Below are 246,864 nucleotides of genomic sequence, written 5' to 3'. Positions count from 1 at the left end.
CAGTATCCTCTAACATAGAACATGGCATAACATAGAATCACTATACTAAGGAGAATGGCAGCTGAGAGACACTTCAACATCAATTACTTGGTGCAGACACGAGGGGAGAGTTTTCAGCTTTGTTGGGAATCACTTTGTAGTCTCCAGATATTTTATTTTTTATATTTTCGCACATTGGAGGATTTTGCATCACTCCGTACAACATTTCCCAATGTTTTAGTGAGATAAGTGCATCGCTTGGGACTGCTCTACACAGAATTATGTTAAAGCAACACCCCCACTCTAAACCTGTTCCAGTATGGAGAGAAGTCCCCCAGGTTTTATATTTGTATTTTTTAAAGTGGGATGATTGAGTGACACAAAATGTGAAAACTTCAAAGGCTTATCACTTTGAATATTCTGCACAGCTGTTGTTTAGCATTGAACGTGGAGACAGGGGAGGATTTTACTTGTGAGATGCTTGGTGTTGTATTGCTGAACTGCATTATGTGAAGTCCTGTGCCTTCAAATTGATGAAAGCAAACAGTGCTTACTTCCATGAGTAACCCCATCTGTTTCCATAAGACACTCTTAGGGAAAAGATTAAAAAAGAAAAAAAGAACAAAGAGCTGGGAAGCTGGGAAGCTTTGCTATTTTGTACTTGAAGCTCTGTCTACCCATTTAGATGTATTTCTATACGTATAAATGCACATATACTTTGTCATTAACTTACATTCGTTTACAAGGAGGCAATGTGGCCAAGCGGAAAGAGCTCTAACTGGACTTAAATATTAAAAGTATTTGATCTTTTCTCATCACTGCCAGTTTCCCCTGGCTGACCTTGAAAAAGTAGTGACCTCAGACATATGACTGCTTTGTCCGTGTATGAAATGGCGGAATGCAACGGTGGTCTTTTGGACAGTGCTCTGAGACCTTATGGAAAACACAGTAAGAAGTAATAATGTTACTAGGGTTCAGAAAGCAAGACTAGTCCTAGCACATTTGTACAAATAAACCTGCTTGTCACTGTATAAACAAATATGGCTTCAACCCTACATATGATTCTCTAGCTGAAAGCTAATCCTGGTCCAGCTCATCTACTGACCAGCCCTTCTTCAAGCTGTTGATGGTTTAGTCAGCAAGGTAGAGCTGATGCTAGGTCAATGAAAAATAGAAAAGCATTACCAAAAATCAGCACATCCAGCATTAAACTGGGAATCATCCTAACTGCTATTCCTGATTACCATTTATAAACCAGGTGATGTTGGGGTGACAAAATTGGCTTCACTTCTCAGTGCCTCAGTTTCCCCAGTTGCAGCTGTACTTAACTGCTTTTAAAGCATTTTGTGAATTTGCATGCATGTTTGAGTTGTTACAGTTTTATGTGTAGCAGGAGAAGGAGATGATCTGCAAGAAAAAGTATGGGAGGAGAAAGAACAATATACTTAAGTATCATGGGCAAAAAGGAGAACTGAGGTACAGTTGTTCAGCATCCTGGACTAAAACCACGTTGGGATTCAGGTGCTTGACTCATGGTTTAGCTCTGGCTGGAGAAGTACCCCAGGAGGTGGGACTGGTTTGTGTGCCTGCATCTCAGTGCTGAGTGGGTACAGCACCGGTTGTTGCAGGGGAAGCTGAGAGGTGCTGATCTCAGCCCTAGGCTTTCTGTTTGTAACTAGGTGCTATGGACTTCGCTTCTTAAACTGGGCACATAGACCTCATGCGCTTTTTCCTATGATCGGGAAGGGATTAAAACCCAGCTCAGACAAAAGGCTCTGTGTCTTCTAGAGGGAAGACGTGTTTTTAAGTATACCCAAATGTTGTATCTAAAACAAAGCAGTCATTCTCCATAGTTACTCTGGGGAGAGAAAGAGACCAAATAATCATTACTCCAAGCTAAGATGTAATGCTGAACTGCATCAGTAGTGGCCTTTTCCTGCTTCTGGGTGGCTTTGGGGACAAGGGATCCAAGAGATCATGTATCATCATCTGCATTATTACCTATCCCCAGGAGACATATTTGAAGGCATGGCTGGATTTTAAGGGCTGTTACTCCTAAAAATAAAGATTCATGTTGGTGTCCCCTTGATTCATGTTTATCCCGTGAGACTACCCATGACAAAAAGACCATCCTTTGTCTGTACTGCAGCTGGGACAGGTGGCCTCTTTCTGTTTGAAACACACAGCTGATGTTCCCACATGCCCTAAGGAATAAGGGCATTATGGAGATGGGCTTTAACTGAATTGTCTGTTTCTCAAAGGCTGATATCTCTTTTTTTTTTTTTTTTTTTTTTTTTTTTTTTAGCAAGAGCTGCTTTCTGCTTTCCTTTTGGAAGGCATCTTTACAAACTTGCTTAAAAACAAATCCCTCACGTGACACTGATGTAAACTTTCTCCCCACTGGTACTGGTTTGACTTCATTAACAATAACCTAAAGGGCTGCTCAAACACACTTCTGAAGTTTAGCCTTAAACCCTTTTTCACTGGAGTTTGGGATTTTTTCCTATATACTGAGACAGCCAAACCTAATTACGCTTTAATCAGTAAAATCAACACCTGCTAACAGGGTGGGCTCTTTTCAGCAAATAGTCTGTCCCTTTTCCAGAGCACTGATAAATTTCCAGGGGGCCTATTGTTTCTTTGTCCTTCTGATAAGGGGCTTTGACTGATAATCTGGTAATGGGTATGGTTATTTTATGCCTATAAGCAATAGTGGTGAATCTTCCTTTTGGCAAGAGCAACAGAACTAGGTGAGACAGGAATTATACATAAATGCTAGGAGCCAAATGTCTTGATCTTTTCTCTTTAAAATTTAGGTCAACCCTGTAAGGTATGGGTCAGGGAGATCTGGCATGTGGGATTAAAGTATTAGGTGAAATAAAGAGTAAGGCAGCCCATAGAAGTTCCTGGTCTTTGATCTTGTTTAAGCATTCCGCTGCAAAAGGGTAAGGTGGCAGGACTGTCTGCAGAGAGCAGGGACTGGATTGTACAGATCCTGGTGGACCTCAGGGTGCGCCTGTTCTTGTCAGGTCAACCCAGAGCCACCACTGTCCTTGAGAGGTGACCCATCTGCACCTTCACTGTAGATCCTCAGTGTGTGAAGAGCTCTTTGTGGGAAGGAGGGTTGCTTAGGTGCAGTTCAGGCCAGACCAGCCTCTTGTTCACGTGGTCTGGGTGGATGAATCATGGACAGGTTTCAAGCTCAAACTCAAGATTTCCCATACTACCCTCATTCTCCGTGTGACTGGTTAGAACTTGAGCAAGTGGCAGGATAGACAGAAAGCAAATGGGGCCACAGCTCTTACAGCTCCCCTTGAGGTCTGCTTCTAGCACACAGATCATCCCAAGACAGATTTCTGGTGGAAACAATGACTATGGTATTCATGGCAGGACTCTTGAAAATATCTTTCACATATAATCTGACAGCCAGTCTGATTTTCATCTGAGAACAGCTGAAACATTGTTAGAAATTTCATCATAAGAAACTCTTTACAAGTGCACTGAGCTGTGAAAAATAAAATAAAAAAACAACAGAGCCCTTTGGGCTGAAGTCTTTACATTTCTTTTCAGCTCTAAGGTGAATATTTTTGGAAAGTTTTACTTAATTCCATGTGGATGAACAGGACAGAGGAGTAAAAACCATCTGTGGTTTTCCCTGGGTGTTGCTACTCAGGTTATTTTTGCTGGATAGAAGCTGCAGGTTTGTTCAGCAGCTACATGTGTGTCTGGCTCCATCTCCCCTTCCCTGGCAGCCCCACAGAGTGCTGCTCCATAGGTTTGTGTATGTGTGTACACAGGCTGCTAAATGGCTGATGTTGGCTTTGCCTGTGGAAACTATCCCCTGTTCTCTGCACTGACACTCAGCCTCTGCTCTAGCCTAGATAGGTTGGTTATGTCCATTATTTATGTGCAAACCTATGCCTGAGCTGCAACTAATGCTGATGACTGAAGCCTGGGATTTTCTTCCAGGAGAACAGAGTCTGCCAGTCCAGTCTGATTCTGTGTCCCCAGAGCTCAGCTCAGCTCTTCCAGGTTAGCATGGCTGGCTTGATGCTGCCAGGGTATAGATGAAGATCAGGCAGGATCAAGTAGCAGATGTGCCTCCAGGTGTGCTGGAGCCTTCTTTTCACTTTGAGGGCGAGCAGTGCTTGAGTTAGCAGCTAAGGCCATGCTAGTTGGAGGTTAAAGTCATTGCTGTGGAAGGAGATGGGTCTCCTGGGTCTGAACACCACATCTGCATTGAAGAAAGTTTGATGGAGGGGAGAGGGGTCCACTGGGGAGAGGGAGCCTGGCATGGGTGGCTGTTGCCAAAAGGTTTTTGGATATGTTGGCTGACACCAGTCCCGGTCCTGCACTGAGATCCAGGAGGGTTTGATCCCTGGGCCTGTGCAAAGTCTCCTCCATTGTGGGATTACTCTCAATAGTGGACACAGCTGAATAATTGTTCTGTCACCAGTCTGGCAGGACACCACTGCTCACACTGATTTCAGCAGCAGCTACAAATACCCATCACTCCAAAAATCTCTGTGAATTGAGGCACTTTGTTCTGGGCTCCCTCCTTTGAAAATATTGCCCATCCTTCTGTCTGTGTGCGTGCACCGGAGAGACAAGATCCCCGGGTATCTAAACCAACAGCAACCGGCTTTTCCAAACCAGCCCCCCAGGGCAACCCCCGCCCCCCCCGCCCGACTCTCCCCCCTAACCGCTTGCAGTGCCGCTGCTGGACAGCTGCACGGTAATAGTCTGCAGCAAATTTGGGGGAAGCGATGGCTTTTAGGACCCTGGGACCTCCGCCAAGGCTCAGGTAGGTTTGTCTCATTCGTCAGCCTCACTCAGCCGGGGTTCATTCACTCCCAGGGATGTGTGTGTGTGAGTGTGTGTGTGTGCTGAGCGCTTTTCCTTCCCCGCTGCTGGCTGCGATCCTTCCAAGCAATGGGACTAACACTGTTCTCCGGGCAATGAGTACTGGATTGGGGCAGAAAGCACTTTCCTTTTCTCTGGAAGAAAACAAGCTGTGAGGATACTTAAGGATGTGCTGCCCAGAATTGTCTCCCACCTCCACCTTCCTCATAGGACTCATGTGCTTGACAGCTTTCAGCAACTTTGCTAAGTCTTCTGCAGACTTCTCAGGTAGGGGAGAAGCACAGATCCTTCCGTATGCTGGACGGCTGCGTATGGATGGGAGCTCTTGTTACAGTGTTCAGAAGCAGCTCAGGAAAAGTGCAAGTGAGCAGATCTGGGATAGTTATGTGGGAAGTAATTTTAATATTTTTAAAATAAGCTAATGAAAAGGATCTTCCATAAGAGGATTCTGAGTTTGTTAAAAGCCTTTCTAAATAACCCTTAGCAAAACTATTTTGGCAGAGTTAGTTTGAGTAACTTTGGGAACAAGGAAAGGAATACTGTTAACTTGTGTAAGTTTTTAGCAGATTTTGTGCTGTGTTTCTCTAGGGAGTGAGAAGAGCTAGCTTAGGACACTGGGAAGATCTAGGACATAAGTTAAAGCTGACATAGCAAAATCAAAGTATTTTGTAATGGGACAGATTCCTCTCCTCTTAACATTCATCTCCTGATTGTTGCAAAAGCCCCTTGAGCTGAAATAAAGGAGATATTATATGCACAGAATGAATTATATTCTGAACCTATGTTTACTTAAGCCAGGAGAAAAAGTGTCTCATTTCTAAATTTAAATAATTTCTGAATCTAAAAATGTTCATAGCACTTGTTTTGAGTTGTGCACAGCAGGTAGATACACAGCACTTTGGAAGTGTGGAATCCCATGTAAGTTTTGTAACTATGTACAGCTGCATCAGTCACTTTTAAATTACGTTTCTGCTTATGTTATTTGTGGATGTGCATGTGGATCAGAGAAAATATAGCAGATCTCATTTTACAGTTGAGCAAGGTTGAATAGTTTTCTCAGGAATGGCTAATGAAGGTCATTGCTTTTGGAATATCGGTTCTAATTTTGGGTCTTAGTGTGAAGATCTAGTTTGGCATATTCTTTAGGTGTCTGTTGCAAAACTCTTGTAATGGATAAGAGCTGCCAATTATAGTTTGCTGATGAAAAAGTGTCATTAACAAGAGCTGAATCTCACTGGCCTCTGGTTTCAGCACATCACAACACTGCTACTCACTTTCTGGGAGTGCATGTGTCTGAGTGCTGTGAGAGATTTGTGTTAGAAAGGAGGAGCTTGGGGTGGAGGAGGGCAGAATATATACAGTAGCTTAAAGTCTTAATGTGAATTAAAGGGGGCTGTCTTGCTTGTGATTCAGTCTTCTTTGGAGGCAGATCAGTCCTGGGGGCTGCCATTCAAGGCAGATCTGCCTCTGAATGGAATGGATGGAGTCATTTCCCTGTTTCTAGTGTGTTTTTATCTCTTTCTTGGCATTGAGCTTTCTCTGTGCTCTTCCTTGGAAGCACGTTAATACAGAAGGGGTGCATGGAGTGGGCAGAACAGGAGCTAAAGCTGCAATAGGAAAAGTACTGATCCTTCTGAAATACAGATAAAGTTTGTCCCAGCCAGGCCAAATTGCTAAGCATGAAAATGTGCAAAAGTGTCCCAGAGCAATGGTACTTTACCTTGTGTCTGCACAACGTAGCCAGACCAATGGAAGCAAATTTGACAGGCTTTGGTGATGCTGAGGGTGGGATGCAGATGCTGTCCTTTTAAAAAATAGATAAGAAGGTTGCTGATAACAAAATCATGTTTTCTGCAACATCCAACTGTACTGTCACACTTTGAGAGAAGAGGGGTGGCTTAAAACTCTGTGTATATGTTTGGCAAGGTTGTACTCAGAATCAGGGTCTGTAATCCCAACAGCACAACCTCCTGTATGTTTCCACAACTGTTGAAATCTTCTGCCAGGTCCAGGCTTTATTTCCTGATAGCAGGCTTGGCAAATGTCCCGTCTGTTGGACTGGCTGTACCTTGAAGCACAGGAAATGATTTGCTGCAGGAAGGGGCTGTACCCAGTGTGTAGCAGCTCAAATACGGTTTTGTAAGTTCAGTAGCTGGTTAGCCACAAGATGAAAGGGTACAGTAAAAGGTACAGTATTTCCCAAATCACACCTTATGCTTCCCCAATACATTTTGCAAAGGCCCCATTCATCGCCCTCCAATGCTTGAGGGCACGAGCCAGTGATGTGCCTCTGAAGGAGCAGTGGCCTAGATCTTCCTACCTGATGTTTGTTACTGTTTCCCCAATATATGAATTGTCAGCTGACATGAGGAATGGAAGGGACTAGCCTTTTAACATAATTTGACCATAACGGTTTTTCTATACTTCAGGGTGTTCTGGGTTCTCCAGCATAGCTCCAATTGAGCAAGTGAATGTCTTTGGGGAACTCTTACAGCCTTAGGATATGCCATCCCACCTAGAGGTGGTGCATCCAAAACATGAATTGTCTGCATCCCAAGTAGATGAATGGATTTGTATCAATTATTGGTGCTGAGGAATGGAAGGCTTGTTGTGATGCCCTGAGAGGTTTCTGCAGCAGATTGACTGCTGGCCGCATGCTGGAGGGAGATGACACAGCTCACTGGGGTGTAAGGGCTTTTCCAGGTTGCAAATAATAGTACAGTCCAGAGAGAGCAGCTGAAGCTCTTTGGCAAAGAATGTTTTCTTAAACTCAGTCCTGTAGACCTTGTTTAACAACAAAGCTTTCCTGGCTTCTCAGCTTGGTTCAACTCAGCACTGCCAGGGAGGTGCTGCTGTTAGCAATAGGTCACAGCCTTTTTGTGGTGGGCCAGAGAGAGTGCACAGATGAGCGCTGGAAGGAAACAGCTCAGGGATTAGGGATGGCTAGTTTTGAGCTCTAAGCAGTTCATAAGCAGCTTTGATCTCTCTCACACACCGCAGCTATGCAAAAGGGCCGGCCAAAAGACTTAATAAGACTTGCACACCCACCCATGTCCCACTGCTCCCAGTACAGTCCCCCTGGCTGGGTCTTCAAGATGTGTGTCTCTTGGCTGCAGGAAGATTTCTTCTTTACACAGGTCATGAGAGGCCATCTTGAGAGGGTAAGGAGAGGCCCAGCATGGCACTCATGGGAAAGCACAGGTAGAGCTGGTGGGGATCTCCATCATCTGGGCTCCCAGGCCTCTGACCACATGGTCTCACACTGTGGCTCCACCCCTCCTGTTTGAACAGCTCAAATGCCACAACATGAACATGATGACTGCATGTCCTGCTGGGGACTGGTACAATCTGAGATGTAAGAATTAAAATTGCTTTTAAGGGAAGTATTTGAACTATGTGAAGAGTTTTGATGTTGTTTTCTTTAATAATTCTTTAAACATTGATTTTTGCAGGAGGATGTGTGGGTAGGAAGCAGGTCCTTGGGGAGAGAGTGGAGTTATCAGGCACTTTGCAGCCACTTCTTAAGAAGGCCTGGACTTTTTCGCTGTGGCTGCTTGTAATATGGATTCTTGATCTAATCTCATTCTGTGATCAGTTCTTGTGCTCAGGACTGTTTGAAGGTTTAGGACCTACTGTTGTGATGTGTCGCATGCCCTCTTATGTTCAAGGTGACACTTGAAGACTGTGATGAGGTGTGGGTTAAGAGGCAGGTCTTTTGAATCTCTGTGCTTTAACTATAAACCCTTAATACTAATCTCAGTCACAGCAATGAACTCTCTGAAATCCCTGCTGGTTGATAAAACTTCACCTTTCTTTTAGCCCTTTTCTATTTGTGGTGGGAGTCCAAGACAAAGCAATGTCCTTGCCCTGCCAGAGGAAGCTATGCCATAGCTCCTCTGCACAGGCTCTGGGAGGCAGTGATCTATGTGCAGTGCAGAGAGCTTGCTCCTTAGAGGGACTAGGCTAATAAAAATGGGGCCAAAATTAGTCTTTGATGCTAATTTAAAATGCAGACATTGAAAGCTTAGTTGAAAGTTTACTCAACAGCTATTGCTCGTATCCTGTGTGTTGTCTCTAGCTCCAGCCACGGGATTCCCTTTTCTGAAACTAATCTGTGCAAACACATGTTGAATTCTGCTCTGCCCACTGCCAGCCAAGGTGACCATTTAATTTCCAGCTGCATACCTGCAGGGAATTAGGCTTATGTGATTATGATGCCATGCTCCAATTCTCCTCAATAACTTTCCCATTCATTAGCTAATTTCAGGCACATCAGATCTACACGATTGCCACAAGTTTCATGTTAGAGGAGACAGATCATTTCGCTAGTGCTGTGGTACAGAAAATGCTGTGCTGTGAGCTCAACCATTTGCAGACATCAGAGAATCCACTGCAGGGGCTTAAGCCAAAACCTTTGGTTTCTAGGCATGGAAATAGCTTTGATGGGATCTCATGCCTTTTCTGACAGGCGAACTCAGCTGCAGGACATAAAGCTGTAGGAATAACAGCCCCAGTAGTGCTGCTCCCCCTGGGCCTACTTTAATTTTTATGTTCTTTGCGTTATATTTGGCACAAACTCGATGTGAGCAGCACTTTGCTCAAGGGAGCTGATCCGGCAGTGAGCCAGATGAATACTGCTAGCTCCCATCCACACCCTGCAGGTGAGCCCTGGGTAGCTTTTGGGACTTCTCCCTGGATGCTCTTCCTGGCTTTGAAAGCACAAAGATATTTTTTGTTGTTTTTGTTTTCCTTTTCCCCAAGAATGGCAGGTTTCAAGTGAAAGCTGCTTTTGCCACCTCCCTGCTAATTGGCTCAGTGTGTTTGTTTGAGTTGATGAGGGCTGGAGTTGGGAGGGGAAAGGCACTTCTCCTTGATTACATTTAATCAGTCCATAATAAAGGCAATTTGTTTGACAAGTCCATTCACCAAATTATCACTAAAATCTACATGCTAACAGCTTCTGAATGGCTTTAGTCAGACTTTGATATTGGTTTTGGAGCTCTGAATGGGTCAGTGGTGTCAAGGGGGTCCACAATTTCCATGTGTTGAAAGCTGCAGGCTGTGAAAGGGGGATTTTAAAGAGAAAGGCAGATACAATTTCTTTTCCAGTGCAGTGGTGTAACCCAGTAATGAGGTTTGTGCTTTTGACCCCAGAGGCAAACAGACATGGTTTAGACTTTGTTTAAAGACTGGACCAAACCCACCTCCATATTGTCTCCTGGTGAAGGGCTCTGAGTGATGAGTTTAGATGGACCTCAGGCTGCTGCTTGAAGAGGTCCTTGCCCCAGGTGGTGTTTTCCTCCTCAGCTGGAGGTTGTATGTGCCAATCCATCCATCACAGCTGAGTGGGTTGCAGTTTAGTTCAATGATGGGGAGCCTGTACTGGGGTAGAGAAATTCTCCTTTGAAGAGGTGACAAAATCCAAAACCTCATCAAAGCCAGTTAAAAACCACTGTTAGCCTCTTCTGGTGATGTTCTGGAGATGCGCCCGCATGGTGACCTGGAGGCAATGGGTCTGGGGAGCTGGAGGCAATGGCTGGGTCTGGCAGCTGTGGCTGAGCGGTTCTCACAGGGGGAAGCTGCATTTGATTTTGTGTCATGTATGTCTGTCTGTCACTGAGGAAGCAGTCTAAAGACCTCAGAGAGCTGAGAGGTGTTGGAGGAGGAATTCAATGGGCAGGGTATCAAGTACAGGTTCTGCTGCTCTTGGGAGAGGAGGAGCAGCAGCAGCACAGAAGCTGGCACTTTTTGGTGCCTTAAAGAGTTGTTTAGTTTGTTAGTAGGGATGTAGCTTTGTGAGCATCAATATACCATGTTAAGCAAATATACAAATGTCTATGCACTCCTGCCCTGAGGCCTGCTCCAGAAAACACCATGGGTTTCCCAACAGTTGTGATAATAATGCTGTGAAGGAGGAGTCAGCGCTTGCTGATTCTTTAAATGCTCAGAGTTTACTTTTACTGATAGCTGAGGGGACCAAACTGAGCTTCAGGAAGAGAAACACATGTTTCCAGTTCTGTGTGCTCGTGGTCCTGGGCTGTGATCAGAGGTGCTGCTGTTACTGCTGTGAAAAAACAGCTGCAGGTCTGTATTTGCAGTGCCAGGGAGAGGAGGCACCGTCGGGTGGGAGGGATGGGGTTGCTGTGGGTGCCAGGATATCTTGTGAGGGGTCTGTGTGAAACCTCATGTAGACAATGACTTCAAGCTGAAGAGCCATATGTATGCATCTGGCTCGCGTCTTGTGGAAATCCACTGTTTTAGCCATCAGAGCTGTCAGTAAGAGCCAAGCGAGACCCCAGGGATCCCAATGTCTGTGGGATGATTGGTAATGTTTATATAGTACCTACTTACTGCAGTGGCTCAGAAGCTGGTCCACTGATGCAAACTTTTGTCAGTACCAGGAACACTTAATTTAATTTATATTATTAACAACAATAAAAAATCCCTTGTGGTGGTTTTAATCATTTCAAAGTATCCCAGGTTATTGGTACCCACTAGATGCACAGTCTAGTTGAGAAAAATGTCCTTACAGCATTCTTCCTATGTCTATGTGTTGTTAGGGATACAAATGCTGCAGAATTTAAGAAAGCAACTGTTTATGTCCTCAGGTAAAAATTGTTCCCTCTTTTAAGACTCCGTGAAAGCAGATTTTATATAACACAAATAGTTTGATCAATTAAAAAAAAAAAAGTGGGAATTTTAATGTATCCTCTCTCAACCAAGACACTTGATACTTAGAAGCTAAAAACATAATTTAAGGGGTCTGTGGGGGAGCAGAATAAGCTTAGTCTCTGCAGGGAGAGAAAATCTATGTATTTACACTTGGCACTTTTGTTGATCCTTTTGTTGATGCTAATTTAAACATGGCCTGATCTCCCACAGAGCTTGGTGTTCAGAACTGAAAATCGGACGATGTGTTTAGGTGGGAGTGCAGTGATTTAGGTGGCCAACACCAGGACTGTTTACATGTCTTATTTGAGATTGGCTGCTTGTGCTTGGCGTGTTTGTGCATGTATAGATTGAACTTTTTGCTTTCTGTTCCAAGATAGCAATCCCAGTCCCTGTGGGGGACCATTTGAAGCAACTACCCCTGTTTTTTTTCTGTGCTCTTGTCATTTCTTCTTATTCAGATACCCAAGACTTTCACAGATTCAATCTGTTTCTGTCCCTTGAAAGGTATGTGACTGCCTGCAGGAACAGACGTAAAGTGCTGCTCAGAGTAGTTAATAGGATTTTTGGTCATGCTGGTTTGCTGCAGTACTACAAGGTTCCTCATGTCCTTTCTAGTGCTGTGCCTCACTGATCTGGTACTGCTGTTGTCTGGGATTTTTGTGCTCTTCAAGAGACAGGCAAGGGCCAAACACTGCTCAGCTGTGAGGTGACTATGCTGATTTACCAAGAGCTTTGCAGGATGCACAGAAGTTAATCCCAACTCATCTTTTGCAGATTAAATCTGATAGAGAAGTAATAATTGTGAACATGTTTAAGAGAACTGCTTGAGTTACCTATTATTATTTCTTTCTTTATTTATTTACATGGCTGCTCCTTTTGCCTGAGGAAAAATGGTGAGTTGTGTGTCTCAGCCTGGGTTTGGGTTGATCCAAGTATGCCTGGCTCGGCTCACTAACTGGGGATATGAGCTCATTCGTAGTAATTAAAGTATGTATGTCTGCTCTTTTGGGGATGCTTAACGCTTGTCTGCCTGGAACCCAGTGCGTGTCTCTTCATGTCAGAGAGACAATGATGGTTTGGCAATTCTGAGTTGCATAGTAAAATAAATCTTGGCTGAATCTGTTCAGATATACCATGTGATCTTGAACCATGTTGGTAGATGCTGTGGCATCAGTGTTGATGGGGCTCCTTTGGATGTGAAGGCTTGCTATACAATATTGCTCTTGGGTCCATCTGGGTCCTTGCATGAAGATGGAGCAGCATGTGTGGGACCTGCAGTTTGGGCAAACTCTCCGAGTAGTCAGGTTTCAGAAATGTATTTGAATTAACAGATGGATGTAGCATACTGCTGAAGAATTTGAAGTAGATGTTGACTGAGCACTTTAGTTGTGGTGGGCAGGGAAGGTTGCATCCACCTGCTGAAAGAAGTGTCCCCTCAACAACAGAGGGAGAAAGATATAAAAAATATACTTCCTTTTTAAATCTTACATTAAGAGAAGGCCCATAGACCCAGATTATGAGCAGTTTTATCAGCCACTTACAGTCAAAGAACTTCACTATATACTTTTGTGTACCATCTTTTGACCTGGTATCCACACACTAATTGCTAGCAGAGACACTTCTCACTCCTCCAGCAGCCCATAAAAGCACCAGAATCATCGTGGTGTGAGAGAGGGCTATCTTTAGGTGAGTTATACTAATTCTTCAATAGACTAGGTACCTGATGGTGCTGCTTGCCAAAAAAAGGACCATTCAGACCACCTACTCTGAGACCCCCTATGCGATTGTGTTATTTTATTTTCATCTGCTATCAGATGCCTGTGGTTTTGCTGCTATGATATTATCAACATGTGTTGTATTAGCCTTAAGGGTTTAAAATGGGCTTTTACTCCAACAAGTAAATATAAAAACAAACACAGCAGTGGGGGGATTTTCTGATAATTTTATCTCTATGTGATTTTTGTATCACACTGGGCTGGGGTGACCTGCATCTTGTGCCTAGGACCTGTGGGCTCAGCTGTTATCCTTTATTGTTTGCTCCTCTGAATTGATATTAAAGTTGCTCTATGGCAGGTGCTATTTCTGGCATTCATTTCCCATGTTTGCTGTATTTTGCAAAGTCTTTTGGCTCATGCTTTTCCCCTTAAAGCTGTGTTGGCCCAAGAGTGCAGGCACTTGGTGCAATTAGACTGATAGGTGGTAACTTGAGCTGCTGTGGCTGGATTATGTTCCATTTTGGGAACATCTTTGGGAAATCTCTTATCTCTGTGGTCTGTGTGGGGCCTCTAAGTGCAGTGCTGCTGTGGTCCTAGTGATGCCTGTAAGTTGCTGTGGGACAAAATTCTGCACTTTGGTTTTGAAAAAGTTTAGCCTTCGTGTGGAACATTCAAAGAACAGCATTAAGGTTGCAATTCAAACATTTGGAAGTTAAGAAATGTTAAAATTAAGTACTTGAATCCAGCCCTTTGGGTTTTTATAATATGAGTTACTCTTTTTAATGAGAACATACTACTTTTTCTCCACCTCCTTGGAACTCCTTTATTGTCCAGTGCATGGGACAGCTGTCTAACATTTGTTTTCTTTATCCTTCTGGTTCATTATGGCTCTAGGGCTTTATTTAACATGTGTTATTTAAACCCTATTTGGCTTGTGAGCGTCCTACAAACAGGGATGTACTCACCCTTCTGGAAAAAGAGTCTGGAGTGTTACCTGCATTGTGCAGATGAGGATCCAAGGCACCCAATGATGATCCATTAGCATCAGGAGCTCTAATTGCCCAATATTTCAGAGATTGTTCAGTATCTACCTTTTTCTCCAGGAGAAGCCCCTTATCCATTCTCTCAAGCTGTGACAGGCAGGAAGAAATAAGTGGTACTTGATACACAATTTCTTCTCCAGCACTGTAATGTATATATGCAAATGGGCTGCATAGCTTAAAATGAGTATTACAGTTGCAAAGTCAAGTGCATGTAACTAAGCATTGTAGGTTAACCCCTGTAGGCAGTTAAGCACCACACAGCTGCTTGCTCGCCTCCCCTCTCCACCTCCAGGACAGGAGAAGAGGCAAGGAAGAGTAAAAGCAGGAAATAATAATAGAGACAAAAATAGTTTAATAACTAAAGAAGTAGAAGATAAAAGAAAGAAAACAAAATAAGCAATGCAAAGGCAATCAATCACCATGTCTCCCGGGTAGGCTGACGGTCAGTTAGATCCCAAGCAAAAGATGACCCCACTCCATTCTGTTTTATTGCCAAACATGACATTATATGACATGGAATATCTCTTTGGTTAGTTGGGGTCTTCTGCCTGTTTGTGTTTCCTCTCAACCGCTTGTGCACCCTCCAATCTATTAACTGGGGGGGACAGAGTGAGAAACAGAGGAAGCGCTAATGCTGTGCAAACACTACTCAGCAATAGCTAAAACATTGATGTGTTATCAGTACTGGTTTGGTCACAGATCCAAAGCGCAGCACTATACAAGCTGCTGTGAAGAAAATTAGCTCCATCACAGCCAGACCCAGTACACTAAGGAAAGGGCAACATTACACCTGTATTTTATATGTAATATGAGCTAGAGGTGGATACGATAGCAAGCTTTTGGTTGTCAGACATGATATCAGCCCATAAAGTGCAGTTGTAAGAAGGGTCTGGTTTTGCATAGTTTTTTTTCTTAGAGCAGTCAAGCTTTGAGGATTACTTTATTTGGAATGAGATAACAGTCATAAAATTGGATTACAAATTTGGGGTCAGCCCTTGGAATGTATTCCAAGAGATCTTTAAAAATTAGTTTTGAAACAGTCCCCCTCCAAATTTTTGTTTGTTTCTTTCTGTCCCTTGATGGGAGAAAAAGAAATGTAAATGTGTCTATTCAAAGGCATGAATACAGAGCCTCTGGTGCAAGTGATACCACTAAAAATAGAGCCTTGGGATTTGTCCAGTTTAGTTTCTCTCTAGTTTTTTATTGTGTGAGTAACCCCTTGGAAACTGAGGTTGTTGATCTGACAGTTTCCAAAGCACGTCCATCTCCTCACGTATCTTTTGTACAGGGGCTGCTTCTGTTGTGTTAACACTGTTTGCTTCCTGGTTTATGTGCTCAAGCTGAATTCCAGCTCAAAGAGGTTAAAGCTTCATAAAAGTGAGTTGAGCAGGGAACTGGCTCCACCGCTGACGATGAAACGCGCACATCTGTGACCCACGCTGTGCTCACATGTTCGTTTATTGTTAGCCTCACAATATAGGGTAGCACTGGGTTTTGTTCAGCTAAACAACTTTGATGGAATGAATTGTATATAAAAAAGAATAGATGAAGCCTGGCTGTTATTTGCCAAAATGTTCTTTGTTTTAGCTGTGTTGTGTGGGATGCAGAACTCCCAGAAGAGGATAGTCTCTCTTCTATAGCAGCCAAGGAGAGCTGATGGATTGAATAGGGAGTCAGAAATAGGAGTTCAGCGAGAAGGGGTGAAAAATTTTTCTGATTCTTCCTGCCCTTTGGATTGGTTTGTCTTTAGCTGACAGCCCCAGGCTTTCACTTTAGCTGTACTGCAAGAGTAGGGGCTTTGCTATAACAATAAATTGTACTGTAAATGTGGTTGGTGCCATTTGGCTTGGGTTTGGTTCAGAGTTAGCATGCACAGATATAGTTAGTGCATTTTAGCAAGGGTATAGTCAATGGCTGGAGTGTAAATGTCTATCATCAGCTGCAGGAAGCTGAATGCTTGGTGTTAGACAATCTATTTTTCTTGCTGGATAAATGAAAATCACTTTATCTCTCTTAAACATTGTCCAAATAATTGGAGGGCAGGGTTCAAGTTCAAACTGATAAGATTATTTTGCTTCCCTAAATTGCATGACAATGGTCCCCTTAGCAAATTAAACCATGGACTCCTTTTGCTGTAATGGGAACCAATCTCATTAGAAACAGAGCTGGATTAGTGAAGAGTCAACCTACCATACAGATATGCATTCTGACCCCAGCAGGCCTGAAGTGCCTTTTGTTCACTCCAGCCTCCTCTGCATTTTCCCATCGCTTATACATCTGTGTGGTGGAGCTGGTGGTCATTATTTCTGCTCAAGAAAAAACTGCTGGGAGGTGAAAAAGAAGTTGGTTGGCCAGCGTGATATCACAATATGAATGATAAGGTGTTTTTTAAATGTTTCCCTTGATTTAAATCATTGGAGTACAAGATAGATTAAAGATGTCTGTTGCAGGGTGTTGGAGATTAAAGGCCACTCTTCACTGATTTGACCTGTGAGACAGAAAATGATCTTTTTCTGCCCCTCAGCATTATTCTCTGCTACAGATCAGAAAATCCAAACCTATTCACACCAACCTCTCCAACGTCTGGACACAGAAAGCTCTTTTTTGTGGAAAAGAAAGACAAATCTTTTCACCTGTGACCTGTGTTGGTTCTATCTGTCTTTCTTGATGATGGTGGTTGGCTCTTGATGGATCATGTGTGGACTGTCCAAGCTGCTTTATCAAGTGGTTGGGCCCAAGAGCCTTGAGCTGGCTCTGTGCACACCAGTGCTAGCAAGAGAGCAGCATGACTGTGCCTGCCCCAGGCTCTCGGGTAGATGTTGTGGCTCGGGAGTAGTGCTGAGCTGTGGGGGTGCTGCTTCTGGAGATGTTCTTGTGCATCGCCTATTTTGGCCCTAGCTCAGTGCTGCTCTTGTACGTGCTGCTGTTGTCTGTTGTTTTCTTTCTTCCCTTTGCATCCTTACATTCTGATTTTGGGATCTACCCAATCTAGCTATCTAATCTAGCTACTTGTATTATCTGCAATTTTCCTCATTCTGAGGTCCTTCAACTCTGGGAGATTACAGGTACAGTTTTGGCTGATTCCAGCTGCTGCCATGAGGTGAGGCCACATCAAGAATGCTAAAAAAGGCGAATCCCATTGTTTCCTGGGTTAAGAGCCATTTTATGATCCTTAAGGAAATCCTTGTGCCCTTGCATCTCTCCTATATTCTACTTCTCTGACTGATCTTGGAGGTATTGCCTGGAGCTTGCTTCCTGGCTGGAATTTCATGCTTGAAGCAATCTGGCAGGGAGAGCAGACTGCAGACACTGTTTGAAAGTGGCACCAATGAAAGAATGAGCCTAGTCAGTTATTGTAATAATTTGTTGCTATTGATTAGCCTGGAGGCTAATGCTGAAGTGGTGAGGAGTCCTGACTTGGGGAGTAATTCAATATAAAGCAGTGGGACTATTCGTATGAGGGAGAGTTGGCTTCTCTTTATGCCCACCCCTGATGGATATGAAGTGGGTTTTTTAAAATAAATGTCATTAATAAGAATAAGGGTTAACCAGGGTAATTAACACTGCTAAGCTATAGTCTAGTTCTCACCAGCTAGGCTGCAAATAGGCAGCTGAAGAAACAGATCTATTTTCTGTTCTTGTTACATTTCTGGATATATTTTAAGATTTCTCAGAAAGACCAGAACAATGAAACACCCTTTAATAATAGCAATCTCTTTTTATTCGTGGTGCAGTCTGAGCAAGCATTCAGACCCTTTCCGTCTGGGATTGTTCATTTCCTTTTTTTCTCCTGAAATAAAAAGAATACTCCACCAAAAGCACAACTTCTGCAGGCACTGTGACAGAGCCAGCTGCTGTCGCTCTTATCAGACAGGCGTTGGGTGGGAAATTGTCTTCGATTTTCCCCTTCTAAGCTGCAACTCAGGGAAAAAGAAATCATAGAAGCAAAAAACCCCATTTCATATGCTGTTCGAGGGCTGTCAAAAATAGTAACTAATGCCCACCCTGAATTTCTCTTAAGTGCTTTTTCAAAGGCTTCCATCCTTTATGTGCATGGGGGAGAATGAGGCATGTGGGAAAGAAATTGCATTTCAGTAAAATGAAATATTGCCAAGCCAATTGGAGTCATAATCCTTGGATCTCCTGAAGTCTGAGGCTGTAACCCTAAGCCTGATTCAAGTGTGAGGAGAGCCTGTGATTAAAGAGACTGTCACAGACCTCCTGTGTGTCCCTGCCTACACAGGCCTGAAGCTCACTGCAAGAGCCTGGGGTCTGTGGGACTTAACCTCTGTTTCCCTGCCTGTCCCTTTTGATTACATGTTTCCTGAGTGTCTCCGTGTGTCTGTTACTGTAGCTTGATCCTTTGCTGGGTTTTTTTTGAGCCCAGATCCCATAGTTACCTGGATTGTAGTGACTTCTAAATAGTTTTGGGGCTGGGAAGTTGAAGGGTATTTGTACTACCCATTATTAGTGCTGCCTCTCTGAAGATTTCTGGTACAGAAAGGTCTCACAAAGCAGAGAGATTAGATAGTCCTGTCTATCTGCTGCTTTCAAATGAATGTCTCTGCTTGATCCTGTCTGTGACTAGTTAGATTAACTAGAAGTTACTTCTGGAAAGGATGCCTGCCTCTGCACTTGTGCAGTCCAAAACCCTGGAGTAGCTCAGGTAGCACACACGGGTTTACCCATGTCTGTGAAGCTTGCCAATAAATGCTTTTGGTGAGACACTGCTTCAGCAAGTTCCTAGTCTGTAAAACCTGTGGTGGCTGCCTGCCTATACCATTCAGCAGACCGGGAGTAAGGTACCAGCAGTGCAGCTGTGGCCGATGGGAGCATTTTCTTTGCTGGCTTGGCCTGACAGCAGCAGGCTCTGATATTACCTTGTCCAGTGACCCCATCCCTTTCTTGTGAGGCTGGTAGAAAATGAAACATTTCTGCTTTTTTCACCTCTGGGGTTGTGGTCCAGCTGTGCTCCCTCTTTTCCCCAGTGCAGTATCAGAGTTGTCTTGGTCCAAACTTTACATGTCTTAAAAAGGATCAAATCAGCCTGACCCACGCTGATCTCCAGGGAAGGCCTTATTTACTGCAGCTTTTCAGTACTTAAAGGGGACTTTCAAGAAAGACAGAGAGTGACTTTTTACCAAGGATTGTAGTGACAGGATAAGGGGCAATGGTTTTAAACTGAAAAAGGGTAGATTTAGACTAGACATAAGGAAAAAAAATGTTATGATGAGGGTGAGACGCTTGAACAAGTTGCCCAAAGAAGCTGTGGTCGCCTCATCCCTGGAAGTGTTCAAAGTGATGTTGGATGAGGCTTTGAGCAACCTGATCTAGGGAAAGATGTTGGGGGACCTGGACTAGATAGTCTTTAAAGGTCCCTTTCAACCCAAACCATTCTGTGATTCTGTCATCATAAGAGACTTCAGAACTGTCTTTAAACTCAGACCTGTCTGTGCAAAAGTCCTCTGCTGGTTGAAAACTACTTTTCTGCTGTGGGGTTAGTGAGGGATGCAGCATGCTGTTATTACCCTGAGAGAGATATTACCCTAGTATCCATGCCTGTGGATGCAGAATTACATTTTAAAGCCCCACTCAGCCTTGTCGGTGTTGGTGGATTAGTACAAAGCTGCATTTTTATGTCTGCTGGCCAAAACAGCCTAAACTAGAAAATGCTGGATGGGGAGGGAGGCTGGCTAGGTGCTTGATTTCTTGTTTCAGGGACTTTCTGGCCCATTTCCTAGCATAGTTTTCTGGAGGAAATCAGAGCTGCCTCCATCCCAGCCATATGTCATGGGCTTAATGGCAACACTGATGGATGTCGTGGGAGATCAGGGTTTACTCTGAACACTTGGCCAGGTAGTGGAGGAGCAAGAGTGAGGTCAACACCCTTTTCTGCTCTCAAAGGAGTGGCTATCAAGGGACAATAACTTTTCATTTAGGGCTTTTTCCATTGGTGACAATGAGCCTGATTTGCATTGTAGAGAAGCTGTCATGTAAATGCTGTCTGGCTCATGTGATAACAGAGCTCATCTGTGTTCCTGCCCCTGTGGGATGTGCAATGAGTGCAAGACGTTCTCTTAGACATTAGGCATGTGGAAGGCACACATCACAGAAACGTGGTGGGGAGAGATAGGGAAAAGTCCATCTGATGGTGTATTTAAACAGAGATTGAGCATGCAGGAAATTGGAGAACAGAGGCAGAAATTTACTCTACCAGGCTGTTCTCCATCTTAATCTTGCCTGGCCACGTGAGGTGGGCATCCAGCCCTCCTGATGCCCAGGCATGAACAAAGCTTGGTGTATTTTGAGTGCTCTGATGAAAACTGTTTTATTCTCAGTCTGATGGTTTGTTCATGCTAGAACTTCATTGATAAATCATTATTGGTGTTTCTAACTTTTAGGACTGGTCTGGAAACTTTAAAACCTGTAGTAGTAAGGTAAGGCTGTAGGTTAAACACCTGAGAGGTCAGGTGCTTTCTGTTTGTGGCTTGACTCTAAATTTTCTAGCTTTACTTGAAAGTTTTAATGTTTCTTCCCTCTTTTCCCCCTAGTTCTGAATTTCTAGCAGGTCTCCAACTAACACAGTATTCAAGCACACTCAATATATCTATCAGGAGTAATTCAGAGTTACATAGCAGTGGTCATTCATGACTGTAGAAGCATTTTGCTGTAGAGAATAAATACCAATAGAAATATATTGCAGATGGATAAACTGAGACACAGATTGTACCATCAGCAGTGGGATTCCGTTTTCTTTAGCTGCTTCAAAGGCACCTTCATCTTACCTAAGCTGTTTCTTTGGACTTCTAGGGGATATATCATCTGACTTGCATTACCTCTACATCTAGATATCACTGGCATCCTGTGATTATTGGTTCCTCTCCATTGACCCAAAGAAGGTCCAGACAGCTAGCTTAGACTAGATGGGGCCTGTTTAAAACCACTAAAGTGGAGAGCAGTAAAGCTGACAACCTGATTTCTAGCCCATCTCCTGTGCCTTTTTTAGTTCTTGGTATTTGCTGATATGCAGCAGATATATGATAATTCTGTAATTCCTTCTTTCTGTCTTTTTTAGGATACTTTTTGCAGGAAACTTCCTATTAGGGTGATGAGGTATGGAACTGGAATACGACCCTCTGCTAGTGTCCTTACAAGTAATGTCTGTATAGTGGATTGCTAGCTTTGCAGTTGCTCCCTTACAGTGAGGAATGGTAGGTAATACTCCTTGTACTGCTCTGATAGAGCTAAAGAAGCCCAAGGAGCAAGGAGACTGGCCTCAGTGGTTTGAGATTCGTGCATTTGTGTTTGTATTTTCTATTTTTCACTTTCCAGCCTAAGGACGTTCATTAATTGTTTTGATGTATGTGCCATCTCCTACTCTTAGAAATTCTGTGCTTGTTTTAAGAGCAGAATGACATTCATTCACTCTGAAATAACCTGGGGATTTATTTTTCTGGGCATTGTAAACCAGACTAGGTATAAATGCTGCAGTTAGGAGGTGATAGGCTAATCTCATTAGTCAGTGGGAAGAAACACTGGGGTCAGTGGGTTGGATAATGAAATCTGAAGATAAATTTTGATGTGCCAGATGGCCTGGCATAGTGGTTCCACTAATTTGGAAGGAAGGAGAGCCAACAGTAGCTTTGAAGAACAAAAACTGTAGCAAGAGGCAGCATGTGATTTCTGTAAGCTAAAAACGTTTTTTTGGTGATGTTTCAGTTGAATGCAGGCCTGTGGGTTTAATCTGGCCCTGCTGTCTTTTTTTGGCCTTTTGACCAGTTTTGGCCAGTAAGAGACAGGCTTCCAGCAAAAATTAACGAGGCACTGGTTGTATATTTCTGTGTTTCTATGATCAGTGGCTCAAAAAGAAGAAATAAACCTGACATCTCATTCTTTTGGAAGGGGCTGATAATTTAAATATCTTTGTTCTGTGGGGAAGATTGTGCTTATGGTACCCCTTTATCCACAAATATGTAAGACGTAAGAGTCAGAAATCCTGGTAGTTGTTTTTGGGGATGAGATTGTAGGCTCTTTCAGCATAATGCTTTGTTTGGGCTCAACTTTTCATTTTATGGGATCAGTTCTTTCATCCCTGCTGAAGTAGGCAAGAAATAGAGGTTTGGGGGCTAAAAAATAAAAGAAAAAAATTACATTTTTCAAGCATGACCTCTAAGATAAGAAAATCTCTGCTTGGCTTGACTTGACACAACCTGAGATACTGTCACCAGATTTTGCTTTCACAGAGGACCTGCCAGCTCCTTTCATCTCCATTCACTTTTAGTGTGCTCGACATCAGCACACACTGATGCATCAACACACACTGAGACACTTCCCATCCTGAGTGTCTCTGCAGGGTTGTGGCCCAAGAGATACCCCAGAGGTAAGTGGGAAGAAGTTGGGTATAGTCCTTCTCCTTTCTGCTTTGCTCCATGCCCAACACAAGCACTCATTCCTTACCTCTTTCATCAACCCATACCAATATCTTTCCAGGAAATAATAAGCAGGGTTTGTCAAGCTTGGCTGTATTGCCCAAAACAAAAGCCGAGGCACATTCTGGCCATCTTACCTGGCAGCACCCTGGTGCTCTTTTCTTTTAGCTAGCATCCAGTGCAGGCAAAGGCTTGTTCTGGGCTCTGGGCCATCTCAGCAGCTCTACTGATGAACGCCCAAGCTTGGAACAGTCTGATAAAAGCTCTTAGTTTTTAAAGCAGTGTCCAGATTAGGAGCCAGACTTCATTTGGCCCTGAAATAATGAAAAGCCTTACTGAAAAATGTGCTTGTAATTGGGGCACAGCCAGTCAGAACTCTCAGTCTCCTGGCAGAAGGGAAAGGAGGAACTTTTCCGTAGTAGTTTAGTATGTTTGGTATTATGGAAGGTCAATGGCCTGGATCTTCAGTGAGTGTACAATAACAAAGGTCTGATGTCAGCAATGCTGCAGTGATAATGATTTGTATACAGCCTGAGAGTAAATCAGGTTAAACATAGCTGGACCATTCTCCTAGGATCCTTTACCATCTCTATAGAGTAAAATGGGCTCTAGTTTCTTAGCTCCTATTTTGAGTCCTATTTACATTACCATGGGTCAAACCCAACACTATACATATGACTCAGTTCCAAACTAATGTCGTCCTAAGAGTGCACTGTGTGCTGGAAGTAGAATTGAATGTGGAAGATGTTAATCTGGCAAGTGTCCTCCTCCTCCTGCAAAGGGTCTAGGTTCTGCTGCTGGAAGGGGACCCAACTGCCAGGCAGTCCAGCGAGCAGAGGCAAGAAAAGTCTCAGAAGAGATGCAGCTGCAGGGGAGGCTGTTATAAATCACAGTGTCCCCAGCTGTCGGGCAGGGCAGAGGGGAGATTGATGGGGTGGGTGGGGGAGCTGAGGCAAGGAGAGTTCAAGCATCACCCTGACCCGTGAGAGGGAATAATAGCCCCAACCCTCAGCAATGTTTAATTGAAGCCTGCTGTTCCCCTGAAGGGGAAAGGTCAGGCTCCTCTTTGTCAGGCGCCCTCAAACAAAAAAACCTGTTTATACAGGACCCACCCCTGTACCTTGTGAGGTGGAGGGCAAATGGGCTTGGAGACATTCAATGCTCCTCTCTGCAGTAACGTTTGTGTCAATGAACGGTGGAAATTCAGATTGTGCTGGTAGTAAAAGCCTGGAAGTAATTGAGCAGCTTAAAACCCCACATAAACATTAACTGGAGTTAGCCTCCATAAGTGTTTTATATTGGTGGTCCAGGGATGATGCTGTTTAGCGCCTTGGTTCCCCTGCAGAAAGGATGGATTGTGTTGGAGGATGGTGGTTGTTTTGTTGCCAGCATGTGCTCAAAATTATGCCTGAAGTGGTGCATGGCTGTACATATTCCCTGCACCCTTGCAGCCTGAGCATGGTGTGGGGTGCTGCTGGCACCTGGGCACAGGAGGGTTTCCACACTTCATTGCCAGCTCTGTGCCTGGGTACCCCAGTGACCCGGCGTAAGGCTTTGCCAGTCCCAAATGTTTAGCTGGAAGTCAGATGTAAATATACTGTGTGTCTGGGGTCCCACAGTCAGGACAGTCATTTAGATATGTCTTGAATTCCCTGTGGTGGAGATCTCTGCCTGAAAAATTTACCTTCGCTACTTCCAGACATCCTCTTTCCTGAGTGCCCCCAATATGTGAACAGGGAATAGCTTCTGGCCTTCTGAACTGTTACAGTGACCTACTCCCTCTCCCAGTCTTTCAGAGGGACTCTTTGGGTCCCACGTAATGTGATGGGTATTTTTCCAAGTGTCGTATCATGCAAACACAAATGTCTCTGTCACATGTATATACATGACAGAAAAATAGGTATTGGGAATCAGATACAACTTCCATGTCCTGTCCAGCATCTGGTTTGTGAGCATATTGTGAATAAGGCTGTTTGAAATGAGGGGCCTGTATGACTTGCCCTAGCCAAAGGCTGGGCACCTCTTCAACTAACCAAAGTAAGAACTGGCAGTTCAGGAACCAATTTCTGAGTGAATTGGATGTTTCCATCAGAGGAGAGGAGGCATGAAAACAGCTTCAACCATCTGATTTTAATGTAAGATCATATGTCTGTCGGAGCCCTCCCAGCCACTTTCCAACCCGTCCCCTCCCTTTCTGCCCTTACACAGAAGAGAAGCTGAACCAAGTACCACTCAGCCAAGCATGGGCAATCTGGCATCTCTGCTCTGGTCCTGCATAGCTTTTATCTGTTTGAAAGTTACCGGCACAGAATACATTGATTAATGGCCCAGTAAATTAATTGGCAGCCTCTGTAGGTTGCTTTGCAGCTGATGGCTGCAGAGAGCTGTTGGAGTGGAAAAGCATAACAAAGTGCCAACTTACTAGGCTGTGACGGTGCCCGCTGTATGGCAGGCGTTCTCCTAACAGGAAAGGAAACAAAGGCATTTCATGAAGGAATGTTGCAGTCAGAGACTGACTCACAAGCAGGGTGGGGGAAAGGAATTTTGAAAAGCCCCAGACCAAGGGAAAAAAACCCAGATGCATAGTCCAAACACAAAGTTGGCACTCTTTAAATAATGGGGTCTTTGCCACAGGTTTGTAGCTCGACACTGAATTAGATTTGGTTTTACAGAGATTGATTATACGGTGTTTTGTGTGTTGAAGGGAGTATCAAATTCTGCCCATATCTGAGGCTGTGAAGGTCTTTCTTCTGCTCTTTCTTTCCAAGGCAACATAGATGTAACTAAAGGGAAGTACAGGCTGTATCTTTGCCAGCTGCTGCTGAGGCACCGCCTTTTCCCAGCTCTCCGGAGTCACCTTCTGATCTGTAAGCAGAGCAATGACTGGGAAATATGACCTTAAAATGCTCCCTATGTGTGCCAGACAAATAGCTGATAGTAAATATCAAAAGCAAAAAGTTTCTGTTGTCTTGTAACAAATTAAGATTTGCGTCTGTGAGGGGAGCAAAAAGGGCCATCAGGATAGAAAAATAGATAGACTATTTGATGACACATTAAATTCAAGTTATTGGATAATTTTTAAATGTCATGGAGACCATCCCCTCATCTGCGTGATGCATTTATTCAGCTCTTTTGTGTGAGCCCCTTTATTTTGTTTCTCTAGTTTTGTAAAAGAAGCTATGAAGGCTTATTTGAGTTGTCTAGAAATTACAGGAAATGAAGCAAAATGCTTTGCTTTGCCCTGGTCTGAGGTGGTTGCTTGTGTAAAAAGCCTGCTTTGCAATGATCCTCCCTTACATGGGAGACTAGAATTTAGTTCCTTCCACTTTCAGTGTTGTTACAGTTCCCTTAATGGGCAACAGGAGGGAGATGGAGCTCCAGAAGTCAGTTACTTTAAATAGTCTTTGAAACACCATGACTTAAGTAGGGTCTTAACTAAGTAGGATCTTAGCTCCTGCTCAGACTCATGGCTTCTTGTTCAATTTTGGTGAGAAGTAAGGATTTTATGCAGGACTCAAGAGCTAAATCTTGTATTGAATCTTGGTTTTAGCCCGTGTCACTTAAAGTTGCTGGCTGGTTTTCCTTTGGAATAACTAACGGAACAAAACTTTGCTGTGGGAGTCTAATCTTACCAAAAAGGAAATCTGGCTTTAAGACTTCTGCAATCAAAAATGCTGCAGCATTGTAATACAGGAACTTCCTCTACTGGTTCAAAGTTGTTAAAACAGAGTTTGATGGGTTTAGTTTTACATTAATTCAGAAGTGAGGTCTTGTTCTGCAGTCGGGATGGGGGAAAATGCGTACAGGAGTTGTGGAAGGGGCTGTAGCAGAGAGCAGATTTTCAGCTCTTGCCTGGCACTGTGGCTTTTCCCCATGACTTGGCTTGCTGTCACTCTGCCTGTCATGTGAAAAGGCTTGTGTATGGAGATGTAAGAATAGTCTGACCAAAATAAAATAGAGCAGATGGTTTGGAGGTGAGAGCTAGAGATAGCGGAGCAAGCATCTACTTTCTTGATGGGTGCTAGGGTTTCTTTAAAGAGTAGTGAAAGACCAGGAATATTTTAGCTGAAAGACCTCACTGTGATTCTCTGCACACATCTTAGGTCCAAGTTGGTTGATCAATAGGAGCCATTATAGGAAAATAACGTTAACTTTACTATTTTGTTTGGTCTGATTAGTCAGAGGCAACTGACCAGCTGCTAGACTGTTCATTTGGCTGTCTGACCCCAAATGGCTTTGACTGTAAGAGTGGTGTGTGCTTAGAGATGATGTGTGTTGGCAGCGCTGGTTGTGTGCTTGGTATTGGCAGGTCTGATAAAAGCCACCTTCTCTCCCCATAGGGAAGCAGAGGTGCACCTCAGTGCCTGACCCAGCAGATCTTTACTTAAACACAGTCATACCTCACGCCAGTTTATGTGAAGACAGACTTACAGCTCTCGTGTTTTGCCTTGTCTTTGCATAATGAGACACCAAAGTATTGCTTGTCTTGGCTAAACAACAGAAATTGGCTATGATGGATTGCATTTGTGCCTGTTTCTGATCGGCTTAAGGTGCCTATTTCAAGTGGTCAGGAAGAAAGATGAATGTTTACATTTTCTTTAAATGGCTGGCGCAGGCTCCTTGCCCCTAAGTAGTCCAGATTAGTGCATAGCCAAGAGTTCTGGCGTAGGGCCACAAGGACAGATTATTCACTGTACTTTGAAAGGGTGTTGGGTTTCTGGATCTGACCTTTTGGGTGGATAAATGGGAGGATTAGCTGCTAAGGAAGCAATTATCCACTCTCTATAATTAATATCTTCTTCTTATTCTCTGGTGTTACTTGACCTGGGACCAGAATCTGTTGGTGTTGCCAGTTTTGTGTAATTACCACCTTTAAAACAAGGGCTAGAGTCCCAGATCTTTCGAAGACAGCGCACTGGAAGTGGGGAATAAGAGCACAGGGGTGAAGTTATTGAATCAAGCTCCAGTGTCCAAAACAATGAAGATCGGGATGATTAAAGACTGTAGTTTTGTCCCTGAGGTAACTCTCTACCCTTTAATGCCACTGTGTCTTTTGACATGAAGATTAAATATGCTTGCTATTCTTCTTAAACAAAGCCTGCCCTGTCAATAAAGCAAACAGGTGCCTAATGCTTCTTCACATGGCTTTTTAAAGGTTGCTTTTCCCATCAATTCAGCTGTGTTTTCAGCTGTCACAGTTTAAAATGCCATCTTGATCAGGTGCAGCTAGAGATTGTCATTCTGCACTATCATTTCCCATTTACAAACCTATGCAGACACAGCCAGATGTTGATAGCATCTGACAGTTCTAGGAGGAGGATATATTCTTTTACTCTACTTTTAAAAGTATTCCTGGATTCCTTATTTATCTCACTGTCTATTTTGAGGTATTACTGTGTCCATTGCCATTGTAAAGGAGACTGAGACTCAAAAAGTATTTAATGATTCTCTGGAAATGTCCAATCTTGGTATGCATCTGGATATTTTTTTTTTTAAGGACTATAATTTTAAGAGCAGAGCCGTAGCTCAGCCAAATCAGATCAGATTCCCCTGTTTGAAAGCCTTTCTTGTTAAACTTTCATGCACAAAAATCGCTTTTGGGACAAAAAGCCAAAGGAGAATAAACTTTTAAAACATGTAGATATAAAGTTAAATATTAACTTCTTTTTAAACTTCTAACAGGATTAAGTGGAGCTTTTAAAATGTACTTGTAAATTAGAGGTTTATTGCAGACTCTTATTTGATGCCATTGCTGAAGTATCACCATAGGTGGGAGATACAGTTATTTTTCCCCTGAACTGTATTTTGAGATAAAGGGAAATCAGAGTTAATAAATTAAAAGATAATTAAACCTTTTATAGGATATGTATTTTAGACTATGCTATCTGAATACAAAGGATTATCAAGGGGATTGTCAGTTGAGTGAAGAGTCACTGGGGAATTTCTGCTTGGGTTTTAGGGAATGATGAGGTTTGAGCAGGTAAGGTGGGACTTTGTACAGCACATAGGTAAATGGGGAAACCACATACATACTTAGTGAGATTATGCGCTGCAACCCAGCTGTGGGATTATCTTCCTGCCTACCACACACTGAAAGCAAAAACAAACAAGAAGTGTTAAGCACTTCAGTGTTCAACAGCAGCATTTTACTCGGAGGAGACCTCCTAGGTTGTCTCCTGGGGACCACATCTAAGGAAGAGCTAAATCTATCAAATGGTCTTCTACAGAGCACTAACTTCAGTAAAACAGCACCCAATCATCTGTTTACCAGGTCTTGAGTGAATAGAAGTTTTCATTGAAAAGTCAAAAACAAAGCAGAAATTTGCTCATTGTGAACTAAGATTTTTCTCCAACTGAGCATGGGAGGCTGAATTCCCAGACAAAATATCTTCTATGTTCACTGCAGATACTAGAAAATGTCATTTTTCTTGATAGAAGAGGGTCTCAACTGCTACTAATACTGTGGAGTCATTCTCAGAGTAGTGAGTTCACCCCTGCCTCAGGAGACATCTGTGGGCTTGTTTGTCTGAGCTCAGCGGGAGTCTGATTGAATGAGCCTGACTTAACCCTGTGCAGTGCGAGAACCTGGGGACTGTTATATTACCCTTAAGGCAAATTGAACTTGGAGACAAACACTGACAGTGCAGATTCAAAAGAAGAAAAACGTGAGGAATGTGAAAGCGGAACGTCCTGTGTACTCTTGCAGTTTAGTGTGGTGCTGCCTTTTATTAAATCAAAGAGGTCACTCTGTGTTGTTGTAAAAGATGTTTGTCTTGGTTTTCAGAATACACAAGGACTAGCCTGCAGGGGAACTTCAGTTAGATATCTGTTGTCTTCAGTTAAACTTACTATTTCAATTCAAATAATAAAGTCAAACAATAGAATAACACAAGTCATCTTCAATTAATGGATCATCACTAAGTATTATAGTAGTAGTGATACTTTATAGTACTCAGCATTTCTTAGTTGCTGTGTAGGACTTGCATGTCCTGGGCCAACACTTTTTTATTTTTTATATCAGGACAACTGCAGGAGGTTCATCTACCTTGATGTGTTCAGATCAGGAGCATGATGATTTTTCTGTCTCTCAGCTGTTACTGTGTATAGGTATCTTTGTAGGTCTCCTTGTCTAGAGAAGATTTCCATTGGCAAAGCAAACTTCAGACTTTTCCAGTGATGAGAGTTGATAATCTCCCAAGGTTACCAGCAAAGTTGACATAAGCTCCCTTGGTGCCTGCCTCATTTATGCTGATGGTGACTGCCCAAACCTCAAAAGTCTGTGGTCATCTCTTTCTCTCAGCACCAGAAGGAGGACTTTTTGGTTTCTTTTAGTATTCTCAACCTTTACTTGTCTCAGAGATAGCTCTGCAGTCTTTCTCCCTCTAAACATTCAGCAGTTGCAAATCATGACATCTGCTATAACAATAATCATTAATTCTAATGAGAAATTGGAAATTGGCCAATGTGATGCCCATCTATAAGAAGTGTTGGAAGGATGATCTGGGAAATTACAGGCCTGTCATCTTGACGTTGGTGCCTGGAAAGCTGATGGAGCAGCTCATCCCAAGTGCCATCACAGAGCACATGCAGGTCGATCAGATGCTCAGGCCCAGTCAGCATGGGTTTATGAAAGGCAGGTCCTGCCTGACAAACCTGATCTCCTTCTGCGACAGGGTGACCTGCTTACTAGATGAGGGAAAGGCTGTGGATGTTGTCTACCTTGACTTTAGTAACTCCTTTGACACTGTTTCCCACAGCATTCTCCTGGCAAAACTGGCTGCTCGTGGCTTGGATGGGCTCACGCTTTGCTGGGTAAAAAACTGTCTGGATGGCCGGGCCCAAAGAGTTGTGGTGAACGGAGTTAAATCCAGTTGGCGGCCGGTCACGAGTGGTGTCCCCCAGGGCTCGGTGTTGGGGCTACTCCTGTTTAACATCTTTATCGATGATCTAGACGAGGGGATCGAGTGCACCCTCAGTCAGTTTGCAGATGACACCCAGTTGGGTGGGAGTGTTGATCTGCTCGAGGGCAGGGAGGCTCTGCAGAGAGACCTGGACAGGCTGGAGCGATGGGCTGAGCCCAAATGGGGGAGTTTCACTGAGGCCAAATGCCGGGGGCTGCCCTTGGGCCACAACAACCCCCAGCAGCGCTACAGGCTTGGGGAGGAGTGGCTGGAGAGCTGCCAGTCAGAGAGGGACCTGGGGGGATTGAGAATGAGCCAGCAGTGTGCCCAGGTGGCCAAGAAGGCCAATGGCATCCTGGCTTGTGTCAGCAATAGCGTGGCCAGCAGGGACAGGGAAGGGATCTGACCCCTGGGCTCGGCACTGGTGAGGCTGCGCCTCGATTCCTGTGTTCAGTTTTGGGCCCCTCACCCCAAAAAGGACATTGAATAACTCGAGCGTGTCCAGAGAAGGGCAACGGAGCTGGGGCAGGGTCTGGAGCACAGGTCTGCTGGGGAGCGGCTGAGGGAACTGGGGGGGTTCAGTCTGGAGAAGAGGAGGCTGAGGGGAGACCTCATGGCCCTCTACAGCTCCCTGACAGGAGGGTGCAGAGAGCTGGGGATGAGTCTTTTTAATCAAGTAATAAGCAATAAGACGAGAGGTAATGGTCTCAAGTTGTGCCAGGGCAGGGTTAGACTGGCTATTAGGAAGCATTTCTTTCCAGAAGGGGCTGTTGGGCGTTGGAATGGGCTGCCCAGGGAGGTGGTGGAGTCCCCATCCCTGGAGGGGTTGAAGAGTCGGGCTGACCCAGCGCTGAGGGATCTGGTGGAGTTGGGAACGGTCAGTGTGAGGTTAATGGTTGGTCTGGATGATCTTCAAGGTCATTTCCAACCTAGATGTTTCTGTGATTCTGAGAAATAAATAAAGTTAGAGTTAATTCATTCTGTCTTTGGTTTACCTATACATCTGTTAGGGGTACTCAAGGCACTTCTAGATTTTTCCACGGTGTCTAAAAATGTACTTTTAAAGTTAGTAAAGTAGGGATTTTCCCATAATCACCTGTCTCCAGGAGATGGAGCTCCAAGAAAAACACTAATTACTGTTGGGTTTGTAATTTAAATTATGAAGGTTAGCAACACTAATTCTATGTCCCTGACTGGGAAGACTCGTCAACAGCTCAGTTACCATTAGTGATTCTCATTATGTATTCTAGAAGCATAGTGAAAGGAAGTGAGAGGAGAAAAATACACTCATTTACCTCAGCTAGAGAGAGCCTGGGCCTGTATCCAGTTGTGAGTAATGCTGGCTGGAAACAAGACATGAGCATTTAACAAGGCGGGTAATTAACTATTAGTGTAGCTTATGAAGATATGCCACAGATTTTTGCTTGCTCAGAGCTTTTCAATCCAAAATGCAGGGTTTTACTCAGTGAATACTTCTTTGAAGTTATTGAGCTTTAGTGAAAGGTTTGTCATGTGAACACCTAAGACCTGTGTTATGGTGGAGATCTGGCTCAACAGGTTTAATAGTGCTGCTTGGCTTTGAAATCTCAGTAATTGGGTTGCACACAGGGATATGAGGCTAGGATTTGGTCTTTACTGATTAGGAAAATGTGTACCAAAGAGACCCTGTGCCTTTGGAACTTGAATAGACCACTCTCTTTTGGCTCAGACAGCTTTCAAAAGAAGGTCCTGAAAGAGGTGAAACCCCTGATCCATCGGCAGCAGAGCCCTTGCACCCCGCTGTTCCCCACACCCTGGCTGCTTCTCCTCCCTCCCTGGTTGGCCTGGACGTGATCTCCTGCAGTTTTGGGGAAAGAAGGGTTTTGCCTGGAAAGTGCTGCCCTTCCTGAGGGAATGCTGGCTGTATGCAGTATAGAGGATCCTGGGCTGAGGTTTGGTGGGGAGGAATTCAGCCTATTCAGTACTGAATTTTGCAAATGGATTAATAAGAAATTTTGCTTCCTGAGGGGGACCATGACTTCACCTCAGCCTTAACAGGCTACCAAATGGTTCAAAGCTATATAGCAAATGGCTAGTCCAAAGTGTCGATTATTATTGTGGCGGTGGAAAAACACCTCACTTTAAAACATACCGCTGAGTAACAGTCACAGTTTTTATTTTAAATAAAAATGAAAACAGGTTCTACAAGTTCTTTTTACTATGAGATTTTTTTTCCCAGTTTTTGAATCTGAAAATTCCAAATAAGATGAAAATTTCGAAAGAAAAAAAAAACAAAACGAAAACTTCTGCTCAGAAAGCCTTTTTTCTTAATTTGATAAGAAAAATTATAAGAGAAAAAATGATAGGTACATAGTTGAAGTTTTTAATTTATTTTTAATAATCTAAGACAAGTAGGGGCCTTTGGTCACAATAAGTTCTTAAGTGTTTTAGGAGTTTTTTAACAAACACTAAAATCAATAGTGAAGATTATAAAAGATGGCACTTCAGCCTGAAAAATAGCTGTAATTTGTGTAGGCAGAAATGTTCACATATACCCAGCTGGAGCCCTGAATTTGTTTTTATGAGTTTAGACCAAACATCTACCCCAATAATAGTCCATCTAGGGGATGAAATCAAATTAACACACAGCTTCATGCTGTTGGAAATGCTCAGAGCCTTTTTCTGAAGATGAGTAATACAGAAATCAGGATGTCCCTTCAGACAAAGAAAGAGACCTGCTTTTGTGAGTGCCAGTATCACTGTTTTTTACTGTTATTTTCTCACGTGTGGGAATGCTTTAGCATGGAGGTGATGCTTTGAAGTGGTGAGTTCTATCTTTGTAAGCTGTAACTCTCCCTGGATTTTATTTGCCATAGGTTTCTGGAATGCTATGCTCCCACCACTTTTAGGCTGTGCACAAAGTACAGTGATGACTGAAGAGTGTGACTGAGAGGTTCCTGCTGGGCCATAGTTTTGGTATGGGCTATATCCTCTCTCTGTCTTCTTTTTCCTTGTGATTTATAGAAGAAATCATGGATCATGACCATAGTGACAGGGTGTTTTGATAGACTGTCATACTGCCAGACTGGTCTCCTGGCACTTTCCTAAACAGTTTGTGTGCAATTTCTGGAGTTAGGCGTGGGCATATGGGGTCCAGCAGTACCAGTTTGGAGGCTGTAAGGGATTAACCATACAGCCAAGGCCAGGCCATGGTGATTTTCTCAGGGCAAGAGAAGGGGATCTGCCACTAGCTATTATTTTTGAGGGTGTACAGGAAAAATAGGTGATCAGGGCATTGGTTCTTGTCATATGACAAGATGTGTGAAGCCTAAAGAGGGTAGAAAGTCACCTGCGTCAGCTGAAGATGATCGGACTCACTGATATGGTCCATATATAGCCGAGCTGGTTGACCCCTGATATGGTATGGCCCCTGGAATATACATTTGAGATGGATGTACTGAAATCATGGTGACTACAGATCTCACCAGCTCTTGCAGGAGGTGGTGGTAGCTCCCTCTTAGGAAGATCTTCAGGCACTATCTGTCATATAGCATTACAGCAAAGGCAAATGGGATAGAAGGGCAGAAATGAAAAAGTTGTGAGATAAGCATGGTCTTGATCACGATCTAAAATTTAGGATGTTCTTGGGGCTGCCTTGAAAAGCAGCAGCTCCTCTGGTACTGCCATTGCAGAGGGTGAAGTTCTGTGGACAGCCTCGGATTTGGCCTCAAGCACAGAACCAAGGCTGCCCTTGTGCACATACACATATAAATGACCGCTAAGATGTTGTTCTTTTCAGTAGCTTAGGGCTTGGGTTAGCTTTATGTAGCCATCAGCTCTGATGTGCTTGCCCCTTCTGGAAGGAGGAAAAGTTCCTCTGGCCCTTCTCCCATGATCTAAGGGCAGCATGGGGAGGAAATGTCCCCCAAGAATGTCACCCATTCACAGAGCCAGACTGCTTAGGAAGTAACTTGGTGCCGCACAAAAGCAGTGGAGCAGGTGTCTTCAGAGAGTCAGAGGTCCTAATAGCTGCTGTTCCTAGTCCCATGGTGCAAGTGCTTGCAAGTACCAGCTTTTACTTCTGCTGTTTTAATGGTGGACAAGAGGATGGTTTGCTTTGCCCCTTCTAATTTAATGTGCTAGTGCTTGGCTCCTTGTGAATCACTGGTCCATATTGTTTATTACTGGGGAGAACTATCAAAGGCTTAGGGGTCTGAAAAAAGCAGTTGAAGTGCATTGCCTTTTTCTCCCTGATTTCCCATGACAAATTCTAGGTGAGCATGAAGGTCTCTCTCTGCTTGTCAATGTGGAGTGAAGAACTGGGTTTTCTATGCACTTAGTGTTTCTTGGCAGCCTCCTTACGTGGACCAACTGTGTCTGCAGGAAATAGATGTTTCTGCATGCAGATTTTTCCAGGATATTTCAGGGGTGATTCAATGAATCATGCAACGGTTTCATTCCTCTCCCCACCAGACCTTCTCCTTTGCTTCTCCCACCAAAGAGGCAGAGCTGCTGCTAATTGGCCTGACAAGTGAAACAGCTCCTTTCTGAGGGAACCCATACTCCCTTGCAGAGAGGAATTTGCTTTGATGTTGTCTCCCTGCCCTGTATTGTCTACACACCTTGCTTTGCGTGAGTGTGATAAATGGAAATCAAACAATCCCAGACTAAGGGAATGACTGCTAAGTCCTGCCTGTCATTCCAAAACATTTGCTGTGTTTATAATAAAGCTGTCAGGGTTGCACTGAGCCGCCAGATTCAAAGCAGCCAAAATGCTGAGTAGCCAAATGCTGCTCTCCTCCCCTTGATTAATTTTTTTGGGTAAGAACACATCAAAGCTGATGGAAGTGGGTTGAACTGAGCTTGTTATTACTAATGTCCATGTGTGACACAGTGTCAGAAGCACTGTGACCCAGCACAGCTATACTGTTGCAGTAAGAAGCCCAAGACAAAGTTTGTAATTAGGATACTCAAATGGATTATGCCCACAGTGTTATTACTTCTTAGAGCCCTCAAGCTTTCCTCAGCCATGTAAAAAGAGTGATTTCATGGTCTAATGGTTAGATGAGTAGAGCAGTATCAGTAGAGCACAGGACTGGGCTTCTGTTCCCTGGTACTTTCACTGAATTGCAATGTGACTTGGTAAGTGGTTTCATCTTTCTGTGTCTCTCTTTTTCCTCTCTTCCTCTGCCTCTATTGTCTGATTGGAGTCAGATTGTAGGACTGAATTAGACCCTTTACTTACAGGGCTAATAAATCCCTTCATTTTATTTATCTAATGCATCTGGATGGGAAAAAAGAAGTTGACTTTCCTTAATAAAAAAACAAGGGGAAGCACTTAAAAGTGCAGGTTTTCAGCTGCTCAGCTGCTACTCAAAACAACTACAGTGACTCTGTGGCTTGAGAGGGAATCTTAAACAGAAGGGGAAAGACACCATTTTTCAAAGAAATGGGCCTGTTCCAAGATCCTCAGACTCTGGGGTTGAAGTGCCCATTGACAGCTGCGTGGGATCACTGAATGGGCAGGTTAAGGGACCTTTGCTTCTTGGGTGTACTCAGAGATACTGGTTTATTGCCAAAGTGATTGCAGGAGGGATGGATCCAGATGCTACCATTTTCTAGCTTCATGTGCAAACTGTTTTCAAAGAAAGATTTGTGCCAGGATGACATGCTTAGCATCTCAAAGATCTGGGATCCACAGGGATGATTCCATCTTTCAAAAGTTGTTTAGAGTAGTCTTTAATCCCTTGTTGCTGCTGCTGACCAACTTGCACAAAAGGTATGATTACCGTGTCACTTCCTAATGTGATGCGGCACGTGGTGAGATGAAACTCCAGAATTACAGTGAAGTCCTCAGGAGATGGTATATCAGAGGCTGTGTATGCAGCAGACCCATTTTCCCTAAGGAAGTACCCCAGGCCTGCCTGTGATACAAGGGGACTCCACAACTCCACAGAGTGGTTGGCCGCTGTGAGATTCAACGTGACAGTGGGGATATGCCAACAGAGAAGGGTTGTATTGGCTTGGCAGAATTTTAGCTTCTCATGTAAGACATTTCTCTTTACCACCACAGACATAAAAATGTAAATTGGGCAGGGAGGTAAAGCACGTAGCTGTTCAGCCTGTCCCACCACTGGAAGTGGCACTGGCTGGAGAATCTCTCCCTGCTGAAGAGCTGAGCTGTATGGGGAGGGGTGCGGTGGCTCTGAATGCCAGCAGGAATAGCTATGTAATCCAAACTTTCTTGTTTCCTGAATAACCCAGCCTCTAGACACAACTGGGCTTCAGTGATGTGGGGGGAATCTTATTAGGAGGTTGCAGTGAGGAAAGAAGCCTGGCTTTTGTAAGTGGTAAATGAAGTAGTTATTAAAAAGGAAGGACAAAGCTACCAAAAGCCTTATTCATGTTACAGGTTCGGGCATGGGACAGAAGAGAAATCCACAAAAATCTGCCTTTCAGCTTTTTCTGTTGCCTGTGTTTGAATGGGAAATTGGATATCCCCAAGATCCTGGGAGACGGCACACATGAAAACAGCACCAAATTCCTTCAGGGGTATGCAAGGAGGAAGCGACATCTGTTTTGCATCCAAACATTACTTGAAGACTAGTTAAAACTGTTGTTGTGACAGGGGGGTGAAAAAACACAGAGAAAATCCTCCTTCCCTTTTGGTTGGGAATCAGTGCACCCAGGCGAGGGGAATAATAATGGAGGTCTCTGATCTTTCCTCCACTTACGAATCAATGCCAACCCCATTTTCAACAAGGCACTTAGTCACCCATGGTCGAGTCTTCAATAAATGTGAAACAACTTGCTAATGATAGACAGGGTCATTCACATTGGGCTATCTTGGCCTCTCTGTATGAGGAAAAGAACAGTATTAATCTAAGCAGGTATTTATTCAATGTTCTTCAGTTAATTATTTTTACTTAATCTGATGTATGGAATACAGTGTCTCATGTAAATTAAGGCTGGTATTTCAAAGGAAACATTAGGGTTTGGGATATTGAGATCTCTTGGATAGGGATGGACAGAAAACAAATCTGTGTGTCATGAAATGTTTTGAGGTTTTTGGCTTTGAAGATCCTTAGGCATTTTTCATAATCAGAGACACTAGTTCTTTATCCTTACTCTTTTTTCTAGAATACACTTTCTTTTTGGATACTCACTTGGGAGCTGGGAAGGCCACATTCGAGTGTCCGAAGGCCCAATCTATGGAGTCTGTTTCTCTTTGAAGCTCTTCTGTCCTGTGGTATATTCCTTTGGTGAATGAGATGTTAGCTGATCTTCACCGTGAGTACAATAGTTATGGCAGTTGCCCAAGATAGAGGATTCATGGACAAGAACCTATCCTATATAAGAAAGCTCAGGGACTTCCATATCAGTTCATTTATCTGTTCTAGGGCTGTAGCTGCTCTTGCTTTGGGAGTCGGCAAACATCCCCATCAAAGTGAAATCAGAATGAAAACAAGTTTTGAAGTGTAAAGTATTGCATTTTTCTTTGGTTCCTTACCCACAGAAATAGTTTTGTTCTTTTAAAATGTGTTTTAGGTCTTTCAGTCCCTAGCTAGGCAGGTAGGCAGGCCTGCCATATAAAATATCATCACTTTTTGCATGTGCCCTACACTGTGGCTGCTGTTGAGCCTACATGGAAGATTATGGTGAAACACAAGAACAGCTGAAGGGCTGCGTGTGAATGGCTCCCCAGTTAGATTGTGCCAGAGCCCATTTTGTGACAGTTAGGGCAGCACATGTCTCACTCTGCTTGCAAGGGGGATTTGAGCTGCTGCTGTCTGAACTGAGATACCTCTAAGCACCCGTGTGAACAAGGCTGAAAGCTGAGTTGTTTCTTTTTGTTAGGCAGAAGGATCAAGCAGGCAAGTTTGGGCTAAAGATTTTTCTGCTTTATGAGACCACACAGCCAATCTCACCTGCTCTCTGCTAGACAAAACACAGAGCCCAGAGGTAGGAATAAATGCTGGAGGAGGCCAGTGTAGGGAGGGACTGCTCTGATTCAGTCAGGGAGATTTTACCTATATGGTATGATAAGCAGGACAGCTGTGCTGGGTTTCCTCTTCTTCATACATGGAAATGAACAATCAGTGTATTAGTTGTCTGGCATTTATCCTATTTCATACCTCAGTTCTGAATACACTTCTAATTAACAGAAGATTGAAACAACCTCATGCTGTAAGTCTAATGGTGGGAGCAGGCACACATTCCCTCTTGGTCTGTGCCTAGGATGGTTTGTGGATTTGTCTGATAAAATCCTACTGACTTTTTCCCTTCTTTCTCTATCTTGGTCCAATTCCACGGTCTCTTCAGGTAGCCTTGAACTTCTCACTGTGGAAGGCAGAGAGGGAAGATGGAACAACAGAGTTATCCTGACATGTACGGGACTGTGAGTGTCATCAGTCAGATGATTTAGCATGAAATTTGCATGGAAGAAGATACTGCAGTGCAGTTATATTTGGCTACGGAAAATTTGCCAGTCTTATAATAAAGTCGTGGCATTTTTAGCTGAAGAGCAGGTTCTGGAGCCGAGCTCCTAAACTTTTTTTTTTTTTTAATAAAATTATGTGTAGTATTTGTACTAAGGAAGTGGTTAGAAGGCTTAGACCTTTGTGTGGTGGTGGTGGTTAGTTTCACTCTTGTGGAATTAAAATCCTGGTGGCCATTCTTGCACTGACACAGGGACCAGATACATTTGCACAGACCCCTCTTTGAGTAGTAGAAGCAGGAGAGTTCACCTTGCCTAGCACAGCAGAGATGGTAATTTAGTGCCCTGGATCAGCATAGACAAGGCCTTAGTCTACCAAGACATGAGTGGAATGAATGCTCAGTTTTTAAAGGTGGGTTAATATTCCTGTGTCTCTTGCCTGAGCTGAAGGTCAAATACATAAAATATTTGCCTGGATTGAGGCCTAGATGTCCTAATAGCACTAAGTCCTGACTGAGATAGTGTCCAATGTCAGGAATGACCGCAGGTATTTAATTTAGCACTTGATCAATCTTTGACTGTCCCTTTAGTCCAGTAGTTATTTATAAGGCTCTGGAAGTGAATAGTTCTGTTAAGTTTTAGATCCTTGAACTCCTCTGCTGTGGTTTTGTTCTCCCAGGGTGACTCAGGGAGCCTGATGTACTCCAGTGGCTGTTCTTGCAAAGAGCTGGGTATAAAAGTCTCTTGATTCTTCCCTTGTTAGAAGCTTGTGGTTTATGAGGTTAGAAACCTTTTAGGTTAAGCTTTCACTTTGTGATGATAAGCTGTTTTACAATCATGCAATGAATTTCTGAGGTTAATTTCAACTAAATAGGCCCTTTTCACTGTACCTACAGCAGAAGAGACCATCTTTGGGGTTTTAAAAGAAAGTCTTGCAAATGAGCAAGTCAAAGACAAACAGTGGGTAGCTGTACCAGCACAGAAAAACGGGAAGTTTATTGAAACCAAGACATGTTTTTGTTGGACTTGGGAATTGAACTAGGGATTTATTTTTTCCCTGGTGATAAGGCCTTTGCTAAGAAGGCAGTGAGTGCCTGGTGCAGCCCTCTGCAAAGAGTGGATGTGTAGTGAGAGACTGGATTTTTCTGGGTGACTCCCCTAGTTTATCTATTCCCCAAAACCTGCCTAACAGTTTTCAGTATCTAAGTGCTGGTCTTCATGTAAGTCTGTGTTCTTTGTCCTGCAGACTGTAAAATCAACTGCAGCAGAGAGCAGATTCAAAAATTATTAATGTTGGGTCTGAGGTATTGGTACTCTAATACTGGGGGCAGAATAGGGACTGTAGGAGCACCTGGTGACAGAGAGACTTTCAGAGAAAAAAATCTGGAGCATAAAGGGAGAGGACAGAATGGGAAGTGTACAACAGGAAATAAAGAAGACTTCCAGGACACCACGGAGCAGTTCAGTGACTTGGCTGGAGCCCCAGAAACCCAGTCTAGTGCTTTATCCATTAGACAGTGGCCTATTCTTGGCACATTCCTGTTTTTTAAGGTTGCGGTCATCACATTTCACTTAACATAAAAGCAATGTGTGTGATAGGGTGTGGGGTGAGCTGTGTCCCGAGTGAAACTGGGATGGTCTCTCTTGTGCTCCAGTGGTCTCTGATGATGGTGTTCAAGGGACCCTGTGCAGACCTTCACACACAAGTGGTGGAGGTTGATCTTAATTTCTCCCTCAGCCTCCAAATGTTCTTGTTCTGGGAGTGATTCAGAACTGTTCCCTGCCTCTTGGATTCGTGCCTAGATGGCTGCATGGGGACACTCCTGGAGGGTTTTTTTTCCACCCATGTTACACTCATTCAGACAGTGTGTGGCCTGTTTGCTGCAGAAGGTCTGGCTTCTGACTTCCCTCTCTGTAGCATGCTCTGAAGTTTGGTAGTAAAAGATATGAGCAAAAGAAAGCCAAATAATTAGCTATCCCAGCCTTAATTCCCTGGGCAGAAGTTCACTTTTCAGTAACTGAAACTGGCTTAATCATAATCCCCTGCAAATCCCCCTTCCTAAGAGTCTTTGTGAGACTCCCTTATTGGCGAGAGGTTCCAAAAAGATCAGAGCTGCTGTTAGAGTGAATTTTCCTAAAGCCTGTAAATGTTGTATCTGCAGTGTGATATAATACAAGGCTAGTTAATCTCTGAAGCCACAAACCCCTCACTGTGTGGGTGGGGTTATTAATGTGCAAAACAAACTAGAAAAAGAGCTCTAGTGTTGCAGGGACAAGTCTTCTCCCCTATGTTACTGATAGAAGCCTCATTTCTTGCCTCTCAAGCAAGCTGGCCATTTTCTGGGAGAAGCCTTTCTCTGAAACAGCCCCCACTGCCTTTTCTGCTTTGTTGACTGACAGTGGTGGATCTGAGGGGGTACACTGGGATCACTTGTTATTGCTGCCTCATTTGGCACTTCCTTCTGATGATCTGGGTGATGGGCTCTACTTGTCTGTGTTGTCCATGCACGGAACCCGAGCCTGACTGCTCAGACCAGCTCCTTGTGTTCCTGACTGCAGATGACCCACTAGTTAGGGCACTGAGTTAACCTGTCTGAATTGTAATTCATGGTCTGCATGTCTCGGGCATATATGAGAGTTAAAAAAGGTGGAAATCTCAGCCATGAATCCTCCTTCACCTTCATGGGGAGGGGAGTGAGATGTTAGAAAGCTAGAAGTTCCTGTCCTACAGTGGGTAGTCAGTCTGCTCATTGCTGATGGAACTTACAGCTTTTTATTTGGCAACAAATGGGTCAGTTTCCTCTATCTTCTCACATCTCTCCTTTTACCTTAGTTCTCATCTCTGCTGTTCCACCTTTCACCCCGGGAAAGGTCTGGGTGAAATACTACAGTGAGTGATACGGGAACGGCCCACTCTTCCTCTGCTGTTGCCTTATCCTTTCTCTGCCACAGGGATCAGGTGGGACACCTAGGCAAAAGGAACAGTTATTTATCATGACAACTTGGTAGGTGAGCATCTTTCTTTGAATAGATTTGCTAATTAAAGGCAGTGTGTGTGCTAATTACATTGTTCTTATTGTAACCAAGAACTCCAGGGAACTTGCTAGTATCAGCAATAAAATGAAGAGAGGATGGTTTGGGGAAATTTATGGTCTAATACAAAGTGAAACTTCCCTTGTTATCTCTATGGATTTAAAGAACAGTCTCTTTCTGATGTCTCTTTTACTTGCTTCCTTCATAAACCTTTGGACTAATTAGCTCGGATGACTTCTCTCCTGAAAAAGAATTAAAGACAAAGAGGAGATAAATGAACCCCGAATGTGTTTTTTGACAATGTTGCTGTTACTCCTTTCTTTAAATTTTTTTTTTTTTTTCAGTCCCAAACTGGATCAATCTCCTTTTCACTGTGCACTTCTAATAAAGTGCCAAGGGTCTGATATCACCTTTCTGAAGCTTCATCCATGCTTTGGAATTCCCCATGCCTTGTGACAAAGCTGTTTGGTAATTGCTTGCTTCTCCTCCTCCAGGAGCCACCCCTCACCCCAGTCTGGCACATACAGCTCTGAGGAGCAGAGACATGGTGGCTTATCCCAAGCTAGGTTCTAGATCAGTGGCAGCTGTTTAGGAATACTTGGGTGGAATTTAAAACAGCCACAGCTCTGTAAGTCTGTTATTCAGGCACTAACAAGATGTTGTTTCTTATCTTTAGGGGGATTAGCATCTGTCAAAGGTTTAAACAGCACTAAGGGAAGTAACCTGCTGTACTACTTTATGTAAAACCAATGTCTGTTGGGAATGTATGTGGCCTGGGCACACCCTGTGATCTGTGGAGGGACCCAGACAACTCGAGGCCAATCTGTATCCCAGGCTGTATCCCTACTGAAGTGCCCTTCCTTCTCCATGGATGGCAGACGGGTCCTGGGGTGATGGTACTCTTTGCATAGCTCAGTAAACTGGCAATATTAGGTGGGTAACCCTGCATGCATTTGCTATTGTCTGGTCAGGACTGCAGTGCTGGTTTTAGAGATGCTATGCAAATGCCTAAAAGGTGTCTCTCCTTAATCTGAAGTGAACATAAAGTCCTAGATTGCAAACTGGTGCATTCCTCCAACTTGCTCACAGAGGAAAAGGCAGCAATTTCTAGGCTGGAATTGTCAGTGTTGCCAAGCTGCCTCATGGCAGAGGGACCAAGTGTGGGCACCAGGATGTGTCCAGAGCCTGAACTAATCCAAACATCTCAGATGAGTAAAAAGAGAGGGACCCAAGCAACATTGGCTTTGGTATCCTTGAGGTTTTTCTGGATTACTGGCTTTTGCTATTCTAGCTAAATCTACCAGCCCTTACTCTTCTGCAAAGCATGCATTGGTAGAGATTGACAGCCCTGAAGTGAGGGAGTCCTGGCATTACCTTTAATGAGGGAATTGAGTTCAATGTACTGACGTGCAAACGGAGAGAGAACCCATGTTTCTGAATAGAATCCTCTGTGCTTCACTTGTCTTGGTGACTGGGAGAGCTGCATATTGTTATGCTTGATTTTAGGACCTGTCTAGGAAATGCCCTTCCCTGGCCTCCAGGCTGAATGGACCTTACACCAGTCTCTCCTTGTGCCTGTGGGTCATTTGCATTTGGTTAAGGGACAGCATAGTTCAGATCATGGTGCTTTTCAGAGAAAAGTGATAGTTCCACTATCAGCTGAGATTTAATACTTCCACAGCAGGCAAAGCCTGTCATATCAATTTATTGTTCTGGCCCATTCCCAGGCAGCATGCCATTCCCTGGTACAAAAGCGTCTATTGTTGCCACCGAGCCAGTTCCAATGTGTCATGCTATATGCCTCCTTCCTCAAAGAAGTGCAAGGTGCAATATGAAATACAGTTTTAAGGGTTATAGATTAAAACTAATTCTCATCAGTTCAACAGAGCAGACTGTAATAACTATGAAAGTCTTATATGCTGCCTGAAGATGAGCAGGAGATAGAATGTTGCACTGTGTATGATGGAGAAGTTTTTGTCTAGTATTACAAGCTTTAATTCTTCAAATTATTCAAAACATGTTTAATAAAACAGTCTATCTTTTGGCAAGACAAACTTTGATTAAAATTGTTTGGGGGAAAAGAAGGTAAAGGAGCAGGTCCCTGACTCAGGAGATCATGCCTGTCCTTTGGATAGCAGTTGTACTATGTGACTATGTCTGTACTAGAAAATTAAATGCTTTCAGGGGACACCAAGGGACTGGAACTTAATCACAGAATCATAAATAGATTTAGGGTACAAGAGACCATTGAAGATCTTCTAGTTCAAACCCCTATTTAAAGCAAGGTGGATCTCAAAGTTGCATTAAGATACTTGTGACCTTGTTCATTTGAGCCTGAATATATCCCAAGGATGGAGCTCCCACAGGCTCTCCAGGCAACCTGTTCCAGGACTTAACCACTCTGGGGGTGAAAAATTGTTTTGTTAAGTTTGGTTGGGTTTTCCCTTGTTGCAACTTGTGACCTTTGTTTCTTATCCTCCCTCTGTGCCCTTCTGGGAAGGATCTGGCTTTCTTTTCAATAACCAACCCCATTAGGAAGTGTAAGCCTGCAGTTAGGTCCTCCCCTTGCCAGGCTAAACAAACACTAGCCTTATATGTTACGGGCTCCACCCCCCTAATAATTTTGGTGGTCCTTCTGGTGAACTCTTTCCAGTTTCTCAAAATCTCCATTTTACTAGAATTTTCATGAGTGCTGGGTAGATAGGAGCCATCAGTCTCTTGGCTGCTGAAGTAAGGAGGATTTCAGCACATGCTTACAGTATCTCTAAATGCTTTCCTTGAGCTGAAACAAAGTTGTGACCACAACAGTTTTGAACTTGCTCAGGGTCTTGTTCAGCTGAGTTTTGAGTACCACCAAGAACAGAGATTGCACAATGTCATCTTAAAAGGATCTGGGACAGCCCACAAATTGTCCTTGGGAGGCACCTCTTTCTCATTATTAACGTTGGTAGTTCAGATTTTGATGTTAATTTAAATGCCCTAATATCAGGTGGATGCCTACCTGATACATCCTTATACAAATAGTCTGGTTTAGTTTATAACTGCTTCTGTAGGGGTGGGTGGCCAGTCAGGTGTGAACAGGACAGAACAGATATGCTCTCATCTCCTCCTGTTGTGGGAGTTTGGGTTTGAATGAGGATGTTTTATGGGTATTGTAGTGGTAAATATATTTAGTACTCAACGTAGGGAAAGGAGAGGTGGGTAAGCTTTGTATGACCCACATTAGAACTGAGTTAATTCCCATTTCTTGTATTTACTCTGGAGGACACCCATTTTCAGATGTATGGATGTTTTGCCAGCTCGCTGAAAATTTTTCAGGGGGGGATTTTGTGGAGTGTGACATGGTACTGATAAATGGGGATTTTTGTGGGTTTTTTAAAGCTCAAGTTACCTGAAAACACCAAACTGGGTTTGAGTTATAAACCTCTCCCAGCTTCTGGGTTGAATTTAGGGTAAAGAGAGAGCAAAAAGGCAGCTACACTGTTTTGAGCAGACTGGTTGGTCAAAGTTTCAGGGCATTGGTTTTGTTAGAGGAGACAGCTCTCTTTTGGTGCCATTTTAATCATATAGGTAACTGTTCTTCCTTGAACACAGAAGATGTTGAACAAGGAAGGTTTTAACTGTGTTTATATATAATAACTACCATTATATATGGTAGTTATTGGGACGAAGACCACTACTATATCATGCTGTTGCTTTTGTCCCTTTGAAGTCAGCTGCTTCACATCAGGAACTGAGGAATCTGAAATATCAATAAAGTCAAGCCCACTCTATGATAAGAGTGTGGATTTTGTTAATGCCTGGTCCACCTCTCCCTTGATTCACATCGGTTCCAGTGGAAAAAGAGTCAATATTGCTCTTTTCAGCAATGGGCATATTAGTTAAGCACTTCAAAAAGTTCCAGCCAGCAGAAGCCTTCCTTCTACCTTTGGAAGGGTTGCTGTGGATCACCTACCTCCAGCACTATTTGGGAAGACTGTGCTCTTCAATCTTCCCTTGTGGTTTTGGTTGAGAACTAGATGAGAGATTGGCTTGACCATGAGAACCTGATGACAGCCATGTGTCCTGTCTATGCATGAGCTATGTTGAGACTGCTGAGAGCTACTTGTACCCAAATGTTAATGATGATGTCCCCTTCTGTCTCATCTGAAAAACATCTTGATAACCAGGCTGGGTCAAGCGTGCATGAAGTGTAATTCCATTGCACTGTTGTTAGGTCTAGTGCCTTGACAGAAACGGATGTCGAAATTCTTCCAACCAGCCCTTCTGCCTGGGGTTGGACAGGTTGTTGAAAGACTCAAGTTACTATTGATTTGGGAAATCCTTGGGTCAATGGGCTGTATATGAGGGTGTGAGTAGCAGATCACTCTCTTTTAGCTGTTGGTCCCAGATAGATCTGCTGAGTTAAGTATCCCAAGAGCCTCCCATTTTTGCATTTTCCTGTGGGGAACAAGAAGTGCTGGGAGGATTATTTCAGTCTCATGAGATCTTAGAGTCACTAAGCTCTGAAAGCTGCTTTTTGGAACTGTTGTTTTGTTTTGGCAATTACTCCTTGCTGTCCTACTCTCTCCAGTCCTGAGGAAGGTTTCCATCCCACCTAAATGCTCTGTTTTTCTTTGGAGAATAATTCTGATTGACTCCTATGACTTTAAAAACAGTATGTAGGAGAGTTTTGGTGCTGTTTCCTACTGCTTAGCCAAGATATGAGTTCTGTTGTTTCTCAGTGCAGGGAAAGTAATGTCTACACTGAAATTGTATCCAAGAAGTTTCTCTCCTTGCTAAGGTGCAGATTGTGGAAACGCAAGCCTTGTGCCCTTGGTTTATCCTCTGGGAGGGACAGTTGTGCTCCGCAGAACCCGAGGCATTCTGCCAATTCCCCACTGTTGTTTTCATCCCCTGACATTTCTCCTGGCTTATCTCCCTCCCACCTCGAGGGTGAGAGACAGTGAAGGGAAGATGGAGTTACAGCTTCCTAGACATTTGACTGTTTCGTCTTTTGTACATCACTTTGTGGCTGACAGGACATCCTTTTTTTTCAGAAAATACCTTGCATGCTAATGTCTGTGCATTAGCTGATCGCAACATAAATGCTTGTCCATTAATCCAATGCCTTCCTGCATGTCTTTCATCTCCATGCTCTCCAGTGTTCTCTTGTTTCACTTTTCTCCTTCTTTTGTCTTCAACTCTGCTTAATACAATCCACCTCAGTACCACAGCTCCAGGCTATGGAAACAGGGACAGATACTGTAAGGAGATTGATAGACTCAGTTAATAAACATGCCACCCAGTGCCAAAGGCTATGCTCTCTGCAAAGGCCAATCTTCATGTGACTTTAAGAGACATGTTCCCTTCCACTACTTCTTTATCTGCTAATAACAGTAGCCTACTGACTTTTCTGACGTACCAGCATGTTACCTAATATACCACAGCTTATTTCCAGAGAATTCAACTATTATTATTGGTGCTATTTTACCTTCTGATAGATTGGGTAGCTTGAGAGCAACACTCAATATGATGTAGGGCTGGGATTACTCTGTCCTAACTCTTCTGAGTCTACCATGCAGATTTCTGTATCTGAGTTACTCATCCTTGGCTCCCTGTATAAGCACTGCAGAGATGTAGGCACTTTAAACATCATACAAGCACAGCTATACCAGCTTGAACTAAAGAGCCACCCATAACCACTCTGGGCAACCTGTTTGATCACCCTCAAGCTCAAGGACTTCTTAAATCAAGAGTTGTGTGTGAGTTCACTTATTCTTGATGGATTTTTCTTCCATTCATTGATGTTGTGGTGGTTTTACTCCATGTAAATGTTTGAGACCTGTGGCAGTAATTGCCACAGTTCAGCTTTGCAGAAGGTAAGGAAATGCCTCCTTTTGTTTACCTTATTTGATGCCCCTACACCAACCTTTTTTTCTTTTTTTCTTTTTTTTTTTTTTTTTTTAATTGAAGGAAACAACACTTTTAATCCCTTTACCTCCCTCCCAGGTTCTGTGTTGTACCTCTCGGTTGTCTGTCTTCCAGGTAGAAGAAGGCTAGTTGCAGCTTATCACCTTTCTCTTATCACTGCATAATTTCTGAGTGGCGAGGGAGATTGGAGGAGTATCCAGAAATGCAGACAGTCTTCTGGATATGAGTTCTTGAATGGTTATACAGTGACGCCATGGTGGTTTCTGGATTGTTTTCTATTCCTTCCTAACAATTCCTAGTATCTTTTATTCTTCCTATTTTTAGTGAATATTGACTTTTATATTTTCACAGAACTTTTACTATTCCAAAACCTCTATCGTGTTATTTTTCATTTATTTATGATGACTTTTATCTGTGACTTATCACCAAACTTCTCAGTATCAGGGTACATTTTCTGTAGCACCTCTGGCACGGCCTTTTCTTCTGGACACAGAAAGCAGTTTCTTCTGTGGAGGGTGGTGTTTTTGGTGGGAGCAGCAGCTGGTCTCCAGAGACTGTCTCATCATCTCTTCACCTGCCAGGTTATTTTCCCCTCTTTGCTGAGAGATTGCTTGTGATGATCTGGGAAGGCATTTGCTGAGATTTGGAGAAAAAAAATTTCAGAAGGAGTAATCAAACAGGCTACAGGATAATGCTATTGGTTGTGTAAAATCTGGGCACTAAGTCATTATATAAAATTCCTAACATTTTTCAAATTTCATTATCAAAAACTGTGTTCCTGTAGTGCTCTCTGTGTCTACTTCAGAGTAAATCTAATTAATACATGTAAATATGAAGACTAAACAAATCCCAAAAGGTGATCTTGTTACAGTGCTTACTCAGCAGACACAGAGTGCCAAGTGCCATCTCCACTGTCTGGAGCAGCAGTTTGCTTGAATGATAATGTTGTTTATAAAGGTCAGCGATGGTGCTTGTCCAGGAGACGTACCTGGGAAAGACGTTTCTTACTTCCCTGAACCCTGTTGCAGGACAATCCATCTAACTAATAGGTGTCTGTGCATGAACAGAGCTGAAATGATGCTGAAATGCTACCTGGGATCGTGACAAACTTTGAATAAAGGTTTTTTTCCAGGGTGTCTTAAAGAAGACTGGAGCTTGCCAGTGCATCCTGATAAGTGATTTGATATCACAGAATGGCTGAAGTTGGAAGGTACTCTTCAGATTGTCTAGTCCAACCTGTCTGCTTAGAGCAGGGTCACCTACAACAGGTTGCTCAGGGCTGTTGTATTTTGAAAATCTGTATGGTTGGAGACTCCACAGCCTCTCTGGGCATCCCGTTCCAGTGTTTGACCACCCTCACAGTATATGTTTGACCACCCTCACAGTATATGTTTGACCACCCTCACAGTATATGTTTGACCACCCTCACAGTATATGTTTAATAAATGGAATTTCCTGTATTTCAGTTTGTGTCCATTGCTTCTCGTTCATTCACTGGATACATTGAGAAGAGTCTGGCTCTGTATTCTTTAATCCCTCCCATCAGTTATTTATGCACCTTGACAAGATCCCCCTGACCCTTCTCATCTAAGCAGTCCCAGCTCTCTCAGCCTCTCCTCATATGAAGAGGTACTTCAGTCCTTTGATCTTTTGTGGCCCTTCACTGGACTCACACCAGTATGTCCATGTTTCTCATGTACTGGGGAATCCAGAACTGGAACCAACACTCCAGATGGGCCTCACCAGTGCTGAGGGGTAGGCTAACCTCTCTTGACCTGCTGATGATACTCCTACCCATGGCTGCCATTGCACAATACTGGCTCACAGTCAACTTGGTGTCCATCAGGACACCCTGGTCCTTTTCTACAAAGCTGCTTTCCAGTCTGTTGGTCCTAAACATGGTGTGTGGGGACAGCCCTCCCCATGAGCGGGACGTGGCATTTTCCCTTAGTTAAAATTAATGAGATTCCTGTTTGCTCATTTCTGCAGATTGTCAAGATCCCTCTGAATGATGGAGCAACCATCTGGTCTATCAACTGCTCCTTCCAGTTCTGTATCATCTGCAAAATATGCAGATGACACATACACAGGTTCAGAAGTCTTCCTAAGTGTAACAGAAAAGCAAAAACATTAAACTCAACAGCAGAATAACTGGGTGCAGTTCCCTGTCCTGTCTCAAACCAGGATAATGTAGGAGGGGATATTCATCAATCTATCTAAGCTGTCTGAAGATGAAAATAATAATAATATTTTTTTAAAAATCACATTTTTTGGGGAGGGGTAATATGTCTGGTTCCAGCATGGAGTTGGGATACAGCTGGGATGTATAGTCAGATCCAAATACTGGGAAATGCTCCCAGGTCTTGTAGTTTAATCACAGCCTTTAGCTGTAATGCTGTCCATATATGAGCACAATTCTCACTGAGTTTAGCAGCAGACGACCCTGAAACTCTTTTGGCTTGTGATGTGTTTTGGTATGTAATACAATAGGTGGGAGGAAAACGTGTGCTGTGGATGTAGTTGCTGTTACAGCTGTGAGGCAAAGAGCCCTTCAAAGTGTTACTCTGCGAAAGAAATCCCTTTCTCTAGCCTATTAGTCAAAACAACTGCTTTGTGTCAAAGCAGCACAAATAGCTTTTAGCCAAAAAGCTTTTCTAACTGCTGTTACGCTGGGGCCATTCTGCTCTGCCTGATTGCTGTCCCTATACAAGGGGTTAGTGTAGTATGCGGCTTAATAAATTCCACTGTCGGACTTCTATTGTCTCTTTGTTCTTCGTTGCCAAGGAAGCCAAATATTATTTCTGTCCTTGAAAGAAGCTGCAAATATGGGGAATGGCCTCAGTGAGAGGTGGGGGAGAAAAGAGATCCCATGGAAAAATACCTTTTGTGTTTTCTCTTATTGCCTTTATAGAGAAGATTGGGGTGATATGGTAGAATGGGGCTGTTCTGTCTTTTTTATGTTAGTCAGATGTCTTTATTATTACTTAAGCAGTTCCTTCTCTTTGTGTATCCTTTGTCATGTTCTGAACTGCTACTGAGTGCTCCTGATTAAAAATCAGTATCTCTTTATCTCCAGTCTTTCTGTGGACCCTGTTACCTCACATTCACTGGTCCTTATTTTTTTTTCCTGGCCTTTCCACAGGTATAGAAATAGGATCATCTTCAGCTGATATCTGGGAAACTGAGGTGCAGATGAAACTGATACCAGATGAAGTGTGCTGGGAACTCTTCCCTGGCTCTGGTGGCTGTCAGCCAGAACTGACCATTCACGATGGCACCAGGGAGGATGTAGAAGCTGTCTGTGAATGGCCTTTTGGTCCTGAGAAGCTTAACTAGTATGGTTAAACTTTTATACTAGTAAACTAAACAGCGTCAGGGGGATGTGCTAACCACTGCCACACAACTGTCCTGTTCAAGATTTTGCATGCTCATGGTCAGCGTTTGGACCTGCCCTAACAAGCAGTTTCCCAGTCATTGTCAGGGCATGTCTCTGGAGAGCACAGACTGTCCAAATAGACAACTTCACCTTGTTTTGGGGACAAAGAGAAGAATGTAGTTGTTTTACCTTGTCAGTCAAGTTAGTGGTGTTTTGTCCTTCTCCCTCAGGGCTATGGATTGATCCTGGACTTGATTTATTTATTTACATAAATGAAATTTTGTTTTATGGAGGAATCACTTTAAGGTGATTTAAGGTACTAAAGACAAAAGTTATGGTGGCAGAAAGACTTTGGGAATAGTAGAGGCTGAAGAACACCAGAGTCTCTCCAAAGACTATGCTCTATCACTAGCAATAAATGTGCTGCTGTACTATAAACCCTCATTCACCTGTGGGTCCCAGAGGATCAGGGCAATGAACTGCCACTTGCACCAACCTTCTGTACCCATGGTGAGCTCCGCCTTAGGAAACCCTTATCAGAAGAAGGTCATGAAGCCATTGCTCTATGCTATGATACACAATGAGCAGTTCAGCTCCTCTTTCTTTTGATGCTTATAATGAAAATGTTTTTGAGGTAGATAGATGGGGCTCCCTTTACAGTCAGCAAACCAGTTTCAGACATGGCTTGTCTCCTTTTCTCAGTTAGACATCTAGTTTATAATAAAATGTTTCACACCTGACAGTGCTTTCTTCTTTCTATTGACTGTATGGAGAGAGTTCAAATGGCAGCTAAACCCCATGTATATCAGGCTGTAAGGGGCACTCTTCTAAGCTGAAGTTTTCTTTCATGCTATGGCTTTGCCTAGCTAGGAAACAAAGCTACCTTCCCACCAAGGCAAAAGAGAAAAATCTGAGGACAGGGATCTAATAGGTCTAGATAATAAAGCCTAAACGAGGATAAATTAATTTAGCCAGTAATTTTTAAAGCCCCAACAAGAATACTATAAGTTCTGTGGTCGAGTGATGTGATTTTTCAGGAAAAATAAAACTACAATTTAATTAGTGAGATATTTTGAGACAGGCAAGGCTTTTCACTTGAGTACCAGGAAGGTATAGCTTGTTTAACAGGCAGAAAGGAAGCTCCTGCATTAATGCTCGATCTTCAGCCCAAGGTACAGAGACCATCCTGCTTTTACTCCCAAGTGCTATTTCCTGACCATTCCTGCAAAGTCTTTTCCAGAGGAGCATGTGGGAAGATGAGGTTAGTTAGCTTCAGGCTGGTTGGGCAGCCTGACAGCTTGAACTGGTGATGCTCAGGATGTCTGTCTCTTGTTAGTATTGTTTATATCAAACAATAAAAACCCAATTTACCTGTGAAATCCATCATTCCTGGTACCCTGACATTTATCATTGCTTTAAGTTGTCCAGTTACTGGTGAATAATAAATTCCCTCTTGGCTGAAGTCAATGGCTTAAACAGAAGATGCTGATCTGGCAATTTTGCCTGGTTATTGCGTATGTAACACACTGCATGTTCTGTTAATGCAATATTTGAGGCTTGTAGCCAAGTCATCAGTGATAGGACATATTAGAAATTAGGGGACACTCATGCAAACCTACATTTTTATCTTTTTTTTTTTTTTCTTTTTACAGTCAGTCTGAGCTCCCTTTTCTCTTGGATAAATTTTATCTCTGGGTAACACAGTCCTTTCTTCAAGCAGGTATGATTTTGAGCTCCACCATGTGGGAACATAAAGAGAGGTTGCTTACAAATGGATATACTTGCTCAAAATCTTTCTCTTTTCCCCCTTTTACTGTTTTAAGGCTGCTCACTGTTTCTTCACTTTCAAGTGACCCAGCCTCCACAATGCTTCCGGCTGATTCTTGCTGATTCTTGCTGGCAGGATAAGCTTCTGGGACCACACTTCTAATTGAGGAATGAGAAAGATAATTCTTTTTTAATGTCTACTCTACCCTGTGTCTCCTTCTGTTTTCCCTTTTTAATTTTCTTCTTTTTCCCCTACGCTGCTTCTTTCTTTCACTGTTTAGCCTTTTCTATCTTGTCTCAGTCTCTCATCATTTCCTTTCCTCTCTTGGGGTTCATAAAGCTGCCAAGGCCTGGCCAAAGAAAAGAGAAATATACATTTCACAGACAGAGGTCATGCAGAGGGCAGCATTATAGTTCTTATTGCAGGTCCTGGGGAAAAGGATGCATGTTCATTCCAGAGCTGTTGCTTTCATTACATTTGTCAAGTCTACCTTGAATAAACATAAATAAAATAAATATGAAATTTACAGCAGAAGGAAAAGGGAGATACTAAAATCCCAGTGTTGGAAACAAGCTTTTGCCTAATTTTTGAATTTTCTTGGGAGGTGAGTTCTGGGAGAATTAAACACAAGGTCTCTGGTCTGGAAGAAACCACAGTGTGGATTCTCCACGATGCCTCTGCAGAGCTCACATCACATATGTTTGTGAGCAGGAGCTGCCCTTCCCATCACAGACAGCAATTTGTCATTGTCCCCCAAAATTTCCTGCTTCTTCAGTGCAAACATTTCTAGGTGGCAAAGCAATCCAGAGTGATTTGGCCTACTTGAGTAAAAAAATTGCCTAAGCCCTACCCTTTTACACAATGTCAAATGAAGTTTGCAATACAAAGAAGTTTCTAATAAAAATGATGATTGAAACATTGAAGTGCTTGTTAAAATTAGTGAGAGAGACTACAATCTGATTGGAAGTATTTTCCTGTAGGATAACTCTTCACAGTCAAGATATTTGCACATGTAAGTCACGTATTATTTCATGCAAGGTAACAGGATTTCAGATTTGCTCTCTGGGATCACAGGAAATGTTCGACATTTTGACCTGCCAGCTGAAATCTACTTTTTTTTCAAGGATGTGTAGGTCACTCTGAGAGCCCCAGAGCTGGCTTTGGGCACTGTGTGCAAAGCACTCGCATCTCCCTGTGATGGTTTTAGCAGCAGCTCCCATGGGGTTTTGCACTTTTGCCTTCAGTCCTGTCATTTGCCCTAGTCTAAACAAAGCTGCCATCTCTCTGTCCTCATAGTCTTGTCAGAATAAGTTCTCCTGAACGGGCAGAAACCTGTTTATTTAGTATTGGTGTTTCTTAGCCCTTGTCAGATTGTCACGGCTTCGTTCTTGACTTGCTTAAAGTATTGGTCAGTGCGCATAAAGTCTTGTCTGTCACTTGTGTGGTCAAATAACTGTTTTATTTGTCCCAGTGTGATATCCTGTGTAAAAGCTTTCTTTTAACAGGATATATCCCTGTCACTCCCAGTAAAGCTGTGGACAAAGGCCAGGTTGCTTTTAGGTGGTACTTCTGCTGTAGCTCTGCAGAATTGCACAGCTATAGCAAAGCTGATTTATATTTCCCTTATTGCATGTTTCTAATACAGAAACAAACTCTTCCCTCTGTGTTTGCAATGGTGAAAGTCCGTGTTTTGGTCAGATTGGACAGTCCCGGGTTGGTGCTCTGTCTCTTACTGTCATGCTACATGGGGACACAAAGGAGCTGTCACAGACCTTACCAGAGACCTGATATACAGCAGCTGATTTAATTATTTATTTAATATTTCCTATTTCCAGAGAATACTTGGGGCTGAATTTTCTTTGGTATGTGATGGACTGGTAAACTCTGTACTTTCAAAATGCTAGAGAAAAAAACAAAAGTGCATTCACTGGGCATGAGGGTGCACCAGAAGACTGCTGTCAGGTGCCCAAGAAGGGATTTGATGGGGATGAAGAGGTGCTGTGGAGAGACTTATAGGGTGCTTCTCCCCTGGGTGTGGAGAAAGTGTGACAGTGGTGGTTTGCAGTTTGACTGCAAAAGCCGTGGAAGTGCAAATTCTATGCTATGCTATGCTGTGCTATGCTATTCTATTCTATATCATGGGTTAGATGGAGGTGCATTAAGATGTAGCTCATCATAAAATGTTCTTGGCCTCTTGAATAAGCAGCAAGATATTCAGTGAACTTAGAGCATTTCCCGAGGGAGGTGCATGGATCAGCTTCTGACTCCTTTCCCTGTTACATAAGAATATTGTGTTGGTTAATTGCTTTATTGACACCCTGGCCCTTGAGAAATGGCACAAATTTGATTTCAGCAATTTTAGTGACTAGACCAGAAGGTGCAGAAGGGCTGTCAGTCTCTTGCCATAAGACCCAGTGATGCTTGTAGGGAAGTGTGGTGGTTTGACCATGGCTAAATGCCAGGTACCCACCAAGTCGCTCTATCACTTCTCCCCCCTTCCCCCTTTTTTTTCAACAGGGCAAAAAGGGGGAAAGAAAATAAGATAGGAAAAAACCCCAATAAAAGCAGTTTTAATGTAAGCAAAGCAAAGGTCAATGCGTGGAAGCAAAAAGAAAACAGATTATTCTCTACTTCCCATTAACAGATGATTTCGGGCGTTTTCAGGAAATAGGGCTTCAGTACGGATAGTGGTTGCCTCAGAGGACCAAGGACACCCCCCCCCCCCCCCCCCCCCCCCCCCCGCCGCCCCCTTTTTCCAAGCTTTATTCTCGAGCAGGCATCATATGGTCTGGAATATCCCTTTGGTCAGTTCAGGTCAGCTGTTCTTGTTGTGTCTCCTCCCAAGATCTTGCCCACCCCATCCCACTCGGGGGGGATATGTTGGAAAGAGCCTTGGTACTGTGTAAGGACTACTCAGTAGTAGCCACAACACCGGTGTGCTGTCAACGCCCTGCCAGCTCCCAACATAAAAGCACCATGAGGGCTGCTATAGAGGAAAACCAATTCTGGCTCAGCAAGACCCAGTACAGACATGTTGAGCATCAGCATGCCCTGGGAGCAGGCTCAGTGTGGGGAGAGATCCTGTCTGAGCTCTTAAACTTCACTGCAGACAGTGCTACCTACAGCTGCAGGAAGACACCAGACTCTGGGATTGTTTTTTCTTAGCTAGGGTCTTTCCATCTGCATGTCAGATTTGTAATGATGTTGATTTCCGAGGTCAAACTTATTTTCCATAAGAATTGCTGCAGGAAGGGGTGGGATCAGAAGGACTTCACTGTGGAACTGGAAGTCAGAATGAACACCAATGAAACTTGCCTACATGAGGAAGTTTATCAGCAAAGGCACATTGGTAGTTATGTGTGTTTCCGTGTGACTATGTTTACTATGGAAAATTATATGGGTGTCATTATGGCAGCCTAATTATATCACTGTAGTTTTGCTGTTAAAAATCTCTTGTATATAAGCCACCTAGAGAAAACTGTCACTGCAGTAAAAGAAACCTGTTAGAACTTAATTTAGAAGAGCTATATGACTTCCAGTGGTGTGAGCTCTTTGTCAGTACTTAGAATGTAATAGCAAGGCCACAGTGAGCAGCACTGTGATTTACTTGTGTGATGACTGTGTTTGGGAAGGGACTTGGTTGAGAGCCAAGGAGAAAGAGCCAACTGATGCTGCTCAGGAAGTATCACCCATGTAGTTCTTACAGCTATAAAGTGATGACCTTGACACTTACTGTAGCTGTATCTCTAGAATGAAATAGTGCCTAGCTTGTCTATGGTGTGGGGAATTGACCTTTTCGGGCTGTAAAAACTATACACTAGACATCTCTCAAAATTACAGTGCTCACTCTCTGAGTACTGAACAAACCCCATAAAGCTTCCCAAGGCGACCTGGTAATTATCTTTAGGTTATGCTATAAGATATATTTTATAAATAAGATTGTGCTACGTGCTATATACTTTATATAATTGACACATAATACATACTAAGTTATACTTTTTACAATTAAATACATTAATATTTATAATGCTGTAACACTAATTATATTATGTATTAATATTTATAATGCTATAACACTATTTTCACTAAATGTTCTAAGAAATTTAGTGCTTTAAAAAATGAGCTCCACAGTTATAGTGGAATCCAGGCTTCTGCAACTTAAACTAGGTAAAATATTCTGCAAAGTTCAGGTTTGTTTTTTTGTTTTTTTGGTTTTTTTTTAACATATGTGTGTATGTCGGCATATAAATATATACATGCACACAGGTACACACACACAAAAGTTTTAATGGGAAATGTTACGAGTTGACAAATCTGGTAGCCTGAGAGGCAAGGCAGTGACAGCCCTGTGTTCCTAGGTGCAGGTAGCAGTGATGCTGAGCATCTGTTCCCAATAGAGATGTGTGTGTGTCTCAGGCTACTGAGATCAACATAGGCTGAAACACTCAGCATTCACACAAACACAAACAGCACCAGTGGCCTCATCCTGTCCCCCTCTCTGGTTGATCAGGGTGAAAGCCTGTTAGTAGAAAATATACATGCTTACATACAATGTGGATCCCCCAGTAAGTGGCCTTAGGCAGCCCATGCAGTAGCTGGCTTATGGATCCTCTCATGTCCACTCACCTCACACAGACGTGTGTATGCAGACAGGTCTCCCAGTTGACTCCCTCACCCCCAGTCTTCCTGTAACTGGCCTGGACCTCCTGCTCTCTCCTGTGGACAACTCACAAGCTGTCTGGTCTCTACAGTATCTGACCCAGACTTGTGACTGCTTTCATACCTGGCTCCTAAAGCTCTTATTCTACATGCCACCTAGTCCAGCTTGATAGTCACTAGCGACCACAGATGGACATATGTACCCACACAATATGCACACCCTCACTTGCTCTGGTTGCAGGCAGGACACACGCACAGACCCTCTGGCCTGTGGTCCAACTCTGGTTGCTGTCACTGAGATCCCCGTACACACACATGCACACAGATCAGTGGAAGAGGCTTTGATCTGAAACAGCGGGGCAGGAATAAACAGCTGGAGAGAAGGTTGCAAGTTGGTGAAGTCCTGGTGCAACTCCTTCCAGCCAAACTCTCTGTACTGTCAGATTTCCTTCAATGTTGTGGCTGCCTGCAACCATGCAGTTAGCAAAACAGGAGTTTTTTTAAAAAAAATCCTTAAATCCAGAGGAACTAGATGGTCAACATCTTGATTTAGAGGTCATGATACTGGTCCAAGGTTATAAGAGAAACACTAACAAAGTGGAGGGCCAGTAGGATAGTTTGGGGCTGGAGCACATGGCATAGGAGGGGAGGCTGGAGAAGAGAAGGCTGAGGTGGGTATCCAGATGCTTCCTTAGAGGAGGTAGGCATGCTCTAAAAATTGCAAAATAAAAAGGCGAGAGGCAACAGACACAAGTTGTGACAGGGGAAATTCTGAGCACGTACTTGAAAAAAATTTGAATCAGAACATGGTGAAGAACTGTCATGTGTGCTTCAGAGGCTGAGGAATCACTCAGCAGTCCTTGCTCAGGACTGAATAAGGTGCTGAGCAGCTTGATCTCACTTTGATATTGGACCTACTGTGAGGAGCGGTTTGGACTAGATGACCTGCGGGAGGCCCTTCCAGGCTAAATTTCCCTGATTCTAGAAAGATAAAAAAAAAAAATTTTTTTTAATTGTTAATTTGCTGTTTCAAAATGTAAAAGATCAGGAAAAAAATATCTCCATAGTCATAAAGGTTTTAAAAACCTGTAAGTTCTCAAGAAACCAGAGACTTATGGGACATTCAGAGAAAATCATCTAAGATGATGTTCAAATAGCAAATAAGAGTTTTTGGTTTGAATTTTTAGAGTGATTCTGTAAAGTTTTAGAACTAAAATACCTGCAGTTGGAGTTGCTTATTAAATTCTTCAGAGTTATTCCAACAGTCTGTGGAAGGGCTGTAGTGTTTTATTAAATTCTATAGGATTTTACAGCTAGGAAATTTAAGGGAATAATTGTCAATAATTCTCACTAGTATCTGAGTTAAATTCAAGCCTGCAGAGTTAAAAACCACCATGTTTTTATTCCTGTCACCCCTAGCCCTCACCAATCTAATTTCCACTACCTTCTCATCCTTACACAAACCCAGTAGACCTATGAAATACTGCTCAGCATTTACAAAATGTTACCTTGTTTAGCTTTGAAATGCTGGCACTCAGCTGCAGTTCTAAATTCACTTTTGTTTCAAAGCCGTTTTTCTAAGTTAACACTGCATAGATACTGTTTGGAACCGCAACTGCGGTACAGAAGATCAGATAGCGGGCAAGGAACTGTTGACTTAAAATAAAAATATTTTCCTAAGTATGCTTACAAGATGCTCACGTTTTTCCAGTGCTGTATGGTATCTGAAAGGTGAAAGGGTTGGAGAATAGCCAAAGTGAAAGCAAATCTCTCTGTGGAAGGTTTGTAATAGCAAGTTTTAATCTGCAGTATTAGTAACAAAGCAAAACAAACCCTACTTGTCCATACTAGGCTGCTCTGTGATTTCAGAGAGCTGCTCTACTACTGCAGCCACAGGATTATCAGTAATGCCTGGTATGAAATGCATTAATTGAGTTACTTGCTCTGGCTTCAAGCCTTGCCTAGGGTCACATTTCAGCCCTGTTTGCCTGTCCTTGTGGCCTGTTATTCTATTCCACTGGTTTAGCACTGTTTCTGTGAGATGTTATGAGTATTGATGTTCTGCGTATAAAGAATAAGCTGAAATTCTCCAGCCCATAGCCTAGCTGCAAAACAGGGTGGCATAGGGGTAGTCTGAGCTCCAGAAAAGTGTCTGATTAAGGTCTCTCCTTGAAGAAAGTTCTGTTTCACATTCAGAGTCGCAAAAACATCTGCAAGGAAGCTGAGGAAACTAGGAGAAAAGAATGGTAGACACTGAAAAAACAATAGAGATTTGGAAAATAAGAGATTAAAAATAAAAGAATCTCTGTCAACCACAGAATCACAGAATCAGCTAGGTTGGAAAGGATCTTGAAGATCATCTAGTCTCAACCGTTAACCTCACACTGACAGTTCCCAACTACACCAGATCCCTCAGCGCTGGGTCAACCCTAAACCCTTCTAGGGATGGGGACTCCACCACCTCCCTGGGCAGCCCATTCCAACGCCCAACAACCCCTTCTGGAAAGAAATACTTCCTGACATCTAGTTTAAACCTTCCCTGGTGCAACTTGAGGCCATTCCCTCTTGTCCTGTCGCTTGTTACTTGGTTCAAGAGACTCATCCCCAGCTCTCTGCACCCTCCTGTCAGGGAGCTGTAGAGGGCGATGAGGTCTCCCCTCAGCCTCCTCTTCTCCCCAGTTCGCTCAGCCACTCCTTGTACGACCTGTGCTCCAGACCCTTCACTAACTTCGTTGCCCTAAACCAGGAACAAAGCGATGTTTTATTCACTAACACAGTTAACTGCACTGACTTCATGTGTTTCAGATAATGGGAAAGGGCTTATTTCTATGTATAATGTTCTTTTTTCATTATGTTGATTTTTCTCTATTATATGTATGCACTTCTATAAATGTCACTACAAAAGCTCAAAATGGAATATTTTAAGAAAACATTAATATAGCTTAGATATAGGTTGATGCAGATATTAATGAAGCTCTGGCTTGAATTATGTGTTGTAGTTCAATAACCGTAAAAGTACTTTGAGTTTCCTTGTAATTTATTAGAAGCTTTGGATCATATCCAAACTGTACAAAAAGTTAGTTTTATTGTGATTATTACAAGGTAGAATTCCTCGAGCACACACCCACAGAGATGTTTCCTGGTGAAAGATGAAATTTGTCTTCTGATGAGTGGTGAGCTTGTGTGTTGGTATACGCCTTGTCATGCAACTGTGTCTAGTGGAAGCGGGAGTAGAGGGCTTACTGCTTTTAGACAACCATGGTTAAATAGGATATATGAATGAATGTTTGTATACTCTCCTATTATCCTGTATCTGGATGGGGTGGAAGCTCTTATATCATCTGTGAACCACTCCATCAGTTGCTTTGGTTTCAAAAAGACAGGCTTATAACTCTATGAGTGTAAGTAAAGGATGATGTTTAGATTCACAGTACCTGTAAAATGATGATAATCTGTGTGAAACTTAATTTTCTGTAGCCCACATGTGTTAGAACTGGCTGTTGGATGAGAACTGAGCAACAGTTCCCTGGAGAGGCAATGGTGAAAATGGTTCTTGGGAACTGATGTTGCTGGGTAGGATAGAGTTACAGTCAGCACTGAGTGATGTGTTTGGCAAGTAGTGGAGAGTAATTGTGGATAGCTGATAGGAGTCAAACTCTGGGCTTTAGAAAAATAAATTGCAAGTGCTGTTTGAAAGGAACATTTCCTTGTTGGAGGACAAAAATTATCTTTTTTCTTTTTTTTTTTTTTTTTTGGTGATACACTTCTTTTTTGTTGTTTATTCTGTAAATCCTTGCTTTGGTGATGACATTGGTCTTTTGAATCAAGGAGAAGTTTAGCACTTGACTCTTTTGAATCAAGGAGAAGTTTAGCACTTGACTCCTGTATGCTGATTTAATTTGGTGATGCCCACCAGCAAAGATTCCATGCCCTCAACACAATCCTTAAAAAGAGAAGTGCTAAACCCAAAAGACTTTGAGACTGTTTTTGTCATCCAAGATTTGATGGGCTTAATGCTTTAGATTTATTTTATGCTTCTACCATCTTTTCAAATGAAATATTTACTTTTAAAGAAAAGCTCAAATTACCACCTGCTCTAACATTGTCTTCCCTAGACAGGCTAATAAGTGAACTGCCAAAAAATTTCCTGATAAAATCATGAGAATTTATGGCACTTCCACTCCAAGATGAACCATGTCAAAATAGAGTAGATTTGAATGTAGCAGTACAGCTGGAATAATTTCATCAGGTAATTGCTTGCCTTCAGTCCTGGATCTGACAATGGTGATTTCACATCCCAGAATTTGAGGATGAAGAGAGGAGTGGCAAGTGTCTTTGGCCATCTTGAAAAACAGCCTGCCTTATCTTTGTCTGGAGTGGGCACTTGTAAGACTGTAGCTTATATCTCAGATAATGATGCAGAAGCATATACTTGGCGGGGAATGACATCATTTGATAATACCTTTGTCATCTCAGTTTCTTGGCTGTCATATTCTGTGGTCTATGAATAGCTGATTGGTGATCTGCTGTATCATTTTACTAAACTAAAATAGTTTCTTGGAGCCATTGAAAAGATTTTTTTCATGCTTGCCAGAAAAGCGTGAAAGAGCTCTGTAAGCTATTCCTTATATGCTTCTTGTCTTGGTATACAAATGCCATTGAAGTCCTCAAACACCTGCCATTGGCTACATGTTTATGCATTTCATTCAGTAAAGAGCATCCTAGTAGTTCCCTCCCTACAAAAGGTCACTGGAGACTTATTACTGAAAATTCAGCAAGGATGATGAAAGTAAATCACATTTTGGGTTACTGAACCATGAATCAATGGATTTTCAAAAGAACTACCAATGCATCTAGTGAAAATTCGGCACACTTTAAGAGGGAAAAAAAAAAAAAGCAGCAATTCTCTACATCCATTTCCTTTTGCTCTTTGGAGAACATCATGTTCTGATCATGTGCATGCCTAATTCAGTATCTTCTCTTTGACAGTGGTCAGTGCCAGATGTTTCAGACATTGTGCTTTGTTTATTGTTAGCCAGTTACCATCAAAACATTCAATCCCTTCAATGTCTTGAGCTTGAATGAACTCAAGTTATTTTGAGATTGCTGATGGAAGACGAGAGGAAGGAGTTGTTTCAACAAGTGTTCTGCACTAATTGCAGGTGTTGAAACTTTCTGTGATCCTGAATTGCTGAATTGGTAATATGAAAGATATGCTCTAGGGTGGCTGTTTTGACAGAATAATTGAATATTCAGAGGAGCCAGTAGAGTCTTGACTGCACTTTGGCTGTATTTCTCTAGCTCCCTAATAGGTCAGCCTCAGGGAAAAGTCCTAATGCACTGGAGTAACAGCATGGAAAGTAGGGTTTAATATTTTGTATTATATTCTGGTTCTGTGTATAGTTTGATTTTCCCTGATGCTCATCTTGTATGGTTGCCTTACTTCTGAAGGAGAAGAGCTGATCTGACTTCTGGACTAGGTGTGCAGAATCACACAGATCATGTGTTCTACTGACTGGGAAAGGGCATGCACTCCAGTAGTTCATTTTATTCCCAGAGTGTTTCCTTGAACAAGTGAGATAAAGGCACTAAATTAAACAGTGCTGTTGCCTGATTTCATGCAGCTCTGTCACTCTAATTCTTGGGGCTGTGTCTCAGCCTTTTTCTTATAAACGTTTCCCTAGAGACTTGGAAATTAATACGTTGACTTGAGTAAATATCTATTTGGCACACATCTTGAGGCACTACAGCAACAGAACTGCTAAATAAGAACTGCAGGCTAAAATTTAGAGAAATTGGAGAATCCAGCCCTCATAGCGGCAGCTTGAATGCTGAAGCTAAATTACTGTGTGTTGGTTATCTCTGAGAGCAATGATTATAGTGCTAGGCACCTTGAAATTTGTTTGGATGAGTATTCTTTCACACAAGTCCTGAGACAGGTATCAGTGTTGGTGTGGCAGAAGAACTATTCCCAGTAAAAGCTCTGGATGTAGGCTACTATTTTGGAGAGGAAGAGAAAGTTGTTGGGTATGGCTTTAGGGACAGAGAAGAGGCCCCGGGAGTGTTCAACTTAGTGGAGTGAATATACCCTACAGATGTGACTATGAGGATAACTTGAGTTGATGTTGAAATGATTCTGAGCAAGCCTCGCAAATTCTCTCAAACCACATGAATTGTGGTTCCCCATGTGCATTAACATGCCTTGGAAGACAGGATGATGAATGTGAGGAAAGAGTGCACCTTGCAGTAATGAAGGGTAACTGCATACCTAGCTGGTCCCTCACTATAACAAAGATGCTGAGAATCTGGAGGCAGTCCCTTTGGCTGCCAAGAATGCAAGGGTACTGGTACATATGATAAATAGTAAGAGACTGAGGGATTTGGTCTGTTCATCTAGGAAAAGTAAAGAATAAGGAGAGTCGGATCTAATTACTGTTTTATACAACCTAAAGGTATAGAGGAAATGCAACCAGTTTTTTCTCTGAAATGTACAATGAAAGAATCAGAGTGAACCAATAAAAGTCATAACAGGAAATTCCAATTGTATGTCATGAAAAAATTTTTCACTGTGGAAGTTTTTAAGCATTGGCACAGATTGCCCAGAGAGTTTGTGGAGGCCTGATCCTTGGAGTATTCAGAACTGGACAAGGCCCTGGAAAACCTGGTCTAAATTGGCCCTTCTTTGAGCAGAAGGTTGGACTAGATAACTTTCAGAGGTACCAGCCTAAATTATTCCATGATTATGGGCCACCAAGTGAATAGTCACATTTTAGCCATTTTTAAAAAACAAGTCTAAGATGTACCTCAGGTTCCCTTTTAGGAATTTGTCCAGGGATTACTTGTTTCTCTTAATGGTTTTGTCTTTTCTCTCTGAGTCTTAAGAAAAGAGTTTACCTGCAGCAATCCCACAATGCCCTGCCCCAGGGGACAGGACGGCTGCTGGCAGACTCGTGTTGGTGGCCAACAGTGGGAAGGGGACTTCCAAGCTCGTTACAGAGAGGAAGTCTCATGGTTGAATGGGACTGTGGCTGACGCTGATATGGGACATGCTATAGAGTTCCCTGCACAGATGTCTCTATATCAGCACCTCAGTGGCTTCCCCTCATGCATGAGTTTGGCAAAGTCAGGAGTTGTTTGCAGTTCCCATGGCAATCAGATTGTAATCAGCCCTTTTAACTCAGTGTAACTTTAATGAGGCTTTTTTTCCCATGCTTTATTCTTGTTTAGAACTTTATTATTGTAGATAACGTCATCCTCTAACAAACAAGGGGAGATATGGTTCTGTATACTGTTTTCCTTCTAAAAAGATTGAAATCACAGAATGGGAGAGAAAGCAAAGCTTTTGTGAACAGAACGTGCAACCAGAAGAATTAAAATGGTATATTGTGAAGGGAGATTGAAGATATGACTGGTGTGCCATGATAGAATAGGACTTCATACAACCAACTGTAACCCCAGCTTTCCCCGTAGTGACTCTGTGTCTGGGCCTTTTTGCCCATGATCATAAGTTCACAGGAAAAGTGAACAGTTCTGTTCAGTTCTGTTAAACATCAGTTCTGTAGTCTAACATCCTGCTCAAAACAGGGTCAATTAGAAAGTCAGACCAGGTTGCTCAGGGCTTTATCCAGTAAGGTCTTGAAAATTTCCAAGGATGTAGACTGCACAACATCTCTGGGTAACCTCCTTCACTGCTTGGCTGCCCTCACAGTGGAAAAGTTGCTCCATATACACGTTCTGAAACTGTGTATGATCTTGTACCTGTTATCTCTCATTCTCCTCCCATGAACCACTGTGAAGAGCCTGGCTCCATCTCCTTGATAACTTCCCTGTAGATACTCTCAGGCTTCTATTAGTTTCCCCCAAAGCTGTCTCTTGTCCAGGCTGAACAAGCCATGTTTTACAGGACAAGTACTCCAGCTCCAACCACCTTCGTGGCCCTCTGTTGAACTCACTCCAGTTTATTGAAGTCTGTCTTGTATTGGGGGAGGGCAAGAATTGAATGCAGTATCTAGATGTGGTCTAAATGATGGGTCTGGGTCAGCCTGCATTTCCTGTAAACTTGACAGATATGCCAATGTAAATAAGTGGTATGGTTGGACTAAGAGTTTGGAGCATCTGAATATTGCTTCCACTAAGGATATATAAAATGGCTGAAGGCCAAATCACCAAGCCTTCCCCACTGCTATTACGTTGTCTCTCTCCTTTGCACGTGTGTGAGACGAGTAATAAAATCCGCGTCCTTCATTGCTTGTTAGTTGTGTGTTTGTTAGACTGCGCTGCTGTAAATTATCTAAATATTAACTACATTTCACTAATGATGGTTTTTGTCCTGGTTTTTGCAGGTTACATATCACAAGTACTAAAGAATTACACTGACCATGCCTGCGATGGAGAATATGTCTCCCTGAGATGTCCTCACAGAACCACCATCAGCATTCAGTCTTCTTTTTATGGCCGAATTGTACCAAGTCATCAGATGTGTCCTTCTCGCTATCCCCACTCCTATGCAACTTTAATTAAAGAAGATGTCGCCTGTTCAGTTGGCACTTCCCTTCAGGTATTGCATGTTAAACTGGATCTGTTAATTTTGGATTTTGTCTTTCCTTGGCCAGGCAGCAGCTTTCTGTGCTGGTGCTTGCATAGACCTGTATTAAACAGTGCTACTCGGTGTGGGAGTACTGACATCTCACACAGCTTAGTAGATAATTTGTCTTTGTAGTTTAGACAGGACCGAGTTAGATTTTGCTGATAAATTTCTTAATTTCGCTGCAACTTTAGTCAGTTCAGGAATGGGGTTGAAACAGAATTACGCTGCAAGATCACATTATGTTTGACTGGGTTCAAAGATTATTTTTTTAGAAGTAGTTTTCCTTCCCAATGGTTAGCTTTTTTAAACACATTGAGAAGTTGCTGTGGTATTCTTTTTGCTTTAGAACTGATCCTATTTCCAGAGGCTTTTACTTTTGTAACTTGAAACCCAAAACTGAATCCTTGGCTTTACTTCTGACTCATTTGGCTCTTAGGCCACTTAAGCTTGTAATGTCCCAAGCATCAGTAGTTAATGAGCTCTGTCCATTTGTGTAGGGGTGTTGACTATATGTATCCTCCCAAGAGCACATGTGAGGTCAGCAAATCAAAGGCTTATTTGGAAGGTGCCAATGTTACTTAACTGTCACTAGGATCAACTAAAATTAGAAACATGAGTTGGCTGATGTTGCTGAGATGAATGGGGTCTGCTCCTGGATGATGAAGTAAGCACAAGTCTTTCCAAGTGCAGGATTTGGGACTGTGAAAACTTTTGGACAAAGATCTTGAGCACCTAGTGTGTTTATGGCTATGAATCAATAATAACTCATAATAAAAAATTATAGCAGAAATAGATTAATAAACCTACAGGGCTAGAGAATAATTTCTTTTATAATTTGGCTAAAGGCCAGAGTTTCCCACATTGCTTCTCACTTTTACATCCAGGGTTTTTAAGAGGAATTTACAGCATTTTTTTTTAAAGTTGATACAAGTGCTTTGGCTTCCAAGTGACAGTGGTAAATTCTCAAGAAATTGCACAGGGTTGGTGTCTGCCTGCAGTGTAACCCTTAAACTGTCAGATTGGCAGTTGCCCTCATAACTTCCCCTGAACAAGAAATGACTGAGTTGTTGTATGGGAGGACATGGTCCTTATCAGAGGAAGGCTTTTCCACATATGGTAATGGAAGTTCATAATACAACAGACAAGAGGCAATTGTGTTGTTTAAGGTGGGAGGACATGGGCTGAAGACTGTGGCAGAGGCTACCCTTCCCTTCTTTCTTTTATCAATTTACTGCAAAATTTACTTGAAACATTTAATTTACCAGCATGATGGATAGCTATGTGTGTAGCCTCATCCCTTGTGGGTGGACGGCCCACTTATGGCATCTGGAAGAACTTGAGAACAGGGAAGATGTACCCTTTGTCTTTCCAGGCCATGGTCTTATGTGAGGAGGGATTTAAAAGAAATCCTTACCTGCCTGGCTTGGCTCCTTATGTCCTCGAAGGGGTTACCCTTTAGCTTTGCCTCCAATTATAGCTTCCCTATTTATCAGGGTGAGAATTGTGTTCCCTGTAGGTAGTCTTGCAGCAGATCTCTTATACAGTATGTTTGTTACATGACTGAGACCAGAACACTCTTATTCACCCATTTTTCGGGATGCAGATATTCTAGGAAAGTAGCTGACGTTCTCTGTTCTGCCACAGATTCCTTGGGGGACCTGGGGCAAATTCCCGAGTCTCTGGGGGAGATGCACAGTGCCTCTTTGGTGCCTCCAAATGTGGCTTTGATACCTCAATGTGCTGTGCTTAGTCAGGGCAGGATGAGTCCAAATGCCAGAGATTAATCTTGTTGTATTTTCAGTCTTGGAGGGGTGAGGCTTTTCTGAAGGGTAAACCAGAAACTCCACATGCTGAATGGCAAGCTGCCTGCAGCTCGCTGGTAGGAAATGCATGCATGTAGGAAAATTGGAAAGCTGTAGACAAGGAAATTGCATGTATCTTTGTGGTTTTGAGGCTCAGCTATATGGCTGCTGTAGGCAGGACCAATTATGTGTGTATTCTGATTGTCAGTAATTTAAAAAGTCAGCCAAGCCAAACCCTTCAAAATTAAGTATATAAAATCAGTGTGTCTAATCAAACCCATGACCGTATAAATTTGCTGCTTCTCTGGAGAGTGAACTGGAGGGAGTGTAAGGGGCAGTTATTAGATAGTACTATTCCCTGCAAAGACTACATGTGAGTAACAGTTAATTCCCATTTAGAAAATCTCTTCCCTGTAAATGTCCAGTTCAGACATTGTTTCTATTGTTAAAAAGGGAAAAGAAAGATTTGATTACACTGAGACAATCACTACTAATCCACCCTTATGTGGTTGGTTGCCATGATCCCTTGCTTTAGTCACTTTGTTTTTGTTTGGAATGAAATGCAGACCACTTGGGACACCGTGTCCAAGACATTAAGGCAGTGACCTCAAACTACACACTTCTGTCACTCTAACACCGTAATGTCAGATTCAATGGGAGATTTCCAAACACACAAAGAATTTGGACGTTGTTCTGCCGATTAAACTCATACACCAGGGTGAAAAGAGTAGGCTTATTTTACTGTTAATTATTAAAGAATATAACCAAGTAATACAGAAAATAAGTAATAAGAAAAATACAAAATAGTACACTTAATTATTACTACATACAGTTAATTATAGAAAATAAGAACAAGCAAGGTAATGCACCTAATCATTACTACACAACTGGGAGAGGAGTGATTAAGAAAGATACATCACCACTTGCATACATTCCCAACATCCAGACCCACAGTCGCTGGGGAGCCCCGGTTGAAGCGAGGATTTGGAGAGCCTTTCCCAGCAAGTGGGAAGTCTTACACAATGTGTCTGTCCATAGGTGAGGCACCCAAAGTTGTGGCAAGAGGGTCAAGCCTTATATACCAAAAATCAGGAAGTGAAAATGACTTGCACTTTTCTTTGAGTGGAAACATCTGGTTTTATCCTCCTGCTGGAGTCTATCCAAAGCCTGGCCAGGGCTTGGGGGGGAGATCAAGGGAGTTTCTAACAAGGCCAACCACTTGGGTTCTCAGCCTTGAACAAGGCTGAACAAGGGAAGTTGGATACACATTCTCACAGCATTTCATCCTCACTACTGATTACTTTTTGCCTAAGATGCGTCTTTCACTAGTGAGCGTACATATTTTGTTAATGATCAGATACTAATTAATAAATGCTAATGACAATATAGATTTTACTAATTAGCAGATACTAATAATGGATAACGTTTGGTTGTGAGGTTCATCTAGAGGTCAACTTTGTTTCAGGGCCTATTATTAAGGCCCTGGCACTACAGATGTTCAGACTGGGATTTCAGTTTTGATGTGGTTGGTCTCTTGTTAACTTTTAGATCAAAAGTCACACAAATATGGAGAGATCAGAGCAACAAAATAAAGTTATGTTGAAAGCCAGGCATTATTTGCTTTTTAAACAGCTCCTCCTGCTCCCCCCTACTCCACTCAGTTTAACAGCCCAAAGTTGGAACAAGTCAAGTGAGATATATGGCAGGAAGGGAAGAGAGATTTATGCTGTATTTGTGAAGCATCTTTGAGCTATTTTGAAGATGGAATTGTAGAAAACTCCCACTCATCCTTTAATACCAGAAGCCAATTTGGAGCACTAGGTCTGTTAATTAACAATCTGGTCTGCTATTGGCTTTTCTGTACTTTTCTTGTGGAGTCCTGCAGAGGGTATTCCTGACTGCGAAATAGTAGAGAGCAATGTCCTTGTCCCAGCCAGGAGGGGTGAATGTGGGACAGAGAAGAGAAACATCTGGAAACTTGGTGACTCTGGTAAAAGAAACCCATGGAGTGCAAACTGTCCTGCCTTGGCAGAGGAGGTCTCTGAGGAGGAGCTTCATGGTGGCTGAACCATCTCTTTTGTTTTTTGTAGGTCAGAAAGAGCAGCTCCCAAGACCAAAATCTATTCCTCTTTCACCCAGAAAAGTAAATCCTCGAATCTTAAAGGTTGATTAAGGGTTGGCAGTAGGTAAGAGGGTGTTTATCCACACAGCATAATTTATGCAGAGAGATGAGTTGTATGCCCACTAGAAAGTCTATGTCGTCAAAGCAGGATCATGCAAAGATTTTAGTTTGCCTAATGATAAGTAATTTAGTAAGAAATGTAGTCAACCCCAGCCAAGCTCACGATGCCCAACTTGTGCCTGCAAAAATATGTGGAGGTACATTTATATTTGAAGGAAGCTGCTCAGAGGAGGAGATTTGGAGCAGCTTGTTTATAAAGCTTTCCCCAGCTGCTCATTTCTGGATCAGTATTCCTGATGTCACTTGTTTTTTAGCAGTAAACTACTCAAGGTCTGTATGGAAGAATGTTTAATGGTTGGCCTAAAATTATGGCTCATTACCAGAAAACTAGATTACACTTTACAGCAGATTACCTGCGACATAGTAATTTTGGTAAATTGACAGAAAAGTAAAACCACAGCCCATTTAGAAGGAAAACAGAAAGACTTGGAGCAAAGTTGATTTAAAAGGAAAATAAAAAGCCCTGGAGAGGCACATATCCATGGTGGTTCTGCTCCCAGATATTTATCAAAGACATTGTAGGCTAACTTCTGGCTTCACAGTTGCATGTACCGTGATCAGCAGGAAACTGCGCTTCAGAGGGCAATGTTCCCATGTGACTTGTTTCCCCAAGAGGAGCTGCAGAGTCATGCCTCTGGTTAGAAAGATTAGCCTGTTTGTGGAGGGAGCGTAGGCATAGCCTGTGGCCTGGGCCTCTTTCAACACTCTCCAGGACAACCAGTTGTTGGTGACAAGAATCACTTGTGCTGCTAATGTGGTTTCCTTTTGTCCTTTAATTGAGATACAGGACACCTTTGCTGCCACCTCTCCTGCTGTCCCTCCAGCAGTGGTACAAAAGGGAGCAGATTCCTTGCATGCTAACTGCAGGATTTCCTGAGACCTTCTTCCCCTCTCTTTATTTGCACCTACCAGGAAGTTTTCTGTGATAGAAAGCAAAAGCAAGCTGATCTCTTAGGTGATGGAAGGATGAGATAAACTTTCCAGTAGCTGCATGACTCTCAAAGCACGGGCCAGTTGTTGATCACAAAATGATGGGGCTGGAAGGTGGGTGTGTGTGTTACTATTTCTGAAGAGGGTTTTATTTTCTTCAAGTATTCTGGATTAACAGTGTAGCATAGTAAAATACAAAGTAGAAGAAAATGATCCAACTGCTTTAGCTTTCTTAGTAGGCCAAAGACGGTGGCTACCACCATGCCCCATGACAGGATATTGCATGGTCCCGCTGATGTAGCAGCCCTAAGTGACTTCAACTGGAATCAGAAAGGGCCTTTTCTCATGTCTGAACATCTCTAAGATTATGATGGTCAAGGGAAAAGAGGGACAAAAATGTCAGAAAGGAAGAATATGGCTCATCAGTACCACTAGGAGAACCCACCATTTGTCATATTGCATATTAGATCTCCACAGCTTACAGACAGTTTGAACAAGGAAAGTTTCAGTCTCAGAATGAATTAAAGAGCAGTTTGGGCAACTCTCTGTCAGACTATATTAATTACTTTGCAGAGAACGATGAGCAGTGAGCTCAGGGTCCAGGAGAGGTTACTGCAGTGCCAAAGTTGCTCTTAAAAATCACAGAACCAGTGCATCTTCATTCATGAATCTTGCCTAGGCTGAAATATAACTCTCTGGCAAGCAGCTTCCCCAGCTAATTATTTGCAAGTAGAAGAACTCCTTGATGCAGGGGTCATAGATAATCTTTAAATTGCTGTATCTTTAAAATCTTTGGCTTGACTGAAATAGTTCATCAGAGCCGTGTGATTATATACCGCAGAAGAAGAGACACTGGAGGCCGAGGTGGCTGGTGCAGCGTGTCTGCCTGATGAGGCAGGACTGCTCCCCGGGGTGTAAGCCTCCTAATGCTTTGTTTACTCTAAATTTAAACTTTCCAAGTCATGGGGCTTCCATCATTGCCACTAAGACTCTGCTTGACAGTCTAATGGTTTGCTCTCAATGATTTTTTTTCCCACTTTGTGTTTTAAACTTTCCCTTTCTTTAATCCCATGACTTTTGGTTATGCATCCTTTTGTATTTCTTCAGCATAGATCTCCTCTCCCTTTGAAGTTGACCCCGCATACAGACTAAGTTTCCTACTGTTAGGAAATGTAGGTAATGTTAATTAGGTGATATTTGTAATGCAGTTTTTATCGGGTCCTTCTGTTTGCTGAGCATGTTCCTGCTTTTTTGTGAATTGCTGTCTCTGGGCTCTTTCAAGGCTCTACCAGTGGAGGTCTGGTGAATCTTGCTGTTGTGTGAACATCCCAGCCCACTGCTGCCTGCCCTGCTGCCCTGCTGGTGTTTACTACTCCCATAGTAGAGCTGGTGAAGGGGAATGTGTGCTCAGTTTTCAGCTCTTTATTTCAGTCTCGTGTATTAATGTGAGTCACCAAATGTGTGGGCATAGTTCCCTCCTGCTGACTCTGCTGTGAGCGTTGTAAGGTCCATGGGAGAGTGATAAGAGATAGCTAGTAGAGTACTAAAACCTGTCATAGATCAGCAGGCAGGATGCAGGGCCTTTGATCTCTTCTTCTTGTGATGCACAGATAGAATGGGGTAATTTGGACAGCTGAATTACTTTCTACCGGAGCAGGCTGGGAAGGTTGCTTGATGAAGCCGTAGGCAGATAACCTGTATCTCATCAGCATGGATTTAATTTCCTCATGTAGTCTGTTCTTCCCTGTTACTGATACTTGGAAAAATCTTCTTGCTCCATGGACTTCAGTAATTTGCATGAATGGAGATGAATGTGCAATCTTTAGGTAATCAGAAAAAGGACCTGTAAATAAGTTTTCAACTTGAAAGGACTAAATTTATAGTGTGTTTTAAAGCAATACCAACATTCAGGGGTATATAAAAGAGTATCAAAATTCAAATGAAATGTGACATGAAGCCATTATGAACGCATTGGGCTGTGTGGCTTTGTAGGGAGAATTCATGCCACCTTGTTTGTTGAATTCACTTCTTCCCATTGCAAAACTTCATGGAGGTGCACCAATATTAGTGTTGGTGTAACTCCACCGTAATGGCTATATCTGGACTGAATTTGACCTGAAAATCCTTAATCATATTTTTTAAAATTACTGGTATCTTCTTGTGTAAAATTCTTAGTACAAATCTCTGCCCATCTTCATTTGACTGCATAAAGCTCTGATCCATTCATGCAGTTTGCTCTGAGTTATTCTCTTCAGCAACATACAATTTGGGCAATTATTTAGTGGGGTTCCTCAGTGTAATTTCATGCCTGACTGGCATGCCCTGCAGTCATCCTTATGTTCCTTTGATGATGGAGGCTGTACAGAGAGCAGCCCTATGGCAAAATCCTAGTTCCCATTGAGTTTCACCAGTGGCTTCTATGGGTCCAAATTTTCACCCTAAATGTGTTTAATCTATGAACTACTACAAGGGACTAAGAACTGAGATAAGTTTAATTGCCTTGGATGTTAAGCTCAGTTGTGGTTTATTTTAAGCTTGCAGGGGAAGCAGTTCTTGAAGAGTGATTTGAAGAGACAGAATAAAGATGAGTGCACCCTTGGGAATGGCTGAGGACAGCCTTGCAGAGCTCACATCCAGTTCCAGATTTGAAAGGTTGTTATCTAATGAGCACAAGCAATTACTTAGCTAATGAGCACAACAAAATGAGCACGAGAAATGTGTTTCATCTGCAATGCCCACTAGAAAGACATGGTTTTGAGCTTGAGGCTGCCCTTGCTTTAAGACCTGGGTCACTGCAGTGAGATTAATCCAGGGCATAAATCACAGGGGTTAGATTAGTGTTTGTTTTTCTTGAATTCACATTTCTTGCTCTCTTATCTCCTCTAAATCTTGCAGTTTCTTAGCTCAATCATGAACCAGAGAATGGAATGGTTTTAAACAGCCACAACTTCCCTCCTGAGCACTGGCTGTCAGCCCTCAGGCTTGATTTACCACGGGAACGCAATTATGAAATGGCACAATGCAATTAATGTGTCTTCCCTCCCCTTTCATGCCAGCCAGGAATTCCTCCTCCACCTTTTTCAGTTGGAGTGATTTTTATAATATAATGTAATCCAATGTGACTTTATTTTGCATTAGTCAGGGGTCTACCAGATGGCAATGACATGAACAGCTGATTATATATCCTGGTCAGGGATGATTCTCTGTGTCTACTACTATTTCTGTGGAAGTTCAGATTGTTTGTGGGCCTCTTTTTATTTGGTTTTGTGGTTGTGTTTTCCACCTTTACAGCTGACAGTCACAGTTAGAAAAACAAGGCAAACATAGAATGAATTGCTTAAATTTTTCCAGCCATTAAGCAAAAGCCATGTGAGCTCAGGACATTCCCTCACTTACAAGTAAACTCACAGCTTTCCTGGTGTCAATCTAGCTGACCATCTGCAAATACTTCAGAAATGAGATCTGACATCTGCCAGAGCTTTGGTGTTGCCTAGAAGTATGATTTTTGAGAGTAAGACTAGAAAACAGAGGTCCAGATTTGTAAGGGCCCCTGTAAACACCAGATGCACAGAAGTGTGCCTGCAGTGGATCATCTTGTCACATATGATCTGTGGAGTCACTGTGTGGCACAGTGTTTAAGAAGATGCTGGTATATAGCACATACTGATGAAAGCATTGGGGAGGAAGATTTCCATGTATACAAGGATAGGTAAAAATTGTATGTGCCAGTTTTGAAGTTAATGTTAGGGCTGGTGTAATAGTCAACTATTGCGGATTTTCTTTGCATTTTTCATGATGTATTTCACTGAGCACTGAACGTATTTTTTTTTATTTTACTCTTTATGGATATATTTCATTATGCCTAAGACTACTCAAACACTGCAGGAAATCAGAAATGTGAATGATTTTTTTTATATTTTCAGGAAAATCGTTGCCCTTCAGAGGGAGGCACATTAGAAATATGTGAATGAAAAGGAAATATTGATTTCTCTCCCTCTGTGAAATAACTTCTCAGAGTCATGGCTATTATCAAATTAAATTGAAACTGTAGCTAAACACTAAAACAAATTAGTAAAATGCATATTCAGCCTCAAGAACACTTCCTTTTTTCTATGATCTCGCAATGGGATAGATTGCTTTTGCTCCTTAATTTAGGTACAAACTCCTCCCTAGGGCTTTGTGTTACTTTGCATACTGCAGGAAGTAAACCCAGGAGGTTTTACTTATGTGGAATATATGGAGTAAGCAAGACGTAATGAAAGTTAGAGCACAGCAAGAAGGCAACATGTGAAGGCTGCCCATGTTCATTGTTCTCTGAGGTTGGTAAGTAACTGCCTTTGCTCTTGGTGCTGGGCCTAAGGACAGATGAACAAGTCTTGCTTAGGCATGGAAGCTGAGGTTTCCAAAGAGGCTTCCTGTTGGCCTAACTCAGTCTCTGATGAAACCCAGAGTGGTTTTCCCACTGGTTTTAATAGCACCTATTACACAATGCTAAAAGGCTTTTGAAAATCCCACCCATCTGCTATGAACAGGTTAATTGACCAAAAATCTGAGTCTGCTGCATTTGAGGAGAGAGAGCTTCCCTTGTGGGAAAGAAAACATTTGGGGTGCTGCTTCTTTCTGTTTGCTTCTTTGGGTGCTTGCTCTTTGCACTGCTTGGGTGTAAACACTCATAGCTTTCTAGGACCAGGAAATCCTTTCAGGTCCACAGTGATTTGGAGAGGATTTCTCTCCATATATGAAGCACTGAAGAGTTGTTCCAGTCGTTCTTTGCCTTTTGAGATCAAAAGAGGTGTCTGCGTAGAGGCCTCACTTAAATTCCTTTTGCAACTCATTGGATTTTGCATTAAATTAAATTTCACATGCTGAGTGAGCAGTCAACTCTTATGAGCCTAGAGAAAAGAATATGCTGTTTCTATGGATTTTAATGTGACGGTCAAGTTGGGGCTAACACTCCCAGGCACCTCCTTCAGTGTTCACCTTTTGGCCTTTCCATGCTAAGCCCTGTATTTTGAAACAAAATGCCTGCATTTTATTACCTTTGTAAGTGGAAAAGAACAGCATATGTTCTCTGCTCGCTAGAAAAGGCCTGAACTGTCTTGTTTTGAACTTTAAAATGAAGGTCAGACTTGAGGTAGGCATGAATTCTTGCATGTGTCAGCCCAAAAGGTGAAAGCTTAGGAAGTTATGAGCGACCACAAATAAGGCAGTTTCAAATTGCACTTGAAACTGGAACAGCTGTTGTTTCTGGTGCTCGGAGGTTGACATTCAGAGTTATAATGCTAAAGATTATATATATTACATTCAAGGAGAACACAAAAATAGAGAGTAGTCGCTGAGGCAGAGAGAAAATTCGTTTGGGTGGTGCATGGTAGAGAGGGAACAGCCTTTGTGTTAATGGCACAGGGATGAGATTGTGGGAAAGACCAAATATTGAGGTAGGTGTAAGAAAAGGGAGTAGGGTGAAGACAAAAGAGACCAGGGGAGTCTGGGGGAATTTCTGAGAAAGGATTTTCTAGCACCTCCTTGGAAGTGAAAATTAATTGTTTTGGGACTAGAATTCACAGGTCTGCGTCGCAGGGACTTAACGAGGCTGGTGGATTACCTCGCTCTGTGGTCTCAAAATGCTCTGACAGGTTCATGTGTGTCAGGCAAACGTTATGGTAATTTTGGTGTTTTAGGGGCTCTACAGGAATACATAAATACCACCTAAGCCATCCAGCTGAATTTTAAACTTACTTACTGCCCCACTTAATAATATTTACCCCCCCCCCCCCCCCCCACTACTTTAGGGGATCACAGGGTTAAAAGAAATCATTAATCATCTTTAATGAAGCTATTTTCTAGCAGGATACAGAATGTCTTGCCCCTGTGGATTCTGAGATGGAGTTTTTATGAATGTTATGAATGGGGAAGTGGGGAGTGAGCGCTAGGGGGAAAACAGTGCAGAAATGGAGATAGGACCCAAGATGCTGGCGGTGGGATGACTGTCTGACTTGCACGCCCTTGTTGACTTCAGCTAAAAGGAACGCGATAGTCATGGGGGAAGAGGATTGAGTCCTATTAAAAACTGACTAAGTTGGCTGTATAACAGCATTTCCACCACAACTACTAATTACTGGAATACCAGCCATTGCCAAAGCTTTTATATAACTGAGACAAGAGCTCTCTTGAAAGCTGTGGTTGAAATTGTGCATCTCTAGAGAAATCCAAAACAGAATAGTGGTGGCAGAGTCTGTGTCTCTGCTTTTAACTCTCAAGGTTGATGCACATTCTCAAAGCTGCTTTTCCTGGGACAGTGCTGCCTTATGCTATGATTAAATTGCATGCAAATCTGTCAAAATCTCTGTGACCATCCCAGTGCAAATTTCCTCCTTTTGCATACATGAAAGAGAAAGAAATCACGCTGCTTCAAACAGTGCAAGGTTTAGTCCTCTCCTAGCCTGTGGCTCCTGTGGTACTCACTGCGCTGAGCACCATTGTCTGCCTTGTCCTGGGGCTGGTTGAGGAGGCAAGGATGGCCTTGACATTCTCCAGCTTGTCTCCGTTTGACGATCCCTTTGGTGGAGATACTGAAGTGCTTTTGTTTCTCTGTTTCTTGTGTGCATCCCTGGCTGCAGAAGATGCTGGATGAGTGTCAGGACAGGCGGAGCTGCCAGTTTCTCGTCAATAGTCGGCTGTTTGGTGCAGATCCATGCCCTGGAACCGGCAAGTACCTCATCGTGTGGTACAAGTGCAGACCAAGTAAGTATCTCACTATCAAATCTGTTTGCTCTGGTGACACCAAAGCATTTTGTTATTTAATACTTGCCAGAGAGGCTTCCTGGAACATTTTGTTCCCTTCCCCCTTTATTTCTGGTGTAACCCCGTAGGTGCAGACCATTTCCCCTCTTCTCCTCACTTGCTGCCTTGCTGGGATGGTGCTGCTCCAGCTCCTTCCTCCTTGCTGGCAGCCTGAGTTGCAGATTGTTTTTGCAGGTGCCAGTGAAAGCCTTTGCCAATGCTGAGCTCACACTGTCGGCGGTGGGTGGGCTGCTCCTGCTCTCATCTGCAACCACCCTCCTCCTGTCCCAGTGGGCTAGTGGGACTTGTCCCCTCTCCGTCTGCCCCTCCAGAGGGAGTGGGAGCTCTTTATGTGGGCAAAGACTTCGGACCTGGTGCCTAAGGCAGACACTGAAGATGGTGGTGCAACTGGAAGCTCACCTGCCCACACCGTGTCATAAGACAGCTTTTAATTGTTCACAGATCACACTGGGAAATATTAACCTGTGTTTTGCCTGATCTCATTATCTGTGTTTAAATTAAATGAGGCTGGTGTCTGGATACTGGGAGTGCTGCAGAGAAGTAAACCTGGTGTGACTTTGGCCCAGGACAACCTACACCCTCTTGACCAATTCCTGGCCCCACCGGGGACGTTAGCACAGCCTGGGCAATGTTCTCCATCTGTGCTTTGGAAGCAGACACGTAAGTTTGGAGACAGATAGGGTTTGGTGGTGGCTAAACTGTGACAACTGATTTCAGCCAGTGAACAGAACCTGACTCTATTTGAACTAATAGTCTGGACATGGTATTTCAGGCCAGCCTAATCCCAAGCCTTTTAGAAGACATAACCAACATGGTTCTAGCATCACATCAGCAAAATTTTTGGGGAAGAAATAAAAAAAAAGTTTGCATAGGGAAGAAAAACATATCTGATTTCAGAAAAAGTTTGAAACAAAAGCAGAAACATTCAGCCTCTGTCAGCAGCATAGAGGAAGACTTTTTGCCCCAGCATGTAGAGACCTGTGCTAATGAAGTGAAGGGATCTGGCAAGATCTGTGAGGAATTCAAATGAAAAGTAGGTAATGGAGCACCTGCATTTGTTGTGGGGTTTTTGCAAGTGATTGTAACATCCCTTGTTGGGTGAGAAACGTGTCTCTGAGAGAGGGGTGATTAGCAGGGTGTTCTGACGAGTCCTCTTGAACTTGCAGGTTTTGTATCAAAGCTTGCTTGAAAACTCTGAGAATTGAGGCCTATGCTGAACTTCTGAAGGTACTTCAGGATCCCATCTGTGCATAAATGTTTATGACATTCTTTTCTAATTACAGATATGCTAGAAAAGAAGGAGTTTGTGTGTGTGCTGGGTAGGTGATTTTCCTGAAAGAGACCAGGGGAAGCAGTTTGAAAACATTTCCCCAAGACATTTTTCAAGCAGTGCCAATTTTGCAGGGTGAAACAGGGTAATCTGACACAAATTACTGTTTCTTAGTTACAGGGCAAACTTTTAATCAGAACCCACTAGATTAATAAAAAGATTTGAAATATGTGAGGATTAGCTTTGCACAGAGATACCAGGACATGGTCAATCTTTCCATGATGATTCAAAATGTTAATTTTTATTCTCACAAACAGAATCTAGTGCTCACAAGCCCTTCCACCTTTCTGTAAGGAGAAGGTTAATGAAGGGACTGAAGAAAGATTGATCCATAGAATGCAAAACACAGGACCATGAAAAATTTTGGTGGGATTTTTGGGTTATTGAGTATTGTTTACAAGCTGCAAATTAATATATGTTTAAGAGATGATCCCAAAAGCTGCGGTCCTGTGAAGTGTTGAGATCTGCTTCAGAAAGTCTGAGCACACGTAATGTCACCAAAGGGCACCAGGGAGTCGTTATCGAGAGCTCACTGCCAGGCATGTAGTTCAATCCATAACTTTATCAAAAGACAAATGCAATTTTTTGGGTTCTGTTCCTGAATTTGTCCTTCTTAATAGTAGACATGACAGAAGTACTTTAGTAAGGAGCTATTTAAGGTCTGAATTATCCTCTAGAGTCATCTATTTCTTTCCTTTGCTTATTGAGGGAGCCTGATGTGACCATGCTACTGAACTAGGTGCCTTTGTTAAGTGCCTACCTAGGTAGAATGAATGTGACTTTTCCTGTGTACAGATATGAGAGGTGCTTTGGGAAGTGGTTTGCAGAGTTTGGACAGGACGTCTTTATTATAAAATAAGGATGCCCAAGCTCTCTGAGTCATTCTGGACCCTCAAAAGGCCCCTAAATAGAGGTAGTTATCTATAAAGAAAGACTTCCTTGAAAGAAAGCAAAACTGAAGTTAATGGGATTTATATGTACCTTCACTGAAGAATAACTAGATGGTGCAGTCATTCCCTCCAGCCACTGTCACTGCAGTTATGCCTCTCTGACGTTACGTTGCATTTGAAATCTAGTGGTTTTGATGCTTGCTGGCTGTATGGGGTTCACTCAGGTCAAGGGTCTATTTTGGTTTCTCATGGGCGGAATTTCAAGGTGATGGAGGACACTAAATCATGCTGAAGCTGAAAGCCCCAGATTTTCCAACTGGTGGGGCTACGCAGAGCAGGGCAACGTGGGGCAATCTCTACTGCCTAATCTCTTCAAGACTGATTTTGCTGGAAGCAGGGAAGACTTGTGCAGGGCTGTTGTGGTTCACCTCCTCTAGGAATTAAAAGAAATAGTTCAGAGAAGTGTGTGCTTTTTTGGGAAGTCTTGTGCTAATCATGGTCCCCTCTGATCCAGTGAATGGAACTGGGGTCTAGTGAACACTCATCGTGTGTGTACAGGACTCAAATATGTGCATGGGACTGCTTTTAACTGTCAGGTGCTTTGGCAGTCCTGAGTCTTCTCTGTGCCTATAAATAAATAAATACACTATATGTGTGTATACTTTTAATTTTAAGATACAGAATGCTTAAGGAGATCAGAAATAATCAATAAAATGTTCTATTCTGTCTCAGTTTGAGGCAAGTGAGACTTATTTATTGCTGCTATGTGATTTGAGGGCCAAGGTTCATCAAAATGTATAGATGCTTAGCTTTTATTTTCTTTTCCCATAGCAGGTGGGCCTGAGTTTCTGATAGGCACCAACTTTTGGGAAGATGTTCAGAAGTACTGTACTGTGCTCAGCAGATCACAGCTATGACTTATGCTTCTAAACTTGGAGGTGCCTCTGCAAATCATCCTGCTATCAACAGCCTCAATAGCAAGCCCCCAGAGGGTCACTGCAGGTCAAGGTTGGGAAATGTTGCTATAGCAGTGAAACCTGAAGTTGTTCTTTGCGAGTGTAGATGTAGTCTGGCATTTAACACTGGCTGGGGATGGTTTCCAGTGAGAAGTCTGGATACAGCCAACGTGTTTTAGAGGCTTAAAAAGTTGATGAGAATGGCTGTGGGCTGTCCCATGACAACTGGGACATGTCTTATTGTCCCATGTCTCTGTCCCATGTCTCTGTCCATGTCCCATATCAGAGAACTGGCACATTTAATTTATCAGGGCCAGTGTAGCCAGAGATACACATCCAAAGCACACTGAAGCCTAGGATCAAGCCCTGAATACACAGAGGACTTCAATCTCCGGGGTACCTTTCAGGATCATTAAAAAATTGCACGCAAATCCAATTATTTTTCAGGTAACATGCTGATTTGATTTAGACCCATTAAGTATAATTACCGGGTAGGCTGAAGGAACATATAATTAGAGGGAATTGACATACTATTTAATTGGTCTAACATGAATTCACTCTAACTGAAATCTGAATTCACCAATATTATTCAAACAATTCAGTGTTTGTTTATCCCCCTTACTTCAGAGACAGAGAACCATGTAAGACCATGTGTTATTGTAAGCTAGGAAATATTTGCTCTGTGTGCCAGACTTTCCGGAGGGGCTGCATGGTATAATCCTGGCTGGGAACAGGATCTGTGGGGCTACCCAAGTCACGCTGAAGAAATAACTTCACCTCTCAGTGCCCCAACAATACCATCGCAGCGGATTTTACTGGGGTTGGTCACTGCTCTGGGCTATTGTACAAGCAGGGATTGATCCGCTCCTGCACAGCATCTGTTTGCCCATGGTGGCTTTTTTGGTTGGTTGGTTGTTTTTTTGGCTTTGCTATTTCAAAAGTGCCAATGCTCCTGAACAAAATGGGAACATAAGTGCCTGCCTTTTTCTGAAAAGGAATTACTTAAGTGGAGATGTGTTGTCTGAACGACCATTTGCTGGCAGTGCTGTCGAGAAAAGAGAAGGCTCTTACCCTGCTTATGTGGCTTTCCCCATGAGTCTCCCACACAGTGTCTTTCTTTTGTCATGTCTTCCTCTCCCACTGCCACGCTTGGACTCGCTGTCCTCTTCTTAGCTCTGAATAGCCTAAACTGCAACCCCCTGTAACGCTATACTGACATTTTCCCTCTTTCCTATTGGGCAGTTGCTACTTTAGCTTATGACTGCAGGGAGAATCTCTGTCCAGTTTTGACTGGGTTTTTAAAAATTCTTATTATTTTAATTTCATTTAAAAATGCTGTGTGGAGCATCTGGGTGTGATAATTTGAGGCTGGTGGGTGTGAAGCCTCCCTGTATTAATCATCTCACCAGTGTAAAAAATGTAAATCCAAACTTTGCTGCTCTCTCTTCTATTCACAAACATAAGCGTAAAATCTTTGGAGTTTTAGAAAGCCTGGATTGTGACCTGGACTCCAATTGTAGCTCAAATCCCTCTGTAACAATACAAAAACATATTAGTGAAAGGCACATCAAGGTTCTGAGAAATGCATCTGGGAAGAAAACTTGCATTTGTTGGCAAAGAGTGAAGTGCCCAAAGTTTCTGTGGGGTTAGGAGGAAGAAAGGGGTCGAGGGAGGTGACTTTGTTTTAGTTCAGAACCTGTAGCTTTGATTTATGGGAAAACTTTTGTGCTGAGAACCTACTTGGACACATGTTTTGAAGAGAGCAGGCAGTTATTCTCTCCACCATAGATTTAATTCTAATCTAAGAGGCCCGGTTAATTCTTGTGAAATGTCAGTGACTTTTTTTCGAACATGGGAATACCCATCCTGATGTCCTTGCCAAAACCTTACTCAGCTAACTATTTTTCTTAACAGTCCTAGGCAATTTTAGTTAGAAAGCCACTGAATTTTAAAATCAATTAGGAATGAATTCCCATTAGATCATCCTTTGATAAAAACATCATCATCAAATTTGCTCTATCATATAGTGATGGAGCTGCCATGCTGTGTCCCAGGAGTGTCTGCCTTTAGGTGAGGATGTGTGATTTTTTTTCTTTGACAGTGGTACTTCAAAACCTGTACAAACAGTAGAATATGGCTACTTGTGGCAGAGCTTTTCCAGCTACCAAAGGACTGCCAAGAGTTATCCTCTGTGTTGGTGGTTCCCACTTGCTGGTGAATGTGAAGCTGTCGTGTCTCTTGGGGAAGTGGTCAGATTTGCTTATCAGATTTCAGTTGGATTGGCTGTAAAGTATGGAAATGACAATTTGGAAGGGCCATCTAGGCTTGCAGTGAATGCATCTAGTTCACCTTTTAATTTGTCTACAATCCATTCCTTTGATATTGAATCTAGTGTGGTCTTTGCCATTGGCTTTGCTGAGGATTATACCTTTTCTGTTAAATTCTGTGAATGTGGTGTGAGAAGCCTGGTCTCATCACACATCCTCAAAGCTTTCACACTCTAGGCAGGATTTGCAAAATGCGGTGAGCAGGAGCGGAGGACTGGAAAGAACAGAGTTTTTGTGGGAATTTCAGATGAGAGCAAAGAGGAACCTAAATGTATTCGTGGTCCCTTTAACACTAGTGATTGATTTTAGTGCTGGGATAGATTGGTAATTCAGTAGTTATCAACCCTTTCAGAAAAGCATTAATCTCCTCTGTAAGACAGGTTTATTGGTGGCAGGAGAAGTTCACTGTATTGTTCACTGCATTGCTTTTTGGTGGGCCAGGCTTTCCAAAGCAGCTCAATGGAGTGAGGGCTGTTTAATAGGCACATCCTTGTAGCCCAGCCACCAAGGCAACAGAATAAGCCTTTTACCTCCTGCATTCATCAGCTTGCTCTTGCTTATCTGTATTATTTCAAAACTCTTAAAGTGGTGCAGGGAGTGGAAATTTATAAGGGCAATAAAACCTCAGGCAGCAAACGCTGTGATGATGAAAAGGTGTAAATAAAGGAATGTTATAAATAACAGAGGACAGATCCATCAGCCTACAGTCAGGGTCAGAGAAACTTTAATGCTAACAATTAATATTGTTTTAAGCTGTTGATGCGTAGAGATTTTCAGGTGCTGTCAAATAGCCCTATCTCTGTAGCACACTAATCACTTGACTGTCAGAAGCAGGATTAAGAGGAATGCATGACTTCATTGTCAGCGAACGCAGAGATTATTGTCAGTCCCTGCCCCCACAGAGAAGGAAACTGCTGCTGACCTGGGAGTGTTTAAAAAATAAAATAAAATTTAAAAAAAATCCTAGTTTTCTTTCAAACCTTGTGAGTCAGCCCTAACTGAGAGAATAAGGTCCCAGTGAAGACCAGGATGCTTCCTGCTAATGCAGGTGGAAAGATTCCCTGTGCTGGATTAGGTCTCCAGTATCTAGAAGTGAACCACTAAAAAAGACAAATTCTGAAATATGTCTAAATTGTATAAATCATAGAGCTGTAACTTTTAGAGATCCCCTTTGTCCATTGATGTTTAAATTTTTTGTGGGGTCCTAGGAAGAAACCAAGGGTAAAAAACCTCTTTTAAACCCTGAATTTTTACTGAAGGCATACACCACAGTCTGTCTATGATGGAGCAAGTGATCCAATAGCATTGCTGGAAGGAAGCTTTTGCCCTCACATTCTTCAGGAGATTCAGCCCATCCCTAGGCATTGTGGGCACCTGCAATAATTTTCTGTGCTGATGGTGGAGGCTCCATTGTGGATGGTGCTTCAGGTGTGATGAATGGCTTTGGTTGCTTGCCAGTGATCTGGAAGCCTTTACCCAGAAGAGCAAGGGGGTGTCCTTGGTGCAATTAAGCAGAATATACACAAGGAAACCAAGTTTTAAAAAATGAAACCCATAAATCTAAATCTCAACATGGTCCTACTGTGGTAGAGGTTTGCAAGCTCTGAATGACACATTTCAAGATTTTCTGGCATATTGGTGAAGAACTGTGAGAAGAAAAGCATGTACCAGAACCAATATACTTATAAACCAAGTTGAGATGCTGCAGAGGCTTACTTTCGTGTAAGTTTGGATCTGTTTTAACAATGCATGTAGGCCTCACAGAACAGGGAAGTAAATTTATACAGTACTTCTGCAGGAGGTCCCGTATATGAATTTATTCAAGACAGAAAATGTAGATGAATTGCTCTTCTCAAATAAACGTCTCTTGGAAAAAAAAGCAGAGAAGACTATCTTCTGTGGATTTCTTCAATATTTTTTCAATATCAGTCCTACATTTGGTTTCAAATTAATTACACATTTTCAAAACAGGTATCTCCTGATATTTTCAGCTTTTCATCAAACTAATGGTGTATCAAGCTCTTCTTGGTTGCACACTTGTTTTTCTGACTACTTAAAAGGCACTGAAAGTTGTCACCTTATCATGTCTCTGGGAACTGGGACTTCTAAAGCATCTGTGATGAATTTGGGAGATTTGGTAATTGTATTTCTCCCAGCTACATTTTTTCTTCTCAGGCAAAACCATCGAGGGAATACTGTGTGTTTAATTATTTAGGACAGTAGTGAACTAGCTTTTAATCTAGTAGGCCTCATTTTCCCATGGTTTATGCTCTAGGCAACCCCATGGATTATATGTAAAAATATCAATCAGGTATCCTTTTAATGTTCCTGTGTCAGAATTAAAATCACCATTATTTTAACATTTGGAGAAGACCGTTTTAATAATATAAGACTAAATTTTCCCTTTCAGCTATTTTAATATTAACTTCAAGCAGCACTACACCATCACTGGAAGACAACAGAGGTGCCATGAACAGTGGTGCTAATGAAGTCTTTTTCCTTCTATATTCAAGTAATTTTTTCCTTAGTGCACCCCTCCCATCTTTTCATTGCAGTAACAAGGGTTTTTACCATGTTTCCTATGTTGCCTCCTATGGTGCAGCAAGCCCAGGTTTCTATCCATGCTAACTGTCCAGGTATTACACCCATGCTGGCTGGCTGGTGGGACGGTGCAACAATTACAACCAGCTTTGGGGCTGAGTTGGCTCTTTTCTGGCTATCAGTTCTTAAAAAAATGTATAGGAACTTAACTACATTTGTCATCTCAATGTTTCTGACAAATGTCACAAATTTAGTCAGCAGCTTCTCAGGTAAATGTGAGGCAGAGGCTCATGCAGCAGAACCCCAGTAAGTCACAGCTGCTTCAAAAAGTCAATCCAAATTCATTAATGGAAGAAGTAGGATGAGAATTAAATTTCTCCTGGGCTCCCAAGTGTTTTGTTTAACCCTGATCTCACAGTCTAGCATATATATTTTGATATTGTTCCCTTTTTTCTGCTTAGATAACCATATACCTATGTTTGTTCATCAGAAAAGTGCAACTAGGCGCATCTGAACTCTACTTTGAAAATGAAATGTAGCAGTTAAATTGCAGCACTGCCAGCCTTTTCATAACAGAATATAAAAATGCAACTACTTCAGACTAATGAAAGTGACAGTGGGGAAAGGCGCCCTTTAAACATTGCAAATTGGATGGGTGCATCAGGAGCGTAATTTTAAAGGAATCTGACAAGGTCGTTTGCAAGGAGCAGTCTTCTTACTTGTCGAAATGGTTTCAGACCTCAAAACTTGGCACTTTTGAGTTTTCAGGGTACTTCTGAGGTTGGCAAACTGCCTATTTGATATAACACTGGATTGTCATCAGAGCTGTATCTTTCAGAGATTCAGATTAGTTTCTGCAGAAGTAAGCAGTGCACTCCATGCCACTGAGGGTAGGAAACTTCAGTTTCTAAAAGTCAAATTACAGCATCTTCACAAAATGTTTCTCCAGGGAAAATTGGAGTAATGTTAAAAGATTTCTGTGTGAACGTATAAATTTATGACATTCTCACTTTTTTATGCTCCAAATTAAAGGGGACAATCCTTTTCAGACCCTGGCTGTTGAAATGAGGGAATGACCAGGCAGCCCACAGTTTAAGTGCTCGTGGGGGAGTCAGAGGAAAGGCTGTACTTGAGGACTCTGGAGACCTTTGCTGTCTTGGAAAGGTTTCCTCCATCCAATCCTGCCTAAAAGGAATGCTGGCTTGATATGGATTTATTCAGATCCTGATCTGAATGGAAAGTTATTAGTAGCAGGTTCACATAGATGAGGAGGAAACTCTGGGACTCAGGATATGAGGTGGATGTCATAAATGAAAGGAAATTGGAATAAAGCAAGGACCCGTAGCAATGTGCACTGGTCTAAGGAGTAGGCATTTGCCACCATGAGGAATTTCTGATCTATGTTGACTTATTTGCATTTGGAAACTTAGAGGCCAGAATCTGCTTATATCTTCTAAAGTATAAAAGAGGAGACAAAACTCAAACAACATATGCTTGCTTAAGATGAAAAGTAACTAAATATACAAACACAGGAACAGGAGCGTGGGGAAAAGGTTTGAAGTGGAGGACTGACTGGAAAATATCCTTTTAGTACAGTTACCTTCTTCACAGAGGAACGTGGGAGTCAGCGAAAGCTCTCCAAGGCACCTCTGCTCTGTCTGTTTTTAGATGGACTTCTTTATTTTAATTTTGAGAGGATGGACTTAGATCTACATGCACTCCAAAAAAAAAAAAAAAAATCTCTGTTCGTGCGGAAGGACCTGGAATTAGCTGATTCTGGGGGAAAAATAAAAATATATGAAAATGAGGGTTATAGGTTACAAGTATGGGTACTGGATGGATATTTTAAAGATAAGCTGTTCATGGGCAGTCTTGTTGCACAAGCACTCTTGTTCAAGGATGTTACTTAGAGGTGTCTGTCCTAGTGTTTCATAGGTCTTGAAGACTCACCTTCCTAATTCCCCTAGAAGAGACAGTAACAGATACTCACTATGCTCATGTCTCATGGGATTAACAGGATTACTGGAACAGGTTTCTCAAGCAAGTTGTGGAGTCTTAATCCTTAAAGCTGTTAAAAATTTGAATGGACACAGCCCTCATCAAACTGCTGCTCTTCCTGACTCTGGTATGAACATGGGCACCGGCCTAGACAGTCTCCAGAGGGGCCCTCTGTCCTCTGTGACTGTGAATTATGTTCTGGAGTGACTACATCCATAGTAAAGAGTTTGTATTTCCATGATTAACCTTTATTTTGGCTTTTCTCTTTAGTCTGACACAAAAAGTTACTATATGTGGGGACTTTTGCAATGTAAGCATTCTGCCTAGACATGCACTGAAATGAGCAAGATTTCACCGTGAGGTGTGAGATCATCACCATTATTATTTGATCATGACTTCCAGTGTCCATAAAGGTTTGCTGAATTTTAACTTGTGACCAAGAGGTTGCATATTCCACTTGTGCCATCTGGCCCACTGTGTATCGCAGCTGTCAGCCTTGCGACTAATCCATATCTGATAGGTGCAGTAAGAGATGTAGGTAGGAAGAATGACACAGAGCACTGGAGATATATCTGTCATGAACACGGTTCTGGGGAGAGTGGCTGAGTGAGAAAGGGAGTTGTCCCTATGCCCTTTTTCACAGACTAACACTAGCCACCACCCAATAGTTAAACACATTCATTTGTCAGTTAAAGAAAAATAGGTGTTGGTGGAATGGCTGGCTATAATGAAGAGTTAGGAATTTCAAGGCAAGACATGTTCTTTGTTTTGGGTTATATGTAGTGGAACAGCTAACAAAGCTAGGATTGAAGGTGAGCAAGGCAAAAGTTGAGCTAAGGACAAGTTATTTGCTAATATGGGGTGCAGTTTGGTTCTGAAGTGGCCATCTTGGGTGCAGTCTCATTAACAGTTATAAATGAGATAAGATAGCCTTCTATGGCAAACCCATCTGTTTCCTACAAAATCTCTTTGCTCAGATCCATAAGATTTAAAACCTTTAGGATTTTATGAGGAAGATAGATTTCTCTTTACATGTATTTCCATCTCTTTGACCTGGGAAATAGAGTCAACTATTATGCACCGATTATGTGAAACATGCATATTTTAATGAGCAAAATTTCATATTTTTTCCACAAGTGTTGAAAAATATAAATTTAGGCAAGGCAGATCTCTGCATTAATGCATTCCATCACTTTGTTAGATACAAAAATCTTTTTAGGAGCTTTTATCTCTAAGGTGTTTCGGAGATCGAGCCAATTGACATTTAGTTTTGAGCTTTCCAATCATGATCATTCAGAAAATTATTGAGGACCATTGGTGAAAATGTTCCTAAGACACTGAGTAAATGTATTTACTACAGGTCAATCCTTTTATATTCTTGTGCACATCCTGCAATTACAAAGGGTCTTCTTGTTCACTTTACTGTTTGATAGAGCCAATTTTTCCACTAGAAACATTTATAATTGTTTTCCCTTAATTGTTCTAGCTATATTATAATCATGTCATATAATGACCTTTAAAAATGTGTCTAGAAAAGCCTGCAGCTGTTCCCTCCTTGGTTTCGCTCTACTGAGTTATATTTAAGCCAGTGTCTCTGAAAACAGGCAGTAATAAAAGGGATATTATCCTTAGCAAATATCTTAATCACGGTAAATCTCTGTTGCCCTACAAATGACTGCATGGGGGATTAGAGTTGAGTAAGCCATTTGCTGAATATCACTGCCACCTTTCCTAGGCCATTTAAGCATGTTTAATTTTTCAGGGTGAAACATGAAACCCACTAATACAAATGTTTGCATTTGGACTGAATTATATCCAGACTGTAACAGTTATAGCAAGCTTAGGACCAGATTGTGACTGATCTGTAGGAGGCCAGTTCTTCTTGGGAGAGTGAGAGAGAAAAATGCAGATTTGTTCCCAGTCCCAGCTCTCTTATATCACTTACGCTGCCTCGGTTCTTTTCAATATTTATGTAAGGCTATTATGGGTTGAAGTACTGGTAAATATATGGATGATGCTTAGCTCTGTATTTTTTTTTACATCAGTCACAGTCCTTACCATCGTCTGATGCCTGGGAGTCATCAGTGTCTGGATGAAAGACAGCTGGCTTTAGTTCATCCTGGCTAAGATGGAGGTGGCAATGCTATGAAGCAGAAAATACTTTCAGGGACTTGTGTCCTCTGTAGCATCACTTTCTATCTGTTTGTTTATCCAGATTTCTATCAGGTTGCCCAGAAACACTGGAGAATATCTGTTCTCCAGTGATCAAGCTTAAGGGAACCTTTTGGGAGTCTGAAATGCAACTGCATATTTAATTATTTCTTTTTCTTTTTTTTCTTCTTTTTAAGAAAGCTGTGTCTTCATTCTGTGCCAGCCCAGGGGACTGCAGCCCTAACCAGTCTGGACTCAGCCAGAGCCTTTGGAACTGGCAGCTCCAGTAGCTGTTTCCTAGGGCAGAATTTAGTGACCATGAGGTGGCATCTGTTTCAGGTGGCACAGCCCTCTGACTCCACACTGCAGTGTGCCAGGAGCACATCACCCATAAACTGCACTGGTTCCTAAGGAGTGTGCTCTCAGATTCACCTCCCTGGTTTAATATCTCAAGCCATCCATCAGGCAGCTTCCCCCATAAGCCCTGAACACAACTACCCAGAGTGGTTACAAGGGTAAGAACTATGAATGTGAGAGGCAGGGTTTTGTTGTTGACTGTCTCATGACTGCTGGACTGACTTTCATCGGATGTGTGAATGTCTGTGCACCCCAGTGTCTTCTGGGCTAAATGTAATACTAACTGTGTTTAAATCCCAGGCGAGATTCCAAATGACAAGCCCTGACTTTGAATGGTCAACAGAATTTAATAAATATTCTAAGGACCTTAAATGGGTCCACAGGACATGTGGTTAAGCAAATACTTGTTTATTAGGAGATGTGGCTAATAATAACCAAATAAGAAAAGGAAATTGAGTTAGTGCTTTGTAAGAAATAAGACCTTCACAGAGGACCTTGGCACTCACTCATTAGAGACTTCAAAATGGATCTTTTTCTAAAGTTAATCAACTATTTCATATTTCAGCCACTTCAGCCAGTCATACGTACTTTCCTTTTTCATGATACTGGTTTAACATTAACTATGTGTAACTTGTCCTGTTGCAGAGTTTTGTGCCTGTGTGCTTTTAGCTTGAATCCATTTTTTTTTTCTAAGAAGAAAAAAGTCTATTCAGTCTATAAATTTCTATTATACTCTGTTAAATTTTATACTGTATAAGCCAAGTTAAAGCTTTGATCCCATTTCCCTCACAGAAAAAACAAAAATCCTATGGGAGACAATTATAGGTGAAGATGATACCCCTTAGTATGTTCAGTGTATAGATGCCTTCATGGTGATTGTGGATGAAATACCTACATAGATAAAATGGTGATTGATTCTTCACAGCTGAATGAGGTTTCTCTCTCCCTACATACTCTGATGTTGAAAAGAGCTTCTATTCCTGATTCCTGTCACTGTTTTACACACTCAGCTGGTTGTGGGTTTATCCCTATAGGTATTGCTGAAGGGTGTGTGCTCTTCACACAGATTTTCCCATGAATGAGTTGGTCTTAATTCTGTCTTCATCTGCATGGGAGGATGGAAAACACTTTCCCATTCAATAAATGTTTTAGGGGTTTAAAAGTTTCCCTTCAGTGGGATAAAAACTAGGATCTTTCAGAGATTTTTGTAAAAAGGCTGCAGAGGGAGAAGGAAGATTACATACTGGAATAGTGTCTCAGGTTAAGATTCTCACCCAGATTGTGAGGGTTTGGACCAGGGTTTTCACATTCCAAGTGGGTGCTCTGATCACCGGGTAATAGAGTATTCTGAGGGGGCTACTTTTTGTCTTTGAGTAGGAATTACCAAATTAAGCATGAAGAGTTGTTTGTTCTCAGACATATTTTTTTTTAAATCAGCACATGCCTGTTTTGGTATAGTATGTGTTTTCTCCATGCAGTTTCTTCTGAAAAAATGTAATCTAATGTAGAAATTAACCCTGCTTTGAGCACAGGTTTAACCAGATGATCTCCTGAGGAGTCTTCCAACAGAAATTTCTCTATGAGTCAACTTTGGTGGAAAATTCCTCTCCGTCTCCAATAAGGAAAAATTATTCTTGAACCTATAGTTAGAATACAGTCAAAAGTGTCACATTTAAGTGCTAGCTGCCATGGGGTAAAGAATGAAGTATTAAACTGTAAAGTGATTATTAGCTGGTGTTCTCAGTTACTGAGTAGTTTGATGCATATATGGACTTTGCGTAAGTTCTTATATATATATATATGTGTGTGTGTGTGTGATATTAGAGAACCGGTGGAGGGAGAGACAAAAGTCATGTCTATGACAGTAAATGATACAGGGCCAAGGGAACCCCAGGCACTGGCTGATGATTATCTACACTGTTTGGTTGCTAGTGTGCTCTGTGACACAATGTTGACCTGGTACAACTAGGAGCATTTCAGATGAAATGACTGATCATGCTTGGAAAGTTACTACAGGCCAAGGACCCTTCCCATTAAGCAATTTGGATGCTGTTGTGGATTCATTCCGAATAGTAAATAACATAATCAAGTGGAAGGTCACTACAGAGGCTGGGGAGGTTGAGGTTATATTCCTGGCTGTGCCCTGGGTTGGCTGGGGTGACCATAGACACACCTCTTCACTTTTCTTAGTCTCTTTCACACTTGTAGATGTCTAGCTGTAGAGACTCAGCTCTTCAAAATAGTGTTTGTCTTCTGTGGTGCGTTGGCAGACATACATGGGGAGGACCTGTTCTAGGTTGGGACCTCTAGAGGTTCCCATAATACAAATAATAATAGAAAAGAGGAGGGAATGACATGTGATTTCTTATGAAATGATTGCCCAGTCTCCTTGAGTGATGTAAACTGAGTGACTGTTCAGTGTGCAGCAGCCTTACAAAAGCAAGAGTGTACTTTGCATGCTTGGGCTGACCATTTCAAGAAGAATTTGAGGAATAGCTTTGCATATCTTTATTTGCAACAGGGAAGAGCACCTTCCATTATTAACAAATTTAATATAGCTCCTACCGAGTCTGCCAAGGGAGAGCTGGTGGGAAAAAAAGCTATTGAGCATAATTATGTTTGCATTTGAACTGCTATGATGTAGAATAAATGTTTGGCACATAAAGGGCTGATCTGTGGATGAGAAAAGTGCCTAAAGATGGGCTTTTACCTTCCCCTGCCACAGGCTTCTATTATCACTGTGTGGAAATCACTCAACTGCCATGCCTCACTTATTTGTCTGCAAAATGAATTTATTGGCTATTTACTGGAACTGACATGTGGTACATTAAAATATGTTCATTAAATGTGCTGATAATGCCAGAGAGAGAATGCATAATGTAAATGATCAGTGCTACTCTATCAAATGCAGTTGTAAGGCTGGGACTGTGCTGGCAGCTGATGTGCACCTCTGGGTATATGCCCAGAATCACTGCTACCTCTGACTAGTTCCCACCATGGGGAGGTGAGAGGGCTCCCTCCACTTCCCTGAGTGCTCACCTCTGGATCAGCTGAATAATTAAGTGTTTGTTTCCTTCCAGATGAATACAAGAGTAAAGTAGCCTGTGAAGATGACAAGCTGAGGCTGAGCTGTAAGAAGAGCATGGTGATAGCCATTTACTCTGCTATCTTTGGAAGGACACAAGGAGGCAGCCTGGAGTGCCCATACCAAAACCTAGGGATGCCCATGATTGGTAAGCAGGGGAATGGCTTGACAGAGCATGCTGATCTGGGCAGGGTGATTTCACTTACTGACATCATGGTAGAGCTGGCACAGATCCTGATTAGGAAAAGCAGGAGTGGGACACGCAACCTGCCACGGTGGTGCTCCTGATGTGTGTGGTACCTTGTTAATCAGCAGTGAACTTCAGCATGAGCACCAAATTGTGGTTCAGTTAGGTGCCTCAGCCAAGTTACCAAGCTGCAGACTTTTAGCAGATTCATCAGTTTATATGCTTGAAGGTACTTCTTGAATTTCTTATTTGAATTTCTGTCCTTCTGGTGGTTTATACACTGAACCTCTATCTGTAATATGGATGATCATATTACTGGTGGATGTCATAGACCATCTGTGGTCAAGTCAAGCCTTGACATTGCATTTAAACTTTTACTGAATTTAAAGCAAGGGGTGAAAATTCAAAAAGCAAGTTGTTAAATTGCATCATGTCACAGTTGACTTCAGTGCCTTCAGGTAGCTTCTTTACTTTCAAGCTATCATATTCTCTTACATCCATGCATTAAAGATTGAAAAATTTAAAAACATTCACTAGAACTATCTATTCTTGAGCCAATGTGAAATTACTTTGAATATTTTAGACTGTGGCAGAGAGAGCAACTGTTTGCAGTGCAGAATCCTGTGGTCAGCATTCCTTATCATCCTTGTCTGCAGAGGTGAGAGGGAATTAATTGGTTTCCCAAAGGAATTGCCTCCAGAGTGGGAAAGGCTTCAGGGGGGCTGTACAGGGAAGCTTGAGCTGCTGCTATTGCCTGTACTGGTATCTGTTAAGCTGTATCTGGGGATCTTTGGCTTTACAGCTGCTGATCCAGTGCCCTTAAGGAGTTAAATGCTATTCAAATGGAAACATGTGAAGTGACTGCTTGGAAATATGATACGGAGATGATGGGTGTCAGTAGGAAACCACAGGTGGAATCAGGCCAGTCAGGTTCTTCACGCAGCATGGTGAGTGCCTTAGTTGTGTAGCTGTGCAAATCTGAGCACTTGCAGCACAGCTGTGTAGTTCAGGGTCTCCTATGCAGTCCTGTGGTTCAGATGCATGGCCGGAGAGTCACTGTCCTTTAATAGTTACCTCCTATCTCCTGAGGTGACCTGTGTCCCTGGATGTGCTCCTGTTGTCACCCAGTTGCCAGGGTGGAGAAGCTGAAATAGATATGTGTAACAGGTTTTGCCGAGACTTCTTTTATGTGGTGTTCGGGATGGGCTAAGAGTGTGCATGCTGGTTGCTGTGGCAGTTTGGCTGCTGGGTGATAACTTGCTGAGTCAGCGAAACTCTATGGGTTCCTAGTGTATACCTGAACACATCACTTGTTTGTCCTTGCTGAGACAGCAGAAATGGGCACCTACCAGTGACAAGGTACTAGCAACAGGACCTGCTCTTGAAGGTCAGTGTGAAGCAAAACTCTGTGTGACACCTCAAAGGGTAAAGTTTTACTCTTCTTTGTCCAGATGCAAAGCCCTGAAAGTTGTACTGGCTGAGAGCAGGGTGTGTGGCACTAGAAAATGGAATGGGCAGCAGAGGAGCTGGGAGAGCAAAGCTGTAACTAAGAGAACAAGCAGTGAGGTGTGACAGTGCGGCTGCACGTGCCATACCACCACAGCACTTGTATGCCCTGTTGTTTTCAAACTGGCCTTGTGATCTCTACAAATTGGGATGTTTGCCCAAGGAAATAAGGTGTTGGATCCTAGAGTGAGTGTAGCATGCAGTCTGCTGGTGGGATGAGGCAGGGCCTTCCTCCAGTGTCAGCTCGTAAATGAAACTAGTTACAAGAGCAGGCTCAGTACAAGACAATGTAGTGCCAAGCTAGTTGTGGGAATGCCAAGGTAGCTCTACACTGAAATCCAGTGCAAGGTTTGAAGCTGTGAACTGATGCTAAAAATGACCAAGTTGTTGGACAGGAGGAAATATCTGCATGTTTTGAGTTGCTGGGATCTCAAGTATCTATTTCAGCCTGGTGCTGCTGGGGTGCTGAGGGGAGAGGTATGTCCTGCCTGCATAACAGCAGAGGGAGGGTGGGAAGTGTCTCTGGAATGGGCTGGGATGAGACTTGTGGCACGCACCAGGGAGCGAGGCCTTCCCCAGGTTTCCTCAGGCATTGGGCACTGTGAGTGTAATGTGAAAGACAGACAGTATAGCTGTTGATGATGATGTTTCCCTGCATGCTGAAATTCTGAATAGAGGGTGTGTGTGTGTAAGCTTAACTACAAAAAATGTGAGTGAGCAGGTCGTCTTTCAACTCACCATGCTCCATCCCACAAATCCCAGCTATATTTGAGAGTGTTTGTCCAGGTCTGCTAGTGTGTTCAGCAACAGCTCACTGATCCCCTTGTCATGACGCTGCCAGTGCTAGAGGCAGTTTCTGCCTATCGTAACCTTCCCTTCATCTATTTGTGTGAGCTGACCCAATGGGACAGAGCTCTAGCGATGCGGAAAATGGAAGGTGAGTTATTAGTCCTCTCTTGGCCCCACGGGAGATACTGGTGTAGGATCCATCTGCAACCCAAATCAGTGAAAAACATAATCACACTGTGCTTCCCCATGGCACGCTGCAAGAAAATAGCCCTGCCTACATTTACAGCACTGAAGTGAGGGGGTTGTGCTCCCAGCTGCCACTAGCAACTGTGGGAGTGGTGCACAGAGTCCCCCAACCTGCTCCAGAAACTGTACTCCTGCCATGGGCCTGCCTAGCCCAGCAGGCAACTCTGTTCCTTCAGGAGCAGGTGAAAACATCATAGTTTATAAATCAAAGCTTTCTCTAGCTAGGGAACATTTCCCTGCACGTTTCCCCAGCCCTGCGATATGGGGAGGGCTGCTCCATGACAGCCTTTGATCCCAGACATTAGCAACGAGCTGATCTTACAAATATGACTGTATGAGTCAGACTTCGTGGCAGCATCCAGTTCCCGTAAGGCAGAACCCAGCTATGTTCTGCACATGGAAGATTTATTCTGTTTGAATTTCATCGGACTGATGATTTGTGTCAAGTCTAAGCCTTGGCAAAGGGCCTTTCCCAGGAAGTAGGTCCTGGACAAGTTTGCCGTGATTACTTTCATCCAGACAGCATGAGTTACTTGATTAGTGAAGATCTCATACTTGCCCCAAAGGTGGGGAAGGGTATCGTTTCTTCCTCTCCTACTGAAAAACAGTTTTGAAAATTTTATTCCAGCTTTTCTGTGAACAAAATGCACATTTGGGTTGAATTTAGAAACCTACAGTTTCTACAGATGAACCTCTTAAAGAACTGAGGTCTAAGATGCAGAGGACGGATGGCCTAAGAGAGCATTGTATATATTTCTGACTCTGCCATAAGGGAAGGGAACAAATAATATATATCATTTCTACCTTGAAAAACAAGACCTTGTACTCCTGTAGGAGTGTTGAGAGGATAAAGTCCACTAATGGTGAGTCTCCTAGATTTTTCAGAGACATTAGGTGCTCAGAGAGGGATCCAAGGTATCGTGACGTTGCAGCCCTTTAACACCTGCATAACCCAGCCATTGCTGTGCTGCTTTTGGGTGATGTAAGATCCCCAAGTCAGACTTCACACACCATGCCATGCCAGACATATGCTTTCTCTCTGTCTAACGTCTATACAAACATGCTTAGCATCTGGGAAGGGAAAGTTATTGTGAAGAACTCAATCCTATCCCTGTCATGTTAAAGAGAAAATCTGCCAGGATCCTCTTTTAACTGGAAACATGCTGAAACTTGTGTTTCTGACCGTAATGGGAAACCCCTGCAAACAGCTGGACTGCTCCTTGAATGCCTTGGGAACTCTGAAAAGCTCCTAAAGGAATTTGACCTTATTTGTAACTCTCTTAATAAAGCCTCCACTTCGCTGCCAGTGTATGCAGAGAGAATACACAGAGCATAGGGAGGTCTCTAGGGAAAGGGTTATTTGCAAGCAACAAACCATTAATATCCCTCAGCTCAGTGAGCCCTTTGCCCCTTTATCATGCTGTTTACAGCTGCCTTTGCCTGCATCTCTGAGTGACTTGTTTGTACCAAGAGAAGCCAGTTTTAAAAAATGGCCTTTTCCTACTTGTATTGGGGTGCAAGGTAATGATCTAATTAGGAGGCTGAGGAGGAAGAATTTGGATTTTTATCATTTAATGGAGCAATATCCTTGATAATATTCAGGGCACCTGACATATTCACATATATATACATTTTTACAGTAGCCACCCCCCTGAGACAGAGAGAGTGAGGTGGACATGTTCAGCTGACCTCTAACATCAGGATCGAGGTCTCCTTCTTAAGGACCCTGTCTCTCTCCATCACGTATACAAAGACCTCACAGCAATTCAACTCCTCATCCTGGGCAGAAGGAATCTGGGCTTGGTTTGGAGTCGGTGCAAGATCGTGGGAACTCTGGCTCCAAAGCCTAGCTTTGGGTTGTGGTGTGTGGGTTAAGCTAATAGTCTGCTGAGAAGTGAAATGTCCTTGTCACTTAACATACAAGTTCTCTCCTGTGCCTCTGTAAGGGGAAACTGAATGTGTTTACAAAGCCCTGAGGAAACTCAGATGGTCAATGGTGCTCTTTAACTCATTGGATCTGATAACGTGAGAGCACAGGAATGAGTTCAGCAAAGGACCCTGTACTCTAGGTGCTCATTCCCTGGCATTTTTCATTTTAATGCAGTGACAGAAGGCAATCCAACCCAATTTGTTTTGGTTTCCTCCTCTTAATGCAGATGTATACATGACTCAAACCAGAGCCTTCACAGTCCTTCATATAAATATTTATTACAGAATATAAATAATAGACCCTTCTAGTTTGTTTATCTGTGATCAGATCTAGCATATGAATAAGTATGAAATACATACAGTAAAAACAATCCATTTTATTCCATGGTACATGTTTCTATTCCTGCCAAGGCAAGAGCTGGCTTTAAGAGATTGTTGCCCCTCCAGCCGTGTGTTTACGTCTCTCTTCCGCTTCACCATCCATGTCCATTTTCCGTCCTGTGTTTCCATCAGTACAAGTTTGTGGCTGTGCTCTAATCTTGCTCTTAAGCAAAATACTTAAAAATAAAAGGCCTCCAAACTGTGGAGCTGGAGCCATGAAGGGTAGTAACTTCTGGCACTGATGGGGAAAGCAGTGGGGGAGCGGGGCGGCTGGAGGAGATGGGGTATCCACTGAAATCCGTGCTGATCAGATAATGCCATGTAGCACAGCCGTCCTTTAGCAGATCTGAGTCCTTGTGACTGCTACGTCCTGATTTCACCATATGGGAGATGACAGCCTTTAAAACAGCTGTAAGGCTGGGTTTGTGGGTCGGACCATGTCTTTCTAACGTGCACACCAGGCTTCCAGAGCACCCCTGCCTGTAAGTGTGACTCTATGTATGTTTCATTTATATTCAGTGCAGAAACTACCTTATTATGTGTTTAGCTCATGATTAAGAACATGTTTTTAGAGGCCAATCTGTTTGTATGTAATACACCCCACACGTATCCAAGTTTGAAGGCTAAATAAATCAGTTTCTGTTTAATTCACATATAATACCTCATTAAATTTAAATTGAAATGAAATTCCCATTTAGAATGCTAAGTTTAAGTGGGACAAAGCCTGCTTTCAGAAAGTTGTTTTTCAATTTTAGATACTTTGCATGTTTTCCTTTTTGTCTCAAAACACCAGGAGGTAATTAAAAACACTTTATAGCCATTTCTAGAAAACTCAAACTATTGTTGCATTCCCGAGTCATAAAAAATGATTTAGATGAAGTTGTTTTTATATGCACGCAATTACTATTTTTTTTTAAAAAATGGAAAAATCCATTCAAATTTGCTTCTGGGCAAGATCTTTCTCAAAGCTAAGGTTCAACTTGCTTTTAAAAAGTTGTTTACAGTGGAGTGTGACCCCATGAAGTGGTTGTAAATAAAAAATTCTGAAAGGAGAAATTTAGCACTAGGAGGCTCTGTGATGATATTGATGTGATATTTGAGGAAGTGGCTATTTGTATCAGTAGAATCAACTTCTTTAGTAGCTGATCTTGTAAAAGATTCCTATTGCCTAACTAATAGTTAAAAGCAAATTCAGAATATAATCCTAATAATAAAAGGGCGGAATTTAAGAGGTTTAAATCTATAGCATCTCAACTTATTTCCATAGAGTTACTCTGAATGAAAACCAGTGTAACTTGTTCAGAACTGATAAAGTTCCTCTTAAAATAATTCAGATGTCACTCAAGAATATTACAAAATTACCACGATGGTGAATACTGAGCCTGAGAAACAAAGGTAATGTGAAACCTGTGAGTTTGCAAGCACACCATGCTTTACTTTAGGAACCAAGGGCAAGAAGTGACTTGCAGATTTTGTCAGCTGTCTCTTAAAAAAATGGGCCAGTCCCACAGCTTCCAAAGTTCAGATCTTGCTTCAGCCTGGGTCTAGGTACTTGCTGAACTATACCAATGTTCAGGAAAATAGTTTTGTTGGGCTAGAATGAATATGAAGGACAAATGAACTCGGGGACTTTACAGAGCAGTAGAAGCATTGAGGGCACTATCTCTATCTTCTACTGAGAGAAGCAAAAGCTGTTAGTTTCTTTGGTTTTTATCTTGAATGCCTTACAATCAATGCTGCTGAAAATTAAATAATAAAATTATACTGTCGTTGCCAGACTGAAACTGCTTTTTTCTCTGAGACTTCTTGGAGCCAAGTTTGAAGCTGTCCTCAGATTCTCACTTTAGCCCCCAAACCTGCAAAACGTTATTAATTTGCTCAACTTTACACACTCTGAGTCAGTCTCCTCAAAACTGGAGCCTCCTAAGTTTTATATGAGTTCTGGTTCCAGATACAAAGGTGATGAGATGATTTTGAGTTCATGTTAAGAAATCAAGCGTTTCTAACTGTGACTATAGCATCAGTAATTAAACCTTCAATCGGTCCTTCAGTTGCAGTCTCTAGATGTGATTAGTTTCTTTTAAGATCATTTTTTCTTTTCTGGCCTACTGCTGAAGTTTCCAAAGTTTTACGAAGTGTTTGGTGAGTAATTTTTCTCTCTCTTTCATTAAAATGTACTTTTTAATGTAAAGCTGGCATTCTCTGCACATCCTTGTAATTTTTGGATGTAGATTTCTTTTTTATCCAGCTGTTTTCAGTGACATTGTGCAAGACATAGATGCTATATCCAACTGCACAGACGTGAAGTTCCTTGCTGTTATCTGTAATAATGATGATGGCAATTTATATCAGAAACACAGCTCAACATGATACCAAAGTACCTGATACTGCCAAAGCAAAAACCAAATAGAAAGTCCCTCAAATATAAAATGTCTCAGAAGAAACAGCTTGATAAGACCAATGCTGCTGTAGGGGAGGTAGACTCTTCTTGCCCTCAATGTTGATTATGAGATGTTAGAGCATTTTTCTGACTCTGTTCTGCACATCATCAGACAGTGCTTGTACCACAGCTGGGGACAGGGACCTGGAAACCAGAGTTAATGTGTGGGCCAAAGCCCCAGTGATACTTCCCATCAGTCCTGACTGCAAACTCTTTTCAACAGCCCCGTGGCTTATCAAACAAAAATTCTGCTGAATCTATGCTTACAATCTCTTCTAATGAATTAATTCCTTTATTTCCCTACTCGAAGAGGGTTTTCTTGTGCTTGGAACAGATTGACTCTGCAGGTTTTCTGAAGCCCGCTCTATTCTGGCTTCCACACCAGCAACCTTTTAATTGTTTTGGGTCTCTGCTCCTGCTTTACACATCTCTTCTTTACATATCTGCTTCTGCATCTTTTTCTTGTTTAAGGATAGTCTTTCTTTTGTTTTCATTGGTAGGTCTTCACATCGGTTGGTCTTAAGGGCTAAGTATCTGCAGTTTGGTTTTCTCCCTCTTGTCTTCCACACTTCCTATGGTTCTAAACCCAACTCACTTCTTGTGTCCTCTGTAGAGTCTTGTATGCCATGACAAGGAAGAGAAATCCAGTGTATTTCTGTTGCCCCCATCTGAAACTGTGTGACAGCATTACTGATAAAGCAATTATCTTCCCAGGCTGCTTACTGTAGAGAGAAAGTGGACAAAGCCCATCTTTATTAACTGTCTTCTGCACTGGCTTTTAAAGAGAACATCAAATTTAATGGGCATGTGCTAAGCTGAAAATGCCTGGGATTTGATATACTGCATGTGGTGCAGACTGGCTCATCAGTACTCTATGAAGACATCCTTCACAGGCTGGTAGGATGGGTAATTTTGTCTAATTTGCAGCTGAAGCAGAGGCTTAGACATTTCCAGCAGCTGTCACTTTATGAAGGAGCTGAACTTTTTTTGTATCAACCACAGCTAATGGAGCATCTTTAAAATACATGAGAAACTGTCCACGAGCAGAAGGAGAACTTCCTTCCCTCCTGTTTATGATATTCTCTTGCAGACTGAGGCAGTTTCAAGCCACTCCTAGGTAAAATGCGAAGGAATTTAGGCAGCCGCCTCACCTGCAAGGTTGCAGTTACTTTCTTCCTGCTTACGTCCTTTTTGCCATTCCATCAAAGTTTGCTTTCTCTTCTGGCACATGAGTAGATAACCACAGCGCTGATTCAGGCATGTCAGCAGGAACTAAATTTCTCTCCTCTTAGTTAATTGACTCCTGCATCTTCCATCTTTCATTCTGTCCTCTCTGCTTCATAGCTCTCAGCAAGTAACTTTTCCTGTTTTATTCTTTAGCAAGAACTCATGCTTCAGAGAAAAATCTTGTCCTCTGCTTGGGAGGAGTTTCTTCCTAAAGCTGTCAAATGTTAGTAAATTACTTCCCTCAAGGGAATATTTATCTTAGGTTGTTCCTTTCACCTGCTTCTAAAAGATAGCAAGGAAAGCTAGGGTTTTGCTGACTGTTTTAATTCAAGATGTATATCTGCTCCTGGTTCCTTTACACTAAGCCAAAGTGTGCCACAGAATTTGTCTCTTGATCAGGTACCACCAGTCCTGTTCCAGTTCCTAACCGCTTACCTCACATGCACTGCTGGAAATAGCATTTTAGGCAGTGGTTCTCTTTCTGAAGACTTCAATTACAGTCAATCATTTGGTCCTTTCAATACTTCAAGGTCTTATACTTTGCTGGTTGTAAAAGTAGAATGAGTGCTCCAATTTTTTTTGCTAAATTCACAGACTCAGAGAGTGCATCCTCTGACAAGTGGGTGGAGTTTTCTTCTCAGGCTCTATTTTTCTTTATTTTTGAATGCACACATGTTGATACTGGGGTGTGCTCCATGCCCTGCTGCTTTTCCAGATCCATGGACAACCTGGGGGAAACCACTACCCGACAGCCTTACAGCAAGTTAACACGTTCACACATTCAGGTGTACATGGTCCTGCTTGCTCTGGACAGCCTGCCTCATCTGTGCAGGAACCTGCCTTTGCAGGCTCAACATGGACGTGGTAGGTGAGTCTGATCATGAGGTTAACAGATGCGCAGATGTTCTCAAGCATTTGGCATATGCCTAACTTCACTGTGGGATTAGTCACCCATCTCAAAACTAGGTGTCTAAATCTATTTGTGGATCCATCTGTGATGACTGTTGCCTTGGAAGAGGCTCCAATCTCTACCAGAGCATCTGAGAGTTACTGTAATGCAAAAATTAAACTGTTTGGAAACATTCTTTCAAACCCAGATAGGTTTTGCAATCAAAAGCAGTAACGTATGGCTTGAATTTCAGATTTGGATGTGTCACCCTTATTGGAGAAAAACAAGTAACAGTGAGTAACCAAAGTAACGGATGTGATTAATAGGCATTGGCTCAAATTTCTTTTTTTTTTCACCAGGAAGGGGTAATAAAGAAATAGTCATGCTGGGAAGCAGCCTTAAACTGACTAAAACCCATTCATTGTGGTGAGCTTGATGATATGGACATTACATCACTGAGACTGATTCCAGTTTTAAAGCCAATGCTGTCTGCAAGCTGCAGCTGGTAAAATCCTCTAGCATGGCTTTGTTGCCATCTGATTTGGGTTTTTACCCTGTCAGAGGTTGGACTGATAAAGATAGTAGCTCAGGGAGTTTTATCGTACTAAAACTGGTAAGATGAATTACCTACTGAGGGTTTAGATGAAGAGTTGTAAAATGAAACTGGCCAGCAGTCCGCATTTGTGGAGTGATCCTGCGAAAGGGAATTCACCTTGTACCAGGAGCAAGGCTGGAGGGACGTTCAACTTCTAGAAAGTAGGGCCAGGAGCAAAGAGGATAAAGCAAGCTGATCCCACTCTCCCCTAAACCCAAACTTTAGTTTAAAATACCCTATTCCAAAAGCACAGCTGATATCTTTAAACACTTTCACATGTGGAAGTTTCAGCGTAGCCAGGATTCGTATTTGCTCTTTGGCAGTGTACTGTAGCAATCCAGCACTAATGGAAGCTGAGGGTAACTCTGGCCCAACCTGTGTAAGTGGGCTCTCTATCATCTGTGAGGTCTTAAAGCAATTTTTATTGCTCTGCTGTGGGATTTGAGCTTTGTGGGGTTTAAAAGGTTCTTGGCAGGGGCCTGTCTCTGCTTAGCAGTACTTACATCAGATTTAGTGATATGGTGTTGGCATTTGTGAGTGTCCTTTCCATATCCCTGACACATGGGATCACTTGTTTGTCACTGATGTCAGGATGGTATTTCATATAACATTCACAGTTTGCATTTAGCAAGCAAACAAGCACAAAAAAAAATGGAGATGTTGCCCTGAATGATCATGCCATCTGGTGCAATAAGAGTGCCACATCTAGTCTCCCACTTCTGAAGACTTAGAAAATGGGAATTTGGCCAGCTGAAGAGGACCATAGCCCAACTCTCCTCTACCTCCTTGATGGGCTTCTCTTTCCTGCATCTTTTTGAGAGGCTAACTGCAGGATTTGTGGAGATGAGAGCCTGTTTTCTTGCCTCTCTGAGCTCTGGGAATGGGCAGCTGGAGGTGAAGACTTCTGATCTGGAACCACCTCCTTAAGAGGTACTAATATACTGGGAGTTTTCACTTCAACCCAGCCCCCTAAGGACTGACTTATCTTTGGAACAGCCAACAGCATGGTGGATTGCATTGGCAGACTGGAGAGGGTCCAGAGGAGGACCCCAAAGATGATCAAAGACTGGGAAACCTGCCCTATGAGGAAAGGTTGAGAGAATTGGGTTTGTTCACCTTTGAAAAAAGAAAGCTTAGGGGACACCTTATCACCATGTTCCAGTATTTAAAGGGTGGCCACAAAGCAGATGGAGACTCCCTTTTTACAAGGAGTCACATGGAAAAGATGAGTGGTAATGGGCATAAGTTACTCCTGGGGAGATTCCAAATGGACAGAAGAGGAAAATCTTTCCCAGTGAGAACAATCAGCCACTGGAATAATCTCCCCAGGGAAGTGGTGGATTCTCTAACATTGGACACATCTAATATTCATTTGGACAGGGTGCTAATGTCTAGATCATGCTTTTGCCAAGAAAGTTTGAACCATATGACCCTTGAGGTCCCTTCCAACCTGGTGTTCTGTGATTCTATGATTCAATGCTATGCTGAAGTCAAACTGGCAGCCACTTAAAAGTAGTCAGAGATCAATATTGCTTAGTGTCTTCAGTAATGATGTGGATAATGGGATAGAGTTTGTAGGTGGTACCAAAATGGACAGGACAGTTTTTACAGCAGGGGGTAGGGACCTCGAGGAACCTCAGTGAGCTAGAGGAACCTTATGAAACCTTGTGAAGTTTAACAAAGTCAAGTGCCAAGTTCTGCTCCTGAATAACCGTCCACAACAGCACAGGCTGGGGATCAGCTGGCTAGAAGGCAGCTCTGCAGGAAAAGGACCAATGGGTCTCGGGGTACAAGAAGTCGATCATGAGTCAGCGGTGTGATCTTATGGTAACGGTGGCTAAGTGGATACTGGACTTTATTAGTAAAACTATTACAAGCACATCAAGGTGAGGGTTTATTCACTTTATTTGGCATTCCAGTACTCCACTTAACTGGAGTATCCAGTTCAGAGCTCCCCAGATAAAGAGATATGTTGAAAAACTGAAGTAAGTCCAGTGAATGGCCACTGAACTGGCCAGGGAGCTGGAGCACACAGCATACAGGGAAAAGCTGGGGGACCAGGTTTCTTCAGTCTCAACAAGAGGAAGCTCAGGGTGGGATCTTACAGAAGGCTGTTCTTGGAAACACATGGAAAAAATTCAAACAAACACCAAAAGCAATGAACACAAGTTTAAGCAATGGAAATCTGATTAGATAGAAGGAAAAAGTTCTTCACCTGGAGAGTGGTTTAGCCCTGGAACTGGTGCCCAAGGAGTTTGGGGAATATTTATCTGCGAAGATTTTCAAAACCTGCCTGGACAAATTCCTGAGCAACCTGATGTAGCATCAAAGCTGGCTATGCTTTGAGCAGGAGCTTGGACTGGATAGGCTCCAGATATTGCTTCCAACTAAATTATTGTATGGTTTATGTACTGCAGTCCCAACAGGTGACTCTTCTCCTGGGTATATTTTCAATATTAAGGTTTGCAAAAAGTCCATGTAAAAGAGGCTTCTAAAATCTCGGTGTCTTTCTTTCTATGCTAGGGGATTTCATCCCCATCTGTAATTGAAACAGAGAGTCTTCTGCTTTTCCGATCATTTTGGCTAGTGCAGGTTGAACTGGAGCATCCTGGCAACTGGAGAGTTGAGGATTTCACTAGTGATATTTGTCAATATGGAGGCCTGGTCTGTGCCTGAAGAAGCTGGGTATCTAGGGCTACAGGTATGTAGGTAAACCAGCAGTGCCAGAGCCTGGGCACAGATACTGGAAATAGATCTTCTGTACTGTTAAACTGTAGCATGGTCTGTGGCATGGTTCATTGCCTTGGTCCTGGGCAGTCCAGAAGATGGTTTGAGGTTGGTTATAGGACAGGGACTGAGTATCACCACTCTGTTTTGGAGGATGAGAGTGTCTAATACCATGGCTGTGGGTTATTCCACCACAGTTGGCCTCAGGGCCAGGGAATGCTCCAGGGTAAGTTTTTATTTACCAGTGAACATATAGCTGAACAGTATAGGCTGTACCTGGGCACTGTTAAAATACAAGTAGGGATAGCAGTGTTAGGACCTGCTCTGGCAGATCAAGCTACATAGAAGAGGCTGGGTATCTTGAGCTACATGGAAGAGGTTCTTATAACTCAAGCTATATCTGCATTGGTGAAGGGGTTAGGGCAGGGTCACACAACTGCCTGTAGACAGTATGATATGTTGTTTTTAGTGGGTATGATGGGCAAGGCTGTCCTCTCCTGGGAAAAAAATAATGCAGCTACTACCTGATAAAGGTAGTAGCATCAGAATTGTGCTCATCTACCATGTACACATCAGTTACTCTGTACTGAATGCAGTGAGAAGGAGAATTCTGCCTGGCCTGTGGCTGGCTGACCTCATGTCCATGCAACTAAACCACCTACCACATACTCTTGCTCCTCTACTTTCCATCCAAAATATCTAGGGGGACCTTCTGCAACTTGATGATTGGGACTAGCCCTGTTATAGCTCAGACTTTATTACCTGTTTGGGGTAATGCTAATTGGCAAAATCATTCTAAGGAACGGCGTAGCACTTAAACAGGGGGGATAGTGGTGTGTCCAGATTTGAGGCCTGTTGGGTTTCCTAATGTGGATGGTGCTGCTAAAGTCAATATGGATGGAGGCCACAGCCTACTCAGAACTGCATGGGAGGAAGGAGGTCATTGACTAGTGATGGCTAGAAAAGACAGACAAAACTCCTAGAAGCATTTTCATTGTACTGAATCTACAGATCTCGCACCTGAAGAGTCAATCAAGTTTGTTAAAGTGGAGGGCAGAGTCTGGAGTTTGTTACCACTCATTCCTCCAAAACAAGTGACCCAAAGGGTCTGGTGAAGACATATGCAAAAGAATTGTCATGCCTCTCACAGGACCAGTAATGGATAATTCCCCACCCTCCTGTCAAGGTAGCGTGCTCCTGTGCCGGGGGGTGACGTCCCTGTGCAGACAGAAAACCATCATGTCTGTTTTGTGAGAACAATAGCAAATAAAAAGAATAGGCACCCTCCATGAAATCCTGTGCAGTGCTTAGATTTGGTGAGTTTCTCTAACTGGACGTTTGTCAAAAAGACAATAAAGCAGGATTGCTGCATGCCAGATGTTCCCACTGGAACCTCTGACACTCAGATCAAAAATCCCCTAAGGAAGTTTGGGTGGTTCAGTATGAAAATGCTCACATGGGGCCCTGTTTTTTTTTTGTCATTTGCAGCATGTGAAATGAAATGCTGCCTTTGATTTGAGAAAAAATATATGTCACCCTCTAAGCTTAGTTTTCTGTGTCTTTCCTGTGCCTCTCATGGATTTTGTTGTGCTGGTTTTAGCATTCAATGCCTTTTGGGGTTCATTTTCGCTTTCCCTGCCTCCTGATTAATGACCAAAAGGGGTTTGTATTCCTTTCTCTGTAGCTTTCCTGTTGCTTTTAGCAACAGCTTAATGTTGAAGAAATGTCTTCTTGACAACTTCCCCTTGTGCTTGGCCCTGCCTGGACAGTGAAAGCAAACTATCAGTCTAGCATCTAAAAGTTCAAGAACTTGTCTGTACAAATCGTTTTCACCTTTGCTGAGAAAGCAGGCACAAACCATCTCATAAAAAATAATACTTAGGAAAGTATTTACTTCTGGAGCTTTCCATATTCTAAATTCCTGAGATGACAAACATTTCTACATGCATGGAATAAACATGCTTCTCAGAGTATTTCTACTGAGATGGTACAAGGTAACATTATAATTATTGGACCTCATTAGACTTCTTAGAAATACAACATCTTCTAAGAGCAGAGAGGGACACTCATCACCTTTGTCTGCAGAGGGGGGCCAGAGATGGTGACTTGAGACAACTCTCTTGGACATAACAAAAACTAAAAAAGCCTACCCAAACTCTCCCTATATCTTCCCCTCAAAATGAAACAAGCTGTTTTGGGTTTGCATGGCGAGGTTTTGGTAGCAGGGGTCTACAGGGGTGGCTTCTGTGAGAAGCTGCTAGAAGCTTCCCCCATGTCTCATGATAGAGCTGATGTCAGCCGGCTCCAAGATGGACCTGCTGCTGGCCAAGGCCGAGCCCATCAGCGACAGTGGTAGCGCCTCTGTGAGAAAATTTTTAGGAAGGGGAAGAAAAACCCTGTGCAACTGCAGCTGAAGAGAGGGGTGAGACTACGTGAGAGAAACAATTCTGTAGACACCAAGGTCAGTGAAGAAGGAGGGGGAGGAGGTGTTCCAGGTGCCAGAGCAGAGATGTCCATGGGTGCAGAGATTCCCCCACAGCCCATGGTGCAGCCCATGGGGAGGCAGCTGTGCCCTGCGCCCACAGAGGTTAACAGTGGAGCAGAGACCCACCTGCAGCCCGTGGAGGACCTCATACTGAAGCAGGTGGACGCCCAAAGGAGACTGTGACCCCGTGGGAAGCTCATGCTGGAGCAGGTTTGCTGGCAGGGCTTGTGACCCATGGGGAACCCAAGTTGGAGCAGTTTGTGAAGAGCTGCAGCCCATGGGAAGAACTCATGTTGGAGAAGTTAGTGGAGGACTGTCTCCTGTGGGAGGGACCCCACGCTGGATCAGGGGAAGAGTGTGAGGAGTCCTCCCCCTGCAGCGGAAGGAACAGTAGAGACAGTGTGTGATGTACTGACCACAACCCCCCTTCCCTGCCCCCCTGCCCTGCTCATGGAGAGGATCTAGAGAAATTGGGAGCAAAGTTAAGGCTGGGAAGAAGGGAGGGGTGAGGGGGGAAAGTGTTTTAAGATTTAGTTTTTATTTCTCATTATCCTACTCTGATTTGATTGGTAATAAGCTAATTTCCTCAAGTCAAGTCTGTTTTGCCCATGATATTAGTTGATAAGTGACCTCCCTGTCCTTATCTTGACCCACGAGCCTTTTGTTGTATTTTCTCTCCCCTGTCAAGCTGAGGAGGGGAGTGATAGAGCAGCTTTGGTGGACACCTGGCATTCAGCCAGGGTCAACCCACCACCTGAGCAAAACTGGAAAATATCAACACACCCAAATCAAATCAGTGTTTTACTCTTCCCTGAACAAGATCACACTGTCCATCTCTCTTACACCCATGAGGTGGGAATTCGCTTATAACTTTGAATGTTACTGTGATCAATTGCATTATCAAACACCTAAATAAATCTACAGGAATTCCATGTGAATATTATAATTGCAGTATTTTCTGTTCCTATGACAGTCTCTTATTTTATGGGGAAGCTTGTAGTGTTTCTGGATAAATACACTGGAGTGAGACTCCAAAGATCTGAGTCTTTTTCCATGCTCTGCACTGGTTTACTGGTGTTAGTCTTTATTTTTGTATGACTCTGTTTCTCCATCTGTTAAAATGAAGATACTGATACCTGTCTTAGAGTTCTAAAAATAGAAATTATTTTTATTACGGATAGCCTTTTCCCTTTGAAAAGAAGCCATCTTGTATTTAGAGCCTTCTTTCTACAGATGTATGGGTGTTTCTGATTCTTTACTGTTCTTTCTGGTGATTTCCTTTCATCAATTTACAATTTATTAGAAGTGTTTGAGAAATAGATACACCTTCATTGTGTAAACACAAAGACTTTTAAAACTCATGGAAAGCTCATACGTATATGCTCTCACAGTCTGCATCTGGTAAATTTTTTTAGACAATTTCTGACATGAATAGACAAATATTCACAAAGAGGTATCCTTTTTCTCTTTTAGAGTGTCAATCAGCTACTGCTCTCCAACTCATGATCAAGCGCTGCCATGGGAAAAGAAGCTGCAGCATATATGCCAGCACCTATGAATTTGGAGATCCTTGTTACCCAGGCATCCGAAAGCATCTTAATGTCATCTACACCTGTGGTGAGTCACGAAATTCTCTTCCTTTAACTCTCATTGGGGTATGTGTTTGATAAACAGTGGTGTGTGAAGAATGACAAGACTTGTACATAAAAAAGTTGTTGAATTTTTGGCTCATGGTGATTCTTATTTGGTTAACAAGGGAAAGCTCTGTGGATCACCTGAGTGATTTAATTCTGTCTCTTTTTCTACTCATCAGCTTGATAGATAGAAAAAGCAGAAAACATGGAAATGATATTCTGTTAACCCACTCAACACTGCCTCTGCAAGGCAGGAAAATCTGGTGGTGGAATCAATGCACTCAGTGGATGCTTACATCCTGAATGTTAGCATCCTGCTGTTTCATTTGATGGCAGAAAAGTTGTGGTTGTCAGTAGGTTCCTTATTACTTTGTTCTGTATTTCATTTTGTACAGTAGAATAAGACACTCACCAATCCATACTCATCAACAGTGTTATTATTATAGAAAATCACTCCCAAAATCTTCAGGTGAACATTGCAACATTTTCCTAACAAAATACTCTTATTTGGAAAAAACAAACAGTTGAAGACACTGCAGCAGACACTGTGCTCCTGAACCTGTCTAGTCATCTTGTTTTGCAACAGTGAAAAAATGGTTCCTGTCTGAGCTCTGTGGTATGAAAACAACATCACGTCTGTCTTCTTCCAGTGATGGTCATTTGTAGCTGATAGATTTGAAAATATTTGCTTCAGGGTTTTGTTTTTATAGTCGTTGCTAGGATCAGCTCAGTCCCTCTCTTTCTGTTCCTTTCTACATCCACCTGGAAGAAGAAATTCTGGTGCTATTTTGAATCTGCTGAGCAGATGATGGAACATGTAGTAGAGAAGGTGCTGGCTGTGTCCTCAGACAACAACAGGTCTGTGGGTCAATCTCTGTATGTAACTGCAGCATCCTGAATCTGACAGATACTATTTGAGATGCAATTACTATAGGATTTTGTGTAGTTGCTATAGCATGCCAGATGTACAGCACCTTGAAGAGCAGAGAGATTGATGCAGGAGCATCAGGCTCTTAGCTCCTGTCTGGCTGTTGTTTCATTTGGCAGGAGTGGCAGAAAGGTTGATTTTTAAAATTATTTTCTTCTCTTGGTTTCTTGGTTTTTGTTTAAAATGATGTAGCAAGAAGTAGCAAAGGGTACCCATGCAAAACCCTGTGAATTTTCTAGCCAGGAAGGTTTTCTTTTCATAGAAATAAAGTGAAATATCACTTTTCTTGTAAAAAGACTGGAGAGAAGCTTATGTTCATGGGGATTTGACAGAAACGAAGACAATGCAGCAAAACACGAGCTCCATAACTCAGAAATCCAGGGACAAACACAACAGAGCCCCATGATATATTTCCAAGAGGATATCTCCTTCAAAGGCCTCTGCAGCCTTATTCTGGCATTGTGGTCCTGGTCTCCAAGTCCACTACAAAAGACATTAATGATATCTTAGTCTGACCTTAACTTTTCTAGTCATAGCCTAACTGCGTCAGGAAATGAGTCATGCTGGAGAGCATAAAATGGCATGTTTTGCTTTTTAGTGGGTGAAATCTGCCTCATCCTTTGAAGGTGGCCATGGCTCCTTTTCAAAACCATGACCTCAGACATGTCTCTGAGCTGGATTTTGTGATCATCAGACACATATTTCTCCCCTCAAACAGCAAAATCCTTCAAAATGTGAAAGCTAAATAAACAAGAAATCAAATTCCAGTCTCACGTGCTTGTGCCGGACAGAAGAAAATCCTGGAATTCTTTTAATGACAAGAAAACCAAGCTATTTTTCTATGGTTTAGAGAACTACAGTGTAGAAAACCTCCTGTTAGATATCTCTTTGTTTCAGGTTTTTTGCATGCGTTATTGCTCCTCATATGGTGTTATCCGACTTTCACAAAACCTGTGGGAATGACAGGGGATAGGCTTTGACTGACAAACATGAGTGCACTTTCCTGTTACCTCTACCTAGGTACATATCTGTGTTCCCCACCTCTTGCAGTTGGAAACACTTGATCCCTGGAGCGCAGGATGTGGCTTTGCTGCTCTTCACTGGAGAGCATTGAAAGACATAGGGTGACCCTGGCATAGCTTGAGAAATGTGATGTGTGGACAAAATGGGTTTCTCTGAGCATCACTTCAGCCCTTCCTGTTGCTGCTTCAAATAGGTGACTTCATCACTCTGAGATCAAGCAGATCTCTGTCACTCCCAGGATGTGGCAGGAATGTCCTGCCATGGTTCAGTATTTTGGACTGTGTCCTTGGTCTTATCTGTGAGAAAAACTGTGATGTGTCCTTGACCAGTGTTACTGACCCACTGTGCTGCTTCAGAAGAGGTGGTGAGAGCAAGCATACTGATGGATGGGGCAGCGTGGGTAGGAGGGTCTTCATGCAGACATTTCCCATGTGAGAAACTTCAGTAATATGGGGACAGGGCAGCTGAACTCTGCTCTTGGTGCTAAAGCATGGGGAGGGCTGGAAAGAAAAATATGTCTTCTTCCGATACCAATTCATGAAAAAAAAAAAATCTGTTGAGGGAGTAATTTGTGAGGTAACAAAAGGTAATATTAATTGAAAACTCATGTAGTGTTAGCAGAAATCATGGGCCTTTGGCTGAGATGGACTTTGTGACAGGCATTAATGCTGGTGTTGGCTGTGTAGGCCAATGACTAGTGAAGAGCTAGTGAGGTGACCTATCTCCTAGTCCTGGCAGGAGAACAACTGCAAGTGTCTCTCAGGTCAGCACATTACAAACTGTTCTTCTGTGCCTTGACAGCAGGACCTGAGCTGTATCCTGGATCTCCAGAATGTAAATGGATGAGGCAATAGCTTTTCTTTCTTTGAGCCATGGCCAAATCTCTTGGAGGTTCATTCCTCCAGCCTCCGTGTTTGTTTGGACATGAGAATTCCTGCCAGACATACACAATTTTTTTGATGAATCTGGTTTTAAGTAAAGGTGTCATCTAATTTTTTGCCCAGCTGGGTTTTTTTTTGGAATAATTTGTTGTAATTACTCCAGCCAGTGGGAGTGTCAGTGGTTCTCCATATCCTATCCCTTTGCATCTTGTGTTAAATGCCTGTTGGCATCACTTATCTGAGAGAGAAATGCTACAAGTTAGCGTGTATGTACAAGATGATTGAAACAAGCAAGCAACCAGCAGCCCAGCAGGATAGCGGTCTGTCATGTGCATTAGGATCCCACTAGCCCAGCCAAAGGAACAGATGAAAAATCTTCCGACATAAAAACATTCCAAACCTGAACCTTGGCAAGAGGTGAAATACACAATTTTGGCCCAAAGCCAGATTTAGCTAATGGGACGGTATGGAAGGTGGTGTTTTCCAGTATATGGGTCCCATTACTGCATGAATAAATACTGCATTAATTATTTCTTTAAAAGGAAAATGCCAGTTAATTCTGGGAAAACACATAACGCATGGTGAGGCTGCTTTCTGAGTGTGCCAGCTGTAACTAGAGGGAGATATAAAAATCTTAGCTCTGCCTTTTCTTTAAAAGACCCTGAAAGTCTGAGAGGATAACAGCAAATAAAAGATTATTAATGCAACTGAGAAAAACAGTGCGATAAAGACTTAATAGAAGTCTTTCTTTCTTTCTGCCCCACCCTCATCTCCCTGTCTCCCTGTCTCTCTGTCTTTCTTTGGTGTAAAGCATGGTATTTGTAATATCTGTGGGCAGCTTGCTAGTGGTTTTGTACTTAGTGATAAAGGTACTGTGCTCCTGGCCTTTTCCTTTTTCTTAATCCTCCACTTATTACCTTCAAAGACTCCATTTAATTCTCTAGACCTCTTTCCTCTCTAATATCCTAGACTTGTTTGTTTGGCCTCTGCTGAAATCCTAACTCAGCAGTGTATTAAAACCTGCTGAATTTTTTCACACACATAATGCGACTTGGATTCAAGGAAGTGTTCAAGTGTGTGCTTTAAGACCCCTGCATAACTGCCATGAAAGTTAAATATTTTCTCAAATGCTTCCTTAAGAGGGGATGAGGGCTTGTCTGTGTGTAAAGAGAAACCTTATTCTTAGCAGTGAAAGTCAAGGGAGCAATCTAGAGTGCCTACTGTCCCGACTGCCAGACCTGTCTCCCTTGTGCAGTCAGTGGAGGCTGTGGGTGTAAACCCTCTGCTAAGTAGCTGCTATTCTTTAAATACAGCCATTGGTCAGAAATGGCCTGATGAGGGAAAAAAGAAAAAGATGGGGATTGTGAATTTATTTGTGTCTAAGCATCTTTCAGTGGGTTGGCTATCAGTCCCAACAACTGGTGACTTTTTACTGCCTTTGTTAGACATATGTTGGACAAAATGGAGGAAATGTGGCCTTAGATGTATTTTCGACATGAATATCCATCGTGCGTTTAGATGTGTGTGTGACTCCCGTTTGATTCATGCTTGATAGAAAAGGGTCATTGGGCTGAGAGCTAATGAACTGCCATGGTAACTCATAAATTGCTTGGAAAATCCTGCAGTTCTGCCACATTAATAATCCTGCCATCCTGCTTTATGAGGCAATAAGTTGAGTCCCAGAGGCCAAGTGCTTCACATCCCGATGAAAGAATTGGGCAGGTAAAGGATAAAGCATGAGCGCAGGGACAGCAGCTACTGTTGTTTTGTGGTGTCTGGTGCTGCTGGGAGACCAAAACGGGGTCAATGAGAGGTGGTAGAGCTGCTCTGGGGTGATGGGGGGGTGTTGACCTTTGCTTTCTCTGGGTACTTGGGAAAGCAGTCTGGCTTTTGCCAAAATGTTATGTTTAAATAAATCCTCTATCAAGTTGGGCTAGAGACAGGGTCTGTGTTAGACAAGAGAACTCTGAGGTAGTTGCCCTCATGGTGATGAGGACAGAGGCTGAAAAGCTGCACAAATTCTCTCCTGTCATCTCCAAGGCACTGTGCTCTAGTCCATTAGCTCCTGTGTAGTAAATCTATCAATGCCTCAGGCTGGATGAATGAATGGAATGGTCCCTTTTGCTCTTAAAATTTATGAATGCATGAATGTAGAGAATGTATTTTTATCCCTGCAAAAATGCTTTCTGTTGCTATAAAAAGCAATGTCCAGGATTGGCAAAAATTAGAAAAGGAGAAACTCCAGATTTCCAAGAAAAAACAAAAGCCTTTTACACCCTTTTGAAACAGGGCAATGCTGACGGGGTCTTGCTAGAAAAAGATAGTCACAGAATGTATAATGCAGTCTTCCTCTCTTCAAAAGTTGAAATCAAATTGATATTTACAAACCAGTAAACATTTTAGGCAACCTAGCTCTAGGGATGCTACACTGAATGTGTAATAAATTTGATAATGTCTATTTAACTGAGATTCTTGTGTCGTACTGTAAAGCAGAACTCACAACATGTAGATTTTAAATTCATGGCCATGTAGTTTGACTTAGCAAATAAATAGAGAATAATGATATAATATAATTCCATTATGTGACTACTTTCAATGTCAAGACACTGGGTTCAGAGATGGTTCATCTGTTCATATACCCTGTTTTCTTTTACTAAGATAATAGAAGTTTGTCCAGTGATTTTTCTATCAAGCCTATGCTGCTTTTCAGGCTATAGTGTATTTTTTAAAAAGCTATCCAGTCCTCATGTAATGACTGTAAATAATGAAAAATTCATGAAGCGGGATTCATCTGACCAACTGTAGACTCATAAGCCATAGAGATTTACAGCGTAGGTATTCCCATCTCAGAAAAATTCCTTTTACAGGTAATGGAGAGAAACAGCTGCTTTTGAGGCACAAATCATCTCATCCTAAAGTAGATGCCTGAAAGAGATGAAGTGCATATTTGAAGTGACAGTTCTATACTGACTGTAAAGAAAGCTTCTGGTGCTTAGCTGACATGCTGTTATCTATATGTAGGACCTCTACAGTGCAGATACCTACATCTGGTTAGGTGGATTTCAACCACCGTGCTCTTACGCAAATATTCCTTTTCATCAAAATTATCACTGTCCCATAAAAATAAAGATAATACCGGAGTACTGGGGTCCACTTTCTACATTTCACCTTTATAAATTCCTTTGATGTTTCTAGGAGCTAGGAATGGGGTCAATAGCTTTTCTGTTGTCTTTGACTGGCTTCCAGGTTTTTGTTCTCAAGGTCAGATTTGTTGTGGACTGTCAGGGACTGTGTCTGGTGGTATGGTAGAGGCAGCAGAGTAGATTTTCATTGGTGATGTGACATCTGTTGCTTGTTCCTGCAAGCGAATGGACTTGCTGAATCTCCTTCTAGCCTTTTACACATTTCCATCCAGGGGAAGGAAAAGCAAGGAGCTTGTTTCTCCTTTCAGAAACTTAGACCTCACTTTCAGAAATACTCATACTTCACAGAACCTGTTAAAAAGCATGTGACAGTGTAACTAAAGACTGCACCATGGTGGGTGAGCACAAAGCTCAAGGCTGACATTTTTCAGCTTCTGGGGCTGTGACTTTGTCATCTTTGGTGATGTTGTCTTGTGTTTTGTGGATGCAGTTTCCTCAACCTTAGAGAAAAGCAAAGAAGGAAACCCTTCAGTCAGCAAGGCTTATATAATTCGGATTGATGGCACAGACCACTTGAAGATCATGGACTACCTGAGGGCAAAGGCAAGATGCCATCTCTTTTGCTGACCTAAAGTGAGTGAGGCACATGCTTTACTGATGAGCTTGGTGGTACCTGCTGATAACAGAGACTATAGTAACTCTGCCGTCCTACATCAAGGAGGCATATGCTATAGGGGCAAAGAACTCTTTAGGTTTAATGTTAGTGATTGCACAAGAATGTGAAGCGTGAGTGACACGGCACAAGTTTTAAGATGAAGTTTGGTAAATTGGGTAATGGTAAACTGTCATTGTGCTGCTCCTGTTTGCTTACTGAACAACTCACTGTGGCTTGATCTGAATCATGCGCCCAGAAGAGTCCAAACATGTCTGGCCTGGCTGGCCCAGACACAGCAACTCTTCATTACCAGGGCAGAATGAGCCTGTGTCTGACATAGATTAGGGTAAATAAATATTCTGAGGAAGCAGAGCTCTGCATCTCAGGTGGAGGAGGAGCAGGTAATGCTGTCACCTTAAAGGAGAGGTTTGAAAGGGCTTTGATTCTTGCAGAGAAGAAATGGAGACCTGGAGATAAAAATCATTGCCTTGGGGATGGGGAGGAAGAAAGATGGGGCTGGAGGAAGCAGAAAGGGAGTTCAAAGGACAACTTTTACGATGATCCTAAGCAGAATGAGCTGTAAGACAAGTGCTGCCTTACAATTAGACAAGCTTTGCAAGCTTGCTGCTGTGCTCCTCCATCTCTGCCATTATTGGGAAACATATAGAGTTGCTACTACAGAAAAAATGTCCCATAAAGAGTTAGCTAAAGTGCTCTGCAACCCCTAACCCTCACTGTTCACAAGGTCTGTGCACCTGAGGCCTTTATTCCTTTTGTCTCTTGGGTTTTTTTTTTTGGATTGGTTTTAGTTGATAAGTACCATGGTCTAAAAGTCACGGGGGAGTGCATGAGGAGCTCACCGTGATGTTCCTGTTGAGAGTAAGTGGCTGCTGCAGGTCATTTTGTGCGGGGTTGTGCTGCTCCTGGCTAGGGGATGCTGGAGTCTGTCAGACTGTCATGGTGGAGTGGGTGATGGCAAGGATGTGAAGGACGCAGGTAGGACTTTTTTCATTCTGGTATTATCCACATAGTTTTGAAATTTAAGAAATGTTTTAGAATGGACCCAGAGTTTCTACTATAGTAACTATATTGCTAAACTGCAACATAACCAAGATTTTACGGTGGCTGACAAGACTCTGAGGTTTCTAAACAGATTTGCTCATTAAATGATTTCCTCTGGCATAAATACGCAGGTCCTTGGTATTGAACAGCAATTTGACAACTAGAGAACTGATTTCAGGATGGGAGTGGATCCAGGGGGTCTGCTTGGCTGTCCCGAGACCTTCATGCTTGAATAGGGAGGGCACAGTGCACAGCCCTGAAAGCGATTGTGATCCAACCATGATTTCATCTCAAAAAAGCAGATCTACCTGAGAATGATTGTGAAAGACAACATCTGAATGTAATATATCTGAAGGAAATCTTTCAGGAAGTCTGGAGAGCGATGAGTGGAGCAGAATTAGTTACATGGGTTACCTATGTGGTGATTTTTTTTTTTTTTTCTGTAAGCATAACCCTGTTGTATAGATTATTCTCTGGCATACTGACTCCCTTACAGGTGTTTTAAAAGTTCTGACCATGAATACGTGGTAGATATTTACCATTTTATTGTCACAGGTTCCTTTTTTACCTGGGAACCTCACTGGATAGCCTCATTAAATAGGGGTAGTGTTGATTCTCTGTGCCTGTCGAGACCTGCACAGGTTTCAAATATAGTAATTAATAGTAATATTGCCACGTATGAGTCTTCTTTACTGACAAGGCGATAGGCAGCCAGTCTGCCAGCCCCCTTCGTGCAGGAGACTGCAGGCTATATCCAGAGGAATGTCTCAGCAATGAATGGCTGACCCTTCATTCAGTGATCACCCTAACTCCTCCTAATTGAGGTTAATGCCAAAAGCATTGACACCTTGATGCTAACTCAGTAGTGCCTGGAGGCTACTGGAGATTGCTGACAGCTCAGCGAAACACTCATTAGATTAAATTTAGAGGGAGCATTTGACACCATGACCAATTAAGATATATTTGCATGGATCACATATATATTTGCCTTCCCTTTTTGGAAATGTATCAAGACAATGCCATTTCCTTGCACCGCTTATAGAAGGATTCACGGCTGGTGTCTTTCTGCGACCATGTGCAAATTTCTCTGCTGTGCACGTACCACTGTCCTGCTGTTTTCTAGCTGCCCTCTCTTCTCTTTCTCCACTTCGATGTGAAGCAAATAGGAAATTCTCTGGGATTTGGAAAATCCTTGCTCCTGACCATGAAAAGAGAACTGGAAGAGTGGGACGGGGAGGGGAAATAAATAGCAATTTTGTGAAAGCCACCAAAGATGCAAATATATGCGACATCCGTGATGGGGTCCCTTGGTACAATTAGGGTTTGTGAGCTGCTGCTGAAATAGAATAACAGTAACAAGCACTCAGGGGTGTCTATAGCCCATTGATGAAAGGAACCTGGGCATCAGATGTGTATTTAATTGCTGGGAAGTGCACTAATGTTTTACACAATGTTGCCATGCCTACAGGCCTCAGCAAGGACTGTCCTGTTCCGCAATGCATTCACTCACTAAGAAGCAGTCCTCCCTATGAGTAAGTAATTCAGTGGTTACATAGGCAGGGCCAGGCAGACTCTGGGAGAAAGCACTAGTCTCATTTTACACATGGAGACAACATTTACACAAGGGTTTGTGTCGTCGGAGCTGAACCTAAGATCTATCAACATAATGTCTTATGTGTGCATGACTCCATCCCACCTAGTAGCTTATTGATGTGTATTACAGGGTGAGTTTGTTACAGGAGTAGATCCATGCTTTGTTCTCCAGGTGGACTTTTCACCATGTAGTATTTCCTGCCTAATGCTTTCTTACATGAGATGAAAAGAAAGCAGCAGGATGTGGCAAGATAATTTCTATTTTTTTTCCTGTTTTGAACCTGAGCTGTGGCTCTCCATGGCCAAACCAACTAGGGAGGGAGCTCCACGGCAAGCAGCCATTAACACCCCCTGTCCTCCATGGAGGAGGATGCTGTGCCTTATATGATTTATGTGATTTATAACAGCTGAATGATGGCTAACCTGTGTCTCTTTAGTCATGTGTCACTGAAGAGCATCTCTCTTGTTCCATTTCCAAGTTCTCAGCTGGGAGAGGCAAAGTGATGGTAGGGCATAGAGGCTGACATTTCTGTGTCTTACCACTACCCAGAAACCTGCCCAGCCCCATTTCATCCTTCAGTGGTATAAGAGAATTCCAGAGAATCAGTCTTTTCCCCAACTTTGGCCATCTTCTTGCATTCCTGCTTGATCTCTGAGGCCCAAGGCATGGATATTTTATCTTCTGGTTGTATAGAAGTCTTGGAAAGGGATTTTAAATTCTTGGTGTCTGATCATCCCTGCACTTATGCTTAGACATGGGTAGGCCAGTGAGACATTTAAGAGTAGAGACCACTCAAAAGTTCCTTAGGTAATGCCTGCTCCTCAGCACAGATGACCTTTTGGGGGACACCCCACCCAGTGGGGAGGAGATTGCCATAGGACTTACACCCCAGCAGTCTTGTTCTTCAAGAAACTTTCCTAACCGTTCACCTGGCATCTACTTTTCCTACCTCCATTTCATGACCTCCATTTATTCAAAGTGTACGCACCCAAACATTTAATGCCCCTTCAGACAGACACTTCAAAATACTGTTGACAGTGGCTACTTTTCGTTTTAGTCACTGTTTAGCTAAGCCATTCATGTTCAGCTCCTTTAATCTTTCCTCATAAATCAACCTGTCTAGCTGCTCAATTGTCTTTTTGTTGGTCTTTTCCACAACTACCTATGTCTTTTAACAAACACTGAGCAGGCTTATGATTATTTTTCCCCTGGGGGCCAGCAGAGACTTACAATTTCTTTGTCATATATTAGCAACAGCTGTTGTTTCAGCATCATGCAGTACTAGCACCACTAACTGGGAAGAAAAGCTGACTCTCTCTCTGGAGTTTCAGTCCCAAATATCCTGGTGCTCAGTATTTCACTTATTTTCCCTCATTTAGGTGAACTGAGCCAAAGGAAGTAGCAATTTCTGTATGTCAGAGTAGGGGAGCATTTCCGTGTGGGGAAAACAGGATCATGGGGGACAGTATCAGCCTCTGTTGCTGGCTGGTTGTGTTTCCAGCCTTACTAATACAAAGGCCTGGGCCCTTAAGGATGACTGATACTGCATAACATAAACAGTGAAGCAAATCCTACTAAATCCCTTTAGAAGATATTTAACTAAATTCCTAACCCATGAGGCCACCCTGGGCCATCTCTTATCTTTGAAAACCATCTCACAGCTGCTTGCAAAGACTCTGGAGGCTGCTTAATCCAAGCAGATGGACCCTTGGTGTTGGTGCCTTCAGGGAGAGGAGTGAAGGAGGGAGGGCAGAGACTTGGAGGTCTCTTTTTTGAATGGGTGTCGTTCCATTTTGGTCCAAACCAAAGCCTCAGGGAGAGGTAGTTACCTGGTATGCAGCTCCATCTGGAGTCCAACAGACCTGTTCCCTAGCTGGTCAAAAGTTGCCTCAGCCTGTATACTCAGAGCTTGCAGTGACTTGGGAAGTATGTATCAAGGACCAGTCTGTAGATGGGACTTCCACTATGTAGTCCCTAGATCATATTTATTTACTTCAAGCTTTGATGAAATTTTTGTAATATTTTGTATTGTAGAATCATAGAATTACAGATACCAGGTTGGAAGGATCATCTGGTTCAACATTTCTTGGCAAAAGCACCGTCTAGACATGATGACACAGTACCCTGTCCAGATGAACACTAGAAGTGTCTGATGTTGGAGAATCCACTACTTCCCTGGGGAGATTATTCCAATGGCTGGTTTTTCTCATTGGGAAAAGTTTTCCTCTTCTGTCCATTCAGAATCTCCCTCGTAGTAACTTGTGCCCATTACTATTCATCTTTTCCATGCGAGTCCTTGTAAAAAGGGAGTCTCCATCTTCTTTGAAGCCACCCTTTAAATACTGGAACATGGTGATAAGGTGTCCCCTAAGCCTTCTCTTCTCAAGGCTGGACAAACCTAATTCTCTCAGCCTTTCCTTGTAGGGCAGGCCTCCCAGTCCTTCAGTCGCCTTTGGGGCCCTTCTCTGGACCCTCTCCAGCCTGTCCACATCTTTTTTGCATAGTGGGGACCAAAATTGAACACAGTGTTCCAGGTGTGCTCTGACAAGCACTGAGTAGAGTTGGATAATGATTTCTTTATCTCTTCTGGTGACGTCCTTGTTGATGCAGGTATTGGTTTCCTTTAAAAGAAAAAAACCCACTTCTTGGAATAGACAAGATATGCCTTTTTTTTTTTTTTTTACAGTGTATGTGAAAAATTAGAAAGAAAATAGATCAGCTCATAAAAGGGCAAGACCTTATCACATTTAGTCCCCCTCCTCCTTATCAACAAGTGTTGCCTCTTTATTTTTGAACAGGCATGGTACCTATCATGGCCCAGTGGATGGGCGCTAGCTTAAAGCCAAGAGGCTTTCTTCTTAACCCTGATTTGTCACCAGCTCTTTGGTTCTGGGCAGTCACTTGGCTCCCTCCTGCCTTGTGTGGTTAGGCTGCATGTCCTAGGGCTGTTTGCTCAGCATCTGGCATAAGAGAACAGCAGCCTCACCATCTCCCTTGGGGTTTCAGTTTATGCATCTAGTGCAGACATGATTATACAGATGTGAGGAGTCTCTGCTTTCAGTGCCTACAGTTGCTGTTGAGCTTCACTGACATGAAGTTTAGGAAAGATCAGGTGTTAAGCTTCTGCCTGACATATCCATTGTTGTCACAATAATTCACTCAGTCACTAATTCAATGACTGCCTCACATTTTTCTGACATTTTTGGTTTCTTCTGAAGTACTGTTATAGTTTTTGTTACTCTAAAAATTAACTAATATTAAATTATCTCCTCCCTTATGTTTTTTCATTGAAAAAAACAAACCATCCAGGATTATCCCAGGACTACATACTAACACACATTTTTTTAACATGCTGTATATTGATCAAAGGGTCTGACTTCTTCTGTGTGAAAGCTGTACCTGATTCCCACAAGTAAAAAAGGCAATTTTTTTTCTTCTGTGCTATTGGAGATTATCAAAACCTTCTGCAGATGCCTTGGGTATTGATGAAGAATGAAGTATAGGATGTCAGTGCTGTTGGGGTTCTCTTTTGAGAGGATGGAGCCACCTAGTAAATTGGAACTGGAACGTGCGTAATGTAAATTTTCTGTCAGATGTTTCTTAGCCTATTACAGTATTAACAAACAAATGGATTTTCTTTCCTTCCTCACCTCATCATTCTTTGTCCCCTAAGTTGTGCTTAATTAAATATGAGGGTGCCTCTGACAGTAAAGAAAATTAAATGGGGAATGCACAGATATGGGTTTGTATTTTTTGTTTTTCTTTCCTTCCTGTTCCCATTCAGCATTGTCAGGGTAGTGATTTTCTCTTAAGCAACACTTAGGCATATGCATATGTTTGCATTTAATTTCCAGATGGGGAGGCCAGCTTCTAATAACAGTGCAAGTTGCTGCTTTATAGATCTAGATGACTGACTGACTTACTTTCCTTTTGCAGCTGGCCAAGAAACTGCACCCCATACCCTGGGATGCCGACACACTCATGGCTCAGACAGACTTTTTGACTTTCAAGCTAGACTGGTGCAAGAAATGATTTACCTGTCCCAGACTGCAAAAAGGTTCACCAGCTCTTTACATATGCGAGGCTGGCTCGCTCTTGAATTCAGAATCATACGAACTGCTTTACTTTTTGGCATGATGGGTCTTCATAAATGTGTTTCCTGAAGTCTCGAGCAGATAGGTTTTATTCAAGAAAATGTATTTAATCATTAGCACTGACATTTTGGTTAGAGCAAAAATATTTCCTAAGTGAAGGGACTTGTAATGATTCCTCTCTGTTTCTCTGTAAGCACTGCTCTGCAGACTTCTTGGAGGGAACGCTGTATCTCTAGCTGCATCTCAGGTGTCTTGTCCTGGCTTGGTGAGTTGTGTTTTCCCGAGGGACCTTACTGAGCGAGTTACAGATCTCAGTGTAGCCAGGTCCAGCCTACAGATGCTTTTGAAGTTCAAGACTAAAGCTTTGGACTAGCAATGGGTGCAGTCTTGAGTGTAAGTAGAGGGATAGAGTACTGAGTGCACAGACATATTGATCTGAATAGGAATGCAGTTGCAAATAGGTATGTTATTAAACATGCTCTAATGCTGACCAGATGTAGCTGTCTACAATATAATAAGCTACATATGGACTAGATATGCTGGCCTCCCTTTGTAGTCAGTATATGAAAAGAAATAGGCATTTCTAGGTTGCAGTTCATCTCATTTTCAAGTAGATATCTCAGGTACTTTACAAGTGCTTGTTTCTCTGTTTTTAAACGAAGCCACCATGACTAGACCAAGTGTGAATACCTTCATTGTTGACGTCTAAAGTTAGGTTAGATAATTCTTACCTTGAATGTGTTTTCTACAAAATTACATATTTTCAAGGACCATTTGTCGTTACTTTCCTGAGTCTTCAAACATCATGATGTTTAAATGAAGTTCTGTCACCTTATTGATTATAAGTTTACTAAATTGCTCCAAATCTTTTTCTGTTTAAACTTGCTAGTCATTGATGGTTTCATATCATATTACCAAAAAAGACAAAAATTAGGTATGCAGTTCAATAATAATCTGCTTTCAGGAAATATTGTATCTTCTGAAGGGTTTTTATTCTTCAGTGGATTTGTACCCAGTTTTGCAAGATGGGATTCAGGTTTTGATTCTGATATGGAATGTAGCTGTCTAGAGGTCAGTGAGACATCACAGCTACTTCTGTAGTCAGTGAGCCAAGGAAACTTGGTTTTGTACTTAGTAGATATCTAGAGCTGAGTTTCCCTTACATACACATATAATGATATTGTAGACAATGCATTTTATTTATAGGTCCTGCCTAATATTTGCACACCCTGTCTTTGATGCGTCAGCCTAGGGCCTTTCAAAAGCACTGGACACTCATGTTTAACTGGATCAGTATTTGTCCAGCTGAATTATTCTCAGACTGTAAAGACCAGATCAGTGCTGGTAATAATGGGAACTCACACACCTAATACCCCTGTGGACATTTACATTGCAGATACCAAAATACAGGTGTCTGAATCCAATGCTGACTCCCCTTGTCACTGAGCAAGGATGAAACCCTGGGAAGGGTTTATCTTTTTCTAAAGCATGCAGTGGTCCTAATATAGTTTCATTGCTCTGGCAGCTGTCCCTGTGGAGGACAGCAAGAATGCAAGAGAGAGAAGGCTAGTGTTGCTATTTATTTCTTGTTTTTAGCCATCTTTGAAAACAACGGATCCCAAAAATGGACATGGCAGTGTTATCCTTCTTATGGCACAGAAGAGCAAAGAGCCTCTTCTCTATTTTCAGACATCAAAAGAATCCATGTCCTTTTGAAGGGCATTTCCTTTTCCCAGTTAGTAATAAAAGAAAAAGTTTCCCATTCTTTTTATTTCAGTGGAATTTTACCCAGCTCAGAAAGAAGGGTTTGGGGTTAGAGCTGGAGTCTACAACATGGGAAACGTGATAATTTGCAACCAGAAATGCTTTGTACCAACCCAAGAATAACAACTTTCTGCAGACAAAAGGTCCTGGTGATATTTATGCACTGTAGTAATGCAGAGTGCTCTGTCAGGTTCATATTTTGCACACCAGCTCTGTGGGAGGTTTGTCTGCATAAAAGCAGCAGAGGTGACACCAGCAGAGCTGTGAGCACCTCCATAACCCTCCTGCCTTCTGACAATCTGGCTGTCCTGTGTACACCCTGTGCTGCCCGGGCACAGCTCACCACATGTGGCCTCATGTGCCTGGAGGTGTGTGTGTCACCCCGGCAGCCTTATTCAAGCAAGGGATGTCCTGTCTGATTTGGAGGACGTGTTCTGGCTGGAGCTGGCTGCTTTGACAACCTGTGTCACCCGGAGAAAGGACCAGAGACCCTTCAGTGAGTGAAGACCCTTAGTAACAGAGGGAAACTCTCCTTTCTCCAGCAAAGCAGAGCGTTTAGCGCATGCAGCTTCCAGCTAGACCCGACAGTCCAGGAGCCTCTCCAGGGACTACCCAGCCCTGATCTTGGCAGGAGCCAGCACAACCTTGTTAGAGCCCTTTCCAGCTGGCTCTGAGCCCATCGGCACCATCTGCCAGAGGATGTGCTGCCACATGCCACGGCTTGGCCACTTCACTGTCCCTGCACCACGGAGGCATCCCGGGAGCTGCTGCTGTTGGTTCAGTGCCCACCGGTAGGAAATCCCCATGCCAGGCTGGATCCCCCGACTTGCAGCCCCCAGCATCCTCTGCTCCCTTTGTGTCTCCCAGGCAGCAGAGAGCAGGGGATGAGTTTGAATACATCGAGGAGGCAGCTATGACCTGCCAGGCATCCTCTACGCACTGCTGCAGCTGCTGCTCTCTGACAGTTTGGACATTTAACGGTGTTTAGGAGAGGGTCCCTGTGGGCTACACTTGTGTAGTAAAAATGTCCTCTGGCCCTAAGGGCCAGTGGCATGGCTCACATTTGAAGAGATGAACTTTCTATACCCAAACTGTCTGCTGTAAACAGTTCCCTGGTGGTGCTGTCTCCTGGACTAGGCCAGGATGCTGTTTGAGTGGGCACAGGCCAAAATATCGCTGGAAATTTTATTAGTTACAACATGTGTACAGTTGCCAGTGCTTGAGCCCTTTAGTTTATTAATATAGATATGCCCTGAATTTGACCTCCAGATCAGGGAAGGTTACTGATCATTACTCTTCCAGTCCCTCTTTGTTTATTCTTCAGTCTTTCCGGGAATAACAGGCTACTGCATTCAGCAGCCTGGCATACTTAGAAACATCCAACTCCAGATCAGGACAGCTCTCCTGCCAGACAGGGCTATGGGGCTGCAGAATAATCTCTTACGGGGGAAGAGCTGAGACAGTCTGGCCCCTGTATGATGACGACTGAGCCTGGCATTGGCCAGTGAATGGTCAGTGAACCCTGAACTTGGGAACATTTTCTGCTTTGGCTCCTGTGATAGCAGGAGAGCAAGAGAGGGATAGAGGAGAGGGCTGTGCCCTGTCGCTGCCGGGGAAGCTGCCCCATTTTTTGCTCTTTAGCTGTTCTCAAAAAATTTTCTCCAGTTCCTTCTCTTGTTTTTGTTGCCATAAATTTGCAAAGCAAAACCTGATAATGTCAGTTGTTCCCTCCGCACACAGGACACGGCCACTCAGCTATTCAACACGTCTCCTCCTTTTCCTGGGCTCCCCTTCTCAGAGAGCAGCAGCTGCTCCATGTACCTCTGTCTGGTACATTCAGGGCAGGAGGGTGTTTCCTCTCTGATACTAATGACTTTGCCCATGATTTCTCCGCCTGCTTGGAGGGAAAAAGAAGTTCTTGGAAAACATTCACCATTATTTAGACTGGCGGTGAAAACCAAGCCAGGCTAATCTGATAACTTTGAAAAATACAGACTCCTCAGACAAGCGTTTCTTTTGGACATGTACATTCAAGTAGCATTTAATTTATTTCTTTAATAAAATGTCCCCTAATACTCTTTGTTAAATGTTACCAGTTCAGTCTGAACTCTTTGAAGATGCTTGGGATCAAATCCTGCACACAGGAGAAGATGGAGCATTTCTAGTCATTAACAAAGAATGAGTCTGAAAGGGGCTCTGGGACTCAGAAATGCGGAGCTATTAAGAGTAACCTTTCTACTCAAGGTTTGAATTCCTTCTTAGACAACAGCTATTGCAGGGAGAAAGTCCAAACTCCCTGAACATGCTGGGCAGAGCAGGTCAGTAAGAGATGATGTCTTGTCCAAGCGGGTACTAGGACCTGCTGCAAAACCTTTCAGTGGAGTCAACAGGTTTTGAGTCAGATCTCAGGTGATTCTGTTCTGCAATAAACATAGAGGAACAGCAGTAATTGTAGACTATGGTGTTCATTTTGGTCACTATGATGTTATTATAGCTGATTCCCAGTCCACAAACACACCCTGTTTCCTTCGCTTGCCTAGCAGCTCTTATGAAGCAAACATACTGTTGAAAGGGAGCTGCAGATAATGTGGTTTCCCTGAGCCTTTCAAACATATTATAAAACCAGTGGAGCCAAAGTAATCATCATTATTAGTAAGCAGACTTGGAGCCTGAGTCTGAATCTGCTGTGTATAAACAATACATATATCTGTGTGAATATAAACAACCTATGTTGGTGTGCATCCTCCCTGCCTTTGGTGACTAACTTTTCACTGTGACATTGAGGAGTTGAAGGCTCTGAGATAATAATTTCAGCTGTGTGCTCTTAGTGCTATAAACCCCATAGAATATCAGAAAATTTATTGCTGTGACTTAGTCGCAAACTCCCTGGAGTGGACGAGGGTTGCAGACCTCATGATAAATAGCACGCGCTAATATTTAGCAAATGATAACGCAGACCACAGAAAAGTACAGAGAGAGGAAAATATATTCCCAAGGGCTGATAACTAATGTAAAGAGCCAAGAAATAGTTTAGAGTGGGAGAGAATTTCCCCAGCTTCCCTCCTCCATGGATAAATCAGTGCCTTACTGGTGTGCTGCTCAGGGCCCAGCGTTGATCCCTCCAGCACCAAAGTTTCTCCTGGCAATAGTTCAGAATACACAAATTTGCAAAGCCCCACAGGCAGAGCAGACCTGATGTTTTCCAGCCCCAGCTGGAAGGTGATAGAGCCTATATTTGAAGCAGATGAAACGGCTTGTGGCTAAAGCTCAACTGGTTGTTTACAGGGCTTTTCTGATGCCTCTGTGCCATCTGCTCCATGCACAGGGGAGGTATGACCTGACAAGATAATTTTGCTGTCACCACTTCCCAGCTAGTCCCTTTCCAGAGAGTTAAAAAATCCTCCATCTTCTTGCATCCAACCCGTGAGGGCACATCCCTGCTAGAAATCTCCCTGTGCCTGGGCTATGTCCTCCTGAAGAGTCATGTTCCTTGACTGTAAACAGAAATGTGCCATCGGAGAGGATGAGGCATGTGTAACCATGTCAGATGGTGGTGGGTGAGCCCGACTTGAATCAGGATCACTTGGTGAGGTATTAAACATGCGTGTGTACAGACGGCACTGTTCTGGTGAGTGCTGTGCCAAATTATGTCAGTCCTTGAGGCAGGAGAGTTTGTACAGCTGGTAGGTGGTTGCAGTAAGTCAGAGGCTGAGGTGACCCACAGCCTTTTTTCCTTTTTGTGGCCTTAAACAGAGGCGGCTGGAAGGTGGATGATGCTGACCAGCTGTGTCTGCCGTTTGCAGCCTGGGATGGGGAAGGGGCCACGCATGGTAATTTCCTAGTGAATGAGTAGAAGGGGATGAGGGGAGAAATGAGAGGGGCAAATCATAGCCTTGAGACATGATGGGTCTGCAGTGGATAGGGCTGCTTTCCCTTGATGTCCACATGAAATCTGTACCTACTTCATCACTGTATTTTGACCTGTGTTAGAGGTTGGTCTTTTCACCTAAAATATTATACACAGAGAATCCGTTTATTCATCCCCAACCCTGACCCAGTGCAACACAAGCTTACAGTATGCTGTGGGTCATTCCAGGGTGATGGATGCCTTTGCAGAGCTGTCTGTGCTACACTGATGGAAAATGCCCATCTCATGCATCACCACTGTGCTTAATCCACAGCTGAAGTGAGGAGAGCTCAGAGACAGAGGGCAGCAACTGCCTAATGACTTTAGGTGTTACTTTGGGATAGGAGGTGGAAAATGATGCTGCTAAACAACTGATCATGAAGGGTAAGGCTTTGCTGCAATCCAGTTTGATTCAGATGTTTTTCCATCAGTTGTGAGAAATACAGCCTGTCAGTGATCAGAGATGCAGTCGTGACACTTCTGAAAGACAAGAATTAGAACTGCAGCCTGTGTCCAGCGTTATGTGTTTGTGCTTGGCCTCATAAGGTGAGAATTAAAGTTTCCTGTGTGATTATGTGGAAACTGCAGTAAAACATACATAAAACCAAACTGTGGGTCATGCGTTTCAGATGCTGGAAAGGGAGAAATGATAGATAGCCTGTGGCAAAATCTGATGTATATATGTGTGACTGCAAAAGATCAGAAGAAGGCATAAGCATCTGATTTAGAATACTCGTACTGCAGAGGCAGATTCGTAGCATGTGTTGAGAGCTTATAGGGAACAGACCATGCAGTATGCGATACCACACGCAGAGAGAACTAGCACACTGGAAACTTCATTCTCCTGGGAAACAGATCACGGAACAACATTTATTTTTAAGAGGCACCCTCATGTTTTATTTATTCCTGCTTTCTGTCATGATATTCGATAGCATTGCAACACTTGGAGATGCACTGCTTGGGAAGGCAGGCTTGGAGAGTACCTGTGCTCTGCTCAAACCCATTTTTATGTGGCTGCATACCATACCAGTCACATTATTTGACCGCTGTGCATCTTGAGAGCAAATTCTGTGTAGCTAGGTTTAGCTAATGAAGTATATCCGGGAAGAGATGCACTGGAGGAGGACGTCATAGATTAATAGAGCCGAGGAGCAGGTCAGTGATATGCTCACAAGTAGTAATTCCAACCCTTCCTCCTGAGTTTAAAAATAAATGAACATGAAAACTGTACGCTTTCAAATGCTTGTGTGCTCAAATCAAATCAGCAGTGCCATAAATAAACCCACTTCTCATCCTCGTTCCTTCCACATATCACAAGGGAGCTGTCTGTCCTGCCTGTGCCCTCCCTCTGCTCTACCTGACAGCCCTTTATATGGGCAGACTGAAATACTATGCATTGAACCTCTGGCTGTGGATGAGCAGGAGCCTTGCATAGCTGTCTACCCTCTTGCTGGAGTGGAGGTGACTGGTGGATGCACATCCCTAGTAGCCAAGAATCTCTGATCTCTGGTGACACATGGACCCTTCTGTCAACATCTCCTTCATGCCGAATAAAATATTATTTTGGTGAGGCCAGGGGGAGCAACCTTTCTCCTTCAGATCCCCCTTCTTCAGTGACTAGGGGCTGTTTCCAGGGTACTGAACAGGCAGCCAAGGCCTCTTTCTGCTCCCTCTGCTGACATCATCACTCAGCATCCTCCTGCAGCATAGCTAGGGAGAACGGGGAGTCCACTGGCTACTTTCCAGCCACCAACAGCTGCATGTTCCCCTCCTGAGAAGCAGCTCTGGTCCTAGAGAGATGGCCTGATGCGATGCAATTTAGGGAAAGACCTGAGGCAAAGCTGCAGAATGGGGGGGAAGGGATCGTTGCTGGGAGAGGGACAGTAGGAAAGGCTGTAGAAAGGGAAATGACAATCACAGAGAGAGAAATGATTGGCAGTTGGAGGAAGGTGGGGCTGACAGAGAGGGAACAGAAGAGAAAACTCTGAGAGAAATTATTTGGTAACTCTGTAGATAATACAGGATACTTGAGCCAGGATTTCAATTTATTTTTTTTTATTCTGGTTCTGATCTGTGAGTTACTGCGGAATTGTTTTATTGTTGTGTGCCTGACTTTCCCCATTTATGAAACAAGGATAATGGCCATTAGGAACCCTATAACAGGTGAGGGCATCTTAAGATCCTTGCCTGGAAGTGTTGACACTTGAGCATTATTGGTAGACATGTGGGGACAGGCTGTCTCTGCGAATACTTCTGTGAAAATCTTCTTGAGTGTCTTTAAATTTGGCAGCTCCTAGAGTACATACACCAAACCTGAAGCACCTTCACAAGGTCTGACGCAGGTACTTATCCCCTTAACTGTTCTGCCTCCTCGTGACAGGTTTTGCAATGTCTGGTGACGTAGAGGCTGTCACAAGGTGAGGGAGCAGCATTGCTCTGAGCACATCCTTAAGGACCAACCAGCCATAAGATTTGTCTGCAGCTCCAAAAGTGCAAGTGACGGATGTCTCTGTCTGCACTAGTGCTGGAGAGCTGGGCAGACCTGGGTGACAGACAAGTAATTTATTCCCTCCCTGCTTCAGCTCTGTATTTAAAAAAGCAAATATGAGGATACTTCCCAGGAGAGTGATGAAGGTAAAGTAAGGTAGAGTAGGACGTGATGAGGTGTACTGAGAGTCCATGGAAGTGCACAGATAGAAGTTCATCAGAAAGGTGAATGTTTTTTATCTGCCATTCATCATGCCATTCACCTTGCTGCACTCCACCCTCAGTCAGTGATCATTAACGTCACTCAGAGACTTGAAGTGATTTTAACAAATTGCTTGAGATGTGCTGTTTCTCATTTCAATAGGTCTTAGTCAAGACAACGGAGGCAAATAATTCAGTGTCACAATGCTGATAGAAAAAGTCACAGATGCTGACATCAAGACTTATCTAGTCCATTTTGATTTTTTTTTTTGGTCTTGCTTTTCTCATCTCATCAAACAGTCACTGCTGGACTCCACAATTGTGTCTCTTTGAGATCCTCTCATAGGATCCACAGCCCAAGCCTGAAGATCCCTAAAACACTGGTCATTCTGAAGATCTTCACCATATCTTCAGATATGTTCAGTTCTCTTTTCAAACCCAAGTAAGTGATGAGGTTTTCAGGTATAGGTATTTCAGATACAGTTATGACTGTTAGGCTGCTACTTGTCTACCATCATCTCTGAGCTTGTCCTTCACATGCATGTGTACAGTAGATATGTTGACTGGTGGGACATAGTAGGGAGCCAGTGATATTCAATAGCTTGGTGTTCAGTTACTTGAAAGTTTCACATCTTCTGAACCAAGGAAGTATTTGGCCTTTATTTTCTCCCCACTTTGCCATCCAAGAACTGTCCTGGCCAGTTATTACGTTTATGCCAGTCTGAGTCACAGGGCAGCTGGAACAAGCTGTTCTCTTCATCACTCTTTGGAGAAGACTGTCTGCTTTAAAAGGGTAGGGCCCCTTGTAGGGGATCCTTAAATTTCTTCAATTTATATAATTTTCTTCCTCAGATATTTGGCTTTTTTGTTGTTGTTGTGTGCATGTCTCTGAACTTCAGGAACGCTGTTGAAACAGATATTTCATTTCTGCTGATGGAAATTCACATTTATGTTTAGTGGAAAGACACAAAGAATGGGTTTTTTTTCGTGACACTGATCTAATCCCTTCCTTTAATCACAAAAAGTTGATGATTCAGAATTAACCTGATCCAGAATCCTTTTCTTATTACTGGAGTGACCCCTGTTATATGTGATGGAAAAAAGAGTTCTGATCTCTGCAAAGAGTGGCTCTAGGCACTAACTTTTTCACTTGCCAATATACCTCACTGCTGTTCCTGTGGGTTAGCTGACTTTCACCAAGTTGGGAAATATCCGTAAGCAGAGCTGTGAGTGGAAGTGACATATTTACCTCACCTTGTCTCCTTTCATCCCATTTTAGACCTCAAACTGTCTAACAGCATTAGGAAGCCCCGTAGAATGAGAACTTGAAGTCAGTACTGCTGGATTTATCAAATCTCTGTGCTGTCTTCTGACACTAACATTACTGAATACATTGGGAATGGGGCAGAATACGACCTCTGCGAGACAAGTTTCAGGGATATGTGAAACAGAAAAATCTTAGAAATAAAACTTGGGAAACAAGATCTGCCTGCTATGGTTTTATTGCAAGTATTCAAGGAGCTGGCTCACATATGGTTATCTTTGAAAAACAGGAGAATCCAAAAAAAAACAGAGGACAGAGGAAAATATGTTGTATTGATCTTTACAAATAAACAGCAGTCATTAGAAGAGCTAATAACTATCCCGTAACTTTGGCTTCCATCTGTAGTGAAACAGTCTAAATAAGGAAAGAAAAAGAATTTGCTGTGCCATGCATTCACATGGAGTCATGTGTATGTTAGTTAGCCCTCAAGACAGTTGCCAAAACAGAATGTAAATGATGGAAAAAAGGGTGAGTTTTGTTCAGAATAATGGCGAGAATACTAAACAAATTAAATCTGTAAGCAGTTAAAGCAAACCTTTTCCCTGGTGAAGAGGAGTTTATTGAGTTTTCTGTGTGACTCAGAGCATGCTTTAATTATTAATTCAATTCCTTTAGTGGCATGTAGGAAGTATGCAGGCCCTCTACACAAGTTAACTTTACCATTGAAAAGGAACATGAATGACACATGCGTAGATTTGTAAAAAGCAAATCCAGAAGTAACTTAATCACTTAGTTTGATCCAACTGCAGACCAAGTAGATGAAAAGAATGTGGTCATTGAATCTGTGTAAATAAGATGTCTGTTCATGTACTGAAGCAATTAAAGTATTGTTTCATGAAGGGTGAGCTGAAAAATTAATTTAGATTGACTGGAGATGAAGATTATAAACCAGACTGAAAACAGGCTGGAGGGACCAGAAACACATAGTGATGAATAAATGCCAACACTTAGTGGGAGATACCTCAGGGGAGCAGTATGGAACAATGTTAAACTGTTTTTGCTTAAGATCCTTATTAATGATTTGGAAGGAGGGTTGGCTATGATGTAAACTTAGTGCTGGGATGGTGCTCATCTTGGGACAGATTACACTTTCCAAAGCACTAATACTAACAACTTTTGATCTGGCAAAATTTGGATGAATCAGAATCACAGAAAATGGTGCCAAAATGTTCGGTCTGGGGGCCCTACCTAGAGTCCTAGTGAGTGCACCTGTCTGGAGATGCTTCACTTCGAAATCTAGGTCCATGAGGTCCACTGTTCAGAGCAAACATAAGTTCTCTTGGTTTCCACTATGATTCATCCTCTCCCACTTCTTTATCTAATGTTTGTCCAGCTTTGTGCACAATGGAGCCTCCATACCAGAATCTCCTGGCTGACCCCATAAACATGCTGTTTCATTGTACTGGTATTTGAACATGTATTGGGATTCTGGCAAGTACCTTGATACTATTAAACATTTCAGACAGAGGGAGTTGTAGGATGTTTTACTAATTCCTTACTAAATTTACTGTTCCCCAGCCTGTTTCCAGAGGCCTGGGATTTACTCAGGGAAAGCTGCACTTCAAGACTGTCTTTTGTGGACTTACCATCATTGCTTTGAGAATGGAGATTCAGTCCCCTGGGTCATCTGCCACCTCTTGACTTTGATCGTGGGTGTTCAGGAGTCCTGCTGATGGGAGAGGGGCATGGTGCTGGCTGGGAAGAGGGACTGGGAAATGCATCTTGCCTTGCTGCACACATCTGGGCGAAAGGAGCTGGACAGGTAACCACATCCTGTATCTGGAAAGAGAGGCAGGGAGAGAGTTACAGGAAATGCAGAGCAATTTTGTTATCATTTTGCAGTGTGGCTGTTGGCACTGTCCATCACTAGTTGTAAGGTCCAGTGGAAGTTATTCATCCATTAGGCATTGCTGAGCTGCCCCAGGAGTGCTACATCACTGCGGGTGTCTCCTGCAAGGCTCCGGAAGAAATATGGTGAGGTTGTCTGTGCTGGATTCAGTTTGTAGGCCACCAGTTTGACAAGGCTGGTTTATATTCTGTGTTGAGAACTCCCTGGGGCAGGGAATGTCTTAATGGGCTCCATTTACACAATGGGGTTGCTTCTTTGTGGTTTTAAAAAAACATGCACAGTGTTCAGATACCGAATAGCAAGATTGAGATTAAGAGGCAAATTAAAGCATGAGTGACAAAAGGGACAATCACAGCCAAAAAGCACGTGAGGATGAAGAGAGAGTGGGAATTAACCACCCGAGCACATTTATTTCAGCCTCTACAAGATTCTCAGTTTTCTCTGTGGAGTTTGGGTAGAGATTGCATAGAATATGGCCGTTTGGGGGTCACAAATGCCAAATTTCCTTCTTCTCCAGTACTTGGCTGAAGGAAACATTCATCACATATTCCTCCGCTTAAGTGAACATTGATTTGGGACTTGAGTAGGAGGAATGACTAAACTAAGAATTAATTTCTTGATTCATTCTCTGATCATTCTTAGTATTAGAAAAGGTGTTATTATCTATTACTTGTGAAAGATCATTATTTTAATTGTCTTTTGATGAGAAGAGAAAACAAGGGAATCAGTTACTCAGTGTGATCCATTAGTAGTGTGTTACAGAAAAAAGCAGAATCCCATGAAGCTTTTCCCAAAGATGACATTTATTAGGTTGTAAAATAGCCTCCCACAGAAGCATCTGAAGCCCTTAATTGATAGGTTACTGAGACCAGAGGCCCTAAGACCTCCCTCAGTAAATTGCTGTTTGAACTGGAGTGAAACTTTTAAAAAGTTGAAGATTCCCAGGGACTGTAGGTGTCCCACAACCCTTGCAAAGTTGTCAAAGAAACTGGATTTATTTCAGTTCTGACTGTCTAGATTTAACTTCTAGCTATTGGCCATTGATAGATCTTTTAAGGCTGAAGAAACCTTGTTAGCTAATTCTTATTCTCTCTTTAAATACTTCTAGTCTGTGATTAAGAAACCTCTCAGCCTTTTCTTTATAAAATTAAAGAGTTAAATCTTCTCATGTTTTTCTCCAGAATTATTTCCCAATTCTTCTTTCATTCTTGTGGCTTTTCCTTGAATTCTTTACCATTTCTTAGTATCTGCAGCCTCTGAAATAGGCTTTGAATATCAGCAGCTGTTGCACCAATGCCACATTGGGATGATAAATAATTTCTTTGCTTCTTCTATGTGATATTACACCACTAGTACATGCATTACCCTGCTGAAGGTGTCAGACTGGTAGTCCATATTAAAGCAATTAGATTCTATAACTTGCTAGACTCTTTCTAGTTTGTTTCTGGCCTCCTTTCTCATGACTGAGAAGCAAGATCTCCACTGTTTAATCTTACATTCTGGACTTTGGTTATGTCTGTACCAAAATTCGTACTGTTGGCTTGTGTGCAGGTTTACTGGATTGCTCTCTGCATGGTTTTGCTTTATTGTTCCATACCACTTCCCAAAATTTCACAAACTTAGTAAGTAATGATTTACATTTTGCTTCCATGTCAGCAATGAAGATATTAAATAGCAACTGGTAAACTAGGATCTATATGGGACCAAAAGTTCATTTGCTGAGTGGACATTTGCCATTCGCTATTTTATTTGGAAAGGTATCAATCAGCTGGTCTCCAATTCATGTACACTGTACCATGTTGATTTTAAACCAGTCAGGTTTATTACTCAATAATTCAAGTCTGGTGCTTTTCAGAGGCCCATTACATCAACCTTATTACTTTTATCAACCTCATTTGTAGGCTCATCAAAATGTGAGACTGGATTAATTTCCCAAGATTCCTTTTCCATTACACATTGTTGATGGACATTAATTGTTTATTTGTTGAGTCCCATCACAGATGTTCTATGTTTTTGCCGGGGACTGATGTGCAGCAAACAGGCCTATGATGATAGGCCTATTTACCCCTTTTTTATGTATGTGGTGTGTGGAGAGCATCAACTTATTTACCACCTTCTATAATCTTCCAGAAGTTACAGAAAAACATAGTGTTGCAGTGAGCTGGGGGCATACACACGAGCAACTACTGGATTTTACTAAGGGCTTTTAATTTTGAATATTATTCTAAATGTGTCTGTTGGGTTTTATTATTGTGTCATACTCCCTTCTGAGTAGCAGTTTTCATACAAAATCTCTTGGGAATGTGCTGCTTCAGAAAACAGACAGGAGGAATCTTTGGGAAGATCACCTGACCTGGCCTGAACTGAACTATTTTATTTTCTATTCTATTCCTGCACCCATCAGATGAGCATTTGAACATCTTCCAGTAGTGCATTAAGCAAAATGATTATACACCTTTCAACTATTGTTCTCACAGCCTCCACTCTGGGGAGGAGTGTTTGAAGTGCAGCGTATTATTTTGGTAGGACTTTAAGACAGTTGATTTTTGTGAAATTTGTATCCTCTTATGTATTTTAGAATTGTAGAATCATTTAGGTTGGAAAAGACCTTTAAGATCATCGAGTCCAACTGTTCACCTAGCACTGCCAAATTCACCACTAAAGCACATCCCTAAGCACCACATCTACACATCTTTTAAACACCTCCAGGGATGGTGACTCAACCACTTCCCTGGGCAGCCTGTTCCAGTGCTTGACAACACTTTATTTCAGTGAAGAAATTTTTCCTAATATTTAATCTAAATCTCCTCTGGTGCAACTTGAGGCCATTTCCTCTTGTCTTATCACTTGTTACTTGGGAAAAGAGATTGACCCCCACCTCGCTACAACTCCTTTCAGGTAGTTGTAGAGTGCAATAAGGTCTCTCCTGAGCCTCCTTTTCTCCAGGTTAAACAACCCATTACCTCAGCTGCTCCTCATAAGACTTGTGTTCTAGACCCTTCACCTGCTTTGTTGCCTTTTTTTGGACATGCTCCAGTACCTCAATGTCTGTCTTCTAGTGAGGGGCCCAAAACTGAATACAGTATTCAAGGTGTGGTCTCAGCAGGGCTGAGTACAGGGGGACAATCCCTTTCCTAGTCCTGCTGGCTACACTATTTCTGATACAAGCCAGGATGCTGTTGGCTCTCTTGGCCAGCTGGGCACACTGCTGCTTCATATTCAGTCGGGTGTCAGCCAACACCCCCAGGTTGTTTTCCATCAGGCATCTTTCCAGCCACTTCCCCAAGACTGTGGCATTGCATGGGGTTGCTGTGACCCAAGTAAAGGACACTGCACGGAGCTTTGTTGAATCTCATACAACTGGCCTCTGCTCATCGCTCCAGCCTGTCCATATCCCTCTGTAGAACCTTCCTACCCTGCAGCAGATCAACACTTCTGCCCAGCTGGGTACCATCTGCAAACTTACTGAGGGTGCACTTGATCCCCTTGTCCAGATCACTGATAAAGATATTAAACAGAACTGGCTCTAATACTGAGCCCTGGGGAACACCACTTGTGACCAGCTGCCAAATGGATTTATCTCCATTCACCACCACTCTTTGGGGCCGGCCATCCAGCCAGGTTTTTACCAGCGAAAGTGCATCCCAGCCATCTTCTCCAGGAGAATGCTGTGGGAGATGGTGTCCAAGGCTTTATTAAAGTCCAGGTAGACAACATCCACAAGCTTTGCCTCATCCATTAAGCGGGTCACCTTGTCATAGGAGATCAGGTTTAGTCAAGCAGGACCTGGCTTTCATAAACCCATACTGACTGGGCCTGATCCCCTGGTTGTCCTGTACATGCCAGGTGGTGGCACTCAAGATGATCTACTCCATAACCTTCCCTGGTACCAAGGTCAAAATGACAGGCCTGTAGTCCCCCAGAACCTTCTTATGGCCCTTCTAGATGGGCATCACTTTTGCTAACCCCCAGTCAACTGGGACTTCTCTTGTTAGCCAGGACTCTGATAAATGATTGAAAGTGGCTTGGTGAGCTCCCTCAGTATCCTTGGGTGGATCCCATCCAGCCCCAAAGACTTTTGTGTGTCTAAGTAGTGTAACAGGTCACTAACCATTTCCCCTCAGATTATGGGGGCTTCATTTTGCTCCTTGTCCCATCTTCCCGCTCAGGGGGCTGGGTGCCCCAAGAACAACTGCTCTTGCTATTAAAGACTGAGGCAAAGAAGGCATTAAGGATCTCGGTCTTTTCCTCATCTTTTGTCACTATGTTTCCCTCCACATCCAGTAAAGCATGGAGATCTCCTTAGCGCTCCTTTTGCTGCTGATATATTTATAAAAATATTTTTTGATGTCTTTTACAGCAGTAGCCACACTTCAGTTTCACACAGGAGATGCTAAAGCACTGTACCATGTATATTTAGTGAAAAGGGGTGAGATCTGAAGTCGTCTGCAGTTCATAAAGGAATTCATTCTACCAATTTGATGAGACCCTTTTTTCTCTTTCCATTAAGCCAGAAGATCATAGTTGCTTACCACTGTCCTCTTCTGGACACAGTATGTCTTGGAGATGTCCTGGGTCCAGACGACAAAGATGAGGATCAAAGGCACAGAAGTGATTTCAGAGTTCTTCAGGAAGCTAGACTAGACAGTGGAAGAGAGATTTGATGTGTAGTGATGTTCTCAGCTGGCTGAGTTACTTATATCACGGTATCTCTATGCCCATATTCATCCCATCTTTGTATTCAACTAGCCAGCCCAGCCTTAAAGGCATTACTCAAAAATAGGAGTATATGGGAGCTTGGCATCAGCATTCACTGTCAGCTGTACTATAGTGTTTTTGCCTTTCTTTGGACACGCTCCTTCTCTAGAGAAATCTCTCTAGAGAATCTCCCTAGAGAAAGATTCCTTCTCTAAAGCACTGGGGATTTCAGGTTGAAAAGTTACCATGGCACAAGTCAGGAAGAAGGGATATTTGATTTGAGAATCTTAGCTCAGAGTCCAGAACATGTTGGCAAGGCTGAGTTCTGGGTATACAGATGGGCCAATGCTTAATTGCTAAAAACCAAAAAGAGCTATGTTATAAATAGAGATACGTGATATTTCTCACAGAGCATGACCATGCTTCTTTGCAATGACCAGTTTTGATGCACGCTGTAGTTACTGAAAAGGGTTTGCCATCTGATAACAAGTTGGGGCAGAATTTATAAGCTTCAGGGAGGTCAGATAGATTTTATTTGTCCTGTTTTTTTTCTGACAGCTTGCTTATATGGTAAGCCCCTTGCTCAAATTCATCACCTTGCTCAGGGTGGAAATGCAACTCTGAGGTGTTGATTTCAGTTAACCCGTAACAAGACATAGCTAGAAACATCTAACTAACCCCTTTAAGAGCAACAGTTCCCAAAGTTTCTATTTGTGAAGCCCTTTTTGGTGCCACGGTACAATTTTCCTGGGCACTTCCAGGGCTGTGACCATTTCCAGTTCTGGGCTTGGGATTCAGCCCAGTTTGGGAACTTCTGCTCCTGCTCTACAGGTTCCTGACAGAGAAAATACTCTTTGTTGAGTCTCTTGAGTCACCAAGTCTACACTTTCATGGGCTTCTCTGTTTCTTTCTCCTCTGCAATCTCTGTTAGAAATGAGAAAGAATCAGCAGTGCTATGCAAGTGGAATGAAGGCTTTCATTGCTCCTCTGTGTATTATTACCTTCTTAATTTTTAAGAACAGGATTCCTGATCTCATGTTTTCTTCTCTCATATATGGGACATGCTCATGGATAAGTAGCTACTGAGTGGATTTGGATTTGGGAACAGATCTTAGGCCTCAAGAACATGGAGGTTTCTACAGAAGGTCTCCCAGGGAGTTGTGTGCCTTAATTCAAATTATTTATTGAAAATTTATGTCCCTTTTACCAGCTTAGTGCAGCAAAGATGGTATTTGTGTCAGTGGTGCAAAATTAATGCAAAGCCATCATGCTATTAATAATTGGTGTCTGCAACCACAGTGGTGTTTTACTGTTTTTAAAAAATTACCTGCTTTTGGCTGTGCTGTGGAAAAATAATGCCTACTGGAGTGTTTCTGCCTCTGACCATCTTCTGATTGTGACCTGACATGAACTTATTTATGTAATGCTGCCTAACAGCAGTGCTGCTGCTGGAGACGTGTCTGTTCCTGTGACCAGAGGTAGCTCCACCTCCAATTTTAAAGGTCTTTCTAGCTATTCAATTCAACAAATGCCACGCCAGGAAGGAAGAGGTTTCTTCACAATCATCACAACACTGGTGCTGGAAGCCAGCAGTGTTTTATCCACGCCTACTGTGCCAGGTGAGCTTGCTGAGAAGGGCTGTGTTTGTTCTTTTGTCTCATAATGTGTTGCCAAGGCCACCTCCTTTTCTTGTGTTGCAACTCTTTCCCTCCTGCCGGTAAGGGATACTAGTTGAGTATTGAAGTGAGGTGACTCCTGGTTGATATGTGTAATTTTCTGCTGTTGTGTCAAATGCAGACCAACCATGTGGTTTGAGAAGATTTTGACGTTTTAGCTTAGGGATGGATTTTCAGGCAGTTGACTTCACAGGAACATTACTATGGCAGTCCAGGGCTCTGCAGATGACACTTTGTGGCTTTGGCATCAGCAGCTTTTAAGGAGTCAGTCTCAATGTAACATAATAAACAATAATACTTAGTTTCAGGCCAGGAATTTTCTTCATCATCTATGATATTTGTGGAAGACATGATTTCTTTACCGTAGCACAAATCTAGTCTATGCAAGGATAGACACTTCCATATGTGCTTCCAGGCCTGAATCCAGAGCTAGAAATCTTTATCATACTTTATTCAAGAGCAATGGTAAGTGGGCCTGGATACTCCTTTGAGCTGCTTCCATATTTCAAGAGCAGAGGCTCTGCAGCATGAAGGTGTAATTTAAGGTTATTTATATGCTGATTGCAAGTAGTCAGTTCTTTGCATTTTAAGAATTAAGTGCTCTTAGGGTGGAAGTGGTGTGTCTGAGCTGAAAACTCTCTTAAGATATTCTGCTAGTGATCAGTTGTGTATAGCCAGACATCTGGCAAAAATCATATGGCAAGAATCAGATCTGTAAGTCCTACATATTCCTCTGAGATGAGTTAGACTGCTTTAGTGGATTGTGTTCCCTAGGACAGTAACTGAAACCCATTTCCATGCCACAGATTTGTGCATCCATTCAGAGCAGATCTCAGATAGCGACACTGGACACTGGGTATTCTGCTTTCTTTTTCCTCAGATGCTAGAGCTTATTTATAGGGCTTCTCCCGCCCCCCCCTTCTTTTCTTGTTGTCTTTTTCTTAATTTTCTCTCTTCTCCACTCTTTCAATTTCTATATGGGTAAAATTACACATCTCAGGTTAGAATTTATGTTAAGAGGTACTTGTCTCCAGTTCTTGCTCATGATGGCTTAGAAAGCCTGGAGGAAAATTCTGTAATTCTATGTCCGTTCCTGTGTGTTCTCAGTACTTCCCTTTAAACACAGCTACATACAGAAACATTGGCAAGAACAGAAATAACAGAAATGCCATCCCCACTATTCCATGGAGTACAAAGCAGTAATTACAGGGAGAAATTGTCCTTATTTTCTATGGCAATATCTCATTACTTCAAAGACTGTCCCTTTGATGGCCCAGCTGATCAATCTCCCTGTTAGCTGCTGCAACCTAGAACTGGAAGTGTTTGGGTAGATGGTGCCAGAGACATCTCAGCTGTAGTCCCAGCAAGAGACAGTCCGAGAACTATGAAACTCAGCTATAAACCCCAATTTATATTACTGCAGAATAACAATACAGTATGGAGGTGTTTGTGCTGGCTCCACACAGAGTAAGACAGTAAGTCTTACAGTAAGTGCATCCAAGCTAATGTGCTCTGTCAGTAGGGCTTATCAGTTCAAGAAGCAATGTCCCTTGCATAGTTTCACTGCATCTGGACCAAGCTGATGCATTTATCTACCAAGCACTGTCCTGTAGCATGAGGTAGCATTGCCAGCTTGGTAGGGAATCAGCTTGGAGATCTCTCTGTGTCATGGCAAAACCAATCAAAAAGTACGTGGGAAGCACCCAGATTTCTATTTCAGTTAAAAGCATCTTCAAAGGCATCCAGTGCACTTCTGTCCTTTCTCTCCTAGGTGTCTGGCATGCCTCTAGCTTTCATTGCTCAAGGCAAATTTTGCCTTATTGGCAAACTACCTGTTTTATAATAATAACAACCTTCCATTTTGAATTTGCAGTATATAAGCATGGCTTTGGTTTGCTTCAGATGACCAGGGCTATATTCTGCAGCATGAAAACCTCTAGTAGAAGGCAGAGAATGGAACTGATTCATCAGTAATAGCATCTCAAATGCATTTATTTACTTCTGAAGTGCTCTGGGAAATGCTTTCCTTGAAAACCACAAAATGCGATACATGTAGATTGATGGCTGTGTGGTTTTGCTCAATATAGAAACCAGCAGCTCTGTATATAAACTAATTGGAGGTGTAGAGACCTTGCTGACATCTCGGTGACATAGGATCATTCAGCCAGGACAAGGTCACACTAGAAAACTTACTGGTATCTCAAAGGAAAATGTGACAAACCTTGGAAAGTCAAAAACATTGGTGTTTTGCCTGGATTCTCATTTTCTGCTGCTGGAGCCTACTTCCTACAGAAGAGGTTAAAAGAAGAAAGGTACTTTTAAGTTCCTCCTTGTAAATGAAATCATAATTGATGGAAAAATAAAGTAATTGATGTAATGTAAACCTGCTAGAGTAACTGGAGAAGGTGCTACAGAGGCTTTCCAGCAGTTATACATTGAGAAAGATTCTTAATCTCCTAGATAATGGGGAAAAAGAATGACATTTATTATCTACAAGTCCTCACAAGCTGAGGATGCAGTTTATAAAACTCTATTTGGCTCCCCCTCCTTTTCCTCCTTTATTGTAATCCTTCTCCATGGATCATTTTATGTCCAAACTCACCTTCATCTGTTGTCATACTTCAGTGATTTATCAACACCGCAAACTTCTGATTAATAAGGCTAGGAGAACATCCATCAGAAGAACTGAGAATGTGTGATCATTTCCTCTCAGGCTGTCATTAGCTGGGACTGTCTTTCTGGGAGTTTTAGCTTTGTCTTTCTATTTCCACACTAATTCATATGATGTTTAAAAATAATTTCCTACAATTAATCGTTTGTTTCTCTGGGCTTTTAGAAACCTTGGTCAAGATGGAATATGACCTCTGTATTGTCAGCTGAAATAAACAGAAAACAACCCAAACTGTCCATGTACACTCTTAATGAATGAGCAAGCAAGCCAGGATTAATAGATGGCTTGATTCAGCTTCCTTCATTCAAGATGGACAATATGAGGCTCTACAGATAATCCTATGATCATACGAAATGTTTGTGGGATAGGTAGGAATTACACTCATGGTGTCTTTTCTAAAATAATTTCCTTCTTCTTTAGGTTGCTTTGGTTTTAAATTACATGTGGTGAAATACACCTCTGGTATTTTCAGATTGCTAAGCCAAGTAAAGTGGGAAAGATTTTGTTTTAGAGCTTATATACTAAATTCTCCATTTAATGAGACACTCTTAAGTTAAAAATACCTTTCAAAAGTGACTTCCCACGTCTTTTCTACATTAGTGACAGATTGGAGAAGAAAATATGGAGTACGCCTGAAAGTGATAAGTTGAGGTTAGAGGTCTAGCCAAAGTCAAGTGCTAGGGAGTTTCAGCTGTAGAGAGCTGATGCTTTGAATTATAATCAAGTGATTAATGTTTCTAACATAAGTGGGTTTGGGAGTTACAAGAACTTGCAGCAACAGCTTGGATAAGTATGGTGAAACCTGCTTTTAGAAATATATTATTTATAGCACGTTCATTAGGTCGGACAGAATGGACAACATGTGCTTATGTGGTTAATGATAAATCCATCTGAGGACTAAACTAGTCTGCTGGTTATGAGAAAGCCATTTGTAGGTCAGATTTTTCTGGAGAAGGACGGACTTGAGAGAAACAATTTTTATTTGTTTGGGGGGTGAGCAGGGAGAGGGGAGAAGCTGAAACCAGCTTTTCTCCTGCTGTAAAATACGTAGGATGTAAATGTTACAGATCTTCATTCATTTTTAAAGGTCATTTGCCTGTGAAGTCCATGTAGCTGGCTTCAAAAATACAAAAAATAATATGGGAAGGAGCAGGCATGTTTGGAAAGGTATAGGAATATTTTTTATCAAGTAGCAGGTAATCTAATGTTAACGTATGAAAACTGCAATGATCTCTGTGAAACTGCAAAATCCAGAAAAGGCTTAATCTCTGAGGCATTATAGTTTTGCTTGTGGGATTCAGACATTCTAGCATGAAATGAAAGGTATTGCACAAAAAAAATTGAGGCAAGACTATTCCTTTTGGGGCCCCTCACTACAAAAAGGCCATTGAATGACTCAAGCATGTCCAGAGAAGGGCAACGGAGCTGGGGCAGGGTCTGGAGCACAGGTCTGCTGGGGAGCGGCTGAGGGAACTGGGGGGGTTTAGTCTGGAGAAGAGGAGGCTGAGGGGAGACCTCATGGCCTCTACAGCTCCCTGACAGGAGGGTGCAGAGAGGGGAGATGAGTCTCTTGAACCAAGTAACAAGCGACAGGACAAGAGGGAATGGCCTCAAGCTGTGCCAGGGCAGGGTTAGACTGGATATTAGGAAGCATTTCTTTCCAGAAGGGGTTGTTGGGCGTTGGAATGGGCTGCCCAGGGAGGTGGTGGAGTCCCCATCCCTGGAGGGGTTGAAGAGTCGGGCTGAGCCAGCGCTGAGGGATCTGGTGGAGTTGAGAATGGTCAGTGTGAGGTTAATGGTTGGACTGGATGATCTTCAAGGTGCTTTCCAACCTAGATGATTCTGTGATTCTGTGAACTCACCAGACCTTAATCCTGCTGCTGTAACTGGTTGAAGATAGTCTTTCAAATAGTAGTTTCCTCTGAATGATAAAACAAGGTGAGAGTGTAGCTAATAAAAACAGTATTTTGGCACATGGTTATTGTTGTGGTTTTAGTTACCAATCTATCAATAGGATAAAAAAGATTGTTTCCCCTCTTCTAGCCCTATCCAGGGTAGTGTGGGTCATTCATCCACAGGTCCTACTGGTTTCCACCATGGACCATGATGCCATTGGATTTCAAAGTGAGCTCTGGACAGTTCTCATTTAAAAAAAAAAAAAAAAGGCAAGAAAAACAAGTAAAACACAGCCCTTATTCATTCATTTTATATAGCACACAAGTACAAAAGTGTGTTATTTCTCCCCATAATCTCATTAGTTGCTTGTGTGGATAGGACAGCTAAACCTTGTAGACTTAAACACCTCACAGGTAAATGACTACCAGAAAGGGATTGCATGTTGCACATCCTCACAAATAAACAGCCAAAACCTGTCCTTTTGAGACGTGCTTTTTCCCTGCCACTAGTCTTATTTTTGTTCATTGACAAGGAAGCTAATTGGAAGGCAACTGCTCTCAAATGTGTTGCCCATACCTTTTGCAGGTGTTGCTGCAGGTGCTATTTGTGAGTAAGTTTAGTTTATCAGAACAAACTTTCTAAAAAGCTTACTGATTATACTGAGTACTTTTAGAGAGAGAAAATGGCAGCTAGCAAAGAGATATTTAACTATATACATAAATGTGCAAAAACCCCACAGATTAAATTCATATTGAAACTCATTTATTACTCTGAGGATAATGAGCTAAGAAAAGACATGGTGGCTTCTCCCCTCTCTTGACACCTTGTAATCCAGAGTGCATGCCCTGCTGAGAAGATACACTTTAGTGTCACACAGTTTATCCGGCTCCAGCGGTAACTGCACGAAGCCTAGTGGCCTAATCAGAGCCTACCTCATTCAGAGACTACACAAGATTACTTGTTTCTGGCATCAAAAGGCACGATTACACTATTAACATATTTATTTTATAGATATGACATAATCTGTGCTTTGTTATGACAGGCAAACGTATCTTGCTTTTGGCCCCCATGATAGACACTAAAAAATTAGGTGCAGAGATTAAAAGAATTATCTAGGCTCCCTCCATGATCCCTGGAACAGGAGGGGCAGCTCCAGAGGTGGTTCATCTCAACTGTCTTAAACTATGTTTGGATAAAACAAATTGTTCTGCACAATGCCAGTCACAATGCCAGTGAGACAGCACAAGCTTTTAGTTCAGATCTACTTTTGAGATGACTAGCTGAGTGGAGGGAGATACATCCCACTCCATGGATTTAAAGAGCCACACTTGTGCTTTGAACTGTAAGGGTAAAGCTTTAGGGATAAAGGTACTCCTTGCCTTGGGGAGTTTATGGACAAAAATCAGAGTGCCCGAAGTGCAAGAAATAAGGATACTAAGGCTGTGTAGAAAAGTCTGAGACTCAAAGGGGCAAGCTTTCATTTATCCAAGGCTTCGGGATGAAGAAAAAGTCTTGTGCCAAGTTTGGATAATTTGTCATTCTGAGACTAGCTACATTTTAATTAATTGGTTAAGTTAATTAAATAGCACCAATGACCCTGCCACTGGAAAACTTTTTTTATCCCAGTCCAGTGGCAACTCTCTGGCCTGGCTTGAACATTAGCACTGGCTAGAGCTCATTCCCAACAGGAGATCCTGATAGGGCTGTTCTCTTCTGGAGGTTAAAGGTGTTTAGCCTCCAACGTTCATGTGGCTGGACTGTGCCTGCTGGCTCCAGGGCTGAATAACAGCCCTGATCCTGTTCATTACAAGGTGCACTAACAGACTCTTACAGTCCTTTCATCTTCTGGTTTTCTTATTTTACCTTGTTGGGATCAGAACCATGGGGAACCAGGTATAGTATGCTGGGCTTGATAGAGGGCTGTCCTTACTTTGAAATAGTATGGCGCTTTCTAATTCCCTTCCGCTGTTCTCTCTATAAAGACCTTGCAAATCTGATTTTGGCCTGGATACCCTAATCTGCATCATGGGCTGCCCCATTCACTGACTTCTATGGGCCACGGTGGAATATGTCAGGGTTTGGAGCTGATAGTAGTTTTTTGAGCTTGTTGAGCAAACAGATCTGCAAGACCTCTTCTTGACAGTACACCAGCTCTGATCTGAAAGGAGACACAGCCTTAGACATCTGTTTTATGGGCATAACTATTCTGAGCTTATTTGAACTCAATACAAGGTTCTGTTTATATTTCTCTGATTAATTGAAAATAACCTCTTGTTAAGGGAGTGACAAATGATACCTTAAGATTGTGCTCAAGTCATTCACAAGAGTGAAAAAAATACACCAAAGGTTAGGCAGGTCAAAGCCCTTGTTTGGATCAAAGCTATGTTGAACACTGTATAAATGCCAAATCTTAAAGTGTTTTGTATTTAAGGTTGAAGTTTGGAGTAAAACGATACTATAACAATAAATCCCTAATTCACCTTGTTAACACGCTACCACATTCACAAAGGCACAGCAAAGAGAGAGATGCTTCTGATGGAGCAACTGGATACCAGTGTCAGTGTGTTAAAAATTTAAAGCATAGGTGAGATCATTACTGTAATACCACATCCAGTTCTGGCAGGCACATTTCAAAAAGGACTTTAATGCAATGGAAATGGATCTCAAAAGAATGACAGGCACGATTTGTGGTCTGTCTGTAAAGTCTGCCTTACTGTGAGAGACTTAAAAAAAGCTCAGCTAATTTTATTTGTTCAGGGCAGAGTTATGAGATAACTTGTCTGTGGTTTTGTAAGGTTGAGCCTATGTGGTAAGAGAACCGGAGAAAAGTGAGGTTGGGCTGTGCCTTGGTGGGCTGCAGTGCTTCTCTGTCCATGCCTGATCTGTAGCTTCTTGGAGTGGACTGATAAGTGATGGCCAGGGTTGAGGGTGGAGAGTGAGGCCAGACAAACACAGATGAAAAAGACAGCCTTTCGTCTTGACAGGGTGATAGCCACTGAAATAACTTATCTGGTATAGATTGTCCTTCACCAGAAGTTTCTGATTCAGGGTGGGATATATCCTTGCAATACGTGCCATAGTTTGTAGCAGTTCTGGTGTTTGTTTGGGACACTACTCTGTGTCTTCAGCTGTGCAGGCAATCAGATGAGGTGATAGAAATGATCAAATGAGTGATCTCACCTGACCTTAAGATATCCCTATTCAACAGGAATATTTTAAAACTCTTAACAGGAATATTATATTCCTATTAAACTGATTGGGGAGTGGAGAGGTCGCAGTGAGGCCATATTTAGCCGGAGAAATCTCAATTTTAAGGAAAAAAAATCTCCCACCACTTCCAAATTTGTGGACAGAATGACTGTTGTATTTTCTTTCCAGGAGGTAGTTGAATCTGAGTTTAGGCCTGGATTCCAATCATCCCTAGAGTTTACTGCAGCTGATGGGACATCTTTGACTGGGATGAAGAGTGATTGACCTACTTCCAAGTGAAAAGTTTCCATTTGACCTGCTCCTCAGTCTATAGTGACCTGTTGTGTGGACATCTCATCCACTCTACAGCAGTGGTGTGGGTCCCAAACTGGGAAGACAAGAGGACCCCTTAGAAAGTCCCATCTGCTCCTACCGAAGGGTTTATGTCACTGCCTACTGCAAAGGCAGGTGGGATTTGCAGAGAGCCTAAAGTCTAGCTAGGTCTGGGCTGCCTTCAGGGACACATGCACACCAGGTGTCAGGTCTAGAGGATGCTTTAAAAACTGCCACACAGTTCAATAGCTGTTGTCCCCTTGCGCCCAGCGTGTAGAGAGGTGTTCAGAGACTTTGCTTTGCTGGAAGATATCCATCCTTCATTCAGTTAAGGCAAAGGTATGACCACACACCCAGTGTGATTTTCTGCTTCTGTGTGTCATGCCATGGTCATGCCTCCCCAGTGCTTGGGCTGCCCGCCTGCCTTGTCGCCGAGGTGTGTGGAGCTGCGTGCTCCTCACCAGCCAGGGCACGGGATCCCAGCAGCTCTGGACCGTCTCCTCCGCCGACCCCGCAACAGGGGGCTGTGGGCAGTGCTGTGTTTCAGAGTGACTGCCGCCAACCCCAGGCAGAATAAGCCGGGCTCTCGCATGCACACGCAGCAGCTGACCCGCGGGGTGCGAGGGGGACGTTCCGTCCTGCCTGCTGCCCGCAGGCACAAGCTGGAGCATTCAAGGAGTTTAGAAAAGCCAGAAAGCTGCTGAAAACGGCATCTTGCTCTCAGTGTCTAAGAGCATTACACCATCCCTGCTCAAACAAATAAGCTCTGACGGGAATGGCCCCCCTCATACCCCCCCTTCATTTCTTGCTGTAATAAAACATGTCACAGTGCTGTTGTTTTTGTTTTTTTTTTTTTTTTTTTTTCCCCAGTCAGCAGATTTTTAGGCTGGTTAATGAAGGGGAAAGATTTCTCTTCTCCCCCCCCCACCCCCCCCAAATTGCCTCCCCTTTCTTTCATGTCAGGGGCCAAGTCTGGATTGGAGCCTGGTGAAGTTTCTGTGTCATTTCCTGTTGCTGCCCTCCTCGACACTCGCTCCCGGCTCCGCTCCGCTCTCCTCTCTTCTCCTCTCCTCTCCTCTCCTCCCGCAGACGCACAAGGCGTCCGCCCTCCCGCCTGGGAGATGTGAGGAGGCAAGGGCAGACCTCCCGCTCTCGCCTGTCACACCGCCTTCCTCCTCTCGCCGTCCCCACTGGGCTCAGCTCCCAGCCCACTGCTGACGACGCCGAAGAACCAAACGGTAACAGAACTTTCTTCTCCCCAAGCAGCAGCTCAGCTCTACTTCCCAGGCTGCTGCGAACCTAAGGCGGTAGGAGCGAAAGCGTCCTTCTCTCTTGCAAACTTTGACGGCGGTGGCCGTTGGTCCTGTCCATGCAGGTGGTTGGGAGCGAGGTGGTTGCGGGATGCCGGTGCTGCGTGTTTGGGTGGCGGTGGGCGAGGGGCTGCGGTGTGCTCCTGCGGTGTGCGGGAGGGATGGGGACGGGAGCGCTGCCCGGGAGTGCCGGTCATGCGGGAACCTGGCGTGGCTCTCACTCCCTAGGAGAGGTCAGCGGCTGTGGGGGCTGGCGCTGATGCTGTTCTGCAGATGCTGGTGGCTTGATGTGACTGATGGGAAAAAAAAAAGAAGCTCTTTAAAGGAGGGAGAAACAAGCGTGGTGCTGTACAGAAGCTGGGAAGGCAGTGAAGGGAAGAGAGCAGGGGGTGCTCGGCATTTACTCTTAGGTGTTTGAGCTTCGGTCTAGTGTTTACAGGTTTTTCCTAGGGCTTGCTTGCGGTAGCATTCAAGGGGTTTGTGATTGCTCTTCTGACCAAAAAGGATTGATACCTGCAAGAATCTGTATTACGTTCACTTGGGGGAGCGGGCATAAATCAGCTGGCATCTGTAAAAACCTGCCTGTAATGCCTGTCCTCTGACATTTCCTTACTTGCTCACTAAATGCACATATATTTATTTATTTGGTAGGAAAATGGCACAAATGTTTGCGCTTTAAAGTGACTTCATGTACTATTTCTGTCATTCCTGACTCGTTCAGTCTTGACTGTTACTTGGACAAACAAGGCGTAACAAACTGACAGAGAAATCCTGAAGCATGTGCTGGAGCCGGTTCCTGGAGCTTTCAGAGTTAAAAGGCTTTCTTGAACTCACTGACACAGGGCAGTAAATTTCAACATGTCAGTAAGTGAGGGGAAAAAAGCGCTTGCAGAGCATTATACACCCCAGGGTCTTCACAAGCAGGATTAGTTCCCAACACCTCTAGCTACTCAGCAGCATTTAGAAAGGTCAATTATATGTATAGTATTTACCAGTTAATTATAAGGGGCGGGGGGGGAAGCCTTGGAGTTGGCCATGGGTCCTAACACTTTGCATACCTCCAAGTGTTTACCTCCAAGTCATTGCTCAATTTATATTGCTCTCTGAGCTTCCCCTGACTTTATGTTAGTTTTGCAGTAGAGTCCTCTCTGCCTCCCCCCTGCTCCCCCAGTGGGAATGCAGGTACAAGATGGGGAAAGTAGGAGGGGGTCTTTGAGCACACCCTGAGCACATCAGTCCATCACCCTGGCCTCCAGCTGAGCCACATCACCTCCCACAGCCGGGGAAAGTTCAAGCTCCCTGTCCCGCCTTGGCATCCCTTGTCTTGCTGCCGTTAGCAGTGGGGGACCCAGGAGACATTGCTGACAGCTTAGCCTGGAGTCGGTTTCTAGGTAAAAGCTCAGAGTTTGTTTCATAGTTCCTATATGAAAGGCATGGTTTTTTAAAAATCAAGTTGAGTAGGAAATGCTTTTTCGGGTCTTCCCATCTCCTGGACTCTTTCTGAGTACTGTGCTACTCCCTACTGATTTTTCAGAAAGTATTCTTCATTTTCAGCATTCCCCACAGCTAGCTTAATACTGTACTGGTGAGCTGTGTCTGTGCTACCACACTGGTGATACACACGGGTTGGTCTCTTCGGTGTTGTAGAGAGTTAGAATGGGCCATGACCCTCCAGAAAAGCTGTTTGGATGTGGCCACCTTGTTTCAGAGCGTAAGAGAGTTTAATAATAGGTAGGCGTCATGCTGTGCCAGCTGGCTTCAGGGCTGAAGAATGGGCTCTGGCACGGTTTAGTTTACTAGCAAAGACGTAGCCAAGAGGCTGATGAGCTCATGTAACAGAGGGAGGAGAGAAGCTGTAGCAGGAGCCACTCCCAGCACCTCTGAGGAGCTGAAGAAACAGTACTTACCTGGAACTGTGCTCTGCATTTCTTGATATGAAAGGAAATGGAGTGACAGTCTGACATTTTTTTGCAGGGGTCCAACAGGCAATTCAGCTCTGAGGTGAATTGAATCATTGCCAGTGCAAGGTGACTGGGGGGCTTACTGAACTTCAGGTGCTGCTTTTGGGTGCTTGAAGGGTGGATATGATCTGAAGCACTTTAGAAATCCATCCATATATATAGGTGTTGAGAGATGAGCCTCTGTCTCAAATGCAGTTTTTGGGAGTCTGTTCTAAACTACCCTAAAACTTTCCCTATTGGTGCTATAGTGGGAGATGAACAGCATTTCATCCTTAATTATTTTGGATCTAAATGTGAAGCCATTTCATTTTAAGCTGACATCGCTCCACTGATTTTAGTAAAGTTACAGCAGTTTACAGCAGTTCAGGGCAGATAAGAATCAGTCCCTTCGTATCTGCTTTTCTCTGCAACTTGCAAAAGAGAAAGTAAGACAGAAGAAACCCACTCAGGGTGAGATCATGATGGGAACTGAAGGGTCTTGAGTACCACCAGGACCTTTCCAGTTTTTTTGGCTTTCTTGCTTTCCCTAAATCTCAGCTTTCTGTTCGATTAATGGAACCTTGTTCTATGTAAAAGCACATGCTGAAGATGGGCATCCCTGTCCATCTCTCTTCTTGTGCGAGCATGTTCTCCACACCACACTGAATGCTCATGTAGCCTTGACAGATGAGTCAAGGGATGGAGATTCCAGTTCTGCTGCTTACCTTGGGAAAGTGCTCTGGAGCCCAACAGACTTTACTGTCTGGAAGTATTTCCTGTTGCACAACATAAATTGTCTGTTTCAGTTTAATTCTGTTGTCTTAAATTACCTCACCAAAGTACTACCTTGAGTAAAGCCTCTCTTCACAGCCACTTCACTGCAGTGGGGGAACCAGTATTGTAAGAAGCTGCAGGCTGTGAAGACTGCAGAAGGTGGAGAGAGCATGTTGCTTCCCTTCCCCCTTTCTCTGTCTTGCACAAGGGTAGGGCAAACAGGTCCTGCATTGTAACAACGGGTCTGTGCTACTTTTAGTCCCTGATCCAGACCCTTTGCTGCTCCACAAGCCCACAGTAGCCACTGAGATCTCCGGGAGACATCTCTCATCATTGGTGGCTTTTCGTGGCTCTCGTGGTCCTTTTCTTTGAGCTGCTTTTCCCTGCTTCCGTGTTTGAGCTTGGTGTGGTTCTCCCTGTCCTGCCTGAGGTTGCTCCAAGGATGTTTTACTGCTGCCCAGCACTGTGTCGCCATCCATTTGCTGCAGTTTCTGATGGGGTTTGCCTGGGGAACAGCAGCAGCGTTTGGGGTATGCTTGGCCCGCTAACGTTTGTGGGTGCTTCCCAGCTGAGTCCTGGCTGTCTCCCCAGGCTGAATCAGACACACTGTGTTCATCTCCTTTGCTCTTGTGCAGCTACAGCTCCAGTTCTTGTGGTATTTAAGTGCTGATGCACAAATTAAGGTAACATTTACATGCTCTAGTGAATCTTCAGCTCGCCTGCACAAATCTCTTATTTTCCTTCTTCTAATGCAGTGTCATTATCTGAGGACAGGCCTTGCCTCCTCGTTCCAGGGAGCTGTTAATCCTTGCTCTGTCTATGGGACATTGCCATAGCAATGAGGATGTGTAGTTGAGGTGGTCAGGACTGACCAGATGATATTACTGCTGCTGGTCAAACATAGCCAAAAAGGTGCATGCCTCCTTCCGTCTCCAAACATTATTCTGTTTGCTTTGGCTATTTTTAAACATATTTGCTGCTGGAGACTGAAACTTTCTATCAGCCTCGCCACTGTAAGACTCACAGATGTTTAAAACGGATTAATGGTGATGCTGGAAGGATAGTTTCTGTTCTTCTGTCCACTGGCTTGGGGCTGCCTGATGTGTTGGTGGTTTTGGCAGACTTGTTTGCTTCCAGTAAATAGGCTAAGGATGCCAAACAGCTAGAAGCCAGAGGCTTCTCCTCCTTACTCCTGACTACTTCTGGAGTTGAACTGGTGAGAAGGAGGTGAGAGGGCTCTGTATCCCATAAGCAATCCCCTCAGTCATCCTCTCCCTCCCTGGAAGTGTTATTTTTGGTTAATTCATACAAGTCTGGGCCTCCTTGGTCTATCCTGTGGGAGGAAGCTTGAGGCTGGAATTTTGTAATAAAAGCCACATTTTTCTCTGGAGGCAGAGTGGAGGAGGCCACTCCTGTTGCTTCTCCACTTCTTCTTAGTTCTTGATCAGCCTAATCTGGTAACTGTGAAAGGTTTTCTTTCTCTGTTGAGAATAAACTTGGCCTCTGAGGAAGGCCAGCATTGGAATGTTCACCTTGAGATACTTGATTTCCACAGAGCCACTGGTAGGAATCCTAACTCAAGCTGCTTGGACCTCATCTTCTTGCTGTAAGCTCCCAGCAGTTTACTGGGGATGAGTCTCTCTGAAGGCACCCCAGGCCATTTGCACCGTTGCAGAACCACAGCATTGGCAAAACCAACTTTTCCTCCAGTGTCCTTGTCCAGAGTTAGTTTGCTCTTACCCTGAGGAGCACAGAGCAGTCTGTCCCCTTCCACACCAGCAGCAGCTGGTTTTCCCTGGAGCAAACAATGTCTTTGTACCTGCAGCTTGAAAAGTGTTCTCAGAGGCTTTCTGTGGTTATGAAAAAAATACAGATCAGTCCCTCTGATTTTCTCTGTGACCACAGTATTTCAACATTCTTCTCCTCCTCCACTGACCATTGGCAATGGAAAGACCAGCACTCCCTGTTCTCTCCTCTTTGACTGTTTTTGAAGTGGGGGTTGTTTCTGTAGGTTGTTTCTCAGCAGTAGAAAGCTGAGAACACTGAAGTTGCCATAATTTAAACATGCAGGTGCTACCTTAACTTAAATATACTCAGAGAGTTTGCTAATTAAATCTGAGTTTGCTTCTTGGTCATCAGTCACTGTACTAAGGATAGAAAGAACAACAGCTGAAGCTGATATCTCATCCTCACTGGTACCTCACAGACTACCTGTAAGATACTCTTCTGGAGTTTCCCAGCAGGACTTAATTTCACTAGCTTAATAATATACATCTTCTGCTCCTTTAATTTTACTAGTCACTGTGATTCCCCTCTGACATAACCTAAATTATACTTGGATTTGGGTTTTTTCCTTCTTTTTTATTAATGCATACATGGACTGTATAGTCTTCAGAGATTTATTTTTCTTTAATGAAATCAGCCTCCTTTTCCTGGCTGGTGTAGTGCATGAATGTCGCATTTAAATATGTGCTTTCAAGTTCAGTCCTTTCCCTCAGACATGTTACTTTACACTACATTTGGCTGTGTTAAACTGCAGTGCTGATTTACTACATCAGTGACCATGAAAGACTCAAATTCCTCTCTCCCCTGTTTTCTTGTTTCTCTTCACAATGCTCTGTTTTTTTTAATAGTTGGCATATTGTAAGCTTAAATTTCTTATTTCTTTTCCTCAATTTGATACAATGGTTACAATCAGATTAATATATTTAGCAGATTTGAAGCTGATTACAGAGCAAGCACAAAAAGCTCTCCTGAGAGCAGTGATGCCATGAATGTCACAGCAGTTTGTGGTGCCAGAGGTGCACAGGAATGGAAAGGTAAAGATCTGCCCAAAATGCACAGAAGATCCCTTATCTCTCTTCCTCAAGAAGGAGCTGGAAGCCAGGAGTGATCAACTCCTGGTGACAGTCTTTGCTTCTTTTTTTTTCTTGAAGAAGTCTCCAAGTGTTTTCTCTGCTGCAATTCAGAAGTGAGAAGGGTGCTCTTCAGCCATCCAAGGAGGCTTGAATGGCACCGAGCCTGCAAGGAGGGCTCCCATCTCCTCCTGAGATTTGTGTCCAAAGAATTATCACCTCTCTTCTCTGTCCCAAACCTGCAACCGTTGGTCTGTATGGAATTTCTAGGTATGAGATTTGGCCAGCCAGAGTCTAAATATCTTTCAGTATTGAGTCTTATTGTTTAGAAAGCAAACAAATGCAAAATTGGGAATTCTCTCCTTTTTGTTTGTTTATTTGAAGAAGCCTGGGCTAGGCAAACCTTCCAGGCATATTAACTCTTACTGACAAACTGCTTTAAAACAGGGGTTGCATGTAGTGACAGCAACAGTGGCAGCAGAAACCCTTCCCAGAGAGGAAGGAGTAGCCCATGGGCACCGTGACAGTAGCCAGGTCAACTTCCATCTTCTGCTTGTGCCTCCTGCATGGGTCTACATCACCTCTCCTTCAGGTGGATGGTGTGTCAGGTGGTGAATACCTCATGCACTACTAGTGAGAATGTCCAGCTGATATTTAGGAAAGGCTTTTCTGCCATGTCAACCAGCTTCCTAGAGGACCAAGCCAGGAGGTGGTTGCCTATTCGGATATATCCCTGGGCCTGGTGTTTCCAGCTGGCTGGCTCTCAGCAGTTTCTCACTCGGCACGTGGGAACACCTAATTGCCCTGCACAGACTCCCTGTCGCCCTGGACAGCACATGTATGCTTACAGGTTCTGAGTCACTCAAAAATTCAGTGCTCTCCTTTTGACTCTGTTGAATGCCTGAACACTTAAGATAGGTGCTCTGGGTCACGCTGCTGGGCGGGATGTCTGCTGGTTCGTTATTGTGACACCAAGGTAAGGTTTTTATTAAACATGGCCTGAAGTCAACTTTCCATAGTTCAGCTCTTGCAAGTGCAAAGGACAGGCTACAATCCAGAGAAGTATCATTGACCTTAATCTGTATTTACAAGCAGTATGCAAGGTACTATCTGTTGTTGTTACTAAGAGAAATTATGCATGTTAGGAAGGGGATCACATGGCTATCATGCCATGCAATCTGACTTTATTTTCAACACTAAATACTCACTGATTCTGTCCAGACCTTGCCTGTTTTGTAATTTTCTAGAGTTGTCTCTGAGGCAGGAGCTTGCTTAAAAAAAAAATAATATATATATATATATATATATCCGTCCAGGGCCCTAGTTTGCTCTCTGCACAGCTTTAACTGTGCAGCTCACTGCCAAGCATCACACAGCACAGCAGAAAGCAGGCAGAGAAGTGCTTGTGAATCACCATGGAACAACATCAGACTAGCCAAGCAGACCCATGTGATTTTAGGCAGGGCTCAAGAATTTCATTCCTTTAGCTCCAACCCAGGGGGCAAATTTGTTCATTTCCCTGGCATTGCAACAATGATAAACGTTCTGCACCCATTTGCCCTTAACTGGTAGGGTTTCTGCTCTGAAACATTTGCTGTTCCTGTTATGTGTGATGACAGCAGTTAAAGGTAAGGTGGAGATTACCAATTTTCATGTACACTAAGTTTCTTTTACCCCTTCCTGAGCCTATAAAATATCCTTAAAGCAAATGTAAATGGTGTTGTCAAAGTAATACAAGTCGATTCCAGAATCTGACAAATAAGTTCCCTACTCTGAAGTATGTTTTGCAAACTTTTGTGGGGAGATGGGTACCAAGCTCTGAATTGTCACCTATCCCTGAGATAGGTGCTTAGGACAAAGTGCTGATGTCTGATGGACACAATGGATGTTGGAGGGAAATTTTAGGAAGGTTGAAGCACCTGTGTTTTCAGACACCAAGTGCTCCACTGGTTCACCTTTCCCATGCACTTGGTGTATGCTGGTTCCTGAGCCTTATCTGGGTGGATACGAGTTGGCTCAGACTAAAAGCATGTAAGATAGCTGTGTAATAGCATAGATGATCAAGTTCCAGCACCCATGCTAGTGTACTGAACTGTTCACTACTATAGAACTTCAATATTATAGAATTCGCTACTATAGAAAATACATTAAGAGCTTTCTTGACCTTTGATTCTTTCCAGTCATGGCAGAGGTCACATAGTTTGAATCAGCTCAGAGATAAAGTGAACAGGAAACAGCAAAAGACAACCTGAACTGGGGTCGAAGGAATAAAGGTATTTTCTGGGTAATACAGGAATGCAGGCAAAGATACGAAGAAAGCTACCTGCTCAAGAGAAGCAACCTTGAGAGGTGGACATAAAAAGCTTCCGAACTTGCCGTTCCATATCTCCTGGACAGTCTAGATTTATCTCACAAAAGCACAGCTTGAAGCAGGTTCCCTAAATTATAGCCCTATTGCAGTGGCTCTTTGAGACCTGATGTGCCCCATAGGATCATTATGGATCTGAGGGGGAGACTAAGTGCCGCTGGAAGAGCTAAGAAGCCTGTGTCTTCCACCAGTCCAACATTCATGACAGTAAGGTCATCTTACCCAACTGCAGAATGGGAGTGCTACCTCAAAGCCATCTACCAGAGGTTTCATTCCTTCTTGCTTGCAACATGCAATTGTGACTGCTTTGTGTTATTAATGAGGGAATGTTGGAAAAAATCCCCATGACTTTGTTGTACATGTTGCTTGAGAAAAGACACACTACCGGTGGCGAGACCTCACAGCATGCTAATACTTAAAGCATATATGCAAAAGTTTGAAACCAGAGGTCTTGTTGACCCTAGAAGAAAAAGAAGATTCCAAACAGGGGCTCAGAAAAAAACCTCCCATTTCATCTATATTTGCTCTTGCTTTATTGATGAATGGATGCAGCTTGCCTGTGTTGTGGTTTTGCTGAATTTGCATACATTTTATTTCTGAGCAATTATAGTTTCAAGAGCTGGCTGCAAGGTATGCAGCAGAAGAGCCCCATTATCTCTTCTGTCCTCTCTTTCACTGAATTTCTGAGCTTGGGGTCTTGCTTTTGAGCAGAAATGTGTGGTGGGGACTGTAGGGACTAGATTACCACAGAGAAAGTGTGAACCTCCATCAGAGTTTGAACTTTGGTCTAGAGAAAACAACGCAATATTTCAATCTGCAAAATCACTGTGGGCCATAAAGACCTACAGATTAAAAGCCCACAGTATAGCAAAACTTAACACAAAATCTCCATGGCTTTTAAGGGAATTAATTCTACCTTGTTGTTTCCATTGAACCATGCAATTTAGAGAAGTATGATGTAAATTTGCTCAGAGATCCTCAGGAGGAGACACGGACTGCTTGAGGGTGTCTGTGGGGTTGTTTCCCCCTTGTCCATGGCTGGGTAGTTGATTTCAGCTGTTGCACTGCCGTGGTGCAAGATAGAATGGGAAGTCTTTCCTGCGAGGTTCAAAGGACAACGAGAAGTCAGTGCTAGGACAGGATGCAGGTTTTGTGGGGGAACATCTGTGATCCCTTGTTCCTTCTTGTAAGTATTTAATCTGTTATATCACTATGCAGTCTGGTACTGTAGGAAGATACAAAATTGTTTCATTTGACATCAGTTCAGCTTTTTTTGGCCCATTCAGTCCAAAGATAGACTCATTATGGCTGCTGTTTACCAGGAGGCATTGTAGAAAAAATTTAGCATGCATTTATTTAAATAACATCTGATATATTCTGGAGGATAGACAGCATGGAGTAGCTGTAGTGCTGTTTCCAAAGAGTTTAAATGGCATCCTTGGCAAGAAAATAGAGAGGAAGGAAAGATCTGTTACATGTGCCTGTGTATTGCCCCTAGAATAGGATCAAAGTTACAAAAAGAAACTGTGGTTTTGTTTCTCCACAGTTGTTAGAGTTCACAAACTTCCCAGGATCTACATTTCAAGGCTTTCATCAACAGATTTTGTACATTTACATTTGTTCAGAATAGTTTCCAGGCAGTGGGTGATTAGTGGTTAGAAATAGCTTGCAGTTTGGTGATAATTTGATTAAGTTAAACCCTTAAGAAAACGAGTATTCCAGATCTTTCATGTTTCTCTGCTTCACCTGTGGACCACGACTCCTTACCCACCCAATCTCACAGGAGGCATCTCCTTTATCTCCTGCATTTCAGAGAGGAACAGATGAATGCTAGTCAGGAAAGACAGGAGGATGCCTCCAGCCAGAATGAGACAGCAGGAAAAGACATTAACTCAAGAAAAATCCCACTTTTACATTTTTCCAGGAGAACTTAAAGTGCAGTAATTATATCCCTCTCCTCAAGAACTCCATGTACTCCAGTTCTTTTGAATTAATTCAGCATTAAGGACTGTGCTGTGCTCCTGCACACTGTGGAGTCAGTGTCTCCAGAGGTGGAGGAAGCACAAGATTCATGGTATCTTGAGAAGGCTCTCACCTCCTTGACATGCCAAGGAGGGCACCTCCCAGTAGCATTATCTGGGGGAGTAGCACTCCTTCATCTGTAAGTCTGAGGCATTCTGCAAAGAAATGAAGATGACCCATACTTGTACGTTTCCATGCTGCCTAGTGAGCCAGAAAATAGGGAAAATAAAATTGAGGTAAATATTCAAAGTTTAACCAATTTTTAATTATGTATAAATGAAATTAATTTCCTAATGTTGTGCGAGCTGGGCCGTGGATTTTTTTTATAAGAAGGTGAAATAGTATAAGAGTACAGCTTGACCTGTCAGTCCTTGCTAGTAGAAGGACCATCCTGTGTCACGCTCCTTCATTCGGAAGTGGGGAGAGTGGAAGGGAGAGTTAAGTACTTAAGTAGATACTTTGACAAAAATCTTTGCTTTACTCATTTACTTCAGGAAATTTTCGTTAAAAATATTGATTGAAAAAAGGATAATGTCTTTCTGCCTTCCTGTAAAAACTGTCAATATATGCCTGTCATAGTCACTGACTCACGTATTTCCAGTTGGTGGGACTGGGTTTACAAATGTTTGGACTTACAAACACACGTAGATTTCCAAGTGGTTGGTTGAAGTGGTTTTGCAGATCTTGTGATAATGACGTATCATTCCTGTGTCTGAACTATAGTCTTAATATCAACACAGATGGTGACAGAAGGAGAGAAACAGCCTCACCTTTCCTTGTGTCCTGGAGACTTTTCTAGCACTTGGCAAGCCAGCATGGCCCTGTATGGAGGAGCTGCTGCTGGCCACCGTCTCACAAAAGAGACCAACCCAGCTTTTCATAGGTACCTAAATAAAAGGTAAAAAAGGACTGGTGAGACCATTCGGTCCATCTTCCTGGATAACAGCAGCCATAGACTTCCCTTGAATTAACTCCCATGGCGATTACAGCAGGCATCCCACCTTTGTTTTTCAGGTGGTAATACCACCATTGCCAGAAGCTGACATGGCTACAGCTGTTACTGTCTTTCTGTATCCCTGTCCCTGTATCCTAGCAGCATAGGTGACATTAGTGGTCCGTGTATCCTTGTTTGGGACACTCTGAGCTGTAGTAGATTTTTCTCAGGCAGTGCATCCAACTTCATTTACAGGACCCGTGTATGAAGAACATGTGAGATCCCTCAGGAAGGTTTTCAGTCTAAACCTATTTAAAACTTTATATGGAAAAAGAAAGGTCTGAAAGTCCACACTCAGCAATATAGTATGCATGAGTTAATTCACCTTGAAAGAGGCCTTTAAGAGAACTTGCAAATGCATGCTGTGTTAGGGATAGGACATGGGTGAGTGCACAAGAGCAGCACCAGATAAACAGAAAACATTGCAGCAACCTAGCTAAGAGGTCATGGGATCCGCGTAGCTGGCAGCACTGCTAAGCAGATTGGTTTGCGCTGTGGCCGTTTTTTCTCACAGATGGGATAAAAATAAGATAGATTAAGTATATCCAAGAAAAAATAGTTTTGCAAAGGCTTGAGCAAGCTGCCAATGTCAGCAAAGGGAGCCAGTAATGTAAGCAAACTTCAGAGAAGGAAAGCTGCAGAGCGTCCTGCCGGAGAGAGCAAAGGGGACCCGCTCTGCGCACGGGCTGGATGTGGGGTGAGGGGTTGGCCGGGCTATTAGGTTGATTTGTGTCCTCTGTGTTTACCAAGGCAGATCCCAATGGAGAGGGAGGTTTTTCTTTTAGCTAATAAATACTCCTGCCTCTAATTTAAAATGTTTTCCCCCCTTCTGTGGCCCTTTGAGTTAACCTCTGCCATGCCAAGTAATTCAGACTGATAGGTCGGTGCTGAGGTCCTTACAGAAATTTAGAGCTCCTTGTCACTGCTATTAATGTCTATTCTGCTTCTTCAGGGTTCGAGCTACATTTGGTTTTGGTCTTGCATCCAGATTTCCATCAGATGCTTAGGAATGGCCGATTTAGGCAAGGTGAGGAACTTCTCCCTTAAACTGGATCTTGTATCAACAGAGTGAGCAGCAACGCCTCGGCCATCTGGTTGCTCCCTGGTAGGCATGAAACTGCAGCTAGGATGCATGATGAAGCAAAAGTAGATGGTATATCAGAGCTTTGTGGAACTCAGATGAGCAATAGTTACAGCTTCTCAGTGTCTCTCTAGTAACTGGCTGTGAGTTTGGTCTCAGTCGGTGGCAGATCATCTGCCTTCATTTAGCCGCCTGTGAAAGCGGCTTCCTGTTGATTTCTGCTCTTCCTTTCCTTTTTTTGGAGAGTCACTACAGCTAGGTCAAGGCTAATGGTATTGTGACTCCAAACATTAAGTCTTCAGGGGTGCTAATGTATAGAAAAAACCCTTACCTGTCAATAAGAGGGGAGACCAAGTCTGAAATGGTGTTCCTCTGATCTGGAAGTACTTTCTCTGCCGTGGTGAGGTGTGAATGGTAAGGTGCATGGCCAGAGGGAACAAATGCCAGAGGATGTCATTCTCCACTAAATAACATCTATTTGTTGGTCCGTGGTGTACTTACTTCAGACAGGTTTTTAAATGCACTTAATTGAGACAGAAGTAATGTTGGTGAAAGGGGGGTTGGGATGGTGTAGGGAACATTCTGGGGATAAACATCTGCCTCTTTTTGGTTAACAGCCATATTTGTTACATTTAAACAAATACCACTATCTGACCCAGAGTTGTGGAAGGAGGCCAGAAAATAAACCGTATTGCTACTGATGAGATAATGGATCAGGAAAAAAAAAAGAAAAAGATTGCAGTGCTAAAAAAAACCCTCAGTCAAAAAGCTGTTTCTTATTTCTTTTTTACATTGCCCTGAAAACTAACACAAGTGTAGTTTTCAGCTCAGCCTCACTTTGTAGAGTTGGTGGGTTTTACACTTTGTGAAAGAGAATTATAACTTTCTTTTCCCACGTTGTTTGAGAACTGCATTAGAAATGTGTCTGAGTGGCAAAGTTCACTCCCCTCCATGCGTTAGGGCCAGGGGTTTGATGTGTTTTATATGAGAAATAGTAACCAGATACAAAAATTGCATCAAGATTCAGATGGCCAAGAGGGAGTTGGATCAAGGCATTTGCTTTGGCCCACTTCTCTCTAACTAGTGTCTGTCTGTCTGGATCTGTGGAGCAATGCCATTAGTGCCAGTGCATCGATCCCTCTGTCTGTCTGGCCAGCCACATCGGTCTCCCATCTGGGTATGATGCAATTTCCTTTGGTTCTTTATTGGGAGATTAAAGGAGTTGCCTTTTCTCCCTTTTCCTTGTAGATAATTTATTGTTTCTGGATTTAATAACTTTTTATATTTGAAGGTTTCCTGCAGATGGATTAGGAGCAAATGCGAACATTGCAATGACAGCATTTTTAAGGCAAGTATCTATAGTATAGGCTTCCTGTTCCCTGATCCCCCTATTGTAGAGAACACAATTCACATATATACCCTAGCTGTCACTTCAAAGGCAGCTTTGGCTAATAGGTATTGTTTCTTACCGTAAATTTAAGAGGAAAACTATTTTAAATATCTTTCTGGTAGCTGTTGGCAAGTTCAATGGTAACATTAAGAACTGCTTCAGAAGTTCAGAATTCTTCTCCTCTTGGTATTTGGCCCATTGGGTAACGTATGTGCTCTCAAAACAGTGGGACATCACTCTTTATCACCAAGTGTTCCATCTGGAGGTCCCTCCTACCCAGAAGGTTCCTTTGCCTCTCTTGTAAGCAGCAAATGGCACCTGCCATAATGAGTCAGTAGCGTCATGTAGGGATTTACTTGAAGAAGACATTGAGCTGGAGATTTGGCTCGAGTTATTACCTCCGGTGCACCTGCCATAGTGGCCAGATGTAATTCCATAAGGTCTCACAGGGCTATACCATCTTAGCACATGCCGTCTCATCCCCTGGGAGTTGACCCCTTGGCTGCGAATTTGGCTGTCCTGAGCTGACTGGGCACAGGTTGACTTCGCTGAAGCCATTTTGTCCCTGCAGCCCTGTGCCCCACAGATAAGCTCTGCTTGTTGGACTGAAAGGGACTGCTTGTTCTTCAGACCCAGTGGTGAAGTTGTGCCCTTCTGGGCTCTCCAGGGCGCAGTTTCAGTCCTGACACCTTTGGGGGATATGGCTGTTCTTTCAGGACACAGCTAACTAAAGCTTTTGTTTATTTTTATTGTTAAGCAGAGAAGAAAGAAGAAATACAGATGTCTGTGAGCTCTGCAACAAATTACAGACACCACTTGATGGCAACTTTGGATTGCTTCCATACTTCCAGTTGTCCCGTTTTCTCAGATGTAGAAGACTCCCCTGAGTCTGAAACTCTGTCCTTAACGTTTCCAAGGACCGTTTCTTTCTGCAGCTGTTCTGATGGATTTTTTTTTTTTTGTTTTGTTTTTCTAAGCAAAAGTCTGCATGGGAATGGTCTTTCCAATTGTACCTCCTTGGTGGTATCGCTTCTGTTGGTGTTACATGTCTGGGTCCCGGGGCTGCCATAGACTGGCAGCATGGATGAGCATCTCAGGTGGGGTTTTGTGCAGTGAGACTCAGAGCAGTGCCCTGCTTTATCACGAGGTTGTGAAGAGTAGCGTTTTGGAGATTGCAAGTTGTTTGGGCACTGCAGTAGATGGCAGCTGCATTAAGTACATCCTCACCACATGCATTATACAGGGTCTTGTGCTAGTTTCAGCAGAGAGCCCAAAGAGGAAATTCTCATGTCTGTGAGATGTCTTTCTAGCCCAGAGCCAAGACGCGGAGGGGAAGCAGCTGATGCAGTCACCATTGCTTTACTTATCTTGTGTGTTACTGTTGCGGGCAGACACCTTGCCTTGACTCTGTCTGGGCACGCACTCTGGCTAGGAGGAGGCAGGTAACAGCTCTGCGACGTGTCTCCCAGCTGACGCCTGCCTGAGGAGGTCTTCTCCTGTATGATGCTGGGAAGCGTGTGCTGGGATTGGCTGTGCTGTGAGGCTGAGAAAGTCTCCTCGGCTCTTGGGAAGAAGCATACATGTCTAGTCATGTTACAGATGGCTTCAGGCTAAGATTTGTCCTTACTGGCTTATTGCAGAAGGTCTAGGAGGATGGTCCTCTCAGGGTTAGGTGGTGTTGTGGTTTAACCCCAGCTGGCAACTAAGCACCTCAGAGCCACTTGCTCACTCCCCCGCAGTGGGATGGGGGAGAGAATCATAAAAGTGAGAAAACTCATGCATTGAGATAAAGACAGTTTAATAAGTAAAGAAAAGCCACATGTGCAGCAAAACAAAACAAGGAATTCATTGACTACTTCTCATTGGCAGGCAGGTGCTCAGCCATCTCCAGAAAAGCAGGGCTCCATCACACGTAATGGTTACTTGGGAAGACAAATGCCATCACTCCAAGCATCTCCCCCTTCCTTCTTCCCCCAGCTTTATATGCTGAGTGTGACATCTTACAGTATGGGATATCCCTTTGGTCAGTTGGGGTCAGCTGTCTTGGCTGTGTCCCTTCCCAACTTCTTGTGCACCCCCAGCCTACTTGCTGGTGGTGTAGGGTGAGGAGCAGAAAAGTCTTTGACTCTGTGTAAGCACTGCTCAGCAATAACTAAATCATCCCTGTATTATCAATGCTGTTTCCAGCACAAATCCAAAACATAGGCCTATGCCAACTACTGTGAAGAAAATTAACTCTACGTTAGCCAAAACCAGCACAGGTGATAGAGGGACAGTCTTTCTACACCCATCTGCAGGTATTTCCAGTGCTCTGTGGATCAGTACATTCCCACTCTACATTCTGTCTGCTGTAACTCAATAATCAGTAATTCTCCCCATGAGAAACCTCAAATCTGTCTGTTTTAGTGGCCATCAGATGAACAGTAATAACCAATGAGCAATGAGTGTCTGCTAAAGATGCAGAAACAGCCTTTATCAGAGGCAGCTCTGCAGCTGATAACGATCTCCTTCAGGGAGAAGCTTTTCAGGGGGAGTTCCCACCTCACTAGATCTTTGCTTTACTTGAAATTGTTTTGGTTGTGTTTCTTGGTTCAACATGCCTCCAGTCCTTTTAGTTGGTATGAAGGTTCACATGTGAAGTCTCCATCTATGGAGCCCCATAAGGGCTTGTAAACCTCTTTTTCTTGAACGCATTGACACTTCCCCCTGTAGTAGGGCAATGAGTGACAGGCAGGGTTTAGCACTCATGATAAGCCCCTGGATGGGGTGGGGAGGCACTTGGACCGTGTTGGACAGAGGATTTTAGGGCTTCCCTCTGGTAGGAAGGGGGATCCATCTCTAGTGACAGTTCACAGCCCTGCAATGAACACAATCTATATCCTTTGTAACGATATCTTTTTTCTTCCTCCTCAAATAAAGCGTTGCTTTCCTTACCTGGATTTACAACTCCCTCAGCCAAACTGTATTAATAAATTTCCCAGTAAAGACATAGCTAGTCTCTGCCAAAAAGATTTTTTGCTCATGTAGTTTAACTGTATTGCTTGGAAGGAGAAACTGAGCAGCAAATAACATTCCTGGCCTCAGCATGAGGTACTCTGTTTGCATAGCCATGTCCAGTGTGTGATTTTTCACACGTCTCATTGACAGAGTATTACTGGCAAAATGTTTATGTACAAAATGAGCCAGTGTCACTTACCTTCTCCATCTGCTGGAGAAGGTCCACTCACACTCAGCCACCTTGTACCAAAAGCCTAATGGAGAGAGCTGCAGAGCTGGTGGCACGGTGGGAGATGCAGTAGAGAACAGAAAGAGTTAAATGCCAAGTTTTGCTGCAGAGCTTTTCATCATCACAGGTTGGGAAAGTGGAAACAGACTGAATAAATGGGCCTGATGATGCTGAACTATGAGCAGGTTTTGAACCCTCAATCCCCCAGCACACCAGCACTTAGCCCTCGGTCTCCTGCGTTATACAACATTACACAGCCCTCTTAAATGGGCCAATTATTTCTCTATGCAAGAGCAACTTAATTTTCCTGTCTGTTGACTATGAAATATATATGTAATTTTCTTCAAGAAAGCCCATTTTTATTTGCAATTCTATTGAAATCAATATTCCAAAATGCCATTTCAATAAAATCGAGGTTGTAAAGTAAACAGGGTAATGAGAAGACAAGCACTGTAAATAGATTTTCAAATGTCAGACAGTTGATATGTATTTTCAAATATATAACTTGATTTTTACAGTGATAATTATAGGAGACTGGTAGCAGATGAACAAGAACTACAGAAGGAGAGGAACGATGTGCAATTGCCTGTGGTTTTCTCCTTAACTAGTGGCAACCTGCAGGTGTGTATGGGACTCCCCTTGGTTGAAAAGGGAGGACAGGTATTGTTTTTATGTATGGTCTTGGCTGGAAAAAGGCAACTTTACACTGTACTTAAAGCCTCTAGTATTGCAGCAAGTCAGCTCCTGGATTTTTTCCCTCAACAGTGCATAGGGGTTAAAGGAGGAAGAGGGCATTAGGGAAGGGCTGCAGGGGTCTCTGCATGAGCCAGTATTGCACTGCTGCCCGAGCTGATGGTGCTGGAATCGCCATCTCTCCGATGTCTGCAGATCGGCCAGCTTTACCTAACCTAACATGCTACACAAACGACTCCCTCTTGCTGTTCCCAGGAACGCGCGGTGTGTTTCTGCTCTGCTAAGCAGTGGCCACGTTCCAAGCAGCAGCGGCTGCATTTTTACGCTCTTGTATTGGAACAGGACTCAAATAGTTTGAATCATCACTCGCAGTCACCCACAGCAGAAATGCTTGTGATTAGAAACTTGTGAGATCATCCCTGTAGCTTGCGAAAAAGGTTTGGCATCTTTCTGGGAAGAAAAGCAACTGGTGAAGAAATGATATGCCCCCAGCTGTGAAAGCTGACACAAAGGAGGCAGGTGTAGAAGTGCCACATCACCCTGAAACGGCTTTGAGGTTGTGGATGAATAGCAAACAATGCTATATATTTTTTGTATTTTCTTAATTGCAGTATACCTCCCTAAAATATTGTCCTGATTTCCCGAGGGATTGTAAGACTCAAAGCTGGTTGATTTGCAGGCCAGAGAGGCATAAATGGACTAACTCCTGAATTAAGCTTTCTAAATTAATTGCCATTTTGTTTAGAAAGAAAGTTTGGGAACACTTCAACATGAAATGAAAGAAGTTTACAAGAAAGTAAGTGAAGTAATAATCTGTTTGAAAGGAGAATTGAGATACGATTTCTAAATGATAAAAGAAAAGACAAGACATAACAGCATCTCCTGTCTTTGCAGAGCTGGTGAGCAGGGGTGTGACATTTGGTGGATGAAGAGAACATTGCTTTGGGCCTGGAGTTCTCCATCCTGATTCATTTTTCAGGCTTGTCACCACCTGCACTTGGATTTTTGAGAGTGGGAAGTTTCCTGCCCATTGATGAGCAATTAGAGGGGTGGGTGCATCTGTGCGATGTCTGTGGCATCCCGCAATGGGCTGAGCTTTGCTGAACTGCTGTTTGTCACCTTGCTGATTTTAGCCGGGTGCTCTGGATTTCCGAACGACAGTGATTTTTTTTAATTCAGGAAGCTGCTGTCAACATCACCTTAAAAGTGGGCTTGGGTATTTTCTTTGATCGGGGAAGCAGATACGGTGCTGCCACACTTTGCTGCCGGGAATCTAAGGTAGGACTCAGACCTCCCAAAAAATGTTCCTGTTGTTTTGTCTTAATCCAGGAAATGAGGCTGGCATCTTTCTTATTTCTGCTGTTTAGAGAGACTTAGTGCTTTCATTAGATGCTGGATTTTGATCCGAGCTAATAAAAAGCAAAGAAAAATCATGCACACAGTCTGGCAGGAGGACTGAATATCTGTGCAATATGAAAGGTCCTCTCAGGTGCGGCTTGTGCTGTATGGTTTGTGTAGTGTTCCGCAAGGCCCTGTCAGTGCTGGGGTTTCCTGTGGCTCATAGCATTCCTTTACTATTACTTTTCTTTTTTTGTCTTGCTTTGTAGAATTTGATCTCTGCTTTAAATTATGTCTCTGGTAATGTGTGCGCTCTGATTATTGCAATGTGCCTCGCTGAATAGGGATCATTCCCTTCCTCAGTCTCGATTCGCTTCACCTTGGCTTATAACTTTACTTTCTGGGGAAAGGAAAGGTTTGTTTTCCTTTGGGATTGTTGGAGATGATGGTCTTTGATTTCTATGTCCATGGCCTGAAATCGTTCTCAAATCCAGCTGTCATATTGAAATGATTTACTTCCTTCATTGTTTGAATCTCCCCGTTATTTCTTGCCAATTCTGTGTGCAAGAACGTTCATTCCTGCATTTACCGGGGCTTTCTGTGTCTGACTGGACTGGCAGGTTCACATGTGTCTTTCATAAGGAGGATTTTGCAGACAAGAACTCCCTGGAAAGGGATTAAGCTTTTTTGTTGTTGTTGTTGGTCCTGAGTTTGTTGCTGCTGAGAGGATGATAAATGCTGTGCACAAGACACACTGCAAAGAATGCGTGTCCCTGTGAGAGGATGGATGTAATTGTCTCTTTGCCTGTTGTCACCTATATTATAATTAATGTTAATGAAAAGCCAACAAGTGCTCATAGTGCAACAACCCATGCAGTGCAGAGCAGCTCTGGGGTTGTGACAGAGGGCTGCTCAGTAATTCTGAGGCAGTGTCCAGTGTGGATAAAGCAGGACTTCTTTTTCTGCATATCAGTATTTAAGCCTGTTTGTATACTAATTCCCTATGGATCAGGCACCTCCATTCAGTATATGTTTGCTAGTGGTGGATAACATGAGAAAAGTTCTGTTAGTGCAGTGAACTAGCTTTTTTTATGTTTCTGGGGGTCTGTTAAATTTTTTTCGATAGATGGATAAAGTGTTGGATTTTTTGATATCTACATTTCCGCTGAAGTGCCTAAACCCAGACCTCCAAGTAGTAGCCATCAGTGCTTATGTGGTATCTGCAGGTAAGATTATGTCTGAACACCTTGAATGGGTTTGTTGAAAGCCCTGTGAAGCAGAGAAGCCCTGTTCCCCCAGCATATGGGTCCTTCAGGCCGGGGATCACACAGGCAGTTGTGGGGCAGAGCAAGGAAGCAGCTTTGCTGCCTTTAGTTTACTCTGACACTGATTTGCCTTGGTGGCCTTGGGCAAGTCAATTAACTTCCACGGTTTAGCTTTCTCACTTGGCAAAGGTGAATGCTACGCTGGTTTTACAACATAGACGGTGTTTTTGAGAGTTAATTAGTTGGTGTTTGAAAATTAGTTGGTGGTTATAAAAACAATAGTTTTATATAGGAGTTATTCATCGAGTCCTTGGTCCCTCTGCTTGGGAGGGTGTTAATTGCTGTCTGCTTACGGGATGGCTCTGATGAGATGAGAGTAAAGGCATATGGAATTGAGTGTGTGATTAACAAAGCAAGCCTGGGGTAGAACAGATTCCCCAGGCAAGAAACTGAGTTGCTGTTGACTGGTAGCCTTCCTTCTGGCAAGTATTCCTGATAAGGGCCAGTTCAGGGAGCACCCCATGATGACCCCAAGCTCACCTTGGGGCTTTCAGGTCTTCTCACTCTCTTTCAGAGGTGCTCAGCCATGTAAGGGCTGGAAGGGTCTGAAATTCCCTCTCCCTCCTATCTGTGTGGCCAGGTGAGGAAGTCAGGAACGTAATTTCATGCACCATAAATACTCATAATTCCAGGTACTTATGGTTCGAGCATGCACATTAATGTGGTGCGAGCTCTCTCCCCTGGCTGGAGTCGGTGTAATCACACTTAGGACCTGTTTGTCTTGGCGGAGCTGCCCTTATGAATGAGGTAACTTAGGAAAAGACATTCCTTCACTCATGGCAAACAACTAAAAATATCTGAACTTCCACAGGCCCGGGGAGGAGAGCAGGATTTGGGGTAAAACTCAGAGCATGGACCTCTGGAGATGCAGTTTTGAGCTCCTTGTAGAGCTGAGTGGGGGCTGCAGGTCCCCATCACCCTGCACACACCACCTTTGCTGGGCCGGGCTTTACACACATGGTGTGTCTTGGGGCTTAAATTGCTTTGCTCACATGTAGCCACTCAGAGAATGCATGTTACAGTAAATGACCTCTGTTCTTGCTGAAAACCCTGTTTTGCTTCTCGGCGACTTACATATTGAGTTTACAAGAGTGATGCAAGAGCTCCTGCTCTACAAATAGCTGTGAGAGCATCTTGGATGATAACTGCTGCTTTGGGACAGAGTATGCAGCACTCTTGTTAACCGAAGACGGGTTGAAGATTAATATGCTTTTCTTCTGCCCTTTAAAATGAAAATTAAGCAGCCTTCCTCTTTGATGATGGGAAGAGATACTTGTAAAGGCTTAAAGCTAGGGCTGTTAAAGTATTTGGACACGTAGGGATGGCCTAGCTTGAACTGACCAAGGGCTGATACTTGCCTTTCATTTGTGTATGTGCCTGTGTTTAAGAGAAGTTTTTCAAAATGAAACAAAAAAGCATCATTTCCCAACCCGAAGGAAGCTAATGAAGTGGTGTAGTTATACTTCCCCCCAAAGACCTTGATCCAAGCCTTCGCAGACAAAGAAAAGGGCTTGCTCAGGTAGTGTTTATTATGCAGTGAGAGTTCCTGTTGCTGCTTTTCCCTGTGCAGCTGGAACCACAGCCCTGTCTGTTTTTATATGTACATGCATGCGCTTACTTAGAGGCACTTCATAAATCACATTTGAAAAGTGCATTTTTTTGTTGTTGTTGTTTTTGGAATTTGCCAATAAACAAGTCAACTAAGAAAAAAATCAAACCTGGGATTGGTTCGGTCACCAGCTCTGGGTGGAGGCGAGCTACAGAGATCAACATATTTACAAGCATTCAGTAGCTGGAATGGGTGTATTGGCTACTTTTTTGGCAAGGCTGAAGTTGCTTGATTATTAAGAATGATTCTTTATTATTTATGTCACCCATCTGAGGCTGCTGTATCTCTGCAGATGTGCCCTAAAGCAGGGAAGCAAAGCACAGGCAGTGCAGCCGGACTGCTTAAGTTTTATTGGAAAGCGCTGCTTTTTCTGTGAGAACAGCTTTTTACGGCCAGCCAGCTCCATCTGCCCTTGTTTCCCTTCCAGGAATGCAAGGGGCCGGAGAGAACAAGAAGCAGGGAAATGCAACTTTGATTGAAACTCTGGGGGACCATGAAAGAGAGCAGAAAGCAAAGCAAGAAAACCATAAAACCACTGTAGTGGGGGGCAGCGAAAGAATGGCACAGTCCTGAGAGAGTCACGGGGCAGTAGGAGCTGTAGCTCCTCTTTTCTCAGGATGCATTTTGACTCTTGCTATGAAGAGTCCTCCAGCTCATAACCTTCACTAAACAGGTTGTATTGAGATTTGGTCCTTTTAAAGTCCAAGGGACCATGGATGTGTTTTTTACTCATTTCCTCTTGTAGTGCCTGCAATGGAAAAGGCTGTACCTGTCTATGAGTTTATGGGTCAAAAAGCTTTGCATTAGCCTTTGGTACCCCACAGGGTGCTGGGAGATGCTGTAAGGAGAACTGAGGCCAGGAGAGATGTAAATCATGATCCCCGTGAGCACTTAGGGGCTTGTGTGCATCACCCAGGAATCAGGACCAGACACTACTTCTCCCAGTCTCAGCTTGAAGGCTGCAGGGGCCAAACACCATGCTTCCAGCAATTTTTCTGCCTCCGTGACCAGGGCCCAGTTGAGGCACCCAGTAGGTGTTTGCATTGTGTGGCTGATGCCTGAAGCAAGGAAATGTGATCTTCTTCACTTAGACAGCTGTGCTGGCCAGGCTTTTGTTCTTGTTGCTCCTAAGAGAAAAGCAACAGTATGGACCATCAGGGCTGCTGTAAGGGACAGAGGCCTTCCTCGCCTGGGTTGCAAAACTCAAATCTGTCCATGTGACAGTGAAGCTTCACAGAAAGACTCTGCCCTGTGGCTTTTGGGCTCAGGGCTATGCAGCTGCTGAGCTTCCCCAGGAGGAGAAGACAACTCCTTCAGCAAGGCTCTCTGGTCCCTTCAGAATGTGGAAATTATTAAGCTCTCCTGAGACTGAGCTGGGGTTTATAAGTGCATCTCTTGTTTCCTGAGCTCCACAGACAAGGTTGCAGAAGGTGGCTGTTGCGTGCACATTTTTGATGGAGAACTGTTGTGACTGCTGGGCTTTGTGCCGAAGCTGGTGCTGTCAGTGTGGTAAGAGACCGCTGGAGGAGACGGGTCCTTTAGGGGCCCTTAGCTGAGCTGGTGGCTTTCCCGGGCATGTGAGATGGATGCCAACCTTAGATGTCAAAGTAAGTCTAGGTATGAAGAAATTTAGTGAGGTGCCTGGGCAGGAAATCAGTAATTTTTTTTGTGACTCATTTTGTTTGTGTTAACCACTTGCCTTCTCCCTGAAGTGAAATTTGTATGCCTGAGTGCTGTGTCATGAATCCTACCTTAAGTGGTACAGCCAGAGTGAGAAATGAAACGAGTGCAAAGAAAAAGCAGGCAGAACCCAAGCTGCTGCTCCAAGGTTTTCCATCTGTACAGCTGTACAGCTGGGACCAACCTTAGGGATTTTTCTTTGCTACAGCTGATGTGGTATCACCAGCAAAATCCTTCACGCCAGTGGCCACAGCTCTGGCACTCTCTATCTTTTGTAGTGACTGCAGAGAAAGTCACTACAAAGTCACTAAAAGAAGATGTCTGCATCTTCTTTTCTCTTTGCTTTGCCACGGTGATGCATTTATTTGGGTTAGATGTCAAGCAACAGCCACTGCTAGAACAACACTGCTGACTGCCAGAATCAGGTCACTGCTGGTCACTTGCTGAATGCTTGGTTATTTCAGACTTTGGCACTCTGCAGCACTTAGGTGATTTACAAACGTTGCATTGTGGAAGTTACCATCCAAATCATGCTCTGCTTTCTAAAATACATTGGATGGGCTTTGGGCAGGGGTGAGGCAAGGCAGTAGACATCCTTCAGTACACACTCAGATGTGCTTCTCTGAAACAAAAAGCAATAGGAAAGGAAAGGAGACAGGATGAGCAGCTCCAAAGTCACAGAGTGAAGATGTGGATGTGCGTGGTGGGGTCACTTAATCCTGCTATGAAGAAATGACAGTTTGTTCTTCCAAGGCAGAAGCACAAAAGTTAAATAGAAATACCTTCTTCCTTCAAGGATGAAACCTATCAGCCTGCTGACTGGTGGCTTTTATATTGCTTGAAAATAGCAGTCAAACACTTAACTATCTCACAAGTAAGAGATGCTAATGATAAGTTTTCTGTTTCAAATCACAGTCCTAGATAATTTATGGAAGAGAGGGGATGGGACTTGTAATAATACAGAGGTGGCTTGGGTGCCTTGCCCTCCTCATGTTCAGGAGCTGGGAGGTTTGATCCCACTGAGATGTGTTTTGGGGCATGGGAAGGCATTTCCTACAATCCTCTGCACATGCACAACCCCCAAATCCCCTGTAAGACTTGGAGATTGCTTCTGGTCTTTCTTGCTTTTTTTCTGTCATGTTGTAGTCATCTTCTCTTTGCTGGTAATGGTTGGCTGCATGTGGGAGTGTGAAGGAAGTCCATTTGGACTAAATTTCTAGTAGTTTGTCATGTCTGCAAGGACTTGATACCCAGATTGCTTCTTCCAGTCCTTGGAAGATCTTTGATCACTGGATCTTTGGCTTGTGTAGCTGATCTGCATAGATGCTCTGAAGGTTCACCTTTTATTTAGCTCCTACTGGACAGATTTAAGTTTTCTATCTGCTTCCCTAATGTATGTGTATTTCTGCCATCCTTATAAGGTTAAAAATGTTTTGGTAAGAGCTCCTGGTCAGCTGGCAAAATGATGCCTTGGTAACTTTAGACCTTATCACTGCCACCTTGAAGAACAGACATAATCAATGCTTTGTTGTCATATCCAGGTAAGGGGATTTGATGACTGAGCAAACAATTGGGACTGAGTTAGTCTGGATTAAGTCTGGAAGGCTCTGGAGATTTGGGGAAAGTGAGTGGGAAACCAAGTATTTGTAATAGTACTGTGTCTATGGCTAGCAGGCAATTTAAAGTGGCTAACACAGGCTGGCTTTGTCAGGATCTTCTTGTACACATGGAGAGGTAACTGCTTCAGTCTTGAGTCATGGAACTGTAAGCTCCTTTCAAGAGCTCATTAGTCACTGAGTAGGATGGACAGTGACCACTCCTGACAGATACTTGGTCAGGGGAGAGTCTTCTGGCAATGCACTTCATGCTTTCCTTTCCATTAGAAGTGTTTTCCTAGTGACTAACCAAAATTTTACTGATGCAATTTCTCTTAGCCCATTACTTTTCATGGATCCACATGAGCATAGAAAACAGATTATTTCTTTCTGTTGCCTGGCAACATTTATATTTTTGAAGCCTGTTTTCACATCTCCCAGGTTCCTTCTCAGTCTTTTGCTGTTTATAGTGACAGTAACAGTATTGCTGAAATTTGTGATTATTCTTTTTCTTTCCTCTGGACTCTCTCCTAGAGGTCCATGTTTCACTTGCAGCCAAGAGCCCAAGACCAGACACAGTACTCTAGCTGAGAGTTACTACTGTTGAGCAAAAGGAAAGGGTTTAGATCTTCTCATCTGAGTTCCATCAGCCACTTGACATCACTGGTTGATGTTCACCCTTGTAATCTGCAGGACTGCTATGTGGAGAGCTGATTTTCATTCTGTGTTTGCCTAGTGGATTGTTCCTGGCTGACTTTGGCATCTTGGACTTGTCTGTATGTTCAGCCTCTTAAGATCATGTTGGATTCTCTTCCTCTCCCTTTATTGCAGTCCTTCCTAGCTTGGTATCATCTGCAAATGTAATAAACATTATCTATATTCCAGCATCCTGGTCATCATCCAGGTACTGTGTGTCCAGGAAAATGAAAATATTTTCATTAGAACCGGATCTAGGACTGACCTCTGCAAAACCTCATTTGATGTATCCTTTCATGGTGAAAAATGAATCATTGATAACTACACTCTAAATGCTTTCCCAGCTAGTTCAGTTCCTGCCCTAATAGCACACCATGTTTCTGTAGTTTGATTATGAGAAGGTCCTGAGAGACACTGCTCTTTCCAAGACACTGGTGATGTGGAGCCTCTGAATAGTGTGGGTTCAGATTAACAGCAAGTTAATCCTCTGGTGAAAGCAAACCATAAATGAAATGCTATAACACACAGTGGTCACACTGAAGGCTACTGCTCATTTTTATTTCCTCATTTTCTGAGAAGCAGCACAGCTCTGTTTCTCAAGACCACACGGCACGGCATTTGACTCTAATGCTGCAAGGCAAACAGTGCATCTTTGAGAATATTTCATTTAGACATTCGTGCTAGAGGCACATGAAGTCTTCCCTCTCCAAAACACCTTTCCCAGGACAGGGGAATACTGTGTAGAATGAGTGTTGGTGTTCTCATCACACCTTTCTGAGTAGCTGCACAGTAGGAAGACAGCCTTGCCTGGAAAACAGATTTTATTTGCAGAATTGGTAAGTCCTGGTTTGTGATGACACATTTGTTGTTTAGAATATAGAAGTCAGATTGCTTATCAACAACAATTAGTGAGAACCAGCCAGTAAGAATATATATACTGCATATAAATAGGTGCTAAGTAGGAATATGCTGTTAGGATAGTTTTATAGTGCAACTGCATTAGCTGGGAGGAAGGTAAAAATTAATTTTCTTTCTATGGTGTTTGCATCACAGATTCTGACTTTAGCTCACCTCTGATCAAACTCTGTATTAAATATAGAAGCACATGACTTTTTTTCTGTGTCTCTGACTACTCTCACCAGCTGCATCCATACTAGCAAACTGCACAGGTCCAAGGTGTGGGCTTAAGCATTGCCCTGCATCATCCAAAAAGTTTAATTGTTCCTGTGCTCTTTGCCCTGGCTTTGCTCCCTCGTCCAGACACGGTTTGGGAGCTAACATGGGCCAGTGGCTCTTCCCAGTAAGCAGTATGAATGAAGCCATGCTGTGTGGGAGGGTGCGAGGGAGAAAGTTCAGCCATATGGACACAAGCTGTGCTGTGCATATTGCCCTGAGGGTCAGAGAATGAGCCTTGACCTCTTGTTTATAAGCATAGACATCGTGACCGTAGCACCCTTGCAATATTAAGAAAAGGTACAAAATACTTAGATACACGTTTTCAATTATATGAGAAGTCTCCTTCCCCTTGTGCATCCAGCAGGGTTGTTTTTAAGCCCAGATGTTAATACTTGCACCTAGGTGAGTTTTATTGCCATTCACATGTGTCTGAATTTGTTTGGACAAAGCTTCTTTTGTGCTTGAGGTTTAGTGCTCTGTGAGCCATGGGTTTGTCTTCAAAATAGATTTTCGTGTTATTAATATCTAATTAATGGTGTGATGGATGAGAAAGTTCGTTGATTGGATTTTTGACTCGTTAGCTTTATTCTGTGAGCAGATGAGTAACTCTGTGTACAAGGATGCTTACACATATGGTTAATGACATGACCTGATCTGAAACAAGCTCTTTAACACCAAAGCAGGGCAAACCTGGCTGCTTGCTCGTGCTGATTACTTGATAAATCTGTTCATTCACTGAATTCACTGAAATGACAGAAAACTAAAAAGGCAAAAGAGTGACTGTTTGGATTTGTAAGTGAAATCAGCTTTTCACTGGTCAAGAGGATGGAGATCAAGTTGGAGGGTGTGGATATGGGGATAGGTACAAGTAGGGAAAGAAGCAGAATCAGAGTCAGAGAAGAGAAAAGTAGGGATGAAGAGAGGGAAACTAAACCTGCCCTTTCTTGGCAACAGTAGAGTCTTAATTTGGTTTGGCTGTTTGGTGAAGTCTTGTTTTTCTAGGTGATGGAGAGAGGTGGATGACTTCAAGGAACAGGTCAGTCCAAGAATCCAGGACACCTATTGTAGGATGGGCTGAATTGCCTTGGGAAGGTGATTGTTTCCACCTGCTAGTGACACAGGGAATTTTGTCATCTAGTTTAAACTAATCTCTTAAATTTTAGACTAGGCCTGATGTTAGGTGAAGCATTAATGTACTGGTCCAACATGTAACATTACCAACCTGTGAGCAGGACTAATGTTTCAACATTAAAAAGTTAAGATAAAGATGAAGAGATACATTCCTGTATGCTTAGTCTTAACCAAAACTTCTGTTCCTTCTGTTAGCGGAGCTGATATTTGGTATCTTGAATGATATTAAGGATATGCTTAAGGATATGGTGTAGTTGAGAACTGTCAATGTTATGTTAATGGTTGGACTCAGTGATCTTCAAGGTCTTTTCCAACCTAGATGATTCTGTGATATAAAAACTGATTAGCAGAAGCATTTCTGGATGCTAAAATCCATTAGTCACCACCTACTCCCAGACCAGCCATGTTTCAATTTGTGCCTTATTTGTGTCAGCAAGTTTGCAGATGACACCAAGATGATGTAGTCGATTAGCTTGAAAGAAAGGATGTCATCCAGAGGGACCTGACAGTCTTGAGAAGAGGGCCCATGTGAACCTTGTGAAGTTCAACAAGGCCAAGTGCAAGGTTCTGCACCTGGGTAATCCTCAGTATTAATACAGACTGGAGGGTGAACGGATTGAGAGCAGTCCTGTGCAGAAGGACTTCGGGAAACTGGTGGATGAAAATTTGATGTGAACTGGCAACGTCCACTTGCAGCCCAAAAAACCAGTTGTGTCCTGGGCTTCATCAAAAGAAGTGTGGCCAGCAGGTTGAGGGAGATGATTCTGCCCCTCTCCTCTACCCTGGTGAGACTCTACCTGAAGTACTGTGCCCAGCTCTGAGGTCTCCAGTGAAAGAAAGACCTGGACCTCTTAGATTAGGTCCAGAGGAGAGCTATGAAAATGGTCAGAGGTTGAAACACCTCTCTGATGAAGAAAGGCTGAGAGAGTTGGGGTTGTTCAGCCTGAAGAAGACAAGGCTCCAGGAAGACCTTATTGCAGCCCTTCAATACCTAAATGGGGCTTACAAAAAAAGACAGAAAAAGACTTTTTACCAAGGCCTGTAGTGACAAAACAAGGGACAATGGTTTTAAACTGAAAGAGGGTAGATTTAGATTAGATATAAGGAAGAAATGTTCTATGATGAGGGTGGTGAGGCCCTGGCACAGGTTGCCCAGAGAAGCTGTGGCTGCCCCCTCCCTGGAAGGGTTCAAGGCCAGGTTGGACGGGGCTTTGGGCAACCTGGGCTAGTGGAAGGTGTCCCTGCCCATGGCAGGGGAGTTGGAACTAGATGATCTTGAAGGTCCCTTCCAACCCAAACCATTCTATGATTCTATGACTATGATTTGGACTTCTGTTAATACATCTTGAGCCTGGTTCTCAGTTTATTTTATATGTCAGATCTCTTTGCTGTTCCCTTTCACAGATTTAAGGCTTGTTGTTCTTAAGAGTCTCTGTTAGGTTAGGAAGACAGTCTGGGAAAGCATGCAAAGCCAAAATGTGAAATAAAGAATAACCCACCCTGAACTATAAAGGATTCCTCATTTGTTGGAGGAGTAGTTTCTGTTTGGATTTCAGGTGCATTAATGGTAACCTTAGCCACTGGCCTGCTCTTCTCAGGCTATCATTTGTTGTACGGGAGCTCTCAGCATTATCTAGCAGTTCTTGCCTTGAGAGCCATTTCAGGACTTCAGACTAGTAGTGATAATACTTTTCTTTTGACACTGTGTCTGTAATGGTCCTGAAATGGTCCTGAAATGGTCCTGTGTACCAGGACCTGCTATGTCACACCAGCACTTTGAACGAGACATATAAACTCCCATGGTAATTAGATAATGAAATGGAGTAGAAGCGTGCTGAAATACTTGTTTTTTTCCGGAGGATACTTCTAAAAGTTCACAGATAGATCTCTCTTCAGTCCCTATTTTGATCATTACCTATAGACAAACCTTCTAAATGTCCTTAGTAGGAATTGATCCACCTTAAGATTTACCAGCTCAGTGATTTTTATTAAAAGTTGATTTTTTTTTCACACTTCTGATTGATTGTCAATTATGTGGTCTGACTGTTGCAGGTTTCCAGCATAGAATCAGTGATTATTTTTCTCCGTTGACAGTGTTAGGAGCCAAGCTCTGAGCCTTTGGCAGTTTTCTGAATTGCTCAACATAATCTTGAATTTAGATTTCATGATAATTAGGATGCCTGAGTTAGACAGTAAGAGTGGGCAATCTGATCTTGCCCTCCATCACATAAGTTACTATTTTTCAAGCCATCTGCATGCTGTGAAAGGAGACTGGGAAGTTCCTCAAATAGTTAAAGGTGAAGGGGATAAAAATGAGTTTTGTTTAACAAGCCACTTCTGAGTGGTTTGCAAACCACATCTTGAGTGTCAGCAGGACATAGGGGTGTGTGTGGTCACACAGCACTGTAAACAGGAATTAAACAGACTGTGTTTGGTAGATGCATGTTGCTGAAAGTTGCTCCCTGCTTGCTTTTATGGCAAGACTCAAGTCCTGCTCCAGCGCAGCATGGGCTGGTTCGCTCCCTGTATCATTTTTGGTTCTCAGTGCTTTCAGACGCCGTGGGAGAGAAGGAACCTCAAACCAAAATGGGGCACTAGTCACAACCAGATGTTGGGCTGCCTTGTGTGCCAGGAAGCAGAGGGTGATAAATCACAAACAGGCATGTGTTGGGGTGTGACACCCCATGCACATGTGATTGCCATTAACGATTCGCTTTGCAAGTGCAAGCGAGAGTGAATGAACAGAACAAGGCAGTAAACAAAGAGGGGCTCGGCGTCTGCGGGGCTGTGCGCTGGTTTGCAAAGGCGGCGGGTTAAAACACACTGACTTACATGTTGTCTCCATGGGACAAATACAAGCACAGAAAGGTTGTGACTAGGCTTTAGGAGCCAGGACAATAAGAGAGCATCGATGTGAAATAAACACATGCAAAATGCCTTTAATTAGGTTAAAGGGTCTTATTAGTTAGTCTTGGAGAGGATTATCCGTAAAAGACTCCATTGCCTGCTTCCTATACTACTTACGCTCAGGTGGACCTGCCTGTCTTTTTTCTCATTTACTTTTTTTCCCCTAAGTGTGTGATCGACAGAGTTGAGGGCAGTAACTTACCCAGAGCCAAACCAGGTAAAGTAAACCATGATTCTTGCAAGGGGCTCCAGGCAGAACTCTATCACAGATAGGCAGTGAAATAGGATCCCAGGGCATAGGGTAATACAGGTTGGGGGGGAGCTCTGAAGGGCTCTAGTCCTACCTCCTCCTCAAAGCTGGATCAGCTCTGAGGACAGATTGGGTTGCTTTGGGCTTTACAGTAGGTAGCATATAGGATGCTGGAAAACAGGACAAATGCTGAAATTATGTCTATGGCATCATAGAATGGTTTGGCTTGGAAGGGATAGTGCTTGTGCCTCCCACTACTTTCAAATTGGAAAGGAAAGGAAACTAACTTTTTACTCTGGATTGTCCCTCACATAAGGACAGTTTTGGCTCAGTCTTAAAGGCAATGCAGTGAAAATGTACTTGGAGAGATGTCATCGAAGAGTCACTGCGAACGAAGACAGGCCTTACCTGGGGGTTGCTTGGTTAATCTGTGTGTTGGTGCAAGACTGGTCTGCAATATACCCACAAACATTTACAAGATACCTATAGGATTTAGAAATGGGCCTGTCCATGTGCATGCTGAAAATCTCAGCCTTCAGCTTTGGCACAGTCTAGTTTTAAATAAGGCGTTTCTGTTTGAATCACAATTAAAGAGGTGTGAGCTAAATCCCCTTACCATTCAGTCATCCTCAGCTAATTCTGTACACAAAGACATGGGTACAGCACAACTGGTGCAAAGTGTCTTTAATTGTCTGTGTTGGCAATGCAGGGCCTGGGGTGGGGAGAGAGGATTAAAACTAGGGAAGGAGCATGTGTCTGTGTACTGGAAGAAAGCTGGCTCCTGGAGGACTGGCCCAAAGCGAGACAGAGGGTTTAAGAAGTGTTGTCTAATTTGGGAGATTCCTTAGAGACAGCAGGGTGAGATAGCAAGAAGGACACCAGTTAGGGGAAACAGGAGAAGGAAGAGTGTTGTCTGCACAAGTATGTGGGGAAGAGCTGGGAGGGACCAGACAATTTTGGCAGAAAAAAAGGAGGCTGGTGGTGCTGAGGTTACAGGAAATACTACTTTAGGGTGCAAATAAATAGTAATGCAGGAGTTGATAGTATAGAGGTATAGGCCATGTTTGGAAAAACATGAGGTTATGTGTTCTTAGAAACAGAGTTGAAGATGCATTCTTTAGCATAATGGGAAACTCATTACGCATACATTTAAATATCTTCTCCAGTGCAGCCAGTGTTTTATAAAGGTCATAGGTTCATTCATAGAATTTAAAAGCCAGAAGGGACCATGAAATCATTCAACATGATCTAATATGTGTTATTACATCTTATCCAGTTGCTTTTATACTAATCTCAGTACAATAAACACATCCCGTCTTGGGGGTTCAGGCCTGATTTGGAGAACCCATAAGAAGGAAAAGTCACCTGTGGCAGTGATAGTAAAGATTAGTGATCCTGACTGTTCAAGACTTGCATCGTGTCTAATCTGGGATGTGTCCAGCTCATGGTTCTTGTTATGACTCCCTCTGCTAATCTGAAGTGTTCACTGGAAGCTGGTAGTTTCTTTCTCTTAATACATCAAGTCAAGTCATCTTTCACAGCCTCTATGTTGACACACTAAACATCATGCTCTTTCCATTTTCCAGCAGAAAGCATTTTTTCAGGTCTTAAATCACACCACAGTGTCATCCCTGCTTCTTCTTTCATCTTTTTTCAAGATAAAACAAATGGACTGCCTGAATTTTACATGATGTTCCAGTTTCAGTCTCACCCATGCCATGTAGGAAAGGTAACATGCCCTGTCCCTAAAATACTCCTCCCCTTTATATCTTCAAGTCACGTCACATGGTCAGAACATTGCACTGTGTATTCTTTATCCACCGTGACCTCTGTGTGTTTTTCCAGTGCTGCAGTTACCAAAGTGCTACATCTCCTCCATCCTTCAGGTGCAATTTGACTTGACTCCAGTCCTTCTGCTGTGCTGAGTGGTGGTTTGCTGCCATAGTTATGGGGGCACGTACAGACCGAGGTCATCAACCCAAGCCCGCTCTGTGGCTAACTGCTCCTGACAGGTTTTCCAGTTGGGGGATATATTTTATATCTAACAATTCAAGATTTATTGCTTCCCCTGAGGTTCTTTTGGGACCAGATTTTTTTATCAAATTGTTTGTCTAACTCCATCCTCACACACAACTTCCTACCTCAACACAAAATCAAACTATGTAGTGTTTACATTTATGTAGAGGTGTTCTGTTCCCTGGTTTTTTTATTAGTTCATTAGCATCAACTTTGTGTTTATTACAATATATTTAGGGTCCGCTAATTTTGTGATATTCTAGTCCTCCAGATTGGCATAAACTGTCCGATATTTTGTGGATATGGTGGAACTATGCTTGCTTTTACTGTGTGAGTTATTTTAAATTTGAAACTATGTTAGTGCAGGGCATGCAAAATGTTGCTAAAGCATAAAATTGCAACAAGCAGGGAATTTATGCATTTGCTAATGTCAAAAGGAATGAATTAAAATGGTGAGTGATTGCTCAGTAAAGCATATGCACATACAGGCTCAGAAGGCATTTTTAGAAAATCCTAAATTTGACCATTCAGGCAGTTAATAATGGTTCTGTCTGAAGGAAATTTGCATATACAGTAAATTTGTTGTGCAGAATCCTTTAAACTTGCATTCATTGTTATGGTTTGCCTTGCAAAGGAGGGTACATGTGTTTCAAGCAAGTAATGATCATTTTATCTCAAGCTCCTGTAGAAAAAATATGATCTGTGGTGAGCTTTGAAGAATATCATTAATCATCACTGCTTCCCCTACAAGGAAGAATGGCTTTGAGATTTAGGAGGGGGACTTGGAAGATCTGGTTTGTGTTTCCCAGCTCTGTCACAAACATTCATACATCTTCAGGTTGTATTTCAAGACAGTTTATCTAGCAGTTCAGTAGAAGCAGAAATAACCACGTTTTCAAATGCAATAACTTTGTTAGGTACTAAGCCATCTGTAAACTCCTTTGCAGCTATGGGAGTTCTTGAAAAGACTAAACATGTGTCTATGTGTACCACGTTCCTACCTTTAAAATAGGAATAATCTCCTTCTTTGATCATTTAACTTTCATTTTCTCTTTCCTTTCTGTGTCGATTATAAGCATTTTGGAGCAGGGACACTATTAAACTACATTTGTGTGGTTCCAGGGAGGCTCTCAGCCTTGTTTTTGCTTTTGGATACAATTGTAATATGAATCCTAATTTGAAGTCGTTTAGCCTAAAAAGAAAAAGTCTGGGAAGAGCGTGTCAATAGTTTTCAGATACATAAAAGGCTGTGGCAGGGGTGGGGAGAACTGCCTATTCGTAACCATCTTGCTGGAGAGGATAAGAACATAAATTATAGCAAAGGAAATTCAGGTTCTGTATTCAAAAAAATATTATAGTAGTGAAAAGAGGGAAGTTCTGGAAGAGTCTGAATGATAATTGTGGGGTCTACATCAATGGGGGTCTTCAAATCGAGCTAAATTCTATCCTGCTGTGGGACCAGAAGGGGAGACTAGATGACCCTGCAAAGCCTTTTTCAGCCCTACTACTTGTGACACTCAACTTTTATTTTGCAGTTGCCTCAGGTTGATCTAGTGACTTGCCTAAAACCATGTAGAGTGTTGTTCATACGGCCAGGATTTGCTGTGCTTCTCTGACTATTTGCCAGTAGATCTCTCCCTGGGCTTCTCTTCAGCAGTGTCAGAAGCTAATGCTGCTCTTTCACTTAGGGATATTTTTTCCTGAAGCATAAAACTCTGCCTTGAAATATGAGTTTTCCATCCATGAAGGCGGTCGTTTGTTTTCACACAGAACTTGAGGCAGGACAGGAGAAGGTGTTTGGTTTTTGGCGACGCTACCCACATGTGATTTTTGGCTGTGTATGCAGAGCATGCAGTGGAAAGCCTTACTTTCCAGCTGGCTTCACTCTACAGCACAGGACTATCAGCCAGATTTCTCAGGACAATTTAAATCAGCTCAGACTCTGGCTTGCTCTCTCTTGTGCAAATGGGAAGGTATGATCATGCGTGCTGGGGGTCTTACTCCTTACCAAAACTTCTTGAGTTAGGTGTTAATGAATGGTGATGAAAGGGCACTGCTCAGAGCTCAGGGGCTGCACCTGTGATGGGAAATAAAACATGCAAAAGCCTTTCTGGTCTTGGAGGTGAGTGGCACAGCAGGACTTACATCTAGCCAGATGTTTTTTCCTTCAAAAGAGGGCAGCCACACATATCCCAACTGCCTGAGGGTAATGATCCAGGCTGTGGCCAGCTATGACTGGGGAGAGCGCTAGCTGACATGGGCCAAGTTTCTGTCGAGGACTATGTGAACACTTGAAGAGTACAAATGATCATTTGCTAGTGCTTAGACCAATGCCCTGGGCCTCTTTAGTTTGCAGGAAGAGGTGTAGCTCGTGGACCTACAGCAGCGGTGCCAGCCGACCGGAGAGCTTGGTGCTGGGAGGACCATGCAGCTGTGCCCTGTAGGATGCTCTGGAGTTCCATCCTAGGGGCCGGCACGTCACCCAGGTGAAGCCTGGACTGATGCAGCATTTAGTGACTCACACCAGAAACCTGGTGTTCAAACCTTCTAAACTCATGACAAAAGATCCCTGCAGTGCTCCTGGAGCTTTGACCAGGTATCCAGCCACTCATTTTGGAGCACCCAGACAGACTGGGTGCCAGCTCTAACCCTGTCTCCCCTCGTGTTGTGTTTGCTCTGGAAGCTGGCAGAGCTTGTGGTGTGAGCCCAGTGTACCCCTAAGGCCTGGTGGCTGGGCTGAACATGCCCGTGTACTTAATGTACTGTGCTGCTTGGGAAACATTTTGGTTGGGTTCATCTTTGAGGAGAAACAGATGGTAATTGTCAGCTATGGACCAAGGCTTTTTGAAGACTTTAAAAGGAAATGTTTTCTCCTTGACGAAGGATTGCTTTTATTCAAACAAATTTGATGGTAATGCTAATGTGGCAATAGAATATTGGAATCTAATATGCAAATGAAATTTACTTTGGTTTTGTGGTCACCAGGTTATATTCTCTGCTATATTCTTCAGTTCTGTTGTAGGCAGACACATAGGACTGGTCTCTGAACAGTTTATTACCTTCAGCATTACAAGTGGGGAGTGATGAGGGTTGTGGAGCTGACAACCCTGTGCCCTGGGGTGGATGTGCTCTGGTCATCTGCAATAATGATGCAGGCTCGGCCATGTCAGCTTCCTGCATACGTCACCTGCCTGGCATAAGCTTGGTTTGGAAGAACCACCTCTGGATATGAGAGACATGTTGTCCCAGGGTAGAGGTACTGTTCTTTATGTCTTTGGCATGTAAATTGTGACAGCCAGCAAGTCTTCCCATTAGCATTGTTTGTAATTATGACTTTTCCTACTGACTACTGGAACAATTCATGCCACATAATTCATCACTCAGATATTGTCTTTTGCCTTTTCTGCATAATTTTTGACTGACATCTGTGCAGTGCTTGAATCCCAATCTGTTGATGCCTGTTATATGGCCAGCTGACTGGTTGTGTCCACCCAGGGAAAAGAGCAATTCCTGTGTCCAAGCATTCCTCCCAAGAGGCCAGGACATGGTCTGGCTCACGTTGGCCTGGCAGTTGGAAACCTCAGCTACGTCTGTTCAAATTCCACAGTGGTTACTTCCAGACTATGCATGCAGAAGGGCACAACTGTTTTGAATTTTGTCTATATTTGTAAAATGAAAATGATTCTTAATCAAATAATTATGAGTGCTTTGTTGGATTAAGCCCCACTTTTATCAGCAGCATTTTTGCAGCTCTTCGCTGCAATTAGTATTAAAGCTGGAAGACAGAACAAAGAAGGTGGCTGGGTTCAGGACTAGTTGCACAGAGAGCTTTTAAACCCCTCACCTGACAGTTTGTCTTTCAGGGTGACTTTTGTTCATCTGTGTGCATGTGCCAGCACTAGCAGAAGCCAGTGTAAGACCTCCTATTGAGCTCTATGTCAGGGTGTTTCAGGACAAGACTTCCATTAATAATTATTTCTAGGAGGAGTTTGTGCGCTCCAGATTTGGAGCTGGACGTGGGACCACAGCCCTGGTAAGCTTGTCACCCAGGGAAGGGAAATACCTGTATTTAGGTTGGGTGGAAGGTTTCTGTCTCAAGAGAACTGGTGTGCTTGTAAATCTCTGGCTGTTGCAGAAGTGGAGAGATGCAGTTCACCCCGTTTGCGGGTGATCGGCTTGCCAGAGCTGTGTCTTTGGCTCCACGTGCTCAACGCTAATGTGGGCTTATTTCTCTGGGATTGTTTGGTTTTCCTGATACTGCAGTCAGGGTGTTCCTTGCTGGAAAAACCTCAGTAAATACCAGTAGAAGAACAAGAAAATAAATAAATGCAAAACATGTCTGTACGAGATGTTCTTCTTCAAATAGATGGAGGTATTGGTCTGAGGGAGCTCCATCAGAAAATGGAGTTTTGTTTTTAGTCAGTCAAACTGAGAAGGAAAAGGAGTTTTAATATCAGACCATACCATCACATTTTTGAAAAAATGCAATCTTGATTAATTGTGTACAACTATGTCTCTAAAGCCTTGCCTAGATGGGAATGGATGGGGGATGAGAGTTTCCACATAGGAAGTTATCTTTTATCTCTGCTGTTGGTTCTAGCACAGCCATGACTGGAGAAAAGCACCGATGGGAAACAGTCTTTGGATAGCTCATTAAATCAAATGATGGATACAAGCATGGCTTAAGAATAAGTTCCACTGTAATTTTACAGAGTGGTTGTAATGGTATTTAAGAGAGAAATCTTAGGAACCCAAGAACATGTGGGAGGTTAGCTGTCCATCTATCATCTATTTTAGCTCTCTGTCATTTGCATCATTTAATTGAAATATGGAAAGATTAAAAGTCAAAGACTTCCCTTTGACATAAAAAGGAGTAACATTTATGACTTGAATTTGGCCCAGGAGACTATTTTATCCCACCATCTCTCCCTTAAACCCTGCTGGTCTCTTTGATGGATGAGGTGCCCAGTATAATATCCTTTTACAATCACATGAGCCTGCTGGACTCTTTAACACAACCTTTTTGTTCTTTGTATTTAAAAGGAAAGGAGAAGCATTAGGGAAAGATATGGTAATATGTTTCCTTCCTGTTTCTGGGCAGTAGCAGCTCTACACTGTGCTAATAAAGTAGTTTGATAAGATTGTTCAGCTTGAGCTGACAGTGTTCAGTCTCTTTCATTCTCAGTGGAGGCTGAGCTCTGTTCTCTGTGTACCTCCAACAAGTGAAGGGGATGTGTACTGCTCCACGAGGGCAGATGGTGCAGCACAGATGGGCTGTTGGAGGCAGGTACCTTTGTATAAATCAGTTTTTTTGTTATAGACATGGCTGGAACACATGTGTAGGGACAGTTCAGGGGCGGCCAGGTGAATTTTTTCAGCCATCTCCTTCCCTCATGGAGCATTTCAGCATTCAGTGTTTCTAAAGGGCTGTCCATTTGTATGACACATAGCTCATAACATCCCTGAGCTGACTATGTGTCACGGCCCTGCGTCTGGGTACTGTCCCACAGGGCTGTCCCAGCTTCCTTCGCTGTGGACAGGCAGCCGATCCAGCTCTTTCCTTGGCCTGACACATCTCCAGGTCACCGGGTCCCATGTCTCTTGTGCTGCTTACAGACCTGTGATTTCATGTCCCAGGTGCTCTGAGCCCTGAGGATCAGCACTGACCTCCCAGGCTAGGACAGATGCTTAGTTTTCTGCATTTGACCTCTGGACTTAATTATGTCTGTACTGATGAACAAAATAGTGCCAAAGCCCGGGAGCTCCTGACACTGGAATTCAAATGGACTGTCCTGTTAAGTTGCAGAAATGGTATGTGGTGTTGCATGGTCCTGACATGGCTTAGAATTTGGCATGGACCAGACGCTATTCCCGGCAGGCATTTTGGATGGAACCACCCTGTTCTGAATGCTAAGAGAGTTTAATGGCACAAAGGTTGTCAGACTGTACCAGGTGAATGGTGTGTTTAATTTCCTTGCGTCACAGCAACCACAGTTTACTTCTTCCAGGATGTGTTAGAGTGGAGGCTAATGATCCTTGTGTCTTTGTAATGGTTCCAAATCCAAGATCAGATGATCTTTATTTTATCTACCATGAAATCTTCATGGATCTAAACAGAACCCCGGAAGGAACACACACATTTCTTTTCCTGGGTTTTCTCATCACTTCAGATACCCTTTGCATGAAGGTCAGGGTCTACTGATGAGGCTAGAGTCATCCCTCCTACGCGTGGGTTCCTTGCCAGACCACAGCCTCCCTCTTCCCTTACGACCAGGTGCTTGTTGCCTGCAGATAGCTGTGGATATTGTATATTTTGTCTCTGACCTTTCAGAAGAAGGTAAACAAAACAGAACATCCTCAGGTGACATAGGCCCCCACTGCTGAAGAAGAATCCTTTCTGCCTCTGAAAATGATCAGTGGAGATACAAAATCTGAGGGTAGACATTGTCTTTGTGCACAGCAAGCAGCATCAACCACTTCATTGCCTGCTTGGCCCAGAGGGAAGCAGGTAGGCTGGGTCTTAGACTCCGAGGCCAGGAAGAGCCAGGCTGACGGTTCGTCTCACTTCTGTCCTCCAGTCCTGTGACAGTAGATTTACAGGGTGCTACAAACTGCATGAGGAATGGTGCAAGACCCTGGTTTCCAAACTACTGTGATTCCTCTTGAGAGTCTGGGAAGCTGTTTACGGGTGATATATCAGAGTTATCGCTCCTATGTTTCGTTAGATACCTGAGTTTGAACAATGTCACATCCGTTTCACTCCTTTTATCAGCCTTTAGGTGACTAGACTGATGATGGGTTTTGATTTCCAGCTCTGTGAAACTTGGCTGCAAATCTGTACTAAGGTCCCTCCAAAGCTTTTGGGAAATTGGACAGGCAGCTCTTTGCACCGACTGCTGTACAAGCACAAAGATGACATTTCTTCTACATGCTACATTTTTAATCAGAGTGTGCCTGTTTCACAATGTGCCTTGTTTTGAACTCTATTTGTCTTAGACTTTCCATTACCTGGGACGTATTTGGAAGTGAATTATTTGTTCAAGGGTGAAGAAAATACCTTTGTTGCAAGATTTTTTTAGAATACAGATTTTTCAGATAGGTTCTTTATTTTTCACAGAGAAAAGTCTAAGGCAACTCAAAGATGGAAAGCTCAGACTAAGCAGAATAGTGGTCCAGTTCTCCCCCTCCGTTGTAACAATGATTTTAAAGGGATGGTAGAGGTGTAAACAAGGTGATGATAGAACAGATTTCTACATTGGACTTGCTGAAGTTCCTGGTGAACTGGGAGAAAGTTAGGAAGGAGGTTTACTTGAGAGTAAATGAGAGATTAATCTCCTGCCCTATTCCTCTGAAACAGTTAACACTTTGATCTTTGTTCAATTATTTGTTTGTACTCCCACTGTGCCTAGAGTCATGGGCATGAATCACAGTCCTCTCCTGCCAGGCTGAGGTCAGTTTTAATACTTTAGTATCTGATATATCTCCCATCAGCAGTCTGAATCTGGCAGTCAACAAGTTAACAACTATTTTTCTCCTCTAACTGCAGTTATTAGAGTTAAGGTAATTAAAGTGTATTACTTCAGATTTTAAGTAACGTGGATGGTTATTGGAACTGCAATTAATAGCATCTTAGCACTATAACCCAAGCAGGTTGTGAGGTAGATTTTATCCGGTGCAGTTGCATTGATAAAGATTAATTTTCCTTTGTAGGACTGGCCACTCTGAGCTGAGTAAATTCTGCAGCATGTGTTTTTACAGAGATGGGCAGTCTCTCCATTGGTATGAACAAGAGTCATGCCAGCATGGGACAGAAATACTTTGAATGACTGTATTTATGAATTTCTTTGCTGTTTACAGGGCCTCATAAACTGTCTATACCACCTCCTGAAAATTTGTTGGTTAAAGGTTTACTTGTTAAAAAGATATTCTCAGCCTCTTTGTGTTGGATTAATCCTTTCATCTGATGATAAGATATCAAGGTTGGTGGGCTCAAGATATCCAGTAGAGGGAACAAATACTGCAATACAGAGCGTTATATTCCACTTGAAAGAAGTGGCAACTTAAGTTGAGCGCATGCCAGATAAAGGATCTGCACTGAGTTGAAGTTACTAACAGCAAAGGTATGTGTTAAAGTCTTAAAATTTTTGATTCTAACAGTCCCAAAAAGGAAGCCTAAAAAGAGAGGTCCTACAGCTTGAAGCGAGTTCCTTGGCTGTGATTTGGCAACCTGCATTTCCTAGGGAATATGTAATAAGAAACACTTTTAAACATGGTGGATTAGGATGCATCTCCATTTACACTTTTTAGCTGATTAAATTTGGTCATTTGGAAAGGTGAGGTAGGAGGGATGGCAGCTGACTGGTCTTGCTACCCAAACACACAGAAACTGGACCATGCTTGGCAAAGGCCGCTATAAAGGGCGTGTTGCTGACCTTCCCAGAATGACGGCCCTGGGGCTTGGCTGGGGTGGCAACCTGGTGAATCAAGTCTTATGAGTAGCTTGGATGTGTCAGAGTTCTGCTAGTCTATTAAAGAGGTCTCAGGGGACTCCCAAGTTGTCCTTGGAATAATTTCTGCACTAATTGGTGGGTAAGATTTGATTCAGGATCATTTAGCTCCATTAATTTTGGAATAAATAAGTCTTTTGCCCAGCGATGTCCTACACCTTTTTTTTTTTTTTTTTTTTTTTTTTTTTACATACTTTCAGCTCAGTCTTGCAAAGCCTTACTTCCACTAATGCAGGTATTTAACTGAAGTGGTTAAACTGAGAGATTATTCAACCTATCTGTATAATCGATGGAGGGATGAATTAGCACAACCCATCCCAGTAGAGTGCCTTCAATTAGGTGGCGTGAATCCAGGTATCATTTGAGATAGGGATATTTATATAAATGAATCTTATTTACATGTATGAAGAATGGAAAAGGGCAGACTAGTATGCATGTAATATTGTTCTTGCTGAACATTTCATAAACCCTAATAGAAATAAACATTTAGCTTTAAAAACCTTGTGTTCTCTTAAAAAAAAAAAAATCATTATGAAGTACTGGAAGGCTGCCACAAGCATCCACCACTGTGAATTCCCACAGTTCTTCCCGTGCTCCCAGACTGTGCTGGTGGAAGTAGCTGCAGGGCAAGTTGCATAAGAGTGTAGGGTAGGTGCTCAGTAACACCCTTGCTGGGCTAAAACAAAACCCTGGCATTGTTTTCCATGGTGTGTATCTGCTTTTATGTGGCGTCAGGAAAGTGACTATAATTTGCTGTTCTACAAAACTGGCAGTTACTCACAGTAGCAATTGTAGTAACAGTTGAGCTCACAGTCCTTACTGCTCCCTCAGGATATGCATGGAAGCAAGATGATGCATGCTACGTGTTTTTCTACCAGAAAAAAAAAAATAAAAAAATTACATAAACCATGCAAAGAACTTTTCACAGCCTACAAGCCAGATAATTTAAGGCTGATGCTGTGTGTTAGAGAGGTTCTGCCAGTTAAATGTACTTCTTTAAAAAAACAGAGGAGGTTTACTACTCTCATAATCCAAAAACATCTATAGGCTTTTTTCTCAAACTTTCCACTGTGCTCAGGAAGTCTCAGTCCCAAAGGAGGATGTCTCACAGGTTATGACCATGTGAATAGAAGGATTTATACTGAAAACAATTTTGCCATTTTTTTCATACATCCTTGGATTTCAAGTTTATTAGTGTATAAGCCAAGGCCTTAACAACAGGAGCCAATGATCCCAGCATCAGTTTCTGGATCTTGAACTAAATTTTAGGGTTTTTTCAGTAAATATTAATCTGCATTCATCTGTATATAACTGAAGGGCATTTACCACTGTAGCTAACTTACATGGTTTTATTCACTCCTTGTCTTTATTCCAATGCTATTGATAACCTTTCCTTGTGCAGGGTTTCCAGTTTGGGCCACACAAAGTCAACCATGTGGCCAGACAAAGTCACTGCCTTTAATGGCAGAGGTTACTGGCTGCTTTCTGATGACATTCCTTAGCTCACGTTATCAAGGCACCGCTATCTTTTTGGTAAAAAAAAAAAATCTAGCCACTTGTCTAGTTCTCTGTTGTTTGATTACCAAGAGGAAAAGCTGATAAACTGATAAAGAACTAACATGCACTGCTGGATAAGTAGCACTTAGATAAAAAGAAAATATTTCTTTTACAGAGTGTAGTTTTACTGCTGTAATTACAAACATTTTTAATTAGGCAATGAGAGCAGACGGGAAGCATCTCCTGGCTGTGCCTGCCAGCAGACGCTGAGACGAATCACGGAGGAACATGCTGGTTTTGTTTATTCTTTGAATTAGTTTTTTTCTGGGTCACTTTTCTGATGCCTTACAGGTCACCAGTGGTCTGTGGAGTACAGGATGGGTGACATTGCTTCAGAGACAAGCCCAGGAAATCCCCTAAATGTCTGTCGTGGTCAGTAGTCTCAGAAGAAAAATTATATTCCTAACTCTTGGAATATAATGGTTGGATTGTATCAGGCTAGTTGTTGGCTCATATTCTGAAGCATGAGGTTTCTTACTCTTTATTCAAATATTTTGTCAGTGCAGTGTAGCTGTGGATGTTCTTACTTTCCCTGGTACCTTCCTTTCCTTCCTGGGATCCTGCTTTTCTACCATCCCTCTCATGTCCCTGGTGGAGATGGGCATGGCTTCCCATCAGCTTCAGAGTGCTTCAGGGCCTCTGGCCCTTTACTCCATCCCTTTCTCCTTTATCTTGGATATCCTTGCCCTGGCTATCATTTAAGCATCTCACAGTGATACATAACACTCACCCAGCCACTGCCTTTGGACATGTAATAGCGAAGACTTCCAAGGACTTCTTTCACTGACAGTGCTTGTGTACCTTTTACTGAAATTTAAGGGAGTACCTTTTGCCCCACATTTTACAGAACTGCTTGCTGTGTCTCAGCTGATTCCTGATAACTTGCAGGGCTCAACCACTGGGGTATGTGTTGGCATCCTGAGCAGAGACTTTCCTCCCTTGCTGGCAAGCAGTTCTTTGCCTGAGCAATGCCATGCTCTGGATCAGCCACACTTGAACACACAATGCTTACTGTTTCGTCAGCATCCTCCTGGGAGCCACATATTGTGTCATGTATTTTCCTGAAAACTAGATAAGCTGCACAATAGCCTTCCTGCCAAGCTCTATAGCCTAAATAAGTCAAGGACAACAGTTCTGCACTACAGAAATAATTTAAAATAGTAAAGTTTTGCAGTGTTAAATGTTTGATTAAAATGACTGAACATCATGAGAAAGAATAGGAATTGTGTAAAAATCTGAAATTTGGCGTTGCTCTGCTTTGATCCAAAATGGAGTAGATACACTTAGAACACTGCATAAAATTACAGCCTGTAATAAAGGTGTCCTCTGAAGAGACCAACAAACTGGATTATGGATAATGCCTAAGAAATCCATACACAAGTGAGCTGGTTTGCAAAGTGTGGTTCATGCAGTCCAAACAGGGAAAATAGGGAAGGCTGGAAAAATGAGTCTGGCTTCCTTATTCATCTTACTCTCTTTTTTGTGCAGTTCTCTGTATTGTGTCTTCCTCTTCACTGGTAAAGTGAAAAAAAAAAAAAGGAAAACCCAGAAATGACTCTCTGTCTCTCCTGCTGTAGCCTTCCTAGTCTGGGAGACCGGTAGCTTCTCCCAGGTGCTGTCAGTCCTTGTTTAGCATCCTCATAATTATTAGAGTTTTTTTCTCCCCTGTCTGCTGCCACTTCTGGAATCGAGGTTACGTAATTAAATAGATTCTGACCATGCTCAGCATGTAAATAAAGGGAAAGTTGCTTAATTCAGTGGAGTTGAACTCATTCCATATGTGAGGACCAAGTCAGATTTCTGTTCCCGCAGCGAGCTTGCTGATAGTAGTTACCCATGCTTCTAGCAGTAGCGCCTGGAGATGACATTAATGGTTTGATCTAGACCCATCTCAGTTCCCTAAAATACACAACTGCTGTATACCGTTACTGTCATAGTCTCTGGACCTGCTGGAGGTTAGACACAACTGGGCTGCCAGAGAGGTCCTACAGCTACAGCTGGCTGAAGGTCCCGTGGCGGGTGTAGCTGAGCATGCTGGAATTTGGACAAGCCTCAGCTCGAGTCTCATCCTCCTAAAGATGCGTTATCTTGTGAAAATGAAGAACTCTCCTGACTTTGGTAGCAGGCAGAAATCTACCAGATGAAAGTAAGTCTTCGTATCTGCAGATATCTTTTACAAGGCTTTCTTCCTTTTGATCCATTTTTCTTTCCAAATAGAACATGTAGGGAGCAGACTGGTGCATGCGATGCTTTCCACTGTGCCCTTTGGAGACCAAAAGCCACATCAAGCAGGAGATTTATGAGTTGCTGGCAATAGATGCTTCATATTCTGTTATTACATTTAAGATGATGAAAGAAGAACAACTGACTTTCATGGCTATGAAAGCAGGAGGAAAACTGCCTGTGGATAGATCAAGCACATGCATCATTGGATAGAAATTAAGGTGTTTGTAACTTCAAATCCTGATTTGAAAAGTTCAAGATAGAAGAAAAATATCTGAGTAAAAGATGTGAGGCATTTTATAAGATTTTAACTCAGATACACTCAGGAGAATAAATCCAAAAGTAACATTATGATTCATTAACTATCCCTAATTAGGCTCCTAAATTTAAGTAGACAGAATCTCCCCTGGAGGCTTTCAAAGGCACCCACCTTTCACTGTTGATGATACAGGGAGCTTAGGAACATAGCTTATTTAAGGAGGACCTCTTCATTAAGTACCTACAGGGCATGGATGGGTTGAGTTTCCAGATTAGGTGAACTGGCTCTTTTAATAAGGTTATTGCATTTCTGGACAGACAGAAATAGGAGGAATCAGAGGAAGGTGTTATGCAGCCCTGTACAACGAGTGGGAGAGGCTGAGAGGGAGCAGTGCTCGTGTCCATCTCTGCCCTGTGGAGTCTCAGCTGGAGGTGCACCATTTCCCAATCTCCTTCATCTCCTAAAGCCTCTCACATCACAGGGCCGTATACCTGCGGGAGATTTCACTGGGAGGAATGGTGAGACTGAGTTAATTTGTGTTGCATGGGCTTTGTTTCTGGACTGGAATTACTTCCACTTCTGAAGTCACTTCTCCAATTGCAGCTGCATGAGAAAAGGACAAACATCTCCATATTTGTGGAGGACAAACAAGATAAGAGGTTATCTGTGTTATATTCTTATTGCACAACCTTTCTGTAGTTAGTTGCTGTCAGAAGATGCAGTAAAGGGGGAAGCTTCTGGGCTGCCTCAGGAGTACTCTTAGCAGAGTGCTCCGAAACCTTGCATGAGTGGTGTCAGGCATCCCTGCTTGTACCGTTTCCCACCAGCCCAAAAGTCACCAGCAGGAGATGGATTTCTGCTTCAGGCAACGTCTGAGGGGAGGGGCAGGGGAGGAGGGCCCTGGTCCAGGCTGTGGGCTTGGGGAGGTGTAGGTGGCTTGGTTATGACAGGAATATTTTCCCAGACAGTCTCACTTGATTTCCGCATGGTGCTTGGAAGTGGACTTACTGTAATTGGCATGAGTCACTTCCTTGTTATCTGTGGTTTGGAATCACCGCGCACGGAAAACACGCCTGCAGCAGGCTGAGTAACTCCCTTTTTCTCTTGGGTTTTGCATTCAGTTTCAGGATTGCAGACTCTATCGATGTTGGGTGAAAAAATTCCCTTTTTAAAATGACTGAAGGAGATGGAAAGCTGAGGTCTTGACCACTAGTGTTCGTTAAGCCTGTGCTCTGTTTTTTTCTGTGAGAGTGAAGATTTTGCATGGCAGCCTGTTGATCAAACCTAAGCTTTTAGACTTACGTTCTGTTGCACAAAGTCTGTTCACGTCTCCTGATGTCTCCTGGGACACTTTACACTTTCTGTGTAAACTGTAGTATACTTTTACTGTAAATATGATATAGGATGCTCAGAGGTACAGTATGGCTTTGCAGACAAGGCATGGAGTTGATGTCCAGTACACTCAGCCTTTTATGTGGGGATGCCCAGGACATCTACGTGCTCATGCAGACATTTGAGAGCTGTAGGATCTGATGGTCTCCTATCAAGTGATCATACCTGTATCTGACCAGAAATCTACCCTGTCAGATGAATGGGGAATGCCTGGTGGCAAGGCAGGAATCGAAGGTAGGCTTTGGTTGTCTGACATGCCACACATGATCATGAGAAGGGGAAAACCTCTTCCCATGTGATACAAATGAGGTTTTATTCACTTGAAAGGGGCACATGCAGCACTGAGTGAGATGGGACACAGGGAGCTGGAAAAGGTTTCAGCTTGCTCCTTGGCCATGTCTGAGACCCTTGGGAAAAAGCCAGGGGTGTAGGCTGTGCCTCAATTTACTTTTGTTAATCAAATTATCATCCTCCACCTCCACGTTTCAAGCTACACAGTGGTGTTACTGTTGTCACCAGGTGCAGAATCTTCTTACGTATGGGATTTTTCCTTGCTCTGTGATTATATTGTGATATTTTGTGGTCTGACACAGCCAAAATCCGTTATTTTAATAGATATTGTTGACTGACTGCTTAGCGAATTTAGGTCTTACAGCACATAAACCACCTAATTCTGCAATCTGAGAGCGCCGTATACCTTACATGTGTGCGGAGGAATTGCTTTCTTGTAATAGTTCAGAAGCATGAATAATCCCATTTCTGTCTGAATGCTGTGCATTTTCAAGTCTCAAACAAAAATCCTTCAGAGCTGCTACCTCTAAAAACCTGCAGTGTTTTATATTGGGTGTTTACTCACAGTAGGATTATTTTTATTATTTTAAAAATATGTTGAGCATCAACAGTTCCTGGCCCCAACTTGCCCAGATAAAAGGCTTGGTTGTAATTTTCATTGGTGAGGGAGTCATGTTTTGTTCAAATTGCACTCTGCTTCAAGCATTCACAGGAGAATTTGCTGATGGTCCTGCAGATCTGCTTTAATCATACCAAGCTTTCCCAGTAAACCTTCTGGACTAGCAATGCACAAGCCGATATATAGCAGAGGACTGGAGAGTGACAGCCCCCCTGTCTGTATGTTTTTAAGACTGAGCTTTCATTGATCTCCCCTCCAGTTGACTGATGTGTATATACAGTGAAGATGAAGGTCAGGGGATAATTGCTTGCTGGGAGTGGAAGTCTTTAAGCATGTTTAGAACTGAGCAAGCATCAGGAAACACCAAATGATCAAATTAGCGAAGAGAAGGGATGGTTTGAGTGCAAGGCTGAAATATAGGGAGCCTGAGTTTGTTTCCTTTCTTTGGCACAGACTCTCTCTGTGAGATTAGATAAATCATTCTGATATTTAAACACTTTCAAAACTCTGTCCCAGAGCCAATTCCCTGTCTGTAAAATTTGGGGGCTATAGCATTCAAAAGTTTTGATTAGGGGAATAATATATGTGCTTATATTGAAACAGCAGCATATTGGAAAAGAATTTCTCAAAAAGAGCAATATTGCTCTGTAAAATAATCCCTTATGGTAATTGACTGAACCCCCAGGACTGGAGTGCTTAAAATTCAATAGATCAAAATAGTAGAAAACACAGCAAATGATCTCGATGAATAGAGGTGAGGTATCGACTGTCCTTTTCCATCTCTTAGCACTGTAATTCAGAATTTTGCTGCTTGTAGGCACACTGACTTTTTCTTTTCATCAGCCCTCAGTTTTCTGGCCACACAAGAGAGTGCTTGTGTGAAAATCCCAGCAAAAAGAGTCTCCACCAAGTACAAATAAGGATACTGTCAGCAGTACCAGCATGTGCCTTTTCACACTGTCCTGCTGGTTGCTTGTACCCGAATCTGATGGGTCTGCTCTGCCAGAGAGCGCACACTCCAGCTTTGATTTTCCTTTGCCCCTGTTTCTGTAGGGGGGAAGCTGCCAGGCAGTAGTGGTGAGGTTTTTGTGGTGGGACTGATACCATTAATTCATTGCAAATGGGTAATGCAGGTCTTGGGTTGGCAACTGGTGTAAATCATTGCTAGCATGCTGTTGATTCAGACAGATGAACAGTGGGAGCTGGTAGCTGGAACTGCTTTTAAAACAGACAGAGAGATTATGTAAAGACCTGAAAGCCTGTAATGGCAGAGGAATGAACCTGCTGATCCAAAAGCTCCCTTGCAGGTTTGTAACCTAGAACTGCCTTCTGCAGGTGCTTCCATGGAGTGTCACAGTGATGGTGACACTTCGCTCTCCAGGTTGAGTCCTGGCTCACATGGAGTCTGTGCAGCGATGCCCAAGTTGGACCCTGGGGTGGGTGGCAGAGCATGTCTTACCATCCTGAAAGTTAACAACTGCCTGCACTGCTCAGCTGCCCAGCCCAAGTTATTTTATCATTTTATCATTTGGATGAATATGCACCTCTCAGTGCGGACTGCTACCCCCTGAGAGACTGAAGGTCCCCAAAGATCCCTAAAACAACTCATCTCCTTTCTTCCAGATGATCCCAGCTCATTTCTCGTGTATTTTAAGGTGAAAGGCTCCTGACTATCAGGCGTGTTAATGCTTTGGCTGAAGAACCTATTTCTTCCCCTCTTGTCCACATACTGTTCTGCTGACTGAGGTGCTTTAACTTCTCCACTTGATTGAATGGAGCAGGCCGAGTGCCAGCCCTTCCTTGCCAGGATTTCTGTGCTTGATACTGAGATAGGACTAAAATCCCAGGTACTTTTTTTCTGGTGTTTTTAATCATAAATAACTTTTCTTGACACCTTGCTTCAGTTCATGCTATGCTTTGTGTCAGATGCACTCCTCTCTGGAGAATCTAAGGAGGGTATTTCAAAGGAACCAGATGTTTAATCTTTCTTGTGGATTTGGCTGCCACACAGAAGCTAACAAAATTGTGAGATGTTTTGCACGTGAGAAGGCCTTTCCATTTTGCTATCTTTCTAAACCAAGCTATCTATCTAAGCTGTGTATTGGTCATCATATAAACTAGAAAAAGAACAGACTTGGTTCTGCTGTCACTCTATTTACTCTCTGCCAAGATAGGCCTTTCCTGGCAAAATGTCTTCAATTTATGGAGTCCACAGAGGAAAATAGTCCCTTGAAGTGGAAAAGTCCCAGGTTCATGTGCTGTAGACATCCTGTGTTGCACTAAGTTGCTTCGAGTTTTAAAGTGGTTTAGTTGCTGAAGTGAAGACAAGCACCTCGGAGGATTTTTGAAAGTACCAAAGTGCATGCTAATCACAGCTGTTAAGCACATGCCTGCTTTGGGGAATCTCTTTTCATAGCCACCTGCATTTTTAGGCACCAAATGCCTACTTGGTAGTCATCTTGCTTCCTCAGCCATCCCAAAGGGGTAACAGCACAGTCCTATCCCATTAAGGTGCTATGACAATAAATGGTCTCAATGAAAGCTTCCTTCTGAATACTTCTCCATCTCTACTCTTCCTTGAGATGCTGTTGACCAGTTGCTGACTGATACAGCAATCTTTTGCTTTATCCTGACTCCTCTCACGGTCCTGTAGGTAGCATTCACAGAGATGGTGGCACAGATGTCAAGGTGGAAAAGCCATAGCTCAGTTCCCTGGGTGTGCTTAGGAAAAGATGGTGTTTCCTTACCCCATTTGGCTCAAATGTTTAAGGTGTCACCACCTGTGTTCTGCCCCGGAGATGGCCATGAATACTGGGAGGTGAAAGGAGATGTTTTTGAAGAAGACTCAGTCTGAAACATGAAAGACTGGCCCAAATCTGCTAAAAAATCGTTTCTGTGTTCCTTTTGCTTCATTTTCTTCATTGGAGGCATATCAGTGGGCTATTTGGATGCGGTTTGCATGAAAAGTGTGTACTGACTCAGGTCTTTTAAATGCCTTTCAGGTCCTCAACCTGAGATACAGCAAAAAGGGTCTTTATTTTTGGAGGGTGCTGAGCCCTATGACTTGATATTAAGTCCCTTTAGGTGCCTCAAATTAGCACCCAGAACTTCAGTTCTCCCTGGCTGCGTGGTTTGCAGGGATAATCTCTGTTCTACCCACCCCCTCCCCAGACTTTCTGATATTTCTGTGGCACAGGTATCCGCCCTTGCTTCTATCTAGTTCCTAACTGGGGATGTGTTTCTTTTGCTGCCTCCCCATCAGACAGCATTTGCCAGTTCAGGTTTCACTAGAAGCTGCTGTGCCAGCTCTTTGATATTCAGAAGCTGTGGAGTTTTATGTCTGTTTCCTGACCTAGCGTGACTCTACGAATAATGCAAGAACTTCAGTGTTGATATCTTGGCAGCCTAATATAGGAGGTCAGTCAGTAAATATAGTTACAATTTTCTTTGCCTGAGCAAAGACAGTAAATTGAACACAATGTAAACAAGGTGGTTGGATCACTTCCCCCACCAGTAATATTTGTAGTTATGCAGGCAAATTTAATGGGCATGATTAAATCTCATGCTCCAGCTTGGCAGCTGATTAGCTGCAGGGGGCAGGCAGGAATTTCCTTTCTGTTCCAGGGTTGCACTCTTTCCAAGTCCTCCTTCATGCTTGTGCCAAGGATCTCAAAGTGCTTTGCATTTTTAATTACGCTTCTTCACGCCCCTGTGAAGAGTGGAGATGAGAGATAGCATGATCAGCAACGGAGCAGTGGGGAAACTGAGTCACTAGGAGGTGGCAGCCTGCTTGGGATGAGGGAGGCAGTTGCCGTTAGAGTTGGAGAAAGGAGAGCTGAGCATCCCAGAAATTTTCTCTTGGGGTTTCTGTGTGCCTAGTTCTCAACAGTCTGTGTCTTTAACACGCTAAAGTCTTGGTTGTCTGCAGGGACAAAATGGTGCTTTTATGTATATATTAGTATACAGTCACTGATGGGGAAAATATATCTTTCTCCACTGGAAATCTTAATTTCTTTATTTTTGTCTTTCATCACTCCGTTCCTCTAATTTCTGAGCAGAATGGCCTGTGTACGTGTTTCTTCTCTTTTTATGGAAAAGCACTTTGCTCTGAAATAGCCTCGGGTGTTGGCCGTGGCTGAGGCAGAGAACTGGTTCAGCTCTGTAAATGACATGCTGCTTTGTCCCCACAGGGCACATTAGTGAATTTACTGTGTGTTCACCTTCAGTGGGTGTACGGTGAGGTAGCTACATTGACTTTGATTTCTTTATCTGGATGTACAGGTGAAGAGCTGGCCTTGCAACATCAAGAAGGAAAAAATATTATTCTTGCTAAGGCATGCTTTGGTCCAAAGAAGGGACCAATACTGTCACATATTAACCTGTTTCACTGGTATATTGCTCACGCTGTGGATGATGAAACACAGAGGACAGTAGGGATTAGCTGATTCTTCACCCTCCTTCTCAGCATGGTGGGAATGGAGAATGGGTCTTTCTCAGCTTACTTAAAGCTTAAATCCCAATGGAGAACAGTGTATTTTGGACTTCATGGGTTGGAGAGGGTTTATTACAGGTGGGGTTTCTTACTTCTGTGGTGGATGATTTAAGCTTTATGATTTCACATGAACAGCATCCTCCAGAGACTGGTTTTGTGAATCCGGAGTGGACAGAAACTTCTTATGTGCAGTCTTGAGCCAGCAGCTTGATGGCTAGAGAGAGGCAGTCACTCAGGCATACCCTGTAGACCCCATTGTTATGGGTCATCTTGCCCAACCCACTGTCATGGTAGGAACAGAGGTGTCTAGCTGGAGCACTCTCAAGCTTGGGGCTGAGGCCAAAGCCTGGCTTACTGGGAATTTTGGTTTCTAAGATGGATGTCTAAATAAGATGTCTGAATCTGTTCCTTAGCCTAGTCTCAAAGCTTAATGGTAAATAAACAATATCTTAATCACTTTATAGTTTCCAGCGTTCTCTCTTGAATATCTCCGTGCTGGCATTTGGAGACCATTCATCATAGTGGTAAATGAGTGTGTTTGGTCTGCACATGGTATAATTAAGTATCAGCTGAGCCCATAGCATAATGTGATAATTCTCATTCTGACCAGCTGAAATAACTCACTCTAATAACTGTGCTCTTCTTACTCCCCTCTTTCAGTTCCCAAGAAGCTTCTGCATGAAACCCAGCCAAGACCAACCAATTACCAAGGATTTCAGAAGCCACATTTTCCACTGCGGCCAAGAGTGTTTGATCCCAATGTTATAGGGGACGGCGTGTTCCTCTCTGATGTCTCTCCTTCCAACATAGGGCGAGCTCTCCCAGGTAGCTATGACTATTGCGATGTTGGCTCAAACCTAACTGTGTTGTGGTAATTGTTCCCTTCTATCTCTTCTTCTCTTGATTTCTATATTGTTCCCAAACCCCATCCATGTCACAGTCAGAAAAAGAAGCTTCAAGGCACGACCAGCAATGGACTAAAGCGAACTGTGAAATTCACACTGGGTTTGTTGAAATAGCAGTCTTGGCTATGCACATCAAAACTCGTCATAGAAATACTTTGCAGACCCATCTAATACAGTGTCAAAGAAAAAAAACGGGGTAGAGACAGTAGATCTGCCTCATAGGGGACAGCGAAGTTTTCAACTGAGCTTTGAAATATGATGCTATTTTCATAAAATGCAAAGTCAAGAGATACGAATGAAGTCAAATTTTATCTGTCTTTAGGCATAGGTGGGTAGGAGGAAGGGATGGTGTATGAATAAAGCAAAAGCACAGGCAAGCACGTATAGGGTTAGTTGGTGTTTTTGCATGGTGTTTCCCAACACGCAGGAGATGGTAATATATGACATTATGTCTGAAAATCCCAGCCCGTGCTCCCAAAGATTCAGCTCTAGAGTGGGTATGGGGAATGCTACCTTGTCTCTGTCTATACTCCTGGTAAAGTTAATCCACAGCTTGGATAGTCAATCCACAAATAATTAAGAGTCAGCAGTAACAGATTTCTCAGTTTAGAGGCCTTACTGAAAAGTTGTCACAGAAAAGAATTTTGAGGTAGTTGGCCCAAAATAAACTTTGTGATCCTGGTGATTCTTTAAACAAGAAAAAAATATTCCTGAACTCATTTTCATTCTTCTAAACATTTCACTTCTACAAATGACACCCTTTGTTTAGTTTTCACATTGTTTATTCATTAATTTTTAAAATATGCACCACTTTTTAAACAAAGATGTCATTTTGAAATTAAAAGCTAAAAGAATGTTTTGAAAGTAGTAAAAGGAAATATTTGGACATTTCTGTAATCTCTCCATTTTATTTCTTTTCTTAAAACTATTTGCTAAAGTCAGCCTGGTATCACAAGTAACCTCTCCTATGCTTATACTGTGGTTTTGGGCAGATTTACTGCTAGCTGAAATAATTTTGCTCAGCTTTGGTGTAAAGTCACAGGGAAACAGTTTGAGTGACTGGGATCAGCTAAGAAAGGGTGGTGAAGAGAAAACCAATAGTAGGTGAGCTGGTTAGGCATAGACAAGGTCTTCAAAGCTAGCAAGGAGGAAAGGGGATGTGTTTTAGTATGATCCTGGAATGAACGACAGACCAGGGAACCACACAGTATAGCAACACATGATCCTTGTGAAATTGTGTTTGTTTGTTTTTTCCCTCCTGCATAACTCCAGTCATTGTCTGTCTGCTCTGTCTGTGCTTGTACAATCCTGCAGATGACAAAACCAGTTCTGTGGTTTTGTGGTGCTCTTTGCCAGGGTATAGTGTATGCAGACGATTATTAATTTTAAAACTTGTTTGATTGCATCTGTTCTTTGGACAAATCAGAAGTAGAAAAAAAAAAGGATTCTTCTTACATCTTACATGAGAGGACTTATGCCTTATTCTGTCTCCTAAATACACCACTATTGTACAGCATAAGGGATGCCCCATCCCCAACAGAAGTACTGGTGGCCATCTGAGCCTTTGCTAGCTGATCTAGAACATGCACCTAGAAGCCCCCACTGCAAGTATAATTTAAACCTTAGTCCTTGTGAGTCCATGAATGTATGGAGGGACAGGTGGATTGTCACGAAGATGGAATGGACATGTGAGAGAGCATGGTGCAGAGGCCCCGGGTTCATGTCCCACCAGCTCTGCGCAGCTGCAGTCCAGATGCATTAACTGGACTTTACTGAACTGAAGAGTTGTAGAAAATTCTCAAAGACGTAGCAGGAACCTGGAGCCACCTAACTCAGCAGTCCTTTTTATGATGAGATATATGGTTATGAAATATATATGAGATTATATTCTGGTGGTGCCCTTCCTTTTCATTGATTGTAAAGAGATTTTAGATTAACTAGTTGAGAGCCAGACTCAGTATGTAGACGTCTCAGGCAGAATTCAGCTACCCCCATATAAACGTGTCATTTGAGATGATCTGGGGTGTTCACCTGGTTTCTAGATGCTGACCTAGAAGGGTGAGAGTTTCCCCTACGTCTCTTCTCATACCTGCCATCTCTGCATGGATGTCCTGCTGACCTGGTGTGTCTTAGATGTTTGTGTATGAGCAAATACATCAAGCTTAAGTGTCTTACAGGGAGAGCTGAATGACTCTAGGATCTGTCAACTGATGGCAGGGTTCAGTTCCCTCAGTTTAGATGCATAGTGATACTTGAGATGCTCTGAAGTATCCAGGACATCTTTAGGAGGGTAGTGGCTCAGTTTTTAGAAATGAAAAATTTACCCTGCTTTCACAGATTTCTTTGTGGTAACAGTGGTAGAGGAAAATGCAACCACTTGTAACAGGCGTAGATTTGCTGGACAGGGAGAAGAAAGGAAAGATTAGAGGGCATGTTGATATTTCTGGTGCCTACATTAGAATGAAAAGATTTTTCAGAGCTTTGCTATTGATTTCCTGCTAACCATGCCCTAGACCCTCTGTGCCCCAGTGCCTCCGTTTGTACAATTGATCTTCAGTGATCTCCATTCTCCTAAAGCAAGAGGTTCTTGGGATATTTTTCCCTTTTGGATCTGCCACGAGGGCACCCTTGTTTGAAAACTTTGCTTCAGGGAGAGTCATTAACACCTCAGTACTTGTAACATGTGGCTTTCCCAAGGCCATGCAGCTCTTCAGTGGCAGAGATACAACTGTGCTGCATTCCTCAGGGCTGATCCCTTACAGCCACATCTGGACATCCATCCCCACTGCTTCTTCTCCGAGGCAGATTAGGAGTTGGCATCACTGCATGCACGTTCATGCACTCACTCCCTCTCCATCCAGTTTTACCTGTTCTCTTTGACTCCCCTCAATTTCTGTTACTGCTTCCCTGGGCTGAGCCGCTTCCTGGCACAAACAGTGGGAAGCTGAACGTGACGCCTCACGCTGCCGGGTTTGCAGGGAAGGGAGATGAATCAGGCAGCCAGTGAACACAGACCATCTCACATCATGGCTGCTGGCAGAGGGCCTTCGCTTGCATGGTACTGATGGCATTATCGGAGATGGACCTGACAGTTTCCTGAATTTAATACCCGCAGATAAGTGGAAGCCAGGTGCAAGTCCGTGATTTTACAGCGTGATGCTTACTTTTGGCCAGAACCAGACACCCAGGGAAAGGAGCCTGAAAAACTGTGATAGCTACAGTTAAACAATCACATGGATGATGGAGCTGGATCCTGTGCACCAACTTTTTCATGTGTTTAAAACAGTTAGTGTTTTGTGAATAGTGGGGGTGTCTGCCTGCAGATCAAGGTGCAGGGAGCACTCAGCAGTGAACTGATAAGGTCTGAAAGGGTCTCTTTGAGCCTCCTGGAATTAGCTGCCTCCTTAGCTCCAGTCTTCAACAAATAAAATCAAATCATTAACCCATGTGCACTCACCTCTCCAAAGGGGAAATGGTGTCTGGGTGAAACACAATACGAGCTGGCTTCTGAGGGAAGTCATAAACTCAGGTCTGCCCTTCCCCACGAAGGCTGGAGAGAAAGCAGGTCTGTTTGCCAGGTGTGGATGGATCACTACAGTGCAACACCGGCAGAGGGTTTCCGGCTCTGCCTGTGTTTTTCAGTCCTTATTACAAGCTTAGCTGAATCCACTGTTGATAAAGTCTCCTTTGATTTACATAAGAGAAAAGAAACCTGATTATATATTTGCTGTAGCGTAGGTGGGTGTGTCTAAGTGGTGACATGAAAGAGCAGGAGACGGGGGAGAGAAGATGCTGCCTGGATGCAGACAGGGTATGTGCTCAGCTGAAGCTACCTGAGAAGGTTTAGTTGCCGCCCAAAAAGAGGCAAATTTGAGGGGCTCGTTGTTGAGGGGCTCTACATTTCTGAAGGCAGATGCTGACCTGGTGGGGATAGGGCAGGGTAGGGCTGGGACACGTGCCTCGTTCCTCATTCCCTTTCTGTTTCAAAGCAGAGAAGAAGAAAGGAAGGTCGGCCACCTTCTACCCTCTAGACAACAGCCCCTTCCTGCGTCCTGTGGATGAGACACAACCGCCGGCGCTCAACAGCAGCATGGAGCCTGTGGGCGTTAGCACAGAGATGGCACTGCTCAGCAACGTCCTAGCAGCGTATGCCTTTATCACAGGTAGGTCTTGCAGCTGCCATCTCTCTGGGCTCTCGTAAGCTCTTTGTAGACCCTCAACTGAGCCTACACTTCATAGTCACCTAGGGCTAAATCTGCTTCTTTGAGCTGTTTATATTTTTCATTCGTCTCTCAGCAAATTCTCCCTTGAAACACTTGACCAGGGCAGCTCTAGCAGACAGTATATAACAGGGTTTATCGTGCTCTGCTTTCCTCTGGATTTGCTCTCATCTGAAATTAAATACAAAGTAATCTTACGTGTGGTATTAGTCGTAATGCTCCATTTTCCTCGAGATCAAAGCCTGGCTCATTAGGGAGGCAAGCTTGTTGTCCTGTAATTTGGAAAATAAGCAGCACTCAGATCATTACCCTGCTCAAGAGAATTTGGCTAATCTTCAGTAGAAGTGTGAAGATGAAGTAACTTGAGAGTCTCCTTAATTGTATATTTAAATCTAGTTTAGAGTAAGGTTTCCTTGGATCACAGTTTGTCTTTCACCCACATGTATCTTTCAAGTAGCAAAGGAGCAATCTTCTAATGAGATTCACTTTAAAAGTTGAAATAAAGATTGTGTGCTCTACTGAGTGCTTGGAGTCAGTACCATTGATAACAAAAGTAGAGGCAGGTGATACAGTGCAAATATTTCCCTTCCCACCACTGCATGAGTTACCTTGTCAGCAGTAGGGATTGCCTGCAGAGTTGGAGGACTTAACCCCCAAAAAGGAGGAGCACTGGCTGAATAGCATCACATGTACTAATTCAGCATATTGTAGGCCAATCTCTGCAGTTTTCTCCAGAAGGAGGCCCTTGGTTTCTGTGTAACTAGCCTCTTGAGGCAGGACACACTGTTTGTGGTCACTTTTATTGTATGGGTGTTCTTAATTTGTTTAACGAAAGGTTTATATGCTTATTACTTTGCAATGTTTGTTGCTGAGCAATATTACTTTGCTAGTAATATTAATGTGTTGCTCTTTTACTATATACTGTTAATAATTCTGTGTACTTCAGCCAGTCTGCTAACACCACTGTAATGCAATTATGCTATTCTGGAGCACTGAGGTCTATATAACTAAAACTTCAGTATTGGTGAGCTAGTTTTTCATGTCTGTGTACCATTTAGTCTTGCTAATTCATTAAATACTAATGCATTCTTAATGCCATGCTCTTGTTCTTCCTGAGATATCGCCATGCTGCTACAGACAAGTATTTGGATTTCATAGAATCATAGACTGGTTTGAATTGGAAGGGACCTTTAATGATCACCTAGTCCACCCCCCCACCCCACCCCCAATGAACAGGGGCATCTTCAACTAGATCAGGTTGCTCAGAGTCCTGTTGAACCTGACCTTGAATTTTTCTAGGGATGGATCATCTACCACCTCTCTGGGCAACCTGTTCCAGTGTCTCACCACTCTCATTATAAAAAATGGCTTCTTTATATCTAGTCCAAATCTATCCTCTTTTAGTTTAAAACTATTACCCCTTGTCCTATCACAACAGGCCATGCTACAAGTTTTGTCCTCATTTTTCTATAAACCCCCTTTAAGTACTGAAAGGCTGCAATAAGGTCTCCCCGGAGCCGCCTTTTCTCCAGGATCAACTCTCTCAGCCTGTCCTCACAGGAGAGGTTTTCCAGCCCTGTGACCATTTTTGTGGCCTCCTCTGGACCTACTCAAGCAGGTCCACATCTTTCCTATGCTGAGGACTCCAGAGTTGGATGCAGTACTCCAGGTGGGGTCTCACAAGATCAGAGCAGAGGGGGAGAGTCACTTCCCTTGACCTGCTGGTTGTGCTTCTTTTGATGTTTGAAACAGCTAATTTGGGTTTTGCATTTTGGAGTCACTGAGTAGATTAGTAGAGTGTTTCTGCATGTTTATTGGAGGATCCTTCTAAAAAGACCATGAATGGTGAATCCAAAGTGAGTGGTGAATCCAAATCCCTTCTATACATCCAATAGCGGCATCTGGATCCGTATTTTTGTGACAGCTTTAAGAACAGGCTGCTTAAGTGGAATTAGTAGTGTCCTTCACAAAAGATAGCTGAGTAGGATATATGTTTTCTTGCGTGGGCTTCTCTAATGAAAGATTAGAAAAAGCAAAGTTGAAATGAATCTTCTGTCTATCATACTTAGCTACAGCTGCCCATTTTCGACATGAAAATGCCTATATTCCCAACCTTACTATAAAATAAACTGCTGACATTATTTTCCTCATCTGAACAGTAATGGGCTGCATACGGGTGTAGGATTTGTGGTTGGAGACAGTTGGGACTAGGTTTCAGGGCTACTGATAATGCCTCATGGACTTTCCTTCCATTTCCCGCAGCAGAACCCTTTGACCCTGCATTGGTTACGTAGGGTACAAGGCCTCAATTCATCCCCTTAACAAGGTGTCAGTCTTGGCAGGAACCTCTGGATTTTACTGTAGCACAAATAATAAATAATGATGGCTTTAGCTGTCTTGTTACCATGGGATTTGCTTGCCCTCTCATGATGTGGTCTCTTTGTGATGTGTCCACATCCACAGGATGTCAGATAGGTAAAACTCAGACCTCAGGACTTTGGTGTTCAGTGATGAGTTCAGGAGCTTGTTGCTCATGTTTTCCAGTGCACCTAACCGTGGCTGTTAGATGAGTTTTAGTCTCAGTGATATCTATGTTCAGTTTGTTATTTATGACAAAAAAAATTAATGAGTCCCCTATGGATTGAAACATCAGATACCCTAAACCATCTTTATCTGCTGCATGTAATTTACCCCTCTGCTTTTAGCAGAGAGGATGCATTTGGCATGATTTATTTTGTTATACGTGAATATGGAGAGGTTTTAGATTATGAGTTCAAAGACAAGTTGTGTCGTAGGACACAAATATCATCTGCATAAAACTACAGCACTGCAAAGCCACCCCCCTTCATATTGCAGATCTTGAGCAGCAGAACAAAATTTTTGTGCTTGTCTGAGTTTGGGGCCCTGAAGGCAGCTTAAGCCACAGCAGCTGTTGATGTCCTTAGTGGTTCAGGAGAGGCAGGGTGTCGGGCAGCCAGGGAGCTCTGGTGATGGCTCACACATCTTCCCACTGCTCCTGACCACAGCCTTGGTGCCAAAGGGAAACATTTGTGCAAGAACTGCTCTGTTTCATAAGACTAAAAGTGTCCCTCAGGTAAACTCTGCAGACTGAAAGTGCTGTATTCAGGGCTTCCCTTTGCTGATGAGTTGACTCAAAACAGGACTCTGCAAGAGAAAATTGTGAATAGGCTGGGGCAACATATAAAGATGTTTTTTCTGTTGGGGCAGAGGGTGGTGTGTAGCCACAGACCCACACCAGAAAAAAGAAGCTATGGGTACTTGGTATTTCTTGGGTAAAGTGTGTGCTTGAAAGGAGGATCTGCTCTACTATTTTTCCTGCCTCCTGGCAGTAGGGTGTCTCTTAGCCTGAAGAGAACATCCACAAATCAGTGTGATACCCTCTGTGCTCAATGATGTTCATATTCTCTGCCCAGAATGGCAGGTTTGGGTGGGCAGCTGCAGATGAAGAGCGTGCAGGCTCGATCACTCACACGTGCAGTCTTGCAGTGCACAGAGGGGAGAAGTGCCAATATTAGCGAAAGCCTCTTGTGCTTGTTTCCACCATTTTTTTGACTGCTGTTCCCATATAAAAATTGGAAATGTTCCTATTGACAACTGAGGAGTGAAAAATCACAGCACAACAGGAAACAGGAGTGCTGTGATTGCAGCAGTGTTGGTTTTCACCGTCAAATCTGTTTGCGGTTACAATCATGGTTAGGAGTATCAAAGCCAGTTAAGTGTTAGTCTTATCCTGGCTTCCAGAACCTTGAAAACAACATTTCTTCAGAAACAGGGAGAGTGAACAATGTCAATGAGGAGTGAATTTATCACGTGATCAAACAAGTAAGTCTTACTCAGAGCACGGTCCTGCAAAAGACTTAGGGATGCCCTTAATTTGAAAACCGATTTTCTTTATAGAATTAGATTTTTAATTATATACAATATCTGCCTGCAAACCGTAGACCTGTTATTTGCCATAGACCTGTTCCAAAACCTATCTGAGTGTTTGGAAAGACTTCACCAGTCTTGGTGACATCTGAAACTATCTTTGCAGTCACAGTCTACCATCATGACCAGAACTGTCCCTTGTGGTTATCTCTCTCTCTCTAACATTCCAGTTGTATCAGAGCACTTCCAATGCCTCCCTTTGGACAAGGGACTTACTCCAGTTTTGTCATTGTGTTCAGGCTGAAGTAGTTGGAGAGAAACCTCCACAAATCCCTGTTTTATTCTTCTTCCACAAGCAAAGCTTTGCTGCCAAGTTATTAACAAGGGGCTTCCAAAAAACAACCTGGGGGAGATCATTCCAACTTTTAGACTGTTGGCCTGAGCCTTATTAATAAGGGGCTCCTGGAGAGCTTCCTCTGTTCTACCCGGGGATTTTGGCAGCCTGTGGGGCTAACTGTAAATTCTCTAGAAGATTTTCCTCCTACTGTTTGTCTGGCCATGCTTAATGCTGAACCTTTTACTGGGGCCCTCTGAAATTTTCCTCCCCACTGAGGTTTCTGAATGCATGAAGGCATCACAGGAAGCCAGCAGCGTTAATGCCTAGATTGGTTTTTATTTATTGAAACAATTTATTATAATAGCAATAACAACCTTGGCCTGGGGCATTTCCTGGGGAATTAATGGCAGTCTGGGCTGATGCTCCCAGCAGATTGTTAGCCCTCAGGAAACAGGCTCCGTAATTGCTGCTGGTTTTGTTGGAAAAACACAATAAAATGTGTTTCTAATTTTTGGCCAGTTTGAGCACCTAGAAAATGGTGGCTTTTGTATAGAGGGTTATAAAGAGCGTATATCTTTTGTCTGCATGAATTAAATTCAGGCTTGAATCAGTGACAGTTTCATCAATGCTTTCCGTCCAGAAAGAGAAATACCAGGGGGTAAGGGGAAAGGTAACCCCAGCTAAAGAGACTGACAGCAACCGGGTCCTGCTAGAAGTTTAGGAGGAAAACGTAGCTCGGAGCTGTCATCCACAGCAGTGGAAGAAAGAGTTACACTGGTCAAAATCCATGTACACACACCCACACATGAATGCATATCAAAATTATGTTAACTCCTGCTACTGATGTCCATACTTAAGGAGTTTTTTCAAATGTAATGACTGTTTTGAGGAGCTTCAGTGTTAGCATGATGAATCTGAACCACTGTCGAGTTTTTGGAAGATGCTGAGCATCCGTTTGCTGAAGTGGATGCCCCCTTTTAATCTTTGCAAGTAGAAGATGCAATGGGGGAGGCCCTCAAAATCAGCTGTCAAACTCCCAAATCTAGGCTATTGCTGACTTGGCTACTTCAACTGAGAAAAAGCAGAGCCCATGGTTTTTAGCTTAAGTTGCTCTTTCTGCTGTGAAAAAAGATGTTGCTGTGAGTGGATTTTACGTATGATAAATGCCAATGCTGCAGTTGAACATAGGGTTACAGCTCAGTGAGGAAGTCCAGACAGTGTCTCAGATGTTGACAGAATAGCTGTAGGAGCTCATAAATGCCACTGGAGCCCAAAGATTCAATTACAGCCATTGCACTGCATGAAGGGGCTATACATACAAGCACAAGCAGGGGATGAAAAATTGTTGCTTAAGTAGCAATCAAGGTGCAGCTTGCTCATCAGCTGGATACAGAAGGATGGAGAAAGGAGTGTGTAGGAGAAAAGAAGAGCAGAACATGGACAAAAACAGGGGAAGAGAAACTGCATGTGTCTGTGTCTTAGGCTCCAATCTATGTTTTTTTAATGAGTTGCTTTAAAAGAGTGAACAGTAGAACTAATGCAACCAAATCGAGCCCATGTGTGTGCAGGAACGTGGTGCTCAGGAAAGTGTCTGGCGTCCTGTCAGCCAGGCAGAGTGGAGGCACTGGACCAAGTGTCTGCCAAGACAAACAGATCAGTCCCGCTCCTTTGTTCTTCTCACACCACCCCACTCTGTGTGTCCTCCTTAGCCCTACTTGCGAAGAAAGCTTTGCAGTGCACATGGAGGTAGAAGCTGTACCAGGGTGGGATTCCATTTTTTTCTGGAGTTTTCAACTCTCCGGAATGTAGGCCACTTCTTTACTGTTCACACAGTATCAGATGGGCAGTAGCTTTGCTACTACACAAGCAGGACTGCAGTTTTAATTCAAGTTCTGCCCCCTGAGTTCAGAATTGCCACTAACTTCATCAGAACCAGGATTTCACTCAGCCAGACTGCTGTGAGAGCCATCGACACATCCTCATGCCTGCTCTGGTATCTTTACCTTTGGATTTTTGCTATCTCACTTTTGTCAAAATATCTTAGCTTAAAACACTCTGGCTTTGATGGCACTTGGCTTTCCAACTATTCCTGCATTTCTCATCTCTTCTTTTTTTTTGGACTTGTTGAATACATCTGCTGCAGTTTTCATCTTGGTTTTTTGTAGTGTCTCTTCAGCCTGTTTTTTTTTTTGTTTGTTTGTTTTGTTTTTGGTTTTTTTTCTCATGCCATCCGCACCAAGCACTCTAGCAACAGCCTCCTGTTTTATCAGCCAGATTTCAGACTATCATATCATCTTTCTTCACCTTGGTTTGTCAGTCATCTTTGACTGTCATTTGGTAGGAGAGTAGTGAAGAGCAGAAAGGTGTTTTGTCTCTGTAACTGTTCCATGAGCATTTCCAGGCACTGAACTGTGTGTTGTCTTGAACTGTGCACACATCAGTGTTTGGGCTCTGACCACAGAATCAGAGAATAATTTAGGCTGGAAGGGGTCTCCAGGGGTCACTTGGTCCAACCTCCTACTCAGAACATGGCTGACTTTAAATTTAGAGCCAGCTTTGGAGTTAGAGCAGGGTCTTGTCCTGTTGAGTTTTGAGTTCATCTTCTGCAAACCTTGTTTTAAGGAAATCAGCTGTTTCTAAAAGCACAGTGGGGGAAAGTGAAGGTAGAGTGGAGCCTTTTAGTTACAGAGATCTTTTGGGGCCGAATGTCAGACTCTCAGCTGGTGAGAACTGTTACAGCTCTATCACTGAGTTCAAGGGAATAAGACTCATCTTGAGGAAGTGACTCCCTCCTTGAACTCAGGACTCCCAACAGACACAGCAGATTAGAGCTGACCTTGGCACTTCTGCTCAGTTCACCTTCACCCATTCAGGGTACCTATAAACTGAGATGATTCAGCCCAGGGGAACTGCAGTAACAGCATTTATCATAATTACACTTCTGACTAGTAAATTAATAAGATGACCTAATTTAAAAGGCATTATGGATCCTTTGGAGTCTTGTTATATCACCTCTGAAATGTGGCTATGCAGGATTCATCCTGTTAGTGCACTGACTCCAGCTGTGCTTGTGTAGCACAGATACACATTTTGGTGGTCTGGGCCGAAAGCCAGCACACTTGCCTTAGATAAGCAAATGAAACCTATGAATAAATAATATGCATTTTTACCATGCTGCAAGGCTGCATATAAAGCTTTGTAATAGTCATTATTCCTGGTACAACGATAATGGATGCGACAGCAAGATGCACTTAGCTGCTGCTGGGTGTGCAGCACCCTGGTGTCAACCCTGCTCATGCAGCCACTGGAATTAGCACCGAACTCTGCGGGCTGCTCCTTCTCCTTTTAGACAAAGTCAAGACACGACTGCAGCGAACCCACATTCTGCATGTGAGCAAATGCCTTGACAGCCAATCCACTGTTTAAATTCCTCCTCCTGATTTCTCTGAAGGAAGGACGTGAAGGAGTGCATGGAAGTAAAGCAGCCTTTAGAAACTCTGCCCCTCCAGAGACCCTGGCTGGGATGTGCACAGAGGAACTGTGTGTGTTATGTTCCTTTAAGGGTTGTTCTTAACAATCACCTTCTTTCCCCTCTCAGAAAACCCTGAGCGAGCTGCTCTGTATTTCGTCTCCGGAGTGTGCATTGGACTCGTCTTGACCCTGCTGGCCCTGGTGCTCAGGGTGTCCTGCCGAACTGACTGCAAACGCTCCTCTGCCAAAAAACCTCCTCGGGAGCGGGAGAGTGACAGCGACAGCAGCGACAGCGATGACGATTCAGACACCACCTCGGACCTGTCTGCCCGCAGGCACCGCAGGTTCGAGAGGACTTTGAACATGAACGTCTTCACCTCGGCGGAGGAGCTGGAGCGAGCTCAGCGGCTCGAGGAGCGGGAGCGCATCATCCGGGAGATCTGGATGAACGGCCAGCCAGACATCCCAGGCACCAGGAGCCTCAACCGCTACTACTAAGCGAGGCGGAGTCCAGCCTCCTGCCCTGCACCCTGGGCCTCCCCCACGCCTGGTTGAGGAGGGGGAGGGAAGGAATGTTATGTGGGTGTCTCCCCTTTTCCTTTCAGGCATGCCACCTGGAGCAGTGTGGATGGACAGCAATAAAGCTTTCCCTGTCTCCTTCTCCCAGACATATTGCTATCACTCTTCTTCACAGACACTTTCTGATTTCAACAGAGATGGTTGCCAACTTCATTTTTTAGTAGCAGGCAGGAAGGTGACAATTACAGTCCTCCCAGGTGGGACATGGAGTTTGGCATGCTGCGGTACAAGAGCTCCTCTCTTGGCTGGGGAGAGAAATCGTCCAGGTTTTGGTGTCCATTTAGGATTTTTTGGGTTCTCTTTCCTGAGGACTGTGGGAGAATTGTGAACAAAATGATAAATCTGGAAAGGTGATTCGGGAAGAGAGGGGGAGGTGCATCTTGACCAATTGTCTTGTGACTTCAGAAGCCATGAGATTAACCTAATTAAAACCCAACGGCAAATATGACTTGTTAAGAACTGGGGGATGGGGGGGAGGGGGATTCTTCCATCGTGAAATCATCTCGGTGCTTGGATGTTTGCCATAGTGTACTCAGTTATTTATGGCTGTCTTTTCATCTTCCTTTTCAATGGAAACATTTATTTTTTTACTGACACCTCAGGGATAAAATCCTATTATTTTTTTGAGTCTGTTCTCCCTGCTAGCCCCTATCAAACACAACCCAACCCACCTCCAACAGTGAAATTATGGTAATATAAGAGATGTGTCAGTGACTGGTGAAAAGTTAACAACCTCAAAGAGGTTGAAAAGGGTTATCTTTTTGTTTTGTTTTAAATATATATATATATATATTTGAAGATGCTGCACAGGAATGTGCCTTATTCTGGTTTTTTTTTGGTTTTTTTTTTTTTTGTTAAACTACAGTTTTCCTATGGATAGCAATGCACAATGTTTTATATATTTTATTAAAAAAATAAAAAAAATAGAAGGTCTATGTTTACCAGAGGAAAATGGAGACAGAAGAAGCCACATATGACAACAGAATGGATAATAAATGCTAAATAAATTCTGGTTTGCTTCAATACATTTTAATCTGCATCCTCACTTTTGGCATAGATATTGTTCAAGGGAGATGCTTTGGAAGAGTAGCACACCTCTGCAAGCAATCAAGGCTGATGTCTTCTGCATGCAGGAAACTGGAGGCACTTTTTCCTTTGGCCACAGCCCATTAGTCCACCTCTGCAGTGCACGTGGGCAGGAGCAGCTGAGCAACGGGTTGGTTCTCAAGGAGCCATCCCAAAGCCCATCTGCACCAAGAGAAAAGAGTCCTAGTGATATCATGATGCTTTGAGTCTGTCTCCCAGACCCACATTACCTGGGCCAGAAGAAAACATTAAATGAATCAAAAAAAAAATACATGGAAGAAAGGTGGAATATATTTTAGTGCTCCTTCAGTTGTCCATGGAGTGTTCACTGGTATATCACCACCCTACTCACACACAAACACCAGTTCACATGACTTCAGTCATAAAACTTGGTGTTTTTCAAGTCTGCATGAATGCTGCTGCAGCCTGTGTGGCTTTGGGATGTGCTCCTCTGTCACTTAGGCGTGCTTATGTTTTAAGAGTTCACAAAACACCGGCAAAGCAAATAATGACCAAAAGCTCTGAATGCCCAGAGCTTTCCCCTAGCCTCAGGGAGAGATGAAGATGGGTGGACCTGCCCACAAGATGACTGAGGATGTTAGAGGAGGGTTACAAGGGTTCATGTGCTGTGCCAAACAGCTGCGTGGTGGGACAGACCCCTGGCACCAAGGGCCTTTTTGGGGGTTACCATGGGGGTCCTTCTCTGGCTGAGGGAAGCTTGATTTACATTGCCCACAAACTGTCTCTTGTAGGCTGAGAGCAAAGTTGAGTAACTGCAACTGGTGGTACTGGTAATGTCAGAGATAAGGCTGGCTGGTGAAAGATGGCTTCACCTGGGAAGACAATACCAGTACTGCAAAGCGATTCCTCGTCCTGGTCCCATGAAAATTCAAATGGAAAGACTCGGTATTGACCTGGGATGTAATTTTGCAGCTGATATTTAGAAATAAAGCAGAAGGCAGGTCCCAAACTCTGGCTGTATCGCCAGATGCTGTGCTTTAGCTGGAATGTAGAATGTGCTCTGCTGAGGGTGTCAAGGAGCAAAACGACAGGGTGAGGTCAGTGGGATCAGTTTTGTTGACTGTGTGTTTTCCCCTATAACAGCCTTGGTGATTAAGGGACAGCAAATTTTCAGATTTAAGAGTAATGTGTCCTGGGAGATAGCTTGCAAAACTGGTTTTTAAGATGCTATAAATGAATGAATTTATGTCTATGATTTTCCCAAATGAATTCTGACCAGAGGAAAGCGCAAGTGCAGTAAATCTGAGTGTACTTCGTATGCAACTGAGGGATTAAAATATCTGCATCAAATGTAAATCACAACTGAACCCAAGTTACAAATGGATGAACAGTCCTCCCTTAGCGTTGCTAGTGCTGCTGTAAATCTTCCAGCTGAAGCTTGCAATACAAAGGAGAAAGTTGTGCATGACGCTTTTCAGAGTTGATCAGACAAGCCCAGCTCAGCCTTGCCCTAGGTGACAAGATGTAACAAAAGTAGACTCACTGTCTTCACAGTACATGAAATACTTCTACGTACCTTCTAACTCCTTTTGTCTCAGGGCCATGCATTGCTAAAAAAGCTTTGACTAAAGAAAAAGAAAAAATACAATCCTTTGAGCTGCCATAAGTAAAAGACTTTTAAGTCATTCTGTAACTATTTCTGGATTTGTCCCAAAAGTGCTCAACAGTTTGTCTGGGGGAAAAAACACAATCAAGATTCGTGGGGCAAGAGTTGGTGGTTTGCCTTGAATTCTATCAACCAACGGAGCTAAATGACTCACCTGGACTATAGAAGAGCTGGATTCACTGTGGGAGGGGATCAAATCCATATTTCTCAACCAACAAAAGAGTTTCTTAAGCCACACAGATCTTTGGACTTGTCCAGTTTCAATCTTTTCTGTTGTACTCACCATGTCATATGAAATGTTTTAAACACTCATAGAGCCAGAGAGCAGAGAATAAATGCTTTTCTACCAGCCTAATGTGAATCCCTCTTCTAGGAGGTTACACATCCCTCTGCTTTCTTATTTCCATGCTTATTTAATTTTTTACGTTAAAGTGAAATATTGTTTCCAGAATAACACCATTCAAATTCCCCAAGACAGATAAAGGAGTCGAAAACAATTTTTCCTGTTTCATGAATGAATTTGCTAATCAGTGACCTTTTGGATAAAAAGATGCTGAGGTAATTTTGCATGTGAATCTATTCTTTAAGCCTCAGTTTGCCCTTATAATTTTGTAATGGAGGATAACGGAGCAATCCTGGTCTCTGAATTGCTTGGCCAGTTGGTAATAGGAAGAAGCATATGATAACTGTATTTAAAGGAGATAAGATTGTCATTGTGATGTACTGTCTGCTGGGTTGCAGGCTTATGGAAGGTGAGCCTCGCAAGTGGAGTGCCTGTGCTACATATCCAGACACTTTCATACTTCTACAGATTACAGGATACCTGAATTAGTAACCACAGAGTCATTAAATTACAGCTCAATAATTCGTAGCATGTTAGCTTTGTAAATGAATGTGGTGAGTTGGAACATTAAGGGTCGTACTCCTAGGAGAAGCTGAACACATGGAAACGATGGGTCAGACTTCTGAAGAGCCAACCGCACATTTGTTATCCTCCTGTCTGGTGAGCCAGCTGGGACCAGTTACAGAAGAAGTCACAGTTGTGTATGGAGAGACTGCAGAGAGGTAGGTTGCTCCAGTTCGATACTCGCTATGCTCTCCTGGTCACTCCCCATCGCCCTTGACTTCTCAGGGCCATTTTCACCTCCCGCTATCATCTGGTCCATCGGCACTGACCTCTTTTGCGGACCTGTGTTCAATGTACCCTGAAAATCTCAGTAATACGGTGTTTGCTGCCTTTCCCATGTCCACCCTGGTGTTCATATCCTTGATGAATTCCAGCCAGTTAATGAGGCATGCCTTCCCTTTCCAGAAACCACAGTGCCACTACTTAACCCCTTGCCTGCCATCTTTCCCAGCACCCCAGGGGCTACACAAATAAAATGAGCTTGGTTGTACTGCCAGGATGTAAAGCATATGTTCATGGTGCTGTGGGGAATCTGAATTTCCTCTGGTGCTGCATGGATTCTCTCAAGTTTCTGCAGGCATCACAAGCAATTAATCATCTTAAACTGGCCCAGATATTTTTCTGCTCACAATCATTACTGAGGTCTCCATCATAGTGAAGTTTTAATAATTCAATCTGAGTTTCTAGTATCCTTAGATACCCCCAAAAAATTTTCTGAGTGTTGCTTACCTTTCCTTGTCCACTCATTAGAATGAGTGCAGCTTGCATCTTCATGTAATTTTTTTTCCTTTTTCTCTTTGTCTATTATTCTGTTGTTGTGGTTGTCTCAAGGACTGTCACAGTTAAGCATAATTCATCAAAAAGTCAGTAACAGTTTTGGTTCATTACACTGCGGCTCACCTTTTTGTTGCAACAAGTGTGCACTTGCTATACCCCTGGTCTGAAGGTGTTTGCTTAATCTGAGTGGATGTGGTGGTTTAGTAGAATTTAAAGAAATCAGTTGCTTTGGGGGTTTTCAGTTACCCACCACTGGATGAATTTATTCCAGCAATAATGGTGTAATTGTCACCATTTGGAGATTGCAGCAGGAAGCCCTGGGTTACTGGTGCAGTGTCACTGTGAATGATGTGTTGGCTGAACCATGACCACCTGAAAGCTGTGCAGAGGTGTATGTGCAGTGGATGCTCTGGGAAATGCATTCTGGTGGACACGCTCATATCATGAAAGCCTACCAGTTCCCATGTGGGCCTCACCAGAAGGATCGGCGGACTTGGCTTTGTCCTCAAGGTTAGAAAAGTGCAACTGGCCCATAATTCTCCTTGGGAGCTGTCTGTTTGCTGAGGGGAGGTACAAGGTACATTCCTTGGTCAAATGCCGAAAATATGGCCAGAACAGCTTGAGGCAGGTTTGATGGATGTCAACACCGATGCTCTTTTCCCTCTGTCTGATCACCAGTGGGAAGTGCAGGAGTATCCCCAGAAGGAAAGGAGGTGCTGGACCAACATGTTCCACACTGAACCTCCGATCGGAGCCCTTGGCAGGTTGGGGATGGGGGACACGGGTCTCCTGCTGCCAGGCCTGTCCTCACCAAACAAGGTTTCCTAGTGCTGAAACTTCACTAAGAACCAAGGGAATGGAACCAGCCTCTGCTGGCAAAGGGCTGTTGACACAGTACTGGGGTACTGCGGTCAAGACCATGAGCGTGGCTAGGCATCCCTGATCTCCATCACTGTTACTACAACCTGACAAAAATGGCAAGATCTGCTGGCCTGCTCTTCTGGGACCAGTTCCTCGGGGACAGTCTGATTTTACAGTGACAGAGAAGTAACTAACTTGGGGTTTGGGAATAAACTGGTGGCAAGTTGCCCATCTACATGCGTCAGTGATGGCTTCACAGTGCATTTGTATACTTGCAAACACATGGTTGCTTCCCAAACCACTCAGTACTGTCAGAATCATCCAGAAAACATTTCAAAATATGGATGTATTTTTAATTCAAGAAAATCACCACCTGATTCTATGTTCTGTTTCGCCTGCTTTCTCTTTTTCCCTTCCATCCCAATGACAGAATGAATTGATAACGCTTCATGATCCCCTCCCAAGACCTAAGCAAAACCAAGCATGTTTTATTTCTTTCATTCTACAATGAGAAAGTCCAAATAAACTGCTTTGCAAAATATTCAGTTGGGGATTATTTTTTTTTAATATAAGGAAATTAATTTTAAAAGTTAGTCCTCCAAACAGTATGTCATGTTTTCTTATCAGCTATCCTTCCAGAGGAATTTCTAATGAACAGCGTGGGGTATGACACTGTGCTGATGTCCAATCCATCATTCTTTGGAAGTATTTTTCTTTGAGGTGTCCCAGTCCCTCCTGTGTTCTTCCTTTGCTGAGTAGCATCTTAGACTTCTCCTCCCATTTCACTCCTAGATTGCCAATAAGTCTAGGACTGTAAATTGTGCCAGACCACATTTCTGTGGCTGATATCTTCTCCTTCTCTATTCCTCCTGGCTGGCTGGGGACCTGTGCTACTTGTTTTCCACTAACTGCTGAGGAAACCCCACATTTTTCATGACACTGGAATGGATGTTGGTTCTCATTATTTCAGCTGCCATTTTTCTGTTGAAAAACACATGGATTGGGGGATGGGAGGGAAAATTCAAAACCCAGTTTTGGATTTTTTTCCTGTTGAAGGACATTGTTCTGAGTAAAGCTGGGGAAGCAAATCCTCATGTTGAGGCTGAGCTCAAACAGGGCAAATGCAATCTTGAGGGGGACTTATTTCTGCCAAGGCTTTGCATCCTTTGCCAAATGCAAACATTGCCACTTTGGCACCTCCTGAGAACTTCAGTCATTGCTCCTGCATAAGAAGCTTATGTTTTGGGATCAAACACTTTCTGAGGACAAATAGTGACAACAGATGGGAACAAAGTCAAATTTATTTTTTGACCTATGAGAAAACACCTTTTCCTTTCCATTATGACTTCATGAAGAAATAGAAGCTACAATGATGTGATGGAAAGTGTCATTTAAAAACCCTGAAATGGGACATCTAAGTGAAAAGGTATCTTTCTTCATAGTCTCTGGCATAGCACTGACTTGGCTTCTTTATTTTCTGGTTGGTTTTAGAGTCTGATGTTATTTTGCATTGTGAGTGAAATACAAACTGTCCACAGCACTTTCCTAGGGATGAGGTGCCATGCTGGAAAAACATCCTTTGGCTTTTAAAAAGGCAGCAATTTGTACATTCCATTTATTGCAAAGGTCTTTAAAATCCCCTTTTATGTGGAATGGTCCTTGCCTCATTCTTGGTGTAAGGGGACTTTTGTTTAAATGAATGGTTTAGAAGGGGCAGAAGTAGTTCTCCTTCCTCCAGCTCCTGCGTTTTTGGAGCCTCTAGACCACCCAGGAACAGCAGAGCTCAGAGGCATCAAATGCTTTTTCTAACTGTTCTTTGTATGAATTGCCTTCCTTTCTGGAAATAGCACTGCTCTGCTCCAGAGTAACAGACCCAGCCGTATCTGTGAGTGTTATTTCAGCCCATAGCTGTCCTAGGTGTCCAAGTTCCCAATGTGATTACCGTACCAGTAAAGCATCTGTGAAATCCTGGAATCTTTTAAAAGGACAATTTAAGAGAAAAAGTTCAAGAGGGATCAAGCAAACCAATGTGAGTCAGAAGTGGTGACTTTGCATCCAAAACCAATGCAGAATTTTTCTCCTGGAACTGGGAGTCATCTAGCAATGACGTTTTCTTCTGAGAACTGACTGAAAAAAGAGAAAAATTTATTGTTAACGATACGGCCTGAAGACTAGGGATCTCACCAGACAGCACTTCCAGAGGATGCTTCTCCTGGGAGGAAAGAGTGAATGCTGTCTGACAAGACTCTGAAGGCTGCCACCCACAATGTTGGTGTACTTTTGAGGCTCCCCTGATGCTTCCCTTAGTATAGCAACATCTCAGCCGGCTTCCCTATCTGGATCTATGTCAGGGTTTACAGTGCCAGTGATGCTGGATCCCTTAGCAGATTGTGTTGTGGACCAGGGGAGGATAGACACTGCCAGCACAAGAAGGGATGAGGCTGGTGAAGCTGAGCTTCTTCCCAGTCCAATTGCTGAGGGCTAGGGTCCACCAGGGAATGGGCTTCTGCTCCTGGGTGACCCTGTGCTGCTCCAAACACATTTGTCTACACACCCTATGTCCCTCCTGCCCCATACATGGCGGGCAGCCCCCTCTGAGACTGCCTGCCCACCTCCAGCCCTGCCTCCTTCCTGGTGGCAGGATCACGACTTTCCCTGCATGGGGGGACCTGCATAGGGAGGAAAAGGGCTGAGTGCAGCGAGGAAACAGGCAGCAACATGGGAAGGATGGGGGGATATAGATGTGGTCATCATCTGGGGTTCCCGATGGACGGGAGAGGAGAAGGTGTCAGGAACAAGAGGTTTGGGAAACAGAATCCCTTGACTCTAAGCACCCTGCTCCTCAGGTCCTTCTCCCCAACATCAAGGCCTTCCAAAATCCCTCCCAGCTGTAGTCCTCCTGGGGGCTGGTTTGCATGGAGGACAATGTCATGGCACAGTCTTCAGTAGGCTACATGGTCCTTTCGGATGAAAGCCCAAGCCTTAGGAGTTTTATTTACAGAACATGACCCAAGTTCAGCAGTGAAAACTTCTTCTGGTGCAGAGTAAGTCCTCTCTATCTTCCACAAAAGAAATATCTCATTTGTTCTGGTAAACAGCTTGGCGTGGCTGGTGCTGTATGGCCAGTTCAGTTCACTGGTGGGATGTGAGTTAACACAGATATATTTATACATTGGCTATAAAATATACTCGGTTTTCCAGGATGGAAAAGTGCCATTTGAATGTGAACTAATTATATTTACTTCCTCATTGTAAATTGCCATTCAAAAGCAAAAGCAACAGTGACAGCAGTCAATGTTTATGTCTCATACACCCACACAGACCTCTTCCAGTGAAAAGATGGAGGAGTAAATCATTTCTGAATGTGTCATTTTGATTTGGACCATTTCTAGTTCATATCAAGTTATTAAAGGGCCAGAAAAAATCATGGGTTTTGACTGGTAATCTGGAATGCTTCAATTAAAAATTGCCTAACCAGGATGAGAAACCCCAGCACAACTAACCCTTTTCCACAAATCTGTCTTTTTTTTTTTTTTTTTAAAACCCAAAGAAATGCTTGGCTAAAAATGTCTTGGCTAATTCTACTGACCAAGATCCAGTGAACTGAAGCTAAAGTCAGGCTGGAAATAAAACAAACTTTTAAAATAACAGCAATAATTCGGTATTGGAAGAAATTAACATGCAATGGTTTCTATGTGATGGGAATTTTAAAATCAAAGTGGGGGTTTCTGAATGACATACTTCCTTCTGCATCAGATGGAAATTCAGAGAAGTCTTTGGCATATGTGATACAAAAGTGGTATTAGATGGTCTGAACAGCTCCTGCCAACCATACAATGTATGAACTGATACCCTCTCCCACGGGTGATACAGTGGCTTCATCTAAATGTAGGGGTTTGCCATGGCTCACATTCTGTTAGTAGAGCAACGAAGCAATAGAATAGAGCTATTCATCACCCTCTTCTAGCTGGTGGTTCTGGTCATGGGGTAAGTCTTTTGTCCCTGAGTAGGATTTGGCCCAATTAAGGGAAACTGGCTTGTTATAGAAGTTGTCACTGGAGATTTTCCTTTTACTTAAGTGGTGAGAAGATGAAAGTCATAGATTCACTTTCTTGGCATCATGTTGACGTGCTCAGTGGCGGCCCTGAGGAGGGCCCTGGGTCCCATCAGTCTGGTGAGCACTTTCCAGGGTTTTCAGCCAGAATTTACATAGCTCAGAGAGGAAAAATGACATTTTGTATACAGAATGGTTTGGGGTGGAAGGGACATTAAAGATCTTTTGGTTCCAACGCCCCTGCCATGGTCAGGGGCACCTTCCACTAGCCCCGTCCAACCTGGCCTTGAACCCTTCCAGGGAGGGGGCAGCCACAGCTTCTCTGGGCAGCCTGTCCCAGTGCCTCAACCAACCTCACAGTGAAGAATTTCTTCTTAATATCTAGTCTAAATCTACCCTCTTTCAGTTTAAAGCCATTACCCCTCGTCCTATCATTACATGCCCTTGTAAAAAGACCCTCTCCAGCTTTCCTGTAGCCCCCTTTAGGTACTGGAAGCCTTCTCTTCTCCAGGCTGAACAACCTCAATCAGCATCCTCTGGCTGTGACAGTGATCTCTCATGAAGACTTTAAAGATGTAGTGAAGCTACGCAGGGAGAACAACCTCAGATCTCACCCTGTCCTCACATTAGGATCCTCACATAGGAGAGCTAAAGCGCAGCTAGATCTCAACCTGACTACCGCTGTTAAACACAGTAAAAAATATTCCTATAAATTCATTAAATACCGAAGGAGGATTAGGGAACATCTCCCTCCTTTATTGGATGCAGAGGGAAACAGAGTAACAAAGGATGAGGAAAAGGATGAGGTGCTCAGTGCCTACTTTGCCTCAGTCTGTAGCAGTGGACCTGGCTGTTCCCTGCACACCCAGCCTCAGGAGCTGGGAGATGGGGAGGGGGAGCAGATTGAGGGCAGCACAGTTGAAGAGGAGGTGGTCAGAGACCTGCTGCACCCCTTGGATGCACACAAGGCTGTGGGAGCGGAGGGGTGACACCCAAGGGTGCTGAGGGAGCTGGCAGATGTGCTCGCCAAGCCGCTGTCCAGGATTTACCTGAAGTCAGGGCTGACTGGGGAGGTCCCACTGGACTGGAGGGTGGCAAATGTGACACCCATCTGCAAGAGAGGCAGAAAGGAGGATCCAGGAAACTACAGACCTGTCAGTCTGCCCTCGGTGCCAGGGAAGGTCATGGAGCAGGTCATCTAGGGGCTGTTAAAAGTCATACAATGGACAGCCAGGGGATCAGGCCCAGTCAGCGTGGGTTTATGAAAGGCAGGTCCTGCATGTCAAACGTGGTCTCCTTCTACAACAGGGCGACCTGCTTATTGGGTGAGGGACAGGCTGTGGATGTTGTTACCTTGACTTCAGTAAGGCCTTAGACACCGTTTCCCACAGCATTCTCCTGGCGAAACTGGCTGCTCATGGCTTGGATGGGCTCATGCTTCACTGGGTAAAAAACTGTCTGGATGGCCGGGCCCAAGGAGCTGTGGGGAACAGAGTTAAATCCAGTTGGCGGCTGGTCACGAGTGGTGTCCCCCAGGGCTGGGTTTTGGGGCCACTCCTGTTTAAATCTTTACTGAGGATCTATATGAGGGGATCGAGTGCACCCTCAGTCAGTCTGCAGACGACACCAGTAGGGTGGGAGTGTTGGGCTGCTCGAGGGCAGGGAGGCTCTGCAGAGAGACCTGGACAGGCTGGAGCCATGGGCTGAGTCCAACTGGGGGAGTTTCACTGAGGGCAAATGCCGGGGGCTGCCCTTGGGCCACAACAACCCCCGGCAGGGCTACAGGCCTGGGGAGGAGTGGCTGGAGAGCTGCCAGTCAGAGAGGGACCTGGGGGGGTGATTGACAGCCGGCTGAACAGGAGCCAGCAGTGTGCCCAGGGGGCCAAGAAGGCCAATGGCATCCTGACTTGTGTCAGCACTGGCGTGGCCAGCAGGGACAGGGAAGGGATCTCACCCCTGGGCTCGGCACTGGTGAGGCCGCGCCTCGATTCCTGTGTTCAGTTTTGGGCCCCTCAGCCCAAAAAGGCCATTGAATGACTCGAGCGTGTCCAGAGAAGGGCAACGGAGCTGGTGCAGGGTCTGGAGCACAGGTCTGCTGGGGAGCGGCTGAGGGAACTGGGGGGGTTTAGTCTGGAGAAGAGGAGGCTGAGGGGAGACCTCCTGGCCCTCTTCAACTCTCTGCCAGGAGGGTGCAGAGAGGGGGGATGAGTCTCTGGAGCCAAGGAGCCAGCGCCAGGCCCAGAGGGAATGGCCTCAAGCTGCCCAGGGCAGGGTCAGGCTGGCTCTGAGGAAGGATTTCTTTGCAGAAGGGGCTGTTGGGCGTTGGAATGGGCTGCCCAGGTTGGATTAGATGATTTTCAAGGCCTTTTCCAACTGAGATGACTCTGTGAACCCAAAACACTCTGTCACTCACATAACAGGTGAGAGCTTGGTACCTTAAGTACCTGCTCAGGGCAGCGCCCCAACCCAGATCACCTGGAGGAGTTTCCTTGGGCGGCATCCCGACCCCAGGGGAGAGTCCTTGACCAAAGGCAGCGAGCTGCTTCAGGGGAGGAGCTCAAAATGGCTGCCTGAGGGGAGGAGCTCAAAATGGCTGCCCCAGGGACTCCATTGACACCCAGCCCCAATCTGACCTGTGCCCCGTAGCGGCTCCCGTTGGCCGAAGGCCCCAGCTGCCGGGAAGCCCCGAGAGCAAAGGCACTCAGGAGCTGCTCCGCTCCAGCGGCCATGGAGCCGGATCTTCACTGGGGGGGGACACCTGCCACAGCCTGCACATCCATACTTGCATTTGCTGATTAGCGCTGGCTCTGGGAACGGCCGGATCAGCTCTGGCCGAGGGACCTCTGACTCTTCTGCCACAGCCACGGCGGCTCTTTTTCTGCCAAAAGGTGGTTTGGGTTTGGAGTCCTGAGAGCTTGGATTTGTGAGTGCAGAGTCTCAGGAAAAGGGGGGAGCTGCTGCCTGCTGCCTGCCAGCAGTTGGTGCTCATTGCTGTGAGGGGCCTCGCACAGGATTGTGCCCAAGGACCTCATGTTTGCAGCTCTGACGGGTCCATCCCGGGGAGGGCAGAGAAACCAGCAGACACCTGGGGAAGCCCCGCAGGGACTCTCCCCCAAACAACGCACTGACATGGGCAGTCGATTCCCTGAAAAAGAAGGTGTGTACTTCTCGGAAATGACAGGAATATTCGCTTCTTTGGTGTGACAGAAGAAGCGTGCCCTTGTCTTTCAGCATGGCCCTTGGGTGGAATGATCCCCCGAGCACCCAGCGCTGCAGCACAGCCTGCCTGCCTTCTACAACTTCCAGCTGAGCCTTCGAAGGTTCTTGTGAGACCAAATTAACAGCGAGTGCGCCCAGCGCTGCAATAAAGAATTTCTGCCTGACAATAAAGACCTTTACTGTTGAGTGAATTTGTTTCAGGTGAAAAGAGCTGAAGACCTGACGTGTCCAATCCCCCTGTTCCTGCAGTTGGTGCCCCGCAGCCCCTGGGCTCTGGAGGGGGCAGGAGGCAGGAGCAGGGTGCAGGCAGGCACAGTCCCAGCCTGCTCTTGCAGGAGCAGCTCTGGGCCAAGCAAACGTCCCCGTTGTGGTGCCTATGGACGCGGGGCCAGACTGAGGTGACCAAGCCCGTGGGAGCTCGGAGCCAGGACCTGGGGGAGACCCGGCAGAGGCGGGGGTGTCAGCAAGGGACCCAAAGGGGAGGTTTGGCAAAGGGACGGGGGAGGGTGCGCGTCAAGGGCTGGGTGGAAGAACCACGGCACCAGGGATGGAGAAAAGATATGAGGTTGCCCAGAGTGCTAAAGAAAAGGTGTCGATTGAGACATGCATATATTTAAGCCTGCTAAATTCTGGGATACATGTCACATCCATCTGTCAATGCTGTAGAGGTCGGAGTTCTCGCGGGTTGACTCCCAGCCCAAGGCCGACTCCTACCTTCTGGCAGTCGGGACAGGGTTGCACAATTCCTCTAGCATCAGCTACCGGAATGTGAAATTGTCTGTCTAACATTTTTGCTGTCTGGTGAAAGAACTCATGCGACAGCCTGCCTTGTTCAAAGGTTTTAACAGCAGGAACCGTCCAGGCTGGAGCAACAAGCTGATCAGCCCGGGCGTTTCCCAATGCCAGACCTCCGCATCGCGGAGTGATGTGCGAATGTGCGCAATAAAATATTCATTCTGACGTTGGTTTGAAAGCATCAGCAATTGTAACAACAATGTATGTAATACAGGATTTCGTGCAGGTTTCGCCGTGCTGTGTTCTAGACGTTGTACCGTACCCACAACATACAGTGAATCTGATACTACATTGAGAGGTTCTTGAGACCAGTGTTGAAATGTCCAGATGACAGCTCCAAGGTCTAAAGTCTGTGCGGAGCCTCCAGGCATCCCAGGGAGTATTTCGTGTTCGCAAGTGTCCCCTGCTTTCCACGTGACTGCAGCTCTTCGTGATTTGCGTCCAGCATCGGTGGAGACAGTTATCCCCGTTACCGGGACCTCTGATCGTACAGGTGTACGTTCGAACTGCTGAGGGGATAACAATGACAGGAGCTTGTCCGAAGCGTAACCATTAGTGATAATACCTAACAAATCACCAATTGCTATTTGAAAAGCTGTGGAAGCGGTTAGTAACCAGTGTAACTGAGATACAGGTACATAGATGACTGCTGGTTCGATGCCTGAGATGTCGAAATTTCGCTGCCTTCCTTTTATGATAAGCTGTGAAAATAATTCAGGGTGTGTAACAACTGTTTTTCTGGGCTGGAAGGGGAGAAAAATCCATTCTAAAATTGGTAAATTTGGTTTTGTTTCACTCGACTGAATAAAAATAATAAGCCCTAATGGGTGTTCACATTCACCCCCAGAGTTAACTAACCTAAGGGAAAGAGCTTGATCATCCAGTCGCCTGTGGGTATAAGTTGTCATTATTTTATTGTTTATTACCTGTAATGCTAGTCGTTGATCCTCATCCGGTTGACGGCGCTCCTGAGCTAGTACAGATGTCCCCCAGGAGTGGCATCAATGGCTTCCGATCATCGTTCTGTAATTCCACAGATATTACGAACCCACTGGATATCCCCCATAATTTCTGCACATCAGCCACTGTTTTTATTGCCATGTTAATTTTGATCTTTTGAGGACGAATCATTCCATTTGTAATAATCCGGCCCAGATACAGCCATGGCCCCTCTTTCTGAATTGTCTCTGGCGCTATCTCTAATCTCCTCTCTCCGAGACTCTGTTGTAGCTGACCCAAAATTGTCTCATAGTCCAGCTGTTTTCCTGCTACCAGGTTATCATCCATATAACGATAAATAAATAAATGAGGATGCTGTTTCCGGATGGGTTCTAAATCCCACACAGCAAATGACTGACACATCGTGGGTGAATTTTTCATGCCTTGTGGTAACACCACCCAGCGATACCTTGTTGCTGGTTCGGCCTCATTTACTGATGGTACCGTAAAGGCAAACTCCAGGTGGGGTCTCAGGGGTCCTCTGGCTGTGACCCCCAAGTCCTTCTCTGTAGGGCTACTCTCAATCCACTCATCACCCAGCCTGTATTTGTGCTTGCAATTGCCCTCACCCATGGGAAGGACCTTGCACTTGGCCTTGTTGAATTTCATGAGGTTCGTACGGGCCCACCTCACAAGACTGTCAAGGTCCCTCTGAATGACATCCCTTCCCTCCAGCATATCAATGGCACCACTCAGCTGGTGTCATTGACAAACTCACTGAGGGATCACAGTCCATGTTGCCAGCAAAGGTGTTAAATAACACCAGTCCCAATGCCAACCCCTGAGAAACACCATTTGTCACTGGTCTCTCCTTGGACATTGAGCCATTGACCGCAACTCTCTGGTGTAACCATCCAGACAATTCTTTATCCATCGAGTGTTCCATCCATCAGATCCATGTCCCTCCAATGTAGAGACAAGGATGTTGTGTGGGACAGTGTCAAGTGATTTGCACAAGTCTGGGTAGATGACATCAGTTGCTCTCCCCTTATCCACCAGCACTAACCCCGCTGTAGAAAGCCACCAAATTTGTCAGGCACAATTTTCCCTCAGTGAAGCCATGTTGGCTTTCACCAATCACCTCCTTGTTTCCATGTGCCCTGGCATATTTTCCAGGAGGATCTGCTCCATGTCCTTGATGGGCACAGAGGTGAGACTGACAGGCCTGTAGTTCTGTGGGTATTCCTTTTTTCCCTTTTTAAAAATGGGCGTTATGTTTCCCCTTTTCCAGTCAGCAGGAACTTCACCAGGCTGTCACAACTTCTCAAATGTGATGGACAGTGGCTTAGGCACTTCAACCACCAGTTCCCTCAGGATCCACAGATGCATCTGATCAGGTCTCCTGGACTTGTGCACCTTCAGGTCTCGAACCTGATCTTCTCCTGCAGTGGGTGGTTCTTCATTCTCCCAGTCCCTGCCTTTGCCTTCTATGACTTGGGTGGTGTGGCTGGAGCACTTGCTGGTGAAGACTGAGACAAGAATGTCATTGAGTACCTCAGCCTTCTCCATATCCTGGGTGACCAGGTCTCCTGTTGCCTTCTGGAGAGGGCCCACTTTTCCCCTAGTCTTCCTTTAATCATTGATGTACATAGGTAGAAGCTTTTCTTGTTGCCCTTGACATCCCTGACCAGATTTAATTCTGTTTAGGGCTTTAGCTTTCCTAACCTGATCCCTGCTGCTTGGACAATTTCTCTGTATTCCTCCCAGGCTGCCTGTCCTTGCTTACACCCCCTGCAGTTTTCCTTTTTGTGTTTGAGCTTGTCCAGGAGCTCTTTGTTCATCCATGCAGGCCTCCTGGCATTTTTGCCTGACTTCCTCTTTGTTGGGATGCATCGCTCCTGAGCTTGGAGGAGGTGATCCTTGAATATTAACCTGCTTTCCTGGGCCCCTCTTCCCTCCAGGGCTTTATCCCATGACCAGTCACATCCCTGAAGAGGACAAAGTCTGCTCTCCTGAAGTCCAGAGTAGCAATCTTGCTATGCACCCTCCTTGCTGCCTCAAGGCTCTTGAACTCCAACATTTCATGGTCACTGCAGCCAAGGCTGCCCTTGAGCTTCACATTCCCCACCAGTCTCTCCTTGTTGGTGAGAACAAGGTCCACCATAGCACCTCTCCTAATTGATTCCATTCAAAACATGTCTTGGGGCTGAGAGAGAGGAAAGAGGGAGAGGGAAGGAGAATCTTGTGTGTGTGTGGCACTTTCTCTGCCACCACTCATTTGTTAAGGCCATTCCAGCCATTCTTCTCCCGTGAAGACTTATGGTGTCGCAGAGGTAAGCTGTTTGTGAGAACGTGTCCTCCAACCTCTGTGGGAGCCTTCTAGGCTGTTGGGGTCAGGCACTCAGAATCAAAAGCAGAATGAAGGTTGACAGTCACCTTCCAAGTCCCTCAGTGAGTGTTACCATTAATAACATGGTTACATGCTCCAGTTTCATGACTGCTATGGGTAACAATGAGGTATTTCTTTGCAGATACTGCTCAGGCTTCATTTCCTGGAGCCATGTGCCGACTATCATGGTTTGCAATGACTTCTCCCTCTTTGCAGGGTCATGGGAGAGTTGGGGTGCTTTGCAGAGTACATTCATAATGTGGCTGTGAGGACAAAAGCGTGTTGTTTTGATGAGCATGCCCATCTTGGAGCTGGGGATAAAAAGTGGTGGAAAAGCAAAGTCAAAAATATCTCTGTGCCTTTGTTTGGGCATGGCACCATGCAATAGTACTGTGTAGTGCTTGACCACCATCCAAAGACATTGACCATCTTTGGATATCTGCCTAGTTAAGCAGACAAGACAAATACAAAAACATATGCAAAAGGAATGCAGGTATGTAGGGGGATAACAAATGTCAGCCACCTTTAGCATGTGGGCAGGAGGTGGATCAATAGGACTTGAATTTCCTGTTTATGCATTCGGAATATTCCTTTAGAGGGGCTTACAACTCTCCTGAGTATATAACTATAGACAAAATAAGATATTTAAGATTAGACACTGTGAATAGCTCTGAAGAAATTCTCTGCATCTAGATGCCCTATGAGATCTGCTTTACTAAGTATGTTCACTGCATAGCCAATACAGTGAAGACACTGTGCTCATTCAGAATAATGCAGGAGTTGGGGCACTTGCTTGGGAGAAGGTAGATATGGGTTATTTCAGCTCTGCTCTTAGTCTGCTCAACCACTGATATCAGCGAAGGACCAAATTCAGATCTCTGTGATGTCACAATACTCTTTTAGATGTCTAAGCTACAGGACTGTCTAAAATACAAGAGGGTAGTGAGATACTTAGATTAAAGTCAGTGGAGTGGAGCAACCATGAGGTTTAAGATAGGTCCTTTTTAGGTGATAGGTATATATTTCATCAAGGAGATGTTTTTCCCAATTTTGCTTGGATGGAAAAGCATTCTTTACTGCTCTGTTTCTAAACAGAGGTCTGAATCTGTTGATGACCCTATGGGAAAAACATTCATTCTTGTGTAAAATAAAACTACTTAGGTCAAAACAGTTTAAAGAGCTCATAGAACTTCCATTTGTATGTATGAAATGTTGATGAACTCTAGGTCTGGGGAAGAGACTTGCATTGATTAGCTCAATGCAGGACACTAGATATTGCTTTAGAGTAATTCATCTCATAACCAACTATCTCTTCCAAGAGAGAAACCTTTGCAATGTGATTTATAATTGCAAACTTCTGAAGGCAAGGTTGCCTTAGTTGTGATTTTTTTGTCTTTCAGCCTCAGTTCCATGCCATGTTGTTCTAATGACGTATTTTATCTTTGGTTTTATTCATAACATGGCTGGTAGCAATAAAGATAATTTCCTTGCTGACCTTCTATCAGGGTATTAATTTTGTTTCAATGGGCACATTGTCCTTTCTTGCCTTGTAACTGGAAAGTCAGAATAACTGCATGGTGGTGTGTGTTTTCAGCAATCATTGAGCCTGTGGCAATGATGCTTTATAAACATGACACAGTGCAACTACACACCATGCCTTGAAACTAGTGAGTGTCCCATGATTTTGCAGCCTACAAATTATTTTGTGACTTATGTTAGAAAGATCTCCCTGAGAATTAAGTTTTTGGTGCCTTTCATCTCTGAAGTCCTCACCTTGATCACCTCTACAGAAGTTACTTCTTCTGTCTTTTTACAAATGAATATTTCTAGCACTGAGGAGTTCAGCATCTCAAATGCAGGTCAGCCTCTGCTAGTAAACAGCCTGGTGGATGTTCTTCCTTTTCTGAGTGAGCGATGAGGTGATTTATTAATACTGTAGTTGTAGAGGTCTGAGGAGCACAACCCAACTCTTGCTATAATTGCTTGAGTCTTTCATTCATAGACCTAAGAAACATTTTCAATGTCACTCCTGGTTTCTGGCCCAGAGAATACTTTGTTATCCCATGCAGAAAGGAAAACTTCAGTTGGAAAACTGAAAGCACATTCAGATGCCTGTGTATGTATACATACGTGTACACAAACACACACAAATGAACACACTAAGACCTATATTCTGATGATTAGGCACTCCTTTGCAAAATGGGCACTCTACATTCATGCTGTTTTTTTACATCACATTATTTTTAGTGGTTGATGTTTCATCTGTTTTGTGAATGTATACATAAGAGGTGAAGAAGGTCCTTGCAATTGATTCATTAATTAAAAACAAACTACAGAGAAACTTCTACATTGGTCTATTTTAAGAGCAATAGCATGGACTTCAGTAGAGTTATGCTGATTTAGGTTATGCAAGAGAGAAGGTAGCCAATAAATGCATCAATGGGATCAGCAAAAACTGCATTGCAGTCACTAAATCTGCAGGAGTGAAAAGTATAATGTTCTGGTTTTGCTAAAGAGAAACCCACCTCTATGTCTGAAGCAGACCTAGTTTGCTCAGATACCTCATGTACAGAATAACAATATGGGTCTGTTAAGACTCAGCTGTGGCTTTGCAAAAAGGAGGCAGGGATCAGGGACATGACTAGCACCCCACCAATGTGTACAAGCAGGAGGACAGTGGTCTCTGACTGTGGCAACCCTTGTGTAGCTGGAGATATGTTTGTGGAGAGTGTGACAGGCAAGCGTGTGCTTCCCATCCCTCCCATACCTTTTGGCAGGGGTTTATGCTATGTTGAGATAATTTCTTCTGTGCTGTCCTTGAGCTAAAAAGTCATGCAGAAACAGCAATTTGATGCTTTTGTGCTGCAGTTCTGCACTGTGGGACAGAGCTGGCTAATTCGGAACATGGAGTGAGAGAGCTTGTATCTGCCTGTAAAAGTCTTAGACCTGCTCATAACAACCATTTATTTTGATACCTCTGTCATTCACTATCTCAATGATGCAAAGTTTGGATTCAGACCAAGCTTCTCCTTGATCATCTGTGGATCCTGGGACTTGATTTTCATTAGAACTTCTTACTAGTGTTAAGTGAGAGAGCCAATACTAAATAGGAGACTAGTGGAATATTTCAGGGTTGGTATCCAGTGCTTGAAATAACAGTTGTACTGTATATTGTTTTTCCTGGTTTCTCATTAGAGCTGCAAGGCAAGGACAGATAATTTCCAAGAACCAGCAGTTGTGATTCTGGGACTGATTTTCTTGGGAACTGATTGCTTGGTTGTGGAAGTAGATAGGATCTGGCTGAAATGCATCCTCCAAGTCTTACTCATGAGCAGCAAGCTGATCTCCAGATGTCATTGGTACGTTCGTGCAGCTCTGTACCACATCTGGGCTCTGTCTGCCCACAACTGCTGTCAGCTCAGTATCACTGGCTTCTCACAGTGAAGACTGAAGCTGGGCAGGCTGCATTCCTGTAATGGGCTGCTGAAAAATTAATCCACTCTGACAAATTAACAAAAAGAAGCTTTGGATCCTTCCCAGATCTGAGCTGAAAACACCATTTGAGCTAAGCAATGTCAGCTCTCCGGTGTTAATCAAAACCAGAAAAACATGGCATGGCCATCATTAAGTAGGGTGATTTCCTGAGAGTTTTCTCATAAACTCTGTTCCAGCTTTTCCAAAGGCAAAACCATGTACACAATTTTGTGTGCATTTCCTTGTGTGCAGCAAGCAATTTATAATTCTCATCTTGAGCTTTGGGGCAAAAAAAGTCGTTTAAAGGCAGAAGCATAAAAACAGAACTAAGGAATCATGGGCACTAGTAAAGGGATCAGTGCTTTTGTTTAGGCTGAAAGAAGCGAAGTGCTCTGAATAATAACCTTGAAATTGAGCTGGTGCAAGGAAAATAATTTACCACAGTTAGTCTCATTCTGTAACTATTCAGTCATACCATGTCAGGATTAAGCTTTGGCTTGGAGAAATGTGTTGGAAAGTTTTTGTTGTTTTTCCCACTCCCCTCTTGTGAAGTCTCTAGAAGATGTGCCCATTATGTGTATTAGGCGTTGCAGTGCCTACCTCTTAGCTAATGTATAACCTGGGTAAATTCACAGCCCTGAATAGAAGTGTAGATCTCTAATAAAATATCCATCTGTGGCATTGCCTCCTCAGGTCTTATTTGTTCTAGGACTCCATGTTCAAAACCATATTTATATACTCTGAGGACTGTCTGATTACCTCCCTTACGTTTGGTGTGGGGCTGACCATGGCACTATCTAGCAAGGCCTCAGTGTTACAAGAAGCCAACTGCTGTGGTCCTTTGACTGTTGCACCAGGCTGAACATGTGTGTGCCAAGCACACAGGAATAATCACAAGGCATTACTAGACACAACTTGCTGTCACAAGGCCACTGTGTGAGGTGGCCTAAGAGATGTGGACAACTGAGATACCACTCCCCAGCAAGCAGAATGAGGCTTTGAAAACAAACCACCCATCTTGTGGAAAGGTACGCACGTGCTAGGCAAAATAAGCTAGGTCCTTGGGCTGGATTTTATAGAAGGTCCAATGTGGTAGGTAAGCTCAGAAAATACACTGACTCAGGTTCCACTGATAAAATAAAGAAATGCAAGGTTAAAGCTATTGTTGGGTTTCAGGCAAGAGGTGGGGCTCCAGGCATCTAGGAGGTGTCAGGACAAAGGTGGTTGTATGTGTGTATTTTGGGAGCACAATAGGCACTGTGATTTTTTTGATATTTCATCCAAGTGTAACTGAAGCTCAGCAGAGTGTTGTGAAGGAAATGTCTAGACATGGTGCACCTAAGGGTGGGACACATCTGCCCTAAGCTAAGCCAAGAGTAAGACATACGAGTGGTCTTTGCTGGCTCCATCATCATATAGGAGTCAGAACTTCTGGAAGCTGATTCAGCTCATCCTGAGACAGGTATCTAAACCAGAACTGATTAATTATTCTCTGACGGCTTTTTTGGGCACCATCAAGATCCTGCTCAGTAGCCACACAATGACACAGAGGGATATAGGAGGCAAGATACCTAAACCTTGATGCTGCCCATCACACCTGCAGCAATAAGGCCATCAGGGCTGATCTTGTAGCTAGGCTCTGTGAAAAGGCATGTGGAGCTTTGGCTCAAGGGTGTCCAAGAAGATGTTAATCGTTAAAGTATTCATCCTCAAAATAGGAACATTTTTCCAGTTCTCACTTGGCTTGGTTGTGAGTTGATCCACACAGAAGGGTGGTCCTGGGCACTGTAGGGTGCTCTAAGGCAAGTATCTCTGGATCTTCTCTGCGTAAGGTCTTCTGCCCATATGTATATGTTCATTCTCTCATAGTTTTGATAATCAGACACCCTTCCATCCCTACATCCCTGATCCATATCCTAAACCAGTGGGATGTAATATTATTCTCTTCTTACACAACTGCATTCATAAACTGAGCATTCAGTATAGCAGAAACAGTGGCACGGTGTAGCTGACACAAGAACATGGATGGTACTGACTATTAGGGGCCACTCATGCTTTCAGTCTGATACTTTGTCCCTTCTGGCCTCTGAGATCTGGAGCAATGTGTTTCTTATGCTCTTCATGGTGGCACAAGAATAAGTAAAGGAACGTTTCTTCTGGACCTTTGGGCTTTAGAGACTTCAAGGTCTGGTTTGCCCCTAATCCAAGTACTAGAAGAAAATGTAATGTCTCAGTGGTTTTTCTTAGGGCTGGTGAGAGAAATGTTGGGGTTCTGGACAACTTTGAATGGAGGTGGTTCAGAGGGAGCCCAGGTGGATCCTGAGGACTGCGGCAGAGTTACATGTTCAGGGTAGGAACCTACTTCTCTCTGCAGCTCTAGACCCCCTTTACATCACATTTTGTAGCATATTACTCCGGAGGACAGTGAATCAAACGCCTTTGGAAAATGTTGCATTTACATTAATATTTTAGCAAATGAAAGAGAAAAAGCTTTACAGTTTCACTGGATCACCAGGCTGGTGTAGCAACATGGAATTTCTACATAGGTGACATGATTAATTTTGACTAAATAAAGCTACATTTCTAATTAGATTTGGTTTTCTCCATACCTCATCTTGTCTGGGCTTTTGGAGCAAGGCTTTGCCGTTTAGTTCTAAGAGCAGCTTAATGCTGCCAGAGAGGCTCAGACTATGATCTCTTCACAAAAATTTGTTTTGGTTCATCTTTTATGCATTTGATTTAAAAAAAATTATTATTTTTTTTAATTTTAAAAAATGAAGAAAAGCTGAAAAAAAAAAGCAGTAAAGCCAAAAATGAATTAAACCAAAAGTGTCTGGATGAGAAAGCACAGCTTGTGCGTCTGTAATGAGAAGCAGTTTAAGGTTAGACATCTGCCTTGTAATAGGTTGCGTCTGGACACAAAATGCCAGTTTTCACCAGTAAGCCTCAAGAAATGCAAAGAGCCAACGCATAAATTTTTGAAGGTCTAGTATAAATCATGCATTTTATTTCCAGGTGCTTTTAGTCCTGAAAACAGATCTTCCCCCTCCTTTGGGAAAGAAACAAAACAAGACAAAACAAAACCCCAGAACATTCCTGTGGAGATTAAAAAAATTATAGTCTTTTATTATTAAAAAAAAAAAAGAAAAAGGGAAAAACTGACTATTTCTTATGAGCTCTGGCACTGGAAATTCATAGCTCATTTTATCTAATGGACAGAAAATATTTCACCTTTGGAGGACTTCTCGACTCTCAGTGTTAGATTCTTCTGAGTTACCTCTGAGCAAGTAGCCTTCCTCCTTATCCCAAAACAACAGACATGCATTGCAACCTATGGTGTAAAACGAGTTCTCTGCAGGCAGATCCTTTCTTTGTGGTGAACAGGGAGGTGAATCGCCTTTCCCTGGCTTCCCAGCAGTGCTGACAGGCCCTCAGCAACACCACTGTCCCCTCCTCAGCATCTCTGTTGCCTCAAGGAACTTCTGAACTGGCCTGTTGTATCCTTAGTTTGCTGTTAGCAGCTCTGTCTGTACTATCAAATAATGTGGGTGAGGAGCAGCCTTTGGCTCTGAGGCCAATTTGTGCAATTTATGTTTATATTAATCCCTCTAATCCCCAAACAAGGATGGCTGCATCCAAATTCCCTCCTGGGCCCTGTGCTAACCTGTGAGTTGGCATAGGCCTGACCAGTGCCAAGGGGGATGCAAATAATATAACAGTGTGAGTGGCTGCGTGACACTTTTTAGGTCCGTGTCCTCATTTCATTTAGTTTGCTAGTGTAGGCATAGACAATGAGTCCTGATAGGTCCAGAGGCAAGGAGAAAGCAGCAGAACTGCTCTGGGTGTTCACATATAATTCAAGGGCTAATTCTTGTTACTGGGTAGTCTCTAAACAGAGAGGTGGGCTCAGGCCCCCCTTCCTCTTGAAGGACTTGTGTGTCAGTCTAAGGCAGCAGCTGCAGGGCTGACTCTCCATCGTTGGGCTTCTTCAGTGACCTGGCAAATCAAGTGTGACTCGGATCATCTTTTTTACCACCGGACAACAAGGGGAGGAAATTGCAACCAGATGGGAATGAATGGGGAGAAATTCCCACGTCTTGGTTTCTCCAGCCCCTTACAGTGAAAGGAAGGAAAGAGGTGATATGATGAGGAGCTGTCTGCAGAGTGAGCAGACATGGAGAAGAGCAGGAGAACCCACAGCTGAGGTTCTGCTTAATCCCCAAAGGGTAAAGCTACTACAGCTTGGTGCATTGGGGATACTTTTAGCTGTGGAAGTGTTTAAATGAGTTAATCGTGGCTAAGCTGCTTCTTTAGGATTCTAAATCTTTTCACTAAAAAGCAGATCAAGTTAATCCAAATCAATTTCTCAAATCCATTTTTATTCTGATTATCAAACTTTAGGGCACATTAACCATTCTCTAGCACATATGTGCAGGCTACATGACAGCTCTCCCCTTGTTAAATCTTTTAAGCATCTGAATCGAGGGATAAGGTGGTATTTGGATTAACTGGACATTTATCTCTCTTTCCTTCCACACTCCCTCTTTTTTGGGGTTGATTTTGTGTCCAGTTATGAGGACAGCCTGGCACCGGATCTTTTGGAGATTTGTTGGCAGATGGGGGACAAATCACCTCCACTTAAAGGAGCTGTAAATCATGTAAATTCATAACCTACTTCAAGCTTCATTCTTACAATCAGAGCAACTCCTGCAAGGCACGTAACCCTGTAGTGCTGAGAACGGGCCTCAAACCCAGACTATTTGAGATTTGGTTCTGGGTGACCATCTTCTGGAACATGGAACATTTGCAAGAGCTTAACATTGTGACAAAATGTCTTGCATAGGTGGAAGAGCTATCTGATTTTTTTTTTTTTTTTTTTTTTTTGAGGTAAATGTCATATTGACTAGAAGTACTGGTCTGGCTTCTCTTGACACTCAAGTGCTGTAGACTAGGGGAGAAAGACCAAATAATTCTTCACCAGCTAATATGCTTTAACCAACTTACTTAGAAGATAATGTTCAGACATGCTAAGTACTGCAAAGTACTTGTCCAAAACTCCTGTTTCTAGGGCATGCATGAATAAGCAATGCATATTAAAATATAATGGACGAGAATTTCTAAGTTTCGTTTAAACTGAATTAAGTGATTGCCAATGAATTAATGAATGTGTTTGCCAGTGCTGGTTTGGGAACTGAATTATTTCTAGACACCAAACAAAGCAAATTGCAAACATGCATGTCCTGAAATAAGCATCTGCAAAACGTCTACATTAGCATTACCGTTACAGATTTAACCTGAAGAGATTTTCAAGCCAGAAGGGACCACTAGATCATTCACTTGAATATCTGCATTACACAGGGTGTAGAATTACGCTGAATGATTCCTGTCTTGAGTCTTCAGGCCCTGGCTGAGCCAAAGAAAGAAAAGGAGAAAAAGAGGAATATTTGCAATGGCTTGGATGAGAATAGAGAGAGGAAAACTTCAACAGTGGAGAGAGATGAAAGGTGAGGCTCCAGATCAGCATTCGAAGGTCAGTTACCATATGTTTGTTTGAGGTCTAAGGTGCAGCAATTGACCTGCAAAACAGTGAGGAAAGTATTTCTGTCTGTGGCCATCAGTCACATTGCTCAGGCAACTGTCTCTTCCCATCTTTGACTTACTGCTATGGAGACAATTCCTCTCCCATGAGCCATCAAATGGGAGCAGTAAATCTGAATTGTTTCTGAGATCAGTTGACAACCACATGCTGGGAAAGGGAAATCCTCTTAATTTCCCTTTCACTAAAGTTGCATTGTCCAGATAACTAGAAGTTAAAATTAAGGATGAGACTACACTGGAGAGTTCAGAGTAGGATCCGAGTTTCTTCAAGAAATGGGAGTGTTTGGAGTCAGGCTGAGCCAGAGATGTAAGAGGTGAACATAGCAGGAAAAGTATTCTGGATACCTGCTTTGGAAAAATATTCATTGGCACTGCAAAGTGCCAGACTGGACAAGTCCTGCTGGTTTCCCAGGATGTCCCTGCAAATGTATCTCAGAAATGTGCCATGAGCTTTTCCTTTTTCTTGGGATTTCCCTTCCTGCTCTGTTCCTCCCTGGAGGTCTTCACAGATAGTTGGGAAAGGATGGGAACATTTTGTGTTGTAGATACCAATCTGAGACCCCATGTTCAAACCATTACACTAAATCACCAAGCACCAGACCTTTCTTCTTCATCACTCATCTTACTTGATTATGCTTGATATTCAGCTGAAAACCACAAATGAAAACCAAAAAAAGAAAAAAAAGGAGGAGGAGAAAAGACATTTTTGCAGAGCCAGAAATCAGGGAGATCTGTTGTTGGGTTTCTTCTGACTGATTTTCAGAAAATAGTTGGAGAGTTTTCTTATCCTCGCAATGTGTAGGTGGTCCAAATGAGATCCAACTGCAATTGGTGCCAGAGTGGTATCTTGATTAGTTTTCTCCCTGCCTGGGCAAAGAAGTGGTCTGGCAGCTATGGAGGTGACACAAAACTCCTGGGTCCTCAGTTTATCCTACTACTGCATGATCTGTATGGGACCCTGTAGTGTGAGGCAATCTCCACCCAGTGACACTAGCAACCTAAATAGCCAAGGCAGGCAAGATAATTGGAGGGCTATTATTCCTGTCCCATAGATAGGGGACAGACACCCACAAGATGAGTACAAAAGATCCAAATGACTGGTCAGACTCAGAAAGCTGGACTCACATTCCCACTTGAAAACCAACATCAGACTCCTCACTGGCATGCATGGAAATTCAGTCCCTAGGTGTTAGATAATGTGCTAAAATATGCCCTCACCTGAGCTCGCCTACAGAGTTCTGGCCCAGTGCCCTAATTACAGGGTCACTGTCTGCTGTTTGGTTACGATCCACTTGTCTGTGCACACAGACTCGATGCCACAGGCGCTCAGACACAGTCATGCTGGTATGCAGGTGCATATCAGCTTAGACCTTTCACCCCTAGCTGGCTTCAGCCTCCTATAATACTAAACATCCTCACGGTGCTTGCTTGCAAGCAGATCCTTTTTTTTCCCTGTGAGAAACTTCTGTTTGGTGTTTCATCCTCTGGAGCTGCTGTCCTGCAGCACTGATTCTGCTTAATTTCAAAAGCTAGCTAAGAAATATCTCCCTGGTCTCCTGTTTACCCCTGTGACAATTTATTAAGTTATGCTTCAAACGTTTCAGATCAGAGTTGGGCTGTAAGGCATTATACAAAATATAGCTTTTTGCCCACTGAGTGCAGAAGATATTTCCTTGGTTTCAGGATTATTTGTGATGTTTGGTGTGTCTCTCATTTGGTTTATACTGATGGGCAAATATCCTGGTTCTTTTATTTTGATGTATATTGTTTCCTGGACCAACCCCATATTTTAACTCCATAATAAGAGAGTGGGTGGAAGCAAAGGAACTGATAAAATCTCCCTTTGCTGCTGTTGCATTTCTGAGATGTTTTCTTCAGCTTAAGGTGTTTGAGGTTTTTTTATTGCAGTTAAGAATCCAGGTTTAGTGCCACAACATCTGATATTGAAGAAGCCCTGGCTGGGGGCTGGTTTACTTAGAGACAGGAGGATCCCTCAGTGAAGGTTTCACTGAAGGTCATGAGTATGTCCAGTGTGCTGGGACTATTTGTTTATATGGACACACCAGTATGGAAGGAAACTCATAGGTATGTGTGAAAATTACCTGTCTTCAGGTTCGTGTTGAGATTTGGAGAATCTTTCCCTGAGAGCTGGGCAGCTTGTGATGTCTGAAGAGGATTTGTCCCTCCCTGTGTTGAGCCCCCTTTGCACAGACATCTTGGCCACTTATCCAACAGTGCCTGAACATCCCCGGCATCAGAAAATCCTGGATTTTAGGGTAAACCAGCAGCAAATTCAGCTTGCTTTGAATATAAGGCTGTGATAGTACTGAGGCAGCTTGGCTGTGCAGGATGAAATGACAGACAGCATGGGGTGGCAGGCTTGTCAGCTGGCCTTGATGACACTGTGCCATGGGTTACTCCAAGCAAACTGCAGAGTGGAAGACAAAATATATAGTTTCTTGAGGTTGCCTTCATACGCAGATGCACCACATGCCTGCAAACATCTACCTTGGATGCATCCCCCACACCTTGCATTGCCCACCCAAGCTCAGAGGGTTATGTCCAAATGTCCTAGCTGAGTAGGAGGAAGGAGGACAGTGCATGGAAGATGTCTCTAGACCTGGTGGCCTTTCCACAGGCTGCTTTTACATCTCTGGCAAGGTTCACAGAGCTCTTCTGGGGGGGGAAGTAGAAGGGAGGGGAGGTAAGCAAGGCTGCCATATGGGGATGTGTAATCCTAAACATGTGCACTGATTCTTCTAGTTATTCACTGGAGAGCAGAAATGTCGTGCTCCTTGTGAGCCGGGGCAGGAGGGGCCCCATGTCTGAACTGGAAGCAGAGCCAGGGACCATAATGGAGTCCAGAAGACGAACTTCCGTGAATCAAAGGCATGCATGTTTATTTACAGTACAGTCAGCAGTGGGGAAGCCGCCCCAACAAGCTCATAAACATATTTACAGGGATTTCACAGCAAGGTTTGTAAGAAACAATAAAGCAATCACTCAGCACCTCTGCTTAGGAACTCTTTATAGCATGGAGTCTTACCCAGAATTGCTAGACGCTGGCTGAGTCACTCTCTAAAAGGCCTCCGACTCAGCCTGCTTCATTGAGGTTTATTGCTTTTCTCTCCCAGAAGTTTTCCTAATTCCCTCGGCTCCTGTAAGGAGCTGATCTATTATTTAACCCACCCTGGACCAGTCTAACTTGTCTGCCCTTCCTTCTGCAAAGGGTGGACAAGTAGCCACCCCTTGCATACCCCATCTTTGACCCCCACGTCCAGTTTGGGTGTCAGTGCTCCTGTTGTGGGCACCACGTCCAGTTTGGGTGTCAGTGCTCCTGTAACCAGCTGCTTTCAAACACCCACTGAGGAAGCCTGAGAAAACGACAGCTGTCCTCCCAAAGCTTATAAATTCAAGGCCTCTGGTGTTTGCCCTGGTGCTTTACTAAACATGTTATACCCACAGCACGTTACCTCTGGGCCCAACAAAGGAGCCAGCTTTGATGATTCTAGTCGGGTTTTCCATTCAGGGGATGATTTCTCTATCTATTAATTATTTTTCTGTCTCTGGGAACAGCTCTTGAGGGGGAGGCCATGACAGATGCAGCCGCAGCAAGGGAAGCAGACAGCAGAGCCGTGTCTGCTGTGGTGGGAGGCCCTGGTGAGAGGTTGGAGAAGACATGACACTTACAGTCCCCTGAGCATGACACTGAGTCTGTGCCAGGTCAGTGATGCTCCTTCTTCTACTAACAGTCCAGTGGTGTGGCACTCTTCAGAGAGGCTCAGTATTTCTTATGACTAAGTCATGAGGCTCCACATCTAACCTGTACTCTTTGAAGACTCTTT

General features: G+C 43.3%; 1 protein-coding gene across 5 annotated transcripts; it reads left to right on the top strand.

Moving 5' to 3' along the window:
- Positions 1–5,009: 5,009 nt before the first annotated feature.
- On the top strand, positions 5,010–218,382 carry EVA1A (eva-1 homolog A, regulator of programmed cell death). Of its 5 annotated transcripts, XM_074921810.1 has the most exons (8): positions 5,010–5,109; positions 66,110–66,324; positions 77,949–78,072; positions 93,763–93,915; positions 110,642–110,785; positions 204,554–204,718; positions 208,788–208,961; positions 216,842–218,382. In XM_074921810.1, exons 1-8 carry the CDS (start codon positions 5,010–5,012, stop codon positions 217,210–217,212), a joined length of 1,446 nt encoding a protein of 481 aa, XP_074777911.1. In that variant the 3' UTR covers positions 217,213–218,382. The 5 variants fall into 5 exon arrangements, with proteins under 5 accessions (XP_074777911.1, XP_074777920.1, XP_074777930.1 ...); XM_074921819.1 differs by lacking the exon at positions 5,010–5,109 and having other exon boundaries at positions 66,165–66,324; positions 208,791–208,961; XM_074921829.1 differs by lacking the exons at positions 5,010–5,109; positions 66,110–66,324; positions 77,949–78,072; positions 93,763–93,915; positions 110,642–110,785 and adding an exon at positions 151,250–151,415 and having other exon boundaries at positions 208,791–208,961.
- The last annotated feature ends 28,482 nt before the right edge of the window (positions 218,383–246,864 follow it).

Source organism: Athene noctua, chromosome 1 (assembly GCF_965140245.1).
Source record: "Athene noctua chromosome 1, bAthNoc1.hap1.1, whole genome shotgun sequence".
NCBI lineage: Eukaryota > Metazoa > Chordata > Aves > Strigiformes > Strigidae > Athene > Athene noctua.
This window is presented reverse-complemented; position numbering and strand designations above follow the sequence as displayed.

What these genes read in the sequence shown, in the direction of transcription:
- EVA1A (XM_074921810.1), top strand. Translation starts at nt 5,010, where the DNA reads ATGTGCTGCCCAGAATTGTCTCCCACCTCCACCTTCCTCATAGGACTC. An exon ending in CATAGGGCGAGCTCTCCCAG is followed by an intron (nt 204,719 to 208,787) that starts GTAGCTATGACT and finishes TCTGTTTCAAAG; the next exon opens with CAGAGAAGAAGAAAGGAAGG. An exon ending in AGCGTATGCCTTTATCACAG is followed by an intron (nt 208,962 to 216,841) that starts GTAGGTCTTGCA and finishes TTCCCCTCTCAG; the next exon opens with AAAACCCTGAGCGAGCTGCT.